Raw genomic sequence first — 276,678 nt, 5'->3', positions numbered from 1 at the left:
ATATGTTTGGTGTCAATTTTATGTAATATATATTTGTCCTTTTTTCTTTTTATTTATGTTATATGTCAGTCACTGTTAGAAGCCACATAAGTAGGGATGTAGCAATGCTCCTATTTTCACAATTGTTGCTGTTCTCAGTTTTTAATGTTTTACATGTTAAAATGTTTATGCAAGCCTAACAATTAGAACCCCTAGAAATTACAAATGACCACAGATCTCAGTCAGTTGAGTGTAAGGGTGTACATAGCATAAGCCCCTCCCTCCTCCACTTCCACTGTAATCTAATAAGATGGCTAGTTTTGATGATTTTCAGTAACAGTGGTTTCCACAAAAGACCCTCAGAGGAGTCTGAAGGATGTATCGACAATATGGTTTTAAATATGCTGCTTATAAAAACGCAGTTTTTGTTGTTTACCCAAATTTCCTGTGTAATTTAGTCATGTCCAGTAGGACCTGTCAGGTGGGACCTGCAAGCTAGACCTCCCCCTGTTACACAATGCTGCCAGGTTGACAGTTAGCTATGCTCAGGGTGCAGTCTAATGTAGATAAATGTCAGCTGTGCTGCAGAACCTCACCTTCTCCGTTATAAATTTGAAGTGCTTCCTATTGCCTAAACATGTCACCAGCAGTGCACCTATCCTAAACAACTGTCCGTACATTGTCCAGAATCTGAGCTAATCAAGCCCATTCTTTGTATACAATGACTTGACTGTATAAATGGAAGCAGTTTAAACTTCGTAAAGAAATAATTGACATAATTAAGATATGAAAATACTTAGGTTCCTGGATATCTTTAGTCCAGGAATGGAATTATTTTTTTCTTGTTTAGGCAACCAAAAACCTGAACAATCCAAAGAAATGCTGGAACAGTGGCCGCCATACTGTACAGCTCAGTGTGATGTACGGGTCTCGGTCTTGAACACTACCCCTGCGACACCACCAGGGATAGAATTTGTTATCTTCCAATAATAGGGTTTCGATTTTTACACTGTATAGAATTTTTACATCTTTACCCATGATGAAGTGTGTTTGCGGTTACTTAACAACTTCATGCAGTTTGAGGTACATGATGATTACGCCTACTATTGGCCGATGCCCACCCACTGGCTATTAACTTCCATTACTTATTAGCTATAGTAGCTATATTATAAAACTAAAGAAGCAAACACCAAACATGTCTTTGCTGATGGGGCTACATGTGGCATAAGGGGGAAATTGTGATTTCTGGGCAAATCATTTATTTAACTAGATGATAAAGTCAGCTTATTATATGATAAGGAGGGTGGAGGGAGGCCTCACTGAAAAAGCCCCCCATAATCTGGACTGGAGCACTTCAGCCTGCATGAGTCCTGCAGCAGCTCTCCTCCTGATGTGGTTATTACCTCCTCCTGAGGAAAAACACACAGCAAACAGGCAGGCAAATCAGCCACAGCCCAGGTACAGGCACCCTCGCTCGATGTTTAGCAGCAAAAATCAATTCCCTCTGTCAGCAGCACAGATGGAAGGACAGTTGTGCTCGTCGTGTCTGTGTTAGTCATCCCCTTAGAGCTCTGTGATCATCACCCCTTGAGTGTTTCCCTGCCACTGTGAATGTGCAGTTCCGATTAACTGTGTTCGTGTCTGTGTGTGTGAGCCAAGACAGAGTTTCAGCTTGGAGAAAAAGTTTGATGCAGATGGTTTGCTGACCATAGCTAACCTTGTGGAAGTCAATGAGGTCAGCTAAAGTGGCGTGTCTGTTCTGGTCCACCCCTAGGAAGCTGTAGTAATCGCCCGAGGCATCGATGAGGAAGTGTTTGAAGCCGGAGGCTGTGCGGTAGGACAGTGTGTACCCCCAAATTCTCTCGCTCACTCTTACCAGGAAACAGCCTTCTGAGGCGTTCGTCAGCAGAGACTCCGATTCCTGCCGTGAAATTATTCCTATAGGAGAATCAGAGAGAGAACAGTCAAAAAATTAATCGTTTCATGGATTTAATTTAATTATTCCACGCATTGCCATTCAATCAAATAGAGTCAGCATATGCAGACTTCTGCCTTAACATAAAATGCAATTGATTTATCTGTGCAACTGTTGCTAGTTTGGAAGAGCTTTACAGAACATTGGCAGCCATCCCATTCAACCTAATGAGAAACCTCAGCAATCTTTATTTAGAATCCCCATGTAACATTGAGTTTCCAGTTTAAAGTGCTACACCACTGTGCTGGACTGAGTGGTAGTTAATCCAGACTAGCCAGGTTGTAAACAACAACAGAACTGTTAATGTTTGCTCAATTCCATGACAAACATCTTCATTCTGTCTATCCTGACAGTGGCTATGTTCCCAACTGTGGAAACTGCAAGCGATAACATGACAATTAGTACAAAAAATTGATTTTTGCTGCACAGCTGCCAAAAACTACTGTCTCATAAGTTTTGGTTTATTGATTAAAAAAATGTTGTATTTGACGTTTCCATCTTTAATTTCATGTATGTTGTAAATTGAGTACCTTTGGCTTCTGTGACCTCCCCATAACCTACTGATAAGGAAATTTCAGTATCTTGTTTTGAGGGGGGGGGGTGCATGGCATCTACCTAAGTACTCCCCCAGACATGCACATTCTAAGCATTTTGAAAATAAAAGTGGTGGAAATAATGTTTTAAAGCCAATATTTTATTTGACTGCACGGGGCTCAAAAGCATGCTCTTTACAATACTAAAGAAAAAAATGTAGCAACAGGTGATATGAAATAAGGGTGGGTGGATTGATACTTCAGTATCATAACAATCCTCGTGTTTCTTTATGAGAATCAATTCTCACATGAAAATAGCAATATTTGTTTTCAAAGCAATTTCATATGTTTTCTGTAAGCAGTAAAGTCATTATCTGTCTTTTTATGAAAGAGATTGTGTCTTATGCTGAAAAATGATTGTAGCAAATAAATATGTAGGATACTTTCCTCTTTCCTCCTCTTCATCTTAACGAGCACACATTCATGTTCTGAAGTGGCAGATAATATATTCACTCCAATAAACAGTCAGTTTATTTGGTAAGCTATGTAATGCTGACCCTGCAGAAATGCACAAAAGACTATCAGTATCTGTGCTAGTATCACAATATTAGCCTTAGGGATACACTATGATATTAGAATCATATCAGTGCTGGCAGATAATTGCTAAAAAAATATATTGGCATTGGACAGATGGATAGATTTGACCGATATTACAAACCAATATTTGATGACCAATTTTTTGTACTGTTTAAAAGCAGATTGGATGACATTGGGATATTGCACTAAATTCATTTTACTGCAATCCTACAGAAATAAATTTTATATCTTTCTGTAATGCTAATCCATGTACATTTAGTCCTAATTTCTAAACATTATAACTGTTTATGTATCAGCATTGGCAGATATGTACATGCAAAATACTGGATGTCAGCATCATTTCTCATATCAGTGCGTCCCTGTGTGGTATTACTGTTATCAGATTGAGAATAAAATGACCACCCATCCCTGCTATGAAACAACATAACTGAGAGCGGCGCACAGATAGGTCAATTGCAAAGAAGATCAACATTTTCAGTTTGTAAGTCAAACAATCCACCCCCTCCTCTTTTCGAGTAAAAGATCGGCGACAGCAGTATCATGAAGGATAGAATGAAAGAGCAAGACACATTTAGATTGAAGAGCCACCTAGGGCAGATGAGAGAAAGTGCAGGACAGACAGGAGAGAGATACAGACTGATAGCCAAAAATGGGTTGTACGTGCTAGAGAGCACAGATGTTTTGGCACGACACCAGTGTCACTCTCGTGTTGCCGTAGTGGAATAGCATCACTCAGACACTTGTTAATCTTATCATCCCCCCAATCAGGAGCGACACACGGTGACCCCAATCAACCAAACCCAAGCTGTGAATTATTGAGCCATCTCTCTCTCTCTCTCTCTCTCTCTCTCTCTCTCTCTCTCTCTCTCTCTCTCTCTCTCTCTCTCTCTCTGTGCTTTCTCTGCACTCTGCTGTCTGTTTCTCTCACCCTTTACTCTGACTCTTTGTCACTCTCTTTTCAGTTCAATCAATACTGTTCTCTCTTAGTGGAACCACTCAACTAGTGTCCTCATACACTGCACTGTAACGTCTGTTATCTAACCTAGCCACCTACTGCTTAACCCTTACCCTACTGATTAATCTTAGATCTAGTACTACCATTACTGTTTTGCTGTACAGTCTATTTACAAAATTGTTTCAAATGTGCAAAGCTAAGTTCCAAAACACTGTCACAGGATCTGAAATGTTAATAAAAACAGTGATTTGTAAATCCACTTTGGCCTGTATTTAGGGCAGGCGTCAGCAACATTCAGCTCCGGAGCCGCATGCAGCTTTTTTCCTGCCCTATTGAGGCCCAAAAGCAGGACTAGATTTTAGGTAAAAATAAAATAATCCTTTTTTGCAGTAAAATAGAGCTCTGTTGATCATTCTAACACAGTTTTAACAAATAAATGGTCTTAAACGCTGGAGTTAATGTAGCCTATATCTGCTAATTCACTGACCTTTGACCCTTAAGGTTGGTGCAAAGACTGCTGGTCACATAGCAACGCAGACAACGGTCTCGCCTAGCTAGTAGCTAACAAAATAACAAAGAGAAAGTTTTCAGACAAACATTGATGATTTAGAGAAGAGAGGACAGACATATTTGTGTTTATAAGCACTCCAGCTGGGTTCCTGGTATGTTTAATCTGCAACAAGAAACTGTCAAACACTAAAAAGTCGCAAAGCTGCAGACAGTTTCTTGTTTGAATTTTCCTGTTCCACTTTAAATGGTGCTGTGAAATGAGAAAATTCAAATGAGAAGCTTAAGCGTCGAACGTTAAGAGACATTTTACAAAAAACTCTTCTACTTTAGCGAAAAAGTTTCCTGCCAGAGATGCGAGAAAAGCGGCTTTAGCTGAGCTTAAGCTTAAAGCAGAGTAAGTCTGTGTTTTGTTTTTTTTTAATTTTATACTTTTTATCCTATACTAGTACATTAGCATGTATTGAGACATATTTAAAGCCGGTAGGGTAAAATGGATATAAAATGTTGTGGCTCCCAAGGCAGTTTGATTTTTGTTGAAATGACAAAATGGATCTTCTTAACATTTGGATTGTTCAACCCCTGATTTAGAGGAAAACAGTATAAAGACAATATATTCATTGTTTTACCTTATAAACTTTTTTTTTATAATTTATTTTTCTGTAAATGTACAAAAAGTTGTGACTGGCAGTTTAAGCCTAGGAATGTTGTCAAATGTTAAAAAATAATCATGCTTGAGTATAAAAGGAGCATCCCAGAAATGCAGAGTATTTTATAAGCCAGGTTGAGTCAAGGCTCACCAGTTTGAGAAAAATTCCATTAGCAAATAACCCAACAGTTTAAGAATAATGTCCTGCAACAAAAGATTGCAAGGACTTCAGGCATTTCACCCTCTACAGTGTGTAATAATGGTTCAGGGAATCCAGAGAAAACTGAATGCCCATGACTTACGTTCCCTCAGAAGGCACTGCTTTAAAAACTGTCATGTTTCTGCGATGAATATCACCACATAGGCTTGAGATTACTTTTTTTAACTACTGTCAATAAACACTGCATCCCCAAATGCTAGTTAGGACTGTGTTGTGCACTGCAGAAGCCATATGTCAATAAAGCCCAGAAACGTTGCCAACTTCTCTGGGCCCTGAAATGGAAAACCCTTCAGATTGTTTATGGAAATAATAGACATTGTGTTCTCGGGCCAAATAAGAAAAGGACCATCCATATTGTTCCCAGGGTAAAGTTGAAAAGCCAGAGTCTGTCATGGAATGGGGGTGTATTAGTGCCTAAAGCATGGCTAACTTCCACATCTATGAAAGCACCTTTAATGCTAAAAGATACATACACATTTTGGAGCAACATATGCTGCCTTTTAGATGATGTCTTTTTTGGGAACGTTCATGCTTATTTCAACATTACAATGCCAAGGAATATTCTGAACATGTTACAAAAGCATGGCTGCATAATCAGAGAGTGCAGGTACTAGGCTGGCCTGCCTGTAGCCCAAACGTGTATCCCATTTAAAACATGTGCTGCATTATGAAGAGCAAAATACACCAATGAAGGTCCTGTACAGTTGTGCAGCTGAAGACAATTTTGATCCACCGTGACGCTTTAACACGCTTTGTCTGAGAGAATGTGTTCCTTACCGTGGAACCAGGTAGCAATAGTATTGCTGCTCCGCTCATAGCCTGCCCTTCTGGGCCTCTGCTCTTCTTTAAACCAGCGCAAGATGGAGTCACGAGAGGTTGGCCTGGGTGGCCGAATCCACACTGGACTGAAGAATAAAACAGAGTAGATGACCTACGATTAATCAATCTGATCAAAAGGCAGTGTGACGGTGCTTTTGTGCGTACAGTACCAGTCAAAAGTCTGGACACCTTTGAATGCATGTTTTTAATAATCTTTAATGTACCAGGGAACTATTGGAAGGTTGGAACTACTGAAATATTAAAAACGTTTGTATGAAACTGTGTTATATTAAACATACAGCAATGTTAAAATTAAAAAAATTAAAACTCATCTTAAAAACTGCTTATCAAACTAATCTGAGAGGTTTCTGGGCATGGTCCTGATATTCCCATGAGTATGGTGATTGACAGCCCTCTGTTCAGCAATCCCAGTCTGCTAATCACTGAAACATTCTGTGTTAATACAACAGCACGAAAGGGACAAATGAGTGAAAAAGGCTCTACGTATGAAAGTTGAGTTGTAGACTTGTAGACTACTCTGCTGTGTTCATGGCTACATATATATATATATGTATTCAATATTGTGTATTTTGGAAATAAGCATAGGCATCAACTTCACTATTTATTTATTTATTTAAATGTCTCTCCAACAAGTAATATTCAGCAGCCAAGTTCTCAGCAGCATAAGTGGAATTTCTTGAAGACGTTGTTATAAAAGCATCCCAGGTTTCTCTTAATGATGCTGCTTGAGAGAACACCAAGTGTAGAAAGGACAAGGGGGAGGGGGCAATTTTAAAAGTTAAAATACAAAAAAGATTGATTTGTTTAACACTTTTTTGGTCTCTGCATTATTTCATATGTGCCGTTTCATAGCTTTGATATCAGTGTTATTCTAAAATTTGGGAAATAGAAAAAAATATGGAAAATCTTACTACACTCAAAGGTTTCTAAATGGTTCTTGGCTTGGACATATGATTCTAGAGGGGAAAAAAACTTTGATCTAGAAAAAATTGATCTAGGCAGATTCATATATTCTTTACACTCAAACAGCTCATTTATGAAAAGGCAACTATTCTTTGTAAGGTTCTTTAGAAAACCAAGAGCAGTTATTTTGTGGTTTCACTCTAAAGAACTCTTTTTAGGACTTTTATTTATAAGAGTGTATGTGTGCCCAGAGTTTGTGCTGTGTATGCCAATGGTCACCAACCCTGTTCCTGGAAATGTTCCTGCAGAGTTTAGTTCCGACCTGCATCTAACATGCTGCAGGTATGGCAGATTGTTCTTAGAACTAGACCTCTGTAGGAAGCCAGATCTCCAGGATCACTGTTGTATGTGTTTCTATGATGTGTGCATGACTTCAGGTCAGTCATAGTGAAGGTTTGTGATAGTGGTCAGGGTGGTGATGTGGTGAGATTTGTAGATGTACCCCTCTGTTATGGACTGAGTCACAGGGCTGCTGTATCTGCGGTTCTGTCTGCGGCGGTAATGAACTGGAGCAGCTGCACTTCCGACAGCAGCCGGTGAGTGGCTGGCCTCGGCCGGAGCGGCAGACTGCTCGATGACGCCACTGTGGCGCCGGTTCTGACCCGAGCCGTTCAGATGCGTCTTCTGGAAGAGTCCGCTCAGACCGGCCACTAGGCCCTTCTCGATGGCCCTGAGGGACTGGCGTTTGTACTCGTCTCTGGCACGCCGAGCCTTGCACTTCATCTCCTCATCAGCCGCTTTGGAGCGGCGCACTGTGAAGCACACAGAGAGATTTGAATAGAAATCAGCCGCTTTAATAGGACTGGCCCATCTGGCGGATCTTTGTTCCACTCGTTCTGTTCTCTCACATTGTTCCTGCCATTCTTTGTCATCCCTTTCGCTCCTCTTTTCCTCCTGCTTCAGAGAGATGTACAGCTCTTTTGCTCGTCTCTCCTCCGTTTGCCGGATTTCCTCCTCACCTCTCTGTCTCTCTTCTTCCTCACATTTCTGGAGAAATAAAGATGAAGAACTCATTTGATCGCCTTCCGCTTTTCTCCCCAGCCAGCACCCAGGCAGAGTGGATTAGCTTTCCAGAGCTGGACAAGAAATCCCCCTATTGCCGGTCTCATTTTCAATTTCATTAGGGCCGGGATCGTAATGATTAATTTGCTAGACTGTGTCATTAGCCCTGACATCATGCTTTTAACCCTACCCATCAAATACCAGACCTACACATGCTAGCCTTGTCTTTCCACGATCGCTATCTACATTCTCCAAGGTTGCCAGCTCTTAAATAATTCACCTTCATGAACACAAAACACATAGCAATTAGGGCTAATTAAACTCAATCACCATTGTGAGTTGGTAATTAAAGGCTTGAGCGAAGGAGAAATTGAAGGATTCTGACACAGCTTGATCTTAGTGGCAGTGTCCCTGTCGAACTGAACTAATAGGATTGGAGAGGGGAGTCATGCTCCAATTGAGTTTATTTTGGTCACTGACGTGTAATCTTTTCAAAAGGCACAGAGTGTATTTGATTTGACATTATCGCAGACCCACCTTCAGCTCCTCTCGAATGCGATCCTCCTCTTCCTCCTCTTGCTTGGCTGCCTTTCTGTCATCTGTCTCCTCCCTCCATTTCTCTGCCACAAAGCGTGCCTTCTCCTTCGCCATGGCATCACGAAACTTCTTTTCAATCTCTGCTTCCTTCACACGCCTCAGAAAATCCAGCAGGAGATGAGTGACACACATGCTGCTGTTCTACATCAATGTCTTCTTCATCAGATCACTTCCACTCTTTGTTCCCCTTTCTTTTTTCTTTCCTCCCTTTCTCTTTTGTTTCTTTCACTTTTTCTTTCTCTTTCTCTCCTTCTCTCCTCCCTTCTCTTCGTCACTGTTTTTGTGTCTTGTTTGCTCTCTCCCCTTACTTTCTCTTATCTCTTTCTCTCTCTATCCTTCTCTTTCATTTTCTCTCCTTCTCTCTCTCCCCTCTGTCAACATCATCACATTTTCAGTCTTTCTCTCCCTTTTCCACGTTTTGTCTCTCTCTCTCTCCCCTTTCTCTCCCCTTCTCTTCTCTTCTCTCTCTTCTCTCTTTTCTCTTCTCTCCACACTCACTTTTCCAACCTCATCTCTCTTTATCTCCCCCCTTCTCTGTCCCTCTTTTACTCTTTCCTCTCATCTCTTACACTCTTTCTTTCTCACTTTTTCTCACTCTCTATCTCTCTCTGCTTTTCTCTATTTTCTCTCTTGCTCCCTCTCATTCTCTCTCCAACTCTTTCTGTTCCCTCTCTCTCTCACACACATACATTCTCTTTTTATCTCCTTCTTTTCCTCACTTTCTCTCTATCTCTCACCTCACCCTTCTTCCTTTCTCTCCTTTGCTCCCCTCTTCTTTCCGCCTCTGTTTATCATGTTCATCATCTCATTTTCACTGTTTCTCTTTCTTTTTCCACTCTCTCTCTCTCTCTCTCTCTCTCTCTCTCTCTCTCTCTCTCTCTCGCTCTGTCTCTCTCTGTGTCTATTTCTACCTCCCTTTTTCTTTCCCCTCACTTTTTTTTTAGGTGACTCACATCTGTGAGTCTTCACACCTTCTCTACATCCTCCTAATTCTTAATAAGCAATTTTCATCACTCTCACTCCTTCTTTCTTTTTCCACCTCTGTTTCCAGTTTCATCATCCTAATCACCATTCCTGACTCCCTGCTCAAACCTCAGTCTTTATTGCTATGTCTTGCTCCCTCTTTCTTGCTCTCTCATCATCCCTCCCACCCTGCGGACCCTGTAGCGCTTTAACTAGGATCTAGGGAACTCGATACAAAAAAGACAAAAATAAATAAATAAAGCTCCCCCATACAAAAATGCCCTTTAGTTAATAAAAGGGACAATACAGTTTGCTTTTTTATTTGCTAATGCTGTATTATTTCAGGTCAATGCTTTAATGCAGGCTAATCACACACACACACACCATCTAAACCGCTTATCCTTCAGGGTCACGGCAGGGTGCTGGAGCCTATCCCAGCTGTCATTGGGCGGAAGGCAGGATACACCCTGGACAGGTCGCCAGTCCATCACAGGGCAGACATATACATTCACACCTAGTGGCAATTTAGCATGTCCAATCAGCTTGACTGCATGTCTTTGGACTGTGGGAGGAAACCCACGCAGACACGGGGAGAACATGCAAACTCCACACAGAAATGACCCTGGCCGCCCGGCCGGGAATCGAACCCAGGCCCTTCTTGCTGTGAGGCAACAGCGCTACCCACTGCGCCACCATGCTGCCGCTAATCATACAGTATATCAATAACTATCTCACCTCACCTCTCATCGGTGATACATTCAGAGGTGATTTTCCCTTTAACTCATTAAAATCTGCCCCTCAGTAGTCAGGATACATGCATGATGCTGGCCTTATTGTTGGATAGTTGATAGATGAGCGTGTAAGCACATTCAGAACAGAGTTCAGATCACTACAATCTTATTATTTGTTTGTTTAGTCGATAAAATAACAGTAAAAGGCAACAGAAGTTTGAAGTAAATTCTTATTAATATATTTTCCTGTTCAGAATGGTAGCTTGTGAGATTTTCAAATTTTCAGCTGTGTTGGATCATGTTCTTTACATGTCAAAATAAATGCGATAACTGCCTTGAGGAATTAAATTATTAATGGAGAAGAGTGCATTGCAGTGTTTTAAGTCAATACACTGTAGCGTTCAATGTGCAAAAAGTCTGCAATTGCATAAATGATCTTTACAGACTAATAGACTCACCTATTGCACATTCTCTACTGAGAGATACTGTCTCTAGCCTGTGTGACATAATTTGGGGAAAATGCTTTCCACTGTTCTCGCTTTCAATGAGTATGGAAAAAAGCAAATAGCAGAAACAAATGTTTCTGAATATCTCAGGTGAAATCTTATTGTTTTTCTTTTCGGGTGGATGGAGATGTGCAGTAAATTGCCTTGAAATGCTTTGTCATAGTTTCTCTGGTAGAATCTATTACCTGATTTTTTTTCTGAATAGGAAAGTCTGTCATTGTATCAGTCAGTTTTATATAATGACTGTCCTGCCTATTAGCTATTCCTCATCAGATAAAAAAGTGTCTACAGTCTACTTTATCCATGCATTCAGTCAGCAACTGATTGCAACTTTAGTTCATTTGGGGGCTGAAGGGAAATATGACTAAGAGTCATATGAGTCACTTATATGACTGAGAGTCATATAAGTCATATAAGTCACATAAGAGAGTATTTCTTATTTCTGTCTCTATGTTTTACATAGTTATCCTGTTAACTTCTGTGTTTTTCTGTTAGATCTGTCTTAAATGTTTGAAAAAGTCTATGAAAAATGAGTGAAAGCAATGAGAACATGTTAACACATTTGCACAGTTTGCTAAAGTGACAGTGAAGTTTAATTGGACCCCAGTTATGTTAAATGTGCTTTAGCAATTGAGAAAAACTGTGAAAGGCATAAATAGCTCCTTTATGCACTTAGGAGTCATAGCTACTTCTAAGCCACAGGAGAATTACGCAAGAAGCAATATAAGGGGTCCAATAAAGATGTAAAGGGGCTTGGTTACTATGGACCCCCCCATGCTACGGGCCCCAGTGCGACTGCCATGTCTAGACTGCCGATGAAATTTTTCTGGACTTTCTCACCGGAGTTCCTGCGCTTCTCTCTGGGCCTGCTTCCTGGCTCTCTCCTCCATCAGCTTCTCTGCGATCTCCTCGTAGGGCTTGTCTCCGGGGGCCTCCCCCATCACCCACACCCACACCTCACCATCTGAGCCCAGGAGCCAACGGAGTCCTCGCCGGCTGCCTGACCACACACACACCACACACGCGCACAGTGAGGAAAGCTGGCACCGCAAGTGGCTTCCCTCCGTGAGTGAAACTCAGATAAGATAAAGCCAAAAAAGCAAAGGAACGATAGCACACTGTTACAGAAGATTATTCACCCGCCACTGTGAGCTACAGCAGCAACCTGACAACTTCCAGAGAAAACACAAGCAATACAAGAGCGTGAGGCATCTCATCAGGAAGCTTTCACACAGAGCAAATAGAAAGATGACCTGCTGATGGTGTTTGATGATTCTGAGATTTGTTGTCAAAAAAAAGAAACAAATTCCAATTTAAAGTACTCTTGCTGTAAACAGAGACATATCTATTAATCTGGCTTGTCATCATTGCTTGTAACATGATTCTCATCTGGAATAATTCTGTCATATAGATTGCAAATACAGTACTGTGCAAAAGTCAGAGACCACCTTTCATTTATCTCATTCCCAGTCAAAACCTCCAGTTAAGTAGAAGTTATTCATTGTTCAGGGAAAGGAACAAAGCAGAAAACATTTATTTAACTAACAACTTCTCTTAAGCCTTGACAACTAAATAACAAAGTTTTTCACTATGTAGTGTGTCCATCCTTCACCTCTATTACAGGTTCCATTCTTTTCAGGAGACTTGCTTTTTTCAAAGAAATCTGCAGGAATAAGTTTACACACCTCCAAAGTTCAGTCTTAGAAGTTGCATTTCTGCTTTTCACGATTTCACACATTTAGTGATATTGAGGTCTGGACTCTAGGGTGGTCAGTCCATTGTTTTGAGAACACCAGCAGCTTCTTGATTTGTAAATTTTATTCTTTTTTGTCCACTTTCTTTTCTCAGTAACAGCTTCTTGACAGCTACACATTCTTTCAGACTCATAGTGTTGAGTTGTCTTCTCACAGTGGAAGGATGGACAGAAATACCGGTGTTTTTTTTTTTAGATCTGAAGCCAGAGTGGAGTTTGATTTTCTCCTCTCTGTCAAAGATGAAAGCTGTAAGTGCTGTTTATCTGATGGGGACAGCTTTGGTGGTTTGCATGGTCTTGCACATTTGTTGGGAGTCCCGTTTTCTGTGTATCTTATAATGCTTTTTTGAACTCCAGTTTTGGAATCCGTTTTTTCACTTATTTTTTCACTTTCCCTTCCTTAAGCAAGTGAATTATCTTATGTAACCTCCTCAGAAATACCTTGTGAATAATAAATAACTAGTAATTACTGGCTGTTTTGACTGGCAATTAAATAAGTGAATGGTGCTCTCTGACTTTCATACAGTACCGTGTTCTAGTTTTAGAATGTTAACCCCTTAAAGCGCAAGGGCCCATCTTCCTTTTACACATTAGTGTAATAGTAGCTAGAATAGAATTAATTAGTAACTAAATAATAAGCATGTAGTTGAAAAGCTTAAGATATTATAAGCCCAGTTTTGGAATTGTATTGTTCATGTCATATCATGAATGTTTTGCTTTCAAATCCACACATATACACATAGAAAAAAGTGATGTATTGAATTTACATGACTCACATTTCACACATGAATAAAATATTCATTGACACAGTTACTACCAAAAGTAAACTGAAAGACTGGATCACATATATTCAGTGCATCACTATTTTCAGTGCATCATTTGCTACGCCAGCTTCTCCTTACGTTGTATGAGCATGATGATTGGACTGATACAAATGGTTTAAAATTACTTGGAATAAACTTCCTGTGGATTAACTTACATAAAAAGTTAATGTTTTTTCTTCTTTGTTTCAGTAATAATTTACAGGAGAAGATCTCTAAAACTGCTACATCATTATTCCATTTTACAACCAGGGCTGTGAAGGACAGTATTAATCAGGCTGACCAGCCAGTGGACTCACTCTTCTTGCGGACAGCTGGGCTGGGGTCTCTGCTCTCCCTCTCATTCCAGCGGCGCACCTGCTCCTCACGGATCTTGTAGAACAGAACCTGCTTCTGCTCCTCGTTCAGCTCCTCCAGCAGATCAGGCTCGATGTACATATCTTGGAGAATCTGCTGCATCATCTTGAAGGCTGGCTGATAGTCACAGCAGCAGGTAGTCTTTGTCCTAGTGCTTCTCAGCTCAGGTGGCTGCTGCTTCTTGATTTTGGCTGCTTTTCGTTCTCCTCTGTGAATTCTTCTCCTCTGGGTGGTCTTCAGAAGACAGGGAGAGCCCAGAGTGGGCTCTGTTCAATAAAGAGTAGATATTTGTCTCTTAAATGCCACATGCTTACTGCTAGTCTTGCCCCCCTTACCACTGGATGTCTGTCTGTCCCTCTCTCTCTCTCTCTCTCTCTCTCTCTCTCTCTGTTTTGTTCTGTTTTGTTCTTCTCAAGTGTGCCCTTGTGTTCGCTTTGTCTTACTTATACTGTCTTTCCAGAATTCTCCTTACTCCTCTAGTTCTTTTGTCTGGTGTTTTTCTCTGCCACTCTCTCACTTTCTGTGGTGGCGGAGGCGCTTCATTGTTTAGCATCTCTATGGGTTTTAATTTCACTCCTCCTCCAGCTATGCTCTCGCATGCTCTTTCTCTTTCTTTCTGTCTCCTGCAGTGACCCTCCAGACAGGTGTGTCTGACGCCAGTGCCTGTGTGTGACAGGCCTAAATAAAATTCTTTCCTGAAATGTGTTGGTGCGTCTGCATGTGCTTGCTGTCACACTCTCTGAAAAAAGATACTAAACCTTACTTGGTGGTTACTTCTGTACCATAATCCAATGAAACCGGATGAAAAAAAATGTATATATATTTATATTTTATTATATATATATATAATTGGCACACAAATTTGGCATTAAATCCATTGTTGTTTGTACCTGACAGTGTATGTTCTTCTTGTCTCTTGAATTGTGTTCTGTTCTCTGACATCCATTTATGACATTTATGGGGGTTTATATAATAATTCATTTTTACAGAGCCATTTATGTTTTTTGTTACTGTGCCTTGAAGACAAATGTAAATTGGTATATATGTTTGTATATATGCTTTGGAATTATTGTAATAATGCCACTGATTCTTCAAATGCAGTAATTTCCATTTTGAGAAAGGGAAATTGACAGACAATAAGGAAGACTAATTTAATGAACTAATTTCATCTTAAACAGCTTACTAAATACTGTTAAATAGTAAATACAGGTAATGTTTTATTCCCCTTTGCGGATTGTTACAGGTCATTAATAAGCAGTTAGGCTACGTTAAAGCAGTTTACCACTCTCTCTGCAGAGGGTTTCTCAATGTGCTACTAAAGTATCCTGATGGTTCAATTGAGTTGTAAAATGATGAAAATATAATACTTCATGTTTTCCCCACAAGCATATAAAGCTGAATTACAAAGCCCCTTTACATTAACAATGGAAAAAAGCATTTTTTTTTTAATATGTTAAACATGGTTTTGGAGCTGTCTGCTCAAGTCTAGCAGTCTAATGTTTCTCCAGCAGGGGGCACTAAGTGCCACATTCAACCAGTTTTGGCCATAAGTTATATAATATAAAATACACATAAACACACACACACACACACACACACACACACTCACACAAACACACATTATCTAATCCACTTATCCCTCTGAGTCGCAAGGGGTGCTGGAGCCTATCCCAGCGGTCACTGGGTGGAAGACAGAAAACACCCTGAACAGGTCACCAGTCTGTCGTAGAGCAGGTAAATAATATAAATACTATAATATAAATGACGTCTGGTATGCTGTCCTGTATTGTACTTTTGAAACATTCCTTATAACTTCAGCGTGAAAGGGTTGGTATAAACTGCTGTAGGCGTAGAATAAGTAGATAATATGTAAATAAGCTAGTTTTTGTGACGTTACAAACATAATGATTCCAAAATGAACTGTTTTTGCTATATAGTTTGCATATATTTAAGGATTGAGAATTGAAGAGCAATTGAAACCCCAGTGTCTACATACTACATCAAGCTTTCATTTCAAAAAAGAAAGGAAAATTGTGACTCTTTAATGTGACAGTGACAGTATATATGTGTGTATACATGTTGCTGTGTGCTACCTGACCTGCCCCTTTCTCTTCTCCTTTGCATAGTGGAACTTTATCTGTGCTACTCATGTTGCTCTAGTGCTGTAGCAGATGGTGTTAACTGCTCTCCCCCCTTCTCCTGCCCCTTTCCTCTGTTCTCCAGGTAGCCCTTCAGCCTTGAGGGCTCCACTCCCTCATGTCTCATTACAGCTTAATGCTCCATACACCCCTAATCGTGCCTAACTGCCTTCTAATTGTTGTCTTTATTGTTCTGTATTAATTGGTATGTAATTACAGTATTAAACATGCTTAGCCCAAACATGCTTATTCTTGTGGCGTGACATCATTTACTCCTTTCTTGTTTGTATTCCTGTGGATGGCTTTGCTGTGTGCTGTTATCTTCTCCTCGCTGCTGTATCCTTCTTGCTATGCATGGTGACCTCATGACCTGGTAATTACTCCTGTCTCTCCTGGCCATTCTTCCAGTCACACTTGTTCATTCTTGTCAGGGGGGGATAGGGAGAGAAAGAAACAAAGAACGAAAGCAAAAAGAGGAGAGGAAGCAAATGTGAGCAGACATGGCAGAGGTAAAATAATGTTACTTATTACTTTTTCAGACTTGTAATTCAAACAGCCAAGATGTAAATTTAATACGCTGACCTTTTTAACATCAACATTTTTGCATGTGCTGACACCGGTGTCAAAGAGGCTTATTTTTTTTTGTTCGCTACTTTGCATAATTTATAAAGCTAACTCCAAAATAAACACTAATTACCCCATTGATGTAATAATCTTGTCTAACAGTGAGACTCATTATCAAATGTAATTAATCAAAAACAAAAGCCTGTCAAGCCTTTTCGAAGGCTACAGTGTTTACAATAACAGTGCTAATTCATGGTGGGCGAATTTGAACAGAGATCAAGACTAATTATCTCATTTGGCCCCACCACTGAGCAGCACAGCCCACATTGGGTGTTTTGCTTTTATTTCGACACGTCCTAACTCTCTGATCACACTCATACATCCATGACCTAAAATGTGCTTTTGTTAGGACCAAAAAAGGAATTGCTTTCTAAAATTCAGTCACCGGTTGTGCATCATAGTAGATAATGAAAGACCATGGAATGAATCCTTTTAATATCAGTCATTCAGAGCTGATGCTATGAGAGTAACCCTTCAACATAACAGCCACTGAAGTCTATCGAGAACAATGCAAAGTAATAAGCCTGATGCTTGGCCCCCTCAGGCTTTTCCATTGAAGCTACTTAATAGTGTTCACTGAAGCTCTTCTTCTCTGTCTTCGGGCCACGATAACTACATGCACTGCTGTGCTCTGAAAACCTGTAGATTCCCCATTATCACTGCTTTGCTCTATGGTAGCAGGCTTTTCCCACTTTGAGTTAATGACATTGCTGTTATTTATATTACTCTGAGTATTTCCAAGAACACTACATCCTCTCTTTCTCTGTTTTCTCTCTTAAAATAACAGCAGTTGAATTAGCTTCAGCTGTAGAAGCTTGCCGTCATACTCGTCTCCAGTTCATAATTACTTGCTTCAGTGTGTATTTAATTTGCCCTGAACTCGTAGAGCTAGTCCTTTACTTCCGCCCACAAACGTCAAAAGACACCTCTACAATGAAGACTATTTCCGTTACAGCCCATATGGAATTTCTAACAGTATGTAGTGCTAAGCGAACAGCGATTCACTTTAGATTTTTTTTTTTTGGCAATTCTAGATTAAATGTAGATATTTGACGCATGTAAAATACATTTTATTCAAAGCTTGTAACACACATTAACATATAGTAATATATATTATTGTTTCGTATGTAGCATTTCAAAGCTACTGCTGCAGAGTTTAAATACAACAAACATGATGATTATATACACACACACACACATTTTTCAAGTCGCTTATCCTTCTGGGTCACAGGGGGAGCTGGAGCCTATCCCAGCGGTCATTGGGTGGAAAGCAGGAAACACCCTGGCATGTTCAGTTAGCCTGACCGCATGTCTATGGACTGTGTGTGTGTGTGTGTGTGTGTAAAATACGGTTTCCTCCCATGTGTGTGTGTATATATATATATATATATATATATATATATATATATTTTCCCCAAATGGAATCATTAGGCCTGGAAGGCCCTGAGGGTTCCCACTGCTTATTGGTGAAAGCTATTTTTATTATTGTAAAAGGATGTAATAGAAGCGCTCTAACTGATGCCAGCCTTTTTGAGATAAGGACACCATCCTCAGGCTCAGTCTCTCTACCATCCAAGGAGTCCCACGAGTGGCAAAACTGAACCACATTTCTAAGTCCAAAGAAGATGATGATGAATAACTTTTAGACTCTGCTCAGACACCATTGTGATTGCCCATTTCACAGTCAGGCTCCAAGCACTCCACCGTCAAGATCTCGACCCAAACTGCATGACCCAGATTCAGAACGCGAGAAGCCAACATTTACAGAAAAATGGTCTATGCAGAAGAGACTGGCACTCACGCTCGGAAAAATGTGGGCGATATTCCGAGACAGTGCTCCTCCTCTTTAGGGTTAGAATTGGATTTTCTACTGATGCCTGCACACCTGTCTCAAACATGAATAAGAAGCACTTCAGAACTACGTCTCGGTTTTCAAAGTGGAACGCAGGCTGCTTATGCTTCATTTTCGGAAGCTTTTGGGATTTAAATCAATGGAAATGGCAATAGTTCCTTTAAGTCTTTAACACAAGAGGCCTCTTCTTTGCTGGCTGAATTCAAAGGAAGTTCACTCAGTGAAAAGTCAGAACTGACTGGGTTAGCAGATCACCATGGAGACAACCTTCATTTCGCTCAGCAGCAATGATGTTGGACCAGATACTTCATTGAAAAGTGATCACCAAGAATGTCTCATCTTTCTTCTGGAAGGTGAAAATATGCAAGCTACAGGCCTGGGTCTCAGGAGTGGATCAGCTTTTCAGATGCTTCACATCTTGATCAAGACAGACAGTAAATCCATTCTGGAGTGTCTGAATTTACTTATCCATCGCTCTGCCCACAACTGCGTTCTTTTGTAGCAACTGTTATGAGGTTGGACAAGCTTTGCTGGCAAAAATCCCTTTCAATTTAAGGAGAAATTGGAATGCGTAAGTCTAGGCTAGTAGTAAGTGTTTCACTCTAGGGTAGTAGGGCTTAGCCTTCTCTGCCTTTCAATGAAAAAGGCAACAAGGCATCGGAATTTGGATTCATTATTTGGCATCCACATCATCTGACTTGCTGCTAACAAAAGACTAAAAGCTGACCCGAGAACAATAGCATCACCAAAAGGTCATAAAAAGCATCTGAATTGGCTAAGATGGAGCTGATTTAGCCCAAGCTGTAAATTACTACAGCTTATCTGTGTGAAGTGCATTGTGACGTATTGCATGCAGTGAAACGCCCCTAGATTGATTATACATTTAGGCCCAATCCCATTTCACCCCTTGCGCCTACCACTTAGCCCTCAGTCAGTTTGCGTGTTCATGTCTAGGGTTAGGGTGTCCCAATTTTTTTGAGATAGAGGGGTAGGGTGAAGTGTTAGGGCTCCATGGCCCTCCAAACAGAGGTTTTTCAGAGGCACATTCCACAGTGTTATGAGAAAAAAAGAAAAACCGGCAAGATGGCTGCACGAAAAAACCAAAGAAACCCAAAAATCTAAGTTTTTTCTCCATTAAAAAATTATGATAACCATAGTATTATCTTAGTTTAATGTTGTTTCAATGTATTATGATCATTTTCTTCATAACAAGCATAAAAAATCTCTAATAGCATGTTAATGTCTCGATAGCTAGCTAGCTAACTTGCCCGTTCCACCTTAAATACTCCAGCAGTTCTGATGCCTGAAGCGCCAAAATGTAACTGCTGCACCATTTAAGGTGGAACGGGAAAATTTGAACAAGAAGCTGGTGAATAGCTGAATTCAGCTTCTTATCACCAAAGAATTAGTGGTGGGCGATAATAAAACATATCGTATCCCCCCTCTTTGAAAGGATATGATGCCCTAAATGTAACTAAAGCCCAGCAGGGAGGTTGCTGAACTTTTCCCTTCTCTGCTATCACTGAAGATGGGCCGGGTCACCTACGGAGCACCACTAGTAGCGTGTTAATAAAGCAATGTTTTTTTTTTTAAATTTGAGGGTTGTCCCATTTTGTAGGGCAAGATTTCAACCACTACCCCTTGTAACTCCAAGGGGTTAGGGTGACACTCAAAAACAAGGAGTAGGGGTAAAAAGAAGAAATGAGATTGGGCCTTAATCTCATTTTTTCGAGCCTGAGACTTTCAGCTCTGGCTTCCACAGTCTGTAGTCAGTACTAGTTGGAGTGTGTAGTACTCATCAGCTGAGACATGCTTGAAGCCATTGTACATATTATGTATACATACATTATTATGAACTTTCAAATTTGTTTACACTGAGAGTCAGATGCAGTCAAATTTTGAGCATATTATTACATGGTGCAGTCTGATATAGAAACAGTTTAATATGTGAGTTCAGACCGTGCCTTTAACATATGGTGGTAGTTTGAAGCGAGACTGATTCAGGGAGGGGAGACTGCGAAAACTTCATCACAGAAAATAGAAGGTAGGGATGGGAATTTATAGGGAGGAGGCGTTTCAGGCATGGTCCTCCTCCTAAATTTCAGTTATTCCATAACTCCATTTTGTGTTATCAGAAGCCTGTATTTATCTGATTTTCTAGTACTGCAGTAATGCAAAAATCTGTTATCACCCTCAAGGAATTTGCAGTATTATATTAGCACCAAGCTAACGGTGATGCTGTAGCAGCTGTACGTATTTGGTGCTTGTAACACATGCTGCCTCTGCTTACCACTTCCAGGTTCAAAAGTATGACCTATGTTCCAGTAGTTTTTAGTCGAAAACAAGATGGATGCCCTGGTAATGATTCTTTTTCGTTTACTTTCGTTTTCCTGTCATCAAAGAGAGAAAGTTCATTAACACTCTAGACACCTCATTTTACTGCTTCATTGCTGTAACTTAAGCAAATGTATCACATGTGATGCTATGTGTGCTGTTGTTTTATAGCCCTCTCATCCAATATTATAACCTGACATCACTGGAGCAATGCAAATTTGTTTTGTAAGTATGTGAAAAATCACACTATTGGGACAGATCAGATGTATTTTTGTGTGTGTCACATAATTAAGCTACTGGCAAATTTGCCATTTTCAACCTGACTAGCTTTGATTACAGTTGCATACAGAAAATTTGTGGACCCCTGCTCAAATTATCCTTTATTGATTTTCTAGGTGTAAATTGGTTAACACACCATCTACTAGGAAGTATTTAAATAAGGCACTTTTCTGCAAAATTTGAATGCACAATTTCTGTTTATTTGCTGAGATTAACATATTAGAAAAAGACATCAAATATAAAATGTGCAATAATGTTTGCACAGGCCACTTTTTTGCATAATGTAAGCAAATAAACAGTAATTGTGCATTAAGATGTGCAGAATTGTGTTCTCTGTAGAGAATATGTTGACTTATTTTCACTTACTGTACTGCACTGTACAACAATATTGTGTAGCTGGCAAGTGAAGCATTCAACTATAAGCAAGTCACTGCAGTTTCTCATCATGTTAAATGGGATTTTTGTCAGCCTTCTGTAAAGCTTGTCCAAACTGGTAAACTGTTGTTACAATACAATGCATTAGTGGGTGAAGCCTGCATAGATCAGTTGCCATGACACTTCAAAGAATTCATAGCACTCATCTTGCTGCTCTGAATTCTCAACTAGGCTCAAAATTCAGTGACTCTTTTGAGGACCTAGGTATACAGCCTTCTTTGCACCCGTACATTTATGTGTTTCCAGTTTATTCTGTGTCTATTGTCTACGATCTATTGTGTATTTATTGTTTTTTGTAGTTATTTCATGCATTTATACTGTCACCCCACTAGTACATGTGCACTCATATCTTTGTCTTAATGTGTTTTTACCAGAGAAGCAGCCGGAACATGTTTTGTTATACTGAACCTCCGTATATGTCTAATGGCAATAAAGCTGAGTTAAATTGAATTGAATTGAATATCCTGGTACAGATTGAGGAGCTGCCCAGAAATGAGTGAGTGGAGGCTTTGCCAGGTGCTGAAATAAACTTGCCATTTTGCAGGACTGTAGTGAATCTGTTTGCTTTGGCTAAAATGACACGCTGCCCCCTGTAGTTTTTTTCTCACACAGGAACCATCCTTGAGAATAAGTATGTTTGTGGAAAAAGTGAATTTGAACGAAGTGCTGGGGGAGAGTGCTCACTGACGGTCAGCTGCATTTTTCAAATCTGATTGATCAGCAGGTTTAGAGTTGTGGTAAATTTTGGTCACTTATTCCTGGGCACTAATGTGGCCTTCTTATTGCTGCTTGGTCTTCCTCCACCTTCCTAGCTGAGATGGAGGTGCTCATGCTTCCTCTATAAGACTGTAGAATCCTGTGACTTGGGTCTGCTGACTGTGATACTGTGTCTGGCAGGTCTGTCAATAAATAAAAAAAGAAAATTACAGCCTGCTCACGTCATTGTTGGATGCCAAGTGCTGCATCCTGAACAAGCCTGAGAAATATGTATTTCATCAGAATGAGAATAAAATATTACTGGAGCGTTAAGCCTGTGTCAGTGTTTTCCAGCTCCAGTCTTTGAGCCTACCTCCACAGCACAATTGCACAATTGCACAGTTTCATGCTTTCGCTGCACCTCCTTCATTAGCTAATGGTCAAGTAGTATTGTAGTGAAGACCACTAGAGGTGAGTCCGAGTCAAGGCAGAGACCTGGACACATCGATTCCAAGTCAAGACCAGGACTTTGTAGCAGTCAAGCCTGAGTCACAACCGAGACCTGGAGAGCTGAGACCAAATTGAGAAAAATAGAATTGTTTGCAATTGACTGTACATTCATTATAATTCATTACACATATTAAAAATAACATTCTATTTTATATTTTGTAAAATATGACATTAAGAAATATATAGTCTAGTCATTCTTAGTCTCACCACCCAAAGTCAAGTGCGTATAAACCAAACAACATTAATCCATGTTTATTAATAAATTAAATCATAGTCATATTAACATTCTGATCTGCCCTCAGGAAATGTTTGAATTTTGGAACCAATGAACATCAACAAACAAATAATACCCAGTTAAGCCATCATAGAAAGGATCTATTAGATCTTCAGCCAGCAGTGAACAGATTTTATTAAAACATGTAGAGAAATGACTGTTGTATTCTATTTGAAGGTATTGCTGATGTTCAATAATGATAATAAAAGAATAATAAAAGAAAAAAAAAGCTCAGTTTCCACTTACCTCACATGGAGGCATTGCATCTGGCTGGTCTCAAGAACAATGTCGAGTCCATCAATGATGTTGAGACTGAGACTGTTCATTTACAGTCTCAAGACCAGACTCAAGTACTACAACACTACGATCAAGTTCTTCTTGAGATAAATCTGAGGCGTTTGATCAGGAGAGCGAGAAACTATGTAGTGAAAGTGGGACTGGAGTTGGGATAAACTGGTCTAGGCCTTTAAATTAGTTTCACATGATACATACATACAAAATGTATGCATTTTTTCAGATTCTGTGCTTATCTTATCATGATAAATACAGCAATTATATTTGTAGATAACTACTTATTTCTACTTCTATTTCTGCTTATTTCTATTGCTACCTTTACTGGTTTCTGCATTGTTGAAACTCTTAGGGCAGGTTTCCAGTACATGGATCTCGTCCTGCATCACTTTGCACTGTCAATGGTGAATCATCATTGGATATTCTTTCTAGTCTAGTCAAGATGAATCTGGTTCTAGGAAACTGCCCCTCATTCATTCAATCAATTAATCAATCAACCTTTATTTAGACTCAGAGTGCATCAAGGGTGACCCTCATGTGTGATGTAGCAGAGCAGGACAATACAGAACATACAAGGAATAAAAAACAGTGATAAATATGCAAAATGAAACAAAACAAGTAAGATTATGAATCATTTGAATAACTTGTAAATCAGCTACTTCTCTGTTATGGGATTTCCTCTTATGGTTTATATGCCATGCTTATGTATATGGGGATTCAATTTAAATCAATTCAGTTCACTTAAATTCATGTTTATTGCCATTAAACACATGTATACAATATAATGGGAAAGTGGTATTGATTGTAGACATTGACTGTGTGTAATATAAGTGTTATTTTGACACAGCACTATGGAAAGAACCAATAAATACAAGAAATATAAAAATAATCCAGAGTGTTAGTATGTTCAGTACAGACCTGTAATTGCTCAACAATGAATGCAGAATTTTAAAAAAGACGATTTAACCAACTAAACACTCTTACTTTACTGCTACTGAAGTAAAACACATGGGACAATAGACTAAAGTGTGGCTGTGCAATAAAGTGAGTGGTGCAGGTGTGCAGTGCAGACAGAATGTGTCATTTGACCAGAGAATGTCATTTATCTTCCGCGCTAGTGTGCTAGCTCATCCTAAAAGGAGTATGGCTGTTTGTTGGACCATGGACTCCATCACACCATATACATTTGTTCAGTTCTAGCGTTTGGATGTCAGTGTAGCACCTGGTACCTTGCACTGTAGTGACTGTGGTTTAGTTCCTCACTTGCTGGTTACTGATGGAGAAAAATGTTTCTATTGCAGGCTGTGGCTTGAGGGTTAAATCTGGCACCAGACACAGTCATATGCAAAAGTGTGAACACCCTGGTTAAAATATATTTTGTTGATTTTCTAAGTGAATATAAGTTAACACACCCTCTACAGCAATGGTCACCAACCCTGGTCCTAGAGATCGACCCTCCTCCAGAGTCTAGTTCCAACCACGATATGCCACACCTGCTCCCGCTATTTAACTTCACAAGTTCTTGATTGGAGGGATCAGATGCATCAGTGATATCTCCAGGAGGAGGGTTAGTGACCAAACTATTTTCGACCAATTACTGCATAATTTCTATTAATTTGCTGGATTTTAAATGTTGGAAAAAAATAAACTGTGCCATAACGTTTGCACAGGCCACATTTTATGTTGTAGTTTTTCCCCCATATTTTAGTGTAGCTGGACAGCGTACCATTCAACTCTAAGCTAAGGTTCCTACAGTTTCTCATTATATTGAATGGGATTTTTGTCAGCATTCTGTAAAGTTTGTCCAAACTGGCAACAGTTATTAAGCTAGAACGCACGTGTGGGCGGAGCCTGCATAGATCAGTTACCATGGTCAGATGCAATTCATAGTGCTCAGCATTGGACTCAGAAAAATTTACTGACTCTGTGCACTACATCTTCCGCCCAATGACTGCCAGGATAGGCTCCAGCTCCCTGCGCGACCCAGAAGGATAAGCAGCTTAGAAAATGTGTGTGTGTGTGTGTGTGTGTGTGTGCGTGTGTGTGTGTGTGCACTACATCCAGGATCTCCATGGGCCATATTACAGAAATTTCTTAACTCTGAAATTTTATCTTGTCTATTTAGTCACCATGACAACTCCAGATAGTTCAGAGACTATAACAGAATGTCAGTTCTTCTTCATCAAAACAGTATTACAGAAACATCCTAACTAGACTAAATCTCCTAAATACTGTCCTAACTTTAAGACCACCCCAGAGGTGTCTTAACATCTGTTTTACCCATCTGTTTCTCTTGTTTTATGCTACATTGTAAACAGTGTTTTGAGTTATGAGTATTTTTTGTAACAGCATTTTAAAAATCCCAGTCAGTGCAGACACGATCTCCACCGTCCCCTCTTATTACCTTTGTGTGTTAATGTTGATGAAAACTTGTCAGATAAAATATTACAGCGATGTTGGCTGTTTTGACGCAGAACAGCATTAGCTAATGCTACAGCGTTTAGGAAACTGAAACTGGGAGAGCAGAGATTCTCCAATAAACAGCACAAAGTGCTGTTAACTTGGAGTTTATCATGATTTAGCTTTGTTTGACCTTTTTTACATCAGTGTAGCTAGTTTACATTTCCACTGCGCACATATGCTCTTTTGCTAGGTAACGGACATGACAATTGATTGTCGACTCCGATTGAGTAGGTTAAGATTTCCTAACTTAAGATTTGATTTCTTAGTTAAGATAAGATTTGTAATACAAATTTGTGAAAAATCTTATCTCAGATCTTAAGACAAAAAGATAAGAAAATTCTGTAATACAGCCCCTGGATTGGATCTGCTATTAAGGAGCTGCCTCAAAAATTGATGAGCACAGGCTTCACCCTCTGTACCAAAAAAATAAAATTGCCATTTGGCAAACAAAACATGCAAACGCCTAAAATATTTTGCCTACAACTGCATGGTGTAGCTATCTACTGACTATCTATAGTGGTTCTAGTGTGGTTGTCCCAGGCTGGGGCACAGTTTTTTATGCTGGAGGTAAAGATTAACTAGTATGGCATATGGCAGTATAGCATTTCCATAGCATCAGCTTCTGACACTTCAACGTGACTAATATTTGTTTTGGCACAGGCAATATAGAAAATTGCCTCGGGTGGCAAAAGCTTGGGGGTGTGTGTTTGTGATGGTGCATACGTACACACATACACAAACACATACGCACTAAATCAGTGTTCATATCCTCCAGCGTCCCTTACACTGTTCTGCTTTCGCCCTCCTACTGCTGCTGCTGTGTTTCCAGCAAGGAGAGCGAGCTGGGGGAGGAGTGGCTGTCTAAAAGTGCCTATTTCAAACTCTCTCCCTGTACAGATCAGAGCAATGACAGCTAACTAAACAACATTCAACCGCATACGGCCCTGCTCTGCTTAAACATGCAGGACTGCAGCAGCTAATACAGTTTATGGGTAAATGTTAATTATATTATTCAAGTTATTTCATAAAATGTTTAACAAAATGATGTTTGTTTCAGAGAAAAATGCTTTTAGCACAACATCGAACTGATCTTAGTCTCGTTGTGTGAAGAAAGCCTGAAGAGGAATTCCAACCAGACTGCACTAAGTGCACTGTAAAGCACAGAGGTGGAGGTCTCAACATCTGGGCCTGTTCTTCTTACAGTGGTGTTGGAGGTTCACTGATAGGCTCAAGATCAAAGTGAACAAAGACATTTTGGAGGCAGAAGTGTGCAAAGTAACTGCTCAAACAACAGACGTTTCTAAGAAACCGTAGCACATGCCGATGCAGATGAAGTTACTATCAAATTATTATCAAAACGTTGGTAGTAAAATGAAAAGCAAAGAAAATGAATCTCAAAATCCTACATGACATTATGAGAGTTAGATCTACACATTAATTATACTAACTTTACCTGATGTTTAAGGAATTTACACAATTTTCCACATGTAGTCGAGCAGCCAAGGGTATGTTTGCTGTCCAAGTTTTGCTTCTTTACTTTAGCACTGAAGCTATGAGGTTAACGTTGCTAGCAAACACTAAAAGTTAATATTCACCCATATCTTTTCTGCAAATATATACCCAAAACTTCTCTTAACCTGCTTGAACTGCATCCAGGTCTTTATTAAGGTTGCACAGATGTGCTGATGTGGTTTACAGAATACTAGAATTTACTGTAAACTATTAAAATAAACAAAACTTCACTATGTAGCTGCCCACAGGCAGCAGCCACTTTAGACAACAGATGTTGTGCTGAATTCAGAGTCCTCTTCATGTGCACAGAAATGTGGATGCCAAATACACTATATTGCCAAAAGTATTCAATCACCCATCCAAATTATTGAATTCAGGTGTTCCAATCACTTTCATGGCCACAGGTGTATAAAACCAAGCACCTAGGCATGCAAACTGCTTCTACAAACATTTGTGAAAGAATGAGTCGCTCTCAGGAGCTCAGTGGATTCCAGCATGGTACCGTGATAGGATGCCACCTGTGCAACAAGTCCAGTCGTGAAATTTCCTCGCTACTAAATATTCCACAGTCAACTGTCAGTGGTATTATAACAAAGTGGAAGCGATTTACGTGGTAGGCCACGTAAAATGACAGAGCGGGGTCAGCGGATGCTGAAGCACATAGTGCGCAGAGGTCGCCAACTTTCTGCAGAGTCAATCGCTACAGACCTCCAAACTTCATGTGGCCTTCAGATTAGCTCAAGAACAGTACATAGAAAGCTTCATGGAATGGGTTTCCATGGCCGAGCAGCTGCATCAAAGCCTTACATCACCAAGCGCAATGCAAAGCATCAAATGCAGTGGTGTAAAGTGCCGCCACTGGACTCTAGAGCAGTGAAGACGTGTTCTCTGGAGTGACGAATCACGCTTCTCCGTCTGGCAATCCGATGGACGAGTCTGGGTTTGGCGGTTGCCAGGAGAACAGTACTTGTCTGACTGTATTGTGCCAAGTTTGGTGGAGGGGAGATTATGGTGTGGGGTTGTTTTTCAGGAGTTGGGCTCAGCCCCTTAGTTCCAGTGAAGGAACTCTTAATGCTTCAGCAGACCAGAGATTTTGAACAATTTCATTCTCCCAACTTTGTGGGAACAGTTCAGGGATGGCCACTTCCTGTTCCAACATGACTGCGCACCAGTGCACAAAAGCAAGGTCCATAAAGACACAGATGAGCGGGTTTGGTGTGGAAAAACTTGACTGGCCTACACAGAGTCCTGACCTCAACCCGATAGAAAACCTTTGGGATGATTTAGAGCGGAGACTGCGAGCCAGGCCTTCTCAACATCAGTGTCTGACCCCACAAATGTGCTTCTGTAAGAATGGTCAAAATTCCCATAAACACACTCCTAAACCTTGTGGAAAGCCTTCCCAGAAGAGTTGAAGCTGTTATAGCTGCAAAAGGTGGGCCGACATCATATTAAACCCTATGGATTAAGAATGGGATGTCACTCAAGTTCATATGCACGTGAAGGCAGACGAGCGAATACTTTTGTCAGTATAGTGTATGTCTTGGCTGATTGACTACATCTGAGGTAAGTGGGAAATTGTGTAAATTTAATTTTTTGCTGAACCCTTTAAAGTTTATCGATACTATAGCTGTACATCTTTGCCTCACTATTAACAACATATTTGTGAAACTAATCAGCAGCTGCTCTGTTATAGCTTTTAAGCTTTCCCAACTGAGTGGATTAAATTCCAATAAATTCAATTCACCTAAATTCAATTTATGTTTATAAAATTCAACTCTACACAATTTATAGTGTAGCTTCTAATGAAAAAGTTGGACTGTAGAAAGTGACAATGTATAATGTAGAATGCTGTTATTGTATTGACACAGGACAAAAGCATCAATAAATACAAGAAATTCAGACATGTAGCATTATCTGATGCAGGCTGTGATTGAGCAGCATTCACCACGGGGAAAAAGTAGGTAAGTATTCTTGCTCACGATGATGGTGCAGTTTTCTTTTCTGATCTTGTTTCCCCAGCGATCCCGCTGCTGCAGCCACAAGCTGTGAAGTGATGACTAAAATACACTGCGTCCAACACGTGCATGGAAAAAGGGATAAATTGCAGAGCAATGCTGATAGGGGAAAGAATCTTTTATCAACACTTTAACAGTAGTCACTGGTTTTCATGGACCTGTTTTGTATGTGTTACTATTATTGGCATCTATCAGTAGTCATAGGTTGCTATTGGTTAACCTAAATACTTCTGTCCAATCACAGACTCATTTCCTGTCTTAATCCAGTATTCACTATTGTCTATTGATTGTCAAATCTTTTCTATTCATAGTGCTCTTGCTGTATTATTGCTTTGCTATCTGTTGTCAACCAGAGTAGGACAGATTCCCTTTTTGAGTCTTGGTTCCTCTTAAAATTTCTTCCTCTTGCTTCTAGGGATTTTTACTTTGCCACTGTGTCCCTTGGTTTCCTCGTTTTGGGCTCAGACCTTAGGTCTGTAAAGCTGCTTTGTGACAACAGTTATTGCAAAAAGCATTATATAAATAAAAAATCTTGAACTGAACTGGACATTTGATGTTAGGCTACATTTTGTTAGCTACCACATCAAGATACATTGTTGTATGGGGTGGTTATTGTCAACAAACCTTTTATAGCTGTAATCCAGCTGTACTTTCTCATCAGCACAAAAACATATGCTTTAAGTGAAAGGAGGTGTCCTTGGTCCCTGTATGATCTCCTAGGACCTCAAATGAGCCAGGACTGCCAGTGAGAGTGATTAATATGTATATGAACCTGGCTCCTTTAGTAAGGCGATGAGATGCTGCTTTGTTTTGCCACACTGTCCTCTTAATTGTCTTGGGGCTGCTCCCTTTGCAGTAAAAAATGGAAGCGGTCTTTTGTGCACTGAGGAAGCTCAGGGTGGAGCTTGAGGGACTTTAGTGACCAATGAACAAAATTCTGTATAGATTTCAGAATTTATGATGGTAGACGATCTTTGCAAAGTCTGAGAAGGAATCTAGTTCTCATATTCCGGGAACTAGGATTATATATGTAACCCATACGCTTTGACGTTCTTTTTCGCTCATAATTGTCAAGCCAATGAGCAGAGTATACATCATGAGCTATGAACTTAATAGTGACACATTTTAATAAGGAAGAATCCCAGACTGGATAGAGGGTCTCTATGGACAGCTGTAGTAAGGGTAAATTGGCCATTAAAGCCAGTGGATGTGGTTGTGTGGCTCAGCCCTGCAGCTTATCCTGGATGACTGGGAGGAGTGCTCTGTAATGAGGAGCCATTTAGTAATGATTATTTCCATCACCTCATTCCAATGCATATCCTGCTCATACTGTTGCCAGATCCGGCATTTCTGCATTTCATTTTTTTATTTTTTTCCCATATGCACTTACTCTGTGCTGTGGTGTCAGGCACTGCACTTAATTCACATGCGGTTGACAGGGCCCTTTAACGTGGCCCCTGACAGTGAGTGGGATGAGAGGAAAGAGGTGAGTATTCATGAAAAAGAGAGGTGTGTAGAGGAGTAGTCAAGGCTTCATGACTGCACCACTTCATGTCGGTAGGTTGCTTCTTGGCCCTTTACCACCACTAGGATCTGCTGTTGAGTCATCTTGACTGAGGTCGTCATGACCCTTTTTGATCACTAGATGCTGCTCACTCTCAATCCGTTTTTTTTCCCACTGTGTTGATGAAGTCTATCATGTGCAGGTGAAGTGGAGAGGTTGCTTTAAGCCTCGTGCCCTTGTCTCCCTCTCAGCACATAATCACGGCTGCCAGATATCGGCCCACCTTGCCTGGGCTTCACGTGCTGCTAGTAATGAGAAAATCAGGCAAAAGGAGTGGATGTGTAACGAAATGAAAGGCAAAGGTGACAAAAACACCTCTATATGGTGGGCGCATTTGACTTGGAGATGAGACAGATGGAGGACAGAGGGAAGGGAGGTGAGCATATATGTTGGCACATGCACTTGTTTTTATAACTTGTCAGAACACAAAGTCATACACATGTCCAATATGGTAAACTGGCCTTGGTTTTCCACTGGTTTTCTGACGTAGACAGAACACTTGTCCTGAAAATGTACGAAAACAAGTACACATACATACACACACACATACATACCCAGGAGCCCCCGTGTATTTGGCCTGGAGCCTCTGTCTGATTCTATATTCTTGTTTTCGCCTCACATTGCTCAGATCCACAAACAGTGGGTCTGTTGTTGAACGTGCATTCAAACCACTTACCATCTGCCATTTCTGTGTGTGAAATGTCTTTCGAACGTATTGCGGGCTGTTTTATGTCTCCACTGAGCCCTGCTGTTCCTCCTTTCAGCACGTCACAGGACGTCTCCTCTCCTCTGCCTGCTGTAGCTCACTCTGCTGCTGAAGCCTCCCCCGCTCCCTGTCAGCCTGGCCAGATGTGCCTCCAAAGAGCCAGCACATACACACACACCCTTATTGGAGGCCTGCGCCTGGAAAGGTGTAACGTGTCACAAGTTCTGTCAAATGTGATAGGAGACATCTCCTGACCATGAGACAGAGAGCGAGAGAGAGAGACAGTGAGTGAGTGAGCACAGTGACACTGATGCCTTTGTGTGTGGCAGCTGGCACTGTTGTGAATACAAACTTCATGTATTTCTTGCTTTCGTCCCATAGAAGAGAGTGGACAGCCTTCAAAATCGTTTTGTCTCATCTGTCAGAAGCCATGACACTCAGACTGACAGTGTTTGCTGAATTAGAAACTGGTGATGTTTCTCTGAGTAAACCAACAACTGTGAAAAACATTCAGTTCTTAGATTAAACATTTATTCCCCCCCAAAAAAGAAAAGCAGTGATAATCAAAAATGACCTTTGATCTATCTCTCTTGGCATATAGAATATTTTGGCCTCTACCTTCTACAGACTCTTGATCACCAAAACAAACCTCTTCTGAAGCGATTTCTTCATCTCAGTCACTAAAAATTCAGCTTTTATCTGCACATCAGTATCTGCAGCATGCTACTGTGTTTTATAGAGTTTGCAGTGTTATACTGTTTGCACATACAGTAGCCTGCTACATGAATCTGTCCTGTTTGCACTCCTCAACTCAGTCAGCAATAATTTACAGTTATTTCTATGTGGCACTTCTACATCTCTTATGTCATTTTTTACAACAGCTGTTTTTCACCTGCTGTCCCATCTTGCATGTTACTGTTAACCATATTGTTTATTGTTAACTTTTCACCTAGGGCCTCTTTCATGAAGCAAAATTTCTTGCCTTGCCAGTTACCTTAAAATTTAGTTTGATCTAACCCTGTCTAATCTGTCTCACTGTCTGTCTCAAGACGATGCTGCGTGCTTCACCTACTCCAGTACACAAGGCAGGATCCCTTGCTTAACCCACTACCTTTAGGCTTAGCTGATGTAATCTTGGATTTTGTGTCTCACAATGCTGGATCACTTTTGGATCACATCACCATGGCAACTTGTGCACCTAACTTAACAGGGCCTGATGGAGATGGACCCCTCTGGTCATTTTTTCTCTTTCATGATGTTTGTTGCATCAATCATGTGAAGAACATTCCCTTCTTTAGTAGTGGAAAGTGTTACCTGAATTTGAAGCAGTCATTACTCAGCACTAACGGTGGCGACTTGTTATAAATTGCTTTTTACAAATTCTTCACTTTTTACATATTTACATAGATTTGGTCTTCTTCTTTGTATAATAAGCCTCTCGATTCCTCCTTATGTTTCAAGGAAGCATGGCACAAACATCAAGCTTTTTATGTTCACATGCAAAAGGATTAATTATAGCATGAATTTTGAACGCCTGAAAGTGAGTTAACAGAAAGTTGTTAACGGCTTTCATGAAACTTTGCTTTTCTTCATGATTTTTGTAGCATCAATCATGTCAAGAAGATTTTCAGTGAAGGGAACAAATTATACTACATACATATCAAGAATATAAAGCAGTTATTACTCCAGTAAGCACTAGCATGTTGGTAGTGGTGATAGCCTTGTTTTTTACCATTATAAACTTTCTGCATAGTCACAGTATATTTTGTTTTTTACTTTCTTTAAAAAATAAGTCACTCAATTCATGTTTTTCACATAATTGGCTGTTCAACATAAATGTCCTACTTTCATTTACACATGTACAAGAATTAATCATAGCTTGAGTATCTGAACACTGGTTAAGAGGAGATTGTTAACCACTGTTATTGGTTAGGTTTAGAGACAGTGAATTTCAGTCAGGAACCCAAAGTTGAATGTGCTTTGTGAGGCACATAGAGTTGTAATATGTCCATGTTCTCTCATTACAATACCCAGCATGCATTGTGCAGATATGTCAAATAACTACTGAGTCCTCTACAGTGATAAAGATATACCCTGGGTTAATACTCCTGGCAGTTACATTAGCTCTCTATCTTCCGTCTGCATTGGCCAGCTACTGGGAAGTAAATACAGCCCTCCCCCAACTATCTGCACCAAAGCACTTGTGGTTTTTCAAAAGTCCCTTCAACCATCAAGATACATCATCAGAATGGGGTTTGTCTTTAAACCAGAAAATCTCACTCCTGGGACTACTATGGTACCACTGAGGGGGTGAGTTGGTACGTTTACAACAGATGTAGCGATGGCTACATTTTTCATTTTGGCTGAAATGCCATTTTAAAAAGGTTCTTCATACTTGCACATCTCATTAACATTAAAAAGTTTCCCCAGGGAGATGTGTTTTTTCTCTGGCATATCTCCAAAGAAAGCTTTTTGGTACTTTTGTGTTTGAGAGTGCAGCACCAACCCTGTTGTGTGCAATGGAATCTTGACTCTTGATATGACAAGACTCAATATCTTCATGTGGTTCACTGGGAGTAAACAGTCTTGTCAATTATGGCTTCAGATGGATGAGGTTGAGCTATCCTACACTTGCAGAAAGCTCTCAGTGGTCTTCTGCTTGACCCCTCTCCAGCCCCAGTTCGCTAAAAGCAAGGCATGAGTGCCTCTGACTCTGACTGACACAGGCACTGTGTGTGTATGTGTTTACGATGAGACTTAATATGTGACTATGCCAACAAAACCCTGATGTTGACCTCTCCTGGGGTGTCTCTCTGTGAACACATGGGTCATCTCACACTCAGAAAAGACAAACATCTCTCATCAGAGTGGACAGGCAAGAGGCCAACCGCTCAGCAGCCTAGAAGCATCCTGTCACTCAAAACAATGCAGTCTTTTTTTAGTCCTCCAAATTCAGCGCTCACTTCTCTCCCCCTGTTTGTCCAGAGAGAGAGAGAGAGAGCATGTTTTTAGAGCAGGAAGCCTTTGATCTTGACTTGTGTTTGTTCCTCGGCTATAGCTGATGCACTAGATTTAAATGTAGTGCTGCAGATGAAGCTAGCCTTGATGTTCACGCTCCTGCTTGCACTAAGCCAAAACAAGATTGTGGTATTCTTCAATCCATCAAATCCTTTTTTTACTTCCTATTCTTATATAAGAATATATTCTCTCATTGGCCAATTTATCAGGTACATCTACCTCAGTGTCACTGCAGTGCTAAGAATGATCCACCACCCAAACAATACCTCCTCACTGGTGATCCTGAGGGGGTCCTGACCACTGATGAACAAGGTAAAGAAAGACTAAAAAATTATGCAGAGAAGGTAGGTGGATCTGATAAAGAAAAGAAGTAAACAGTAAGCAAAGTATTCTTACATGATTTACTGTAGTCTTTTACTATATAGTTCTATATTTGAATTTTGATAAAGAATATAACTGATGCACACACCGGTGACTTTATTAGGAACACATACAAACATTTGGGCACCCATAGCCAAATTGCATATTTTGTTGATTGTGAAAATTAAACACAACCACTGTAGCAAACTCTTAAAATATTTTCTGCAAATGTGAAATGAAATCAAAGGAAAAAGATAGTGATTATAGTATATGCAAAAGCTTGGACACCTTTCCAGATCAACTCATTAGGCCTTAATTGGTTCATTAGGACTGGCTAGGCAGGTCAAGAATTGTCATTAGAGATTGTCAATTGATTACAAGAGTATAATAAATTCTCTGACTGTTAAAACACTCAACAACCATGGGCTGCTCTAAGCAGCTGGCTGTGGATGTAAAAATGAACGTAATGTGGATCTAAGCATGAAGGCAGAAGAAGACTATGAAAAGATATTAAGGTGCTTACAGCTCACAATTTCCACCGTCCGAAATGTCATTAAGAAATGACAGTTAAGAGGAACTGTGTAAGTCAAAGCAAGATTTGGAAGGCCAAGAAAACTAACACATAGAATTGCTTGTACACTGGTCAGAAAGGCAAAGCAAAACCCCCATATGACAGCAAAGGACCTGAAGGATGGTTTGATTGATACAGGAGCGGTGCTGCTTGCACTTCATGAGCTGCATGGAAGAATCATTAGAAGGAAACCTTGTCTGTGACCTCACCACTAAAGTCAACATCTGAAGAATACAAAACAACATCGAGAAAATCCAGAGGCATTTTGGAAATAAGTACTGATGCACTAAAAATGGTAGTCTTTGACCACAATCATCAAAGATCTGTTTGGAGAAAAAGGAGCAGCATTTGATGAAAAGAACACTTTGCCAACTGTTGAGCATTGAGGTGGTTCTATTATGCTTTGGCTTGTGTCAGCCAGCTGCACAGAAAACATGGCACAGGTAGACAGAAGAATAGATTCCTAAATATCAGCAAATAGTAGAAGCAAATGTGACATAATCAGTCAAGATACTGAACAGAAGCTGGCTACAACAGGACAATGGTCCAAAACAAACCTCAAAATTCACTATGAATGGGTTCAAGAAACAGTGAAGCTTTTGGAATGGCCCTTGACTTGGATAGCATGGAAAATCTGTGGGCAGATCTTAAACATGCTGTGCATGCAAAACGACCCAAGAATATCTCAGAGTTAGAAGTGCTCTGAAAGGAAGAGTGGGTGAAAATTCCTAAAATAAGAACAAAAGGCTCCAACCTGGCAACAAAAAGCATTTGCAAGCTGTTATATCTGCCAAAGGGGGTGTTACTAAGTACTGACTTAGTGTGGCGCTTTCACTCATGCCACAATTATTTCTTTGTTTTTAACAAACTTTAATGCATTCATATTAGCAGAAAAATATATATATATATTTAAAACACAACAAAATATATTATTTGGCCAGGGATATATATATATATATATATATATATATATATATATATATATTTGCATTAGAGAAAAATGGGGAGAAAGAACAATGTCAATTTACTGTAAAGCTAAACCACAGTTAGGAAATAAAGCAGATTACATCAGACACTTTACAGCAGACACTTGTTTATATAGCAGAAAAAGGAAATCTTAAAAATTTATATATATATAAATGTATATATATATATAAATGTATATATATATATACATTAAAAACTAAAGTATGTCAAGAAAACAGAATGATCAAGATCAAATGACCAAGAAAGCCATATAGCATAAAGAATGACAATATTATAAATTTAGCATTCAGAATGTCTCATTCAAAAAGTGGTCAATAAATCTTGAGATAAATAACTTGTTTCATTTATTAATGTATGTTTATGTATCTATGTATTTATGTTTGATAAATGTGTTTGTGTATTTTCTGTAGGTCCATTCCATCATTTGCATCTTGCATTTTGCCTTTCTCACTGCTGCACAGTAAAAATAGGACAAAACCAAGTACTGAAGAACTTCAGTTGCAGGCTGAGTTGTGAAAATTCAAGCTGTTCACATCAATTCTCTGAAGTTTACACAGATAATTGGCAGAGCAGTTTGACCACATGCAGACAAGTAGAGTGTTCTAGAGTTTTAGCCACAAGGGACACTTGGTAAATATATATTCAGCTCTCCAAGATCATACAGTTCTCTAAAATCACTGCTGCTATAAGAAAACTTTATAGCTCTCTTTTTTATGCCATTTGATATTGTGAAATGCCCTTTATATTGTGTCCATTCATCAAGAAGTGTTCTGACAATGTAATGATGTTAGAATGTAATGGAAAAAAGTTTCAAGGTTTTGAAATGAAAGTGACAATATAGGGAAAATTGGTAAGGCGCCCTCTCCCCCTCCCCCACTTTTATTTTCTGTTCTGATAAAATGATGGGGCCAAATCTGGTCTAGACACATAAACTGAATGGTTATAGTCTGACTTATTTTGAAATTTCATATTGATCACTGCATTTATCGGACTTACTCCCTAGAAAATGTTTTGGGGTAAGTTGATCTCATTTTTCATTGGATGAAAGTATAATATTTTAGAATTGTATGTCAATGAATAACACAGTTTTGAAAACTACAAACTCAAACTATTTGACATAAATTTACATTCTGTGACACTAAGATTACAAATTGATGCAAAATTCACCAGGGGCTTTTCTTACCCCAGGTAGGGGGGCTTCTTATCCCAAGTATGTGGCATCTTTTTAAGATTTCCTTTTTCTGCTATATAAACAAGTGTCTGCTGTAAAGTGTCTGATGTAATCTGCTTTATTTCCTAACTGTGGTTTAGCTTTACAGTAAATTGACATTGTTCTTTCTCCCCATTTTTCTCTAATGCAAATACTCTGACCATCAGAGATCACTTATTCCTCAGCCATGTCAAGGCTAGTCAGTAAGCTGAAGCTGCATCCCTTTCAAGACAGGATTTTAGACAGACTGTGTTAAAATGAATGGTGTCTCTTTGCTTTCATGTCTGAGCGTGAGCTGATTTTTGCACCACATTCTAGCCTCACTATATACTTTTAGTGTTCCAGATGGTTCCTATCTGATAGTGCTGCAAATCCTGCTCCTCAAAGTGCTGCCTCAGAATCTGTGAGGTGAAAGAAAGCCGCCTTTTTCTGTGGTGGATTCATCCAGTTCCTCTGCTAATTGAAGCAGATATGATGTCTGATTCGTTTAAACAGAAACATCTCGCTGCACCACTCTGTAGCCTCAGCACGGTTGTGGGTCTGGGCCAGGATGTTTTGTTGTTGTTTTTTGTGTTGAAGTTAATTAGTATAATTAAGCAGGATGAGTGTGTGTGTGTGTGTGTGTGTGTGTGTGTGTGTGTGTGTGTGTGTGTGTATGTGTGTGTGTGTGTGTGTGTGTGTGCGTGAGTGAGAGAGAGAGAGAGAGGGAGATCGGCACCCTGATTGAAGTGCAAACGGCCGGGCCTTCACTGCTGGCGTGCTGCCAGGCGGAGCGGAAGTGTGTTAGGCATCAGCAGGGTCAGCCTGCCTGACTACACTGGGAGTAATTTGCAGACTCATCCTGGGGCCAGGTGGCCATCTTAAAGAGCCATCCAGACTGCAGAGCACAGCCCGAGCATAGTGGGGTCCCGGCCACCGTTGCTGCTGTCAAATGACTGTTTACCAAAGCTGCAACAACACAACCACAGAAACCATTCTTGCTGCAATGGACCCTAGGCATATTTTGAAAGGGTGAGGAAAAGAACGCATGCCTGAGAATTGTTTCTTTGCCGGAGCTTTGATGTGGTGTCATTATACTGATAATTGGACTTGTCTAGGCCCTGTTAATTTCCCTTTTCTAATTCACATTTTGACACTCAGGAGAAAAAATACTTCTTGGTGTAATGTGATAGGCCAGAGACACCTACAAATACATTGGGGATAGGTTATGATGAAATTGGGAGAAAATGGGGGAAATACATGTAAAAATGTTACAAACATCCTGTCTGTTTGTGTGCCAGACAAACCGGCTAACCACTGACACATAAATTCTCTCTCTGCTCTAGCCAGGCTGTAGAACATGCTGTTTTTTTCTTCCTGTTGGAATAGCAGATTTGTTATTTAGTGTGTAGCTGTGGCTTAATATTGCCCAGCATTAAAGCATTAGTGGAGGTGGAATCCTCTTTTCAGTATTAAAGGTTACTAATGGTGATATTGTATTTCCCTTCCATCCATTATTCTTAGTGCACACTTCAGAACTTCCATCAATACACCCTTCCATCAGATACATCAGTGTTCAAAGTGATTCTATAAATACACTTACTCTCTCTCGTACTACTGTGGGTAGGTATAATAGTGAATGGGCGTAATGCAAAATTATTGAAATTGTCAGGTGTCAAACTGCATGTACTTTTACACAAAGGATGACAGATTCTCTTGACTGATATCATAGCTTTCTTCCTCTGTAGAGGAATAGCTTAAAGGCAGTACAGTTAGTTAAATGAAACACTGCATTGCCTAAAATCTCTTGCTCTTAAACAAGCACTTCCATGGCATGGAGGCAGAGGTCGACATTATGCCAATGACCCAGTGACTCATTTCCATGAAACCAATAAGTCAGCAATGTTAAATCCAAATAGATTTTACTGTGCAAAAGTCAGAGACCACCCTTTCATTTATTTATTTTCACAGTACAAGTTCTTTATTTTTCAGCATCAGGACAGCAGAAAACATATGCTTTACAGAAAATCACACAGCCTCCATTCTTTTTAGGACACTTGCTTTCAGTTTTTCAAAATCCTAGTTCAGTCTTAGAACTTCGTTGCTTTTTCTGTTTCTTGCAATCCAAGTAATCTCAATTACAAATTTAGACTCATCCGTCCAATAAATCTTCCTCACCATCATCCATCTTAGGTATTGCTTTTCTATCCATTTCCTTTTCTCAGTTACATCTTTACAACTACACCTTCCTTTAGACTCATAGTGTTGAGTTGTCTTGTCACAGTGGAAGGATGGACAGAAACGCTTGTGGATTTTTTCAGATCTGAAGCAAAAGTGGAGCTTGATTTTCTCTCTACAAAATATCTTAAAGATGAAAGCCTTGTTCATCTAATGGTGATAGTTTTGGTGGTTTCCCAGGTCTTGCATGGTTATTAAGAGTCTCATTCTTTTTCATTCTTTCTTCTTTATATCTCATAAGTTGAATTGATTTAACTTATTATGAACTACTTAAGATTGATTTTCAATCTATCTATCTATCTATCTATCTATCTATCTATCTATCTATCTATATATATATATATATATATATATATATATATATATATATATATATATGTATACACACATACATATATATATATATATACGTATGTGTGTAGAAAAGAAGCATCCTGGAAAGGCACAGTCCTTTAGAAGCTGTTATGAGTCACGGCTCACCACTTTGCCAAAAATGCATCATTAAATAATTCAACAGTTCAAGAACAATGGGCCTCATTCACCAATGTCTTCTTAAGTTTTTTGTTTCTTGAGAAAGGTCCTAAAAGCATCCTACGTCGGATTCCTGATTTCTTCTTAAACTGCAGAATTGTTAATACTTTGTGCTCTTAAGTGTGCATAGATTGGGGTTTTTAAGAAGAATTTCTTCTTAAGAACGGTTGTTGAATGAGGCCTCAATGAACAACTGCAAGAATTTTAGATTTTTACCGTCTACACTACATAATTTCACCAAAAGATTCCGAGATTCTGGAGAAAGCTTTGCACAAAGAGCAAGGCTGAAAACCACAACTAAATACTGTGTTCACTGAATGTATGGCTTTTGATTCCTCCAATGGCACAGCATTAAAAACTCACATGCTTCTGGAATGGAAATCAGACTCAGGAGACTTTGAAAAAACATTGTCAGTAAACACTGTTCGTCACTGCATCCACAAATGCAAAATAACACTGTACTATGCACAGTGGAAGTCATCTGTCAACACTGTCCAGAAAGTCAGCTGACTTCTCTGGGCTCAAGCTCATCTTAAACGAACTGATGCACAATGGAAATGTGTATTGTTTATGGAAATAACAGATGTCGTGTTCTGAGGGCCAAAGAAGAAAAGGACCATCCAGACTGTTACCAGCATAAAGTTCAAAAGCCACGGTCTCTCACGGTATGGTGGTATATTAGTGCTTATGGCAAGGGTAACTTGCACATCTGTGAAGTGCACCAGTAGCCTCAAAGATATATTCACATTTAGAGCAGCAAAATGCCTTCTAGATGACATCTTTCTCACGGATGTTCATGTTTATTTTAACATGACAATTTCAAGCCACATTCTGCATGTGTTACAGTGATGCAGCAGCATGGCTCTGTAGTCAGAGAGTGCACGTGCCTGACCTGATCCCCTCAAAAACATGCATTATGAAGTGCAGAATATGTTAACAAAGGCCTCATATGGTTGCACAGCTGAAGACTTGTACCATGGAAGAATGGCAAAAATTTCTGCCTTTAAAACTGTAACTGTAAGCTGTTAGTTGGTGTCTTCAGTCCCCAAACCATTATAATGTGCTGTTAAATTGAAGGCAGATGTAACACAGTGGTAAACATGATCCCAACTTTTTGGAACATGTTGCAGGCATCAAATTTACAATTTTTTTGGAATTGAAGGTCATAGAATTAGTCAACATTTTTAACCATTTTTGCTTTAGATGAGATTGTATGTGAGTTTTATAGCTTGGCAGAGTTACATCCACCCCTCATCTGTTCTCTTATGTCTAATAATCATTTGCACTTACCAGTGAGGTGTTGCTTATTTCAATTGCTATTTGTTATGGATGTAATAATAATAATAACAATAACAATAATAATAATAATAATAATAATAATAATAATAAAATGCATTTAATTCAACCAATAGGAAACTAAACCAGTCAGTGCTACTGAACTATGTCACAAGCCCATCCATGCTTCCTTCTCATTTGTGATTCTTTAGATTGTTGTTCATTAGAGAATACATCATTTTAAAGGGGCTACTTTAACTTTTTAAAAGTACATTTAAGTATATTTACTGTAAGTTTGTACTTTTGTGCTTTAACTTGAGTAAAGGATTTGAAACTATACCTGAACTTCAACATTGTGCATGAACTGAGATCAGTATTTACACTTGAGGAATATATACTTCTACCACCTCTGATCAGGCGTGTTCCTGTAAAGAAAACAGTGCCACAGCAGAGGGAGGTACATCTGAGCTACATGAAATCCATTTTATTTCATGCTATTTCTTCTGTTACTGTCACTGTTTCTGTGACATTCTGAGACAGAGAGCTGAGAAGTGTTTATAAGTCCTTTTTAAAATTCAGCTGTCCTTCTCTCTTTCTCCTCTTCTTCCTTCGCTTCACGTGCTTTTCCACAGCTCTCGCACACTTCATTAATGCATAATAAATTCCAGATCACAAAGCCGTCAGTGTGCTGGCTCCTCCTGTGCTGGTCTCGCCGTCTGCACAAAGGCCTCCTGTGTCTCCCAGAGGATTGGAGGAGTCAGCTAGGCTGATCATCAGAGAACAGGGCCACAGTAGCTTTGTCTGAGGCAGGAGTATTAAGGTCCCGCACACGGAGCACGTCGGCTCACCGTCCAGTGAATTTAATTGTGATGGTAATTCATTTCAAATGAAACTTTCAACAGGCACAGTTTAAGGATGCAAAGTCAACCCAATTTAGCTAAAGGTGATGCCTCCAGCAGTGGGATTTCTAAAAGTCCTTTTCTAAATTCCCTCTCAGACGACTTCAGTGGTGAGCAAAATAGCACAAATCACTAAGAAACTGGACCTGGAAAGTCATATAGAGTTGCTATACTGTATCTATATGGTATTTGAATAGTGTGTGGGCGGACTCATTGCACTGTACGTAATGCTTTCAGAAGGCTTGAGCTATTCGAAACCTTGATTTGTGCTCTTAAGATTATGAGTCATTTGTTCAGTAGTCAGCTGTCAGCTTTAGGCAATATAATGTTATTAATGCTAAATGCAGTTCTAATCTGTTCAAATTTCATTGCTTATAGTCCGTACTTAAATGATATAAATGAAATTTCACCAGTGGTTAACTTCAGTGTGTATAAAATGTGATTCGGCAACCAAACATTAAATTATCTCCAAATATGATTTCTAATATCTAGAAAAACAAAATGTGAAATAAACCCTTAAAACAAATGCCCAAACTTATCCCTTTAAAATGTAGGCTGATTTAAGTCTCATAATCAGCATAAAAGCATTCAACATTTTCCTCCCTTCCAGTCCTTCACACAAATTATTTGCAAAGATCTATTAATTAAGAAATAATTGTATATTTTTTGCACTAATTTCTCAGCGACGCCCACTGAGATCTAGTTCACATTTCATTTCCCTTCTCTTCAGTCATGCATGGAGCTGGGCTCTCGCTCTCAGCCCATCTCTGCTTTAATGTATGTGGATGTGAAATTAGATACCATCTTTCTAATTATGCTCATAAGCATAATCTCATTGCTCTTATCAATGCTTCTGTACACGAGTTCAAAAGACAAATCAACATCAGCAGGGAGAAGTGTCACAAAGTCAAAGCCCATAACACTTATCTCATTTTCACTTTTCTCATTCGCACTCATCTGATTATCAGCCTGGGGGGACTGGAGCTTAAGAAAAGGAGAGTGTGTGTGTGTGTCTGTGTGGTTAAATAGTGAGCTTTATAGGATTTTACCACAGCTCACCTATAGGAATATACATTTGGGCTATTAACCCTTAAACTGCAGGCTTATTTTTCAGTTATTAAGGTAAACAACAATGCATTTTCCTTCCATATGGAGACATATTTCCAAGAGAAACACAGTATTAGCAAGGACTTCTGAGTTAGCTGACTGTATTCACTCAGTGATAGGTGGGGTTGGTGAGAAGAGCAGAAACATGGTATTATTGGTTAATATTATTTTTGCCCATCTGCTAGTACACGGTGACATAAGCATAGTCTCTTTTGGTATGTAAAATGATGTGGCATGATGAATCATAGTATTTCCGAACCCAAACTTCCCACAGTGGAAGGATATTTTGATTTCAGCTCAACTTCTTTAATCTTAAGCCTTAAGACTTCAACCTTGCTACACAAGATTGAAATAACTATACCATAAATATGTCATAGCAGTTGTCATATACTGTCATGAGTTGCCATGACAGACTTTGTTTAGCAATATAACAGTGTAATGTTATCATTTTTGTCACATATTATTTTTTGCTAAATGTAAACTCTAGCTCTAGCAAACATTGTGACATTTGTTATGGCAACAGTAAAGGTAACATAATACTGTTATCTTACTGAAAATAATTTGCCATGACAACTCATAACAGCATATGACATCTGCTATGAAGTTTATAGCATAAGTATGTAAGTCTTATGCAGTAGGGTTCATGTAATATGTTACTGACTTATTTTTCAATCACTATTACAAAGTAACATGTTACAGTAATGTAATTATTTTGTAACTAAGTAGTGCAATGCATTACAGTTTAAAATCTTGTGATTTGATTGGGTGCCCACTGCTCGCCAGCCTTCTTGACCAGTCTGACCACCAGGGAGCTTCCTGCTAAGCAACACTGTACAAACTTGACCTGCACACCACTGACCCTCCTGATGATAATGCTGCATTTTTTAATAATAGACATTGCTACTCCTGCCTTTATCCTTTTTCCGTATGTTATACTAATGATCAAATCTCATTCTCTGTTGTTATTGTTTGCTATATGGTGTCGACCAGAGGAGGATGGGTTCCCCTTTTGAGTCTTGGTTCCTTTCAAGGTTTCTTCCTCTTGCTCTTAGGGAGTTTTTCCTTGCCACTGTCAAGCAATTGGCTTGATCCTGGGGGCTTGGACCCGGATTTTTCTGTAAAGCTGCTTCGTAACATCACCTGTTGTAAAAAGCGCTATATAAGTAAACTTTGACTTGACTTGTAATCACATTATGCTTACTGATAACAATCAGTTATTCATATGCCTCTCACAGAGCACTATTAATTACGCATGGTGCATTACAAGCATAAATTTCCTCTGTGTAGATGATCTGTGGCTGTCTTTGTGCGTAATTTGCGTGCTAATCCTGCTAGTATGAAACTGATGGATAAAGATCCCTGTGCTAAAGTAAAGAGAGCCTCAACCTCACCTAGATTTTCATTCAGAAACAGCGCTGTAAGCGTTACGTTTTATTCTTAAAGATTTTACTTTGGAGCTGCTTCTGAACAATTTCTCCTGGCTAATTTCTAGTTTTTCAAACAGCATTAGCCGCTCATATTGTTAAACAAAATATAACTGTCTGTGTCTTTATGAAAGTCAGGGAAAGTGACAAGTTTGAGAGAAGTAATCTGTCATTTGAAATGGTTTCCAAAATTGTTAGTAACTACTAAGAAGTGAGTTTAAGTTTTGTATTTTTATGATAGTGTGGTTATGGGATTAATTTTGAAGAGTTTTTTCAAATATTACGTTTTGAAAATCTTATCAAATTAATATATTTTTTCACACGCTACATAGAATATTGAAAGGTTTGCTATATAGTTACTGCACTGCATGCTACAGCACTGTTGAGGCAGATACATTCACAGTCATGTTCAGTTACAAATGGTGAGGATCTGCCAGCAGGTCCACACTTTTATTACACATTTCTATAACTTAAAGATAAGTCAGTCAGTTGCATTGTACTCCATGTAGTTACTAGATAATAATATTTTATAAGTATTATAAAGTTATAAGCCTAGGATTTCAAGGGGTTAATATTACTATCATGCCAGTAATGCATAAGAAATGCTTCATAATTATCAACTATGTGAGAACTTGGTTATTTCATGTAAGCTAATAAAACATAATGACCCAGTTTAATCGAACAAGTAAACACTGGTGCCTTAGATGCTCCCCTTGCCATAATCTACTGCTTTGACTGTAGTTGTGCCAACTATTGTGAAGAAACCAATACTTTTGAAGAGTAAAAAAAAAAGAAAACAGTAAGAAACAGTTAAGGTATGTATGAGCATACAGTTTAGTTCTGCAAGTGATGGATGTAGCATCACGTGATATAATGATATAGTGATCGGTTGAGTAGAAAACGATTTAGAAGATATATGGACGATCCTCCTTTGTTTGCTGCCTGGAGAAAGACTAATGAATTGGTATCGTAAATTTGTCACACACACATTACCTGATCGCCACCCCTCCCTCACTGACACTGATGGGTCTTGATGATGGAGGGAGGTGCACACACAGAGGCTGATGGGATTCTGTATGCAGTGGGCCTCAGCACCTAGCACACTTCAGAGAACTTTCTGCCTCGCTCGAGTGGAACTCCAGGCCTGTCTGCAAACCACACAGAAGCATTCCTCCGGCACCATTTTTTCAATAGGAATTTGAGATGACAAGCACTGCTATGAAGCGCTATGGGGGTCAGCCATTTAACGCAGCACATTAGACATGCAGCGCCATTTTGCAGAGACAGTGCTGCTCATTCCAGGTGACAGATACAGTACATCTCACTTCCTTCTGCTGCCCTCATTGTGTCTGCGTTCACGCTGCTCTCTGGCATCACTGTGCTCATTTCCAACCGCTCTCTTTGGTGTGGCTGCATCCCTACAACCGTCCTCATATTGTTAGCAGTGGTAGTCTGCCGGGGGAAACGTCCGCCTTCTGTTAATAACATCACCATATAGGAGAAATATGCATGTGAGCAATAGGGCTGCTCTTCAGCAACGGAGAAAAAAGAATGCTTTGCACAATTTCTACAAAAGCCACATCCTCATACAGAAAATACTGTCGCTCTTTGAACATTAGAGGCTTCACATGACGTGTCCCCTGGGGAGTAAAGATTCGAGCATTACTGGCAGAGCTGAGAAATTGTCAATGCTATGGAACATTAGGATTACTAATCCTACATTCTTGTGTTTCAAAGCCACTGTAACTTCATGCATGAGACCATGGTACCATATTCAGCCAAACAAAACGAGACAAGTAATTATCTTTCTGTGAATTAATTAAAAACCTGGTAGCCTATTACAGTGTTTCCTGCTCAAAGCACCGGCGGAAGAACTCAGCACTTTGGAATGACTGAAAGCCTTCGGTTACAGTGCCCTCATTTGTGTTACAGTGTGTTTCAACATCCGCATTCATGCTCAAGCGGATTAGCCTGATAATTCGCCCCTTTTTTTGGGATACAATTCCCTTATGTTGCCCATGTTTGTGGTAGGCCAAACATGATCACAGACATCAATGACACCATGCTTTAATCTTTCTGCTGATTAATTCCACTGGAAAACATTTCTCACCTGAAAAAATCAGCTAGTTAAAAAACTTTTTGCTCCCTTTTTGCAGTTTCAAAATAGCTGATGCAAAATAATGAGTCTGGGCTTAATTAGGGGAGCTACTTTCGCAGATGATAAACAAGTAAATGATTAAATCCGCTGACGGTCTGCTACGGCGGATGGAGGGCAGCTCCAGCTCGGGAGGAATATCTGACTCCGTGGGTCTCTGTTGCCATGGAGACAGCACTGGTGACTCTGTCTATTTATCTTGCGTTCAGCACGTTTCGTAGATTTGTGCCAGCGATAGCTGCAGATACCTGTCTGCGATACCGCGGCAAAAAAAGCAGCGAGCAGGAGGCAGGAAATACCGCATCGATCACAGTGTTACACCCGCTGGTATGTGGAGACACTCTCTGATCAAATGACAAGGTGACATACAGATTTTATTCATGAACCACCAAACTCTCCTCACGTCCTCAAGCATAACAGACAAAAGACAGAGTTGAACTGGGTTATCATAGGATGGCAGAGCTGTTTAAAATGAAAAGCTTCTTCTTTACCATATTCTGTTTCTTTATTTTTTGTCTCTTTGTATGTCATATATATATATAGGACATATATATGACATACACATAGTTTTGACATCTATTATATTTTCTTCTTTTTTTTACAATAGAGAAACAACATAGAGATGACACACTATTTGGTTTCTAAGTAGAAGCTTCTTGTTAAATAGTGGCATATAAATCTTTTTATCTTCTTCAATACTTCTTTAAATCAACATCCCAACGATAGTCATTAACCTTTTTATAATTTATTCACATTGTGTTCTCGGTTATCCAGTGTCATTTGCAAGTTCTCTCTGTAGTCCAGTTCCATAGCTCAGAGAGTAAAGTCTTGTGATTGGTCAACATAAGGGGGCGAGGGGTGGTGGGGTAGTGCCCCACCCTGTCCGACCCCACTGAACATTTGTGGATGCAATTCGTAAGTTCTATTGATTTATCCAATCAGCTTTTAGGAGGTGTGAGACAGGACACACCTCTAAGCTCACCAGACAGATGGAAGTCTTTCTCTCCCTTGAAAAATGAAGTTTGTAAACCAGCACCATGCTCTTCTCTTAGACTCCCTCCGCGAGCTGACCGTACGGGCCGGCCCTCCAGTTTGCCGGTGGATTTGGACAGGCTGGACGATGCCAGTACGGCTGTAGAAATGACAGTCTTTGCTCTACTGGAGTCTGTACCTGCTCCCAAGGCTGTTGTGTAAGTGACAAGGCTTTTGTGTTTAGTTTGACCCACCACCAGCGCAGACTCGGAGCACGTGAGTCCATGTGACCCCTGTACCGCAGTGAGGCTGGCCAGAGACTGGCTGGAATTGGCCAAGGACAATGCCTCTGCTTCAGTCTCAGGATTGATAAGCATGTGACTCGCAGAAACTCCACTCCTATAAAGCAGCACGGCGCTGCCTCCATCCACGGACCTGTCCCCGACGTCAGACGCCTGGACGGAGGGGATGATGGGAACGGAGCAGGCGCGGTGGGACGGGCGAGGAAAAGCTGTTCCCTGATCCAGACGAGTGCAAGGAACATCGGCGTAGGCCAGTCTTCCTCTAGAAGGTGCAGAGGCCACAGTTTGCATATTCAAATAGGAGCGGCTGTGCTGATTGCCATCAGTGTGGGACTGGCACCTAGAAGAACCCCCAAGAGAGAATGGAGAGTGAGGATTAGTACCTTTGTGGCATTGTGTAAGGTATTTTTATTTTTTTATTTTATTTTTTTTATATTATTTGCATTTTCCTTTCCTTTTCTCATTCTTTGCAGCTCACCCTACGAGAGAATCCACTCAGCCTGTGAGAGCATAGTGTGTATGATTTTATCCTGCAAATCATCTCAGCGGTAGGGAAATTATTTCGAGGTAGTGGAAATTTAAAATCTTTGTGTAATTGTTCGTAATCCACAACACTGGCCTCGCGCTTTTTGGCAGCATTAATGTTAACTCCGAACTCTCTCTTGCGCCGGCCTTATCGGAGATTTAAGCCGTTCGTATCAAAGCTCGTGTGTCCCTGACCCAGGCCTATGAGCTGATGAATGCTACATTCTGACTACTTCATTTGACTGATGGCTTTTTGATCTGCACGCACAGGCTTCTTATCAAGCCCCGCACACCTTGTCCAACGGCAGCTAAAGGAACCCAGATAGCACACAGCTTTAAACTGGGACAGCGTGCCGGAATAATGCGAGCGGATCCAGGGATGTGACCGAAAGACCAAAGCAGGTTATCCAAAGTTTGTGTCGGGTAAAAGTCCCAGATACTGCTGCATGCTTATTTCTGTTAAGGTTTATAAGGCTACAAAGCGGCAGCTCCCTGCTACAGTTACCCACTCATCTCGACCACAGCCATTTACAGACAGCGTAAAAATATTCCCACTTCCTGTGAAGTATAACAGTGTGACAGAAACATCAGCTCATAAAAACAGATATATTTGGCAAAGTTGGCGCCCTAAACACTAACCCACTGAGCGTTATTGCCTGACAACAAAGACTATTAAATAACAGGGCTTGAATAATTGATTCCTATTTCACAATGCTTGGGTATTAAAAGTGTATTGTAGCTGGAGGTTAATCTGCTACATCTAAACAAGGCTAAATATAGCATTTCTATGGGGGATTTACTGACAGGGCATGTGTAGGCTCATATGCCCATCTTTTGGTTTTTGCTGTCTACATCCCTCCCTCTCTCTCTTTCTCTTCCTCTCTCTCACTCTCCTCCCCTCCCTCCTCCTGAATCCACGTTCCTGGAGACCGGAGGGTGTCTCCATGGCAACAGGGGAGAGGTTCGGGGGTGGTGTTGATGTTTTAAGGCTGTTAAGTCTAGAAATAGGTCAGTCCAAGCCTGTCTCCCTTTCCCCAGCCCTAGTCACAACTGGCCAGAGACAGAGAATATGAGAGGCTTATCAATTCGTAATTAATCACGCACAATAATAATAGTAAAAGCCAATTCTGTCACTGACGGTCATTAGCGAGGGAAGAGAGTTGGTTTCCCATGGTTTCAGGCACATGTTTATTTTAATTAACAACAGAGATTCCTGCTGCCGAGACACAGCTGAATCAATGTCTCCCTCTGTAAGTGTATGTGTGTAAGTGTGTGTGTGTGTGTGTGTCTGAGCACATAGGGAGGATGTCTCATCAGAACCCTTGAAGGAAACTCCAAACTCAGAGCTGCACTGTTTAAGAATGTAAATTATGGAAATAGGTCAAACAGAAAGAGTTGGCTGTGAGAAGAGTTTACGAGTCACTGCGAAGCTGGATCAAGTTGGCATGGTAATGAGAACATCACTTGAAAATCTCCTTTGGAAGAGATTTCACACTCCAAGGCCTCAACTTTGCTCACACACTTTTTTCCTTGCTGCCCTAACCTTTCACCCTTTAGTCTTGCTCAGTGAACCATGCTTTAACCTGATGTATTACAAGTGCCTTATAGAAAATTCTGTAACCTCGAATGTTATGCATTTAACCTCTTTTCACAGTGGCCATAAAACGCAATTTATACCTGTTTTGGAGTCTTTCTGTTTACTGTCTTTCAGATTTAGAACTAAACATTTTTTCTTCTTCAGTAATACTGATGGAATAGTGGATGTGTATGATTTTTATTATACACCCATTTTTACCTTGGCATGGCCGTCTTTGATTTGTCTTTAAAATGTGAATTATTTTCACAACAGGGGGTTCTCACCCCTCCCTTTTCACTCCTCATTGCTCACTAGCAGCTCAACACAGAGTCACATCATTTCACACAGGGAGAGTCAACAGTGTACTAGTTCATCTGGTAAAAGAGTTACAGGTCAAAATATTTGATTTGATTACATTAATGAAACATCTATTCTGACACTAGGGGACCTGAAGACCAACTTTGCACCAAGTGTTATTTAATTATGCAATGGTCCGTTCCAACACACAATCTGATTGCTTAAGACACTTTTTTCACAGTAACTGTGTCATTCCACTGAGAACTTGTTGGTGAGTAACCAGGTGGATACAATAAAGGGTAATGAGATAACAATTCCAGGACAAAATTTAAGCTGCAGCTCGTCTGGTCAGATTCTAAAGTAGAGGGTGACCGCAGGCCTACATTTAATTCCGAACCTGTCATTGCCCCTAAGCAAGCTTTTCACTTATGGAACAATTTAACAAACTGGATTAGCCAGGAACTAACAGACTACAGTTCAGCAAAGTGTGAAATGGGCTGGGAAATGCTTTACAGACTGGCTAGGACAAAACGGCATTCAGGTTAATCTGTTAAATGGCTCTATCTGTAACGCAAATGGCTACTTTTTATTACTATTATTAATAAATGTTTTAATGTAAAATCTTATGCATTTTAATATCCAACATGCAAGTATTTTGTATAACATACTGATCTACTAAATATTTTTAAAAAGTGCTATCAAAAGTTCACCCAAGCATGATGAGCATGATGAAATTTAGCAGGTATGGGTAATATGATTGTACGTTATCATTAGCATGAAAGATTAAGTGATGATACACTTATCTGAGTACATCACGAATTTTTTCAGTACTTCTACAACACTGAATAACTATATAACATATATAGACCAATTCTAGAGAGCCCATAAACAACAAAAGAACCAGTGTACAGAAACTACATAAACTACAGCTGCTTGGATGTTGGTGCAATATGCTGTTGTGCTATTTTATAAATGCATTTTTACCAATTATTTGATTTTTCCTTTCTTTTGAAATAGTTTATTTTTTGCTAAAGTTGTCTTTAAGTATTGTTATGCTACATTTTTCCATACCACCCATCCTTAAAGTGAAATGTTTCCATGCATGTTCACAGACACAGCTACCTTCTCAAGGATTCTGACGTCACATCTGTGGACTCCAACTCTTGGAGATGTTTGTAACTGTGAATAGAATCTTTTGATCCTCCAATTAGATGATGTCCTGCTCTGGAGATGGGTGGAGTCCATCGTGGCACAGATCGATGATTGGATATCTTCTGTTTTAGAGCAGGACTACTCGAGAAGGAACAGCTTCTGTAGTAAAACAAATAGACTTACTGACTGAAAAGAGAACTGTGATGAAAGGGGCAAAAAAGAGAGAGAAAGAAATAGACCAGCTATAGAATTTTAGACACACAGTAAACCTGGTTCCCTACTATTTTAATCTTTAAATGCATGAATGTTTCACCAACCGTTTGTACATACAACAGGTCATTAGTGACCCAGCACAAGCTGATGTGCCTTGACAATCTAAAACTGTCAAAACATTTTACTGACAATAACAATTAATAGAATAAAATATATTTGGATATTTTATTACTTATCTGATAAATGAGGGTGGGGAAATTAGGTTGTTTAAGGGTTGAAATCTATAAAATGTACATATATAATTTGTAGATATATACATGCTAAGTCTAACTGTGTGTAGTATGAGTTTGTGGTGTTTTATCCATATTCTAGAAAGTTCATAGTGAAACTTCCAAAGAACAAGCAGAGTGCACAATTGTTCATTATACATCATTTCCAATCAGTCAGGCTGAAGAATACCAGCTATAATTTCAGCTCATGTGCCTACTAACAGACATCTCAAAGACTGCAATTACAAGCACAGAAGAACACTGCAGATCTATTTTTTTTTGTCTGTCATTCAGAAATGTGTATTAACAGAGTTATTACCGATTACAATATCCACAATTCTTTTTGTGCTGTTTATTTTTTGACACAAACACATTGTGCACTGATTAATTTCCCTCTTTGGATGCCTTCAGGTAAAATATTTAAAATATCTGAAAGGGCTAAAAGAAGAGTACCTGCGGCGTTTCCCCATGGACAGGCTGCGGCTCTGATTGGCTGCAGAGAGTTTGGAGCTGCTGTGCACTGTACCTTTGCCTGACGTAGGGGAGGACCCATGGGCTTTACAGCACTGTGAGAGGAGACGACAGGTGATTTTTATTTTCAGATGAAACTGTAGAACTCTAACATTGTACAGCTTTGTATGATTGCACTTCCACATAATGCTCTTTTACTTTCTCTATGTCTGTCTCTCTCTATATATATACTATATATATATATATATATATATATATATATAGAGAGAGAGAGAGAGAGAGAGAGAGAGAGAGAGAGAGAGAGAGAGAGAGAGAGAGAGAGACTAAAAGTCTGAGACCACTTTGAAAATCTAGGACTTTTCAATTTTTTTACTTTTTAATTATACAAAACAACAAAAAGTTTTACAATTTTGAAAATTTTAAAACAAAGAAAAGTTACGACAAAGGAGAAGAAATTTTCAAGATTCTGTAGTATTTCTAGGTCACTATTCAAATTTTAGGAAATAAAATAAAGTCTTTAACCATGTTAAAGACTTTATACAAAAAGTCAGATTCAGTCTCATTCCTTCCATCAAAGCTCATGTTGAGATGCCTCATGTTCTGAGGCATTTTCTTACTGTTAGTGATCAGAGTCGTGCACACTACTAAGAAACACAAATTTGCATTAAAATTTCAAAGATTGATATGCTAATAATATAATTTGTAATGAAAAACTGTGTATTAAAGTAGAAAAAGAGTAAAACTTAGAAGCATTTTCAGTAGTGATCTCAGATTTTTGGTCCCTACTGTACATATAAATATGTCCACACTGACCAGCTGCTTCATTAAGTATACTTTGTATCTGCACTCTCTGTCTATTTTATCAGCCTCACAATACAGGGACACTCTGTAGTTCTACAATGACAGACTGTAGTCCATCTGTTTCTCTGCACACTTTGTTATCCCCCTTTTATGCTTGCATGAGTGGATCAGACTCAGCGGTGCTGCTGGAATTTTTAAACACCTCACTGTTACAGCTGGACTGAGAACAGTCCACCAACCAAACTTATCCAGCCAACAGCGTCCAGTGAGCACTGATGGCAGACAAGAAGATGACCAACACAAACTGTGCAGCCACAGCTGAGCTACTGTCTCTGACTTTACATCTACAAGATGGACCAACAAGGTAGGAGTGTCTAATAGAGTGGACAGTGAGTGGACACAGTGCAGCACTGATGTGTCTGATGTATTAACACACCACCACCATGTCAGTGTCACTGCAGTACTGAGAATGATCCACCACTAAAATAACACCTTTAAAGGGGAAGAGAATGGCAGCTGAGTTAGTTTTAAGATTTAAAGGATGGTGGCAACAGGTGCACAAAAGTAAAGAGTGGACAAATTAGATACCGATAGATTTGATTGTGTACTTAATGTTGGAGGCTTTTGTCTAATTTTTGTGCAATTTGCTATCAAATGTATGAAGATGTTGTGTTCTCAGAACAATGGACTGGCCACCCCAGAGTCCAGACCTCCACATCACTGAATGTGTTTTGGGATTACTTGAACTGTGAGAAGCAAAAAATGCAACAAACTTCTAAGACTGAACTTTTGAGGTGTGGAAAATATCCCTGCAGATTTCTTTGACAAACTGAAAGCAAGTATCTGAAAAGAATGGAAGCTGTAATAAGGGTAAAGAGTGGACACACTAAATACTGAAATAAAGATATTTAGTTGGTGAGGCTTCTGTTTTATAATAAATGTATGCTTTCTGTTTTTTTATGCTGAAACATAAACAATGTATATTTAATTAAATATAACAATTATATCTAATGGCCATTTTGATTGGAAATTAAGTAAATGAGGGGTGGTCTTTGATTTTTGTACAGTACTGTATACACTATATTCTCTCTCTGTCTCCCTCTCTCTCGACCTTCTTTCTCTCTCTCTGTATTTCTTCTTCATGTACACACACACACACACACACACACACGTGCATACACACACACAAGCCCTTGACTCCGCAGTGTCAAAGATGAAATAGTGGATTATAGACTAAGCAGAGAGACAGAATGTAGATGTTCATTCAGTGATATATGGCCCCTTAGCGAGAGAGAGCCACTTTAATTAGACGTTACGTTTAAACAGCAGATTAAGAGAGACACTCTCTGATTACACTCCCTGCCGGCTCTCCCGGCCCTTCTGCACGAGTCGGGAACTAATCCCAGACAAGATTACATTAATGGATTCCTAAAGAATTTCTTTCATTTCTTTTTTTTTCTAGCTCAAAATTAAAACCATTATCTTACAACGGGCCAGGACTTGGAGCCCACTCGGAAATGAGCCCGAGATGCCCCCCAAAGTCGTCGGAGTTGTAAGTCACCAGATAATGTAGTTATTCCAGTTAGTGAAATCTGCCTGCCTCTCCTGGCCTGTGGAACATCATTAAAGCCACTGGGTTTGACTTTAAACTAGTTTGGGGCCTTGCAGCTGATAAAGCGTGTCCTCCTAACACTTGTGCCTCCTCAGGGACCTGTTAGCATTGTTCTTCTCTCCAGCAGGAAAATTGGATCATTTCTGACCACCCTCTCCAACCCTCAGCTGGGCAAGAATGCTCTGCGGGAAAAGGGAGCCGCTGCTCTCTCCAATATAATTGCAAGAACTATTTTTTTTTTCCAGAGACTGAAACATGCAGATTCATCCCCACATTAAAGCTAACACTGCGACAGCCCTGCAGTATGACTTTATCTTCTAGTCCATTCGCTATTCATTAGTGTTGTATTGTAGTTGTGCATCTGAGCACATTATATAATGGCTTTGATTCATACGGGTGGAGATGTTGATGATTAAAATGCCACCAGACTACGAACTGGAGAGAGAAATAAAAGTGCGATCCTTTTCAAACCCAACAATGTACACATGAATGCGAGCTGTCTGTATCTTTTGGCTGAATGAGAATGGGTTGCTTAGGTCCATGGAAGCAGAAAGTGATGGATCTCCCAATTTCTAGACGACTCCTCTATTCAGCTGTTTCTTTTTTTTTCCAGCAGCAAGTCAAAGCGGACTGGCTTTGACTGCTGCTCAAATGGATGTGGTGTTTACTCTGTGAGCTACATGAGCTGCTATTTCTGTCAGGGTGAGGGATCATCAGCAGGTGGGAGAGCAGTAAAGCTACAGAGGGCATCATTCCCTGAGCTGCCTGCTGGCCAACTGTATTCATTACACATCACTGTTATGCACAGGAAATGCATTTGGAACGCTGTCCCAGCCACACACGGGTGGTTTGATTTCCCACCATCTTCATATGGCTGCTATGCATGGATGAGAGCGTTGCAGCGTGAATTTGAAAATGCTGCTTATATTGGTTTTCAGACAGAAGAAAATATGCTTTACCTTTTGATGCTGGAGGCCACATTCCGTTCTGGAGCTGGATTTAGACATGAGCCGCAAAGCATTGACACTGCAGTCCCTCAGGTTACGCATCTCTGTGAGGTGGGCTCTGTGTTTTTCCCTTTGTCTCCTGCAAGATGTTAATAAGCTATGATAAGTCTACTGATACTGTCAAACAGGGATAGACATTGCCTGCTGCCCTGTGCCCCTGACCACAACATTTCACATTTTGGTCACTAAAAATGCAGAGCCTGTAGCCCAAATGGCCAATTGCTTACCTGATGACATAATGTAGATTGTATGACAGGAGCACGGTGGTCACCACACCAGCAATATTCTTAATTGTGAAATTTTTATTAAGTATTTACTTTTTCAAAGCAACAACAGACTGTTGGAACTCAGGCATGCTTGTTAACTGTGAATAAAATTTACATTCAATAAATTCATTTCTATTATTGTGGCTACAGGACTTATTAGGTTGGTGGTCAGAATGGCCACTGTAAATTGTTACATCTATCCCTGCTGTTGAAGCAGAAAGGAACACTCCATTGCTTTTCAACTTAATATCTGTTTACTGCATCAGTATTAAATGGTCAGTTGCCATGAACAGTAATTGTGATGTATCTTTATACTCAGAAAAGACCTAAAACACGCTCATAATAGAGGGAAATGAACAAGTTTTCAGTTCTTTTACTAAGTAGAGGGGATAAGTGCCAAAATTACCGTCCATGGTAATTGACCATAAGTAGCCATTTAACGAGTCACTCTGATCAACCTTAATTTATATTCAGGAATATTGGAACCTCTTTACAGAATCACATTTTGGCAATGTTTAGATGATTTAATTGCAAATATTGCAGCAATTGCACAGCGTTGTGGCCTATTTTACACTCTACTCACAAAGATTTAATGGAATAACACTTTCAACTAGCTGAAGTAACAGATATTCCTCTGTTTATCTTGAAGACTTTAGTGCCTTTCTTTGGGAAATTTTCAACAGGCCACCTACTATGGCTTTTGCAGTCTCTTTCTGAGTTCAGTTTGATGCACTAATGGCAAAATGCTGAGTGCTGTGGGGCTCAGAAAAATTGAGCAGTGCTGGAAGTCATGGAGATGCAGCATGTCCAAGAACAGATGTCAGAGATTGTGTTTGTGCATTCATTAAAAACAATGGTTTTAAATTGTTAGGAGCTGCATAGATCCACTCTGCTGAAAAATCCAGCTAAAACCAGCTATCAGCAAAGGTCTAGGTGGTTGACAAGCTGGACATCCAGTTGGACTACACGAAAACATAGGCTACCCTATGCTGGTCAACCAGCTAGTGATTTGAGTTTCATGGTTTAGCTGGTCTGCTAGCATGACCAACTAGACCAAGTTTGACCAACCAACTTGCTGATCATACTGGTCAACCACCTTGGTCATGCTAGTCAACCAGCTCGGTCATGCTGGTCAACTAGCTCGGTCATGCAGATCAACCAGCTTGGTCAAGCTGGTCATGCTGGTTGACCAGCTAAACCATCAAAATCAAACAAAACATACTCTATACTGGTCAATCAGCTAAGCTCGTCTACCAAATGAACTACCTTGAGCTGGCCAAACTGTTTTTTCAGCAGGGCATTGCATGGCAGCCTTTAAAAACATGGCCTACAAACATTTCAGTTGTTCAGTGTTGACAGTCGGCCAAACTAGCTTAAAACTAGTGTGAACAGGGGAGACCATTCTAGAACAATGTGAGTGGGGAGAACATTCCAGAACATCTAGAGTTTAGGCTACCAAACTTTTGGGTTTGTTGGTCTTTGTTGGAGTACGCTGAGTCAGTGTGCTCTAAATTTTAAGGAATAGATATAATGAGGACTTGTGACCATAAATGATGTTGGAAATAACAGTGAGGTAGTATCTGGCCAAGCGGTAAGTTTAATTAGGCAAGGGGGTGAAAAAAATGACAGAGGGGGCACGACTCCCCTTACCCAATAAACCACAGGCAACAGGCTTCTGTCTTTGTAATAAATATCAACACACAATTTGTGACTTTCTTCAGCATTACTATTACAGCACAACACCGTAGAATCAGAAATATCATAGCTAACCAGATATTAAAATAAAAGTATTAACTTCAGTGAACAGCAGCGCACCAACACCAGCCACTCAGGGAAATCAAATAAAACTCTAAACTGTATTTTACTCAGCTTACCCAGCACAATCCTCAAAGTGATAAACTCACAAACAGAAAGGACACACAGTACTGTTGGCGTAAATCACCACTCTTACACAGCACTCCTGCTTTGTAGCATTCTTTCTCTTTTTTAAATATCACTTGAGTGCTACAGCTCTGCTTAATTACTGCGAAACACAAAGACAAAAAACTAAATACGGAGAGTCTTGGAGAGGTACCTTCCTGCAGAGCCTAGTTCCAACCACATTTTGCTACACCTGCTCCCGCTAATCAGCCTCTTTCCCAGCTTATCCGATACAGGTAGAAACTAAATTCTGCAGGAAGGTAGCTCTGCAGGACCAGGGTTGGACACCACTGTCCTACCCTAACTCAGAAGAGCTGCATCTGTCTTGATGCAGCCTTGACTCCCCTAAGCAGTCTCTCTTTCTATTCCCCACAGGGAAGTTTTGTTATAAGGTCCCATTCAAATGTTCAAACATATTAGCTGTGTAATCTTGGTGTGCAACATATTCCTTCTGTGCTCCTGAAAACATCTTTCAATCTTGAAAATTAGTTTTCACACGTGGATGTGTTTGCTCCCTATGTCTGTACAGTAGGCTTTGCTGTTAGGCTGGGATGATATCCGTCCAAAATACTCTAAGACATCCATGTTTTTGTCCAGACTGTTTAACAAATCTGTTTAGCGATAGCGAACTCAGCCTCTGCTAACTCCAACATTGTAGAAGGTAGACATTAAAAATCAAGTTGAGATGACAAGCTTTGTTTTGTCAGTAGAAAATGAACTAAACCAGAGATTCTCTAACATAAGAAGAGATGGCAATCCTCTGCTGTTTGACATTGAGGAAAAGCATAATGTCTGGCTTGGCCAATCAAATCAGACCTCGTAATCTGTAAGCCAATCTTGACGTCAGTGAAGCTCTTCTAAGTGTTAAAACAGGTCAAGAGCACAGCACTGAGTCATTAAAATGACTACTTTACAAAAGCTGATTTTGCCAAAATCATAACTTATCACTGCCATCATAATATTGTGGTGTCAACATAGTAGAATATGCAGAAAACACTGCAGATACAAGCAAATCACTGCTGTTGGACTAAAACCTTGTATCTCCATTTTTCGTTGTTTTTCAGTTTTTGACATTATTTGAAAATGCCTACTGTCCTTTATATTGTGTGTAAGTTTCATTTTGAATTTACCAAAAGAAATGGCCCATAATTACTTCCAAAGATGTCTGGTTCCATTGGCTTACATTAAAGGTAAAGTATGTTTTTACCTTCTCCGGTAAAGCTACTATTTTGGAGATACAAGGTTTTGATCTGACAGCAGCGAAATGCTCTTTTATTGAACAGGTAACAATGGAAAACCCCCAGCCCAGTGCTACTGAAACACAGCTGGAGTAGTGGGAACATGACTTCTAGTCAACAAATAAACACATCTCCAATTAAACAACAACAACATAAACAGACACAACAACAAATGTCTTTTCTTAACTATGGGGGGAGGCATATGATTGCAGCTTTGCATGCCATGCCCCTAAAACCCCTTCTGAAACGTGGATTGTGTGGTGGATACCACAGTATTATACAGGTGTGTACCAGTCATTTATCATAAACTTTTCCACAGTATTATATCTTTTGTAGGTGAGACTGCGTCTGTTTGGCGATGTATGAGACGCTGGGGCAGTGCTGTAAACATCTTGCAGTTACTTGTTTCACAAAACCTTTGTTTTTTTTATAATATACACATCATAGTTCATTAAAAATGGACGTGTGGCAGAAAACAGTTTGAAGAAGAACATCAGAACAGTTCAGTTTCAGTCTACATCCACAAAACAGCAGGTTTTTTTTTTTAGTTTCTCAGGTGTTTCCTCATTTTACTGCCATTCACTCACTCAGCGCCTCTGGTCTCCCTGCTCACACCCCGTTACGTGTTTTACACCAAGGATTGCCGTCTCCTCCTGGGGGAGGTTCTCTGATTAAACTGATGGCGACATGTAGCTATGGGCTCATGTCAGGCAATTTCGATTGAGATGTCTGAATGGCTTGGTCAGCTAGAAAATCCATGTAATTAATGTGAATGCAGTTTGAAAATGAATAAATAAATAAAATAAATAAAATAAATTCTAAGTTGCACTACAAATAACACAAACACAAAACTAGTGTGGGGAGGTGTGGGGGGCTTGTGGGGAGGCACAGTATTGCATTTAAGTGTGCCCCCTGATGGTGCCAGGGGTAGTATTCTACTGTGTGCCTGATATACTGCAAAGAAAATGACTATTACAACAAACAGTTTCATAACAAAATGTCACACTGATTGGCTTATTCACTGCCACAGTAGATCCGTGAGTACTTCTGACAGACACAGTGGAGGAATATGTTCCATTACTGTCTGCTTAATTACATTCTAAGGAGCGAAATCTCAACACATGCAACTTGAGCATATGATCAGTCACATCTTTTCATATGTACGTCTGTTCAGGTGTGAGACAACAATGAGATTTCCTTCACACCCTTGAGAGAAGTATTAAACTAGTGAAGTGTATCTAAGCTTTAACACAATGAAAACACAATTAAGCATTTTGTTATTCAGCATGGGTTTGATTGCTGTGCTACTGTGTTATCAAAGCATTGTGCATGAGTTCCTGCCCCCTGTTGCAGTTTAGGTAATAGCTGGTAACGACTTACTTGTTCCTGCAGTAAAGAGCCATGCAGGCCACTCCCAGCAAGCTGATGCCCATAGCGATGCTGAAGATTGACAGGATCTGCCTCTGGTAGGTCTCTCCACTCTCTGATGAAACAGGTATCAGGGAAAATCCACAGTTACTATAGAAATTTCTCCTGCTCTCTCTCTCTATTTCTCTCTCTCTCTCTCTCTCTCTCTCTCTCTCTTCCTCTGCTGAGTCAATACGAACTGAACAAAGACATTTTCACAATTATTAGTTTTCTTACAGGCTGTGAGGAACTTTAATATCAGGTTGTTTGGACAGGTATTTCATAGCACAGATCTAATATAGACTGTCAGTGATGATGGCAATGAAGTGGTGCAGGTTATCTAGGAAGATGTTACGAAGTGAACTAGCACATATAGAACTAGACCTTATTATCACAGTAACATTGTCACTTGACACAGAGAATCTTGAATTACTTACCGCAAAGCACCATCAATTTACAATGAATGGTGCATATCACTTTCACACCTCATTAAAACTGTTAAAATGATCTTAACCCTTTGGGCCCATTCACTCACTCTCTTAACTACATGACGTCCACATTAATTTCATTGCAGTTAGTGGATAATTCATAGTAGTTATGGAGTAATAAGTCTGATTAATGAGTCTACAGCTTAAGGGGTTAAGAAGACGTTACTTTTGAACAACACAGGTCCATGTTTGACATTGTAAGAGATGTGGAGGTGAAGAGACTGGCATGCAGAATGATGGAAGGCTGTACAGAATCAATAATGTGAGATAATAATACTAACATTCTGGATGTGTGTTTCCAGAGACATTTGTTAATTGAAGTGTGCTAATGATCTGTACAGAGAAAGCCAACGCTACACTGCAGAGCCAACGTCTGTCTCTCTCTCTCTCTTTCTTCCTTCTCACTCGCTCTCTCTCTTCCTCTCTCTCACTGATGTTCGGAGGAAGCCAGCAAAGCCACTGGGATAGAAACATCAGCCCAATGAACCCATGCAGCCCTGGCTGGGAGATGATCCCAGATGAATGCCCCCCCATTTCTCTCTCGCTCTCTCTCTCTCTCTTCTCTTTTTTTTCTTTCTCTCTCTCTCTCTCTCTCGCTCACAACTTCTCATATTAGAATTCTTTATTTAGGCTTTTTAAAATATACAATTAATAAATAAAAATGCAATAAAATGGCCCAAATTCATTTATTCATCAACAAGTGACTATGTCACCAATAATTACACAACAGGACTGGGCTGTACCAGTTCTCCATACATTTGTACTTAAGTTTGTGCCTAAAGTCTTTACTAAGTCCTTAGTTTAAACAAGTTTCAAACTATAGTTTTACCAAATTCACTTGCACCACCCATCTGTAACCTTAACATGATGATAATAAGTTCAGAACCATTCAATAAATATGCTGCCACGGAAACACAGATGGCAACTTGCACTGGTTGTATAGTATAGAACAATGTGCACACGCGTATGTTTTTAATATTGAACTGAACAAAACTGAACACCTATAGACACAGTTTGCTTGTTTGTTTGACTACATTATCTCCTCCTGACAACTGTGTGTGAAAGAGCATCTTCCCTTAAACAAAGGTTTCTGGCCAACCAACACAACCGGAGCATCAGTCTAGAAGATTGTGTACAGCTGGTGCAACTGGCCTCGGTAGAGTACAGAGTTTTATATGAGCAAATAAAGTATCTATTCCTCCAACTTTCAATTACTGGAGATATACAACAGTATTTTGTGAGTTGTTCTGATTCTAGTAAAACCAAGAATTAGATCTTTATGTACAAGACCCAGATGTCCAAATATAAATACAATGAAAATACATTTGCAGGCTGTATTATTGGTTGACTGTATAAGTGTCATGTAAGGTGAGCAACACACTTCTAACAGAAACACTTTTCATGCCTTTCATTAGGTTATAGCGCAGACTATCAATGATCTAACACACTTCAAAAGCAAAGCCTCGTGTCCGATTTAACACCAGTGGTATTCAATGAAGAAGGATAGGGCTATATATGTAGTCAAATTAAGTGATTTGTTCATTTTTGAAGTAAAAATAAATGAACACACTGTCTGCAGTGAACAAACTTATATATAGCTTTTGGCAAACTTTAGTGCACAATTTTTATTTATTTGCTGCACTTTGCGCATTGGAAAAATAGTAAAACACGAAGTATAAAATGTATTATAACTTTTGCACAGGCCATGTTTTATGTTTAATTTTATTACAAAAAAACAGTAATTGTGCACCAAAGTTTTTTCTCTGTAGACGATATGTTAACTTGATTTCACGAGTTTGACCAGGAGGCACAAATCTTTGCATATGTTTGTATGGAACACACCATAAAACACACAACCAAAGGGAAACTGCCTGAACAATTTAAAATATGCAACAAAAGGCCTTAAATCTTGTGAAATGTCTTAGTTGTCCAGTTATGCGTACACACGTAACACAAGGGATTTGTGTTGGGCCATTGGTAAATATATAAAAATTCTAAACCTTTGTGATATTTTTTCCTCACAAAAAAGAAGAACACTTTTGGAACAGCGCCATAGAAGAAACACTTCCCTAAAGAACATGTCAAAGCTTGGTTCTTTAAGGAATCATCTTTGTAGATGTGTGAGAGGGAGGAAACCTTTTAAAGTCTAACTAATTGTAAAGGTTCTCTACCAACTGAAGGTTTTTCTAGAACTGTCCATCCAACTCAAGAGCCATTTAGGAAACTTTATTAGTGAGGGTGAAGTCAAAAGGTGACAAGGCCATTCAACCAAGATAATGTTATCTTCTTTTCTCTGTCCGTGTTTACATGTTTATTTTCTCTTTTGTTTTCTATTGTTTCCTCTCTCACTGTCTCTCAAACACACATACACACACATAGGGTAATGTCTGTGACCAGACTCATTTACTATCCAGATTAAAATCATTCAACTGAACAGTAATACATGCCTTTCTGTCTGTCTCTCGCTCCCTCTCTCTCTCTCATCTCTGCCTGTATCTCTCTCCCTCTGTGTCTTTCTCTCTGTCCGTTACTGTCTTTCTCTCCCTCTCTCTTTTTGTCTGTCTGTCTCTCTGTCTTGTTTTCTCTCCTTCTCTGACTCTCTCTCTGTCTCTTTCACATTATTTCTCCGTCTCTCTCACTCACTCTCACTGTCTCTTTCTCTTTTTCTTTCTCTTTTTTCTTGTTGTTTCTCTCTCTATCTCTCTCATTCTCTCTTTCTCATTGTCTCTCATGCTCTCTTTCTCTTTGAGGGTGTTTGAAGTGGAGCTAGTGAAGCAAGTGTGTGAACACAGGCTAATGGAAAACTTCACTGGATTCACTGAATATTTTCAGCTGTCAGGCATGAGACAGAGGGTGGTGGGGGTAGGGGGCGTGCTGGACTGAAAAGTGGAAGCGGCTTGTATCAAAGGAGAAAAAAAGATAGCCAGTGACGGATAGAAAAGAGCTGGAAAAAAGCGCCATCTTCTATAAAAGTTCCTTTTTACTGCAGTGTTTTGGCTCCCGGTTGTTGACACTGCTTAAAATCTGCGGCTACTCCAGCTTGTCAGGGTAGAGGCAGCCACTTATCCCTTTGGCTGTGTGATATTTCTGATCCCCAGAGTCGCACTACATAATGTGCAACCTCAGCAAGTAATACACCTCGGGGCTTAACTGTAATTAAGTGTGACGCGCAGTAGCACAGCCATATGCAGAGAGAGACACACACACACACACTTTGTTTTTTATATAATGTCAGAATGTGGCACCATATTGACATGTTCAAATAAAACCTTACTGAATTGCTGTTTTTGTTGTTTTTATTTATTTATTTTTTATAGAATTTGAAAATGCCAACTGTCTTTTACATAGTGTTAAAATTTCATGATGAATGGAGCAATAAAAATGCTCCAGATTGCTTGAGAAAAAATCTTGTTCCGTCATCTTCCATTGAAAGTTTTCCATTGAAGGTTTTTTCTTCTCTTATAAAGTTACCATTTTGGAGATGTTTTGTCACGACAGTGATATGCTCCATATGTGTTATTTATAATGTGGCGGTCATAAAAAACCTCCATTTTACAGCATATGACTGCCAGCTGCCCTTTAAGTTAACTGAACATTTTATATATGTGTATTTAAACACAGTGCAGTTATACCTGTAGGAGTGGAGAAATTCAGCAGAATGTATTTATTTGTATTTAATAAGTCAATTTGAACGCAGGGTGAAAAGAAAAATAAGGTGAATGCAGTTTCCAGTTCAGTGAGAGCAACAGGGGCTGCATTCTCATTTGTCATGTCTTGTTTGGAGGGGAACTGTAGCTTTCCACTTTGTTGCTGTTTTTGCTAGTTTGCTGTTTTTGATTTATCCAGTATTCCTGCCAGTACTGTCCAGCGTAGTCTGCTGAATGCATTCTCTGGTGCTAATGTTAGTGACGTTACTGGTATCAATGGTCTGTTTTGCTTATAAATGATACTTCAGACTCAATGTACTCCAGTGATAAACTAATTCTCAGCATGGCAGTAGCTGGAAATAACTTTTATCAAGAGAGTCATCAATGGAACATGACATTTGAAAGCTTCCTTACAAAAAAGAGAACAATCAAGTCATAGCAAATCAAGTCATAGCAAAAGCATGCAAGTAGCTGGGCTTCAGGCTGGAACCATGGATGCTTTGAATGGTCTAGGAAACTAGGAAAATGCTTTAAAGGGATAAAAAATAGTGGTGTTCATAACTTATTACCTTTGATAGCAGTAATATATTTCTTGTATTGGTCCTGATCATTGATGAACAGAGTAATGGGGAGCTGACAAATTATGCAGGGAAACAAACTGAAATCTGCAACTGCAGAGCTACAAAATGCACCTACATGGTAAGTGGACCTGATAAAATGGACCATGTGTATAGAAACAAGGTAGGCTTTTTAAAAAATAAAACAAAAAGTCTAAAAGTGCAATGACTTTTGTACAGGTCATATGTTATGTTCTCTTTTTCCCCCCATATGTTAAATTCAGTCAATAAACAGTAACTGTGCATTAACATGTAGACGTCTCTGTAGAGGATGTGTGACTTATTTTGAGTTAGAAAATCAATAAAACATGCAATTTAACGAGGCACCAAAACTTTTGCATATGGCTGTTTATGTAACCACCTATACATGTATATAAGCCATAATACACTTAATGTCCATTTTCTCAGCTCCACTTACCACAGTGGTGCACTTTATAGTTCTACAAGTACAGATTGTAGTCCATCTGTTTCTCTGCATACTTTGTTAGCCCCAATTTACCCTGTTCTTCAGTGGTCAGGACCACCACAAATCAGGTAGTATTTGGGTGGTGGATCATTATCAGCACTGCAGTGACACTGACGTGGTGGTGGTGTGTTAGTATGTGTTGTGCTTGTCTGAGTGGATCAGACACAGCAGTGCTGCTGGAGTTTTAAACACCTCAGTGTCACTGCTGGACTGAGAATAGTCCACCAACCAAAACTATCCAGCCAACAGCGTCCAGCGGGCAGCGTCCTGTGACCACTGATGAAGGACTAGAGGATGACCAAAACAAACTGTGCAGCAATGGATGAGCTATCATCTCTGACTTTACTGAGACTGACCCACCACCCGGATACTACTTGCTCTGTGGTGGTCCTGTGGGCATCCTGACTATTAAAGAACAGGCCAGAGGGTGTATATATGTAGGTACTTTTATATATATCTATTAATATGTAATACAGTCTTTCTAGTCCTAACTCTAACCTAACACAAAAAAAAAGTTTTTGCCTATTTAGTTATAAAAAATGAAATGCAGCTTTCATAAAAATCACAGTTTTTATAAAAATAATAAAGTCAGGACACCCCCACACACGCACCCACCCATCCACAACATGTGTATGTATGTACACCCGCATAATTTACATTGTACAAACAGATGCTGCAGGCTGGGATCTGTACGTATCCTCACAATCCATCTCATTCACTACCTATGTGTCCACGGAGACACCAGGAGCTTTAGCATTTAGCCACAAGTGTTTATGTGTACATTAATTCTGAGAGAAAGAATCCCAGCTGAGTCATGTGTGGCCTGTGGCTGGCCGTGCCCAACAATGCAACTGTCAACATCTTCACTAGGAAATTATCTGTAGGGTTCCTCTCTCCGTCTGTCGCTAAGCATAGTGTCAGCTAGCCAACCCAGTGCATACTCATCACCATGGTTACATTTTAAAATTTCTGGTGTGATGGTGATCATGAACTGTAGGTAAGGCTCTTGTAGATATCTCTCATCTTATATCGTGACTACACCACAAAAATGATATCTTTGCAGGTGAGAGCATATTAAATGTAGTCAATATATTTAGTATTCCTCCTCATGACACTGTAAGAATATTGGGCCTCATTCATTAATATCTTCCTAAGTCTCTTCTTAAACTTGTTCTTGAGAAAGATGCCAAGAAAAAGTCTGTGTCAGATTCATGACGTGTTCTTAAACCACAGAACTGTCCACACCTCTGTGCTTTTGAGTGTGTGTAGATTCTATTCTTACCAAAGCACAAATCCCGAATATGACGCATCCTTAAATGCATTATTTAAAACAAGCAAAAATGTCTGCCAGTGGAATAACATTACTAGATTTAAGATGCTTTCACCTGCCAGTACATACTTTTATTGCTTTGTGGAATTCCTAGACTTTTTATTTTAAAAATACCATGGTATTAGAACCCAGCTGCAGCTGACTATACATATCAACATCTAGTAGCAATCCTGTAATGACTCTCTGTTGTTATATTTTGGGACATATCACCAAAGGCAACGCGCTACAACAATAAGAGTCCTTGGTCAAGACTCTTAATGCTGCATTTGCCATGCTACCTATGTATCTTGATGAAACTGTAAACTGTTCTGGATAAGAGCAACTGCAAAAATCCACAGTTTGAACTAATTCAGTAAAATGATTCATATAGCGTGGTTGGTATGGCAGAGCGGGTAACGCTGCCTCCCTCCAAGTGATTGGGGTTACATTCCCCTCCTGGGCGAGCACACCACACTATACTGATAAAAGTCCTTAGGCGAGACTCTTACTGCTACATTTGCTCAGCTCACTAATATGATTAAGTTATAAGTTGCTCTGGATGAGGATGTCTGCCAAATTATGTACATGGATGATTTGTGTCGTTTTTTTTTTCACCAGGGGGCCTTGCATCTCCTTTCAAACTGAGCCTGGTTATTACACAGTACAGCCCAATGTTTAGAACGCCTTCTATGGGCACACTGACAGAGTCATGTAGTTGGAAGGTAAAATAATGCAGGTGCATGTGTTTCATAGCCAGTGTGCGTCAGTCTTCTCTCTCCTCGATTTGTAGCACTGTTGTGTGTGAATGGAAAGACCTTGTAAAACAAGCAAAAAATAAAATAATAAATGGAATGAATGAGGCAGGATGTGTATGTTTGTGAAGCAGCTAGTAATTAAAAAAACATAAATTTCCTTACCCATAAACTCGATGCCCAGCTCATCTGCTGCTCATGAGAGAAAAAAGAAAGAGACAGAGAAAAATGCAAGTTATTATTCTATTATTTTATATAATAATTACTCAAATATGTTTAGAAAGACACACATTATGTGTCGCTTCTGCCGGTCGACTGATCGTTGTGATCAAGGCCACAGAGAGAAAACAAATGCTTGCACTGTAGCAAAACTCTGCGCTGTTTGTCAGCCAAAATCCCTCATTTGGAAAAAGACAAAGAAACAAATTCCTGTAGCGCTCTGATTCAACAACAAAAATAGGTTTGTCTAGATCAGTCCAGAGGGAGTGGGGCTGGAAGTTCAGCGATTGTGAAATAGCTTGCATATAAAAAATCTACTGCACATTTTATCGCTGCCTCTAGACCAGAGCTGTACTCCTGCACAGATTGGCTGGAGGAGATAGACTCTGCAAATGCCTCTGTGTCTGCTCCCACACCCAAGAGACGCTCATAATTGTCTCTGCTGGTCACAAGTTTTTATTAATTCCTGCACCGTTATCCCTTCTGTCTCCTCTTTAAGCATGTCTGCTCCAGTGGTGCATGTTAATGACCGATTGGCTCTTTAAATGTGTTCTCTCTCTCTCTTTCTCTCTCTCCTGTCTCTCTCTCTCTCTGTTTCTTTCTTGCTTCTCTTTCTCTCTTTACCTCTCTCTCCCTTCTCTTTCTCGCTATCCCTCTCCCTCCCTCTTCTTTCTTCTCTCCCCCTTTCTTTCACTCTTTCCTTCTGTTTTCTTCTGTATTTACTTCTCTCTCCCTTCTTTCTCTCATTCTTTCTCCTCTTGCCTCTCTTTCTCTTTATCCTCCCTTTTTCTTCTCTTTCTCCTCTTTCTCTCCCTCTCTTCTTTTTCTCAATTCACTTTCAACTCAATAAGCTTTATTTTTTCTTTCTCTTATTTTCTCTCCCCCTCTCATTTCTTGCTTCTCTCTCTCCTCCTGTTTTTTCTCTTTCTCATTGTCTCCCTCTTCTCTTGCCTCTCTTTCTCTCTATCCCCCTTTTCTTCTCTTTCCCTTTCTCTCTGTTTCTTTCTTGCTTCTCTTTCTGTCTTTATCTCTCTCTCCTCTCTTTCTCACTATCCCTCTCTTCTTTCTTCTCTTTCCCCTTTTTCTCTTTCACTCTTTCCTTCTCTGTTTCCGTCTTCACGTCTCTCTCCCTTCTCTTTCTCTCATTTTCTCTTTCTTTTCTTGCTTCTCTCTCACCTCATGTTTCTTTCTCTCTCCTTCTCGTTGTCTTTCTCTTCTCTTGCCTCTCTACCCCCTTTTTCTTCTTTTTATCCTCTATCCCTCCCTCTCTTCATTTTGTCAGTTCAATTTCAAATCAGTAAGCTATATTCTCTCTCTCTCTCACTTTCCTTCTCCAAGTCCTTCTCTTTTCTTACTCTTCATTTTTCTCTTCCTTTCCATTTCTCTCCCCCTCTTGCTTTTCTCTCTCTGTCCGTCTGTCTCTCTCTTTCTCTCTTTCTCTCTCTCTCTCTCTCTCTCTCTCTCTCTCCCTCTCTTTCTTCTCCTGGGTCTCTCTCTCCTCCCCCTGCCTTCCTATCTTCTCCCTTCTCTTTCTCTCATTCTCGCTCTCCGTCTCTTTTCTTGCTTCTCTCTCTCCTCCTGTTTCTTTCTCTCTTCTCTTGCCTCTTTCTCTCTATCCCCCCTTTTTTCTTCTCTTTTCCTCTTTCCCTCCCTCTCTTTTTTCTCAATTTTCAATTTTCTCAATTTCAGTTCAATACGCTTTATTTTTTCTTTCTCACATTCTCTCTTCCTCCAACTCCTCTTCTCTTACACTCCATTTCTCTCACCCTCTTGATTTTCTCTTTCTCTTTCTCTCTTTCTTCTTCTGTGTCTCCCTCTCTTCCCCCTCTGTTTCTCTCTTTAATTCTCTTTCCCTTTCTCTCTCCCTCTCTTTTCTTTCTCTCTCTGTCTCTCTCTCTCTTTCCCTCTCCCCCGCCTCTCTCTCTTCTGCTCAGTGTCAGAACTGCAGGGACTGATAAAGAGCTGAGTACTTGTGTTCTTTTCATCCGAACAGTCCCCCCTTTTTCACGGTACTGTAATATAATCTCATTTAAATTAAAACGAAACCCTCACACTTAATTGCTTTTCTGACAGAGGTGGTCTAAGGTTTTTAAATAGACTCTGGATTCACTAAGCCCGGGAAAGATCATTTTTGGTGGACACACTCGGCACAGAAAAAGAGAAATCAAGCACGGTGACAGGAAACCATCTGTTAGCTGATGAATTGTCGCCATGGCGGGTAGAAATTTTCAACGCTGGAGGAATCTGCATATATTAATGCAGTAGTTAAAACACAATCAGTATTAAAATAATAACTATTAATTCTGTCTGAGGTGCAGTAATGGGGGTGACAGTAGGGGCCTCTGAAGTAGATACATTTCTCAGGGGTTTCAGTAGATAACAGGCTGCTGCAAATTTGCTGATAACATTCATGGTGCAGGATGTAGGATTTTTGAGTTAAAAAAACATTAGAGCTAATAACAAACCAGTCGGACCCATTACGTAACAGCTACTGACCGACATATCCAGAGATGCCCTTCTGTCTCTAAAGCAGCTTTTAGAAGTCCTCTCTCAAGCTCATCTCTTGTAAAAGTGCAGAAATACTATGAAAACACAGTAAACAGGCAGGCAGATGCTGATTCTACAAGTGTTTATGTGCCTTTTGGGGAACATTTCTACCCTGTGGAATGAACGCTGTACACTGTAAAAAAGATTTTGTGATTCAATCGAAAATAATATACTTCATGTGGTAACAAGCAGTTTAACAAGCTGTTTTCAAGCCAAATACATTCCTTGAGTAACAAAACAGTTCAGCTGAACAAAAGCAATATTTTTCATCAATCCAAATCACTTCAAATCAACCTCCACTCTATTTTTATTTTTGTAGTGGAAACAGTTGCTGTAGAAGAGCAAAATCTAAGTGCTGACATATTAGTTGTTCCACACTCTGCCTCCAGTAATGCTCAACTGCATGCTCGACTGCTTCATATGTTCAATCACTTAGAAAGGAAACCCACCTGTTTACTGACAGTCCTTAAAGATGCCATATTCTATGTTTTTCTTGGTCCTTTTTTCCACTTATGATTCTTATGTAGTTGTACGAATCCAAAACACTCATAATTCTATTTAATTGTAAGCATAATACTATAACACTATTTATTCTCCATTGCATTTTTCCTTTTACTGAGTTTCATTACTTCATCTTAACTTTATTTTGATATCGCTTTATTTATATAGGTTATATAGGCTGCTATAGGTTGGATAGGTGGATAGAATGTTTGTTTTGCCTCGTTTCCATCTATGGACCATGTTTGCTCATATGGGGAGTTCTTGCTGGTACGTTAACAGTAGCCAGGGTTTCTTCCAGCTGTTAAATTACATTCGAGCGAATGACTGAGATGTTGCAAAAATGATGTGAATGAGGCTGCATTTCCATGAATGAAACTCTCAATGTTGCATCTGTAAAAACACTTCTAAGAAATATGGAGTGAGTTTACAGAAAAACTTTAATATTGAGCAATTTGTCTTTGCAGTGTTAATTTTATGGATGTAGGCTATTTTATATCATAAGAGCATGGAGACAGAATGCACTGGCAAACACAACTGCTCAGGAAATTTCTGCAGCAGGCACCTTATGTTCTTTTACTGTCTAATATCACTGTTAAGTTTTTCTTCTTTGATAAGATAAAGATACGCTTTTCTTTCATTGTCAGTCCACTGGTACCTACTACCTTCTCACATGTTTTGTAGCTATGACCAGATACAAAAACAGAAACACGTGAGCAGCCATATGACTTTTTAAATACTCATTTACAGTATTTATTCTGCAAATGCGTTTACATGATTTAAATTATTTCAAAAAATGTATCACTCAAGCAACCATACAAACTTTAATGCAAAGTTTGGCGATTATATTTGATATTTGCCAGTCTTTTAATGTGATATGTCAAAATATAAATAAAAATAAACTATATGGACAAAAGTTTGCTGACATATGTCCCTCTATGAGCACACTTTAATAAGCTTGTTGAACATCCCATTCCAAAACCATGGGCAATAATATGGAGTTGAGGGCATATAATTGTCTAAAATGTCTTTGTATTTTGTAGTATTAACAATACCCTTTATTGAACCTAAGGGGCTGAGCCAAAACCTAAAAACAGCCCCAGACTATTATCCCTCCTTTGTCAGACATTACTGTTGGCATTATGCATTTGGATAGGTTATGTTCTGATTTTCAGAAGCTCCCAATGCACAATTCTTGTGCTGATGTTGCTTCAATAAACAGTTTGGAACTCTGTAGTGAGTGATGCAATAGAGGATAGGTGATTTTTGTGTACTATGCACGTCAGCACTCGCCGGCACCATTCGGTGGGTTTGTGTGGTCTACCACTTTATGGCTGATGCTTCTATTTCAAAATAATAGCACTTACAGTTGATGGGGCAAATCTATAAGGGCAGAAATTTCACAAACTGACTTGTGGTAAAGGTTGCATCCTATGACAGGGCCACATTTAAAGTCACATTTAAGCTTTCAGAATGACGTATGCTACTGCCAATGTTTATCTAGGGAGATTGCTTAACAATGTGCTTTATTTTATACACCTGTTAGCAACGGATATGGCTGAAACACCTGAATTCAATAATTAGGAGAGGTGGCCACATACTTTTGGGCATATATTGTGCATTAATGGAAACCTAGCTAGTGTTTATACACTACATCAAACAATTTTATAAAAAAAAAAATCATTCATACAGATACAGACTTTTTTATATATAAGATATATAAATGCAGATATTATAAGATACAGGCTATTTTATAATACTAGTGTGTTGTGGGAAGAACTGACTAAATGTATGAAATCTGAAGCCACAGCACACAGGCGGATGTGCTGGCATTACTATTTTAGTGCATTTTGCTCACTAGCCATTCTCTGTGTCTTTAATCCTCGGCGTGTGCAGAAAAACGAATGCCTTTTAAAATGGAGCATTGCTCGAAGAGACAAAAGGCTCAGGCAATGATCCAGGAGGTGTCTCTTATTGGCACTGCCAGTGCAGCATGACCATTGAAGCAGCTGCTGCCTGCGATTGCCCACAATAACAGCTGCATTCATCCACTCGTAATCGCCACGCTGTCACCAGCTGTACCCATGACATCATTAAACATGGGTGGCACATCCGTTATCCTGGTCTCTGCCACGTGGCCTGGCATGGAGCAGTCATAACAGGGCACCTTTAAGAGAAAACTGCTGTGAGAACGGAAGCTCCCGTAACCGCAGTGAGGACAATGACACAACAGTCTATCAGGGGGACATGAGGACTAAACCTGCCATGCAGGGAAACAATAGCAGTAGTGAATCAAATCCTGTGTAATCCTCCCTTTAGTTTGAGCGAGAGATGAAAGCTTGCCTGAGTGCGGCTTACATAGCCTAATACCCCAGAGATAAATACCCAAATTAAAGGCTGTTCCCTGAACGAGCCAGTCATGAAATCTGTCTCTTCTGAGCCACTGGCTGCACAGCTGGACCCCTGTAAGATTGCAGCTCCTCCATGCAGGAGGCCAGCATAATCTACAGCTCCTGATCTGCACTCAGAAGGTCGCAGAACTCTAACTCAAAAAATACTCCCTACAAGCCCAACTTTTGACCCCCCATAGTGATATGTCATTTGCGAAGAAGCTGGCCCTTTGAGGCGATTGCTGCTGGATCATATATCTTTGCTGATTCTGTGACACTCGTGCTGATAATTCATCAGTATTCTGTAGGTCTAATGGCAATAATAACATGCAATAAAACTTTGATCAAAATGCCCCCAGTGAAACATCCAAGATCAACATCTGACTTGTTATAGCGTTATGGTTTAAAGCTAAATCTAGCAAGAATGATGAAACGTTTATTTGACTCTTAGCTCTTGCATTGTGGCTTGTTATGATGATGTACAATGTGCAGCCTCTTGCTGTTTTACATGTATTTAAATAGCTGTTTACATAACAATTGGAAGAATAACAATTAACTTGAATGCTGCTATATTAACATCATAGCAGATGTCTTAAGTTGTCATACACTGTCATGACAGATTTTATTCAGAAATTTAACAGTGTTATGTTGTCATTAATGGTAATTATGGATTTGACATGATGGATGTCGAAATGTTTGATGTCATTGCACTTTATGCAACGAGTACCCTAGTTAGTCGTCAAACACATCAAACTTGATGGCATCTGTGACGTGCATTACCAGTACTAGTAACATGACATGACTGTCATAATCTCATTTTTTGGGGAAACAAAAATGCTAATTGCTAGCTTGGAAAAATAAGAAAGAAAAACATGCAATGATACTGAACGAAGAGCTGTGTGGCTGCTAGAAGAAGCCGGAATTCCCATCAATAACCACCCCCCCTCTACCACCACCACCACAATCAACCTAGTGGTCGAGGTGGCATACTCAGAACAGTGAGCTTTTAATAGAGGCTGACATGCATTGTTTTTCTTTATCTTTTTGGCTGTAGTTGAAAGCTGAGCTGGAGGAGCCCATGCCAGGCAACGTCAAGGAACTTCTTTAAGTATGTCCTTGATGTTGGTCAACATGGAGGCTAAAAAGTTGGCTGACTGAAGATTTTTAACAGTACAGTGTGCAAAGACAGATTCTGCAAAAGGCTCAGAGGACACAAAAAGCATGGGTAGCAGATAGAGCCCTGCTGGCCCTCGGGGGGTGATTCGTGGCTCATTTGGTGGGTTAAGTGAATAAAGATGCACTGACCCACAAACAAACACCGGGTGCGCCAGTGGAGCGAGAGCAAAACAAACAGTGGCCTCAACAGGGTGGAATAAAGACGCATTGAAAACATAATGGGCTATGAAGAATGCAAACCGTGTAATCTGACATGATATATTGGGCCCTGAGATTTCTCTTTATGAGCACCGCGCTGCAGCACACTGTATTTGTTTTCATGGCAGGATTGTAAATCAAGCACATAATCTGGATTAACTGGCTCGTCTCTATCAATACTGTGCGGAAGGAATGAAAAAACTAGATTCTGAAGGAGGCACCCACATCTGGTGCTATCGGAACTGCAGGCAAACTCAAATTACTGTGCCTGGATTTGCTAAACAATGTCAGCGGGAGGGTGGAGGAAGTGCTAAGGAGGAGATAGAGGAGGTGTAGCTATGGAGATGATGGTACTGCCAGCAGAGAAAGCTCCACCTCTGGTAATGATAGATAGAGGGCAGTGAATGTTCTCATTGAAAAAAATCAGATACGGCAGAGCAGAATGTGAGACGCAGTGCCGGGGCCTGCTGGAGGAGCTACAGCGCGATTCTATTACCAGCCACTCAGCAGGGTCGGCGACTTCAAACAGCCGTAAATGGAAGTTTAGGTTTCTATCTCACCCACTGTAAAAGATCACTCCATAAGAGGAAAACCATTCATAGGCCTCTCACAGAAAGAGCCTCTTCTTAGATTCATGCTGGATGTCTCTGCTCCTTTCGCTCGCTCCTTTCCTCTCTGCTTCCCACTGTGCTTTCATAGCAATACAATAGCTCAGAGAAATCCCCGCCTCAGCAACACCTGATTTTTAAGCTACTGTTTTGTCTGGCTTTTAAAACCCTCGCAGTCTTGGGTCATATAATTGACTGATTGGCCTTGAATGATGCCAGCTTGCTATTTCCTAAATTGCATTGACAGAGCAAACACTCTGAGGACAGATAAATCAGTGATCTGTCTATGAACTTCATTCAAAGTTCACTACCAAGTGTCCCTCTTAATCTATTCCCAACCACCCCCCTTACTAATCAACCGAGGTTCTTCTAATGGTGAAAAAAACTAATGATTTTAGCATCGACCTCAAATTAGCAAGATAATTACTGCCTTTCTTTGTATTCTGTTCACGTGACAGGAAGACAAATCCTTTCCTGAGAAATGCTCACGCGCTTCCAGTTTTTCCGAATCGTGAACCGTCGAATTCATATCAGTCCATAGATTTACCGCTAAGGACAGAGAACATACATTTTGAGAAAAGACATAAAACACCGCATTTAAACAGTCAGACGTCTGGTGTACTACTGAGAAAACAGCATGCAAATGCTCATGATTAAAAACTAGAGTTGTTTTTTTTCTTGAGTCTGCCGTATTGTAAAGTAATGGTAATTTCAGCACTTAAAGTGAGGCCTAATTAGCTGCTTTTTAAGTATTTGATTTGGGAAATGGAGAAGGAACCCCCTGAGTTCCAGGGGACAAGAGCTGGAAGCTTGAAGAAACTCTAAAATAACGAAAGAATAAAAAGAAAGCAAACCCAGATATATGTTCTATTTCAGTTTGGTTTCAAATAAACAGTTCTTTTTCATCATTGACACAAAAGTTTGCAGAGCTGGCAGGAGGGCACCGAGTTGATTTTATTCTAGCCTCAGTAACGTGGGTGTGTGTATTTCTAGAGTACAACAGGGCTGTTTTATCAGAAAATCAGTGATGTGAGATGAGCAAACATACTTGGATCAGACAGGATGGAGTCCGTCTTAGGAACAAACTGGTCACAGCGAAGTCCACGGTAACCCTCTTTACACCTACAAGAAAAGAGAAAGCATTATCCATTATCCAGAGAGAGACTGAGTAGGCGTTGCACTACAAAAAAAAAGGATGCCTTAACAAGTGTAAATATCTCAGATGTGGGCAATACATCTAGCATTCTTCTTTCAGAGGGAAATTATCTTACTTGCCACTTTACATGCAAGATAATTCAGCCTAGCTATTCAAGCTATTGTTGCTTATTTCAAGTAATCTTATCGAGCGAAATTATCTCAACTAATCGGCAAGTAATTTCACTTATTGCATGCATTTATGTCTTAAATAGCATGCTCTTTCTTCCTTTTCCTCTTTTTGTGTGTACATGTGCATGTGCCAGGGCATTCTTTATAATGAAGCGAGGTTAGGCTGAGTGTGAGGAACTTGAATGTGCTGGTGGTAAACACTAAGCAGGCTGTGGAAATGTATGAAAAGAGAAGGGATAAGAGTGAGTGAGCGAGGAGTGGAAGGAGAAGGACGGCTAGGCGGGTTTGGCCAGAGCTCTGTGGTGCCTGCACTTGCACAGATAACACAGTCTCGACACTAATGTCACTTCCCCGAGGAGCTATGGGGCTGGATGGGTGTGGGAGGCGTTTGATTGGGCTCTTGCTGAGAGATCCATGAGAGACAGTGGCGCCCATGCTACAGCAGCAATGCAAGCTGAGTGAGTAAGTAGGGGGACTACAGAGACTACTAGCTGTCCTCCAGCAATCTCTTGGACTCTACAGCTGTGTGAGAGATATTTAGCACTTCCTAATTCCCTCAACCACCCTCCCCTTCTCCTTCCCCTTCTCCGGCTCTTCCAGTCCTCGCTTAGCCCTCCAGCTGTTGGACTTCCGTCTGTAAACATGTAAAAACAGTTACACCAGTGCTGTGGCAGTACAGTCACCACTATTTGCCTACAAATCAGGACAATTTTTTGTCCTTTTAAATCAGCATTAAAAATCCACTCCCTTGTGCCTTTGCATGAAATCACCCACAAACCTCGATGATCACAGGCCTCCTTGGCACGGCGCTAATGCACGCTAGTGACAATGCTCACCAGCGATCAAAAGAATAAGCTCACAGACGTCAAGACTAAAAATATGACCCAGCAGAATGAACTTGTGAGTTTGAGCCGAAAAGCGCCATGACAGAATTTATGCTCTTTCATCTGGCTTCATTTCTCGTAATTTCCCGAGCAGGCTGGCTGACAGGCAATCGGCCGACTGTGCAGAAGCCTGTCTGTGCGTCTGGCTTGGAGCGGGGTGACTGGTGGGTATGAATGAAAAGAGCCAGTGCACGCAGCCAGCATAGGAATAAATGATCCCACTGTGTAATTACAGTCACAGAAAGTGACATTACATCAGCAAGCGTAAAACAGGTGAGTCTGATGAGGCTCTGTATCATCCTTCCTTCATCCGCAGCCCAGACTGCCTTGTTAACACTGAGTCACATGTTAATGGCAAGACAAGGTAATGCCCCTTTTATGAATGCGAAAATAAAGCATACCCTGGTAGAAACAGGCTCCAGGATCTTTTTACTAAAGCATAACCTTCCGAAAGAAAAAGGCATTTAAGTGTGCTTCTTAAAAGTATATATAATAGGAAAAGGACTCAGAACACACTGAAATACATATGTATTATGTATTATTTTGAAACAGCTTATCACAAGTGTTTTAAAATTTTGATTTTAAGATTAAGTACATATCAAATGCATTAAGTTACGCTTTTGAGGGCTTTTTTAACAAAAGCACTTAAGTAGACTGAAGTATTTAATCTGTAGACATAACTTTTATTACATTTGTAATATATTTTAAATATAGTACTGGATGTACTGATACACTTCAGTGCTACTTATTGAGTTATACTCCAACTAAAATGCCCTTAAATGCATTTTTTCATGTTTCAATGTCACTAAAACTTATACTTATTACTTAAATACATTAAACAAATAAAACATACATTTAAATGTACTTTTATGAAATAACTAAATATAGTCCAAAGACATGCAGTCAGGCCAACTGGACACACTAAATTGCCCCTAGGTGTGAGTGTGGGTGTGAACGCATATGTCTGTATGTCTGCTCTGCGATGGACTGGTGACCTGTCCAGGGTGTTTTCTGCCTTGAACGCTGGGATAGGCTCCAGCACTGTACCCATACCCCTCCAAAATATCTCCAAAATAGTAACTTTACAGGAAAGGGCAAAAACATTCTTTACTTTCAATGTAAGTTAAAGGGATTCTGGAGCATTTCTATTAGTCCATTAATCATAAAATGTTCATCCAATGTAAAGGCAGATGCTGTGTGCAAATGATGTAGAAAAATAAAAATCAACAAAAAATGGACATCCATGTTTTTCTTTGGACAGTAATAATATTATATTTAAGTAATGTTGAAATTCCTTCCATGCCTGCAAGTGAATTTCTGTTCTAAATTAGAACAAGATATACTGCAGTAAAGTACTAAAGCAAATTAAGACATAAAATCTCCTACACTTTCAAAATATTTAAATGCACACTCTTGGGTCTACCAGTATTCATGTTTGATTGCAAGTTAGTTTGAGTTATATCACAACTAAAATGTCATTAAAAAGTACTAAAAGTATACTTTAAAAGTCATCGCTTTATAATATACTAAATTACATATTTAAGTTGATAACAGTTACATATGCCTTTATTTCAGTACGCTTCAGTGTATAATAAATACATTTATAAAAGTGCATTGATGTTGTTGCATTTAAATGTGCTAATAAATGTTACAAATATACATTAAAAATAATGAATATAAAACGTAAAGTATATTTTAATTCTATTTCCATTAAATAAAAATATTACTTTCAGTAATCAGTTTCTCTATACACTTTTGATGTACAACCCCATTTCCAAAAAAGTTGGGTTGCTGTAAAAAATGTAAATAAAAACAAAATGCAACGATGTGTAAATCATGTAAACCCTATATTTCATTGAAAATGCTTCAAATCAAATCAAATGTCGAAACTTAGAAATTTTTAGAATTTTTTTTTAAATACACACCCATTTTGAATTTGATGCCAGCAACATGTTCCAAAAAAGTTGGGACAGGGGCAACAAAAGGCTGATAATGTTGTGTAATGCTTAAAAAAAACCCTGAGTTGTTGATAGGCAACAGGTCAATAACATGATTTGGTATAAAAAGAACATCTCAGTGAGGCTGAACCTTTAGAAGTAAAGATGGGGAGGTGTTCACCACTCTGTGAAAGACTGCACAATCAAATGTGCAACAATTCAAGAATAATGCTTCTCAAAGTAAAATAGCAAAGAACTTTTGCTTTTCATCATCTACTGTACATAATAACATTAATAGATTCAGAGAATCTGGAGAAATCTCTGTATGCAAGGGACAAGGCCAAAAAACAGTATTTGCTGGCCATGATCTTTGGGCCTTCAGATGGTACTGTATTAAAAATGGACATGATTCTGTAGTGGAAATCACTGCATGAGCTCAGGAACACTTCTGAAAATCACTGTCTGTGAAAACAGTTCGGGGCTGCATCCACAAATGCTAATTAAAAATCTTAAATGTAAAGAAGAAACCACATATGAGCAGGACCCAGAAATGCCACTACCTTCTCTGTGCCTAAGCTCATTTAAAATGGACTGAGGTGAAGTGGAGAAGTATCCTGTGGTCCGACGAATCAACATTTGAAATTCTTTTTTGGAAATCATGGACACTGTGTCCTCTGGGCTAAAGACCACTCAGCTTGTTATCTGTGCACAGTTCAAAAGCCAGTATTCATGATGGTATGGGGGTGCATTAGTGCACATGGCATGGGTGAGGTGCACATCTGTGAAGGCACCATTAATGCTGAACAATATAAACATGTTTTGGCAACATATGCTGCCATCCAGACAACGTCTTTTTCAGGGAAGGTCTTGCTTATTTGAGCAAATCAATGTCAAACCACATTCTACATGTATTACAGCCACATTGCTTTGTATTAAAAGAGTCCGGGTGCTAAACCTGCCTGCCAACAGTCCAGATCTGTCACAACTGAAAATATTTGGCACATTATAAAATGAAAAATACGACCAAGGAGACCAAGGAGAAACTGAGCAAAAATGGGAAAATATTTCACTTTCAAAACTACAGCAGTTGGTCTGCTCAGTTCCCAAATGTTTACAGAGTGTTGTGAAAAGAAGAGGTGATGAAACCCAGTGGTAAACATCCCAACTTTTTTGGAATGTGTTGTTGGCATCAAATTCAAAATGGGCATAATTTTTTCAAAAAACAATAAAATCTCTCAGTTTCAACATTGGATTTGTTGTCTTTGCACTATTTTCAATTAAATACAGGATTTAAATAATTTGCATAGTATTGAATTTTGTTTTTATTTACATTTTTCACAGCATCCCAACTTTTTTGGAAATGGGGTTATACTTAAGTGTGCTTATTTTTTGCAAAGGTGTAAACAGTACTGTACAAATGTCAGAGAGCATTATTTATTTAATTAATTTCCAGTCAAAATGGCCATTAAAGACAAGATATTAATTTTTTAGAAGGTATTTCTGAGGAGGTTAGATATTAGATAATCCACTTGCATAAGGAAGGGAAAAGTCAAAGGAAAATAAGCTAAAAACTGGAGTTCCAAAAATTACTAAAAGATACAGAGAAAATAGGCCTACATTGCAAAAAAGCCATTCACAAATACTAAGAAAGAAAAGATATATTGAAAATGAGATGTAAATGTTTATATTAGTCACAAAAATCTGCGAATGGGGCAAATAAATTTACTGTAAGATTCATTGAAATAAATAACATCTAGTTCTGTAACCAAACCTCAACTGTGTCAACTGAAATATCATAAAACTAGTGAGAGAATGTAAATGTAGCATTTTAAATGTGATATAAGCATCAAAAAATTCTGTTTTCATGCACAGTAACTATATACAGAGACTCAGTATAAGTCTATTTCTCTCATCCAGTCTTTTTCTAAGACTATATTGTTGGCAATCTCAGACTTAAAATGTTACACTTCACATACTCAAATTTAGTTCTACAAATGCTTTCAAATAACTTCAAATGCCTTTTTAAAATCCTTGAAGTAAGACAATGTAAGAGGAAGCTACCTTTTGAAATAAGTGAAAAAGCCCTGATTTCATATCACCAAAATAACCTGATAATGGACTTTTTATGCTTGTCTTGGGCCATAAATTACTTAAATAACACCAAAACTGTCACCATCAGATAAACAGTACATAAAGCCTTTATCTTTGAGAGAGAGGAGAAAATTAAGCTCTTTATTCAGATCTTTTGATTCAGATCTGAAAAATCCACAGGTGTTTCTGTTTATCCTTTTCTGCAGAAAAATATTATCCTTATCCATAATGGACATTTTCACTGTTAATTAAATAAATGAAGGGTGGTCTCTGACTTTTGCACAGTACATAAATACTTTCTCACTATATGTGCCTGTATATGCTGCGTTAGTCCTCTTTAAAAAGAGATTTTTAAAAGGAGAAACCCACTAAACGATCCCACTCGGTCTCTGTAATGTTGTTATTATTTCAGTGAATGGCAGCACTAATTATTCAGCTTGTGCAATGTCCATTTTTAGCTAGTAATTGTTTGTGAAGGTTGTGGGCTGATATTCTGTATAGTGACTTATAAATCAAAACATACTGGCCTAGTTAATAATTGTCCTTGACAGGATTTGAACAAACAAACACATGATTATAAGCGCACAGCCGCATACATGCTGATTACAGAAGACTGGCTCCGCAGCATACTGAATTTCATGTTAGTCACAGTCGCCGGCACATTTTCCCCATCCAATTTATAGGAGTGTAGCAGGACTAAGCTAAGATACATTATAGACTGATTTCCCAGGGAATCATGTCTTTTAGTGGAAAACTACCACAGTAATTATTATTATTATTATTATTATTATTATTATTATTGTTGTTCTTGTTGTTGTTGTTATTGTTCTTATTATTATTATCAATATTATTATTATTTCAGCAAAATGGATTTTAAACTTTCAGGCGGAAACTATGCTACATACCCTTAATAAAGAGGTTCTTCATTGGTTCTTTAGTAAAGGCAACAGTTCCACTATTGTTACAAGTCAAAGAACCTTTTTTGGTACTATACAGAACCCTTTTTGCTGAGTGTTGTTTTTGTTCAAAAAAGAATTCAGAATCATTTATCCAAGGCTGTACTTGATCTTCAGCTTTATCAGAGCAGAACACTGACAGTGATAACTGAAAATTTTCCTCCAGGCTGACATAATATGCAGTAAAATCAGTAAAACACGTCAGTACAGGAGTTGTATCCATAGTTTCAGGTCAAATTATCAGAAGACAGGGGTTTTCATCTGTCACATGTCTCAGAGCTATTTGATCCAAAACTAGCCTACATAATATTACCAAAAGGCCGTTTACGCATGCCATTGTAAAATTTATGTAAATGGAAAATGTGACTTTAGATTTTTTTTCTCAACAATGTACATTTCTTATTCAGTGTACTGCCATTCACCTGACAATACAGATTTAACCAAGTATCACAGAGGTAGCTCTGAAAAACAAAGTACAATGCCAGGTTTTCTCGTTTTCTTTCAAAGAATAGTATTTCTGACCCCATTTAATATCAGGAGAAGGGAACGGAGTCTGAATGAGGATAAAGCCCTACCAGTCTGCCAGTGTTCTTTTCTACGCTGTCTGAATGACACCAAGCGCCTTAATAAACTGATCAGAAAAGCCAGTGGAATTATAGGACTTACTGTGGACTCACTGGAAGCAGTTACCAAGAAGAAGATGGAGACACAACTGGAGAACAATTTGAACAGTTCTGCCCATCATCTCCATGGCATGATATACAGGAGAACCTTCAGCCCCCAGCTCATTCCACCAAGGTGCCCACTACATTTAGGCTCTACAATGCTCAGCATCTCCTCTCAGCATGCTATGCTAACCCCTGCCTATCAGAACAAACAACAGAACAGAATCTATCTACACTCCTTGTTCAAGAGTTTTAAGAGGTCTGCTCATCCAACATATCTTTTGAACTTGAGTGTTTTAAAAGGAGTTTGCCCCATCTTTGCTGCAGTCTAGTCTCCTGGAAAAACATTAAACAAAATGTACAACATCACTGTGAGGAGCCACAAGAGCATTAGTGAGGTCAGGGGCCGATGTTGGATGATTAGTTCTGGATCACAAAAGCCTTCCAACTCAGCCGAGAAGTACTGGATGGTGCTCCATCGCTCCAGAGAACGCAATTTCACTGCTCCACAGCCCAAATGTAGCTGAATTCACTGAGTAGGAGGAGTGCCTGAATACTCTGGACATATAGTGTATCTGTCTTCTTGTGTCTCTAATCATCATCTCCTCACATCTAAAATCTTGAATTTGACGCTCTGCTGTGAGATTAGAGCAAAGTCATTAAAAAAAAAGAAATTACATGATAAATACTGAACTTTTACTCTAAAATCCTCTTGAAAAGCAGACTCTTCACCCAAAACCACATCCTGGTCAAGTTTCTGCGCAAAGCCAGATTAGTACTTCAGGCTCATGTAGTTGCTAAGAAGGATATTCATAAGGATCCTAATTTTATGCAGGATTTTTCTAAGAGCCTTTTAAGAACTTTTGCCTTAGAAGAAGAATTGAGATTTGTGCATGCATGTCTGAGCATACAAGAGAGTAAACAAGGTTATAAATGCATGTGTGCATGTGCCTTCATGAGTATTTATTATCATAAATTAATGTGCATTTTGGTCTCATTAATTGCGCCCCCTGTTGGTTAATTTACTCCATAGAGACAAATGGAGGTAGAGAGAGAGAGAGAGAGAGAGAGAGAGACTGAAAGAGAGAGAGAGAGAGGGAGAGAGAAAGAGAGAGAGAGAGAGAGATTTAGGAGGGGATGAGAAAGAAGGAGGAGGAGTGTATGGATATATTTCCCCTGTCTGAGAAAGGCAGGGGCAGTGAGCATGACTCTGGCTTTAATTAACACTCAGCTCTTTAATTAACGGTGAGAAAATGGACGTGAGGCTGGTAGGAGACAGTGGGGGGTATGTGTGTGTGTGCGTGCACAAAGGGGGCTGAAGGTGGGAGTTTGGTGGAATACACTCCTCCTCGCTGACTAATAGCACCCACATGCCAGGCTGAACACACACAACACAGATGATCATCCATGCATGCTCCCCCCACACATACAACCACACACAGACCCATAACACTGTCTTTGTTGCATATTTCTAGTCATACTGAGACTGAACAGAGCTACGCCCAAACCTAACCTTAAAGGGGCATTACGACCTAAATCAGGGGATCGCAACCTAAATGTTAAGATGAGCCATTTTGTCCTTTCAACAAAAATCAAACCACCTTGAGAGCCACAACATTTTATGTCCATTTTACCATCTTGGCTGTAAATATGTCTCAGTAAGTGCTAATGTGCTAATATTGGCTAAAAATATAAACAAAAACACAAACTTACTTTGCTCTGCTTTAAGCTTTAGCTCAGCTATAGCCGCTTTTTCCTATCTCCAGCAGGACACTCTCATGAAAGTAGAATAGTTGCTTGTAAAATGTCTCTCAATGTTAGATTTTTTACGAGGCTGAGGTCAGCTTCTCATACGAATTTTCCTGTTCCATCTTAAATGGCGCCTGAGGTGCCAGAATGTAACTGCTACACTATTTAAAGTGGAATGGAAAAATTCTTGTTGCAGGTTAAACATATCAGTAAACTAGCTGAGTGCTTGTAAAAGCAAATAAGTCCATTCGTCTCCAAATTAACAATGTTCTTAAATCTTACATAATTAAATGTCTTAAATTTTTCTCTTTTTCTTTTCGTTAGCTGTTACTAGCAAAGCGAGACTGTTGTCTGCGTTGCTATGTGACCAGCAGTCTGCACACCAACCTTCAGGGTTAAAGGGTGAATTAGCAGACATAGGCTACATTAACTCCAGCTTTTAATAAAATTTAGTGTTAAAACTGTGTTAGAATGATCAACAGAGCTTTATTTTACTGAAAATAAGGATTATTTTATGTTTACCTAAAAATCTATTTCTGCTGCGGAGCCACAACAGGGCGGTAATGAGCTCCGGAGCCACATGTTGCCAACCCCTGGCCTAAAGCTAGCACTGAATATGTTTACTGTTATGTCATGTAGAAGTCAGTGATGCAGCACCTTCTCCTTCAGCTTCATTTGTTTGACATTGGTTCATCACTTTGATTTTGTATAATCTTGTGTTTTTGTTCACTACAGTACCCAGCATGCCTTGTGCAAATACATCACACAACCAATGGGAATCCCTCTGATGCTCAATAAATCAAAACTGCTAGCCACTGATCTCGAAGCTAATGAGTACATCTGTTAGCTGGCATTAGTGATGTAGCACTAAGTTCAGTTGGCCGACAAACATTTTTCTTTGTTAACCCTTTAGAGCCCAACAGAATTCTAGAACAATCTTGTGGAATCCTAACAATTCTCAAAGGATTAATAATCACTGTTTTAAACACATTGTATCATAAAACTAGAAGAAAAACAAGGGACACAATCCAGGACTGAAGGGAAAAAGCTCCTATCACTACAGGTAATGTAACTGTAATACTGAAAACACATCAACAAAAATAACAATTCCTAGAAATAATGAATAGGAACATGGAACAAACTGACAACAACAATGATGTTGAAGATTACTTCTTCACAATGGATGTGATTTTAGGCAATGAACAATCATGTCACATCCCTGTAATGTTAGCTAAAGACAGAAAGCAGCCAGACCTCCCTCTACAATTTCACAAGTTACCCCTCCCTTTCTTTTTAAAAGACTGAAGCAAGATAAGTCAGTGAAAGATATTAAAATGACAAAACATATAAACAAAGAGAAACATTTGTTTGGATTTTGTTTCGACTGAGTGCATGTTTTGATTAAGAAACAAAATATCTCACTATGTAAATACAGTATGTGATGAAGGTCACTGTAGTTATTCAGTATTTTATGGCTGTCTGTGGCCATTAAAGTGAAATGCAGAGTGGCTGGGCAGAGACTGCTGTTGGGTCTAGAGGGTAAAATGAATAATTCTGTTGAAGAAATAGCCAAATAGCGAAAAAAAAAAATCAAAAAGACACACTAAATTATCCGCTTTCAAGAAACTGGGCGTCTTCCTAGTTTTTAAACCAGGAGATCTCACTTTAGAGACTAATGTGGCTCTACTAACAAGAGTAAGCATGTTTACAATAGAAGGAGCAGAGGTTGGATGAAATGTCCTCAGTAAATCATGGGAAATCATTAGGCTGTTTTAAGCTTGTATTGTCAGAAAGCACTTTTTACTCATGGGCACCAGCCAAATATCGCCATATTGTCAAAATGTTAACATTCGTTGGGATATTTAATATAATAATTGTGTACACAAGCACCAATGTTAGTATTATTATGTTGTGAGTATTACCATTGACTTGAGTGATACTACAGCTGAATATTGCTACATGCACACCTAAACTTTGCCTCAACCTAACCTCCATAATCAAAAGGACATTTTTGTCTTTTTTAGTTAAAAAATTGCATTTTTGAAATAGTGTTTTTTTGGGATCAATCAAATACCCCCCAAATGTTTACACTCATCTCTCACCATGGAAACATTTGGTCCTTACAAAGACATATACACATGCACATACACAGACACACAGGCACTGACAACATACACGGAGGTCTTAGGGTCTCTCTCCTGCAACACACACACGTCTCTCCCTCCATTACTGCAGGCCGACTGGCCCTGACACATCTCCTCACTGTTATTGATGGGCTCAAAGGGTGTGATGAGCCTGGACTCCAGACCAATCTCCCTCCTTTCTTCCTCCCTTCTCTATCTTTCTCTCTCTCTTTCCATCCCTCCCTCTCTCTGAAAACAGCCTCCTTCAGAAAGTCTGTCTAGCCCCTTATCGCACAACCAATACATATTCATATCTGCCAGTGCAGCCCTGTTTAAGAGGAGGAGGGAAGAGGGTGATTTATTTACTGAATGACATTGACTGATGTCCACCGCAGCACTCCGCTGTTTCCATGTTAGCGCGCTATGCAGTGTAACTATGCTCCTTATATTCTGCTGGGAAACAAACAGTGGCTTTTTAAATCTCATTCCGAGCGGATTTTGTGTCTGTAAAGGCACAGCATACAGATAATGCACTGCCTGCATAATTGAGTCCTCTTCCAGGAGCCACACACTCTTCCTGTGATGATGTCAAACTCAATGCCTTCCACTTTCACATGCTTTTTTTAACACGACAAAAGGCCTAGCTTAAAAGTAAACCTATTAAAATGGTAATCACAAGTGAGTAGATAAGCCCTTCCTTAAGCTTTTACTTTAGGAAGTGCAAACAATAAATAAATAAATAAATATATCAACAGAAAGTTTTTCCCTGACAAAATACCGCTGTAAACACATAGGCCCCAGCCACGACACATCTCTGAGAAACTTAGGGCCATCAAAGCCAGCACAAACAGACATGCTAACAGTTTTTTCCCTTAAAGCTGTGGCCCTCATTAACCAGTGAGCATCTTACACTTTAGACTAAACTCCCTACCCTCCCCACCCCTTACTGTGGCCCACAGCTCTATTGTAACTTAACACCACTCTGCTCAAAATAGATAATCTGTTTCATAATTTATTAATGCACTACTGTACAAATATCCATATCAAGTTGTGAAGTCAAAGTTTATTTATATAGCACTTTTTACAACAGGCGTTGTCACAAAGCAGCTTTACAGAAAATCCAGGTCCAAGCCCCCATGAGCTAGCCAGAGGTGACAGTGGCAAAGAAAAACTTCCTAAGAGCAAGAGAAAGAACCAAGAACCAGGACCCATCCTCTTCTGGTCAACACTGAATAACAAAACAATAACATAAGAGCAATATGAACAGAGAATAAGGTTTTACCATTAATATAAAATATTAAAATGGAAAACTGACACAAGTATTTAGATTAGGCAATGATAACTGATGCCTACCATTAGAGGCCTATCAGAGTAACAATGAGAAACAGATCTGTGAATCAATGATACCAGTGAAAACCAGTAACTACTGTTAAAAGCGTGTCACAGAGAACCTTGAATTTCAATGCCTATTGTTACAAGCCTGTAATGATGATCTGTTAAAATGAATATGAGAATCCCTCAGAGTATTGTAAGACAGGTGATGCAACGTCTACAAGTAAATAGTTAGAGTCTATTTAAGCTTTAAAATGCTTCTTTGTCATGGTTCTATATATAACCATTGCTTTTACAACAGAAGCTTTGAGGAAGACAAATTCCTTGTATGTTTAACACATACTTTTAAAAAAGGTCCTAAATGGCTCTCAGCTTAGTTGTATGGTTCTTGGAAAAACGTGCAATTGGTGTAGAACCTTTCCATTTTTCTTTAAACACTCCTTAAAAAGGTTCTTGAAGCTCAGTCTCATTTACAAAAATGTTTCTTTAAAGAATCATCCTTTGTAAAGTTCTTCTTCTTTTTCCCATCTCAGTCCTGAGGGCCCTCTAGACGATCCTCATTTTTCCTTCATCCACGTGTTGGAGCAAAAATGTGAATTGTCTGGGAGGCCCTAAGGACTAGGTTGGGAACCACTATTTTATGGCATTGCTCCAAAGAACCTTTTATTTGGCACCTTTACTTTTAAGGTCAACGTGAAATCATAAGCAAAAAGTAAACAGAAATTATAGTGTATTTTCCTTCCATACCATGACATACATATGAGACAAATACAAATGGTCTCTAAGCTAGCTGTGGGTTTTGCTCAGTGACAGATGCGGGTGGTGAGAAGGAGTGAAACATGATATTATTGGTTAATATTTTTTTCCCTTCCCACTGGTGCAGACTGACATAATTAAAAAAAACAAAAGATGCTCTGAGGTGGGCAAAAGTCATTACATTCACATTAACCCACTCAGGTCAACAATCGTTTGTGACATCAAAGAACATCTTACGTAAAAGAATAAATCTAGAGAAACGCTGAATCCTAGAGACTTATTTATGTTTTGTTTTAGGAAGGCTAGCTTTGTGCTGTTCTAATGAGTGCGATCATATCCCTTCCAGAAGCTTTGTAATCCAGGCTTGTCTTTTTGGAGTCCTTGTAAAATAGATCAGAGGCTGTGCTCCTGACTTGTCGACCAATCAGAGGCTGAGTTTCTGACTTGTCAACCAATCAGAGGCTGAGTTCCTGACTTGTTGACCAATCAGAGGCATGCAGTGTTCAGGACATATTTATTCCTTTATGTACAATGTCCTCTGATGCCACATATGACATCATTGATCTGAGATGTTTAAAAATTGCCATAAAAGAACAGAATGAAAAAGAACGGAATAGTGTGTTATGACGAATCATGCTTTACATGAGCGGTACTAACAAGGTTAAAAAGATCAATTCTGATTTCATGTTGACTTTAAGAGCGAACAAAACTGGTTGCGGTTCTGATTCTTATATCTCATATCTATCAACCGCGGCTGCCAAGTGAATTGGAGACATTGCGCCACAGAGCTGTTGCTGTTGAGTCTATCGGCTCGCCTGAGGATCAGCAGCTGTTTGGAGGCTGGGGGTGAGAGATGGAGCGAGTGAGAGATGTAGGGAGAGAGAAAAGAGTGCAGCCCAGCCTCTCCTCTGACTCACCACCATGTTACCATGGTGCAGATTCAAGGCGCAGGTGCTGTTCAAAGCCGCTAAGATAAAGGGAAAACAAGGCATTCAAGCTGCTGTAAATAAAGACAGGAAAAAGGAGGGGTTCTCTTCTTCTAACTCAGACACGCCACTGCACACTGTAAGCCTAAAGAACCAGCCAGACGAGTCCAGGCTGCTTCTCACGCTCTTCAGACCATAAAGAGTTGCTAACGATTGTCACACATTTTAAAGCTTTTGTCCAGCACAGTGTTTTTAGGTCAAGAACAATGCAGTCTTTCTCAAAAGTGTTAATGCAGGCCTGAAAATGCACAGAAATGTTGCTGTCATAACAAAACTTTGTAGCTCTGAAATGGAAACTTTACAGAAGAGAGAAAAAGTTCCTTAAAGTATAACGCAACTTTATATGCAGATCTAGGTCTATTCATCATGAAATGTTCATACAAAGTAAAGGGTAACTGGCATTATCAGACAAAGGTACATGAATTTCATACGACAACGAACGTTTATAGACACTGCTCCAATGACTGATATCAAATATTATGATAATATTTGCAAATTGCTATGATAAAGAAGTGTATAAGCAGCGTAAAAGGTTTGGTACTTTAATGTTCATTTTGTGAAATTAGTTTATTCTTAAGAAACAGGCTAAAGATGCGTAAAGTGTACATGCTAAACATATTAAGGGCACTAGGGACAGAAGGGAGTGCCACAGCTCCTGATTTCAGAGGCATCTTTGGGGGGACTTATTTTTTTTAACAAGCAAATTGTAAAATCCCAACATTACAAACATTACAGCCCAAAATGAAACAATTTCTAGGCATTTTGTACATTGCGAGGCCCTTTGTTTACAAGTGTCTGCAGTTTGAATTACCTAATGGACTACAATTATCATAATAACTCTAGAAATGTACCTGTATCACAGCTCGCATGATCACACTGAGTAGCTCGGCTTGGGCAGTTGAGAAATGTTGCTCAATAATGCACACTCGGATAACTGACTACTAATTTCCATGAGTACTTAGATTCAACAAAATATTGGAATGAAGATGTAGACACAGGCACACACAGAACTATCAAAGAAGCGACTGTGATTTTTTATGTATTCTTACAAGATTAATTCATCCTAGTATGTGCAACGATATTGTTGCATTGTACTTCTTTATATGCTATATAAACAGAACATCACCGTCTAATTAATACACATATATACTTGGAGCGATTTTGGTAAGACTATAACAGAGATTATCAATCTGGCAAAGAATGCTGGAGTAAGTGCTAACAGGGATGTTGGCCCATGGGTAATGGTGGACCTGGCTAACCAGAGCCCTGCCTCGATGGGGAGCCCTCCAAAAGCATTGAATTGACTTTGGTTTCCACTATTGCTCATTTTTATAGTTTCTGTTATTCAGTAAAGACTTGTTTTTCTCCGTGGTATCTAGGTAGATATTTCACCTATCAGTTAGGGCTTCAGGAGCGGAAGAGAGGGCCTAAGTTTATTGATTAACCATAAGCATAATTATGATGTAACAGAGGAATCAACCAGCCCCTTTTTAATTTCCAGTAAGCAAGACCAATTTTGGAAATCCCAGATACGTCACTAACTGTGAACACAATTGGCAGTTTAATCAATGGGTTTCTAGAAATGGAAAACGGAGGCGGCAGCTCTGTACCAGAACTCACTAATGAATGAGTCACTGTGAAACTGCTACGGGTAAACATAAAGTACATGCTAATATGTCTGCCACAAGCTTCAAATGTGTAATGTCTTTTAGAAGCTTGTCTTTCTTTAATCTAGAACTGCTAAAAAATGTTAATGCAAATTGCCGTTAGCACTGACAAACTACTAGAATTCCATAGGGATGCTAGGAGAATTATCGCAGAGGTGTTTTTTTCTCATGTTTTGACAGAGTTTTGACATTTATGTGCTGAATTGAAAGCCTTGCTCTAACAGTCACAGTTTGCCACTGATACACAAACACATATGAATGACACTTCTAGCTTAAGTGCTTTCCTTTTTACTATATATGCAGCATAAGGGTTTTTTTTTCACTGGCGATGGTGAGATAATCCAAGGCTGAAGGAGCACAGCAGTCTCAGATGTGTTAAAAATCTTATCCTCTTTAAAGATCCTTCATGTGGCCCTTCAGTCTGTGCAGTGAGTGCAATAGCAGTAATTGCTTTAAACTCTCATCACTCCTAAAGCTTTCTCTCATCATTAACTGCAAAGAGAGAAAGTTCATCTTTTCCAACAACTATTGACCTTTCCATGCCCCGCCCACAAATGTGCTATTTCGTAGACACTCTTGTGAGGTTGGACAAGCTTTAAAGAACAATGGCACTAATTCCATTTAACTGTAGTACACTTTTGTTTAGTGACTGCATAAGATTGACTTTGCAGTCTAAAATGCTACACTGCTGAACTGGACTATGTTGTAGCTAATCCAGACTAGCCTGGTTGGAAACAACAACAAATATGACACTCTGCTTACACTGACCTTTCAAACACCTACAACATTAATATCAATTGAAATTAACCATAGGAATGCACAACTATATGAGAATCATATTTTCAGCAGATATTTGTTTAAAAATATCAGACAGATGTGTAGAATTCTATGACTGATATTTAATGACATTTTTTAATTGTTGAACATCAGAGCAGAACATTCAGGCAACATAGGGCTACTGTGCTAAAATGTCTGTGTTTTATTCATATTTCTAATGGTAGCCTTATATAAATAATTGTACTTCTCCATTGTACTAATTCTGGTGGATCTACTCCAAATTTCTCCATTATATAAATTTATCAGCATGTATTGTTTGTCAGTGGTGTAGTCGTACATATACGCACATATATCAACATCATGTACGTGTTTCACAATGTGATTGGTCAATTCCATCATTAATAAACAATTTTGATTGGTTAATTTACGCCCATTTCTTCAGACACCACCATGGGATGCAAATGTGTTTGAATTTCCTGCAGTCACTCACAGACATGCTGATATGATTTGTGGTAAAAATAGACAAACTGTGATCGAAACTCCTGTGACTGTTGGTTTTGATAAATATTAGCATGACATGCTACTATAGCAAACACAGTAAGACACGATGTCAGCAAATTTGAGTCCTGTGAACTTTAGCATGTAAGTAGTCTATTACCAATTCTGTAAAAGACAGACTATCGCTTCAAAATAAGGCCAAAATATTCTGCAATGTTTATAAACAACAGGGCTGTCACTGATCAGCTGATGTCAGGAAAAACATGGTTTATAAATAATTAAATTCTAATTAATTAAATTTAATATCTAAAAAAGTTCAAATTAAAATACGTCTTGATTAAAATATTATGTATTGACCATATGTGCTGGGCTGTTGCAGATTTATAGTATACTTACTTTTTTATTTTTATAGAATACTCACTGTCATTTGTGTACTGGCATTGTACATGAAAGATATCAGATATTGGCATAATTCCCATATCGGTGCATAACCTAATTCATAATGCACTCAAAAGCAGGTATATTGACAAAAACTGTGTTAATTTTTTATTTATTTATTTTTTTTAAGCAATGTTCATTAAACCTTGCAACAGATGCTATGAAAGAGCGTGTTTGTGGGCGGAGCAGACCGTTTGTCAGACTGTTTACTGACAAGTTAACGATTGAGAAAGATGGCAAGATCTTTGGATATGACCTCGAGAGCTGGTTCTGCTAGTAACCCGCTGCTCAGTGGAGCTGTACTCTGATGTAACTGAGTCTATCAGTGAGATCAGTGGTCCCTTACAAACAGGGAAAACGCATCAGACGGCGAGAGACAAACACGAACGATCTCACGTCAGGACTCACAGCCACACAGCGTCAATCACATCCAGCTCCTTATTACACACTGAGAGAATATTTAAAGACAAAATCTCTCCACAGTATCACAGACTGCAGGTGCACCACTCTAAATCGATCCCTGTCCTTCACGATTAATTGAAGCCTTTCATGCAGTCTGAATTCACTCCCGAACGGGAGCAGAATATGAATGTTTTTTTCGTTTCTTCTTCTTTTTTTTTAATCAAATGAAGATTGTTATCAGATGTGCATCATGATTTCATAGAATGTTCAAAGGTAGAGAGCACTGGTATTGACCATGTTGACTACCCAATTAGATGCACTTCTTATCTTTTTCTCCCCCCACATATACACATACCTTATCTGGAGTGGCTTTATCTGTGGAATGACCTTTTACTTTGCTCCTCTCTTTACTTTAGCTTTCAACTGGAGAACAGAATGGAACTGGACTTATAAATCACTGTGGGGTGTTCTGTGTTTTTCAATGAGTTTTATTTCATCACATAATGATGATAAAATGCTTACATGCTAAGAGACGTTGGGATGAGCATTCACCAGAATCTATGTAAGGGAGCTTGGTATATGACGCAGAAGCAACCTTTTATTACCTTTCCAGTTCACACACAAAGGTAGCCTACTCACTGCTCAGATGTGGTGGATAATGCTTTATGACATTTTTCTCTACACTGAGATATTTGCATTAGCCGCTTTCTATGTTTCTGATAGCTAAAGGCTTCGCACCTATACTGTCAACCTTTAATTAACTGGGGAAGCTGGTGGTGACATGGCACTGCAGGCCGAATGAAAACTCACAACGTATGTTTATGACATTTCCGCAGCCTTAGCTGGATTCAAATCAGAGCAGACATTTAGCGACTTAACAGCTGGCCTTTAAAGACTCTTCATAAAGTTTCTCGCCACTCTTAGTGACAGCCTCAACAACCCCCCACCCTCCCGAAGGCAAGACCAACAACAGGACTGGCAGTTTGTGCAGTTTGTGCATCGGGGCAAAAGAGGCAAAGTCTCTTTGCCCTTAGCCCTCTAAGTGAGATTCACAGTGGCACAAACGCCCATACAAGACCTGAGCGCAGGCTGACATGCTAACCTGCGGCAAGAAGGTGGCAAAGGGCTAGAGAAGATGGCCCCTCCTCAAACGCCTAATCCAGCATAGCTCCTGATGTGCAGAATATGCAGAGCACAAGAAAATGTCCCAGGGCCGTAAGCTACAGTTAGGAATATTAATGCTATGGCAACACTTTTACTCTTTCATGTGGCTGCTCTCACTTCTGCTCCACTGATAAAGCCTGCGTGGTAGAAGCGAGACGAGCAGATGTGAAATTACTCAAGGGATACTTGTCTATTGGAGCTGAATTTTTTCACGCTCCCTCTCTCTTTTTTTTTCTTGGTATCCTGGAAATTTACCCATGGAGGCTCCCTCTGTGGTTGGCTGAGAAGTATGCTAGCCAATTAAACAGGCAGAGGCCTCATATAAGACCACTGGTGCATTCATTACAGAGACTCTGGAAGGGCATGAGTGGTGCTAGGTGGTACTGATAAAATTTAATATTGATTTTGTTTCCAAATATATGACGGTATCATGGTATCAGATTGACATTTAAGTTTGCAATAATAAAGTTAATGAATACATCCTATCAGTACTTCCTGAGTATTGATACAGATCTCTAATACACTTACACATAGCTTATTTTGATAGGACTGTTTTATTCTGTTCAGCCTCTCTGAAATTACACCAAAGGGAACCTTACACATCACTGTAAATATTCACCAGGTCTTTTTGATTTCAAGTTGAAAAATTTAGATGAATCATGAGTTGAATTTTTAAAATAAAAACAACTTTATTTTTAAAATGTTGTTCCATGTTTTCATGTCACTGCTAAAACAGAGTTATAAAAAGAAAAACAAAGAGTTTTAATCCACAGGTGCCACAATCCTGCACTGTAGAGCAGGAATTGAGACTGCATTCCTGTCCCTCACGGCCACATGGTGAGCAGTTAGGTCCCACTGTTTTGAAGTAAATCTGTCCCAAATCTAAAAAACCAGTGTGTAACACTAAGAATTATCACCACTGAAACACATATTTTCTGCAGTGAAGTAATGTTTTGTGACTGAAAGAAAAATATTTTCAGAGTTTCAGAAGCATTATTATTGTGGTAGTGACAAAATAGGAATGTTCAATCCTTAATTTTAATGAGGGCCAATATCAATAAAACCCAATTTTTCTGGCTTTAAAAAAAAAACAAAAAAAACATTTGATATAGTGTGTAAACATTGTTAAAGTTTCAAAACATACCATTCACCCCCCAATCCATACAGTACATATGTTGCTGCTGTTGGAACAAAACCTTATATCTCCATTTTTGACATTTTTCAGTTTTTGACAGAAACTGAAAATGTCTGTTGCCCTTTACATTGTGTATAAAATTCATGATGTATCAACCAAAGGAAATGGCCCAAAATTACTTTGAAAAAAAGTCTGGTTCCTTTGACATACAATAAAGTATGTTTTTTCTTTTTCCTGTAAAGTTCTCATTTTGGAGATACAAGGTTTTCTTCCAACAACAGTGATATATACATACATATATATATATATATATATATACATAGAGAGAGAGAGAGAGAGAGAGAGAGAGAGAGAGAGAGAGCGAGAGAGAGAGAGAGAGAGAGAGAGAGAGAAATGAATGTAGCGGATGACAGACAGCAGATTTTGGTACACAAACTTACACATAAAAAACATTTTAAATATTATCGGCATCAGACAGACGTTTAGATTTGAATACTTCAAACCGATATTTGATGACATATATATTGTACTCTGGAAGAGCAGGCGGTGAGCTAGTGTGTTAAAATCTTTTATGCATTTTGTTACATGTTGTTTTTCTCTGGAATGCTAATGCATGTAGTAAACATTTCTACAATTTATAAATGTTTATGTATCAGTTTCAGCACATATGCACATAAAAATACCAGCAGCAAACATCAAAACCTTGTGGAGGCGAATGTAGGATAATTAGAATGGCACATGTAAAAAAACACTTTCCGAACTGCAAACCATCATTTAGGCACTGAAATAGTTCTTTAATTTGCCATGGTTTCATACATAAGCACTGCCTTTACTTAACAACCCCTGAAGAACTCTGTACACCTGATGATCAAATACTGGGACTAAGATATCGAACATTGAGCTGTTCTATAGCATGAATCAGACAGTTGTGGGTAAGCACCACATAAAAATCTCTAGTCTACAAACTGGGCCTTCAGAAGCATTCTGCCACCTGCTGCATGAGAGAGAGAGAGAGAGAGAGAGAGAGAGAGAGAGAGAACTTCTGTGAGTAGTGAATTTTGGCAGTCACCAGTACACACATCTCTGTCTGTTCAAACAATGTGCATATTCCCCATCACTGGCCCCTGTGCTTCTGCACTGTTACTCAACTCATCTGGCCAACTCAAAAGCTTTATTTTTGCATGTGACCTCACCGCCTAAAACCTGGCACACTCTGGCATTTTAAAATCGCTCTGAGTAAAGAAAGGGGTCGTTGCCTTTTGTAAGCGACGTGTGTGATTCTGACATTTGCCTCTGCAATGTTAATCCTGTCAGCTACATTCAGGATGATTGAGCTCAAATAATCGCAAATGCTAATGTGCTTGAAGGGACACAAACACGCTTCTGACCATGCACAAACAACACACACACACACACTCATTAACGAGCACACTTGTACACATGCATACATAAGCACACATTTGAGGACGCACATGGGCTACCATCAACCCTATACTATATAAAGACCCATTAGAACAGTGACTAACCCACGCAAATGCATTGAGGACTTGATTTAATGGTAATAGTGTACTTGAGTTGTAAGTATGTTTATGTGCTTTTAGAACAAACTGATATTTCACTCAAGGAATGTAAGTTTTCTGACAAGAAATTTGTGGACATCTTTTTTAATTAATTAATTAATTTACTTAGCAAATGTGAAGCCACCAGTTACAAAGTCTTATTAAGTAAACTCAACACATTCCAGTGAAATGCCTACAAAAACACAACACTACGTCATTGTAGGTCACAAGCTGTTTATGTTCATACTCTTAAAATAAATGTTCCTAAAATTCATCCCAGCTTAGATGCACGGCTCTAGGAAAATCCTGTTACTGTTATAAAACCTATGGCAGTGGTTGCCGTGGATGTCAAAAACACATATAAGGTTTTACAATTTAGTAATATTAGTTGTAAAACAGTGACAGATCATTTTCTGACCTTTCCATCACTGTGTGTTCATTTACAATCTTATATTAGGCTTTTTACAATTTCTGTATGGTGCCTGATCCAGGCTTTGCACCCAGTTGCACGCATATACTGAAATGGAGAGCTCCACCCCAGCATAGAACCTTTACAGTGAATGGAGATTCTTTGAACTTTAAAAAGGTTTTTCAAACTCATGCCTTTCATTTATATAATGGTCATAAAACAACCATGCATTGAAAGGTTTTTGAGGGAAATGGTGCTTTTTTATGGCATCACTTTAAAGAACCATTTTCCACACCTTTTTAAACAAAACAAAAAAGTACTTATAGTTTATAGCCACCCCCCGACCAACCACTTTAATTTTTTCCTTTTTTTATAATTTGACCAATTGCAATTCATCAGCATTATCTGTATCTGTATCTCTTTAAAAATACCTGTAGATTTATTCAGATGTTAACCAGAAGTAGATGTGGTGCACTGCAGAAGTGGTTGCGTCAAATAGGAGGTATATTCCACATCCTACTTGTTTGCATAACTTTAAAACACTAGTTACCTTTGGCATTGTGCAAAAAACTTCACGATAAACGAAACAATAGAAATGGTCCAAAATATTTGGTACAAAAATTACTCTAAAAAAAATTTTGTTTCATTAACACGGCATCTTGTAATACAAGCAGAATGTGGTTTGGCATTGTCTTGCTGAAATAAACAAGGCCTTCCCCGAAAAAGACGTTGTCTGGAAGGCGCCAGGTGTTTTCTTAGCATTACACGACTTTACCACTCTTTTGTTGCCCCATCCCAACTTTTTTGAAGTTACTACAGATACTAATGTGGGAATTCTGTTTCATGAGTAAATTCTTTTCACTAAAATGTTTTGCATTTATACTTTTGTTCAGTGCATGTTATCTGTGGATTAAAACTGAAAAATAATAATAATTTAAAGCTGGAGTTTTCAAAACCAGGAAGTGTAAGCTAGTTTTTAAAAAATCCAATGCCCTACTTCCAAAGCCACTCCCCAAAAACCCATGAACATGCACGGACTAACACATAGTGTTGGACTAATACATAATGTAGCTACATAAGCAGCTAGCTACGCTGGCTACATAATGCAGGAAAATAGCAAATACCCCCATAAACAATACAAAACCAGATAATTACCTGTCTAACATAAAAACAGCAACCTTGGCATCACTTTACAGGCCTTTCAACTCTCTCAGGTTTCTCCACTGTTGGAAAGCTACACTAATGTTCACTCTGGTTCGACCTTTTGCTTTAACAAACTTCTTCTTGTTCGAAGACTTTTCTACAGTCTTTCTTTTCTTTCTTTCTTTAGCAAAGTAAGGTGTCATAGGTACCTGTGTAACTTTCTCTGCCATTCTTATGAACCTAGCTCGCTACCTTTAGCTGTGTGTGAATGTGTGTATAGAGCTGTATGATGTACTCATGCACAAACGAGTACGTGAGCAGAGCATGTGCAGGCGGGCAGGTCATGAGGTAGGTAGGTAGACAGGGAGGTAGGCCATCCAATCATTTGGTTCGGTCTGAATTAAATGATTGGAGGCAGGCTCAGATGTAAGTGGCAGTGTGCCAGGTTTGGGCACTCTTCAGCACAGTCAGCTGGAGGTGATGGATTAAGGTCCTCCCTCACTCAGATGTGCAAACCTCTCTCTCTCTCTCTCTCGGTCACACAGTGAACGGTGGCCATCTTCAGCTTGGCTCAGCAACAGCTGCCGCAGGCCACAAACCGAGAGGCTTGTTTACGGCCTCCACGGAAACTACACATCCGTGTGGAGCGGACAGGCTCTTCTTGGAGGGCGAGGGAGCTCAGGAGTGGCTAAAGCTCATAGCCTGACTTTGTGCCAGGCATAATTCACTGCGAGAATCCAGCCAGAGAATATCAAGGGTAATTGGAGCATCAGGGGTCATATATATTTGTGCGCAGAGAGAAAACCGAGAGCATGAGCTCATGCATCTTTGCGGCTGCTCGCAGAGGGAAAACAGACAGCCCTTAGCTGCACAGCTGGGAGAATTAAATTAGAAGCCAATCAATAGCAATTCACAGCTGTCCCAAGTTTTACAAATAACCTTTGTTGTGAAAACGCACCGATGAATAAATCAGAAAATATTGGAGTCTTTACAGCGAGGCTGGTAAATATACATCACTGTCCACCTAGAACGAGTATGAATCCATGGGCCTGACAAACAGAGAGAAATTGGGATGTTGTTTTTCAAATGCAATTTTGCTCTAATGAGCTTTCTATTCATAACTACCCTTAACTGCCCATTTTTCATTTGCAAGTGTCTCATAGACTCTCACTATCATATAGGGGCCTTTTGTCTTGCAGCCAACAAGCTGTTTATTTATATTGCTTTAAATCTCTAATCACTGTGTTCTGGCAAACATTTTAGGCTGTTTGCTGCTCCCGGCTGTAGTCATGGTGCTAGATGCTATCTTGTATTTTTTGTTCCAGTAATGAGCATATTCAGGTATTGTAAAAGATAAGAATGGAGGGGTTTTGTTTTTCCAAATTTGACATCTGCGTACCATCCCTTTGAGAAATCACTTGTTCAGGATCTGACTGACAGTGAAGGAGGTGAGCTGCATTATGTTTCTTCCCTCCTCGCACGCAGCACTCTAGTGGATGCAACATGTAAACACATAAAATAAACTACCCGGTGGCATTTTTCAATATAGATTTTATTATGTAAGCAGCGTATCTCTGGAGTTGTATTTGTTTTTATGAAGTAGCTGTAATGCTTATTAAATTTCCCTCTTGTCTATGTGGTTCTAGTTCCCACTGTTTTTCCCTTTCAGTGAGGGCTCACACAGTTTCCCCTCGCTGTAGCAGACACTTTCCACCTACACTGCCAGTCCTCTGAGGGTGGCCACTCTATTTGTTAACCATGCTCTTGTGGGCTGGTCTGACTCCACGTCTTCATGTCATTGTTCATTATCACAGCATTTCCTGTGCTTGACATGACAGAGAGGAAACCCCCCCATCACAGCAGAGGTCCGCGGGGAGCAATCTGACTCCCGCCATCTCGCTGACTAAAAGAACAAATCAGGGATGTAATAAGATTTGTGTCTGGGCCGTGGTAGCATTGTCTAAAAACGCATCGAAACTTTGACATGTTAATCCATGATGAAAATGTAATTAATTAAGTTTTTAAGTCTCATTTCAGCGTAAGTCTTAAATAATAGGATAAAGTCCACAGATGAGCGTTTTACTATCAAGTCCGTATGTTTAATTAGAAGAGTTCTTGGAAATCCACAGTGGTGGAGAATTGGATTTATTCTGCTGCTTATCTGCTCTGACAGGTTTAACATGCATGCGCTCTCTCGCCAGGGCCTCTGATGCAGGCGAAGAGCGGCAGCACAGATATGTCTCCCCTCTGCTTGGTCACGCTCCTGTTGTCTAGTCTGATGGGGTGGGAGGACAGCAGTTGATTAGAGTCTCTGGCCAGCAGCCGTCAGACGGACACGCGTTTTTAAGTTTCATTAAAATCTAATTAAAACAGCCTTTTAAGTTTTAGTAAAACATTATGTTCATTTGCCCTCATTCTGATGACCAGTACATTAAATTCAAAGCATGGCCCTTTTTTTTAAAGCCCACATGCGGCTCTAGAAGCAGTGCCTCACATGCAAAGTTCTTCAAAGGAGTTCCCTATGGTTTCCATGGCTACGTCAACCCTCTACTTTCCAACTCAGTGGTTAGTCTGGTGAAGATGAGCGACAGCAGCATGTATGCGAGTGTGGTACGCTCAGGGTATTGAGCGGAGACATGAATATGGGATGTCTTTTCACACCCCCATCACTGCCGCAGTTTCTGCAGGCTGGGGGGGACAGGGGGGTGTTGGCAGGGGGCGGAGTGCTAGTTTTTCTAATGACTTTCTTTGATCCTGTACCACTCAATTATGCATTGCCAATCAGGTTCTCTGCCATCAGCATTCACTTACAAAGTTGATAAGTGCATGTGATGGAATCCTAATCACTGATGTGCTTTGGAAAATGAGACCCAGTCTGTGAAATCAGGTCTGATTGCACTCAATAAACAAATACATTTCACGAGGACAGAGCATAATCAAGATTAGCCAAGATATGTGACCCCGGTGCTCCAGGCATGTTTGCGCATGTGATTTCAGAATTAACTGCGCCACCGGCGGAATATAATGCGATAGTCAGGTAACCTCTCTCTGTCACCATCCAATTTCCATATCAAGTGGTGATGGTGATCAGACCACAACAATGAACAAAGACAAAGGAAAATCCCATAGGCCGAAGTTACTTTTTTTTCCCTCCAAGGCTATGCTTTTCTTTTTCGTTATCTCTCAAGGGAAGATATTAACTCATCCCGCTTTTCACTCTTCAAAGGATAGTGAGGGATGACTGTCAGCTCAATGGCCTCAGCCTGATTTAGCTTCTACCCACACTCTCCCAATGCCTTTTTCACAACTAATAAAAAAGTACATATTAAAAGGTAATTACTAGGGAGAGAGAGCACATTACATTTCACAGAGATCACAGCTGGAGCCCAGCAGGGGGCCCCGGTGTGACTTCTTCAAGCCACTCCCAGCTCACAACAATCACACCCAAACCGTTATCTTCCTCTTCTGTTCTCTCTGCCTCCCAGACAGAGCTGCCTATTCTCATTCTCCTTAGCACATTAGTACACCATCTCTCTGTCTCTTTCTCTTCTTTATCACTCCGTTTAGTCTTAATTCTACTCCTCTTCTCCACTTTAATACGCTCTCACTCTCTGATGCCCAAGTTGCTGACACAGCCCAAACTCCCCAGTGCAGGTAAACAGAGGTAAACAAACACAAGAATAGCATTAGCCATTACCCACAGAGGCAGTGTGAGAGACCAGCCATTTGGACTTCCTCTTTAACAAGCGCTGTGTGGGTTCTGTTTACTTGCATTGCCACCTCCTCATTGCTCATGCGAACACACACACACACACACACACACATACACACATACATGCACGCATACAACACAACAGCGCAGAGGCTACTGCTCATTAGTGGCACAGAGGTGGTTGTGACTCAGCCAGCCCTCACATGGACCCCATCTAACACACATGCCCTCCACAAACACTCATTTGTCCAGTTTCCTTTAGCGCATTAGCAAAGCCTTTCAGGCCGTCGTTTTATTCAGGGTGAAGTCACGCTTCAGCATTGCCATTAGAGGGTACCGGCTGACTGATTAAAAACAGACGAGTACATGCAGAGGCGGAGCTTGCCTTCATAAATGACGGTATTGGCTTGTCCACACTTGCAGTTTTATGCACTGGTGTGCGCGTCCATGTGCTTAAGTGTCCAAGTGTGTTCCATTTCTCAAACCCACAGAAACACAATACGCAAGAAGAAACTGAACAAACACTAAAGTTAGAATTTCCTAAAGACCACAAGATTGGAGGAAAATGTTAACATCAAGAGAGAGTCACAAACTTTGTGTACCACAAAGATACTTTACATATCCACACACTTGCTGAGTGAGCATTTAATGAGCATTTACACACTTTTAAAATTCAAAAATGCATCATATTAATGTCTTAAGTAAACCACAAACTGCATGAGTGGCCACAAGCAGGGCTTAAACTGGACCAGACAGAAATTCTTATAAACAATTTTTCAATAAACACCTCTCCAAAGTTTACCCATTTTTGCTAATGATGCAGCAAAATAAAAATTCTTTATCAAAAATGAAACCGAAATTCCAGACAATTTTGGCTGAAAATTAAAACTGAAAATCAAAGGAATGGGTTATTTTATACTTAATTTATCTTTTTTGTTTACTCTTCTGAACAACACTGACAATGCTTCAAAGATGATAACTGCCATGTGAGGAAAGGGAACTCACAGAAAACTAGGACTTATTTAATTTTAAACAGCTTGTTAAATAATATTAAACGTTAAAATGAGTAAATTTATGAACATTTGATACTTAATCGTTTCCCAAATACATCTAAAGCTGAATTCCTTGAACCCTCTACTATAACAATGGAAAAATTTTGAGTTTTTTTACCCAATTTACATCAGCTAACGGACGCCTGCGCTTACTAGCATTGCACTGAATGATTGGGGGAGAAGGGGGCATCCTACCCACCCAGGGAGCGAGGCCAATTGTGCTCTCTTGGACTTCCTACAGATGGCTGTAGCATCACCAGGGATCAAACTCGCGATCACCTGATGATAGGGCCAACGCTTAGACAGTTGTGCCACTGGGAAGCCCCAGAAACACCTATTTTTTTAATATTGAAAGCACATGGACATGGCTTTGGAACTCCCATTTAGCAGTCTTGACTTTGTCCAGCAGGGGATGCTATTAGTACACAAGTCACTTACGTGTTCATCATTTAGAGAAGAAACGGCCATGAACCCCAGCAGTGATGTGTTTTCAATAAAAAGTAGGGATAAAGAAGTTTAAGAATTGTATTAACTCTTTTATTAACAGATAAAAAGTATGTACACAACAGACAATAAATGCAGTTGCAGCAGGCCATGTTTGTGCTTCACTGTTGTTCTGCTGCTTCTCAAACTGTTTGAACGCATCTGTGCTGACTGCTGCAGGAGAATGAAGCAAACAAAGAGCATCTTTAATCATTATTTCTCATTTTCATTATCATAATTTGTTAAGAGTTCAATTTTAAAACTTCACTGATCTAATAAATCTTTAGCTTTTTTCAGTGACCAAAGTTATGATGCATTTTCACAATCATGTAAGCATGTATTGAATCCTTCCTTCTGTTTCACAACAAAAAAACTCAAACTAAATACCTAAACTGAATACCTAATTTAGTAAATTTGTAAATTATGACTCAACCTTTAAGGAACCTACAATATTGTCTTCATCCAAAGCATATTGTTGCATAGTTCATGACTAAGGAAGCTGCTCCAAGTATACTGTTAAAAAAGGACAGGAAAGGTTCTTGTTGTCAGATGGGTGGCATCAGTATTTTCAACAGTCAATTTTGGTAGTTTAAAGGCTTTACAGTGACTTTCATCTTTGGCAGAAAAGAATCAGACCATATTTTGATACAATTTTGATGCCAAAACTGAGAAATAAGCGAATAAGCAAACTAAGTAAATTACTTCCATTAATTAAGCCATTAAAACATAAACAGAAAGGCAATTAGTTTTAATCACATTTTCATTACATCAGTGCTGAGAACTCCATATAATTATCTCCATGCTGGAGAAAGCCTTGGGGAAAAAAAGGGCTCCCCCACTGCTGAAGTGTCAGTTTTAACCCCTGGCTTCAAGCTATCTTGAAAGTTTGCTAGCTAATTTTCTATTGCTATAGGCTCCTTGCTAAGCTGATGACTTGTCTGACTTACCCTGCTGCTTTCTTTTTGAGAATTCTCACATGAAAATATCTACACTATGTGTTTTCTTGAAGCAGAAATGTGAATATCTCTATTTTTATTTAACTGAATGCGGCTTTGATGTTGAATAAATAATAGAAAAAAAACGTAGCAAATAAATATGAGTGAAAGGAACTACTTTTCCTAAAATACTATAATGCTTATTCACTAAATTAATGTAGACCTGTATGTACACCTAAGCGCATTTCCTAAACCATTGATCTGTGCATTAAGTGTGTTATTGCCATAAATATACCAAAATAATGCAAATAAACATAAACAGAACAAAAAAAAACATGAATTTTATATTTCGCAAACGGTAGTTGATAATTTGTGAGCTAGTCTGAAGAATGGCTCCAGATGTCTCTTGGACACTCAACGCCTGTGCATTTTTTTTTCAGTTCTGAAACAAGAGTGGAGCTTGATTTTCTCCTCTCTCTCAAAGATGAAAGCTTTGAGTACTGTTTATCTGATGGTGATGGTTTTGATGATCTACTAGGTCTTGCACAGTTGTTCAAAGTCCCATTTAATGTATATCTTTTAATCACTTTCTTAGCTCCACTTTTGGAAACTCCTGTATTTTCACGTTTTTCTTTTTCTTTCCCCTTTCTTATGCAAGTGACATATGGAATGCTTGTGTTCCTGGGCTTTCAGCAGCAAGGTGAGAGAAGGAGATGTTGGAAGTGTAGAGCAGGGAAAAGGCTGTAATTCAGCATGACTCCCTCCGCAGATTAATTCCTCAGCGAGTCTCTGCTCAAAGCCCAGGCCTAATGAGGTGTTCTGACCTCAGCCAGGTTTAATGGAATAATAAATGTATCGATGCTTTGAAACCTGAAAGGCCTCCTGTTGAAAAAACACATACACTCATGCACACACAGGGACACACACACGCTCACTAATTGAAGAGACAAGGCTCACATATACCACCTTTCTCCCTGTTGATTCACTGCACCTCCACATCATTGACTACCCATGCATGTAAGGACTGGAGATGCTTTGATAGACAGCCACAGAATATAAATTCATTCTACAAGCCTTTACATTCTTTATCTCAATAGACTTGTATATTTGCTCCCAAACGGTTGCATGAGTGACTGTAGCACAGCAGCGTACCAGGCTTGTGACTGCGGAGACGCTGGGAGTCATGCCGAGACAGATTCACATTTATTCAACCCTATTATCATAAAAATAAATCTGTTTGTCCGTTATTTGACTCCAGGATATATTTATGTTCCCTGCCATATGAAGTGCTGTGTCAGGGAGCCTCTATACCAGTTCCTTTGCTCCTTATTGGCTCCGCTCAGGCACCTCCTGCTCATTACCACCCACACCTGTTCCTTTTTCATGGACTCATTAGGTCTCACATATATATTGCCCAGTTTGCTTCTGTTCTTCATGAATTCTTGCTTATGTAACAAGCATCGCTGAGCTGTATTTCCAGATACCATGAATATCTGAGTTTCTCGTTTCTACATTTTGACCTTGCCAGCCTGTTCTCTTGTTTGTAATTATGGATTTGTCTATGATTAACATTTCTGCAACTGTTTTAAACCTTTCTGCGTATCATCACTGTTCAAAGACTCAAATGATGCAGAAAAAAAGATGGAGGTTTTTTTTTTTTGGACAGTGATGATATGCTGACCATACCTTGCACGAAAGCCCAAATAAAGCCTATTCACACTCACACAACCCACCACCTATGAGTGTTGCACATTACATACAGAGCAAAAGAAAACAAGAACAAAAGCAGAGCACAAGTCAAAGAAAGTAAGCATGTTTTTATATAAAACCTACCCGATCAATAATGAAAGGAAAAAAGCAAAGGAGACATTAAAAAGTGCTCTGGAAAAAAAGAAATCCTCCATGTTCTGAAGGCAATCTCCAGACTCCACACTGATCTACTGATTGATTTTTTTAAGCTGGTGCTTTGGTCATTCAGAGAGTTTGACATTCGCAGCTTCACTGATACCAGTCCCATCTGTACTGGGCCAGATTCTCACAAACTAATTCCCAGCTTGGTTTTTTACTACATGTTGGCCCTGCATCTTATTCCATCAGCTCATATTTTCTCGAGTAGGAGTTGCAGCACAAAGCCTCTCGCATCCCTCTGAGGCGAAAACATTGACTTTCCGCTGTTCGTTTGAAATTTTTCTTTGAGTTTGTTAACATCCCCGATGCCTGCCTTCAAAATGCACTATACAATTCATGTCTCTCATTGTAATTCGTCTTGAGGGGAGCAGAAACCTCCGAGTTTCTTGAGGCATACTCGTGAGGCTGATGTACCCTCTACCTGGTTACCTAGGTGATGTGCCTCTAAGCAGTGTTACAGGATGTTGAGTATTGACCGAACATCTCCAATCAGACTCCAGCCTGCTTCAAACTGCATGCTCAATCTAAGGAGAGTGTGCTACTGCTCATAAACAGTGCATGTGGCCAGTCAACATGATGGTAGCTTTATTCACATGGCAAAGCCCAGGCCTGAGAGTCTGACAGAAACCCAGTGGACTGAGGAACACAGAGCTACATCCATGTCAAAGTAATAATGGTAACACTTTATTTGAAAGGCTGCCTTTTTAAGGACTTCATAACACATGCATAAGCACTGGATAACTAAAAAAGCAATACTTAAATATTTATGAGCAGCTTAAGTCAGTATTCACAAGATGAGGTACAACATTTTTTGACATTGTAATGACATAAGCTGCCTTAAACTTAAAGTTAAACATATTTGTTCCTCTTACAGCACTGCTATGAAGCACTAATCCCAAGTAATGGAAATTATGAGGCAGTAATTTAATCAAGAATGCCATATTTTAGTTTTATTAAAGATTTTGATGTGCTCTAACTAAAGGGATCATTTTCATGCACAATTTCATGTATCATTTTAATTCAAGGGCATCTGCCATAGAACTGACAAATTGTGTGTATGACATGTTTATGTATTACTTCATAAAACAGCATTGACTGTGAATACTGACATAATCTGTTCATACATGCTCTTAAGTAGTGCTTTTCAAATATGTTATTAAATGCATATGCATGTGTTATGAAATCCCTATGTAGGTCCCCCTTAAATAAATATTACAGCAATAATTATGGAATGTATTATGAATATACTTTTTTAATATATACTTTTTTTTGGTTAAGGTTGCCATATGTGACATTTTATGGTTTATTATAGTTGAATACAGACTGATATACAGACAATTTGGGGGGCAGGAGCTCAAGGGGAAAAAAGGGCAACATATACATGAATTAATTAAACTTAAAGAGGAACAGTGTAATCCTCTATCAGATAAAACCAAAATTATTGTTTTAACAGTTTTTCCAAAGGCAACCAAAACCACATACAGTATTATCTATAAACAGATTTGAACCCCAGTCACCAGCATACAGAGCTGTGGTATTCCTCACTGCACCGTTTAATTGCTACACTGGTGCAGCAAGTTAATGAACAACTATTAAAGGTCATTGCCAACATTGCATTTGGTTGTTGTTCAAAATAAACACATTATGGAATGTAATCCTGTCTCAAAGAGATTATCAGTGTTTGATTGGTGAAATTTCCAGTGCTGTGGTGATGCGTGACAGGTCCGAGTTACTGAAGAGAACCACATGTTCGGCACTGAACCAGAGGGGGCGCTCATGAGTGTTGAATCTAGTGGAATGCAAGCCGACTCATGAGCTCTATTTCTGAGGTGAGGCTTAGCCTCATCTAAATGAAACAGATCTTGAAGAACAGCGGAGGCAACATGAAATACAGCTGTTATACAAACCATCCAAGATGGCAACTGTACAGTCTGAGGACAAACGGACAATGTGTGCACATGCCTAGATTAATATGTAGAAAACGTGTCCAAAATAGATTTTTAGCTTTATATTTTTCGCATCTATATCTCATCTTTTCAGTATAGTACTGAGACAGGCGGTAGACTCTGAAAGGATTACTGTATTTAAAAACACAGTCACTGTACTTCTAAGGCGCTTAAGGCATATTACGCATGTAGACACGAATGCACACAGGAAAACAAATTACTATTTGATTTCTATATTGTATGGTACATCTCTTTGAGGTTTTTAAAGAGATTGCTTCAGACTGTCCATTACTTTGCCACTGCATGCATTTAGTCTCCTTGTTCTAAACAAATCTCTTGATTTGGGCAAAACATTCAAAAAATGGTTGCTAATAGCACTATGGTTTTAGAGATGTGCAGATTGCCCAAACATCATGAGTGTGACAGCTTAAATTCAAACTATTTAAACATGAATGAGAAAATTATAAAGCAGCTAGAATCATGGTTCTCATAAGTCAAGTACGACAACGCTGTGAAAAAGACATAATTAAAGAAGATTCGTATTTGCCTACTTACGCACATTTAGTCTCACTGCGCTCCACAGACCTTTTGTATTTGATTAAAAGTTCTGAAAAAGGCTGTTAACAATTTGATGATGTCTGGGATTGGGGTGATTTGCAAACCTTCTGAAAGTCATGGGGGGTGTATGTCATTCACTTCTATTTTTACACGGTGAGTCACAGGATCATAAAAGTCAAGTCAGTCATGTGTTAGATAGGTGGTTCTTGCACATGCATTTAACATGTACTTGTTAACCCCTTAAAATCCCAGGCTTATTACACACTAAGGATTATTATTCAGTAAATACAGGGACTTCAGTGCAAACGAACTAAGCTATTAGGTTATAGAAGTGTGTAATAAAACTTTGGGCCCCGATGATATATTGCGTGTGCACAACATTTAAGCTGTGAGGCAAATTAAAGATCGGCAGTTTGTGAATGTTTTAATCATATATAAAGAAATATGACATATCTGTGAAATGCTGAGAGACACATCACAAAAACATCAGCTAGCTTATCAGTACTGTGCTTATTTTTGTGTGTGGATGAAAAGGTTTCATTTGTTCATGCTTGCAGATCAGTATTCAAAAAGAATCATTCAAAAACTGTTCACTTGTGAATTTCCCACACAGTGGCAAACTAGATGGACAGAAAGAGAAACAAAACATTGAGATGGCAAACTACTAAAACAATTGTGAACAATAACATTTGCTCAAATCTGATCCTATAGTAACATTTTTCTAATTGAAAATCAGCTATAGCTCTATAAGCTGACAAAATAGCATTACTTTTAATAATTCAATAACATTATTTTGATCATAAAAATGCAGGGTTTACATAAATCTGACCTTGAAAATCACATGATTTCCATAAGGTGAAGGCAGCCAAAATTTCAGCACTGACAGTGACTGTATGCTCCAATCAGTGAGTGTATGTATTACATATATCATGTATAAAGTCAATGGTCAGCTTCTACATGATTGTTTGCTATTGGTTTTCCGCTCACAGATTTATACTGTAGGCCTCACTGTCTAGCCGAAGACGCTGAAGGTACTGCTTTAAAAGCCATTTAAAAGCTGCGCATTGCTTTAAAAGCCATTGAAAAGCTGTAAATTGCTTTAAAAGCCATTTAAAAGCTGCACATAACATGAGGTCTGCAATCACAGATGTTATCACAGCCACATACAGCGTGCAAGCAACTGAGCCTCATCCTGCACTACTGCGGATGGTTCGAAAGGTCAAACTAGGAAAGCGCATTAATGATTTAGTGTGTTAACTCATTATTAATATGTTAACTTCAACAGGTCTTCAAAACATTCATCAGTTTAACAGCCAGTTACAAAACTCTGGAATTGTGTTATCTTTTGCTATTCATTCTGTAAAAATAGTCATTCATTCAGCCATAAATCAACTTAGACGTATTTTTAAAAACTAGTTAAGATTATTTTTAGTGTTTACATGAATATCTATGAGAGACTACAAACCTTTTCAATTAAGGTATTTAGCACCATATGAGCAGCACTCAACATCCTGCTACCTCATGACATCACACAGATATGAGGAACTGCAGCTAAAGGCCTATAGATATAGTGCATATGGGAATATTAAAGCTAATTTTAAATCAGCAAAGCTTAAGTGAAGGTAATAATCATGTCAGTAACCCTCTAAATGTTTTCCCCAATTTTAGATGCAGGGTCCAGCAGCGAAAAACCAACACTGCCTCCGGCAGTCATAATCCACAAAATTATTTTATGGCTTGATGCATTTTGGAATATGGCATCATAATCAGAATACATTACTGACAACTCCTGATTCATAACTTGACATATTCATATTTGCCACTGCAAAAGCATCTCTGTCAGTATTTATAAGGTACATGCCATCTTGATTTTTGAAGCAAGTAGAAACAGCTGAAAGCATACTTCTGGTTCTCATTAATGTATGATGGAGTAGCCCATCTTACTCCTTAACCCAGATCAAATGTTTCAACAAGGAATGGACTGAAGAAAAGCTCTCTTATTCTGGCTCTCTGGCAATTATTTGCTTTATCTTTTGCTTCCAGAAGGTTCTATTCCCACTTAACACTGTGTCTTGAAGTGAAATGTTCACAATTTCTATTGGCAACAAGCAGCAAGTTGTATTCCATCCCTATGACAACAGAAGTTGAGTTTAACGACTGTTCCACTGCAGGTCACAGATCACAGTGCAGATTGCTAAACACTGAAACTTTGCATCCTCAGTATGATCTTCAGGCTCGTTTGAAAATCGCTGCCCAGACAATACATTTGCTGCTGTATTACACCAGCCTGTATGATACTAAACACTTGTCAAATGTGGCCAACTGCAGTCATTTAGCATTTGTTCAGCGGCTCCTAGTTTAGCACTTTAAAGATGACACACAGAGTTCTTGTCAGTTACCATACTCTTTGAGCCCAGTGAATAGCCATTTTCGGGCCCATTACAGAGCAAGAGACTTTCTAGGCATTGCTAGAAAAAGAATACAAACGCAGATCAGTTTTGAAATGTAGATATTCAGATATTCTAAGTCAAATAGCAAGCAAATTTGCAAGTTACTTGGCTAACACTAGCTGGCTAATACAATTTTAATGTTGCATCTACTGTATTTCTATTAGACATGATGTTGAGAAACTGATTGTAAATAAATAAATAAATAATGTCTGATGCCTCTTTGCCAGGTCAGTAAAGTTCTAATGCATTTAAATATTATTGAATTTCATCATTCTTTACTGTATGCATACATGGGGAGTGATCAAATAAACATGATTGAAACAGATAAAGACAAAGATATGTTTAAAGATAAAGATAAAACAGGACACTTTTACTTTTACGAAAATCACTGATTCCAATATATGTCATTTGGACCCTCTTTACGCATTCGTGTAGGGTTTTTGGGTCGTGCATTCTAGAGTTACAGTTGTTTGCCATGGCATAAAATATTGGTAATGCTGCTTTAGTAGATATTTTAGTAGAAGCTCCCATATTAAAAGACATAATCTCTCCATTTCCAATGTCATGGTAAGTGCATGCTAGAAGTGACTTGCTCCTATAAACAAACAAAGCCAGGCAACATCTAAACATTCTCTAGGCTGAAATGAAAGTAGTTTTGTGTATATATTCCTCTCATCTTCCTGTGCTCTCATTTGAATGTGTTTTTCCCTCACTCATTTAGATAGACAAAACTTTGTTAATATTATGGCAAAAAATCCAAAAGGTGCAAATGAATGATTTTCAACCGAATATATTTTCATTTACAAATTAGAATGTGTGGTAGTTTGCCTACAAATGAGGTAGCGGAGCACGTGTTTTGTATTACAATGTGTTAGTTACAGAATTCTTGCCCTTCCTGCCATGCTGCATCTTCCCTCTGAGACAGAGAGAAAGGAATATGTCCCAGAGCCTTACACTGGCTATGCTCAGTTGATCTTAGATCTCTGACATCTACATAGAGTGCATTTAGAGAAAACATAAAACAAAATCAGGAAAATGGAAAGAATGTAATCTTTTGTCATTGTTTGAAGTTGTGCAGATTATGTAGTAACTAGAATAAAATCTAACACAATGCTGTATGTAATGTTGTATAACGATACCATGTGGTACGGATCAAGTAGTGATGTCATTAAATGTAATGTAGTGCACACCTATAATAATGGTGCACATGCATGGTGCAAATTAAGCAAAGGATGCAGATCAAGTAATGACAATGACAGGCCCAATAGTAAGGGCATTATTCATATAATAGTCAATAGGTTAACTTACTAATATATCTAAACAAAATATGACACTGTGATAATGGTAATGAGAATTACAAACAGTGGTTATGAACATGCTGTTCGTGGTTCCTGGTGATGTCATTGCCATTTGTAGTTGAGAGTCCAAGAGAGCATAACTGGCTTTGCTCTCTCGAGATGGCCCTCCCTCTCCATTACTCAATGCAATGATAGCCAGCGCAGGTGTCTGTTAGCTAACATAACAAAACTGGCAGTTAGCATTCTTCTCCAAAAGCATTGAGCTGTCCAATGATGTTACTTTAGCAGCTGTTTGAAAAGATGCTGTGGCTTTACATGTCTCAGATGAAGCATCTGCTAGCCTTCACCATCCCAGCTTTGTAGCATCATGTGACTGGGGGAGACCTAGCTAATAGGTGGAATTGGCAAACACTAAATTGGTTAGAAAAATTGGCAAGAATCCCAATACAACAACAGTAACAACAAAAAAACATGCTGTTTCCTTTGCACTCCTGCACCAGTTACAGCTGATACTTTCAAACCTAGAAGTAATGTCATTAAAACATTTTCATTACCCTGCAGAGTTCAAATTCAAAAGCATAAATAAAACATGAAAATAATGTAATACTCATGGAGTATTCATGGATACAATTGTCTTAAAAAGATAAAGTTAACAAAAACAACAAAAGAAAAAAAAGCCTTGGTTTTAAGCCCAAGTATCCTCAATTTCAGTTTTGATTTCGAAAAAGAATTTTCCATTTGTGTATTATGTGAAAATTTCAGACTGTTATAATTCTTGTCATTCTTCTCTGCATTTCTGAGCCTCCTATTGCATATACTATCACTTTCTACCTGTCATATTACTGCTGATAGAGCAGCTCCTCAGACCAAGCTACAAGCATCTGTCTCCAAAATATGGATGCATGAAATCAGCAAATCTGAGAACAGGTGCACTGCTAAGCTTTTCCTTTAAAGCATCAAAGGGGCTCTGACACTCTGTGGACCACACTGCACTAAGTAACAGGTTTGCCCTGGAGGTGCTGCCAGCATTAAGATACAGATTTCCGAAGTTATGCAGTGGACCAGCTGTCTGAGGGAAAACCTTCCATGTATCTCAAATAATAACTAAAGTACTGAGAGAAGACCATTCGTTTTTTAATTGTAGACTGTAGATTAATTGTAGTTTTTTTAACTGCTGGATGGTTACGTTACTACTTTGCCAAGACTGGTGGTGATTTAATCAGCATGAACATAACTTTGTGTTGCAAAAAATGTAATTTTCAAAGTTTTTAATGTTCCAGGTAAAATGAGATGTTAGATGATGTAGAACAAATGCTGTCTTGTTGATCAACACTCATCTACCGCCACCTCAGAACAACCACCTGGGACTTGGAGAATCTTGAAACTTTTATTTGAGTGTAAAAGAGAATGCATTTTATTTGTCTTTCAGTTCAGTTTACAGTAAGCATATGAACTACTGCTCTCTTGAATCACACCTTTCCATAACATTTCCAACATATGCTCACTGACCTCTCTTTAATAGGTGTGTGGATCTCAGCAGTAAGGCTATGTTACAGGGTATGACTTCAACAGGTTGGATTTTATGCTTGACCTTATTCTCTATGCAGCTGAATTCATCCTTAGCTGCAAAGACATCCAGGAACCAGAAAACAATGCTCATGAATCTGTTTTCTCAACGGTACCTGCTGTGTCCATTAAGTTTAAAGTACAATTTGAGCAGCATTAGTTTTACTAGAGTAGATTCTGTAATGTAATCTGTAAGGGATTTGATTGGACAATTCATACCAAAATTACCCCAATTTACCACAGACAGCCCTGACTGAAATGTTATACCCTGGATGGACACATCAGCATTATGCAACAGGCTAAGACTTACCAACAATAACAACATAGCACACTATTGTGCTTGTGTTGAGAGAAATAGAGAAGTCAATTATTACAGACTAAAAAACTGCATGCATTGCAGATTCATACTGGATTAAATTCCAGTCAGTATCTCCTCAGCAGCCACTTAAGTTATAAATATAGGTAAGTATAAATAAAAGAAATACAGCTTCAACGGGACTGCTATCCTGACTTACATGATGCTTGCAGAGATGCTCTGGACCTGCATCTCTCACATCTGCTCATTACTGATACACTCAACTCTACATCAGACACCAAACTATTCTAGGAACTTACACATCCACAGAAGAGAGATTGACCACCTGTATTTGAGGCTACTTGACTACAGAAGTGAAACAGTGTGAAAATAGGCAGCCAGTGCTTTAATGATGTTATTTAAAGTCATATGCCTAATCACAATACCCAGCCCCCAGCGATTCCTAAAGGGCTATACACCTAGTGTGTTTTAGGGTATTAAAGCTCATTTGATAGTCACCTGATTACACTTGTTGAAATAATTATGATGAACTGGTTTGATTATCAGTGGCTCTATTAGGCACCAGGGAGATGAAATTAAAAGAGATGATATGGGAATGTGATTCAGGAAGTGTCCTACCAGTCTGAGGTTGGTCAGTAAGAGATGAGAGTAATCCACCACTTTATCATGGTGCAATGAATGAATTAGCTTTATGTAAATTAGCAGCATTGAGTTCAGAGCATTGCTAATGATCAGATTAATAGATGCAAACTGGGGGTCCCTGTGGCACGATTTGAGACCTGGGGATTGGTGGCATAAAAGTAGATTAAGTCTTGTTTAAGCAGAGAGGTGATTATTTATAGGTTAGCTCAGCTTAATGTAATGCAAGCAAATAAAGCTTATGCTACGGCTAATTCTGCCAGCCCCAAAACATCATCCTGCCCACAAGCATATACAGTGAATGACTTTAAGTAGGCCAGCACTGCAGCGTATATTGAGCATAGTCACAGAAAACAAACAAACAAGTCAAGATAGTAATCCTGCAGCCCTTTTCTCTGTATCTGCTCAAATTATGTACATATTCAGGGTCTCCAGTGTTTTGCATTATTCCGACAAGGCTAAGCTCGTATATGCGTCTTCACTACTCAAACAAAAACAAAGGCCTTCTTCTGTTGTTTACCTCTGAGACAAGCTTCAGTTATATTACATAGAATGCATAATGGCTACTTCCTGTAGGTCAACAGAGCTCAATTACAGAACACAGTGCCATGTTAATTGGTGCTGAAGTAATGCCTTGTCTGTAATAGCTACGCAATATTTGCTGTAACATTAGTCTCTCTCAGCCCCACTCTAATAGTAATTTCCCATTTGGAATATCTCTGTCTTCCAATGTGTTCTCAGAGCTGAAGCAACTGTTGATTAATGGACATGTAGGCATGCAGACTGAGCCTCATTAAGAGGCGTCAGGCCTTTTTGTAAATCGGGCTGTGGACACAGAAGGAGAGAAGCGGACTGAGGCCTGCATGCCAATCACGCCTGTCCCTCCAATCACCGCTCCTGACCCCTGGTTCAGTGCCAGACAGTCGGGCTGAATTATTTACGGCTGCAGCCATTTCAGATCAGACAGAGAAATTGTTGGAGAACGCATGAATGTTTAAACACGTGCCACTCCTGTGTCTGGAGTGCTGCTTAGGTCTCTAATTTGAACAGAGATCTAAAGTCACCACGGATAAGACAACAGCACGGAATTCAACATAAATATTGCAGAACACATTGCTATGCAGTGACTAGGTCACTGGTTCTGCGGAGGACAGTTTAACATCTTCAGTATCGCTACAGAGAATAAAAGAATGAGGGAGAAAGATGGAGAGTGAGAGAGATGGGCACATACTACTCGGCAGTTCGCATGTTTTTGCTAGCTGCCATCTTGGGAAAAAACTAATCTTGATCCTCTGTTCAACACTCTCGGCCAAATCCTGTTTTTTGTTTGTTTGTTTGATTTTGGCCAAGCTTCTATTTTTTGCACTGTCCTCTGAGCGTTTACTGCAGACGCGCGTATTCACACAATCCTACGCAAACACACAACATACATTCTCACCTGATTCTGCCCTATTGTTGTGCAAAGTGTTTACGCAGAGTAAAAAAAAGAAAGAAAAAGCCACAGTGAGTGGTAATTCTGGCTCTGCAGTGCATTTGCTTTTCTTCCTAGCACAGGCAGTGGGAGCGCAAGATTACCTTAATGAGAGAGCCTAGAGGGGCTCACGTGTACTTATGCAACGCTGTTGCTGATGAAAGCAAGGCAATACTGAGCACATTATCGATCAAAGGGCCCACTGGAAAGTTCCACCTATCGTTCTGCATCATGTAATCTAATCTCGCGTAATCGACCCATTCTGGTCCCACGTCCATGAAGGTCCTCTAAAAAGTGCGAATAATGAGCCGCTATGTTTCAGTCTATTACGGCTGTCCAGACATCACAACCGAGGTGCCACAGCAAAATGTCAGACAGGAACAAGGCAGGGCACACTTTTAGTAAAGGAGCAGACTCAGTCATTAATGCAGCACCCTAGGAGTTACACTATCTTTGGATTTAACAATGCCTCACTCTAGCGCTGTCAGCGGCACACTGCAGACATTAAAGCATGGATACACTAAAGCGACTTTGCTCCAAGATTGACCCCAGAGGACGAGTTGTCACTTTATAGTTTGCTATTAACCTCCAGACAAGCCCTAGGTTTTGTTGTGTTTATGCAACAACATGTTTTTGTCTATGGGAAAAGGGAATGGCATTTTTGGAAATCGCCCCTACTGCACTCTGGTAACCGGCAAGATAAAAAGCATGTTCGCTTTGTTCTTTTGTCCTTTTCCTCTGAACACCACTGTGTTACTTGAATTATTACATCAAGCAGTTATAATAAAAATACACTCTTATAAAGTGGTTCTTCAAGGTTTCTTTAGTAAATCCAATAGTTCTATACAGAACTGTGAACACTTAAAGAATTTTGTGAGATAAAACGTCACTCCAGGCCTTCTGGAAGTCTGAGGTATATCACTGACTGTGAATAGGAGGAGTAGCCTAACCAATGGAATCCTATCATTTGGAAAACAGTGGCAGGTTCATGCTGAAGGAGGCACTGTTATACGTCCAAAAGTCCATGTTTAACATACAGTAAGCTTAGAGCTAACACACAACTACAAACCTCATAACTAACTGAAATTAGCATAACTGTAGAATGTCACATGTGGTAGACAAGTCATAGGCTAAGTTGTATGAGCTGGTGTTGTTAGACAATAATGCTGATGCAGTACACATGTACACATGTAAAATACTGATGCATTTGTACATTTTCAAAGGATAATACTTTTGTTTCTACTCTACTATTTTATTTCTAAGTATATTTGTAAAAAAAAAAAATCTCTTTTAGGTCATTTTAGAAGTTTGGAATCACTGTTCAAAAGTTTTGAATTAATGTTTTCAATAACATAAAACCAATTTGGTTGCAGATAAATGTATAAACTGTAACATGTCAGTCTTGAGCAACTTCACATCCTTCAAATAATTAGTAAGACTCGAGGAAGCTGTGAAAAAATGAAAAAAAAAAAGAAAATTTAAATATTAGAACTTTAGATAATTCTTAAATGACTGAGAAAGCTGTATAACATCATATATAATGACATATTTCAAACGTACGTAGATAATGACAAAAATGATTGAAAATGGAATATATTGTTGATCATTTAAACTTATTATTTATCATTTTTTGAATATGTTTTTCACAGAATACTTGTAATATGTAAAACATACAAAAATACCTTTGGTTTTATAGTTTGTAATATTTAAATATATGTAAGATAACAAAAATTGTTGACATGGCAAGTGATTCCATGCTTTTGAACAGTAGTGTACGTTATGCTACTCAGAACTTAAGCAGTTCTTTGATCTAGTACTTTTGTACTTCTACTTAAGTTGTGTTTTGGAAACGTAGTTTTGCTTTTACTTGAGTCATTCATTTACTCAAGTAACAATGCCTCTACTGAAGTATGGGTTTAGGCCATCTCTACTTACAGTTCAATCAGGAGCCTTAGTGACATCAATTAACATCAATGTGCAGGAATGCTAGCTTGCCTATAGACTGTCCTGTCTGTTGCAATATTCAGACCTGGACTGACCTTGTAGGTCAGAGGACATTTTTGTTTACACAGGGGGCGATTCAGATTGTTGTTGCCTTAAAAAAGATGGTTCTTCAAGGGTTCTTTAGTAAAGACAATAATTCTATATAAAACCATGAACACTCAAAAACTATTTGTATGCTTAAAGGATTCTTTGCATTGTAAAATGGTTCTTCAGATTGATGGAGAATGTGGTGTATATATTTCTATATAGGACCTTTTTAAAGGTTTTACATAGCACCAAAAAGGGTTCCTCTTTTGTTATAGGTTTGACATTGTAACAATAGAAGAACCTTTCTGGTTGCTATATAGGAGCCAAAAAGGTTCTATATAGAACCACATACAACATATTCTATATCAATTTAAAGAACTATTTCACAACGCAAAGAATCATTTAAGCATGGAAATTGTTCTTTGAGTGTTAAGTGTTGAGAGTCTACATAGAACCATTTACTTTACCAACAAACCCTTGAAGAACCACCTTTTTTAAGAGTGTAGAAAGAAACAGCTTAAATGCAGAGACCTTTTCTGGCATGACACTCCATCTCAGAAGTCTATAATGACTTGATATTGTAGTCTAACTGATGTCACATACTGGACTTGAAGAGACACCGATTTATGTTGGACAAAACGGAAGGTGCATGTGTTCAAAACAAATCATCTGAAACGTCTGTCCACATGCTGCTGCAACAAGATACTAATTGACAGCAGTAATGAATTTGATAATCAGAATGAAATTCAGATCAGAATCATTCAAATGGTAGCGGTTCGTCTTTGCAGCGCATGTTGCTTGTTGATTTGAACTGCCTACCTGATCATTTTTAATATGTTGCGAGATCCTAATAATTGATTGCCTTGTCACATCTTCCTAGGCTAGCAGGCCCCTTACATCAGCATACATCATAGCCATATTACAAACGTCGCTTTGCTTCAAGAGACAGGGTGAGGTGATGCCAACTAAAGCACTTTATTGCATAAGCATGGGTGACAGGCAAAGACAAGTCTTTATATAATCTGATGGATACAGGATGAAGGAGATTTAGTCTGAGCTTAGGCATGAGAAGCCGAGCATGTCCCACTATTGTGACAGGCCACAGGGAGACACTCTTCCTGGGCCATTTCTCCATCCTGTTACCTTTCTCACACCATTCACTTCACTTCACTTCACAGCAGCTCCCTAAATAATTCTTGGCTTGGATGTATGGTTCTAGCAAAAATCAAACAAACAAACAAACAAAAAAAACTGTCATCAGTATAAAATATTTACATTCATGGAGGTTCTTCACACTTACGCCTCACTGAGAACAATGGCTCTTTAAAGAATCATCCACTGATAGGTTCTTTAAGGAAATAAAAGTGGTTCTTCTTTGGCATCGCTCCTTTCAGTGCCTTTAAGATTGCAGCAACCTAAGTACTGTAAGTACCACCGATGAAAGCCAAGAGGGAGAAAAGAATGAGATTGTGCTTTAAACTTTGAGGGCAAGGCTGTCCATGTTCCTAAAATGCCTGTGATTTGCTCTGAAGTTCCGTGCTTGCGTTCGCTCTGCACTGGTGGCAACCTCTCCTTGTCATGGATTTAGATAAACATCTCTTTCTTGAAGCTATGAAGCCCCGCTCTGACCCAGCTTTGACAGCAGAGATCGTCCTGCACGGCATGTTCTTCCAGAGAGACTGTGTTATTCTTCTGTTTTATTTTCCCCCACAGCACTTTCATACTCTTCCATTTATTCATTCATTCATTCATTCAATCTGTAAGTCATTCAATCCATCTATTCATTCATTCCTCAATCTAGACAATCCTCGATTCATTGATTCATTGATTCACTGACTCAGTGATTGATTGATTCATTCATTCAATCAACCTGTAAGTCATTCAGTTCATCTATACATTTATTCCTCAATCTAGTCAATCATTGATTAGTTTATTCATTCATTCATTCATTAAATCAATCTGTAAGTCATTTAGCTCATCTATCTATTCATTTCTCAATCTACCTATTTATTCATTCATTCATTCATTAAGACAGACAGACACTCAGCCTCCAATTTAATTAATGAATTCATTCATTCATTCATTCATTCATTCATTCATTCATTCAGTACTTCCTTTCTGTAGCTCAACATCCTCTGCTAAGAGGGCTTTGCATCCCTGTGTTTCTCTAGTAGTAAAGGACTGCTCTGACCTTACCCCATCATTAAAATTCAATGCAGAAGCCAGCAGGTATTTTTCAATACCACTGCTCTGTCTCTTTCCCTCCTTGATAAAAACGGTGTCCTGGGTTGGTATTCGTAAAGTGTCTCAGAGTGGAAAATCACTCCTAACTCCCGGAAAATCCGGCAAGTGAGGCAAATTTGGTCCCGCTTTCACACTTTGGATTAGAAAAGAATTAACACAATCCCTGTACAATGGTTTGATTGTTTCAGCACAACAAAATGTTCATTACCATGTGCAGTCTGCTGCTGAACTCATATAGAGTAATGCCACAAGGCTCCTTCAGGCTGTGAGATGAGTAATGCTTTCAGTTTTAAGCCCCAAATAATGATCTTTGATGATGAAGGACAACTGTTTGGAGTATTCTGAAAACCTTGCAGTATGCCCTTTAGGTTTTAACTCATTATGTAGGGTGGATTGATTATAAGTACATCACAACAAAAGTGTTAGTTCAGCCCCTCTATCAGAATCGATACATATATGCCTTTTAGTGTCTACTCTGATGGAAAGTAATCTTACTAGCAAACTCACTCACTGTTGAGAACACTGTTGTAAGAATAATTACTAACTGTGTTTAATTACAAAATCCATAGCACATCAATGGTCCACAATAAAAAAATAATATTTTGGTATTGTTGGGAAATATAGCTACGGAAAAAAAATAAGGCTTATGTAACTTGTTTAGTATGAATGGACAACATTCTTTGCCTTTACATCATGCTCCTTCATCATACCTATACATTTTATTTATGATGTTCTGCATTCAAACTGCAGTTTGAGGAACACATCCAATTCAAGGCATATGAAATGTCTGCTTTCAAGTTTGACACAAAGGATGAATTTTGCGTACAGGATGATTTGCCTACATGCATATTGGTTATGATAATTGTGCTTAAGCAAGTGAGAAAAACCGTAACGTCAAGGTTTTATGAATATGCATTTTGAGTCTCACTATGTAAGAGGAAGAGACTGGGTTTTGAAAGTGATCTTTAAAAAAAGAATCATAGTCCTTGTTACTTTGAGAGACAGCAATTCAGGAAGGAAATTACAGGTATCAGCTGAAATAGTGAATCAAAGCTATCATAGCAGAGCAGCCTTTAGCAGAGATCAATAGAGTCAACTAGACATTTCCACAAACACACCTACTGCTTGCTGCTGGTGACATTTTTATGTGGGCTGGGATCTTTGGAGGGACTCTACTGCGCAGAACTGGAGAACCGTGTAAAATATTACCACTGTGATTATTGTCGGTTGGAGAATGCACCCATAACTGTTTTACGGAGCTCGGAGGCCCATGCAGATTTATAGGAAGGATCATAGGCCTCTGTGTTCTCCTCCATACCCCCCTACCTAGTATCGATTCCAGCCTTACATCTCCATAATGGAGAACACTTGTGCTAATAGGGAGTGATAAAGCAACTTTGTGCTCCTACTAAAACCCTGGTGTTCAGTCTTTGTCGACCCTGGGACGCAGCACTAATGACTTTCTCTGGATCAGGACCTGTACAAACAAGGGCCCCTGCCTTTATGGACTGGCATAAATATGAAAGAGTCATTTTACAACTACTTCTTATGGGTGACAGCCTATTAACTTTACCCAAGTGAGTAAAATATGTGATTGTTAACTTTCTGTTTTGCGCCCCTCGCCCCAGGCTGAGATTTGAACTGAAGGGTGAGCAATGCTTTGTCTTTGACTAAAGTGTTAAATATTCAGCAGCCTTGGAGAAAAAAAAAAGCAGAGAAGAAAAATCTCAGCTTTTGTTTGTTTACTTTGTCCCCAGGGAATTTTTGGTAGATGACTAAAGAAAAAAAATAATTAGCATTTTTCTCTCGCTATCTATAACCTTTTCTCAGTCTAGATTAATGTACCTCACAAGTATTGTCTCTCAGCACCAAAGGCTATGCTTTTTGTACTGTAAACACCTCATGTTTTCAGTACCCCTGTTATGGTCACTAAAGCAATAATACATCTAGATAAATACCTACAACCTTATTGACCTGATTTTTCTACTTTGCCTATTATATAGCCAGAAGTGTGTGGACGCCCCTCCTTATTATTGAGTTCAGGTGTTTCAGCTATACCTATTGCTAAAAGGTGTATAAATTCACGTACATAGCCATGCAATTTCCATAGACAAACACTGGCAGTAGAATGGGTCGTACTAAAGAACTTTGTGTGACTTTAATTGAGGCACCATCATAGGATAGCTTTGCAACAAGTAAGTTTGTAAAATTTCTGCCCTGCTAGATCTGCCTCGGTCAACTACAGGTACTGTTGTTGTGAAATGGAAACATCTAGAAGCAATCGCAGCTCAGCCACAAAGTGGTAGACCACACAAGCTCTCAGATTGGGGCTGCCAAGTGCTGAAGTGTATAAAAATGGCCTATTATCTGTTGCATTACTCACTAAAGAGTTATAAACTGCCTCTGGAAGCAACATCAACACAAGAACTGTGTGTTGGGAGCTTCATAAAATAGGGTTCCATGGCCGAGCAGCTGCACATAAGCCCCAAATCATTATTGGCTGCCTCTAGACCCTAGAGCAGTGGAAATGTGTTGTCTGGAATCATGAATCATGTTTCACTACTTGACAGTCCAAAGAACGAATCTAGCTTCAGCGGATGCCAGGAGAATACCTTCTACTGGAATGCACAGTGGCAACAGTGAAGTTTGGTGGAGGAGGGATAATGGTCTGTTTTTCAGGGTTTGGGCTAGATCCTATAGTTTTAGTGAAGGGTAATGTTAATGTTACAGAACACATTTCACACAATTATATGCTACCAGCTTTTTTGCAACAGTTTGGAGAAGGCTCTTTCCTGTTCCAGCATGACTGTGCCGCTGTGTGAGGTCCATAAAGACATGGTTTAACGGGTTTAGTGTGGAGGAACTTCAGTAGCCTGCACAGAGCCCTGACCTCAACTCCACTGAAAACAATGGAAACTAACACCGCCATGCTTTAAAATGACATAATTAGAATGGTAACATCGCTAAAATACCCCACAACAAATCAGCTTCATCGAATGTGGTGGTTAAGTTGCTTTAGCAGTGGTAGCCTAGAGCTTGATAATAAAACAGTGTTCAACTTATTAAACATGCTTTCATGAAACATCATTTCAGTGCACAGAGGTGTTAACTTGTTTCTAACATGTATATATCAGATCAGAATTCAGAGGATCCAGTGACGCAGGACAAAACATATCAGGCTTGGAACACTTTGTTGACCACATTTCATGATTTTTCTCATAACGTGTCCCTAATACAGGTACGACATCAACTACATAATGCAGCATGACTTCAGCATTCTGTAACAACTATATTCTTAAAAACAGAGGTGTCAGAATAGGATCTGGTTTAAGCTGACCCCTTGGGCTCCTTAACAAACCTTTTAATGGATGTTTCTAACAAGAACCTTATTTACTTATATACAAAATGGTTTAAAGAACTAAAACATAAAGCAAAACTTCCATACCAATGAAAGGTATTCCTAGAACCACGCATACCAGTCAAATTCCGTTCAGGTGTCTTTATTTTAGGTGTGTATAATCATGGAAAAACCCTACTTGTTGTTCTTGCTGCAGCTGCCGCTGTCATTTAACATGCCATTTTTGCTCAAGGCAAGTTACATTCAGCAAAAAGCAGCTATTTTTGTATGGACAATGTCCCCGGAGCAATTTGATCTGTTCAACACAGCATTGGCAGTAACCGGACATGTCATCCGGCCTTAAGTACCCTTGTTGAAGAGGACATTGGCAGTTACAGGACGTTATCATTGGGATCGAAGCCGCGGCTGCGGTCAAGTTCTCTGATCGCTGAGCCGCTCTAGCTTACTCTAATGTGGGTAATTGTGTGGAATAAATCAGACACGACTGCATTGGTTTTCTCAACCACCTTCATTTGCAACTGGGAAAATGTGCAATATTTGTTTGGGTGTAGAACAAAGTAAGGTAACATATTTCATGCCATCCTGAGGGGATTTTCTTTCTGCAAGTGTAACCACCGGAGCATCGCACTCATAATGTCTCATTTCTCTCACCTCTACACCATGTCTCAGTGAGCACCTCAGCTACTATATGCGCCCGCCTTGCTCCCTCGCTCTCCAGCGTACTCCTGGGCCATTGCCTGGCCCCTCATTAAGCTGAACAGTTCATTACCAAACGGAAATTAATGCCGCCTCTGCCACTTGCAACAGGGCTTTCAAGAGAAAATGAGGAGATCACGTCTTCTTTTTTTATTTTGTTGATGGAAAAAAGAACAGAGAGTGAGAGTGAAATGGAGGGGGGGAGGAAAATAAAACATATGGCCTGCTGCAGTAGCATGAGCAATCTCATTTGTTTAAAGAATATATTTTCTTCGCTCTGCAGCTAGAACCTTGACACTTTGCAGGCTGAGTGAAAGCAGAAGCTCTGGAAGGCGACAGCATCATGAGACGCCGATGGCTCTTTACGAGCACGACAATATAACAATCACGAGCGCTAACAATAGAAATAGGAGGGCCCTCCATCTTGTCTCCTCCGCTCAAGGCATTTTTGATTTGATGCTTTGCGAAAGGAGATGAGGAAACAACTCTAATGTGAGCTTCAATAGAGCAGCGCGAGGATCACTGTGTCTCATACCTGAGCTTTGCTTTTAAACTCTAAACAAGGTCTAAATTCTTGTGCGCTAAATTGACAGAGACTAATCAGGGCAGTGAGGCTTCGGTGAGCAATGTGCAGCACGACTGTATGAATTACTGCATAGATGGGTGCACGCTGGGTGAAGTCATGAGGACAAGTCTTAGTCAGACTTGGACATTGATATGGAGTGTGAGAGAACGAACAATGCGAGTGACCCGTAAGCCTGACCACTGACATAGAGGAAGCCGGTGCAGTTTATTGCCTAAAGCATGGAGTATGGTTGGGAAGCTAACATACAACAGATGCAGTTGTCACAAAGACTGACATGTGGTCATCTGAAATTACCAGAATTGGACTGACAGGATTAAAAAGACAGTTACGAATTGAGAACCATGTCAGATGTACCTAAGAAGACAGTCTATACAATTTTAAAATACAAGGTTCTTTAGAGCGATTTCACAGAAGAACCATTTTTGTTCCCTAAAGAACACTTCAATGAATTCACAGTAGCCATAAAATGTGTTTTGGAGAGCCCTCAGCTGAAGAATGCATTTGTTTTTCTTCAATGATGACAGAATATATCAATATATCAACATCGGACGCAAACTGGATTGCCTTCTTCGTAGGCGAGCAAGCAAGTAAATGTTACAATTGTTTTAAAACACTTATAAAAGTGTTTTTATCATGTCTAAAATCTTTGCTCTTTTTAATTGTGGCAGTTGTATACAAAAACAATGAAGTTGTGCTGTCTGTTTTATCTTGGCATAGTAGTCTTTGTAGAAAGATGTGAATTTTCACAACAGGGGGCTCCCCTTTCATTCCTTATTGCCCACTAGCAGCTCAACATAACATCATAAAGTCATAAGTCATAACATTTCACATTTCAGATAGCCAACCATGTCCTAGCTAATCTCATAACGGGCTTCCTGTTGTGGAGAAAGCTTCACCTGCATTCTCCTCTCACCCTTCTACTGATACTGGTGCCTGCATGGACCTAAATCAGAACTATTTAACTACAGACATTGTTCACATGCCTTACAATACACTAGATACTATATACATGTCACTGTTGTCGGAACAAAACCTCTTATCTCCAAAATTTTACAGGAAACTTTACAGGAGAAGGAAAAAAACATACTTTACTCTTAATGTAAGTCAATGGAACTAGACTTTTTTCCAAGTCTTTTTGGGACATTTATTTTGGTCCATTCATCATGAAATTTACACACAATGTAAAGGGCAACAGGCATTTTCAAATTATGTCAAAACTGAGAAATGACAAAAATGGAGATATAAGGTTTTATTCCAACAGCAGCAATATACATACACACTCCCCAAGCACTTCATTGGGAACACTAAGATAATACTGGAGAGGGCCTCCCTTTGCTCTTAAAACAGCATCAATTCTTCCTGGCATGGATTCCTCAAGATTTTGGAAACTTTAATTTGAGATTCTGGTCTATGTTGACATGACTGCATCATGCAATTCCTGCAGATTTTTTTAGGTGCACCTCCCTGCTGTGAATGTGGATGTTTTTTTCTTTATTGCACCATTCTGAGTAAACTCCAGAGACTGTTGTGTGGAAAAATCATGCCTCGGTCAAAATCACTGAGATCATATTTTTTCATGGTTTGTGTGAACATTGCCTGTAACTGCTGCTCTGTATCTACATGATTTTATGCACTGCAGCCACATGATTGGCTGGTTAGGTAACTGAATGAATGAGTTAGAGTACTGAAGCACACGCAGTGCCCTCCACAAATATTGACACCCCTGGTAAAAATATTCTAATTTCTTATCCTTTTGATCTTACATTAAAAATATTAGCAAAAATCTAACTTTTATTTAAGGTATAATGACTGCAAAAAATAACTAAATCTGGTCATGACATAAATTTCTTAAATCTATGAGTGCCACAATTGCTGGCAAACCACAATCAAACACCACCTATAACCACAAGTTGTCTGGAGGGTTCCCAGAAGAAAGCTTCTACTTTCAGGGACCAACAAACTCAAGCTCCTACAGTTTGCCAGATGTTACTGGATCTTTCAGTGGGACCATGTTCTATGGTCAGATAAGACCAATATTTTTTGTTTTTGGCAACAAACACCAAATAGACACAGGTCAGATTGGTGTAGACACAAAGATAGTCATGCAGAAAGGTATCTCATCCCCAGTGTGAAGTATGGTGGTGGATTTGTGATACAGTGGAGCTGTTTTTCTTACAAAGGCCCTGGACAATTTATTCAAATAAATGGTATCACAGACTCCATCAAGTATCAACAGAAATATAATCAAAACCTAAATGTCTCAGCCAGGAAGCTTAAACTGGGCCGTAGTTTGGATCTTTCAGCAGGACAATAATCCAAGGTATACCTTAAAATCAACACAAAACTTGTTCACTGACCACAGAATTAAGGTTATGCCATGGCCACCCCAGTCCCCTGAACTCCTTAGAAAACCTGTGGGATGAGCTGAAGAGGAGAGTCCACAGTGGACCTTGGAATTTGAAGGATTTGGAGAGGTTCTGTACGGACTAATGTCTCAGATCATCTGCCATGTGTTCTCCAGTCTCATTAAGTATTGCACAAAGTCTCATTAAGTACTTCACAAAGTATTGAATGAAGGGATCACAACAATTGTGGGACACATAAATGTGAGAAAAAATATTTATTTCCTCATAAGATTTATTTTTGTCAATCATTGTACTTCAAAGAAAGGTTAGATGTTTCTTAATATCTTAATATTAATATTAAAGGATAAACTATAAGGATTGTTTTTATAGCCTTTTTTGCTCATCAGGGGTGCGCCTATATATATATATATATATATATATATATATATATATATATATATATATATATATATATATATATATATATATATACCAATTACAGGTTCATTCTATGTCCAAACTCTATGCCCAAACCAAGAACTATTTAGAAACTTTTTAAGAGTGTACTGTCACTCTCATCTTGCTCTAATACAATAATTCTCATAGCACATGACTGTTTGTTCATGTAGCTTAATGTAAAATCACAACTTCCCCTTAACTTTGATTATTTATAGCAAACACACACCCTCTTCTCCTCAGATTGCAACTCTGCCTCACACGTTCTGCCAAAGTCTGGGCACAAGGCAAGCTCGTTTGCATGCATTTGCATGTAATTAGCACATCAAACCTTCTGACTTGAAAGAGACACCATGTCAAAAAGTACTTTGCATCTCTCCACTCTGTCTCTCTCTTTCACTCCCTCTCTCTCTGGCTTTCTCTTGCCTTCTCAATCCCAGTCTCTGTTATGGATGTCTGATTAGAAGAACAATTAGATAGTTGAACTTCTCACAAGAGAGGAATTATAGCTGAATGGAGTCTCAGTGTTTGGGTATGCGACTTTATTCACGACGGCCGGTAATCCTCAGAGTTGACTATATGTGTGTGTGGGTGTGGGTGTGTGTGATTGTGTGCATGTGGGTGTAAGAGAGAGAGAGAGAGAGAGAGGGAGATTACGTGCTCTATGACTTCATTCCACTTTGCCGCAGTTGTATGTGCTAATTGTTGATTTTTTACTAATTATCAGAGCCACTGAGATGATGAGATAGTGTGATTGACTCATTGAATTGCTTTAATTAGAGTTAACAATGATGTCAACACGCATCCGTCAAGGCTTTCGGTTTGGAGCTAAACTTCCACTGAGCCATAAAGCAAGTGCCCAAACAATTAGCCAACTCGTAATTAAAAGCCTTAGTCAACATGAACCATGACCTAAGCAGGAGCCCATGCCTTGGCTCAGAGGAATACAGATACCAGACTTCCTTCTTACCATTTGAGTGTGAAGCATGCTGTTCAAGGTGGGCTCAAATATTAATGAAGGGACGGGAGCGCTAATGAAGGATTAGTTCTGCCCTCCTTACATTTCTTATGAAGTTTAAAGCTAGTTCTCTCGTACTCCATTTCTCCCTCACTAATGGCACAAAAAGAATCGTTTGAAAAGCAACATAAGATATACACTCCTGCTTCCAGTGCTAACCTTAAGTAAGAGTAGGCGACAGTGGTGCAACTACTGGGGTTGGGTGGGGACAATCGCACTGAGGCCCATGGTGCAGGGGGGGACTATGGCATGTGGGGCTCACAGCAACCAAGCTGCCTAAAAGCTTCAACAGACCCCACATGTAGATATTAACAAAATTCTACACTAATGACTCACAGAAAGTTTCAATTTCTTAATATAACTCAATAGTTAGGTCAAATCAACATCAAACACAAAATCATTAAGTCTATTTATCTCCCTAATTTTTATATCCCTAGCAAGTATATAGTGAGTAAACAAGTACATTACACTGCCATTTTTTAATCATTGAAAGTAAATTTCATATGGGGAGATTTTTTTTTGCACTGGGGCCTGTAAGATACTAGTTACACCACTGGTAGATGAAGTAACTAGTATAACTAAAGGTGGGCAAAACTATAACATCATGGTACTTGAACATATTTTTTTCATGGTAAACAATCTATGTCATGATTTTTTTTCTGAGAGACAATCTATATGTGTTAAACACTAAAGGCCAAATATCATGTTGCTGCACTGCTAGAATGCGTCCCAGTAGGAGCGCCGATAAACATCAATTTTGTCTTACAGATTTAATGAAATAAAACTTAATTAGTAATTATGTTAATATTAACATAATTAGTTATGCTTAGCAACATTTTACAAACTTTTTACTAATTTGTTGTTTCAAGATACGATGTGAAAAAAGCCAAAGACAGCTGAGCTAACTTACCGATAACATTTGTCTGTTTATCTGAAAGACTGGCTGCTTTTCTTGGTGCAAATGTAAGGCCACATATGGTTTACTATGGCTTTCTGTGGTCTTGACATGGCTTTAATTTAACATAGTAATGGCAAAGCGTCAGTGAGAAATTGAAGAGTGCTCTGAGTCACGGAGCACCGCCGCGCATCAATACTAAACGTCGGTAGTGATAATGACACATTCAGTTGTTCAGTGTTCTAGAAGTACTAATGATATCCACAATGCACTCAGAAAAGCATAGCTTGATATAATTTATCACAATAATGATATCATCATATTGCCCATGCCTAACCTTAACAAATCAAAACATATTCCTTGTTCTTGCCTGTAGCATATGCTTAATTTGCAATTGTGAAATCACATAGTGGCACTGCCAACCTCAATATACAGCTTAGGCATAGACAGCTAACAAAATAAAAGATATTAAAATACTGAAATGAACCAGACTGCACAGTATTGACAAAATGCCTGTCACTGCAGTCAAAACCAAGCACGTCAATGCCACACCTTGGATTAATTCATTCACATGAATTCATGAAATATTTTTGCAAATAGCCTTTCAGGTTCATAATCTTAAAGCAAGGGGCCATGAGCTGAATGCAGATATCTCTGCGGCCTCCAGTTTGACTTCGACAGGCTGTAAAAATGGGCTGAGACGAGGGTACCGTCCTTGGTTGATCTTGTGGAGGGGCTGGCCTGCACTCTGAGGTCTCTATTGCGCAAAAAAGGCTGACCTCCTGCACCTGCAGCTCTTAAAGGCCTCGCTCCAGAGCTCCGATCTGATGTGATTACTGGACATTTATTCCCCTTTTCTTTCATTGTTAGCACACTTAGTATGATTAATTACGTCAAGCTCTCTCACTGACAACTCGCCTCACTCAAGGGAGAAATACCCGCACCCCCTCCTCCTTCGCTCTGTCTCTTTCTATCATTCTCCCGCTCACTCCTCTCCAGTCAATTCAAATTCAATTCAGGGAGCACTCCATCTGCCATCATGGCTACCGTGCAACAACAACAACAACAGCAGCAGCGGCAACAGTAAAAACAGACGCGCATAAATAAGACGACATAAATAGACCATAGAAACATGCTCTTAAAGATAAAGGTGAGAAAAGGGCTTCCTAAAGGAGATGCCATAAAAGAACCACTTTCAGTGTTGTGAGGAACTTTTCAATGGATCGTTCTTTAAAGAACAATTTTTGGTACGTGAGATGTGAGAGTGTGGAGATCCCTTTTTGACAGTTTAAAGGCCTCATATAATTTCAGACTTTTTTAAAATTTTAAGTTTGGTGTTATTTCAAGTTTTTTTGAAATTCCAAGTTTGACGTAATATGCAAATACTGTTAAAGTTTCAAAACATTCACTCAATTCAACAACATTCATCCAATTCCATTCATTCCTCAATCCATACAGGATATAAAAAAACTTCCCATGCAAGGAAACTAAGCTCGAAAAACAGCAATTGTTTTTGTGATGAAAAAAACAACACATTTACATATAACCACCTATTTAGTCTTTGTCAGGTAAGCTCCGCCCATTCATGTTGAAGGGGCGTTTCAGCCTGATCTGCATTTTGAAAGAACAGTACAGAGCAGCCAATCAGAACCAAGATCATTCATGTATAATTAAGCAGTGCTTTAAGACTGCTGGAGCGTTTGGAAAAAATGAATTACAGCTATTTTTGGTATATAAACTCATACAAAGATCAAGGAGAAAAAAATAAAACACAAGAAAAGAAATGCAGGATATGGCCACCTCCACGTAAAATAAAGGTGCTACATCAATGGAAAGACTTTTCCTAGAACAGTTCCTCCTTTTAGAAACCTTTAAGAATGTAGGTCTACTGAGTTGACATGTAATAGGTTGTAGCAGGAGAGTTCGATAAGGTAAAGCAACTTGGTAAACCTTGCTTTGAAGCCCCGCCTCCGCAAACATCCTGCCTCTGTTTTCCTGCGTCTTTCACTCTCTCTTTTTCTTTGCAATGGTCTGACATTTGGAGCGGTATCAATTCACTGGACGACCACTCCGCCCACTCATCTGCAGCACGGCGCACTTGACATGGAATGGCCCGTTTATCCAAACAGAGACAGAGACATGTGTCTGGGTTTAAACATCCATGCTTCAATTACACAGCCCTGCGCTGTGTGTCCACTGTGTAAGTAATCCACTTATACACCCAGAATGAAACACCCACAGATGTTCATCCCCCACACCAGCTGAGCAGCCAAAAGCAAGGACAAGACCTGCAGGCACACACTGTTTGCATTCACATTTAGCTTCCAAAGCTGCAGCTGCCTGACATGATGTTCGCCAGCTGATAGAATTTGTTTCTCATGCGTTCTATTGCATGTCATATTATTCTGAGTCATGCTGTCTAGTGCCTTGCTTCGGATTGTGTCAGGTTATGTCACATTACATATTATGCTCCATGGGCCATTTCTGTCAAGCAAGATGGCATTTAGCTATGTTACTTAAGACTTTTTTAAAGGTGCCAAACAGGGTTCTTTAGAGTGCTGTTATAAAAGACCACTTTTGGTTCACTACAGTCTCTTTCGAAGAGATGAGTGAGTGTGAAAACCTTTTTTTTAAAGCCGTCGTAGTGTTGGCCCTGTCATCGGGAGGTTGTGAGTTTGATCACCGGTGATGCCCCTGCTATCCATGACTGGGAGTATCCTTTAATTAAAACTTCAAGTTAAAGCCTAACTGTGAGTATTATTAAAGGATCATGTTAGTCTGTCAGCTTTTAAAAGAATGGCTATTTGTATTTTGGAAAAACTGAAATGAAACAATTTATTCTTTGGTTGTATTTAAGATGCAGTTTAACTCCAAATTCAAAACTGCTGTTTAACTATGCTCTAAATATTAGTTTCAGTCAACAGCTGACATCCTTTTTGTGTGTAGCCTATAATAATAATATAATGACAATTTTAATTATCACTATAATTTGTTTTTTTTACATTTTTACTAAAAATGCCATGTCCAAAGTTATTCATACCCCTTAAAAAAGTGCAGAAAAAAGTTTTGAGAAAATGCAAGCTTCCCTACCATTCCAAGTGGTTTTAGTCTTTTGTAACATGTTCTAGAGCATTTCAATCAACTATAAATTGAGAACAGATGATGCAGTAGTTCTCTAGTCAATTATTTAGTGAATTTAGTGAATTAGTGAATTGCAAGTCATGGCTAAAATCAAAGAGCTCAGTGAGGACATCTAGTTGCACATTGTGGCTGCTCACAACACAGGGAAAGGCTATAAAGAAGTATCCAAGAGTTTTCAAGTGCCATTGGCCAAAGCACAATCAAAAAGTAGTTCCATAATGTCAAAAATCTCATAGGGCGTGGTAGGAAGCCAAAAATGAATCCTGCGCTGGCAACAGTGATACTGCGAGAGGCCAAGAAGAATCCAAGGATTACCACCAAGGCCATCCTGATGAATCTGAGCAGTTCTGGTACCAACATCTCAAGGCAGACACTCCAGCAGACACTGAACAAGGCTGGTCTCCATGGAGGCTGACCAAGGAGGACTCCACTTCTCCAAGACAGGCACAAAAAAGCTTGCCTAACCTTTGCAAAAGCTCACAAGGTCAAAGGGTTTGGAGATGAGATGAAAATGGAGTTGTTTGGACAGAGGGATGTGGCTTTTGCTTGGCGAAAGAAGGAAGACGCGTTCAATGCCATCATGGTCAAGCATGGTGGTGGAAATATAATGCTTTTTCAGCCAATGTGGCTGAGTAAGCTTGTCAAGTAAATGGCATCATGAGAAAAGAGGACTACATTAAGTTTCTGGAGGAAAACATCAGGCAGCCTGCAGAAAAACCTGGCCAAAAGTGGTCAAGAACTGGTTAACAAAAAAAAAACAATATAAACATTTTGGAGTGGAGTCCAGACCTAAATCCCAGTGACAACCTGTGGAGGGAACTAAAGACCAGAGTGATGGCAAGAAAGCCTTCCAACCTCAAAGACCTGAAGATTGTCACAAAAGAGGAGTGGTCCAAAATCCCAGTGGAGACATGAAAAACCTTGTTACCAACTATAGAAACCATTTGGTTGCTGTGATGACAAATAAAAACTTTGCCACTGAATACTGAAGAAGAGTATAAACAATTTTGGCATTTTTCATAGAAATGTAAAAAAAGCATAGAAATAGTTATTTTTATATATAAATATATAATCTATTTATAAGCTGGCATAACAGTTAGCCTTCACCCTTCAGGGGGAGACTAATGGGTATAACTCACAATGGCTAAAATGGAGAGAAAACTCTGTGTCAATTTAAATCATACATTCAGGCTAAGAAACATTTAAGTACCTTTATATTTAAGAATATTGCATGAGAATAATTTATTGTATTACTCTGAATCATGCTGTCTAGCACCTCACTTCGGATTGTGTCATGCGTGAACAATTTCTGTCAAGCAGGATTGCATTCAGCTATGTTGCTTAAGACCTCTGCCTTCTTAATGCCTTCTTAATTGTGCACTACCATTAATATTCATTGCGTCTGTGAAGAACTGATTGTATTAACATTCACTGCATATGACAAGCACTTCTAGTGCAGTATTTTAAAGGCCGGCTGGAGCCTTTATCACCACGCACATTTTGAATGCGAAAGGTCGCCTTTGTGGGTTCATCAGTGGCCCATCGGACGCGAATGCGGTTAGCTCCTCCCCTCTGAACAAATGAGATGAGAGGAGACAGCAGCCGGGATTAACACAGGCTGTCGAGATCTGACAGCCTACTGACAATTTAATCACTGCCTGCTTCTCCAGGAGTGGGGAAAGAGCGAGGAGGAAAAGTTATAAAAAGTAGATGTCGTCATCATTAATGTGATTTATTTTGTCATATCAGATCCTGTTAATACCCTCGCCTTGGTCTCGCAGATCCTGCCTGTGCGTTTTACACCTATTCCTCTACCATTTGTCTTCACTGCTGCCGCGCATTGGACAATTCCTCCTTGTCGGATTTTCTGCAGTGTGCAACAGAGAAGTATTTATTCATTAAACACTGGTCTCTCTCTCTCCCTCTCTCTCTCTCTCTCTCTCTCTCTCTCTCTGCCTATGTCTTGCTCTCTCTCTGTCTGTTTCATCTTTTATCTCTTCCCACATAACTGTTCTCCTCCTCCCTCGACACATCCACACATTTTCAGGAAATGTAACAACATTAAAGGGAGGCAAGGTGATTGCCTTTTAAAAAGCATGACATTCATTTAAACACTGGCTTTCATGAATATAACAATATGTACCCTATTATGAACCCAGGCAGGAAAAAACAAAAATAGTAACTTGAACTAATATGCTGAAGAGTGCTTTCAAATTGCCTCAATCCTCCTCTTACAGGAGCAGCAAAGGTGAGTAAAAACTCTTCCTTATCTCCACTAAGGCTAAGAGAAAGTGGAACCATTCTCTTAAGATTGAATATTGCATTCTAAATGGGTTTTATTTTCCTAAGACCTTCATGCAGCCATATGGAAGCTATATAGCCCTAATGAATTGGTAAGAGCTGTTACCATGGCGATGATGAGGTCCAAATGTTAGCATTACATAAAAAGCCAAACAGAGAGGAAACAGATGGATATGAGTGAAAGCTTAAACTGTATGTATGCTGTAAGTAGGACTGAACTGGATAGTAGGCTGCTGAGTCGTGTACTTAAGGGCCTAAGGTAGCAGCGGTTAGCTTGAAAGCCCTCAAAAAGCTTCATTAATTTTGAGTGATGAGAAGCAATACACAGGTCTATCAGTATAACTAGGGCTGTGAGAATAGCAAATGGAGTTTCGGATTGACGAAAAATCAAAACGAATGGTTCCCCATGTTCAAAACAAAGCTTGCATTCACAATTTTCTGATGAAGATCTGCGAGGATATTACTCAGCTTCTCTTCCTAAACGATGCTACACAATTTTCTGAAGAGAAATGCTCTTGGGTATTGAAGCCATATGTCGATCATGCTGCAAAACTACAACCTCTGCTGAATCTGTCATCTGCTCTGGTAGCTCAATGGCTTCAAGGTAGTGTGGCATAATTAAGCAGCCTTCATCAGAGAAGACATCATTAAAGACGTGATCCAGTGTTTCCCACATGTCTGAAACGAACCTCGGGGAAGCTGTGGGGAGGTTATTTGAACGTACAAAGGGTTTCATTCCAAATGCATTATAGACCATTTTGAAGAATTTTTTTTTTTCATGACAAACATTGTTGGGAGTAAGCATTACACATACATGAAATATTAATGTTATGTTATGACTAATACCACCTTTATTACAGAAATGAAAATGTGCTTTCCATTATATGTCAGCTGTTATTCTTTCTCAAAAATGCAGTATGTTTTAAATGGTTACAAATGATTATGCAACAGTTTGGAATGAAACTCCTCATATACTGTTAGAAATACAGGTTCTGTGCAGGTACATTTTTCATTCATCAAGGTACAAACTAAATAAATCTACCCTCAACGGTTCAACAGTGATTTTAAGGTCCAGCTGTGCACCTTAAATAAGTTTTTCCCAGTAAAAAAGTAAGTATTTGAATCTTTTGATAACCTAATGTTTTAAATTAGGTGTGGAGTCAATACAATTTAGAAAATGTAATGTCAATAGATTATGGTACAGTTATGTTATATGGTACTGAGATGTACCCCTGAGTGTACCACCCCAGTGACAAGAGGGGTACTGCCCCAGTGACAGTTTCAGACCTTTATTTCTGAGAGTGTATGGATAGCTGAATTCATCAGAGAACTTATACAGGTACTTGAATAATGCTTCAGACAAGAGAATGTAAAACTCTTCATGCTTTTTGTTGTTAGATGTGGAGTGCATCACAGACTTTAGGTCATACAAACGACCAAAGAAAAAAGAGTGATGCTTTGCATCCATGACACTGCACTTGCTTTTGTTTATTCAAAAGAATATAAAATATTTTCTCTTATGAAATTAAAATTAGACTTAAAATTAGACCATTAAAATGGGACAAAACATACTTCAATATACTGGGAGAAGAGGCACCCAAGTATAGACTGTGTCTATGCATGGGAAACACTGGGTGATCTATTTGTGGGAAACACTGGGTGATCTAATTTCTAATGTTAATCGTAGGTTTACTGTCCATTTCAGAAGAGATGTGTGAAGCAGTTGATTTTTTTTACTGTACTGCCATCTTACCATCCAGAGAGTGACGCAAGAGCATTTCAGAGCAGTCAAAGAAACCTGCAATTATTATCTCAGAGCCAAGTCACTCATCCCTGAAAGAGTTGGCTGCATTAGACTCCTCCAGTTATATCCTATAGTCCTTCCAGTGTGGAAGATCTGCTCCTAATTACACCCTTGAGTACCTGGGTAGAAATCCTGGCTTTTCAAATAAGCATCACATACAGAGAATGTCAACACTCATCATGGAGCAACTAACAGCTTGACCACCGTTCCTTCTTCCTCTCTCTGATGTCGGCAATTAGGACACTGCGCTTTCCACCATCACACATGCTGCCAGCCAGCCAAGCTAGTCAGCTTTTGTTTTCTTCACTTATGGCTATGGATTAGTAAAAATAACTAAAATCAACTCTGACGCACACCAAGGGACATAACATCAACTTGGGGAAAGAGTGAAGCAGCGGAAGGAGGAAAAAAAAAGGTTTAAAACGCAAGTGGAATATTCATACACGTTTTCTCTGTCTGACACGTACATATGTCTGAGCTAAAAAAAAGAGGAAAGTAAGAGAGAGTCTTACCGGCAGTGTCTGTGCACTCCTGCCACTGTCTCGATAATGAAGCACTCTCCTTCGTTCAGACAGAAGGCAAGCTCTTGGCTGTCTTGGCAAGGCTTGAAGAACTCGGAGCGGACCGTCGGGGTTGTAGGTGCAACTTCATGTAAAAAGAGAAAGAGAAAAGAGAAAGAGCGAGAGAGAGATTAATCAAGATAAATCAAATTAATCCGGCAGGGGAAAAAATCAGCTATTTCCAGAACGTCCATTCACATTGGGAAAATTACATTTCATTTATACTCAATATGAAGGCATTAATAGTGTTAATTGAATCACAGGTTCAAGTACAATGAATTTCACAATAAGTCCTGTGATTATAAATGAGCCTTTGAATAGACAAGATTTCTCAGCGAGTATTATAGGGTGCCAGGGTTGATAATACAGCGGAACACAGACAATAGACCAGAGGGAGCACACTTAATGAGAAACAATCTGCGTGCAGCTAAATACACACATCCAGCACGTGACAGACCTCAACTGACATACAGCATCAACGCGATGAGGGCACAATGTATTGGCTGCTTATTATCATTTAATTAGTGCAATATATGGCAGACTAACTCCATTCCTCAGGCTTGAATCACAATGAATCAATATGGGGCGCACAACAAAATTGCCTGTAATAGTTATTATGTCTCTTTTCCTATGTGCTAATAGCAGCTGTGAGTCATACAGACAGAGGCTATTGTGCATGTGGAATGGGCCGCGCACAGACAAACAGCTGAGGTGTTTGTCCTTTGATGAAGCCACGGCTCGATGCATTGATCCAGCTGCGCTCGCCTGACTCTAGCATGCCAGTCTTGTGCGTCTACTGCAGTGCAGTCTCAACAGACAGGCAGGGCCTACAGCGATGCCTGGGTGTGTTTACACAGCTGTGCAGCTGCTTACCCCCACCATAAGGACACACACAATACAGTCATGAACACACATGCTCACCCGCATACTTAACAAGCAATAATAATCCCACAGACATCTGTCAAAAGATGGTGCAGTTAGAACTATCAGGAAGAGCATGGAGCTCTGTGCTTTTACAGCTAAGACACAAGTGCGTGTTATCAGTCTGTGTCGACCATGTCCCCGCCACCAGGTGCAAGGTGAGAAAAAACCGGAGCCCAAATAAGGGCAGGCGCCTGCAGTAGCATGGGAAAGGTCAAATCAATCTGTTGTTCTCAGGTATTGATGGATGAATCTCAGGTCAGTAAGAGTAGGTCCTGCAAGGCGATGATGGATCAGAAGGGTGTTGAGATGAAAACAGGGCAACACAGATTCTACTGTGTTGTGAAAAGGCTACGTAGATCATCACCAGCAATGATAAAATTGTGTTGCGGGAATGTTAAGCAGATCACAATCAGCCATGACACAACTATATTGTAAGAATGCTGCATAGATAATCACCAGCAATGATACAAATGTATTCGAAAAAAAATATATAGATCATAATGACCAATGATGCTACTGTAGTAGAAGAATGCTGTATAGATCATAACCAGTAATGATGCTACTATACTGTGAGAATATTGTATAGATCATAATTAGCAATTATACAGCTGTATTGTGGGAATATTACACAGATCATAACCAGCAAAGACACTACTGCGTTGTGGGAATGTTAATTAATAGAAAGCTGTATAGATCATAACCAGCAATGATTCTACTATACTGTGAGAATGTTGTATAAATCATAATTAGCATTGATACAACTGTATTGTGGAAATAATACATAGATCATAACCAGCAATGATGCTACTATAGTAGAAGAATGCTGTATAGATCATAACCAGCAATGATACTACTGTGTTGTGAGAATGTTGTATAGATCATAACCAGCAATGATACTATTGTGTTGTGGGAATGTTAATTAATACAATGCTGTATAGATCATAACCAGAGATGATTATACTATACTGTGAGAATGTTGTATAGATCATAATTAGCAATGATACAGCTGTATTGTGGGAATATTTCATAGATCATAACCAGCAATGATACTACTGTTTTGTGGGAATGTTATGCAGATCATAATAAGCCATGACACAACATTATTGTAAGAATGCTGCATAGAATATATCCAGCAATGACACAACTGTGTTCTGAAAAAATGATATAGATAATAATGACCAATGATGCTACTGTATTAATAGAATGCTGCATAAATCATAACCAGCAATGATGCTACTATACTGTGAGAATGTTGCATAGATCATAATTAGCAATGACACAGCTATATTGTGGGAATATTACACAGATCATAACCAGCAACGATACTATTGTGTTGCGGGAATGTTATGCAGATCATAATCAGCTATGACACAACTCTGTTGTGAGAATGCTGCGTAGATAAGAACCAGCAATGATTCAACTGCATTCTGAAAAAGTTGTGTAGATCATAATAAGCAATGAGGCTATTGTATTAGAAGAACGCTGTATAGGTCATAACCAGCACTGATGCTACTACACTGTGAGAATGTTGTATAGCTCACAATTAGCAACTGTATTGTGGGAATGTTATGTAGATCATAACCATCAAAGACACAGCTGCAACATACAAACGTTGCATAGATATTTATCAGTAATGACCACCCCACCCCCCAAGAAGTGGTCATTCCCTTTACCATTCCCAAAGATTTTCCTGATTGAGTATAACTTTGTCCAGTTGCCACACTATTGTGAAATATCATAAGTTGAGGCCTTTTTTCTGTTCATTCTATCTGTCTCTTTCTCTGCCTGTGCTGCTTTTCCTCCTCTCTCTTCTGCTTTGCTCTCATCTTCACATGGTCAAGCTCTGCTGTGTAAAAAGAATACACTCCATTAAACCAAATTCTTTAATCCATCAAATATTCATGGAGTGCATTGCATCACCAGCAACGATACTACTACACTATGAGAATGTTAAACAGATGATAGGTGTCGGAACAAAAGAGCAGTACCAGCACGCCTACTTTTATTAGCGGGAGAGCAAATGTGCATTTGCTCCCCAACTTTTTATTCAAACTTTCAGTGGAAATAACTATATGAGCATGAGTTTAACAAAATAGTGTATTTTATGCAACTTCTATCAACCTTTTACACTCCCTCAAGTTCTAGGCATTGACTGGGTAAGTTTTAACTCCAAAGCATGAAGTGATTATTTTGAGTTGTTGGTATGCTTCAAGCCGGTTTAACCCCTTAAATGGACAACTTTTATTATACACTTCTATAACCTAAGAATAGCTCAGCGAGTTTGCATTGAAGTCGCCGTAGCTACTGAATAATAAGCTCTGGTATGCAATAAGCCTGGGATTTTAAGAGGTTAAAGAAATTACACTGAAATTGCCTAACAGGGTTTAAGTATTAATTGGGTAAGTGTGCAGTACATTCTCCAAAGTACGGTATAACTATCTGGGGTAAAATTATGGTAAATAACCAGTCAGTCCAACTATATTACACTGAAATCCATTATAATCCATTCTAGCTATTAACCCCTTAAAACCCCAGGCTTATTGCACACTAAGGCTTATAACTCAGTAACTGCAGTGATTCCAAAGCAAACTGGTTTAGCTATTCTTAGGTTACAGAAGTGTGTAATAAAACCTTTAACCAGCAGGCCGGCCCTGGCCTTTAAGGGTTTATGCGGATAAAGAACATAGGACAACTATCTCATATTTTGATCATTTCTTAGAGTAACAATGCGGTTGTAAGGAGCGGCCAATATGGCAAAAATGTTATATCATGATATGTCATGATTTTTATTTTTTCAGAATCTAATCAGTTTGAACAGGGGAAAAAAGAACCAGTAGAGCTACATTTTAAAAAATATAATCAAAAACTGTGAATACAATAATTTTTATTCAATATTAGGTATACTGTGTTGCACTAAATCCAGTTAAACAACACTAATTTTGCTCTCTTTACAATGAAACATTCCAAGTATGGCAATATAAACACACTCACTACATTTCAGTGTATTTAACCTGAAAAGTACACTGGAAACACCTCCAAGTACCAAGTAGTTATATGGTGTAAAAGATATAAGACATACAAGTCATATAGTGTGTATTTGTCTACTACCTAGAAATAAAACGGAATCTTGTCTATAAAAGAAAGCAATGATTCTTACTATAGTTCTACAGGGTCCTTACCATTTATTTACAGATTTTTCTGATTTACTTCCTGTCTAATCATGTGACCTTACAGTAAAATTTAGTGCTCGTAGCACCCACCTTGTTACAACAATTTCAAATTGTCAGATTAATTTCTCTATTAATGGGGCATTTTACCATGTCCTTTATCTGCTTAATATCCAAAACCTATTTATCATTTCAGTCTAATTTACTTAAGCTGAATTGGAACTTACCATCATGTTACCCAAAATAATTACCAAGTACTATAAAGCTTGTACCTCACACTTATTCAGTTAACACCTAGAACTTATGAGACAAAATTGGAAATATTAATTCTGACTGAATTAAAAATTTCTTCAGTTTGTTTCAAAAGCAAAATGTTGCATAGACCATAGACTGATTTTTTTCAGACTAACCAGCAATAATGCTATGATTTTTAGAGCATGCTGTGTAGATCATAACCAGCAATGACAGCCAAAAACAGGTCTATGAAGATACATAATTCATCATCCAAGCCATTAGAGGGCATCAGGGAGGTTTTATCTTGTCCTTTAGCTCTCCATAAACTATCTCAGGGTTATGACATGATATAAATCATCTGGAAGGTATTGATCAAAAGGCCTTTGAATCAAATGTTTCATTGTAGAAACAGAAAATTGGAACTCTTGTAGATTATTAATGTCATTTTTTTTCCTCTAGAGTGCTGTTTCAAACTAGATCAGTCGATCAGCAATCAACAGTGTTTACTGTGTGACCTGCGGCCACTTACAGGCCTGATCCTTCACCGCCACAGCTTTGATTAAGGTGCTCATAAAAAGGGTCAGATTGTCCTCATCTGCAGGCTACGAGTGCAGAAACATGCAATAACCATCACTAAGCACCAAATTAAAATTATGAACCATCTATAATAATTGCATGAAAAAGGGTACTCTTGAGGGGCTAGGGGAGGTGTTCAATGAATTAATGAACACTGCAATCGATGCTCAGGGATTCTGAGGAGCTGTTAGCAATCAGCATCCCCTTATGACGGATCATTGATAAGTTTATTAATGCTTGTCTAAATTGATGGTACACATTTCTGCAAACTAAGGTCTAAAACAGTTAGCTCAGCTGCCTTAGCTATTGACTATCTTCTTGTGAAACACAGTACGTTTTTATTGCTTTCACACAAATCACAGAACAGCAATTAGTGCATATGGTATATGCTGCTTTCCATCATGTTGATGTCATGCAGATTACTCCACTATAGCTGCGTACAGATGTTCACTCTGCAATCCGTCCTAGGTTTCATTAAAGCCTGAAAAAGTAGAATTTCATTATCCAGTAAAAGTGAGCAATGAGCAAAATATCATTTTTAGTTGATAATGTTATATAATGAAGTACAAAGGCATGATCTTCCTGTATGTGTACTCACATAGGATGTTACACTCTCAATTTCCACTGTGCAGGTGTCAGAAAATGGATTGGCAAAGCAATTAGCTCAGAATGTAGGTTACAAATGGCTAGTGTTCACTTACCAACCCCAGCATGATTACACGTGTATATAAATGGAGCAAATTTGAAACAAAGGAGTAGATCAATAATGAAGAATGTTCCCTCTGGTAAATGGAACATGTAAAAGCATTACAATTGATATATTTTATTAAGTGTGCCTTATTTTTGAGAACAATTTCGGCTTTTTTTCCCCCCAAAGAGGAAATTGTTTGAACGGCTGTGCTAATTGTTTTGAGAACATGTACCAAATCAATTGTGAAATATAGTAAATCAAAGAAGGCTGAAGGGCTGTGGGGATTTCTTTGAAGCGTAGCACTCTCAGTTCCTGTTCAGCAACCTCAGTCTGCCTGCCTATTGACAGATTATTCAGAATGAACTGAACCGAAAAGAAACTGACAATCTGTGAGCGCCAACTCAAACCATCTACCTGATTAAGTCTGCAGGATTTTGATGATTTCCTCAAGCTTTCACTAGTGTTGCTACCATAAAAGACAGACAATTTAACATAAAACTTGTCTAAAAAAATAAATTAAAAAATCATGAATGAAATATGAATGAACATTATTACGCTTTGTACAGTCATTTTGAATTATATGTGCTTAAGAATTCATGACCCAATCAAGTGTAAAAAAAACAGCTTCAGTAATTGCTCAGGTGATGATGGGATAATTACTCAGCCTCCACTTGCTGACAGAATCATCCCTGCAGTTATTCCCTAAATGCTTTCTCGCAACATAGGATTCATCTTGGTGTCTTTTAAATTAGCCCAACTTTTTTCCACTTTTCTTTCCCACAAGGCAAACTACATCATTCAATTCCCTTGATGAATGCTATAAAATAGCCTGAGAGCAATGTAAAATTGAAAGCATATTCCCCTCAGGTTATTCCACCTGAAATAGACTCTGTGTCGAAATTTTGGACAGAGAAGGATATGCGTCCCCTCTTTCTGATGCTTAAAGAGGTACTTAACATTCCATGCATGCAACAGAAAGAGTGTGAAGAGAGTGAAAAAGACAGATTGCCTCCCGAATTTACAGATTAGGCAGATTAGAATACAAGCGAATTTGTGTTGAATATTGATTTGGTGCAAATTGAATACGGATACTACAAGCCAATTCTTCTTTTTTTCAAATTATGTGATAATTTACTTGAATACCTTATGTTTAATTCAATAGTTCAACAACGAAAACCATCAACATTTAAGAATTTAACATTTCACACACCCCTAATTTAAGATTCTCATCGTTCCCCTTCGGCCTGTTTTAGTCACATATAGTCTCTCGACAACAAAGATCAAAGCAAAATGCATTTAAATGCTATAAGGACGTGTATTATGCACCCCTTTATGCACATATCCACACACAAATACTCAATCACCACAGAAGTAGGGATGTACATTTACATTTGTAATATTTTCTGGAATGCCTTCCCCATAATCACCCAGCTCATTAGTGTTCTCAGGCTGTGGCTGATCTCCAGGGAGAGTTCTCTCACACTGTTTACAGCAGGGCACATCAAACACTGCACACACAAAGAGGAGAGCGCCAAAGTCTGCAGAGAATACTGCCTTTACTTTACTCATCATACACCACTGCCCACAGCCCCCCCAAGCTCTCTCCGCAACTGAAGCGCTGAGCAGAGTGAGGTTGGGCTTCTACATCTGACCAATTGACTGACGACACAGCTCATCTAGCTCCATGGCAAGTTTATCATATGTGATGTGTAATTTGTAATATAAAATGTTCTAGAGAATGCAAATAGTATAACAGTTAAGGAATCTGCAATACCACTGATTTTTATTTTCACTAGATATCAATGCTAATATCAAGGCTAGTATCACACTACTAGTGTGAATAGCTATGCTTTTAGTCTTCTTCTGCAGATAAAATGGGATAGTTTTTTATTTCAACAGTAAAAACTGGTAATGTGTTCATCAAAATTGGATTTGTTTTACCTTTTCAGGACTTATTCTACATTACACACAAAAAAGATGGTTCTTCAAGGTTCTTTAGAAAATAGTTCTATATAGAACCATGAGTGTATTGAGAACACTCAAAAAATAAAAATTAACATTTTCATAAATTAAGGGTTCTTTGCATCACGAAACTGTTCTTCAGATGGAGAATGTGCTGTATGCGGTTATGTATAGAAACGTTTTGAAAAGGGTTCTATATAGCACTAAGAAGGGTTCTTCTATTGTTACAAGCTTAACATCGTAATAATAGAAGAACCCCTTTGGTGCTCTATAGAAGCCTTTTCAAAAAGGCTTTATACAGAACCATAAACAACAAATTCTCCATCAATTTGAAGAACAATTTCATGATGCAAAGAACCAATTAATCATGCAAAGGGCTCTCTGAGTGTTCACTGTTGTATGCAGAATCATTTTCTTTACTAAAGAACCCTTTTATAAGAGTGTACTGTTCAAAAAATGTAATTTTCAATAATATAAAATCGCATTTTCTTGAAGATGGATGTAAATAAATGCATGTAATGTGGGTGAAACATGTATGTAAACATGTCAAATTATTTTTACCATGCTAACCCTGTGTTACATAAGAGGTTTAACAAATGTAAATAAATAAATACATAAATAAATAAATAATTTTAAGATTCCAGAATGATGAACAGTAGACAAATCTAAAATCAACATCCAAAGTATTGTTTTTTCAAAAGTGATCAAATCTCAAGGCAGAAAACTGAACACGAAATAATTATGTATGTAAAGTACTGTGCAAAAGGCAGATAACACAATTTCATTTATTTAATCTGCAGTTTAAACAGCCATTAAGTACAAGTTATTCATTAATCAGGAAATATTTCAAAAGAGATTAGATATAAGATAATCCACTTGTGTAATGAAGGGAAAAAAAGGAAAATAAGTGAAAAAGCTGGTTCCCAAAACTGGAGCTCTAAAAATTATTTTAATGATAAATAAAAGATATTATTATAAACAAATGGGACTACTAACAACCATGCAAGACCTGCTAGATCACCAAAACTGTCTGCATCAGATAAAACAGAACTTAAAGCTTCCATCTTTTAGAGATATTTAAGAGAGAATCTTTTATCTCTGAGAGAGAATCAAGCTCCACTCTTGCTTCAGATCTGAAAAAATCCACAGATATTTCTGTCCATCCTTCCACTGCGAGAACACTATGAATTTGAAATGATTTGTAGCTGTCAAGAAGCCGTTACTAAGAAAAGGAAACGCCAGAAGCTGCTGGTGTTCTCAGAACAATGGACTGACCACCCTAGAGTCCAGACCTCAACATCACTGAATGTGTTTGAGGTTACTTGGATTGCGAGAAGCGGAAAATGCAACCAACATCTAAGACTGAACTTTGGCAGTGTGGAAAAACATCCCAGCAGATTTCTTTGAAAAACTGAATGCAAGTCTTCAGAAAATAATGAAAGCTGTAATAAAGGCAAATGATGGATTTACTATACTTTGAAATTATTAATTGCTGAGGCTTCTGTGTAATTTTCTGTCCAATTTATGTTCTGCTGACATGGAAAAGTGAATAATTGGTACGGAATTGCTTTCTTGACTGGAAGTTAAATAAATAAAAAAATGATCTCTGACTTCTGCACAATTATTAACATCTTCTTACCGGGGCCAAAAAACTTGAAACAGTGAATAAAACATCTAAAAATACCTTCGGATGTCTGGTTTAAAATATTTAAATTGACTGTCATAAATTATTGTTCGATATAAAATAACTAAAATGATTAATATGTGAATCTAAACTTTTGACCAATATTGTACTGTTTCAGCATCTTATTTGTCCTGTGATTGTACTGCACACTTTTTGACCTCTCTTTTTCTCCTTCCAGTCAAAGGCAATAGAATCAGGCCTGAGAGGTCACAAACAGGATTACCTTTAACAACACCATCCTCCAAACCCCTCCCAACACTCAGTTCTGCGGCCTCTGTCAGAGACAAATGGAGGTTAGTGAGGGGACAGGTGCTTAAAAGTGAGTGTGCTTCCTGTCAGCGGGGCGGTGGGCTGCGAGAGCTACGCTGCACTGACAGCTTGGGATAGCTGTAGACACAAACATCTGTCACACAGTAACAGTCCGCCTTGTCCTTCACCCATCAGACTGACAGGCCCCCGGGGGCAGTCTCCAGAGACATGCCTGCACTCAGAACACACCACGTGCTGCCATCTCCCTCAGAGAAACCTCTACAGACCTGTACGCATGGGAGCAAATAACTTGAAGAGAGCTCTTCTGGGCTTCCATGATTGAAAACAAGATGCACTCAGTGATGCGGAGCTGTATATTCTGATCTTAAAGTACTGTCAAGCTATCAGGTGCGTAATGATGATGCAGCCTTGTTTTGTCCAGTGTATCATCTTAAAAATGTTTCCTTAACGGTTCTTGGCCTGGCCGTATGGTTCCTGGAAAAACCTGGAGTTGCTATAGAACCTTCACCAGGGCTTGTGGCAGAATTTGGATCTGGTATCTATTTTAGTGCATCTGTCACCTTATTCTTAACAGGGCCACCGGAACCACGAGGGTGAGCAGGCATTTTGCATTTGTGCCCATTTCCAAGGCTGTTTTCACATCAAGTTGGTTTGCTAAAGTGACATTTGATCTGGTTCAAACACATTTGTGTTTGCTGATTGGTCAAGAATTGGACAATGATATAAGACAAACCCTCTGTTACTATAATGTTTGGCTCTATTAGTGCCTGAAAATACCTCTTTTTTAACATTCACTATGTTCTTCAGAGATGTTAGCTAGCACAGTTTGCTATCTGAGGCTGAACCCAGTACAGCGTAGAGTCAAAACTAACACTGACACTGTTCATGAATAGATTTATAGCTGTTACTAAATGAAATGAAGTAACAGGTAATTTTAGTTAGTCAGTCAATGGACTAGTTGCATTTTGGCCCTCAACCAGTTGCATTTTTTTTAATATAATTTTGGAGGTGTAGCACCATCCCTGGTTCACATATTAAAAAATTGATGTGACAATTAGTAGAGATGTATCAAGAAAAAAATAATATTCTACAAGCTTGATATATAAAATAACAAAATGTGAAAAAGTCAGCTAAAAAGTTGTATGCTATGTCACCTTATGCCATTGTACACACACAGTTTCAACTCCTTATGTTTATCACTGGCAAATGTGACCACTGCAGCTGTGAACGTTCATCCTAAAAAATGCTCATAAACACTAAGAAAATCCATCCTGAACTATTAATTTATTAAGGGGTCCATATCCTACTTTTTTCCCTGAGGCCTACTTGTGACGCTTATGAGGTTTTATGTACCAAAAAGAGCTGTAGTTCATTTTTAAATGACCATTTCCAACCTCTCTTTGTCCCTTAGAATTAATCAGGCTGTTTTTGTTACTGTGCCTTTAGGACCTATATACCTATACATATACATTTACAGAAGTCTGAATACCTCCAGTCAAATTGCATATTTTGTTGATTTTCTAAGTGCTTGGAGCACTTTACAAACAATAAAGTTGAACATGACATCAAGTTTAACATATTGGAAAAAAATAAAAATAAAAAAATAAAATAATATTTAAAAACATATGTCCAGTAACAAAAAAGTGTTATGTTAGCATTACCAATAATTTTCATGACAGATGTCATAATGTTTGATGTCATGATGGCTAACTAGATTTACTTAGCATACATTAGCAAGTGACATAAGCTGTCATAACATCAAATACTATATCATATGTCATGCAATTAAAAGTAATGCTAACATAACGCTGTTATTTTACTGAACAAAATCATGTTATGTGACATGCGGCAAGACATTTATATGGCATGGCAACATCAATGTAATGTAGCAAGATTTGAGTAAAGTCTAACAAAGAGTCTTTAACTCTTAGACTCTTAGCAACAATTGATTAAGTGAAATACAAGATTTCATTAGCTTGCGCAAGTATGTTCCACACCACCTGGAAAGCAATAAAAATGGAAGGATTTTAATGAGCTTAGTTCTGATAAGGCCATTGAAAGTTAGCCACGAGTTGCAGAGAAATCATTCAAACAGTCGTTTTTTTCCTCCGAAGTCTCAAGAATCTAATGCATTTTACTAAATCTCTGTGTGATAAATCGTGCATGGGGTGACCATCATCCCCATGGGGTTCTAAGTGTTACAGAACCACCCATTTAAATGTTCTTTATGGAACCAAAAGTGCTTCCTCTATAGCACCACTCCAAAGAGTCTAGTCAAGCTGAAGAACAGACTAAAACTTCACTCATCACTTGAATGATTATTTATTTGAGCTTCGAGTTTATTCAAATGACAGCATGCATGACACAGCTGAAACTGCAACACTTCAAACCACATAAAAAAGGCTGCTGTGCTGGCACAACCACTTATCAGATAATTGGAGTTTTGAAGTAAACAGCGATTTTTAGAGCTCTGCTAGCATCAAGTTCATCAAGATGGGCCTCTTGGCTTGGCCTTGGGAGAGGTTTAAAGTGCTCTTGAAGAGCAGAATGACAAGAGCAATAAGAGGGTAGAGAACAGAACACTTTCCTCCTTGCCTCCTTGCTAATGTGGCTAAAGTGAGCGCTAAGCTAACCCAAAGTCCCACTGGACGGCTTTATGATCTTATAATTTTAGAAAATCTGATGAATTACAAAAAGCATCGTAGGCCCAGCAGATGTAACGTTATAGGATTTCACTGAGTAAACCTGTTTAAAAGAGGCGTAATGCAATGCATCATGACCCTGCAACATCTCTGTAACTAAGCACCGAGTACCAAGGGAAGAGAATTGGTTACCCTGTTAAGAATATTTCAAAGTGTCTAGATGCCCTCCCCTGGAAATGAAAGAACTCATTAAATTCAACAGCAAGTCTGAGACCGAGGAAACTTCAGACAAATGCCAGCCACCAGAGCCATTACTGAGCCGAACAGAATCAGGGACTATGAAACAGGAAGGAAGGGACATTGCGAGGGAAGGTAAATTGAATCCTCTCAGCACTCTGAACCAGCTCCTCTGGAGAAGATGACAGCTCCGCATGGACAAAGTGTGCCTGACTAACTTGAAGTGACAGTTAAGACAAAGGCTAGCACTCCAGAGGACTTAAGAAAGATTTCAGCTGTTATACGCCACCCCGCTGACATGTAATCAAAACAAAAGATCACGATCTGGAGAGCACGAAACGGATCATAGTGGCTTGCCACCAGCAAGTGTTCTTAATTAAGTAACATGTCTTGTGAGCATTAACAGATCATAAAAAAGGGAAGGATATTCTTTCATTACCTTACAACAATAACCCAAATTGACTTCAAACTATGTAAATTGTAATACATTAAGCTGTAAGCTGTAATACATTATTATAATGACATTAATTTCACAAGTCTAGACGATTTCTGGGTCTACAAGGTTATAGCTGCTCTTTGCTAATTCACTCAAGCTGAAAACTAAAATTATGCCTATTTTTTTCCACATAGTTTTCTCAGAACAGGATGGTTTGAAGGATTTCATAAATGTTTTATAGTGAAAGTATTAGAAAGCAGGAAAGAAAATCCCCGAATAAAATCCAGGGATGTATTAAAAGAGAAGTATCTGAGGAGACAGAAAGCTGTGTTTCAAAGCCAACAGAAGAAGATATTTCCTCTTCAAAAATGACAAGGATGACTAAACTTTTTTTGAAATGTTCTCGTAACATAATCCTGCATTTCGAATGCATTTTTCTGTATGTCATCCTGATATCAGTAAATACACTGTAGAGTACAGTGATGGCCTTTAACCTTTCAGCAAGAAAACTTCTTGGGCAGAAATCCTAACTCACTGGGGATAAATGTAAAATATATCTATATATATAGTAATATATATAGAAGAATTGTATATGTATAAAAAAAAAGATCCCCTGTTGGTTTTGTTGCCCTTTGTGAAAGGTCTCATATCACAGATCATGATTTTTTTTGTTTTCAAACAAAAGAGTTTAATGCTAAGAGATAGTAACAGAGTAAAAAATCATTATGTAAAATGAAATATGACTGTCCACTTAATTGCAGAAAATATGTTTCGGTAGTGACAATTCTTGTTGTTACTCACTGATTTTCAAACAGTTACCTTAAAACATCTCTCACTGCTCACCATGTGGCCATGAGGGACAGAGATACCGTCTAACCTCCTGCCTAAAATGCAGGGGTGTGGCTGAAACAAGGCTCCACACACAGACTAGAACTCTGTGTGTCTCTGTCGGAACAGTATTTTTTAAATAAAGTTTTCTTTATTTAAAAATTAAATTCATGATATATGTAAATCTTTTAACATCAGTTAAAAAATCAAAAAGATCTTTTTTTAATGATTAATAATTAATGATTATTTCTACCAGTTGAAATTAAGGGACTAGAATTCAGAACAGCCAGAACATCCTAATAGGAAGCAACCTACAAATGATGATTTTGTATATATTTAGCTTATTACTTCTCAATTAATGTCTGATTAATGTGATTAAACAGATCATAATATAATATGATAATTGTAAATATCTAAGATCTAAATCCTTATTTTTTAATCTTTTTTATTATTATTTTACATGTGAGACCATAGTTTGAACTAATTTGGTAGAATAGTTTATAAATATGCACCCACCCATTCAGAGTACAACATATAAGCTCCATCCATTCATACTGAAGTACAAGATGTTTTAGCCTTAACAGCTTTTTCAACAAGGTACAACAGAGGACAGTCAATGAGAACAGAGATCATTTACATATATCAGTCTTACAACTACACTAACAAAACGTCACATCACATCTTACATTAAAAGTAAATAACGTTTTTGCTCTCTCCTTTTAAATCATTTTTCTTTGGACAGTGACAATATAATGGGGATAAACTGATATAATTCATAAAATCTCTATGGAAAAATCATCAAAAGTATTGGTCTACAAACCCCATTCAACAAATCTCACCTTGTTGATAGGTGTTAAATTGTTCATAATAATGGCATATCTGATAAATGAATGTATAAAAGCAGGGGAAATAGTTCTTATCTGGCTTGGCTTGGAGTAAAATTTTATAGCAAAGATTAGCTCTCTAGTACCTTATAACATGCTGCAGTCTCTAAAAGCCATTACCTTCATTATCTGCAGAGCACGTGACAATAGCTGTAAATGACTCATAATGTATCAAATATAGATACACGGAATGCGAATGTATATTTAATGATCCTGCCCTGCTTTTGAAGAAAAAATGAAAGGAAGATACTTAGGTCAGTAAAATGGGCTTTAAAGGGTTTTTTTTGTTGTTTTTTTTTTTTGCTTTTTAATGCACAGCGTTCATGTGAAGAGAGCTGCTGTGCTAATAGCAGAGAAACGTGTGCAATAAAAGCCTGTAAATGTGTCCAATAAAGACATTAATTGATGTTTCATAGCACATTATCATCACAGTGTACTGATATGCTCACAATGTACTGATTTCCTGCAGCACAAATAAAGCTAGTAAAATGTGCTTTAGTAGAGTTTCGGATTACACTTCATTCTCTTTTTATGAGGCCTCTCTGCAAAAGCCAACCAACCCTGGACCCTTTAGCCTTCCCCAGTCCCCTGATGGACTGCAGATTTGGCCAGTTTCTCATCATTTGATCTGCTTAAACTGCAGAGCCTCCCACACACTCCAAGCATCAGATTGATTCATACCATCATTACACAGAGCTACAAGAAGATTCAAAGTAAAGTACTCTGTCTAATGCATGCACACACACACTCACAAATACAAACACAAAGATAGCTTATATTCTTAATTGTGCCCATAACTGATGAGGTCATCACTAATAATCCTAATAATAAACATCTTTACAAAGACTTCAACATATCATTAGAACCTGCTCCTTTCTCTATGTATTATATTTTGTATATCTGAGACTTACTGAGGTAACTTTACTACGGAAGGGAAAACAAAACATTCAGTCACACTAAGTTACACTTAGATCATTTACTGTATTTGATTACCAACAGTGTTATTGTTAGGTTCAGGATTAGATATAGGCTTTGAGTTGATGTTAAGGGCCCACAACTTTTTGTATATTATTGTTTCTCTTGAGGTCCACTTATAATATTTGTGTGGCTTTAAGTACCAAAATTGGTCATTCCAACCTCTCTTTATCCCTTAGAATTCTGTTCTGTTCTGACTGGCTGCCCTGTATTGTACCTCATTGAAAAATCACTCAGAGCTGAAACACTGCTTAGAACTTCAATATGAATGGCTGGTGCTGATGTAGGCTGAATAGGTGGATATATATTTGTAAATGAATTGGTTCTTGTAACATCACAGAAAAAATTAATTCGACACAAGCAGCTTTTCCAGCACTGTTTCTACACATGAATGATGTACTGAGGAGTGAACAGTATGCTTTGAAACTTTAACAACATTTACACACTACATTAAAGTCCTTTATTTTGAAATAGCGAGGGAAATTCGTTTTTCCATTTCTTGGGTTCTTTAAGGTCAGGGCCAGATTAGGTGTACGATTAGGTCTGGGGTTAGCCCTAATGGAATCGAGTACATTCAGTTCAAATTCAATAGATATTTAGCTGAATGCCACTTAAAGTCAAGGTGAGCATCTACAAAGCAGTAGAGTCAGCCCTAAACAACAAACGTAGTAGCCTTTTGCAATATCAAGTTCACTACAGCTTTACAATTCTCACCTGATAAGCCTTAATGTGGTTTTGTTTTCAGTCAAAGAATTTCACAGCCCATCATGTTTGCCAATTGTATTCTCATTTCTGGTTAATCTCAGTTAATTTAGCAGTTCTGCTGTCACAGCTGCAGACTGAAAAGCTGAGGTTCAGAATATGATGTAGGCCTGCAGTCATATTCCACTTCAAAACCTGCACAAAACAAACTGCAGGTCAAATATTATCTTTTAGAAGTTATCTAATGTGCCTTTCCTGTTTTTGTATGTGCTTATGATAGTAATAGTTAGCTGCAGCGTAAAGCAAGTTGTTTACTTACAATCAGTGCTCAGTAGAATGATGTGTTATCACAAATAATCAAATTGTGCCATGGAAACTAACTACAGCACAAAATATTAATAAAGAATTTACTGATTATTTTGACAATTAATCAGTTTTAAGATTTAAGACCTTAAGTTTTGGTTTAAGACCAAACAACAAAAAATTTAACAATAACAAACCAGATTCTAAAATGTTTATAAAATAATGTATTCTAAAACAAATAAATAAAAAATGCTGATTCACTGAGAAGGTACATTTCATTTTTTTAAACTCTTGATTTCTAGGCTTATTTTTCAGTTATTAATCTAAAGACTCAATAACTGCCATTAAATATTTAGTATGCACTTTTAAGCTAATATCTAAATTATGTAGCTACGAGAGTGGGGAACTGAAGTGCAGGCCCACATACCAGCCCTAAGGGTTTAAAGGGTTAATCAAGTAACTGAGTAATTACTCTATTAACTCAATTAATGATACTCGAGCAATGCGGGCTGATATTTCCATAGAGACTGGCTCTTGTTGTAGCCCATGCAGTGTGTTTGACCAGAGTAACCTTGGCTGAGTGCAGTGGTAAAGCTTAAGAGGGCACAGAACTCTCCTTTAACTCTGTTCCTTCTCTCTCTGCTCTCCTCCTCCTGCTCCCCCCTCCTCCCCCCAAGCCCCTCACTCCTCCCCTCTTACTGCCTGTCCCGGAGAGAAGGCCCAGCTCAGTCTGAGTGAGAGCACGGCTATATTTAACCCAATGAAATATTTATCCACAGGCTGAGACACGGGAGGATGTGCAGAGCCAGCATAAACACAGAGAATGAGCCAGAGAGAGAGAGAAAGAATGAGTGAAAGAGAGAACAGAGGAAGGGGTACGGATCGTGTGAACATAAAGCACTCGCATTGTGTCGATGTGCAAGCACAAAGTATACAGATGCGCTTGGACAAATGTTTATTTTGTTGTTTTATTCACCCAGTTTTCTTGTGTTTTCCCTGCATGCTACAAATGCAAAATGGTAAATATGTTCTATTATTAATTCACAAGACAGATAAAAGATGTAAATTGATTTTAAATTCAGATTCATCTTTCAAGAAGAGCCTATGCTTTCAGATGCTTTTTTCCAGCACCTAAATTAATCACGACTCGTTTTGAACAGTCAACTCATGTCTCTCTCTCTCTCTCTCTCTAAACAGAGGATGAAACATAGGAAATTACATTACCAGAGGAGTAATGTGTGCTCTATATAAACAAACATCATGGCCTACATATTGCTACCCTGAAAATGCACATATAGTACAACTAAAAACCATTATTTGTAAATTACGTGGTTACACTTCATGCATTATGCAGCCTCTGGCTTTGCTCGCTGTTGGTAGAAGGTAGGCCTCTCAGCGTGAGCTCTGGAAACAGGCGACACTCCTCTGCCAATAAGAGAAATGTAAGCTAGAGAGCGTGAGAAACTCGAGAAGAAAGATAACAGGCCAGCGTGTCCCAAGTTTAGAGAAGATATGGTTATTTATTTTTTCTCCTGGACTCTTTCCATTTTTCTTCAGAAGGTTTGGACAAATCAAATGATGTTTTTTTTGTGGTTCTTGCTAGAGATGACAGGGGAATAGTGAATCAGTAGTGGGCAGAAGAGGAGCTTTATGTGTTTGTGGAACTGTTTTTGTGAGCCTATTACAAAGACAAGCTTGCTAGTTGAGCTGTCCCTAGTATTTGTGAGCGTATGGTCATCCTTGGACATCTGTATGCCAGTCACAGTGTTTTTCTCTCTCTCTCTCTCTGTCCCCTGGCACAGTTCCCAGCATATGGCTCAAGGCTGGGCACACTGAGGGCACACATTAGGACCTACTGACACACATGCCAGAGGCCTGGCACAAGACTGACCATGCTGACCTCCTTTGAGCTCCAGATGTTTGTGTATCATTTTCTCTCTTTTAAGCGGGGGGGGGTTGTTTGTGCTAGCACACATTAGGGGCTTTTCAATAATAGAGAATTGCTCAAGAATGCAGAAGACTGAAAACGGAACGTGAGGTTCGACCTTCACTTTTCCTTTATTCAGACAAGATCAATCAATTGCAGACAGTTATTGGCAAATTATCTTTCTTCAGGAGAAATATTCGGATGTGTGGCACAATCTCCTGTCTGCCCGTTAATACTCGCTATTCTGTAATCTGAAAAGAAAAATGATCAAACACAATCACATATTTATTACCTTCCCCATCAGCAAGTCTCATCTTGTTGATCTGCTTAAAATGGCTCATAGCATGCAAAACTACATTTTCTCTGCTTTTTTGGCAAGATGTAGTAGGTAAACATTTTTAAAGCTGCAGAATTTATATGTACATACAGTGCCCTCCACAAATATTGGCACACTTGGTAATCATGAGCAAAACAGGCCCTAAAAAACATTCTTTATTGCGTATCCTTTTGATCTTTCATTCAAAATATTAACAAAAATCTAAGTTTTATTTAACGTATGATTGAAAAAAAATGACCAGGAAATAAATCTCAAATCTGTGTGTGCCACAATTATTGGCACCCTCCATTTAATCCTTTGTGTAGCCTCCCTTTGTGAAGATAACAGCTTTGAATATTATTCTATAATACTTAATGAGGCTGGAGAACACATGGCAAAAGATCCATACAGAGTTTCTCCAGATCCTTCAGATTCCAAGGTCCACACTGTGGACTCTCTTCTTCGGCTCATCCCATAGGTTTTCTATGGGAAAGGGGACTGTGGTGGCCAAAACCTTATTTCTGTGGTCAGTGAGCCATTTTTGTGTTGATTTTGAGGTGTGCTTTAAATCACTGCCCTGCTGTATGATCCAAACTATGGCCCAGTTTAAACATCCTGGGTGAGACTGAGTCTGGTTTTGAGTCTGTGTTACTGTGTATCTGAATAAACTGTCCAGGGCCTTTGGAAGAAAAACAGCCCCACAGTATCACAGATCCACCACCATACTTCACACTGGGGATGAGGTTATTTTCTGCATGGCTATCCTTGTGTCCACACCAAACTCATCTCTGGTCTCATCTGACCACAGAACGCACTAAAAGTTCTAGTAACACAAACTGTAGGAACTTGTTGGTTGGTCCTTGACAGCAGAGGCTTGCTTCTGACAACCCCTTCAAACAATTTGTGGTTATATAGGTGGTGTTTGATTGTAGTTTGGGAGACATTCTGATCCCAAGACCTAACTAATGTCTGCAATTCACCAATTGTGATCCTTGGAGAGTCTTTGCCCACTCAAACCACTCTCCTCACTGTGCGTGGGGTCAGTATACGTCCCCTTCCCAGCAGATTCTTAACATCTCCAGTTGATTTAAGCTTCTTAATTATTGCCCTCAAAGTGGAAATGGGTATTTTCAGCTGTTCAGCCATTTCCTGATTTGTGCAGCTCAACAACCTTTTGTTGCACATCATTGCTGTATTCTCTGGTCTTTCTCATAGTGATGGATGACTGAGGGCATTTGCCCTGTGTTTCATCTCTTGTATAGTCCCTTGTGTGTCAAGAAGTCATGGCTTACCATTTAAGTATTCCTAATTGCTCAGGTGAACTTAAAAACATAAAATATGAATGAGAATATAGTTCAGTTACATTGCTCTTCAAGAAATCACTCTTCAAGAATTTCTAGGGGTGGCAATACTTGTAGCACACCTAGATTTATAAAAATATAAATATTTCCTAACAAGATTCTGTTTTTTCTTTCAATCAATATACCTTTAATAAAGATTAGATCTTTTGAATGAAATATAAAAAGAATAAGTGATTCATAATATTTTTAAGAGCTCATTTTTCTGATGATTACCAGGGGTGCCAATATTTGTGGACTGTATGTGCCTGTCCAACCTACAGCTAATTATCTCTGACTGTTATGATGAAGTTATAAGGAATGTTTCAGCCTAGACTGTTAATCATATGAGGTATATTACAGGTCAGCCAATCAGGACAGAGATTATGAAAAGGCCTTAAAGAAGGATTCCACTAATTTTTCAACATTTCAACATTATTAAGATCTAAAGAAAGTCATTCAGGGTGATCTGATATTAAATGTGCCATTCTGGGGAAAATTACTTTGAAATCAGAATCTGAATTTGCTTGTGAAAGGAACCAGATATCTCATGTGGTTAATGCCTCTCAAAGCAAACTCACAGAAAGTTATTCTGTGAAATGACTATGAATTTGCTACCTGATGTACATGCTACGGTTTTATGTTAGTTTTGGGATTTGTTAGTTATGAGGTTTTGGTGCATAACTTCCTTTTTTAAATACATTAAAGGCAGACTAATTCACACAATTTTTAAAAATCAACATTACATACAAAATGCCAGAAGACAAGCAGGTTCACTGGTCATTTTGGATAATAAATACAGCTGAATTTGCCGTGCAGACATGGCACCACCTTTCCACCTCAAACCATCCTGAATAATTCTGTTTATATCTCAGCCATTGAATTAAGCAGAAATTATGATAAATAGGTAGAATTTCCCTTCAAATGTACAGTAACAAAAATAGTATGTTTACATCAAAAGCAGTGGTTCTCAAACTGGTTCTCAGAGACCCTTACATTTTTTCCAATAACACACAAGTTCTCTGCATTAATCAGGCAAGTGTGACTTAGAAACTCCAAAGCACTAGATCATTATTTTGATGGCAAGAGAGAGTTAAACTAAACTAAAAGCTGAATGTCAAACAGGTTCTAGATATTAACTAAGTGTGTGGTACAGTCTCCAAAGGGTATTTTGAATAAAATGTTGATAAGTACCAGGACTAATGACGAATAGGTTCTAGATCCAGGCTGCCTGCAGAGTTCAGATCCAACATATCTGGCTCTAATATTCAGATGCCTCTGAAGGCATTCATTACCTGGATTATGTATGTTAGATTAGGGTTGGAGCTAAACTATGCAGGGTGATAGATCATCAGCACCAGGATTGGGCAGATTCTGGGTAACAGGGTGTTCAATGTGATGCTCACTCTACTATTTAAGAATCATCAAAGATGCTTTCAGGCAAACCAACTCAAATTCAGTTTCTGTTCCAGGTAACAGACAGATATATACTTCGCAAAACTCTTTGTATTTTATTCATGTACAACCTTGCTACATCTAATAACTACCTGCTTCTTTGTCCCAAAATAACTACACAATACTCTAGAGTTTATACCACATACTTAGCCAGTTAATATCTTAAACCTGATGGGCATCTCTCAGTGTAATTTAGTCAAGCTGCATGGGAACTTACCACCATGTTACCCACAATAATTATCTAGTACTTTGGCATTTGTCTCATCTGGAACAGTATTAACTTATCTGTTTAATACCTAGAACTGTAAGGAAAGTATTACCATTTGTCTGAGAGGCCCTGAGGATTGGTTTGAGATCTACTGTTCTAAAGAATAAAGAGAGCTTGAAAAATATGAATGTAAAAATGAATTATGTATGTTTTTGGTATAAATTAAGTGCAAGAAAAATTGAATACAAGAAAAATGTAGAACATGGACCCTTTAAAACTTTCATTCATGACCATGGCACATGTGACAAATATCTCAGTGCGAAGATGTGGATGCTGTCTTTATCAAATGGTAAAACTGTGCTGCTGTCTTTCCTGAGGGGAGGAATATTTGGATGTTCGCAGTATCTAATCTGCTCGTTAATACTTGCCGCTGTGCTCGGCTTTGCCCAACAAATTTATTCAAACAAACATAAGGGGCGGGAGGTCTTGGGACTCCAGCAAACGGGATTACAAGCCACCCCCCCGCCTCACGAGCACAGCAGATCCAATCATCCTGACACACTCAGAACAAGAGAGGGGTCACGCTAGGCCCCTCCCGCAGCGACTGTCACTCGCCCCTGGGTCCTGGCGCCTCTGCGTGACGCTAAAGCTGAATGTGTGTGATCGTGTTTAACCCTGGTGCCCTGCTGAGTGCCAGGGTCATGTCTGCTTAGCATGCAGCCCTGTGCCACTCTTCTCAGAAAAGAGAGAATGACGGAGAGTGGGAGCTGAAAATAATCAAGAGAGGAAAAAGGGAGGAGGGGGTCGATCCGTCTCTCTCTTTCTCAGCCTCTGTTTCTCTTTGTCTCACTCTCTTTTGCTCACTTTTTCAATCACTATCTTACACACTCTCTCACCACCTCTTTCACTACTGTCTTTCTTTCTCTCTTTCTCAGTCATTTAATCTCTTACATACTCTCTCTACATCTCTCTCTGTCTCTCTTTCTCAGCCTCTTTCTCTTTGTCTCTGTCGCTCAATCTCTTATATACTCTCTTTCTCTGTCACTCAATCTCCTATATACTCCCTCTCTCTCTCTTACTCTCTCTTTCTCATTTTTTTAACCCCTTCTCTTACACACTCTTACTATCTGTATCTGTGCCCGTCTTTCTCTCCATTTCTCTCTCTCTGTCAGTCTCTTACATACTCACTCTCTACATCTCTCTCTCTTTCTCTACATCTCCCTCTCTTGTCTCACTCTCTCTCTTTTTCACTCACTCTCTTACACACTCTCACTGTCTGTTTTTCTTTCTCTCTTTCTGTCTCTCTCTGTTTTTCACTCACTCTCACTCTCTGTCTCTCTCTTGTTCTCTGTCACTCAATCTCTTACATTCTCTCTCCCTCTCTCTCTCTCTCTCTCTCTCTCTCTCTCTCTCTCTCTCTCTCTCTTTCTCTCTCTCTCTCTCTCCACCTCCCTCCCTCCCTCCCCCCCTTTGCACCTTGCCTGATATTTTCATTACCCAACAGCCCTGTGATTTATGAGGCAAGCCCAGCTGTAGTCTAGGGGATAGTTTAGGGGGGTGTTGATATCAGGCCTGCTCTGTGCATATGTACCGCTGCATATATACTTCTATTCTCTCTCCCTCTCTCTCAAACACACACACACACACACACACACACACACACACAAACACACAGTACAGAATTGTCTCCAAACATGGATTTAATAATACTTATGAAATCCCACTTTTGCAGCTGGAAATGAAAGTGATATTTTACATGTTTTTTTCTGGTACAGAAGATGTAATCTCGAATTGAAAGTATTTATTTGCTGGAGCTCTTCATAAGTGACTCATTCCACATAAATTTACACTGCAATCAATTCAGCTGGAGAGCAAATTACATTCTCATGTACTGCCTGTGAAGCACACCTCGCGTTGTTATGTAAATGACTGTGCATTGGCCAACAGCGCTTTGCACATTTTTGCATGTGTCTTAGTGTATGGAAAAAAGCTCTTTCAGGCATTTTTAGAGGGTGTCGGATCAGTCGAGAGAGATCCTCAGCAGGGCAGATGGAGAGCTTTAGCCTCAGCGCTAACAAAAAACACTATTTTAAACCAATGACCTGGATTTTCCACCAAAAAAGATGCTTTACAGGGCATAACTGCACATTGCACACATTCTTCATTCCCCAACTGTTTACACACTACTGGCACACAAATACTCAGACACAGATCTACATTTCCAAAAGGAAGCTAACAGCCAAGCTCTTGTTCTGTACCCAGTTATTCCTTATTTGACACTCCCTTTTATATCTGTTAGGCTCGCAAGACAAGCATTGTGATCTAAAAAACTCCATTTCAGTGTACTTTCCCAGACTGAAATACCTCGTGACAAACTACCTTCTCAACAACCAAAGCTCAAGGAAAATAAAATCACAACAACTGCTACATTGCAGAGCTGTACATTGAATACTGATATCCTTGCTAGGTATATCAAACTACACTACTAAAGACACATTTACACTGAAATATATGACTCTTTGAATGTACTTCAAATGTGGACATAATTTCCACAATTGACCATTAGCAAAAATTTGTTAAGTCTTGTCTCCCTTAGTTACATTCTGACAAATTTACTGCCAGCGCCGTTCTCAGTGAGGAGTTTTTCTCACAAAGTAACGATCAGAATGGTTGTGACTGGCTTGGAGGCCTGTCAATCCTTATTTTACAATTGCTTGTCAAATGTGAATAAATTGAAAGTCAAAAGTGTGTTGATGTAATATATTTTATTACTGTGGAAATGATGTACACTTTCGAATGAACTGAACTTAATGCATCAGTTTTATTCAATGTCCAGTAAAATATGGCTATATAAAATGCCCCTGTTCCTAGTTTCTCCTGCTAAGCCGTTGTGGAATACAGTAGCAACCCTGCTTCCAGGGTAAGTGATGGGTTTCCAAATGCACCACAACACAGCAGTCATTATTACACAGTAGAGCAGCTTTCACTTTTTGACTCTCCGTCCTGTGTTGTTTTCCTGCTGCTGACCGTTATGCTGCAAAGACTTAAGGGAACATGGGCTAGACCCTTGATAGAGGCTCTGCTCCCATTCCCTTCTTCATCCCACAGTCACCACGGTACATGCGCGTCACTTCACTTCAAGCTGATTTCGTTCTTTTAAACTTCACTGTAAGGAATCATGTATTAAATTATACATTTTGTGTGGAAAACATCTTTAATGTTGGGGCTCTTAGTCTCAAGGCTGTTTTGATTTTTTTTTCTTGTCTCTGAAATGCTAGAGAGTCTACTCTTGTGTAAATTATAGCACTTCTGTGCACACAAATGACAAAAGTTACAAAACAGTTTTTAGAGCCAGCTCTAGATTTTAAAAGAGATCTGTAGAAATAATGAGGAGTGTATGGAACTGTATATCCATGGTCCCGCATGGAACTTAATTAAAGACCCGGGTCTTAAAGGGGAATTCCACCAAGTTTTCCAAAATTTCTGCATAATCAAATGGTTAACATGCAAATACAACAATTAAGAGTGGTAGTTATTGGAGCCAGATGTTTGAAACATTAATACCTCTAAAACCAAAATCAGAGAAAGATTTTACAAATAATGGTTACAAATATGCCTGAGACATTGTTTTATGATAGTTTTGGAGTATAGAGAGCATTTCCTGCACACTGTTAAAATGTCAGACAAGTCTAGTAAAAGTATAAATTTATTCCATTGGATACAGTACAAAAACCATAATCATGAGCACTGATGATAGCAAGAAGCTGAAACTCAATTTATGTCTGTTTTTTTGTACTCTAGCTAATGGAATAAATATATACTTTTACTAGACTTGACTTCAACAGTGTGCCGGCAATTCTTTTTTCTATTCTATTTTTATTCAGATTTATTTGCTTTACACACCTGTAGAAATCTACTTTTTATGGAGCGCAACAATAATCTTTCCATTTTCGGCAGTTTTGGTGGAGAGGTACATGCAGAGTGTTGTAAGGCAATATAGTATGCAAAGAAAACTTATTTTTATCAAATTTAATTAGCTATACTCGTATTGCAAACAGTGTACTGTTATCTGATTATGAACTTGGGGAAGAACTTGGGGAAAGTTTTATACAACAAAATCAAACCAATCTGAATGACTTGGCTTACATCTTAATAACTGACTTAAATTATAGTACCATTTATATATATCTATTTATATAATATCAGTTTGGAGCTGTTCACAGTGGTATTGATAGAAACCAGATGTCAGAGAAATTTAATGTCTCTATAACCTATTAATCAATTAAAATAGCACAGTGCTTAAACAAGTTGTATTCTTCTGGAAAGTTACCATGTTTTGTTAGAGGTATGACAGTGACGGTACGCATTTATATAATGAATGAATCATGAGTCATAACGTTCAGTCATTGTTGAAGAGCTTCCTTATTTATGCTCGGGGATCCAGCATTCATTAACAAAAAGTTAATGCCATGTTTCTCTTTGCCTTGGGACAGACAGTGACTCTGGAGGATTTAGAAGTTTGAATGGAGTTGATAGGCCTTGGCAAAAAGGAAACTTGAATGAAAATGCCAGATTAGTACATGCTGAGGCACTGGTGACTAACAGCATTGGGGCTGAATTGGCTTGCGAGGCTGAACTGATTCATGTACAGTAGTAGGTGGCACTCGAGTTAGCTAGGCTAGGCAGCTGGCCGAACAGGCCAAACTGTACAATATTACACACTGAGGTCTTACCTAAATGAGCTTTCGCTGTTAAAACACATCTAGTTTGGACTGCCAGTGGGTGTCTGAGCGCTTTTCAGCCTCTTCAGTGATTAGACTGAGTAATTTACAAAGTCTGGGACACAGTCAGTGGTGGAGAGTAGTGGAAAATCTACACTCAAACAGAAGTACTGTTATTTGAGAGAAAATAGTAACAGCAAAAGAATCGCTTATGTAATTCTGAAGAAGTAGATAATTCTGAAACAGCACTTTTGTATCACACTATAATTCAGGGCAACCACATAGTTTTAGAGGCAGAGGCAGAAATGGAATACAATGAAAAAGAAAAAAAATAATAATGATAGTCATTGAAAAGCTACAATGTTAGAAATCCAAACTGTTTTCATTAACAGTATATTAAGATGAAGCAAAACATTCAGTATAGCCTTCTCGACTTCTGTAAAGTCAACAAGAAAGATTTTTGCAGCTCAGCACAAATCTACAGCAGAGAGTCATCATTCAAAAGGAAGAGGGAGGGGGCGGGTGTAAGTGAAAACACATGGCATCAGTCATCACACCGACAATACTTCACCACAGGTTATTGACAGCGCAGTGCTTCCAAAATATATACAGCACCGTGGCAACTGTTCTGATATGACATCTATGGTAGTAAGAATCTGGGGACAGTGTATTTTATACTAGAGCTATAGACCCAATAAATACATAAGAAGTGAATGAGCTGGTGTACTAGGCTGCAATGCTAGCCCTGTATTCTATGTTTGAGTATGCACAATATACTCTTTTACACAGTGAGTCAAAAGTCAGGAATCAGCCAAACCTCTAAGTAAAACACTTAATGTTACATTAATCTCATCTCATCATCATTATGTATTAGATGAATGGGTAACACCTTTTGGTCTAACACATGATGGTAATGATGAGATCAGTCTACTATCCAGCATCTTACTTTTTTTTTTCTGACTTTTGATCAGAGTTGTGTAGAACCCATATTCCTGTAAACGTTTAGAGAAACAATGACTCAAGAAGATGTAAAAGTACCTTTCACAAGTATAAGTACAAAAGTATCAGCTCAAAAAAACTCTATAGAACTGCAGTGGAGCATCTTATACATGTAAAGTGCTAATGATCTCTTTTTACTTAGTTTTGGACCAAAATAAAATTAAAAGCCTCATATATTTCAAAGGTTATCAATCGCAAAGCAGGACGTCTCCAACGTAACATAATGAAATTAGACATAAAAAAATGAATTTGAACTAAATGTGAACGACTGAAATGTAATTGAGTCAAAAGCAGACTCATTCCCATAGAATTACAGTGGCCTCAAAAAGTATTAGGACATTTGTCCCATGCTTAAAAATGTATTAAGTTTATTGTGTTAGAAAACAAAACGTCACCAAGTTATTTTAAACAGATAATTCCACAAATGTCATTTTCTTTGGCAAAGTATTCTTTTAAAAGGCAACTGGTGTGTTTCAGATTGTTATCATTTGAGCAGTTTCTTTGCAGACTTCTGCAGGTTTGCATCCAGAATGCCTTTGTACACTTCTGAGTTCAGGATCTCATCAATAAACACAAGCTGAGTGACAGCTTTATACAAAAATAGACCCACAATTTTGACATTTTTCCACCGAGCAGTGCAGCATCGCACTGTTACAAACCCACGATCACGCATTTTGTCATCATTTCAACTGCCAAGTGAACTACACTGTTTCTGAGCACCTGTGCTGAATTTGGTTATCCTTTCTTGCTGGGGCACCAAGTTCACTGAGCTGGAATGTATGAGGGGAGTTAGCAATGGTGCAAACCAATGAATGATTGGTCAAACGCAATCATCACTGAATCTTTATGCAGCGTCAATGGGGTCAGACTGATTCTAATTAAATAAATAAATAAATAAGTACATAAACAATTAAATAAATAAATAAACAAAAAATAGCTAGCCATTATTGCTGTCTATGACTTGATTCTGATTACTTAACTTAACTTAAAGAACTGTATTAAAGTATTGTGGTTTGAAACTATTGAGGGAAGTGCAGATCTATCAAAATGTTACTTGAGTACATATAACTAAATTAGTGTCACTCTCTTTCCTACTCACCCTGTATTTTGCCATTTTATCACTTTTGTGTGATAACCACTGTCTCCGAGAAGATTAAGTATACTATCGGATCACATTTTTTTTTTGACACATATTATAAAGACAGAGCAAGTTCTGGAGTGAGCCCAATACATTATAAAGGTCACAAACGGAATTGCAAGCAACTTCTGGAAGACAGAACTCTGAGAGCATGTGCATCAAACAATTAGACTGAATTGATGTTACGCACTTTTGGTACCAGTGAAATAATAATAATAATAATAATAATAATAATAATAATAATGTAAAAAAAAGTGATATACCCAAACATGTTACCATGGTTAATAAATGAATTAAATGAAATGAGGAACACTTTAGTGGCAGGCTACAGGTAAAGGAGTTTTTTTTTTACAAAAATTCAATAATATAGTAACAATGTTGTTCAGAGTGGATTGACGTCAAATGCTTTATTCTAGAGAGTCGGAATTGTTCACAATGGTGGTGATAGGAACCAGACATCTAAAGAGCTCTTCAATGGCCTCCTAAAGCTACCTCACATAAAGTTATTGCATGAAATGGTTATGAATACGCTGCCTGATGCACATTGTTTTATGATATTTTTGTGATAAATTGTTGACCTAAAACATCATTTTAAAAATCCCTTCATGGCAGAGAAGCACATGCAGGGCATTGTAAGACAAAATAGCCCCCCCAATTTGTTTTCTTTTTTTTTTATAGATTTACCAGTATTCACCATCACCAACATTACATATAAATATTCCGAAGACATATGTAGGATAAAATGGCTACATTAGCACTGTAGACATCAAAACCCCTGGTTCCTATCAGCACCACTGTAAAGAAATCGTTGAGTTTCTCTACAATGAATCATTGCACACCAAACCACTCTGAATCACTTTGTTTACGTCTCAAATTTTGAAACATCAGCGAAATTCCCCTTTAAAAGGCAGGTTTAATAAATCAAATTAAAGATCCTTCAATGTACTGAATGAGAGACCTAATGCACTGGCTGTTGGCTGTTTCCAAATGGCTATGCTTAAATTTGTAGAAATAAAAATAAAAAAAAAAGTAAATAAATGAAAAGTGCAAAAATATAAACAGTTCTGGGGATTTTGTTAAAAGCTCTGGAACCCTGGTTTTCTGTAATGAAAAGCGTGTAAGCAACTGGAAAAGAAGAAGGAAAAAAAGCAACTTTAATCAGGTATGTTCTGCTCCGAGGCATATTGTAATTTTCACAAAGCTGTCTTTCCTCTTCTACGAAACAAGCTTTCAGGCTCGGGCTGTTGGGTGATATAAATGAATGTGTGAGTGTGACTGCGTGTTTGTGCTCATGGTTCAGTTCATAGAGCACAGACAGAAATAAATAACTCTCACTCGTCTCAAGATGTCTGGTACCAGGAGCAGAAAGCCGTATTTTTGTTCATGACGCAACCCCAGGTTTAAAGGTAGGAGGAGGAGTGACCTGGTGACCTCATCTACCACTTGCTCTACACATCTCTGATTATATGCTGCTCATTTCTTTTCAGTTTTTGTCCTTTGTTCTTTATAAATCTCTGTTGAATAGCTGTAGCATCCCAACACTGAGCAAACTGAGCATGTTTACACCTCCGTGGGACTCCCACTGCTGCAAACTTTTACCTGGCAAGAACTCAAATTAGTCTTTGAAGCTTTGACTGCCGTTTGTTTTTCTCTAAGGGAGAAGATGCATGCTTCATGTCGTAACCATGGTGATCTCTCACTCACTCCAGGAGGGCACAAAAAAATTCACTCTTATGTGAAATAAAAGGGCTGTTATGAGAGAGTTGCTCACAATTCTGATATTTATGAATGATAAATATATCATAAACAAATACACTTACATAAAAGTGTAAATATGTTTATACTGAGCAAATAATATTTATCATTTTAAAGTAATATCAGGGCAACTGCCAAAAAAAACTAGGCCACCCAATATGGAATGTATTTTTGATGCTGCTCTTTATAACTGAGCTGAACCGGGCTTGAAGCCAGATTACTGGGTGTGTAAACAAAATTCTGTAATATTGACTCTCGTTCTGAACCATGTACACAAATTTGCCAGTTTATTAGGTCCACTCAGGTGTGGTACAGACTTAAGTAACTGCCCTTTGTTCCTCTTCTTAAGCATTATTTTGGAAGATTTGTACTTTACTTGAGTACTGTTGAAATTGGATATTTACTTTTTACTTCATCATTCTTAATTTTCATAATTTTGAGTCAAAACAGCTATTAAATTTTTAACTGTCAACGGTATGTTTAAAGTAAAACGAGCACTGTTCCCACATACTTTGGGCTACAGTCATGATCTTGGTCTCAATGCAAATGAGACGTTCATTACTGCTGTGAACAACAGATCACATAAAGGTTCACGGAATCGAAACCAGAAATTTCAAGCCTTTTAATGGTACACTGCATCACCACATTGCTCAACAATTTGATGCATAAAATGATGTTTAAAAAACAGAACAATTAGATGGAAGTGTGCCGGTATCGGTACAGTGATCTAGAAAACGGTAACTACAAGTTATTCACTTTCCGGGAGATATTTCTGAGAAGGTTAGATATAAGACATTCTGCTCACAAGCAAAAGGAAGAAAGATTGATGAAAAAACAGGAGATTCCCAAACTGGAGTTCAAAAAATTATCAAGATATATAGAGAAAATGTGACTCCTAATAACCATGCAAGACTGGTAGACCACCAAACCTGTCACCTTCAGATAAACAGCTCTTAAAGCTTTCGTCTTTGAGATGTGAAAAAATCCTTCCACTGTGAGAAGACAACTCAGCGCTATGAATCTGAAAGAATGTGTAGCTGTCAAGAAGCTATTACTGACAAAAGGAAACAAACAAGGGAAATCTTGTACCTACACTCACTGGCCATTTTATCTGGTAACTTTGGCTAACTAGGATTGTATGGAATCCAATGCAACAAAAAGAATGGGCCCCTCATGCAAAAATTACTTTCAATGAATATGAAATATCATTTTCTCAATATTATGTCTAAAATAGGTTGATGCTGTCAAGGCATGCCACTCCAACCACTAGCATCTAACATTAACCTAAATGTTTACATTAGAATAACTTTCTGGTACCATACTGGTAGATTTTGTAGATTTACAATTAACAAATGTAGCCCATCTGTTGCACAATATGTCAGTCCATCAATGTGAAGAGACCACCAAAGGACCACCGCTGACCAGGTATTATTAGACCATTCTCAACACTGCATATATCAGATATGGCGGCATTGCTGGAGCATTTACACACTGAATACACTCACTGGCCACGTTATTAAAAACACCTTTCTTGTCAGCCCACCCTGAGGCTACAGAGACTACAGCTCATCTTTTCCATGCACAGTGTGTGTGTCTGTATTTTAATCTATATGACAGAAAAGCAAACAAGGCTAAAATAATGTACATTGAACTTATGTGCAAGTGTACATAAGGTTCGCAGAAAAATGTCAGCCAGGAATAACAGCTTCTCCTGCTGAAGTCTGTACCTTGATGGAAGGCTGATAACAATGAGCACCAGTGGATGTGTGTGGACTGAACAAATGCTTCACACACTAAAATCTGTTTTACAATTACACCTCTTCTCCCGTTCCATCTGCCGTTGTCAGTGATTGCTATTCTCTGTCCACAGAACAAGTCACAGCTGAGAGTTGAGGACGAAGTCTATTGCTTTCGGAATCCATGGCAACAGTTATATGGCTAAGCTTTAGGCTACCCCCCCCAACTGTTTTCTCTCCTTGTAAACTAAACTCTGTTGGTTTAGTGTGCAGCCAAGCCTAACCTTTTCATTACCGTGGTTTGCCTGTAGGAAGAGAGTGGATAGTCCACTTGAACTTCCACTAAATATCCACCGTTAGCTTGAGTCATGGCTTCCATTTTGGTGTTTTAAGAATGCTGTGCTTGAATCACTCGGCTCTTTTGGTGCCGGTGAGGGTTAAAACAGTGGGATGTTATTTCTTCAGAGTACAATTTGATGTTCCTCCCTCATTTATCAGGAGATGAGATGTGATAATCGTAGAATGAACAAAATTCACTCTAATTTTCCTTCTTTTTTTCATTTTAGCTGCCACAGAGCCATTCTCTTTCTTTATTTCTCTCTCTCTCTCTCTCATTTTCTACTCTCTCCCCTCTACCTTTATTTCTCTGTCTTTATCTTCCTATTTCTCGCTTTTTCCTTCTCTCACTGATCTCTCCTTTTATTTCTCTTTCTCTCCCATTTCGTGTTGTCTCTCTCGTCCTTTCTCTTTTATTCGTTTTTCTCTCCCCATTCCTGTCTCTCTTTTCATTTGTCTGTCTCTCTCCTTGTTTCTCTCTCTCCCTGTTCTTTTCCCTGTTCCTCTCCCTTTCTATCTCTCCTCTATATTTTCCTCTCTCTCTCTCTCTCTCTCTCTCTCTCTCTTTCTCTCCCCATACCTTTTCTTGTCTCTCTCTGTCATTCTTTCTCCCTCCCTCTGTCTCTTTATTTTTATCCGTGTTTCTCATTCTCTTTCACCATTTCTCTCTCATTATTCCTCTTTTTCTTCCTGCTTCTCTTTCTTTTTATCTCTTTCTCTCTCTCCATTTTCTTTCTCATTCTCTCTTCCTCTCTTTCTCTCCCTCTTTCACTATTTCATTTCTCTCTCACTCTCTCTCTGTTTCTCTTTCTCTATTTCTCTCTCACCCTTTCTTCTTTCTCTCCCCATACCTTTCTTGTTTTCTCTCTGCCTTTCTTTCTCCTTCCCTCTCTCTCTTTATTTCTCTGTTTCTGTTTCTCATTCTCATTCACACTTTCTCTCTTTCTCATTATTCCCATCTTTTTTCTCCCTATTCTCTCCCTCTTTTTATTTCTTTCTCTCTCTCACTCGAACACATTCTGTGCCCTCCCCATACAGACAAATGCACAGAGTGTGAGCAGGTTTTACTGCAGCCATCCTTTTCTTTCCAGCAGAACCTGCTGCAGTATCTCCTCCTGCTCATCCTTTAATTCCTGCTCCTATCTGATAGGTTACGCTCTGCTGCAGCCAGTTCATATAATTAACCTGTCAACAGGATCAACCTGAGCTGGGCCTTCCTGTCCAATTTAATACCCAGCCCAAATATCTTCACAGCTTCATCCAAGCACAGCAGGACATTTTAATTCCATAAACTATGCTAACCTCGCTCTCGCTCCAGGTCGCATATGTGTGTGAACTCCTGGCTGCGAGGAAGATCCAATAATCCACTCTCTTTGGCCTTGCTCCCTCCTCACTAGTTAAACACATTCTCTACATCCGTCCCAGTGGGTTTAACTATTCAATATGGCTCTCTCGTTGGCCCCTTACAGGTCACACTTCAGCACACACATTTGCTGTTCCCCACAGATAAACAGGCCAGCTTAAAGGGTCCATATCATGGAAAATCAAATTTCCCTCACGTTACTGAAATGAAAGAGTTTGCTGCATTAGGGAAACATTGTTAAAGTTTTGAAATATACTATTCACTCTCCTGTCTATATAAACCACATATGAAACCATGGGTGCATTCTCACTCGACAACCCTGCTGCGATTCATCAGTTAGTGTGGTTTGATAAAAGTGAGAATGCTGTCATTCAAACCTTGCTGTGCACCAAATTAACGGAATGAGATCCCTTGAGGATGTCTAGGAAGTAAGAATGGAATACAGACCATCAAAGTCTATAAGAACCAACCACAGATTTTGTTATTAAACACTGGTAAACTATACGCTTCTACTGTCATCGTTGTTGATAGGTGCCATTAAATTCTATTTTAAGATGATCTTCCCAGTCTGATAACTTCACCATTATATTGACTGTGTGGGGTTAATTTTTTGTCATTTAATCATGAGCACCAGCCATTCATTTCCACTGCAGAGTTCAATGAAAAAAGTAACTTTACAACTTTATTTTACCTGCTATAATAATGTTAATAGCTTTAACGGTAGCACCCAAGCTAACAATGCATTCATTGTGTTTTAAATTACCTTTAGCAGCTCTACCAATTTTTGACAGCTGGAAAATTGGACAAACTTAAAGCTGAACCAGTATGTTCTTAGGTATTTGCGTTACCTCACTCTCTGATCCTGTTTCTTGGCCGTAGAAGGGGATAAGGGGAACGTTTTTACAGTAAAAAGTCTCAGAGTCAGGGCTAGATGCTCCCCAAGATGGAGTTCCTAAGCACGGCAGTATTTGTTTGCGGTTTCATGAACTGAAATTAAACTTAATATGAAATAATTATAATGGAGGGAGCCTTGGGGTGGATAAAGCAGAAAGCAAATGGTAGTTTCCCCAACAGACGTTTTCATTCACTCTCTCTCTCTTTCTCGCTTTCTCACTCTCAGCATGAGCAGAAGAAATTTGGGTACCTTCACACAAACTTCTTAAAGGCACAGGGACCCTTCTTCCCCCCAAAACATTACAGCCTCAAACACAACAGTCTGTTGTGTTTGTATTTTACCACTTTATAAAAGAGCTGCTTCCACTGCTGGCTGTATGCCACGGCCACCTGGAAGTATTGCCAATGTTTATGTTTACAAATCTGTTTTGGTCTATAGAATTGTTTTTTTATGATTATTAATAACAACCTCATTTTTTGAACATTAGAGTATTTTAGCATATGGTATATTGTGGCTGTTTCGTAACTGCAATAAACCATGAGCAATAAACCATACTAATTGTCCAATCATTTAATCCATATGAAGTTTGTTTACTTTCTTTTTAAATATGTCAATATGTCTAAGCAAAAAGGAATCAATTTCTCTGGTCCAGACCAAAAGAAGTGGACTATAGTTATAAATGCACATTAAGCTGCAAAAACAATTTCAAATTTTTGTTTTTTTGTGATGTCACAAACACTGACAAATTCACAGTAGCCACCAATTCAGCCTACAGCAAGTTAGCCCCATGCATTCAGGTTAAAGGAGGGGCTCAGCCCAGACTGCTGCACAGTACAGGGCAGCCAGTAAGAACACTGATCATTTAAATATATCAGTTTTAAAGGCACAGTAAGTATAAAGAATTGCTAGAAAGTAGTATTATAAAAATGAAGTATGCTGTTGTTTGGTACAGAAACTTCACAAGTGAAAATAATTTTAAAAAACAAGAAAAATGTCAGACACAGCCGCTTTAAACTGATATCACTGACGTTGGCAAGACGCGAGAGTGTTTAGTGGTGATGGTGCGCTGCGGTGCGTATATGGAGTATGAGATGGCATTGTGTTACAGCCCCACACACTGTCACAGCAGAGCCAGCGAGTGACAGGCATCGGGGGAAATAACACAGCCCAGACGCACGCGGGACAGCCAACAGAGGAGGGAAATTAGTGAGTGAAAACAGAGCCAATGAGGCATGAAGGAGCCTCTCCTCTCTCTCTACCTCTCTCTCTCTCTCACTCATTCTTGGTAAATGTAACTGCTCCTCAGCCCAGCTCCACTAACAGTCATGAGGCGGAAGGCTCCCGGAGGATGGGTGGGTGGGTGGATGGATGGATGGAAGGAGAAGCCGACAAACAGACAGAGAGAAGAGGAATGAGCCATCTGCAGGGACGCTGCAGAAATGTGTTTGTTTGGCAAGCGTGTTCATTCTGACAGTGGATAGTCATGAGAAACAGTCCCCATTGAGTCAAAGACAAAAACTCCCTAATGCACATGAGGCTTTCCTTATTAATGAGGTACGCATGCTAAATAAGCACAGACAGACATAAAAATATACATACATACGTATATATATATATATATAATATATCATGCCTGTACCATGTCAATGTCACTGCTGTGCTGAGAATGATTTAAACAGTTGTAAGCTAGTTTAGAGAACAAACTTTGGTTCCAGATGTCTCCCCGATGTCTCCCCAATGTCTCTCCTCAGCCATCACATAGATTTGTGATGATTCCATTCTGATTCAATCACCAGCACACTTGATTTAACACAATAAAGTACTGAACAGTAGTTGAGATATGAACTGCTTTTTTGAAAATAAGAAAGTCTTGAAGAACTCTTCACAAGCAAAAATAGACTTATTGCCAAGATAATTGTTTTTAAACCACATGCTTAGGTAGGTGCACTATGGATTCTCTACCGATATATGTATATCATTGCTGTTTTGATTTCCAAATGGTAGGTCCAATTTAGTGAGAAAAAGCATCACTCTAGGTCTTCTGAAAGACCTAGATACATCACTGACTCTGAATATGAGTGTTAGCCTAACCAATGAATTATAGATCAGTTGAAAGAAATGGACTATAGCAGCACTTCTACACCAGGACTCTAAAAGCATCACTGGAAAACTGCTACTAGATAAAATATATGTTAATATATGTAAAACACTGGATGTGTTTTACAAGCATCAAATGTCCATGGTTAATTTAGAACAGCCAAAAAATGTTCATGTCAATCGGTCTTAGCTTAGCACAAATATACTATTAGAATCCCATAGGGATGCTAGCAAAATTTCTATTATCAGAGAGGTGTGTGATATTGTTGACATTGTTGGCCCAAACTAAAGGCCTAGCTCTAACAGTTATGTTTCACCACTGATACATACCCAACAAGGCACACAACAACTCAAATCTTCAAGCAGGCAAACGGGAATGTCCACATATTTCCACACACAAGCACATATCACACACACTTCCGTTCAAGCACTGATTGGTTATTATTATGTAGCCTCTGCAGGCTGCACTCATCAGTGTGCGGTTGATTGGGTGGAAGCTCTAAACACAAACACTGAACTGGAGGCGCTTGCTCTCCTCCTCCTCATCATCATTACTCTTATGATTAGCCTAGCCTTTGGGGCTGGTGGGGGGGAATATGTGTTTAATTACATCCACTGGGAGTTTGGTTAACCTCAGTGACGATCATTCCCCTCTTTGCAAACTCACACTTCCAGCTCCAGACACAAAATCATTCTTTAAACTCTTTATCTATCTATCTGTCTTATTTTGTCCAAACGAACACACACACTTATTTATCCAAACGAACACACACACACACACACACACACACACACACACACACACACATACACACACACACACATATACACACACACACACACACACTAGCACAGTCTCTTTCCTCGGCTTCACTTAAGCACATTTCAGCACCTCTTATGTGGACAGCTCCCCTCTTCCATTACACTTTGCACTTTCTGCAGTGAGCCGATGCAGCCCTCTGCTCTTCTGCTCAAATGACCAGAGACAGTACAAACTGAAGACAGTACAAACATGTCTGAGCTCTTTGTGAGCTTTTTCCTGAAAAAGCTTGAAGTTTTAGTCCTACCTAACAGCTGGAAAAGCAGACCTTAACTCAGACAGACTCCTACCACAGGAGACAGAAGGATAATGCTCTGTTTGTTGTTCATACCTCTGTGTACACACTGCTGTGTGTATATGTGTTCTTGGGTCAGCGCTAAGTCTTACATTATTTGCGCCAAACCCAGCCTGAAGGGATGACAGAGCAGCTATGGCCTGTGACAGGGGTTCTCACAGGCAGCCACTTCAGCACTGACAGGGCCAGTAGCACTGACCCTAGATCAGGGACAAAGTCACAGCTGCACTGACAGACACATGCCTCCAGTCATATAAGACTGACTCTGGACTACAGAGAAGCAGACAATAGCCGCACATGTGCTCCCAGTCAGATTTCACCTACAGGGGCTATACTGGACAGATCTGAGGCCGGAGCATGGGTGACACTAACATGCTGAGGCAGAGACTGACCCTGGATCAGATGCAGAACACAGACTCTGCAGTACTTGTATGTCTCCACATAAAGACCAAAAAAAGACAAAAAGTAAATAAATAAATAATCAGGTCAAGGAAGTTGTTTGACTTACAAATTTAAAATACTTTGATATTAATTGCACTTTATTCTGAAGTAACAAAGCCCATATATTGTCGCTGTTGGAACAAAACCTAAGCAAAATTGTAACTTTACAGAAGAAAGAATAAAACATTCCTAATTTGCAATGTAAATTAATGAAATGAAATTTCACTTTAAGTACTTACCATCATGAATCTGTAACACAATATAAAGGGCAGCTGCCATTTTGTTCTGACAGCAAAGATCTGCCGACTCCCCTTTATATTTTGGATGGAAATGCTTGGCACAATTAAATTCAATATTTTTAATCATAAATCCACAGTCACAGTCTAGGACTCCATAATCTAGGAATGATGCTTCATAACAGTGTTAAAACTGGATCATATTAATTTAAGGGACCTTATATCAACACAATTTTATTTACATCATAATTCAAATTATGTAACCTTGTTATTATCGGCATAAGCAGTTAAAAGAAAAGTAATTACTGCTTTATAAATATGTTATTCAATGTGTATGCATGTATTAGATTAGATTAAGTGACCCTTATTAGTCCCACAATGAAGAAATTTCACCTCCGCAATCTAACCCATCCGTGCAGTGAAAGACCACATACACACTAGTGAAGACACACACTAGGTGGCAGTGAGCACACTTGCCTGGAGTGGTGGGCAGCCCTATCCCACTGTCGGCTCAGGGGACTGAACTGGTGACCTTCCAATCGCAAGGCTGGTTCCCTAACCTCCAGCCCACGACTGCCCCATATATTGTATTATATATATATTATAAAGTCCATACATAGGTTTTACCAAATATTCCTTCGTTTTGGTTTAGTTAGTTATTTGATGAGCTAGCTTGACCACCATAAATAATAAAAAAAAACACAAAAATAAAGATTATGTTATAGTTATGCCATCCAAATTGCCATCCCCTCATTCTTGCATAAATTTATATTCAGGTCAGGAAAAATCATATACAATGCCATGTCCAGACAATGCTAAAATTTGCATGATCTTTGATCTGTAATGCTCTAAAACGAAGAAGCGCCCCTTCAAATGTCACTACAACCAAAACAGTTGGTGCTATTATCCAGCGATCTGAATTTGCATGTGTAAGTTTCCCAAAGTTAACTCTGAACAAAGCTAAGCACTTGGAATTGTAAACTGCCAGACATCAGCAGCACTAACACCATTGTAATGAATATAATTTCAGTCGCAAAATTTCTGGGTCAAAAAGCTAGTGTGGCTGGGCCTTAAGTGTGCTTGTGCACTGGCCACAGCTCAGTGGGAACGGTCTGGAACGAGACAGGCAGCAGCACTGCTTACTGGGCTGGATTACTGCCCATCCCACCGGTCTGGATTTGGGGCTTTGTATTGAAAACACACCAAATCCTCACCGGATTTTCAGGACAATGCACTGTGCGCTCATCTTTGTCCCCAAGTCGTAAATTCCTCTCGAGCGGAAGAAATGGCCTGCTATAATGCCAGCCTGGGTAGCTTCTGAATCACATCTAAAAAAGCCCACTGAAGCCATCCTCCCCCGGTAGCCATGCTGAAAATGAAACAGGGCTCCATGAGGACACGTAGGCGAGGATTCATGTTCGTTTGACCTCCATGTTCATTTTTCCCACACCACAAGGACAGACAAGCTGTTTTGTCACATGTTGACCTTAAAGTGTATGATCTTTCCAGATATCCTTTTTTATTTTCCAGTAATAAATCTTATTTGGAGAAATAATTAATATAAAATGACATTATTTCCAGCAATACCGGAACTCCTAAGGCTGGCCTGATATGGTAAAACTTTCACAAAAAAGTTAAAAGCTAAATTTCACTTAGGCTTCATAAAGTAAAGCATAAAACATCCAATCAAAACACTGATAACATATCAGGTAATCACTTCAAATAATATCATTTCAACTGGCTGATTTCAATCAACACAGGATGGACAAGAAAACAACACAAAAGAGGTCTCCTGAAATAAAGTTGCTTATTTGATTTTAAGCAGTTAGACAACTCAACAGTTCTCATACTAGTCCTTAGGGACTGCCAGACGGTCCAGATTTTTGCTCCAACCCAACTCAATTCATATAGGCATAAAGCAAAAATGTGGACCGTCTGAGGGACACTGAGGTCCAGTTGGATAACCGCTGGCTTAAATAACCAGTTAGCCTAAATAGCCAATTAGCTTGTCAGCTAATTTTAACATGACAGTTGTTTGAACGGCTTCGTGTACTGTATCATTGTTTCTGCTTTGTTAGCCTAACGTAGCTAAAGTAATAATTTTCTCATCTCTTGATATAAAAATGATATAAAGATGCAAATATATGCACAACAACACATTGCAAATGACTGTACACCCTCTTATGGTGTTAATTAGTGGAATAATCAAATATGTGACTTTAATTATTTTTGAATTGCACAAAAGTTGCACCATAGTCAGTCTAAGAGTTAAACAAGTTTATGGATCATGAGGAACATGCTGTACCTGAGATCTTCCAGCATTTTTGCAACATGTTCTCAGACTGTGGGCAAAGTGTAGGAAGATTTTGCAGGTTAAGAACTGAAGCTGACAGCTTATTTTGAAAAACTCTTTTTTTTTATTCAATCAAGTTCACCTTGAGTTTTGAACAAAGTCTACTGCAAACATAAAGAAGAACCGACAGGAAATGAAGGGGCCTCCATCTTAGCGCTCGTCCTGTCTGACACATACGCTTGCGCGCACGAACACACACCATTCATTTCCTTTCTTTCTCTCCCATAACTGCTCATCAAATGTGCTCTCCATCCATCAGGGAGACTCTTTGCATCAGTAGTCCTGGCATGAAAATTTCATTAGCCCAGAATTGGCCCCCACTGAACATTCTTTTCCCAACTATTCTTTCACAAATGTTGAAATCAAATATGCAATCATATCGTCACTTGCACTTTTAAGACTTAAGTTACCTTTTACCTACTCATATAAAGCTAATGCTAATGTATCTTTAATGACAATAATAAACCCCACCTTCTCCCCTCTGTGCATGAAAACATATAGGTGTTTTTTCATAGTACTCTATAGACTAATTTGTGTGAGTATACGTGTGACAGCACTGCAAGAATGTGTTATTACATCATTAGTATCTGAGCCTAAAGGTGCACTTTAGAGTGTTTTCTCAGACACGGCAAGGGGTGAAAATTGTTACCATCCAGCAGTCCTCGCACACCTGCCAAACACTGCCATTACCAAAGCATTCATATCCCAACTCTCTTTCTCACTCGTAATCTGATGAGCGATGGATTTCATGACAGGCATCTGACAAGGTGCTGACAGAATGCGCAGTTTCAAAAATAAGCAGATACAACACATAAACTTCTGCTATGACAGCATTCTTCCACTTTGTACGAGGGTCAGTACCCATTACAAATGTCCGATCTGTGGCTCAGACTGGCTAAGGAAGTTTCTTTCTGTTTTTTTTTCCCCACTGTTCACTGAGTCGCTGCCTTTGTCGGTATTTACTTAGCAGTATGACAGCCAATATTCAGGTCTCAATACGAGTGTGCTTATGTCACACCAGAGTGTGTTTATTGCCCCTGGCTACGCGCCAATCAAGCCATGCACTTCCAGCCTGCTACAAGAGGCTGTCTCAACCAATCAGTTTACCTGATGTTTGGAACACAGGCATAACAGGAAAAGAGAAAACTGCACTTACTGCAGGGGAGCTATTTTTGGAGCTTGGGAAAAACAATACAGCTGATATTAGATTTCATTGTGTGGGAAGTGCTAGGATATGGTGTGAGGAAGAAATTTGTGTGTGTAAGTTTATGTGTGAGGGAGGGAATGAGACTAAGAGTGAGAGAGAGAGAATTTGGGAGTGAGAAGTAAGGGAGGGTAAATGATGAAATAATGGAGACGAGGACGACTGTATAAAGGGAGGGGAAAATTATACGGGAAAACAGAAAGAGTACTAGTCTGAGAGAGAGAGAGAGAGAGAGAGAGAGAGAGAGAGAGAGAGAGAGAAAGAGAGAGAGAGAAACGAGTTTGCTGCTTCTCTTAGCAGATCAGTAGGTGAAAAATGACTATCAGTCTCCACAGGGCACAAGTGACTTCCTAACCACTTTAATAAATTGGAGAAGTGTGATTGCTCAGCCAGACAGACTGTCAATTAGAGTCAAGACTACATCTGAGCAGGCCGCTCAAGACCTATCCAGACACATTATGTACAACGAACCTATAATCACCTTTCCAAGCTCACATTTATTACAACACTTCCAGCTGCTACTGGCGTTTCACTTTAACCTCTTTCTACAAGCACCTGGTCCCTATCACCACTGTAAAGACGTAAGCTTCTCTACAATGTGCTATTTCATATCAAAATACTCTGAATGACTGATTGTGTTACACAGAAAATTTGAAACATTTGTAGAATTCCCCTTTAAACAAGTGTTTCTTAATCCTGCTCCTGGGGACCCCCAGCATTGCACATTTTCAACTATTCTTTGCCCCATCACACCTGATCCAGCTCACTAAACGATTATTCAGCCCTTTATGAGCTGGATCAGGTGTGCTGAGGCAGAGGATAGCTAAAAATTATGCAGTGTTTTGGCCCCCAGGAGAGGATTAAGAAATACTGCCTTTTACAGTTTTTAACCTAGAATGCTGGAGCCACTCGTGTTGTTGCCATGTAAAGTTTATCCAGACTAAATGTATGGGATGTTTTTCAAAAGCACTGGTTGAGGAATAAATCTGTAGTGTGGTATTTAAACTTCTTTCAGGATCGCTGATAGTTAGACTATTACTTCTTTTATTATGATGTTACGAATGATCTGATGACGGCTGTCATTGTTGATCAAGGTAACTTAACAGGCAGTCAGTAGAATTACAGAATTTTATTCAGTCTCAGGTTGGTGCTGTTCAGGTCTGGGTCAGGTCTGGTCTCTTGTCAGGTTACTGCTGGGTTTGGATTCAGAATATGGTGCTGTGGTATGAATCACAGTATGAATCAAAATGTCAGGCTCGATTCAAGCTCTCAGCATGCACTGTCCACTCTCACAACCCTAACATGTTTGGCATTGAAACTGAAGATACTGGACATATTTGAGGACAGCTGTAGAGGAACCACATCTAGGGCTTATGTCTAGCTCGTAGGCTTATATGTGCATCTGTTCATGCCATGCCATGGGCCAGGCTAGCCTATCCTGAGACAATAAACAGGACACTGAGAGGGCTCACCACTGGGAGGTGGCTTTGGGTAGAGACAGAAGGAAGAAGATCATGCGCCATCCTTGATGAAGCAGAGCTAGTCAGCATGTCCTTGTAGTACTAAACTGTCCCTGAGCATAGTAATACTCAGAATGTAAAATGAAAAGTGGAAAGGAAAGAATAGTAGCACTGTTAAACAACTATATTATTCTGGTATCCATTTCTTTCAGTCTCCGGAATGTAAAAAAATGCTACTTACAGTCTCTGGCCCACGTAAACTCATTTCTATTCTCTGTCTCCCTCTTAGTCTGGATGTTGAAATCAATGGTGCCCTGGTCAAGTTTGGTAGCACCCGTATCCATAATGAATTTGAAGGAAATAGACACGGAATGAAAAATATGAAGATAAACCAGCAGGGCCAAGTCATTTTTAGCTCCATTTCCTAGCCTAAAGACTGTAGGCGGAAATCTAGCAGCTTATTCACATGCAGGAAACCTCATCTCTTGTAAGCATTTTTGGTTAAGTGCCCTGCTCCATGTTCTGAGGTTGAGACATGGCGTTCAAAGGGGAAGCTGGTTGCGGGTTAAGGGCTTGCGGGGAGCAAGGGAGAGCGAGGCAGGTTACAGCAGGAGGAGGGGGTGGGGGGCTTAGGAATGAAAGTGAAAATGAATCCCGCCAAGCCGCCGGAGCCGGAGTTGGAAGGTGAGAGGCTCTCAATCTATTTCCTGCGCCACCTCTGCCTGCCCTTGTGCTCTCTACACTGGGCTTGAAAATGGAAGGTGACAGGCTGTGAGCAAGAGCAGGCTGTGGAGGAGGCTAATCGGGCCCGCTCCCCCGAGTTCTACACCTCCACCGCCCCCAGGGCTAGGAAAAGGTCCAGCCCTCTAGCCATGAGATATATAGGAAGTGGAGGGCTGGGGCTGCTCCTCGCCCTGGTAGAGCTCTGTCTATATATATCAGAGATGTTCACAAGTCACGTCATGCAAGTCTGATTTGAGTGTTGAGTCTCTAGGGTGTGAGTGTGAGACGAGTTTCAAGTCTTTAGTAAGTAATTTGAGTTTAGTCTCATTATTTGCTGCAGGCATTGCATTGTACAAAAGTGAACTCCCACTAAAAACCCGTCAGGGTCAACACAGTTTCAAATAATGAGCCTTGCACTACAGAAAAACCTTCAGCTTAAAGGACAGAACTGAAGGGCTAGACACAGTAAATGGATTTTTTAAAGCAAAAAGGCACTTGAAAGAGTTGATTAGTCTGTAGTTTGTTTAGCAAATATGTTAGCTGGCTAGCATAATAGGTAATCCAGTTCAGGTTTTTATTAAGTATTTAATAATTAATTAAAGAAATGTGATGTTTAATTTACTAAAACCTTTACTAAGATTACTTTACTAAATTTAACTGACACCTTCAGCTAAGTGAGTAGCATACTTGCTATTTACTTATTATCCAAACTACATGCTAGCCAACCATGTTGTTGTGCTTCTTTAAACACCACATTTACTGCATGTAGCACTTCATACTGTTCATCAGACTGAAGGTTATTCTATAACGCAATGCTTGTTATTTGAAGGCATATCGAACCTGATTCCATTACAAGCTGCAATAGAATGGAATTGCAGTAATGACTGTGCATGACCATAGCTAAACTGTAGGTTGTAAACAAAAGGTTTTAATTGTTTATAATTATATATATATATATGGTAATCACAAATAATGTTTTCATATCAGACAATTTCTTTACATTCTTTCAAGTCAATATAGAAGTTAGGAAGAAAGTGCCAGAAAATGAACGAGGAAACACATCAGCTCAAGAGAAAGTCATGGAGGAAAACTACACTACAGGTACATTTTGATATTCTGAAAGAGTAGATCTCTACCTACAATAATGCTATGAAAATATCCAGACAATGATACCTCTCTAGCATAATTAATAAACTCAAAGACAATACCAAAGTTCTTTTTTCCTAAGTAATTAATGAATTTAACTGACTAATTAATTCAATTAACTAATTAACTAACTTTTCTGCTAGTGTGGTGCATGGTGATTCATCTTCTAAAATTTACGAAGAGTTTGAAATTCATTTTTTCAAGATAAAATAGCCTTGATAAAACAAAGTATAGCTCAGCCTACTGAAGTTCCACCTACATCAAGCCACCTACATCAGTGATGACACCTATTTCTGTTATCAATTATCAGGAGCTTACAACTGTTACAAACAAATTAAGTTCATCCACATGTGATCTTAACCTTATTCCTACTTCACTGCTTGAGAGAATTTTTGATGTGTTCAAAATGATGTCTGAACTACTGTAAACTGTCGACATGTCCTTTTCCAGAAGCTATTAAAACTGCCTGGGTAAAGTCTCAGCTAAAACACAGTAGTAAATAATTTTAGATAAATTTTAAACCTTTCTTTTTTTTAGTAATGTCTTAGAAAAAGTTGTTTTCAAATAATTACAGGCATATCTAATATCAAACAAGTTATATGAGAAATTTCAATCAGGTTTTCGTTCTAATCACAGTACTGAGACAGCATTGGTTTACTTTATCAGTGACCTCAGGGTTAGTGCTGATTCGCAAAATCCTATTTTGGTCTTACTGGATCTTAGTGCAGCTTCTGATTCCATTGATCACAATATTGTAATTCACCATCTTGAAAACTAGGTAGGCCTCTCAGGCCCAAATTATAGAATGCATTAAATCATATTCAATGAAGAAACAGTTCTTGGTTTCACTTGAATATCATTAATCAAAAGAACATTTCTTATGGAGTCCCACAGGGTTCCAATTTAGGGCCTTTGCTTTTCTCTTTGTACATGTTATCTCTTGGTGATGTCATTAGGAAACATCAATTTTCATAGCCATATTGATGACAAGCAATTATACATTTCCATTCCATCTGATGATCAAGACTCTGTTGACGGGCTTACCAGGTGTCTCAGTGGATGTCACAAAATCGTCTACAATGTAATAACAAAAAAACTGAAATATCAACCCTTGGTACTAAAACTCAGAAAAAATGCTTTGTGAAAAGTTAGGTTCTTTAGCTTCATATACCAACTTGGCTGTAATGTTAGATTCTGAGCTCTGTTTTTACCCCACATCTAAACACAATGTAGCTTTTCACCATTTGAGAAATATAAAGTTCAGCATTTTCTTTCCAGAATGATGCAGAGAAACTTTCTTTTCCAGAGCGAAGGTGAAACCTTTTGCAAGCAGAATTGATTACTGTAATGCTCTTCCTACTGGGCTTCCAAAGAAAACAGTACATCCTCTACAACTTGTACAAAATGCAGCAGCATGGATCCTAACAAAAATGAAAAAGAGAGCTCATATCACTCCTGTTTGGAAAGAACTGCATGTTTTAGGATAGACTTTAAAGGTCTGTTACTAATTTTTTAAAGCTCTAAATGACCGAGCACCCGCTTACATCACAGAATGTCTGTTTGCTTAAGTTCTAACATGTGATTTTAGTTCTGCACATCTGACTTTCTGCAAATACTTTCCATAAAATACAGTAAACCTGAAGAGGCCTCTTTTAGTTATTATGCTTCTAAACTGTGGAACTCAATTCCACCTTCTATTAGACAGTCAAGCTCAGTGCTCACTTTTAACAAACATGTGAAAACGTGCTTCTTTAACTTAGTGTTCAATTAATTATACATCTCTTTTCTATTTGTATATTTTTTTTTGCTTCTGGATCAGTTGTAAATGTCAATTTATTATGAATTGAACTTAACTTATTGGTTTGACAGGAAGAACTACTGATACATCCAAGGCAACCTTTATCAAAATATCAGTAATAGACATGTAATATAATATAAAGACATTTCCAAACAAGGTGGAAAGAGGGGAAAACAGCATGTTACAAAAGGGATGATTTCTGTCTTTTAGCATCCCCTCACAGCCCCCCCTCAAATCGGGCCATGTATGAATGTATAACATATAGAACACATATATGCAGACGCACGCATGCACATATACTGCAGATGCAGGGTAACGGGTGGCTGATGACTTATAGGCAGATTAGGCAACCTGGCTCTCTCTCCAGTGCTCAGGGTTACTCATGTGAAACTCCAGCTCGATCAGGGGATTCTGCTGAAAAAATAATCATCATTAATCACTGCTCTGCTGGCTTGGGCTGAGTTTCCAATTAGCATCTGGGAGCTGCTTTTCACACCACCCATATCCCAGCATGCCATGTTTGTCTTCTCCTTCACACATATATACCTCCTCGGGCCATAACCGGTTACAAAACAGCATTTGCATTTATTTACTATGGTAGCCGGGTGAGTGACTGCAGACAGAAATGGCTTGATGAGGGTTGCTTCATGGCGTCACCGAATGCCTCTCATTTGCTTTTCGTTGATAAAATTAATGTTGCAGAAACATGCAAAGAAACCTATCACCTATTACCAAGGGCCAAAGAGAGAGAGAGGAAAAAAAAAAGCTGCAGACTTTGTGGGATTTTAACAAGTATCTAATAAAATTCCTTTCCTGATGCGCCATAAAACTACATATTATCACTCATAATAATCCGTAAACATTCACTGCTGTCTTATCCATCTGAAATAAACTGCAATTGAGCAGAACCATTTATGAAGATTGGCGGGGGCCAGGCATTCTAGAGGCTCGTGTCATTGAGATGCCAATGAAGGCAGAAGGCAGCGCAAAGCAAACAATGGTTTCCTGAGCTAAATCTCTGTCAGCAAGAGGAGCCACACGGGCTCTGCGCTGCGGTGAATGGCGGGTCGTGGAGAGCTGCGCCCCAGCCAGCGTTCTGGATGAAGTCGTTCTTTGTACAACCATATCTGTGTGTGAGCAGGCGCACTCACTATAGAGACCTCAGGCCTCTGTCGTATTTCCCTCTATTATCTCACCTTATGTAAACTCTGACATAGACATGAATGGCACAGCCTTTACAGACACATCAATTTGCCTTAGACAAAGCTTTGCTATCTCTCTTGACAGAGAGGATTATGAGCACCCCCGCTGCCCCGTCTGTCCTGGGGGGACCGTTAGTGATGGAGCTGGGTGATGGAGGTGCGGGCCCAGCTGCAGGAGCTCACACCATCAGAGATGCTGCATGAAGAACAGAGACTCAGGGCCATCTGATGGCCATCAGCACCAACACCTTATCTTGTGGCTTTATTGGTAGCCTGTGTAAACAGACGCTATGTGATACTGATGATTATACAGTGCAGAATTATAACACATGATCACACGCTGGAGAAAGGCAGCATTTCCTCTAACAAGATAATACTGCGAAAAGCCATTCCAATGTTGTTGAATTATTTAGATTTATTATCATAATGAATATGATTTTCAGGCCTTGGATAGCAGGGAGCCGTTGCCATGGAGAAGCGCTGTGGTGAGCTCACACGCAGGTGTGTTTTGTTTCCCTGCCTTGCTGAGATGAGGAGCATTCATGAGTGAAGAGACTGGTCGAAAGCCAGTGATGAAGAGCACCCTGGGCTAGATGCTTTATGAGATGATTTATGTAATAGCGGTGAGGAAATCTACTAGCGGTGAGGGAGCGAGTTTGGCATAATGCAAATAATAAAGACAGATTTATGCTTTTGCTTTTTTGTTTTTGCCTTTGAAGGAAGCAGACACTTCCAGTGCAACAGCATCAGCATGCAAATTTCCCTACTGGGTGAAAATAACAACAAACTGAAAAGAAATTAAAAAACGCATGACAAACTGCTAATAGCTTTAGCAAATCGTAATCACTTTCTCAGAGGAAGGTATGTGTTGAGGTTGCCAATGCAATCATGATAGACTTTTAAACTGACACACTGTTCTGTGCTTTCATTTATATATTTAAAGGGGCAATAAAATGTATTTACCTCATTTTGACCTCTTTATTTTTTTTAAAACATGAAAAAGGTAGAATGTTGATATAGTAGTTGACATAATATGTAAACACTGTCAAAGTTTCAAAACATACCAGTAACACCGCAGGACATAAAGTCTATATGGAAATTAGTCTGCCAAAATCCATATATGGAAATTGAACTGCCTACAGTAGTTTAGCTTCACCCATTCACAACAGAGTTATAAGCAGTGTTTTAGGAGTGCACAATGTTTTATTTAGCATGGCTAAATACATGAGTATGGAAAGCTGGAAGAGCATGAAGGAATAACCATATATCATATTATTTATAGTTACACAAATGTGTATTGCAATGTTTATCTGTAGATTGGCCTTTAGGAAAACCATTTTAAAAAGTTAAAAAGTTTCTTGGAACGTGCTTATTCCTTTAATCAGAGCAGAAGGAAGATCCTGGCTGAAAGCAGGAGTGCAGAGGTTAGTAGTGCATTTAGAGAAAGAAAAAGAAGGATGACGGGTGCAGAGTGTGCTGTAGGTTTAGAGGGCTTAAGCATCTGGCCATTTGACTATTTGAAAACTGAAAGAGCCCATGTCAAGAGTCAGGAAGCAGACACAAACGTACCCAGACACAAACACACAAACGCACACCAAAAGGCACTCAGAAACATAAAAATACATTTACAGTGCTGCCAACTGGAGCTTCAAACGCGTACATGCCCTAAAGCTACAGAGGGGAAAGGAGCTTGTCTCTTGAGTATTCAAATATAGACTCACCAGCATGTCTAAGAGTACACACATACACAAATATACATACATTCCTGGTCTGAGTAGCAGACATTCAGATCTCTATGGTTGTTTTAGAAGGGCTGCACAAAATATTTGTTAACTGTTATCATGATATTGGCCTTTGCAATGCTGATATTGCAAAAAGCTGCAAATGAGCTTTCTAAATAACAAAAAATGTTTTAATGTAAGTTAATGTAAGAAGATTTTATTCCAAGTAATTTTATTGGTTCACTCATCATAAAATGTTCCTACACTGTAAAGAGCAGCTGCTGTGCTCAAATGACGGACATACAGTTGTATGCAAAAGTTTGGGCGCCCCGATCAAATTATGTTTTGTCAGTTTTCTAAGTGAAAAGAAGTTCCACATCCTCAGCATGTAACATTTTGAGCAGAAAATAAAACATGAAATGTGGCGCATGCAAAAGTTATGGCTCATTTTGTGTGTGTGTGTGTGTGTGTGTGTGTGTGTGTGTGTGTGTGTGTGTGTGTGATTATATTTACATAAATTTTTTACCCCAATTTATTAAACACAGCAAGTTCTAAACTTTGCAGAAAAAATACCAAAGGCTTTATTTGTTTTTCCAATACGTTAAATTCAGCAAATAAACAGTATTGGCACATTAAAATGTAGATTTGTGTGTTCACTGTAGAGGATGTTTTAATTTATTTTTACTTAGAAAATCAACAAAACATGCCACTTAAATTGGATTATTTAAACTTTTTTTGGAATTTGACTGTACTCTTAAAACAGATGGTTCTTCGAGGGTTCTTTGTTAAAAAGGGTTCTATATATAGAACCATGAACACTCACAGAACCCTTTGCATGATTAAAGTGTTCTTTGCACCATGATGACTGATGCAGAATGTGCTGTAGATGGTTCTATATAGAACCTTTTTTGAAAAGAGTTCTATATAGCACCCAAAAGTGTTCTTTTATTGTTGCTTAACATTATAACAACAGAAGAACCCTTTTGGGTGCTATATAGAACCATTTTGAAAAGAGGTTCTACATAGAACCATCAACAGCACATTCTCCATCAGTTCTTTTCTGGATGCAATGAACCCTTTAATCATGTAAAGGGTTCTTTGAGTGTTCATGGTTCTATATAGACCATGTTCTATATTTACCAAAGAACCTGAAGAACCATCTTTTTTAAGACTTCAAATCAAATCAAGTCGATTCCGACTCCAGGCACCCATAGGAATGTTGTTTCTCTGGAATATACTGTTTTCTGTTTGAGTCAATATGCTCAAGCTCTACCCTGAGGAATCTTTAGCTTTTCCTCAGTCACACGATAAGGGCTTTCTGACCTGACAGTTCCTTCTTCTCAACAATCTTTCTGCTGAGCCTATCCATATGGTTTTCTTGGTAAAGTACAGAAGTGGTTTACCATTGTCTTCTTCTGCACAGTTGAACTGATGTTTTTGCAGTTGTCACCTCTGCGATGACATCGCCCTAGATTGCTGCTGTCCAGTATAGGTGGCAGGTTTAATCTGGCACCTCTGCTAGGACCTCTCTGCCACCCTGATAGGAGTTAGCAGTATCGCCCTCTCCCTCCCTGATGCACGCAAGCCTCCTAACGTCAACATGGCATCATACCATGAGAAGGAACAATAAGTTAACAGAACAATGATCTGTGCCTTAAGTTCTCTTATTATTTGACATTTAATAATATAAAAATAAAGAAAAGGCTGCAGCGTTACTTAAAGGGCCTATATTCTGAAGACAGGCTTATGACTGTGTTCATAGGACTATATGACACCTACCTCACGACGTCTGACACTGACCTACATAAACATCTATAAACTTAAAATTTATCAAAAAAAATTGCTGGATGTCAAATGAACATATCTATGTCAGGTTGATTTTTGTCTGACATTAGGATGTTTCGTGTCACTTTCAGGGGTGAAATGAAAAAGACTTTGTTGTTCATTGTACGTCACATTGACATAATGGCGATAATATTTCATAATGACTTGCCAAGAGAGGCTGGCTATTCCTTTAAATTAAACATACTGTTTTTGTTACTACCTTTAAGATGGGTACATGTAAATAATGTAAATTCTGTTTCCCTGTTCTCATTGGCCCTGTATTATGCCTCATTCAAAAACAGACTAAGCTAAAACCTTCTTCATAAATTCAACTTGAATGCGTCAAGCTAACCTCCTGTGGGATGAAAAGGCAGATGTAATATATCATCGGAACAAAATCTCCAAAATGGTAACTTTACAGAAGAAGACAAAAACATTCTTTAATTTTAAGCCAATGCAACAAGACTTTTCTCCCAGATTAATTTTCTACCATTTCTGTTGGTCCAAGCTTCATAAAATGTACACAAGAAAAACAACAAGAATGGAGATGTAACTAAAGTCCTAATAGTCTTCTAAAATACAGAGCATCACAAATACATTAACATCAGTCTTTCATGGACTTTCTTGTTGTTTTGCTCTGAGGGCAAACTGACTAGACGATTTGGCAAAGAGAGAGTGTCACATACAAGAGAGTGCCTTGACTTCTGGATCCATACATTATAAACATTATAAAGGCTCTTTTTTGCCAGCGCTCCAGAGCAGCTCCTCAGTCAGCAGACAGTCTGCTGCATGCGACAAGGAATTCCTTTTTTCTCCACTGTTATATTCGTCTTTTTTCTTCACTCTTCAAGCTCTCATTGGCTGTTGCCTAAATAACTCCCTCAGTTACAGTGCTAACCATTTCACACAACAGGACGCATGAACATTTTGAGTCAAAAAAATTAAATGTTTGAAAATATCTGTAGGCCTTTATTTTACTCTGGAGCTCGATCAGAAGGCTAAAAATGACTCGTTTCCTCTCTCACACAACCACATCATCCACACTATTATTCACTTCCGATCTGCAAAGTCATTTCAGATTGTCAACAATTGTCAAAATCAGGCTAAAAATCCCATAGGGAAACTGTGACTAGGCCTTCGAATTGGGCCATAAATGTCAAAATTCGGTCAAAACATGAGGGAAAAATAATGCTAATAACACACAAACATTTACACACACATTATCTAAGCCGCTTATCCTTCTTCGTCGTGAGGATAATGCTAATAACGATAATTCTAATTTCTGTTATCGTCCCTATGGGACGCCAGCAGTTTGTTAGGGCTAAGCTAACGGCAATTCGCCTGAACATTTGTTGGCAGTTCTAGATAAAACAGATATTTGAATCATCCAAAAGACATCATATGTCTTATTTGAAGCTTGTGACAGACATATTAGAATATATTTAACCTTGTAGCAGTTTCAAGGTCACTTTTCAGTAGAGGGCTCTGGCACAGTGCTGCCCCTGCTATTTTCCATTTCTAACAATGCACTGATTAGACTGCTGCTCAGCCTATATTCACAGCCAGTGATGCATGTAGAATTTCTACAAGGCCTAGAGTGATTCTTTTTCTTATAAATTATAGTCCCAGCCTTTGTAAATCAAAATGTGATTGGTCAGTTCCTCTGCATGGTTAATGTAACACATTAGAGCTGCTTTTCAGCTCTTTAAGTTCTAACCATTAGGAGAGCCTACTTGATACATCTACCTATATACCACAGAGAAAAACGATTCCTGATTGGCCAGTTTTCCACTGCCTGTGCTAAGAGTTTAATCCTTTTGTTTCTAACCAAACTTAATAACGAAAGAAGAGCAGTACTACAATACTTGAGTTTAAATACAAACATGGCCTAGAAGGCCCTGAGGGTTCTCCACTGAAAATTTGTGTAGAATAGGCTTATACAGAATTTATGGGCCTTTTGAATTTTTAGGTTAACCTTAAACTAACTGAGTTACTCTTTAGTTACAGAAGTGTGCAGTAAAACTTTGGTGGTGTGCCTGCTGGTGGGCCCTGGCCATATAAGGGGTTAAAGCAATATATAATTTTAACAGTAAATATGCAGCAATATGTTTGCAGTCCCTACAGCCCGAGTCTCCAGTAATGTTAGAGTGCACACACACACTCACTCGCTCAGGACACCCATATCGTTCACCTACTAGTGTGTGCTCCCTACCAGCAGAATCATCCACCGGGGTGAAGTGGCCTGTTCGAACTGGACTCGCTACTGCCGCTTCACCTGCTGCCAAACACATTTAAGAGACTCTCGACACAAATGTCATATTTAGAGTGTTTGTTGTTTGTGCAGCTGCTCACTTGGACCACTCCGTTGTTTCCGGATGCTCTCACGTCAGTGTTAGCGGACCATCGGAGGCGAGAGACCAATGTGTCAGACAGCTCACACTTCATTCAGCACTTTGAATTTTAGAGAATGGCAGACCGTTCTCAGACAGAATGCATTACATCAAGCAATCTTACAAACCTTTTTCACTTCCTTCTGCCGAATACAAAATGTGAAAGATGCCACCCATATATTTTCCATTATTTATCTCATTATATGTTGCCAGGCTCGTTTGGCACAGACAGCACCCCCCTTGTGTGTTCCACTCTCAAAGCAATTTCTTCTTTGTCTCTCAGAGTTCAATGACCGAACAGAAAAGCCATGAGAGAGGCTCTTCGGAGAATATTACTGTCTGCGAGACGTAGCGGCATTGTTCTAGAGGCAAAAGTGCCACTCTATGTGCAGCAGACAGGGTGTGAGTCTTGTGCGTGTGAGTTTTCTATAACATTCGTGCACTCTGGGTGTTTGTGAGAGATGGAGGTGCAGAGAGAGTGTGAAATGAAAGAAGATTGAGTGGGAGTGCATGCTTGCTTGAGTGTTTGCCCCTGAGTGTTTTTGGTCATTGATTACTATGACACTGTCTCTCTGATGTCAAAGATACAAAATATCCTCCCACTTCACTTCCTGTTTCCTTCAACCCACATCCTGTCAACAGCTGGCTCCACTACAACAAAAGGACCATATTCTACACTTTTCTTGAATTTTTGTAGTATTGTTTTTTATCCTGAAGGCTTCCTTATCATGTTTGGATTTATGTACTGAAACTGCACTTTTACTTTGACCATTTTTAACATCCCTTTATCTTTTAGCATTAAACAGGTTTGTTGTTACTGTGCCTTTCTGATTTGCTGCTGTTAAAAAAGCAGTCCAGGCTGAGACGTGGGCGGGGCTAAACTGCTGTAGGTTGAATGGGTGGATATATGTGATATCTTAAAAACTACTAATTATAAACTACTTGTTTTTGCAGAGCGTTTTTTTTTCCCATGATTGGATCAATTTGGGAGTGTACAGTACATTCAGAGCATTTAACAATAACTAATATTAAAAAATGATAGCATTTTTGTTGATCAGTGGGAATTGTTTGATAGCTTTTGCATAGTAAACATCAGTGTTGTGATAGGTACTTAAAAAAATGAATCTATTACAAATGACTAATTACATTTCTCATACTGTAATGGGACTACTTTACTTATTACTTCCTGGAAAAAGACATTACTTCTGTATTACTCTCTAAAACCTGTACAAATCTGTATAAAGGCATAGGAGTAATTCAGAATATTGAGAGGTCTGAGGTTTACTCAAAAATAAACAGCTTGACGCGTTAAATGTATGCTGTGCTTCAGTCAGAGAATATTATTTATATACAATAATATAATAATAATATTTTTAAAGAAAAGCACCTTTTGGTATATGGCAAATTTTACTGCTTAAATAAATTCTACCTGCTTGACAGGAGCAATACAGACTAAAGCTCTCATGTGTTGGCTATTTGCACATAAAGTGCGCTTATACAGCAAAAGATTAAATACCCCAGTCAAATTACACGTTGTGTTGATGTCGTAAGTGAACCTAAGTTAACACATTCTCTACAGAAAATAAGTTCAATGTGGCATTTTTCTGCACATCTGAGTTTAACATATTAAAAAAACAAATTCACTATATGCCATAACTTCTGCACAGGCCACAATTTAAATAGTAATCATGCATTAATGTGCAGAAGTGTGTGCTCTGTAAAGGAAGTGTTAACTTATTTTCACTTAGAAAAACGACGAAACATAATCTGACCAGGGGTGGCCAAACGTTTGAATAGAATTGTACCTGCTATTAACCAAATTCTACAGACATCTGTGTTCCAAATGGCTAAATAGTTATATTGGTTATTTTATTTTACTTAATAAAAAATCATAAGGGACACGCTGCATTTGATAACCCCCAGCAGTTTTCTGACTTGTGAGCAATCGTTTTGAAGCCTATAGACTGAATGCTGCATGAACGGCTCAAGCAGTATTTTGTTCCATAACAGCCTTGAATCACTGAATTCACTTTTTGGTGTCTTTATTTATTTTTTCCAACAAAGTTCTTATTACGCAAGTAACAAAACTCTCATTAAGTCAATTACTGTACAAGTACTTCCTAAAACAAGTATGTATACTACTGTAATGTGTTACTTTGTTCCACTGGCAAATGTGCATACCACATCAAACTCTTAGAAAGATTTGATTGATCGTAATGTGTGCCCTGTAAGACAGATGGGCAGGGTAAAAAAAATCACAATTCCACTGAATGTATAATAGGAATAAATAAAACTTGCATGCATGCTCCTGTCTCTGTCTCTGGTTGGCTGGTGGTGCAGCTAGATAGTAATGCGCCCCATGTGTGAGTGATGGGGGGAGGATAAAGGCACAGCGTGCCCTAAGGCTGATAGATACTGTGGATTGACACTGAGATCGATGGCAGATTGCAGCAAGCGTCATAGGGAAAATTTCTCAGCGATACGGGTGAGCGTAGCAGTACATGACTCTGTGCATTTCAATGAGGCGTCCATAAGCCAGGGGGTCCTCCAACTGCAGGGAGAGTCTTGCACACAGAACTCAAGATGTTTCAGATGACCTTCGACTCGTCAGAAAGATAACATCGCTGACACAATGCCCAGCATCGGCGAGCAACTAGGGTGAGATATACAATAAAACCAGCAGGAAATATTATGGGGTTTTTACCTTGCTCCGAGCAAAGATGAAAAAAGAAAATGCTTAGAAAGCTATTTGGAGAGAAGAGATGGTGAGATTGAGATGTGGTGACAGACTGCAGGGATTTGGTGTTCTTCTGAGCACTGAGCAAGAACAGCATGTCTCAACCTGCACCAAGGCTACATGAAAGAGAGCAGGAGAGGCTTTTTATGACTATCAGCATGCACACACACACACACACACACACTCGCACATACACATACATACACAAACAAACACACAGGCCCATGCACAGACATTTTGGGAGGCGGAGAAAAAGAGAAAATATGGCAAGCTGAACATAAAAGAGATTTTATTTCACAGCATATCGCATGCACTTTTATCCAAAGAGACTAAACAGGTTTCAAGCAAACACAGTGTTAAGAGTCTTTCCCAAAGACTTTCCCAAAGACTCTTAAAGGCAGCCCAATTACACGCCACAGTTACATGCTGATATGAGAGGGTTTCTATTTTAATACATCTTTTTATTGCAAACTATATTATCAGCATAACAATTTAAGTGAAAAGTAGAATCTATGAAATATTTAAAATTGAGAATTTTCTACAGCCGCCTTTTGCTTCGATGACAGTGTGCACTGAAGTGGACTCCACATGTTTGTGCAAAAGCGTCCGATGAGTAGATCAAATCAATCTGAAAGTCACCTCAACACAAGCTTCAATGTAGAGGATAAGACTCAAACCTTAAATAAAAAAAAACAGGTTTTCAATGTGGTGTCACTTGCAAGAGGTTCATTTTTGGCAGACAATGTAGATGGGCGCCCTCTATTTTGAGCTCAGTCTTCATGAAGCATTGGATTGGTTTAGAATTTTCCCCACTCAGTTCTGATAAGTTGACATTCCCAACCACAATTAGCCCAGAATTCCAGATGGTTGTCCCCAGATTTTCTTTTTACAAGATCATGTCTGGCCTCATGAGAGATAAGCACTCCTTACTGCCAACATTATGTGTAGCTGTTCAAAAGAACCACACAACAGAATGTTACGCTTTCTTAAAGAGGAATTATCAGTATTTTCTCAGGCTGAAATTATCAGGTGAAATCTCTATAGGCACCTAGCATTGCACCAGAGTGGGTGCTCAAGAGCAATGAAGCTCATGGAAAATGAGCCAACTCTGTTCCCAGAGCAATGCTGAACTGATCCTCACTGAAATTGTTTTAAACAAAATATAATATAAAATATATAATACAATCACTATATATGTCGACTAAGAGGCCACTTGAGCAGTCTGGGAGCTAAAGGGCAGGACTCAAGCCCCCTCAGGGGTCTAGTTTTACACATGCCTGCACAATTGCATGACCAGTGTGCTTTATCGTTATCTTCCTTTCTCAAAAATTCCTACAGCTTGTCTGTCCTCACTGAACAAACAGATACATACATAGAGAGACAGAAAGAGACAAACACACACACAAACACACATCGAGTGTGTAGATGTGAACCTCCGTCTGTGAGCCACGTTCTGGAAAGCGTGTCAGAAAGACCCAGACAAAAGGCAGTCTGCATTCAACTGCGAGGGATGCAGCCACCCGCTGCATTCAGCTTTAACAAGAGAGTAATTAGACCAGTAGTGCTGAATAAACTTGTCTGCCAAACAAATGAACCAGGGGGAAACAAACCAGCCAGGCTCCATAATAGAGCATTTGTCCCCGGTCTCTAAGGTGCATCACTTCACTTGCACAATCAGTCCTAAAACGATGCTGCTCCAGTTAAAGTCTATAATTGAGTGGCGATGGCATGCTCGTACAGCTCATGCCAAGCAGAGTCTGCTGGAGTTCTGTTTCAGAGAGTGGATGAGTCAGAAACGTTTTTTTTTGTGTGTGTGCGTGTGTGTGTGTGTGTGAAATGTGTGAAGACACCTTGTAAGCCTCCTCTCGCTGCAACCAGATGGAGTGGTGTGGATCCCCACCTTGAATCAAGAGTCAGACAGGCGAACAGCAGCGAGCAAGCTGGTACTAAACTCAGCAGAACTCATAGAAACATGACGACCCATGTTTATTTGTGTGATCTCACCCCAGAATGCAGAACAGCTTCCAAAAAATCTGCGCACTGACACCTTCTATATAGTTCACTAGATTCATATTCTAGACTCCGTTTATAGAATCTTCAACTTAATATACACCCAGCAGTACCCTACACCACAGCTTCAGGGGTGTTCCCAAATATAAACACATTATTCAGAGAGGCATAAATAACGGGTTAGATCTGTATATTTATCCCCTACGAATATTTCCAATACTATTTGAATTGGTTTGCGGGATTTGGCATGGTCCAGCAGGTGGCCACCAGCAAGAGCAAGACAAATATCCATGGAAGCACAGTGGAGTGGGCCAAATGAGAGCGTAAGTTTCATGATTTTCACGATCTCGGATTTAATGATTTTGTCTGAAAACTTCTGTATACTGTGTGCAGTAATATTTAAGACTTCATATTAGATGCCCTGAGTTCCATAAGAACATTTGATAATGGGAAATATTAGCTTCGAAATTGATTATGCTTGTATATGACTGTGGCAGGTGGCTCCTATCGATTCCAATTAGATTCCACTCTGAAGAGTGTTCTGCCTAGATGTCTTTATCATCATTTAGGGAGTCCATCCCTCAAATAGGCCCCCCATAGCAGACAGCAATAGCTTTAGTTTAGCCTGGCAAGCCAGACTTCTGCCCATCATTAGGAAGTCTTGCTTCATTTCCTTTTGTTGCTTAATGTGGCCAAGAACCACATAGTGTGACAGAAAAGGCCATTTGACTGACATGCAAAATAACCAATCACAGACCAGTGTTTGAATGTGCTGTGTAGGAGTGGGCAATTTTTGAAATCAAGCCTGCAACCAAAACAAACCTGCACTTAAGAGCTGTTAAATGCACTATTGAAGCTTTAATGCCAGGAACTTTACAAAACCAATCGGCTCAACAAACCACTGCATGAAAATGTGTTCAGATGGACATGAAGTCAGAGCATCCAAGGCTGAAACTATCTTAAGCCAGGATGTATGCTTTACTTAAATACATAATAAAGACAAAAAATTGATGATCCGATGCCTTTTCTTAGGGTTACTGATTTTCAAACACTATGTACTTGCACATTTACATCTAAATTCATGTCTTGCTTTTTTGAACACATCCTTTGGGGCTGTGACTTGCTGGAAAATGATGGAAAAGGCCTGATTCCACAGCAGTGGTCATGCTGTTTCTCCTGAAATTTGAGGCTACATATTAACATCATATTTCCATCATTACTGTGTAATTCTAGCATTCAGTACATAGCCCACATGTTGCACATGCCTAACATCATGTTTATGCCTTTTCAAAATTTCTGAAATGCAGAATATATGATAAAACTTCTAAAAGGTTCAGCAGCACCTCACATCAACTACTGGTTTAAGCCACATTTACTTCCAGTTTGCTTCTCAATACCACAAAGGCAAATAACAGATCTTGGGAAGAATGTTCTTGACGAATTATCTAGCAAGAATGAACTAGACCATAAGAACAGAATGCAACTATAAGTCTATATGAGTCTGTGATGTGCTGCATACTGTTTTGGCAAAAATTTGGCACGGTTTGTACTAAATGACTAAAGATTAGACTACTGTATTGCTTATTTCTTGTCTATCCCTTTTTTTAAGCAGAATTCGGAGCACTGCTCACATAAAGTAAGAGAACTTATCCACCTAAAGTTATGAGCCTGACCCATATCTTCCACCATCACAATGACTTTGCAATAAATTTTGAGTCTTTCAATTCGATCTCACTGGCAAGTTCCCAACTGGTGCATCATCTGTATTAGGAACGGATCAAGAACAGTTCTGAGTATTTGACCATTCTCAGCGCTTGTGTTCTTGTGTTGTGAAAGTTGGGTTGCAACTTGTGGAAGACGACGTCAAGCAAGTCTGCGAGAACGTAAGAACACACATATTGAGAAAGTCTCAGAGACAAAAACAAAATACAAATATTTTTGTCTGTTGAACAATCACAAATACAAACAGCGGCATCTCTGAAAAACTCCTTCAGTACAAATTGGGACAGATGAAAGGAAGAGAGACAGCGAGAGAGGGAGAGAAACAAGGATTCCAAGGGGAACGGGAGGAGCCATTAATAAACGTGCAGCCTGAGTAGCAGTCTTAATTTAGCGCAGGTGAGAAGGTGAGAGAACGCGCTGTGTAGAATGTGCCATCAGCAGAGGGCAGACGGCCACGCGGGCTGGCGTAAAGCGCCGCAAATGTGACTAAAACATGTCTACTCGCACACAAACCATGTTAATCCACCGGATGAGAGCTGATCTGTCTCTCCACTCCCCCTCCCTGTCAGGCAGATACGGCTAAGCGCTCCAGCGGCCAGCGTCACTCAGCACTGAATGATGTCATACTGGATGCAGCTCGCTCCTGAGACACTTAACCAGATTACTACGTCTCTGCGTCATCGCTAAGCAACGCCACCACACATCTGGCCCTACGGCCTCTTTCTGGATGAAGAGAGGAAGTGTATTTGAGCCTCAGTGCATTCCACAAAAGAGTTTTTCCCCAGGGGGCTGAACTGGACCTTGCCTAGACCCCCACGTGGGACTATTTTTCACAGGGGTATAGCTACTCCTCTGACAAACAGAGGGGAAATGGAGCATCTGGCCCTGCCTCTTGCTGTCGTGAAAATGGATTCCTCCCAATGTGGCTGTATTCGTGGCAGCTGGCAGGGCTTACCCCGGCCTCCGCTCCAAGGCCATGGGCTTAATCTTTGATCCCCGGAGCTCACTCTATCACTCATTCTCTCTCTCTCTCTCCCTTTCTCTCTCATTGCCCACCACCTCCCTTTCTCTCTTCATCAACTGTATCTCTCTCTCACACACACACAGCAGGGATGTAAATCTTTGACCTCACGAGGATTCGATTCCATTTTGATGCTTTAGCAAATGACTCAATGCCTCATGAAACCTTTAACTTCAAAACAATTTAATTCAGTTAGATTTCTGAACAGTTCAGAAGAATTACTTTTAAAAATATACTGAATATACAAGTATGACTAGAGGAACTGTTTACAGCATATACAATTAAACAATACACTGAGATGATTATTTTTATGTTTGAAAATGATACTTTTGTTAATTAATCCCTAATTAACACCCTAGACCCCTCTGCGTTGCACTGTTTTTGATTTGTAGAAAGAAAGAAAGAAAGAAAAAAAGAAAGAAAGAAAGAAAGAAAGAAAGAAAGAAAGAAAGAACTTTATTGATCCTGAAGGGAAACTGCAGTGTTTCAGTAGCAAAACATGTAATTCCACATAAACGTACATAAACTATGTAGAAAAATAGAAAATAGAAATAAATCTAGACATAAGTTAAAGTACAAGAGAAATAAAAAAAGGAAACATATATCTATTCACATATTTACATGGCATATGAGACAGATTTATTGTATTTACAAGACAGCAGGAGTGGTATGAGGTAAACTAAAAGCACATATTGACAAAATATGTCATTCTGTAATTTTTGTATTTAATATAATCATCAAGCTTCTCGTATTTAAACGCTGCAAGTATCGTACACACCCACACACACACACACACACACACACACACACACACACACACATTATCTAAGCCTCTTTTCCTTCTGGGTCATGGGGGGAGCTGGAGCCCATCCCAGTGGTCATTGGGTGGAAGGCAGGAAACACCCTGGACAGGTCGCAAGTATTGTAGTAATACTTTTATTTCTTTTTTACATTTTGGTTAAAAAACAAAAAGGGTTAACCTCTTCAACAGAAAACTGTCCAATCCCATTTTTTCTCTCAGTATATCTAGGTAGATACAGCCAAGCTAGTTGTCCCATTAGTTAGGTCTTTAGTAGATAAATTGAATGGCTAATGTATTAGATTAACCACCAGCATAATTGAAAAGTGACAGAGGAATCCATCAATCATGTTTTGATTTACAATGGGTGGATCCAATTTTGTGAGAAAACAAGTGACCCAAGTCTTCTAGAAGTGATAACCTTATCAGTGCATTTCAATCAGATATTCGAAATGGAAAACGGCAGCTCTATACCAGGGCTCTGTACTGAAAGAGTCAACTGTAAAACTGCTGCAACGTAAAATATGTCATTATGTTTGTTTGTCTTTACTTAATCTAGAATGGTCAAAAAAAATGTTTATGTGAATCGTCGTTAACTTAGCACTAACATACTACTAGAATCCTATTGGGATGCTAGCAGAAATTAGTATTATAGTGGAGCTATTCTTTTTTTACTACAGGGTGGTATTTTTTCATTTACGCCCAAACTGAAAGCCTAGTTCCAATAGCCATGGTTTGCTACTTGCTTCAGTCTATCAACGAAAAAGTTCTGATGTGCAAAATCCAGGAATACATAACATACCAAAACCAGTGTGGTTTAAATCACTACCTTCAGATTAACACCATTAATACATGCTCACACTCTCCCCAACACTCCTTCTCTGCCTCTCACTTGGTGGTCGTCTAGCCAAAGGCACTGCCTTTCCAGATGACACGCTCTGAACAATGCTGGACAGAAAAGACCAGCACGGGGCACTAGATGGTGTTGTGGTCTGATAACAGGGTGAGACTGAGAGCAAGGTAGGCCCAAACGTTCAACCAAAAGCTCTGGAGGAACATGGAGAGGTGTGGTACGTGGGATCGAAGCCACAAAGCATGTGTCCTCCTGCTTCTATTCACATGACCACAGAGCCTGGCATTCAAACTGACATCTTTCAACGGCCGCTTTTCATAACCTGTCACGGCTCAATCTAGAAGCCGCCAAGAAGAGCCGGGCCTGTCGCTGGAGAGAATTACACTGGAGTGCAGCTCTCCCAGATGGAAAGAATGAGCTCGTAGACGAAGAGTGGGAGGAAGTGAAGGAGAGGAAGAGAGAGAGGGACAGGAAGAAGGACCTCTTGTTACAGCTCGACACACCATTACTGTCAGTCCTTCTCATTATCTTGCTGAAGTGTGTGGGGTGTCTTTATGAATGTGAATTAGAACTATTGTCTGTCATGTTCATTTTAAGAAGCGGCAGTCCCACAATTTAGCCCAAGATTAACTCAGTATATGAGCTACAGAAGAATAAAACCCCTCTTCACCAAGGCTGGGAAGTAGCAGTTCATTACCACACAGACCTCACTCAACGTACACCGTAAAAGAGTAAGATATGTTGCAATCAATTGTAAATTCTGCGCTAGCCTCCCTCTCATGATGCTGCCGCACAATTATCCTCCCACAGTTACACCTCACAAATATATGGTTTTAACTCTGCTCACTCAAGTACATGAAAAACGGTCTCCAACATTCAACCAACTACTCTCCCTCTCAATTTGGGCGAAAAGGACACAGTAATTACCCTCTCACATCTATTCAAGTAATGACACATATAATTACCTGCGTCTCCTACTGAAGTCACATAGAATGGAACCAAGAACCTGGAACAAAACAAGCATGACAGAGAGCACTGTCCTTGGTAAAATGAAAAATCTCCTTTTACACTTAAAGCCAGGTAACAACCATCTCCCTAGGATTAACTGTCCAAAGTTAAATTGCTTCTCTGAAGAATTTCCTGCTTAATGTATTCTTAACACAGGAGCTGATGTTTGCTACCGATTCAGGCGCTCTACTCAGGTTAAGAGTATGAAAGACCTTGAATAGCTTGCAAACATGAAATACCATGGTAACAGTTTTGTATGAAATTCCAGTATGAGAAGTACAAAGGAGTGCAATGTTCAGAAACATGTTCATGTTCATAATATTATTTCAATACTTAGCCAGAACAGATAGGTGAAGATTAAATAAGACATATAAGACATTTAACTACAACCTTCCACAGTAACTGAACGGTTTTATATCATGTAACTTAACATGGCTGAACATGGTGGTAAAAATAATGTGGAAATTTCATCTGAATTCATAATAACCTTCAGTGGCAGGTCAGAACAAGCTGGTAGGCACTGTTCCTCAAAAGACACAAAGCCTCTGACCTGAGCAATGTGAGCACACATCTGTACTTTGTGTTCAAACAAGCCAACATGACTGTTTCACCTGTGCTGTGCTTTCTATCATCTATTGCGATCACTGGTTCCATGCAAAACCATGTTCATTCTCTTTTATTCGTTTCTCAATAACTTGGTCAAGTGCAGCTCTGAAAAACAGACGGCAATGGAAAAAAAGGCCCTGGCATGTGTTAGCAGTAAACTGCTATGTCACCACGCCAGAAAGTGCCGGACTGTGAGTAACGGTTCACGGCCTCCGCCGCCGAACCGCGCCACTTCACACGCTAGAGACTGTCCAGTTACATCCAGACGGCACGAGCTCACGAAATGTGTTAGAAGAAGCCCAACTAGCAGCTGCGCAGATGTCCTCAATAGAGACATCTCGGAATAATGACCATGAGGTGGCCAGACTCCCAGTAGAATGGACACAAGCATGCTGCAAAATTAAAACTTTTAACTGGTTCGGTGAAGCAGGCAGAACAATTACTACTAGTGTAGTTCTATCCACATATGTCCAAGACACGTGCGCTAAATACAAAGTGTACAAACAAGGCAGAGGAATAATGATGCCTTAAGCTCTGAAGCAGAAAAGCATTAGTCATAACTTTGGGGACAGAGACATAATGGGCTTTAAAACCTCCTAGGAACTGAAACTATGGGCATGAGAGATGTAACAAGAGTGAGTGTGACTGATTCACACATACTGCTGATGAAGTGGCTAACTGGCTGGTCTAACTGGTGGTAAGTTGCTTCTTTTGTCTCTATTGCAGTCTAGGGCCTAGGCGTGGAACATAATGTCACTATCTAAATCTGTTTCTCTATCTGTTTGGTATGCCAAATATTTGTATCAGTATCTGTATTTAACCTAAAGTAGAAGTGCTTTGTAAAATACACATTATGAGTGTTTTTTTACCCTGTTTTTCTCCCTAATTTCACAGTTGTGAATTCTATCACTAGTTAGGTTTCCCTCTTCACATGATGCTACCATGCTAGGAGGGTGAATGCTAACGTGCTTCCTCCGAGTTATGTGAAGTGAGCTGCTGCATCTTTTCAAGCTAGAAGACAGCTCAACATGCTAGGAGGAGAACACTAACTGCTAATTCCGCTACATAAACTGACATTTGCATTGGCTAGAATCGTTTGCATTGGCTAGAATCGTGCCGAGCGAGGGAAGGCCATCCTACCCTCCCAGAGAGAATAAAGCCAATTATCAGGGTTGCAAACTCTCACAGTTTTGGTGTGAGACTGACAATTTTGGGTCTTTTCTCAAGCTCTCACGCTGTGCAACGAATTCTCAAGCCAACCAACCTACGCGCTCAGAACAAAAAGTAAACACACTGCGATTATTTTAGGTTATTTCCTCATGATAACATCCAATAGGCTCATATTGTTCACTACTAAGAAGAGACTGGCAGTATCTCTTGCATATCTGCCTTTTTTGTATTGCCAGTGATTATATATAAGGTAAACCAAGAAAGCATTCATGTCAATAGGGTAAAAAGGGGTGCAGTTCCTCTGTAATTCTTATGCTATCCACTTCGGCCTACACTCGTCTCTCAGGGCAACAGCAGCATATATTGTGCAGAAAAACCTGCTGGCTGAACAAATCTGAAACCTCTTTTTTCTTAAAATCAGTTTATCAGAAAGTGTGTGTTTAAAGTCTCAAAATAGTCATAAGACTCAGGCAATCACAAAAACTGCCACAACTTTGCTCTAATCATGAAGGGTGGGACATAAGTCTCTGTTGTCTACATAAAAGGGGAATGAGTCCCCCTCTCGCCAGAACCACATGACCACGGTCCCGGAAATATTTTGACATGGCAACTCGCTTCATAAATCCTCTTTGATGCCACATGCGTAGGCAGAGTATGCATACAGTGTGGAGTGAAGCTGAGTGGCACAATGTCCCCCAGAGCGAGGAGAGGCTTAAGTTCCTCGGATCAGCTACTGACACGTTTAAATTCAAGTTCCTCTTTGACTTTGTCTCCTCGTTATCTGCAGCCAACAGTGATAGAGTAGCTCCTCACAAAAACCCGTACAAATGACTAATTACTTCTCTCAAACTGTATAAACTTACTTTAGAACTTACTACCACTCTCTAAAACTCTGATAAATCTGTACTAACTGGAAAGTACTAGTGAGAGTTCATTTCAGTCCTTCTTTAGAAATTAACAGCCAGTCCCAGTAAACATTATTATTCTGACCAAGACATAGCCAGTCATGCGTAATTAAAATTAATGACTAATGCTGTCTGAACCCTTAAAACTATGGCCAGTAAAAACAGCTTAAAAACAGCTGCCTCAAAACACATTTTTGATTAAACCCAGCTCCTAACACAGCTGCACTAGGTATTTGGTGTTCTTAATGGCTTGGTTCAGGTGTGTGTTGGAGCTGGGTTAGAGCGAAAATTTGTATTGGCTGGGGGGTCCTGAGGATTGATTTGAGAACCATGGATCTATATGCTAATGACTATGAGCTGTGATCCAAATAAGTGTTTTAAGCATGATGGATCCACACTTGTGCATACACAATTAAAAATTCCAGTCATCTCACCAAATTTGGCAACCATATAATTATGTTCTTGGCCTCCTGGCCACAGATGGCTGTGGCATGGGATGGCTGGAGGGCAAACTAACATACATTTTTCAATGATAGGGCCAACACTTAGATGATTACACCACTTGGGAGCCCAATATGTATGAGGCTAATTATTCTTGTGTTCAGAAAACATTACAAACAGCATTTTAATTGTTGTACACAATAAAACTGAACTAGCAACTTAACTAAGCTTTTTTTCTATCGATATATTTTTTTACTACTGGAATATTTTTGGAAATTACTTTGGTTCTGTTTAGATCTACCTACCAGGGCAGAGATCAGGACAGTGACAGATGCACATCAGCATGCAAAGTTTGCAGTCCATCTTGCGATGTCTTCTGTGTCATGAAAAAAGTATAAAACAAGTAACTTGTTTCCTACAGAACTCTAATCTGTAAAAAAAAAACAAGAAAAAACAACCGTGCTGCCTATTCGTATCTATAATTCATATTTGTTTAGAATGCACTATCAGTTCATTCTAAGTAATGTATTCATATTTGTTTACATCCTTACAAGGGCCACATACTTAGCAGGAAGAGTGCAGGTAACTTAGTGAGAAACTTGGTGGCAAAGTCAGAGAGGACGTTGAGAAAGCTAGTCAAAGGAGCCAGGGCATCTCTTTGTCTCTGCACTCACCTTGTCTAGGGAAGGCTGTTGAGGATACCCAGGAATTCAAGGACAAAACAGCTGAAGTGACATCGAGGTTATAACACTTCAGTCAGTAACAGCTGGAGAAGTAAATTATTCATTTGAAATAGCATCACAGCCCATTCCACTGTTGGGGAAGAAGACCCCTACACAGAAAAAAGGAGCAGGCAAGATACTGGTGGGGCACTTACGTAAACAGTTCAGGATAGATCCTTCTACTTTCACCAAATGGAGAAAATCACCATTTTCTAGTCAACACTTGGATAAATCAGTCGTGTAACTGATAACTGGCATAGCATCAAATTCATAGTTATTGTTTCCATTCTGCCTCGTTTCAATGAGCTGTGACATCAAAGCACTGGACCTACCCAGACTGATCACAAAATCAAATGGGGACGGAATGTTTATTAAACTGCTTTTTTAAGATAATGAAATGTGATTTGTTTTCTGTGGGTTCTGTCATTTTATTATGACCAATCGAATGATTATGATCTCTGCCAAGCTCCACCTTATTTTCCTCAGCCCTCCAATTGCTGCTCAGAAACCGTTGCTACCCGTCATTGCCTCAAGCATTTTGTTTTCTGTGCGGCAGGGTTTGAATTTAAAGCTCCAGGTGTAGTTAACATGTATGTAGCTGGGGGAGCTTGGAAAATTGAGAAAACATCTCCCGATAGGGTAGAATAAGTTGATTTCTACCCATTTCCAAAACCAAAAACAAATGTAAAAAATGTAAAACAACAATGTTGTTGTTGTTGTTGGTGCTGCCAGAATTTGGTATTTGCAATGTTCTTTTACTACAAAAGACGGACTGTGTCAAATGTCCCAGCAAATGTCCATTACAATGCATACCTAAGACATTAATAGTCTACGGCATGCGCATGAGCTCTGAGCGGGGACGAAGCCCGACGAGGACGGCGGGGAGAGGACAGAGAGTGAGTGCAGGATGGTGCGTCACATGGTCCATAAACATTTTTCATGCCCACCGAGGTAGTATGCTTAGACTAGGATGATTAAGTTTGGGTTTTGAAGTTTGTTGTGCTGTTTTTCTATGTCTTTGTGTATCTCAGCTGTCTGATTTAATTTAGTTTTCTCATCCTAATTGGGCAAAAGCTGTGCCTGTGATGAGTGCATGCATGCTTCACAGTGAAGGGTATTGCAGTGTTGGTTTGGTTTATGGGTTTATTAACCAGTGTCTGGGTTGATTGCTATTGTTCTGTATCACCAAAGGGCAGAAGCTTTGGAATAGGTAGGATGATGACTTCACTGCTGTCAGGAACAGACAATAGCCTGATGTCATGACACGGCGGTACATTACTGCATTTAGAAATGCAAAAAGCTCGGTAGCACAGCATTTTAAACTTAAACTGGAGACTCAACGTTATGTAGCAGCTCTGAAAAAAGTGCAGTACAATTTCTCATTAGATTGATTGGGATTTTTGCCAGCATTCTGTAAAGTTTGTTCAACCTCACAACAGTAGCTACACATTTGTGGGTGGAGCACGAATAGATCACTTGGTTGGAGATATGAGAAGAAGTAGAAAATAAGCAACTGATTTTCATGTCTGGTGGATTTGTACATCAACTTCCAGTGCTTTAGAACTCTGCACCAGCCAAACGCTCATACCTGAAGGTTTGATGGAAAGGGAGTTTAACAAATTAGGATGAAATGAATTATTTCCTGACCTGTTTTTCAGAGCTGCACTCAACTAGAGAGTGAGAGAAAGCCTCCGCATGATGCCAATTAGCTATGAATCAGCATTAAGATGAAACGTGAGAGAGGTTATTCTATGCAGCATGGCATCAACACATTTTTGTCTGACAGGATGGCTCTACTTCACGCACTCATGAATCTATATTCATAAAGATTAAGTGCTTATTTCTGCTGCCAGGTCTCTGAACATAAAACAAGTATGAAATAATGATAACAAATAAATCATTAGAGCTCATCTCTTTTGATGCCTTACACCATGCCACCATGCTGTAAAATGGCATAAATGCTAATGTGTCTGGTAGGCTACATTCCATCACTGCTGATCATTCCAAACTTTTATCATAGTCATCATTATCTAATAACACCATCATTATCTAATGTAATCTGAGGCTGCAATCAGACCTATTTCCCTTTCATGTCTTTGTTTGCGCAGAGATGCTGTAATCATCTGAAATTCTTACAGCACTTTGGGAAATGACTGGTGTGAGTAATGGGAGAGATATCATTTGGGCAAAATGAGTCTTAATTTCCTCTGCTGTCGTGCCATTTAGCGTGTGCGCTGCACGCTGCCGCCTGACGACAAACAGCCTCTGCATGGCAACAGAGGCTGGCACTACGTGGCCTTGCCTGGAGAAGACGTAAATGCTACGTGCTATCGAATCCAACTGTCCACCAGTAAGAGCCTTCACTTTAAGAAAAAATAATAACTTTTTAATTTAAGAAGGCTGTCGGAGACGGGGCACACTCCACTTGAGAATATTCACAGAAATGGTGAAATATTAACGCTGCTCAATTATACATATAAGTATTCACAAAAATAACATTCAGCCACTCTCAGAGATTGGACCCAGGCCTCTTCAAAAGCAGGAGCCTGGCATTCCATTACCCAAAAGCCATGAAAATCTAATGCTGTCTCATTTGTCAGCTGAATTAGTTGCCTGTGGAATGGGCCTATTTAGAATACCAAGGTAGAGGATCTGAATTTCAGTTTCTGTTTTGCTAGAAGATCAGCTGTATGCAGAGATAGCCAAACCCAATCTAATAACAGCAGCATGGTTGGTCTGTGCTGGCTTGAATCAAATATCCAGCATGCGTGAGGGCTGTTGTACACCAGGGGCTGAAACTGTCAGATAAATAAAGCAGTGAAAGCATTGCAGCTGTGTGTGTGTGCGTGTGTGTGTGTATGGAACTGCATCGATAAAGAGGAAGGTCATTGTGTGGGTGTACATTTCTGTGCAAGTCTGTGTCTAAAGTTCTGACCTTGTCGTGTGTGCGCATGTGCGCAAGCGTCATTGATTGGAAGAAAGCCATTGAACCACCTTTTGCACTTATTTAAAGTACAAAAAGCATATTTGGAATGTCCATGCTTATGCTTATTGCTTTTTAATACAGATCTAATCAGCTCAGGCTAATTACTATTGTGTGAGGCAGCACGGTGATGGTAGCTTAATTCGCAGCACAGCTGTATAATTTAATAGCCTTGACCCACGGGTCAGCTCCGCTGAGCGGATCTCTTGTTGCTATCTCCGTGTGAACTCAGAGCCTTTACACTCCTGGCAACCTCCCACCAATGGAGCTTATTATCTTCACTGGGTGCAAACACCATCATTCTCCAGAACTACGGCAAGCACTCACAAGAAAATAACACTCTATGATCCTGCGGCCATTATCCACACCCCCCCAACAACACACCGCCTCTTCATCAGGGCCACTAGTTCTCATCTTCCTCCCTCCGATATGAAGGTGGCCATTATGGCTGGTAGCTGCTCTTTCACAGGGTATTCCTCTCACTGTCAATCTGACACTGTCTGCCAGATATGAAACTGCTAGCTCTCTGTGACATTCGCACCACCTCGGAGACCGATTGCCAGCAGTGGTCTGGGGTACAGACGCTGAACTGAGGCCTCTGAAGGCTTTCCTTTGATAGCGGATAAAACAAATTGATTGCGTGGGAAATGTGGAGTTAATGCTTGATCGCCTCGCCATGCCTTAATGAGCCCAAGCTTGCTGGCTGCACGGCAAAAAACAGAGATACACTTCCAACAGATGGAACTCACCGGAATGGTCTATTACTAATAACCATTATATAAGGCTAGAATAAAGATTGATTCTCATGAATAAAGTAATGAAACCTTGAACACTAATTAATGATGCTGTCATTTGAAAATGCTCTGACAGAGCCATGGGCATTAAGGGACCCAAAAGATAAAGAATTTCTCTCTCCCTCACAGTCCTGCACTGTCTCTCTCTTTTATCTCTAGCTCTCTCGCGCATGTACACTCATACACACATAAAGGAAAGGATTAAACTGAAAATTGATGAAAAAAAACTTGGGGAAAACACAGAGTGTAATTTATCATAGGAAAAAAAACACATTTCATTTAACTGAAAAATGTTTTTGTTAAACACAACGCTTTTCTCATCTCTGTACAGCAGCACATGAGCATATGTGAGCAATGTTTACAGCCCTTGCTCCAGGCTACTTTACACAGCAGGTAATGAGTCTACTTACTAATTTACTCACCTCAAGCCAGCTTAACAATTTATGAGATGGCCAAGCCCTGGCTGCCAATTGGGAGCACAGTTTCACCTTGAAAATGTTTTCAGAGAGAAGACGATGTTATCAGTAAGAGTGAAATGACACACAAATTTCCACGACTGCAAATGATCTATGATATTTTATGTTTTAAATTTAGGGACGTCATATTGGTATAGATGCGTACAGCCTCAAAAAACACTAGGCCTGTTGCATTTATTACATAATCACATGATTGTTATTATTTGTATTTATTATAATGATCATAGAATGTGAAATGGATGCATTTTTATCAGTAGAACAAATGACTCAAACTAAAATGAAGCAGGAATGAGACATCATCAGTCACGAGCAAAACTTTACTGTATAGTATTCTGTATATGACACTTTATGGAATAGTGTTCATAAGGCACCATGATACCTACAGTCATATGCAAAATTTTGAACACCGCTGGTAAAATTGCATGTTTTGTTGTTTTTTTAGTTTTAAGTTCAAAATAAATTAGCACATCCTCCACAAACAACAGACTTAAACATGGCATTTTTGAGTTTGATATCTCCTCTACAGGAAATAAAGTATAGTGCACAATTTCTATTTATTTGCTGAGTTTAACATACTGAAAAGAAAAAGACATAAAATATAAAATGTGCCGTAACTTTTGCACAGGCAATATTCTGTGACCACTGTCATGAAGCTACATTCATTTTTATAAAGGCTTATTTCAACAGGCATTGTCTATTATAAGGTCCCTTAACTTTAATGACAAGTGAAATTGGGGTTATGTCACGAAATCGATTGTGTTCTGTAATGACGCTTTTTGGAACTGACACTGAATTTGGCATTAAATGTGCTCTGTAGGATCACAATAAGATTATGCCAATCATGTGTTTAAAGCTACTGAATGGAAACTCACTCACTAAGGTCTACAGGTACATTTTGTTTAACCAGCAAGACCAGCGTTTTGTCACTGTTAAGAAGTTTACAACCTAATGTCATGTTATGTTAACTTGACATCAAATCTAGCAAATATAACCTTTATTACAATTAACATCTATTGGAATAAGGGTTCGTAAATTTCTTATATTGGCCTGTGTCAGTTATGAAGGGATTATGTAGGTTTCATAAGGTCTTGTGAACACTACTCTAGTGCTATCAAAAGTTATAATGTTTCACTAGGCGCTATAAAACCTTCATAGGAATATTTGTTTATTTCTTAGTCTTGTTACCATGTATGCTTGCATAAAGTTTTTTGCTCCTATAATTACACTCTCAAAAGAAACATCTGTGTAAAGGTAGACATTTTCTGTGTGTTTGCATGCACACAGTGCAGTCCGTTGTTTAATGTCAGTAGCCTAGTATAAGCTAGTAAGTAAAGATAGCTTAGCGGCAAGAAAGCTCATCAGCCACTTTAGCTGTTTTAGGCCTGTACATTAATAGTTGCATAAAATAAACAAAACAAGACAATTAAGTAATTTATCACAATTATTTATATGGCAGTTAATCATCAGCTCAAATTTTAATATCGTGACAGGGCTAAATGTCACCCACTCACATTGTGTGGTGAGATGTTTTCAACTGCCTTCAGCGGTATGGGTTTCATTTCAGCCCTGCCCATACCACCCGAACCATCATATGATAAGTGTTTCATACTAATTTATAGCATTAAGAATATGTTACATTAAGAATATGTTGCTAAATGCTTATTCCTTATGCAAAACATTTTACCTGATGTACTTGACTTATTTTCTGTGTATTAAAGCTCCTCCTTACACCCACTCTTTGCTTTTGACACTCAAAAAAGTTCCAATATCAGATCTGTTCTTCATAGATCTCAGATCTCTCTAACACAGATGGGTGTAGCCATTAGACAGAGGGCTGAGAGACAGAGGCGCAATGACGAGGCTAGAACTGCACTTTATCTACATTAACTAACCATATGCCTTTAGAGTGAGGCTTAACTGGATGTTTTAATGTCTGTTCGGCACTACTAACCAGGCACTGGACAAAAGGCTCAATACCAGAAGCCCAGTCTAAAACTCGATACCTGGTATCCCTAGTTAGACAGATGTAGGTGTCATGCAAACACAGAGGTACATGTATTAATATAGAAGCTTTTTTTCTTGATTAGACTTACTGAACTAAATAGCTATCTGTCACTAACAAACTAGGCCACAACATCAACGCAGTGTAGATAACAAGCTGGTAGTGCCTTATATTATCATAGGTTGCATGCTTAGTTTACCTCTTTTTTAAACATCCTTGACTGTCTTGAACATTAGAACAGTGGAGCTGGCTTAGTCTGCTACAGTCATAGAACATGAGAGGGGCTGACTGGATGCAGACTTCATTTTCCATAAGTTTGTGAGCAAAAAACGTTCTCTCAAATAAATAAATGAATATAATATAACATAATATAATATAATATATACACCGATGAGGAATAACATTATGACCACCTCCTTGTTTCTATGCTCAATGTCCATTTTATCAGCTCCACTTATTATATAGGGGCACTTTGTAGTTCTACAATTACAGACTGTAGTCCATCTGTTTCTCTGCATACATTGTTAGCCCCCTTTTACCCTGTTCTTCAGTGGTCAGGACCCCCCATGGACCCTCACAGAGCAGGTACTATTTGGGTGGTGGATCATTCTCAGCACTGCAGTACCACTGACGTGTTGGTGGTGTGTTAGTGTGTGTTGTGCTGGTATGAGAGGATCAGACACAGCAGTGCTGCTGGAGTTTCCCCCTAAACCCACGCCTACGTCAACATGAAATGTGTTGTCATGCCATCTCTACCAGATTCTATGATAATGACAAAGTTGGACAACTAAATATTTATTCATATTAAATCAGAAAACAAGATTTTCAGTACTGAAAAAGAAAAAACAGTATCATGCCATTTCTAGTTAAAATGTTTTGATTCTACAAAGCTCTAATTATATGCAACATAGCTTAGTTTGGCTCAGATAAGTAAGTTCAATCAGATTTACAAGTTTTTCAATGCCCACCATGGTCGCCCTCAAAACAACCAAAAACAAAAAACCTGCACCTGCAAAAAGTATATTTTTGCAAATGAAAGCATGAATTTTAAATGTAGTCAATGTCTCTAATGTTTGTTAATATGAGATTGACAGTGGTTTCCATGTAAGACAGCAAATGTAGGACAATAAGAACATACCAGACAACTTGGGTTGTAAATGGTTTAAATTTCAGTACACTGTTTTCAACACGTTTGTAAGCGAGTATGAGTGTGTGTTTTAAAACCTGCTCCTGGTACCCATATTTTCATGTAAAAGGCAAGACTAGAATGTAATTCTTTTTCCACTATCTGATGCCACATAGCAGGTTGAGCACGTCCTTTAAGAGTCAATGCAGCAGTAAGTGAACACAGGTGGCTGACATGGACCAATATCTGTTATCTCTCTGGTAGAGCCAGCTATTTTGACCTCATTCTCGTGCTCTGTGGAAGATCACAGTTAAACTGAACGAATCTGCTTACTCAAGCAGACATAAGCCACTGTTACATGCCTCATCCTCTCTCAACCCACCTGCGCTTAGCTAATGTAGCCAGCCCTCCTCTCTAATTGAACGTGGGTGAGTATAAACATGATATACGTGAGCTGTTTGCGTGCACGCATACGTGTGCGTGTGTGTGTAGGGGCGTGTGGGAGGGACACTGGCTCAGTTCTGGTGGACTGGTCATCATTACTCACGCACAGAGAGCCATGCTCAATCCAGCATAATAGCCTTCGTGTACACAAGAGTAATTTATGGAACCTGTTGGACTGGGTTAACCGGTAGGGTTGCACAATATATCTCTTATTAATTGCTATCATGATATCGGCTTTTTCAATACTGATATTGTGCAATGCTGCAACATGCAAATGAGCAGCGAACCAATTACTGAATGTTTATTATGTACTGTGAGCATCCCAATCAGCCCCAGATGTTCTTTGGTTGTTTGGATGAATCAAAGCATTCACATTATTCAACAAATATAAATAATTATAGTCAAAAATAATGCAAAAATCGTATCACATCAAGAGATCACTAATACATACTGTGTAGGCCTAACAAGAATATTTAATTACTGCCATAATTCCCTTTTTAATTAATCTTTTCTGTTGCTGGAGTAATTATCTCAATTTGGGTATAATTTGCCTGGGTAAAATCCTTTTTTTCAATATTTATCATCCACTCTTGGGTGGACAAGAACAATGTGCTTTTTCCTCAATATCTTTAAGGCTTTCATATGACCCAAAATATCATCATTTTAAAGAGGACTCACTAATTTGTAAATTGGTTTTGGATGATATGGACAAAATTCTGAACTGTGATAACAACAGAACATTTTTTAGTATAAACTATACATATCATATGCAGTTATTAGTTGTCTTGACAGATTTTGTTCAGTAATATAACAGTGTTATGTTACCATTAGTAGTTATTGTCATTATGCCTAGCTAGAGTAGCAAAAATTAGCATGCGACATAAACTTGTGACAGTATATGACAGCATCTGCCATGACATGTTTATGGCACGGCTATGTCAATGTTAGATAGCAAGGTTCAAGTTAAGTGTTCCCCAAATTAACAATACATTTTATGCATTAGTGATTTTGTAATGTCCAGACAGCCTGCTAGGCCACCTCCTGTCTCTAGGAGGGGCCGGAAAGCCAGGACTGAGTAATTAGGGCTGAGCAGTACCAGCTGTGGGCCTCCTACTTAAGGGGTGCTGACACACCGCTCGGCACTCAGTCTTGAGTTTACGCTGCTACGAGCATGTTACTCTGACTGACATGCTAGTAATCTCGGTATCTCTCTTGAGTTTTGAGTCTTTGCTTTTCTCTAGCAACACGGAGATTAAGGGTCAGATCCCCCCCATGACCAGCTACTTTCCTTCTTTGCCGCTTTTCCTTTTAATTAATTTTTTGTCTAGTTTATTTTCCCAGCTTTTAGCCCTTTTGCTTCTTTTCCAGGTTGCACCTTCCTTCCTACTCTCAGTTGCTCTGCCCTTGAAGTCATCCTTCAGTGTCTGCCAGGTGGTTTGTCCCATAGCACTCCCAACTTCTAACCTAAGGGTTGTGAGATTGATCCTCGCTCAGGGTGAGCCCCGCGTTTGTTAGCATAACCATTTCCAGACCTCTCCTTCAACAAGCCCTGTTACCATTCAATATCAAGTTCTGATGGAATTCAACAAATCAATGGCCAAAAAAAGATCTAATCACAATATAGAATAACATGGAATTTCATCCATATCATGCAGACCTATTAATCAGCTCACTCAATGATGCGTTCACTTCAACCAGTCAAAAGGGAGCCATGATTCACTCATCCATGGTTGGCTCCCATCACCTTCTCTCTATCCGCGGGAGGCCTCATCCTGCCTCTCCTTGTGTTGGGAGGCAGAGGTGCCCAGCTGTGTTCTCCCTGCGCCAGGTGGGCTTCCACACAGCTACTCCATCAGCGTGTAATGAAGAGACAGCGGCAAGCACGAGCCAGCACTGCCTCGCTGCAGTTCTGGCCAGGGCTCGGTGCGCAGCGTACCATTCGATTTTGCATGGAGGAATAAAAAATGAAAATGCAGCTTTACTTCAAAGCATCTCGGGAGAGATTGGCCCAGGCCCTTCTGGGGACCCCCGTCCCTGCCCGACCTTACCGCATGAGCGACAGATGAACTCTTCCCCCTCGCAGGGGAGTGAGGGGGCCTCTCTATTCATTTAAGCCCGTCCACAGGCAAACACACACCGTGACACTTTCTGATTACTTCATATTGACTATCTGAGCAGCCTGACAAAGTGTGTGCGCCGAGTGGACGGAGAAGAGAGAGTGCTCTGAGGAGCCTCGCTTCATGAAGGCTTACGAACTCACGGCGAATCGTTACGGAAAGTATGAAAAACAACATCAGAGCAGCTGGCTTCGGCTTTGAAGCAAAAATTCAGGTCGTCAAAATTTCATTCTCTGGCCTCCTGTGATGAAAACAGCCTCTAAAAAAGTGCGCAAGCATGCTTGGACAAGCCTCTCAAATGATAAAATAACAGCTGCTTGATCATCTCCCAAATAAATTCTAAATGAAGAGCGATGATACGAGGTAGATGTTTTGGACTGCGGTAAGGCAACCTCTGAAGACAACTTGAATGATGCAATGGCAAATACACGGTTGATTTCACATGAGGCTATGGATTTTTTTTTTTTTTAAATCATCAGCTCCTAGCCCACCCTCCATCTCTCGTTCTCTCTCTCTCTAAGATATTAAATTATAGATCACGTGCTGCAGGCAGGGAGATTAAAGGGCAGTGTGGACATGCCCAAGGACTCTCTCTGCTCTTTACGCTGACAGTAATTGCTCTTCCACTGAAGAACATACAGGAGGACACGTGTACCTGAGTGAGGCGATTCATTAAAGATGAGCTTGAATATGGGTGCATAAGGATGTGCTTTGCCAAGCCCCAGGTTTGAACAGGAGCAACTGGCGGTGTGAGAGGGGGAATATTTAACTAGCTAACGAGTGAGCCCAGATGTGTGTGTGTGTCTTAAGGCTGTTTCTAGTTTCTACACTGAGCACTGAGGACTATAACATTACACAGTGTTTTATGATGAAGGCTGGAATTCAGGCTCAGCTGCTTCATAGTCCTCACGGTGATAATACATTATAAAGCCATAACTACACTTACAGACACTTATTTACACATAATGCACCTAGCAGTGTACCACACAGCTCCTCTTGTAAAAGCATTCTCCCCACCCCTTCAGGTGCTCTCAACCTATCTGTCTCATGCATCCTTAAAGGGGCCATCTCCTTTATTTTTTCATATTTTATTTTCCCCTTGAGGTCCACTTATGAGGTTTGTGTACCAAAAGCAGTCATAATTCACTTTTATATGATCATTTTCCAATTTTACATTGCCTTAAAATTAAACAAGCTGTTGATGTTACAGTGGTTTAAGACTAATTATATTGTGAAGATGTATGTAATCATATGTAATTATATTGTGAAGCAATCCAAGTTGAAACAATCTTTATGTTGGCACTAAAAAAAATGTTGCCTCATAGCGGACATAGCACAATGAGCAATGATACGCAACCAATGGCCACATGCTGCCATGTAAATGTTGCCATGGTGATAACATTACTGACATAATAGCGGTGTTCTTGCTCTATTTTATCCTAAAATGTTAGTTTCTAACGATTCTTTGGAGTTTTTCAAAAAAGTTGTGATGCTGTGCAAAATGTAAATAAAAACAGAATAGATTGATGTGCAATCATTTAAACCCTATACCTAACTGAAAACAGTTTAAAGACAACATATCCAAAGAAAAACATGCCCATTTTTAATCTGATGCCAGCGACACGTTTCAAATGAGTTGGGACAGGGGCATGTTTACCACTGTGCTGCACCACCTCTTCTTTTAACAACACTCTTAGTGTTTGGGAACTGAGGAGACCGACTGCTATAGTTCTGAAAGTGAAATGTTTTCCCGTTCCTACTTGATATAGGATTTCAGCTGCTCGACACTTCAGGGTCACCTTGGTCATATTTTTCGTTTCCTAGTGTGCTAAATGTTTTCAGTGCGTGACAGATCTGCACTGCGGGCAGGCCAGTGTAGCACCTGGACTCTTTACTATGGTGTCATGCTGTTGTAATATGTGCAGAATGTAGTTGAGCATTGTCTTGCTGTAATAACCAAGGCTTTTCCTGAAAAAGACATTTTTTTCACAGTTTGGATGGCAGCATATGTTGCTCCAAAACTCACCCATGGTATTAATGCACCTCCAATTCCATCACGCATGCTGGCTTTTCAACTGTGCACTTATAACAAGCCGGATAGTACCTCTCCTCTTCAGCCTGGAGGACACAGTATCCATGATTTCCAAAACAGAATCTTAAATTTTGATTTGTCAGACAACAGGACACTTTTCCCCTTGACCTAAGCTTATCTTAAATGAAATCTTAAAAGGCTGTAGCTCCTCTTTCTGGATCCTGTTTATATGGGTTTCTTCTTTGCATGGTAGAGTTTTAACTGTAACAAACTGTGTTCACAGACAACTGTTTTCAGAAGTGTTCCTGAGCCCATGCAGTGATTTTCACAACAGAATCGTGTCTGTTTTAAAAACAGTGCTGCCTGAGGGCCTGAAAATCACAGGCATCTAATATTGTTTTTTGGCCTTGTCCCTTGCATACAGAGATTTATCTGGATTCTGTGAATCTTTTAATGACATTATGTACCATAGATGATCTAATTACCCAATCCTTCATTATTTTAGACTGAGAAACACTATTCTTGAATTGTTACACTATTTGCCCACGCAGTCTTTTAGGGAGTGGTGAACCCCTCCCCATCTTTACTTCTGAAAGACTCAGCCTCTCTGGGATGCTCTATTTATACCAACTCATGTTTCTCACCTGTTGCCAATTAACCTAATTAGTTGTGAGATGTTCCACTAGGTGTTTTTTTTAGAATTACACAACTTTACCAGTTTTGTGTTGCCCCTGTCCCAACTTGCTGGCATCAAATTCAAAATGGGCAAATATTTTTAAAAAACTGTTTCTCAGTTTCAACATTTCACAGTTTGTCTTCATACAGTGTAAATGTAAGGTTTAAATAATTTGCACTTCATTGCATTCCGTATTCCTTTATTTATTTATTTTGCACAACGTCCAAACATTTTTGGAAACGAAGTTGTACATGAAACGATGTGGCTGAACTTCAGCTACAAGTGTTCAGCTCCCATGTTTCTGAAATGGCTGACGGCAAATGTTGGGAAACTTCAGCTGTTTGACGGAATAAAGCAGTATGCTGCCACTGCTGCTGGAGACAGCAGAATTGTCCATCACTGCTCCATTCATGAAATATCCATTTCGCTGTCATCTCTCTACTGTCTTAATGTAAACCCAGCATTTTAACTTCAATGTGAATGAGATTTGAACAAGTCATTTGACCAGGGCGCACAAACTTCTGCATATGACTGTATGTATATACATGGGTTTGTGTAACATCACGAAAATGAGTCACTCCAAACAGCTGTATTTGCATCTACTTTCCATGTGTGGACTCAGTGAATGGTTTACATATTACATCAAGCTCTATAGTCCTGATAAGGGCCCTTTAAAATAAGCTGAAATGTATTTCTCAGATGCAGCCTCCTTTGTCCATTATTGTTCTATCAAAGATTATACTTTCTGTCTGTCCATTTGTCTACCTGCACACACACCAACACACACACCATACACACTCACAGATGCCTAAAATAGCCAACTGGCCTGTCATACGGATTACCTCTTCGGTTTGCCTGAGGACTATTGAGTAAGCACAGAATACATTTCCCACAGAGAATCCATTCCACTCTAAAACTTTACCATTATGTAACCTTTCTAATGGCTTTACACTCACCTCCAGCACGAATGCCCAAGCTTCCACAGAGTTCCCCCTGCCAGACCAGAGAGAGTGGGATTGAGCATGAGAGGAGGGCACTGCAGTGCCTCTGATGTAATGTTACTTCGAAATTCTGCGCCCCAGTCTGTTCCCCTCCAAATATGATGTTCCGCAGAGCAGGTTACAGCACTGATAGGATTGACTAGAGGATTTGGCTAGTAAAACCCAGTATACTCGCATGCTACTATTCTGGCAGCCTAAAAAGCTTTTAATTGGCTGTCTCTGTGAGATGAAATGTGTTTCCAGCCATGAAATGAAAGGTTTTTAATTAGGCTAACTTACTGTGGATGGTTTCATTATTACATACTTACATACTTTTTCTCCAACCATCCAAAAAGAAAAAAAAAGAAGACACAGCTTTTGTAAATGATATTACAAAAATACAGAGCATGTCACTAATACACTTTTCTAGGGCGATATTCAAATTTTGGCTTGATGTTTGAAAGTCCTATGTAAGTAGTCATAGTGCACTCCTTAAAAAAATTCCTAAAAATTTTCTGGCTTGGACAAAACGTTCTTGGAGAAATATTTAATGTTAATAGAACCTTTACATTATGTGAAGGTTCTTTGAACATTAAAAATGTTCTTTACACTCACGTATCTTTAAAGGACCATCTATCAAAAGGGAACCAAAAGTGGCATTACTGCAAAGAACGCTCTTTATATTTAAGAGTATGGTGCTCTCTGACTTCTGCACTGTACTGCAGATAGTCAAATAAAAGAAGTGGTTGGATTTTAAAGTCTGTATGAAGAAAATTCAGAGTATTCAGAGTAACATTGTAACGTTAAAAACTAGAGCGCATTAGCATCAGTGGTTCTCCTGCTCCATCGCAAAATATGTTTTGTCTCTGTTATTTATTAACTAACTTAATTTGGCCAGTCAGTAATACCTATTGCTAACAAGAGCTGTCCCAAATACCTTCCTCTGCGCTCCAGAGCTTCAGCAGTAATCAACAACAAATTTTTAAAGCTTCGTACTGCAGGGAGGATGTAGGGTGCTGAGAAAGACATTCAGAACCCATGTCCCGACACCCGTGTTAGAAGTATATCCACGGATTAATCCACTGTAAAATCCGAATTGCCAGGCTAGCTGCTTTCCTTGCAGAGTGCTGCAGTGATCAGAGCACAGCTTCACTCTGTCCACCAGTGTACATCATAGCCCTAGTAAAGGTCCTGTATGGCGGGGCACTGTTTGCAGCTGGCCTGTGAATGCATGCTGTCTTGCACTGCGTTAGTGTGATGTTCACTGCTGTGAATAAGCGGGATATCAGACGCCCGAGCCAAGATGGTATATATTTCCATATTTTAACAGTGCAATTAAATAGTATATATATAGTACAAGAATGTGCTGAGAAAATGTATTATGTTATTATTTATGTAAGTCTTTCAGTTTTTTTAAAAAGAAGAAATGTTTATGTTGGGCTGTTTTAGGTTCATTTGTCCAACAACTTTTTTGTTGAAGAGCCTGAAAACCGGTGGAGTGGTGGGTTTTCTGGAGTAGAGCAAAGGGCTGGAAGAGGCGCTGGAGAGGCTGTGTTTCTTCTCCCTGTGTTCAGCGCTGTTTTCAGCAAACTAAAAATAAAGCTGCGTAATGTACCATAACCTCAAGTCTAATTATCTCCCAGGAACCCTAAACATTACAGTATTTTGCAGTTCTCCTTTATTGATAGCCTACTTTTAACCCCCCAAAAGAATCCAAATCTCAAAATTAAAAACTGAACACCTATCCAACGAACAAATATCTGAACAGACAATTATTTGGGTCCAGCCCTATTGCTAACTTGCATAAAAAGGTGCAAAAAAAATGACCATTCTGTTGCAGACTGACAGGAACAAGGTTGACTCTCGGGTAGGTCAGCGTCTTCTGGCTTTGAATTGGATTCTAGTTTTGGTGGTTCAAACGTATGGCTGTACAGACCAATAAAGCTGCTAGACTGAGCATCCATTTTTCGAGTTGAAGTGGTATCTGACGCTTGAGACACTGAAATGAAAGTGAATTTTGTGTGTTTGTGTCAGCTGATGTGCTGCTAGTGGCTTCATGTCAGTCTAAGAGAGGCTTTGCTGCCCAACCTAGTGAGCTAACAGATATGCTAACATTAGTACAAAGCTGAAGTTGGTTTCCGAATTGCCAGCTGCTTGTTAGAATTTTCCAATTCCACCTTAAATGGTGCAGCAGTTACGTTCTGGCGAATGCACAGCCGAAAGAGAGGCTGTACCTTTCCCAAGATAGGGCTTGGTTTCAGCGCCTTCAGCAGACATGCCCCCAGTCTTTCAGTGCTCAATTTTTTCATGATTTTAGTTCTAATTTCATATACTTGGCAATTTTTTTTAATCATTCAAATTTGTCTGGGTGGTTAATAACCCATTTTTTTCTGTGGTGTGACGAACTCAGAACACGTATTTATTACTGCTTCACACAGACTTTGTGGATAGAGTTCCAGTCATAATCTACAACAATCTAAAGATGTTATATAAGTCCTTTCATGTCAAATTTTGTCAACAATATGACAAATTTTAAAGTTGACTTCAAGTTCAGATGCTCTATAAATTACCACTGCTAGTGTTGTTTTTGAGACTTTTAAAATAGGCAGTGTAAAATGGGATTTATCATTGCATTTAATGTAAAATAGCGCACTTATGATTAGTTATGCAGATGATAGACGGGTTCACCCCAGGCTAAAAGAATAAATTCGCCTGACTCACACGCCGCGACCTCTCTTGCCTTTCTGAGGACGTCAAATATAATTTCTTCCTTCAGAATGTCATGAATTGCAGATGTAGCATTAACTTCACCTTTCAAAAACAAAAAAAACCCTTTAAAACATTCCCGCAGCTACATCCTGTGATCTGTGTTGACGTTCAAAGCTCTTTGACTTTGAAGACGGCGAGAGTGTGTGAGGCTCATACGCTTTGACTGCTCCTCTCTGGCTCCACAGCCATTTTGAGGCTGGAGAAGGAACTGTAGGAGAGCAAGGAAGAGAGTAGTGTAGCCTTTCAGCGGATAGCTGTGAGTCATTCTTCTCAAACACGCATGAACACACAGGTCCGAGCACGGAGGCCGCTCGCTGAAGTGAGGTCAGTCTCTCGAGAAGCAGCCTTAGCCGCAGGAGGAAGGTCCACTTCTTCTTTATCCCTCTCTCCATCTCTCCCTCTCTGGCCTGAGGTGTGGAAGGTCGCCCTTCTGTAGAGATGGAGGCGCTCGCACCTGAGAGACTGTACATGGAAAAGCACTTCAGGTTCATTGTACCCCTACGAACCTCCTTACACCCTGGGTCAATTGTAGGCCCAGCTCAGTCAGTAGGGGCGAGGCAGCACCATGAATAATTCTGTCAGCCAACTTGTTTCTTTGTTAACAGTGGTGGGTTTACCCCTAATGAAATATGTATTCAGTGAGTCTTTTTTTCACCTGCCATACCTTCTATCAGCCCCTGAGCAACCACATGGTTAAAGCATCGTGAACGAGTCCTCGGTTCACTCCAGCAACGTTCTTCCATCAGAGCTAATGGAATACAACACAAGCAGTGGCAGCAGCAGCTGGGAACAGTTGATGTGTGTGTGTTGCATCAGAGTTTATCCTGTGTAACATCACTAGGGATGTAGTGTTTCTAAGCGAGAGAGAGAGACTCACTCTAAATCATGGACTGCCCTCAGCTTACCTAGTTCAGCTTTCCCTGCACGGTCATGCAGCTGAGGACTAGCATGCTCAGGCTGCTTTCATCAGATGCCAGGCACGTTGTGTCATCAGTAGAGGATCAATCTGAAGGTGGTGATTCAACTGCATTGATCGTGGAACGTTCTAATCCATTATTATGATATTCAGTAAAGCGTACACCCTTTTTTTGGCCCAAATAAAGTTTTTAAGATTTCCAAATGCAAAACATCTAACAAAACTAAACTAAATAAACAGCTCAGTGTGCATTATTATAAATATACAAGGTTTCTAAGTGGTTCTTGGCAAGCTAATAATTAATTGTAGGTAATTAAAGGCAAATATTTTCAGCCGAATTTAAATTGTTTATTTCTTTCACTCAGTTTCATTAAGATCACATAAATATGCCCTTAAAAGTAGGTACATGAGTCACTACCTAAATATGTTATGGAAACTGATTGCCTCATAATATACGTCATAAAAGGGCATACAGCTGCTTACTTGTTATGTAAACACTGGTATCAAAGAAAAAATGAATTAATAGGCTAATTCATATGTAGTGAGCAGTTGGCTTCAAAATGACCAGAATCATTGGTGTCAGGGCATTCTATGGGTTTTGTGTACTTATACCAGTATAATCAGAAGTTGTTTAAATGCTAGCTACAACTAATTATTAATCTTTATGCTAGCATCACAAGTTGACTTGGTAAACTTGAACACAAAACATCATCATGGTAAACATAACCAATACCTGTAAAATGTATTCAAACATAACCCTTAGCATAAATATATCCAAAATGAACTTTATCTGAGGATAAAAAAAGAAAAAAAAGGAAAATAAGACCTACTACTACTACAGAAACTACTATGAATGCTGGGAAGTTCCACATACTCTGCTAAATAGAAAGTTTCTCATTTCTTGAACTTAAAAAAGGAGAAATTGTCGAACACATTTTACAGTAGTATAATTACTGGATATGTTGTAAGCTTTCTTTACTTAATTCAGATAATAAATCTTTAAAGAGCCATCCACTGAAAGGTTCTTTAGGGAATCAAAAGTGATTCTTCTACAGCATCACTCCAAAGAACCCTTTTAGACATTTTCAGAGTATTGTAAGTAGTTAAAGTAGGTAGTCATATAAAAGAACATATAAAGTCAAAGGGTTTTATACTGTGTACTGCTGGATTTAAAAGATACTGTTGATCTACAAGTCCATTCATGGTAAATTGTGTCAAGATCATGATGTTTTCAAGTTGACTACTGTTCATTTTCTCCAATGTTCTTTACAGTGTAAATAGTTAATCTCCATATTAAATGTATTTTTAAAAAGTATTGCTGAATTATACCAACTGAATCTGAAGTCTAATTTAATTATGGTGAAATTTCAGAACCATAATCTAATCAAATTGTTGTGAAGTGAGAGCTGTACGCTCTCAGTCATCAGTAGTTAATGTGAAAGATGCTTAACAATGTAGAAAAGTCTCTGTTGTCTTTGCAACAGCCCTTGCTCAGTAGGTCTGTGTACTAACAGCATGTAGTGCAGATGTCATCTATATGGGAGATTGATAAGATTTTCTCATTCGTTTATATGACTACACAAGAAAAATCCATGAAAATCAAATGAAGGTTGAAGCATGAGAAGAATTCACTAGCTGAAGGTCTGCAGGTTCATTATGGAGTCTTCCTTCATCTCCTCTAAGTGAGCAAGGGAAGCTCCTTGTAAAGACTCTTGTCAAAGTGAGGAAAACCAAAATGTCGATGACTTGTCACTAAGAAATGTCATTATAGAGAGCCCTGCACGGCAGAAATGGCAACAGAGCTGAACTGAAATGCTCCTTTGGCCTCTCTGTGACAGGCGTTATGGATTCTTGGAGAAAGGGCAGGTCACCAACCGTAAAAAAAAAGAAAAGAAAACCCTCTGAAGCTAGTGTCCAGTACCAAGTGCTTGGGTTACTTCACAATCTGCCGGATTTGGGCCAAAGAGGCTGTAATTTACACATTTATAAGAAATGTAACAGCCCAGTTATACTGTATGGAATGGATATATATCTATTTTTTACTATTATATATATATATATATATATATATATAATATATATTAGATATATATCTATTAGCAATTGTTCCTTTAAAGCTTTACTGTCTCTAGTAAATTGCCTTTGCCCCAAATGGTGGAATACTAATTAAATAACATTACTCTGTATGGTGAGGGTTTTTCAGTCTTTCAGTCCCTATGAATCTGCAGCCACAACCTAGGACTGCAAGAAAACTTACCTATGCTGTAAATGTCAGAGTCCCTCTCATGAATAGAATATTGTGAGGTAAAAGCTTTTAAGATGACTGATTAATGAGAGCCACCAAAATCTGTCTGCTGCTTCCAGTCATAGTCTCTCTCTCTTGCTCTCTCTCTCTCCCTCTTCCTCTGGCATTAATCATTCCTCTGATGGCTGTTCTCTGAACCGCCACCAAAGGACTCTCACTGCAGGTGCCAGTGAAGTGCAGTACACATTACATAAACATATACTTAGGAAGAAATTACAATTAGCGAAGTATACAGCGCAATTAGAAAAGGAACCCATATCCTATTCATAATGATCCATCACAGCTTTATCCCATTAAAACTTGTTAATATATTTACACTGCTATACATTACATATGTACAGTGCATGCATATGGGAAATCAGCTTGACGCACTACTATCATCAAACAGTCAGACAATTTTTTTATAAAGTCTTGTTTCCACAACACAGTTTTGTTGTCAAGAGAGCTGAGATCCCCCAGCAGGGAGCACAGAAACGACATGTGTTAAGAGAAAATAGTCGCACTTCTGACAGAACTGACTGAGAGAGATATTAACTAGTAAATCAAGAGATCAAAACACACACCGCCGACTGCCTGAATCGTACCGTTTATTCCCCCACGTCTGCAAATGAATTGCAGCTTAGGGTTTCAGGACAATTATGCAGTTTCTATCTCTAAAGCTCTCCAACGCCGGATCAAAGACCGTAATTGTGTCGGGTTTGGAATTGCCACCATGCCGTAACGATGCTGTGAAATCAAGGGTGACCCGGCGTTAAGATAATGTGTACTCTTTCCCTGGGGTAGAGAGGATGAATTAGCGCGTTTGCTCCCCACGCACCCTGGGCCCAGGCCACTCCAGAATGGAAATGAGCCATGAGTGATGTGATTTGTAGGATGATCTGCTGGACCTTCCCCTGCGCCGGTCCACTGCAGCACGGAGCCATGCTGCAATCAGCCGGCGCAAAGCACCCATTATGCTCCCACATTACTGCCGCACAATAGCAGGTATTATCAGTCATAGGAACGAATGACTTTGATTTAGTGAGCTTTGCTACGGCTGCTCTTTTTGATCGGTTCAGTCATAGCGGCAGCAATGAAGCTGGATGTGACAATAATGTGACAGGAGCCGCAATCATAACGGTTGTGGCATTTGTGGCATTTGTCATTTCTGGCACTGGGTTTGTACACGCATTAGTCTGTAAATGCATATGTGTATGTGAGAGAGAGGGACATAGACGGAGAATGAGAGAGAGAGACCGAGGGAGACAGAGAGAGTTTTGCATTACAATGCACAGCTGTGGCCAGATTACGAATGCTCGTGTATTAGTGGTCCATATCAAATGGCCTTGTTCCCTCCTGTCCCAGACTCCAGCCCAGGAGCTTAAGCTGCCATCACTACAGTGGCTGCTATGGGCTCATAACCACTGCAAGCACCTGCTACAATAATAGCGTACCGATTATCATTAGCACCTCCTTCATCGCAGCAGACACAGCATCAGTGACGATTTCCATTCTCTCTCTCACTCACACTCTTTTGTTCTTTTTTTCCACCTAAAGCCCCACAAGCTAATTATCTGCAGTCATTTGCTGGCTCTGCTGCCTGAATGAGACAGCACTGCACTCTTCTTTAGCAAAATTCTGACCACTTGCTCCATTCCACACTGTTGCATTTGAATGTTAGCATACGGTTAATGCCCTTCTCTTTAGTTGGATTACGCTGCGGCTAGATTCAAGATGCAGCCCATCTTCACTGCCAATTTTCACTCCGCACTCAGGTTGACCCATCCGCGACAATGCACCTTCTCATTGAGAAGCAATTTTAGCTCACCCCCACACACACAATCAGACTGGGCAGGTGAGTCTAATCCAGGATTAGATGAAACGGTTGGCCATGTTTGTTTACCGAGCAGAACTAGCGAGGGACTCTCAGACGGAGAGATTCAATTTAAAGCCAACAAGGCTACCCAATCTCGCCACTCAAATTGACATCATTTGTTTTGCATTTGCTGCAAGTGAGGGGAATATTATTGACTCTTAGCCGACGGAGAGGAGCCAGGGATTCTGAGCAGTGTTATTTTTTTCCAGCTTTCCAATTGGTGCTTTTAAGTTGTTACTTTAAAAGCTGTACCTTACCAAAGCCATCAGCCCCTTCTACTATGAGCCGTCTCCAGCAGTCGTTTCTGCCTCACTTTACTGCAGAGCTGAACTATTACTCAAGTTATGCTGCTAACAACAGTTCGGGATCATAGATTATAAGTAAGAAGCAGCAGCAATCTGCAAGTGTTTTGCTTAGCCATTTAACATAAGCTCCTGATTGCTGATGTGGTGGATGGTACCGGCCCTTTAAGGCCCTTGCTTACTTGCTTCTGCAGCAGAAATGGCAGCGGGAGCCTTCACCTGTCACTGACAGCTTTAGGTGGGGGACTGATAACACAGCACGGTAATGTATCACTATTCAGCAGTGCAGCAACCGCTAAATACACAGCTATGCACACACGTACACATGCATAAACACACATTCACTCACAGAGAATAATGAACACAGACACCATTGCAAATATTTGCTGATTTGTTCACTTTTTGAGGAAAAGCAGCAGCTGAATGGCCCTCCCTTTATTTCTCCCTTAACATAAGCGCCTTTCAGCTCGTATAGGGTTCAGCCCGTAACGTTTTACTTGAAGCAATAGCAATAGTTCAATGTTTTTTTCTGCAATAAGCTTTTTATTACAAATTGAGGTTCTAGTTTTGGGCTTAAAATAGTGTCACGTAACTGCAGGCATGAAAGCACTGTAACAGCATCACTTTGATAAAAAAATGCAGTTTTCCCTACATAACATATACATTTAAGTGTATCTTAGTCACTGTTTGCTAGCAATTCTTCTGTTACCATAAACCACAATTACTACTAATGCTAATAAGAAAAATAATAACTAATAATAATAATAAGAAGAAGAAGAAGAAGAGTATGATATGAATAAAAATATGTTTATTCTGGCCTTCATGGCCAAAGTACTAGGCCCTTAATTTACAGAAAATAATCGCATTTTAAATTGCAGTTGCAATATTTGTTAGAAAAATTACAATCAGATATTTTCCCCAAATCGTTCAGCCCTAGTGATAGTATTTCATTAATAATCGTAGTAGGAGTGGTACAAATACATAGTGTTTAGTGCCATTTCAACTGAATGTGAGCCAAGTTCTTGTGAGTGAAGTGTTTGTAAAGTAGATCCATTAAATCTTTGTCAGTAAATTCATTTGATAATTCCATTAAATTCTTAATTCTGCTGCTATGAATGAGCCCATGAAGGCTGATTTAACTATCAGTCTAAATTATGGTAACAGTGTTAGTTATAAAGATCATTTGAGATTACCTGATACACTCAGTTTTTTAAAAAAAAGATATAAGACTCACCTGTTTGTTGCTGCTTTTAACTAGATATTGCTCCTCCCAGGATCCTCATTGAACAAGCAAATTGTTTGGTTAATTCTGAAAATGTTGAATAGTTATGCGACCTTCTGCAGTCGGAGTCCTTATTAAACTTTTATTGTTTTATAGGTTTTATTGTTGTCTATTTTTACTATTTTATGTTTACCGCTTATAGTCCTTTATTCCTATCCTGTATTATTTTACGGACTGTAAAACACTTTGGAAATACATTTCAAAAAGCTATATAAAAAAAGAATTTTATACTATAAGATTATTTTAGTTAAAATACCCTACCCTGCTCAGTGTGCATCAGATTGTCATTTAAATGGTTCCTCCAGCCCAAATTGCTCTTGTTGCTAAGCTGATATTATTTAATATATGTTTGATGAAGAGCCATAGTGTCAAGTGAGTAAAGCAAATCTACTCATCAGATGTAAATATTTACCTTCAGAAAAATAAATAATAAAAAATATGTATAGTACCGTCCACAAACATTGGCACCCCTCGTAATCATGAGCAAAATGAGCTGTGAAAAATATGTTTAATTACTAATTCTTTTGATGTTTAATTCTAAATATCAGCAAACATCTAACATTAAGGTATAACGATTGAAGAAAAAAATTAAATCTTGTTATGAAATAAATATTTTACTTAAACCTATGTGTGCCACAATCATTGGCACTTCTAGAAATTCTAAAATCAAACTGAAGTATATTCACATTCATAGTTTATGTTCAGTCATTAGAAACACTTAAATGGTCAGCCATGACTTCCTGTTACACAAAGAAATATATATGAGATGAAACACAGGGCAAAAGCCCTCATCCATCGATCAGACCAAAGAATACAGCAATGATGTATGTCAAAAGGTTGTTGAGCTGCACAAATCAGTAAACGGCTACAAGAAAATAAACAGATAAACAGCTAAAAAAATGCCAATTTCCACTTTCAGGGCAATAATTAAGAAGCTTAAAACAACTGTAGATGTTAAGAATCTGCCAGGAAGAGGACATATGTCTATACTGGCCCCATGCACAGTGAGGAGGGTGGTTCGAGTGGCCAAAGAATCTCCAAGGATCACAGATGGGGAATTGCAGACATCAGTGTTGGGGTCCCAACGTCTCCTAAACTACAATCAAACACCACCTATATAACCACAAGTTGGGGTTCCCAGAAGAAAGCCTCTGCTGTCAAGGGCCAACAAACTAAAGCTCCTACAGTTTGCCACATGTTACTGGACATTTCAGTGGGACTGTGTCTATGGTCAGATGAAACCAAAATAGAGGCTTTTGGCAACAAACACTTGATGTGAGCGCCAGGCATAAAAGTACCCCAACCCCAATGTTAAGTATGGTGGTGGATCTGTGATACTGGGGGGCTGATTTTCGTCCAAAGCACACCTCAAAATCAATGCAAAAATGGTTTACTGTCCAAAGTATCATGGTTTTGCCATGGCCAACCCAGTCCCCTGACCTAAACCCCACAGAAAACATGCTGGATGAGCTAAAGAGGAGAGTCCACAGTGAATCCACAGAATCTGAAGGATTTGGAGAGACTCTGTATGGAGGAATGGTCTCAGATCCTTTTCCATGTTTTTTCCAGTCTCATTAAGCATTATAGGAGGAGACTCAGAGCTGTCTTTGCAAAGAGAGGCTGCACAAAGTATTAAATAAAGGGGTGGCAATAATTGTGGCACAGACAGATTTGAGAAAAATATTCCCTGATAAGATTTCTTTTTTTTTTTATCATTGTACTTCAAATAAAGGTTAGATTCTTGTTAATATTTTGAATTAAAGCTCAAAAGATAAGCAATAAAGAATGTTTTACAGTCTGCTTTGCTCATGTTTACAAGAGGTGTCAATATTTGAAGAGGGCACTGTATATATTTGCTAGATTTAAGGATAAATTATAAGTACATGTTGGCCAGATGCAACCCCCAGGCCAGTAGTTTAAGAGCCCTGATGTATAGAAACGCATCACTAAAATATTCAGATAGGCACTCAACCATAAAATCTTACAGAGCAGAATAGGTGGGTTGTAAGATTATGTGTATTCTGTTCATTCCCAGATCTTAATATAAAATGGAAACAAACTAGTACAATAGATGGAGAATTGTTACATTAGAAGTATATTAGCATTTTCAAAAAGCATTTTTTCTGTCTCATTAAACACCCTCTGAAAGCCTATAGGAGATTTTTTTGTGCTGTATTAAAAAAAAACAACAAAAACTGTTTTAAAAACATGTTTTGTAAGAAAACGTTTTTGAAAGAAAACTATCGCTTTAAACTAAGCCTCTGCACCTACAAACACAACCTTTCTCCTTTTAAAGTACTCACTTATTTACTTCAACTTACCCCTTTAACTTCCTGCATTCAAACTCCATGGCTACAGAGCACAGCTTCAGAGCAGCTTCACTCAGGAAGCATTAGACCTGACAAAAGGAAAGAGCTGACCCCCATGAAGCTGAGAATGAAGTCATGCACTTATTACAACTCAGATCCATTGGAGTGTTTAAAGATTCATGGAAAGCCATTAGCTTTGTTGAATCGCTCTGGTCTCCTGCATCCTAGAGAGGCTCTGAAGAAGAGACGGCACTCTGAAAATGGAGTTCCACTAGCATCATCTCTAGCCTACATCAATCTTCAGAATGTTAAAATTCTGAAACCACTGAAAGCCACGAGGGATTAAAAGCCCTTGGAGTTCTGAAGTCAGCCATGGTGACCTCTGACCCTGTGATTGAGCGTTTAGATAAAGTCTGTGGTCAGGAACACTTGATGTCTATCAAGGGCTTCGCTCCAGTCCAGAAGCACACACTAACCTTATCCAATAATAGTGTTTTCCTGGCCTTCACCTCAGCTGTCAGTCAAGCCTGCATCAAAGCCTAGTGATCCCCAAATACAGCATCAAAGCTTCCATTTCTGCCTCATTAGCGAGCATACTGCAGTGAAGACCAAGTGCCACTCTTACACCTTACCAGATAAGCCAAATGATTTTCTACATAAAAAGTGTCTGACTCACCATTTAATATGGATAAATATGGCTGTGAAAGTGAGATGCTTGGAAGTTTTAAATTATCAAAAAAACATGCTCCTGTCAGCAGGCTGCATGTAGAATCTTCTATCATTTATTAGTGAAAATCATGCTTTTCCAGGAGTTCAGTCATCCAGAGAGTTCACAGCAGTGTTACAGGCCCACTGAGGTGTGAAACATGATCACCAAGACTTTCTTTGTGTAGTCTGCTTCCATAACCGAGATGCCTCAGGTTTTGTATGTCGCTTCCTCATTTGTCAGTTTACTTTCTTTATATGGCACAGCTTGAATCGTGACCACCAAAGCTCTACCACCTCAAGAAGAGCAAAATAATCTCCTCTACTTTCCAAATCGAATCCAATGATGACCCCCCAGAGATGATATAGCACATATTTTTCTTAGTTACATTACATTTTTGATGAGGTTGATTGGGTCTCTACAGTATCATTCTACAAATATCACCTAAAAATATATAGCAATTATATTCCAGGATCAGAAGAATGGGACACATTTTCTTGTCCTTTAGAGATGAGCAAACCTGTTTGGACCAATTATTCTACATATTTTATGTCATAAGCCATGTAATGGTAATGCTGTTGGTAATGCTGCACTCTGCACATAACAACACTGTGTATTTTAGTGCACTTATTGTTTTATTACAATACTGTGCAATATTGAGTCAGAGACTTTTCACTTACTTAATTTCCAGTCAAAAATGGCCATTAAGTACAAGTTATTAATTTTTTCAGGAGATATTTCTGAGGAGATTCTATAATCTAATTGCATAAGGATGGGTAAAGTCAAATTCAAAAAATGATTAAAAGGTCTAGAAAAAACAGGACTCCCAACAACTGAGCAAGACCTGGTAGACCACCAAAACTGTCCCCATCTGATAAATAGAACTTAAAGCTTTCATCTTTGAGAGGAGAGAAAATCAAGCTCCACTCTTGCTTTACACATGAAAAAATACACAGGTGTTTCTGTCCATCCTTCCAGTGTGAGAAGACATCTCAACACCATGAGTCTCAAAGGATACGTAGCTGTCAGAGAGCCATTATTGAGAAAAGGAAACAGAAAAAAAATCTAATAAGAAAGCTGCTGCTCCACCTTAGAGTCCAAACCACAACATGACTGAAAGTGTCTGGGATTACTTAGATTAGCAGAAAATACAACCAACTTCTACAACTGAACTTTGGAGGTGTGGAAAAAACTCACTATGGATTTAGTTGAAAAGCTGAATGCAAATCTCCCAAAAGGAATAGAAGCTATAATAAAGGTTGGACACGCTAAATACTCAAAATTTGATATTACATTTACTTATTGGGGCCTCTTTGTAGTTCTTTTTAAACATATGAATTACATAAATAATTTGACTTTAAATGACCTAAAAGGTAGTCTGACTTTTGCACAGTACTGTATATACTAGACCAACATCCCAAGTGTCACACATGGCATTACACAGGCCTTATGTGCACATGAACACCAACACATGTGAACACAAATTCTTTGAGAGTAGAACAGAGTAGAAGCAGCAGCAGGAGTATTTGTGCCTGCTAGAGAAGGAGAGAAAGAGATGGGGAGAGAGAGAAAGCACTTGGCATCAATCTACTGGCTCCCCTCACCCTCATAGAATGGTAGGGTGGTTATCAAAACTGTTCACAGTGGACTGCCTGCTCAGTGCAGCTATCACGCAGGCCAGGCAGGAGAAATCGCCTATACAAGCTACAGAATTACACTCTAATTGGCCTCAAAAGCAGTGCTCTACCATGCGAAACAATGCAACTTCAATTGACCTCTCTCCTGCTACCTGTCTCTCTCTCTCTTTTTCTGCCTCTCTCTCTCTCTCTTTCTCTCTCTCTATCCCTCCCTCCCTAGCAGACACATGCACAAACACTGCCACTGCTGCTTCCATTCTGTTCCGCTCTAATCCTCAGATTTCAGCACCGGACAGCTCCCCGTCTGCCAAAGCACTTCAGTGTTCCATTGTTTCAGCACCGTTGTCATTAGACAGCTCTCCTTGTGTTTACAGCTATTGGCAAGGAAACGCTTTTCCTCTTTCCCCACTGATGCTGACAGGCTTAATGTTTACATACTGTGGTTAGTGAGAGAAGGTCAGAAAAAAAGACAAAGAAATGGGTTATGTGATATTAAGGGCCAGGAAAGATATTTTTGCAGAGCTGACATACAAACATTCAAGTATAAAAGGCATTACATAGGGCTTTGGCATCAGACTGTATGCTCTCTACTGTTGTGTGCTGCAGTAACTCTCTTGGCTCTTGCAGCATGTTTAGATAATCTAAGCTACTCATCACTGCCTCTCTCAGTGAAGTGATCCTCATTATCATTCCACTGAGCAATGATATAAAATTTAGATTGTTTAATCATTGTTTTCATTTTTCAGAATATTGAGCTTTACCTTCTCGCGAGCTTTCGGCGCTATGAGACACTGCTGCCAAAACACAGAGTTCATTATGGCAGTGCTGCTGCTGAGCTACAGCCAGCAGCTTCAGCGAGGGTGGTCTATCAGACTATTCACAGCCATCAAGACAAGTGTTTGTGTGCATACATGCGAGAGAAAGGGAATGAGCGAGGGAAATTTAAGGATGAGAGGGACAGCAATCAGACGAGACAAATTGTTGTGTACCGCTATTCAAACAAGATGGGGTGAGGGATAAGAGTGGCACTGAGACAGACAGCGAGCCAGCCAGGAGGGAAATGAAGAGAGATGCAGACAGAAAGGGGACTGCGGACAGCGGAGGACATGAGGAGGAGAGAGGAAGACGGGAGAGAGCTGGGAGTCCTCCTTCGGTGGAGGAGTGAGGCAGTCTCCGGGGAGAAGAAGAGAGACTGCAGAGACAAAGGAAGTGAGCGGATCCACTCTACTCAGCACAAAGCCTGAGGGCTTTAGGACCAGCAGTAAATGGAGAGTGACATTTTAAACAGTATGCATAATGAATAAGGGCCAGCAATGAGAAAAACACTACTGAGGAATAGCTTCTCTGCTGCCATCTTAGGCGCAGAGCAAATGTGTGCGCGGCCAGACTTAAACTCATCTCCACAGCAGGCAATGACTGTCCCACCAAATGTGCCGGGAGATTTAATGGGACATGTTAGAGTGTGGCTATTACTTTGATCTCTGCGCTGAGAAGCGTGTACACTATGGCATTACTCCACAGTGAAGGCAAAGCGCTGGTCAAAGCAGAAGCATCCTCACGGAAGCTACCTACAGCCCTACTTGCAGAAAGTGCTCTCAGAAATCGCACACTAGTGCCCTTTTGATCTTTCTTCTTTGAATCTGTCACTGTCTCCGAGTGGACCGAGAAGTGTCCAAGAAGCGGCCCCTCCACGCCAGCAGGGGGCGCCAGAGAGCAGACGGATCATTCCATACGTGTTTCATGTGATCGTCCTCCGCAGACGAGCAGACCACACAAAGACAGGCATGTGGAGGGGCACTGTCAAGACTAATCCTCTTAAAGTAGATTTACAAGCTGTCAGGCCTGATGCACACGTATCATATATCACAAAACTCCACACATGCCCGCGGTGTTACTGGGACTTAAGCCCCTGAAATAAATGACACGAGAGAACAGATAGAACTGAAATGGAAACAAAAACAGATAAATATCCTGTCATGGATTTTCTGACCGGCTGCGGATCAGCCGGAAAGGAGAAAAAGGGGGTTGGGGAACGAATGCTTTAACATCACATACATGTCACATGTGCTAAAAACCCCTTGGTCACCAGGCAGAGCAGAGAAACTGGCAAAAAGAGAAAGATACGGATGAATGTCATGACAAGAGGGAGAAATGTGGAGGGAGATGATGACAGACCAAGCTGAAAGTATAAAGAAGGTGGCATTGGCTCTTCCAGCTTCAGCCAGTGTCAGAGAAACAGCCAGGGAGACAGGAGGGGGGGCTAGATACTGAAAGAGTGAGTGAGGCAGAGAGGACTTTAATACATTTGCGTATAAAATATTCAAGCCCCCTGCATTAATCTGCCTCTCCCTCTGGCGCCCACACAGTCATGACAGAGGACAAAAAGCTAAAGCCTTACCTGCCTTCTGCCGCCAGCATTTCCACAGACGACGAGGACCTCTCTGGGGCAGAGCCACCGTCCATTAGCCCAGTGATAGAGTGTGAGGGGCATGGTGATGAACAATGATCTGTTTGTTAATCACAGACTGGCACTCTGCTGTTTGTCTGATTAATAAACAGCAGATATGCTCCTGTCCCCCTGTGTACTGTAAATGCACACAGGCTGATTAATGGAATCAGCTGCAGATGTGTAATGAGAGCTGACCCCCGCGAGCCCAAAGCCCTCACCCATAACAATGCGCACTGGCATGGGCTGGGAGAGGTGCAGCGGCAACCCGCTTATCTAGGCCATCGTATCCACAGCTGCCCCCATCTGGACAAGCTTCTACTCACACACTTACACTTACGCACACACCAGCTGTTGTGGATTACAAAAGGCACAAGTTGGAGGCTATTTTAATGACGCATGCCCAGGCCTTTGATGAGGTTGCCCTGGGTATGTCCTGGAGGAAGAGCAAACATAGCTGTTACAGAAATCATGTTCTTTCAACCATGCGCAGTCCACTTCTTTGTCAATGAGTATATCATGAACCCACTGAATTTGACAGTCATTACTGCCATTTCCCTGTACTTTTGTTAATTACACAGTTATGTAATGAATTACATTTATGCTCAATTTACATTCTGTATCAACAGGTTTGAGTCTGCGCTGCTGAGTTTTTTTCTTTTTGTCAAAAACTAACAAAGCAAAGCAAAAATCTAATACTAACTTTTTACTAAAAAATTTAATCATAACAGGGATGCACCACTATGGGAATCTTTGAGTTGATGCAGATATGCAGATATCCACAGTAGCAAACCCTCACTATTAGAGCTAGGCTTTCAATGGAAAAGCACGTCTACAATAACGCTAATTTTTGCTAACCCCTTTGGGATTTCTAATAGTATGTTAGTGTTAATCTAACAGTGATTAATGTGAATATTTTTGGCAGTTCTAGATTAAATAGACATCTGAAGTTTTCAAAAGACATCATACGTTTTATCTGAAGCTTGTAACAGACATATTAACATATATTTTACCTTGTAGCAGTTTTACAGTAACTTCTCCAAAGTCTTGGCATAGGACTGCAGCTGTTTTCCAATTTTCAACACCTGAATGAAACATTGGTCGGGCTACCATTCATACTGGTGGTCAGTGATGTATCTAGAATTCCCAGATGGCCTAGAGTGATGTTTTTTTCTCATAAAATTGGCCCCAGCCATTAGAAATCAAAACGTGATTGGGTGATTGTGTGAACAGCACAAAAGCACTGTTGGAGATCTCTGGTAACTCTTAAAAGCATTATGTCATCCATACTGAAAATGTATTTGAGCAAAAATGATCAATTTACAAATATATTTTCAATAATGTAATATGTTAATATGCAGGATAAACTTGAAAATGTTACAAATTCTAAATAGCATAAAAAGGAATTATAGTATTAGTAAATATCTTGTTACATGGTAACTTGTCATACTGGATAAATTATTACATTATTGGGTTTTATTCCATTACTCACCAAGTTAAGTGCAAATGGTTTATTTCATATTGGGGTTATTATATTATTATTATCATTGCAATACTGTGATCTACAAACCCTTTCCAATGAAAACTTGAAAACAAGGAAATAAGAGTAGTAATACTTGCAGAGTTTAAATGTGTCAAGCCTGATTTTACTAAATAAAAATGAACTAAAAATTACAGACATATTATTTCACAGAATTCATGTATTAATTCACAGAATGGTGTGAGGTTCCCCACTTATAAGATTTAGAAATTGAGATTCTTTGTGAAATTGTGTTCTGCTCTTCTGGAGTACAATAAATAGATAATCAAATATTAGTTTGAAACACTGTGAAACACATCTTCCCAGTGCTGATAAGTATTTTAAGCAGTTCATTGTGGATACCCATATGATTCTGATATCACTGTGCATCTCTTGTCATAATCTGCTGTTTCTTACAAACACAAATTGATTGAAAGTTTTGATAGAATGCTTCCACTTGTTTCAATGAATAATATCAAATTACACCATGTTTTTATTATCATCTGTGATAAGTGTTTCTTCTGTGGTGCAAGCTACCCCCATGTAAACAGGTCCACATTTCATTTCATTTTAATTCCAGAAACATAAGCCCATACACACAACTTTAGTAATCTAACCAGCTCATCAATCTCACCAAACACGTTCTCCGCTTGAGCCTGACCACACAGGCAGTCAGAGCCTTACTCCTCTTGCCGTGTTTTGAGTAACCCACTGCACTGTATTAAGCTAACTGGCTTGAGGCACTTCCACTGCTTCTACTGAGGCTTCTAACTTTATAACCCAAACTGAGCTGTTCTGCCACACGAAATCATCCTTCGCCATAACCACTGTCACACCAGTTCCCTTACTCTCTCCCCACTGACTGTGAGGGAAACGACTGCACACCAGACGGCCAGAAACTCCAGCCCTGCACCAGATACATCTCTGTCTGCTCTGCTCCCACTGCTTCACCTGGAGAAAGCAGACAAGGATCGGGGAGAGGAAATAGAGCGCGCCTGTTTTAATCAAAATGGATCCTGCTCGGAGATGGCAGAGTAGGGACGGGGAGGGGAAATCCATCCATCTCTGTGTGACCCCCAAATCTCCATTCCTCTATCTCTACTTAATCTTCATTATTCCTCCTAGAGCTCACTCCCTCCACTGGCTAGTCTGCCTGGCATAGACATGGAGGGGGACACAAAGGACACACCAACAATCCTCCCATCCGGATGGCTTAATAAGAGCCAGAAAATGAGAGATACACGCAAGCATGGACATTTGAGACAGGTAAAGCTCGGAGCAGTGGCTGGTCTCGGCATAACTTCTTAGTGCATGCTCGAGTACATCTTATCGTCTCCCTACAGAAGCGTGGAGCATGCTGGGATCAAAGCGCTCATATCTATCATTGGAGGGTGTGTGTGCACAGCATGGCATCGGGCTTTTGTGGATAGACGGGGAAGTCAGTTGCAGACGTTACGCATGACGAGGAGGGGAGATGTTTGAACTCTAATGAAGAGGGAGGGTGAAGAACCTAAGCGCATGTAAATGAGAGCATGCGGGTGGTTGTGTTTATGCACTCTTAAAGGGGAATTCTATGATTTATGGTTAAATTTCCACAAAATTCAATCACTTGAGATGTGAACAAAGTCCTTCAAAGTGTTTTAATGAGAAATTTAATGTGCACTGTAGAGAGACAAACCGGTTTAGATTTCTTTGCAATGGTGGTAACAGGAACCATGGGTCACAATGTCTACAATGCAAATACAGCCATTTTATTTAATGGCTGGTGAACAAACATGTCTTCTTTTATATGTGATATTAATAATGGTAAAAATTTCTTGGGGACTATTTTGCTTTACAACACTTTGCATGTACCTCTCCACCATGAATGTATATAAAAAAAAAACAGTATGCTTTAGACCTAATGCATCAGACAGCACATTTGTAACCATTTCATGTTATAGCTTTCTGGAACTTTTACAGGCATATAACACTGCAGACATTCCTATCACCATCACTGTGAACAATACTGACTCAGTAAGCGAGTGATGCCATAGAAGGACCACTTCTGTTTTCCTAAAAAAACTTTCAATAGATGGTTTACTAAATCTCCACATGGAGAAAGGCTAAAAGATGACGTTACAATACTTCCTAGACATTTTCAAAATACATGGTATGTATCACAAGGTTTCATTTTTCTTAAGTTGGTGCCACATTAAAAAAAAAAAATGAATACAACAATTTTATCCACTGTTTCATATACTGCACTGAACTAAATTAAACAGGCCTAATTATGCCCTCTGTGATTAAACATGCAGTTGTTCAGTGTTCTTTAAAGCTGCATTGAGTATGATTTCAGTTTTAAAATTGAAAGAAGTAGCATTACTGAGTCAGGAGAAAAAAATCCATGCACTTCTGCAAGTCACCCTGTAAGACCTCAAATAATAATTTAGAAGTCAGGACCATCAGGTCAGATTTCGTGGGAGTTTTCTGACCATGTCATACGTCTTTATGCATAAATGCCACACACATACACACAAAAAAGAAAGTCTGGCTTGATGATTAGGTCTCAGATGCTAAATCAACATTATACTGATGAAGATATGATAACAATAGTAGATAATTTCACTCACATACAAACTCTTTGACACATGACACATCCTTCACCAAGTTTTTACTGAGTTCTCTTTGAATACACTTTCAACATGCTCAAAATTATCAGATCCATCCACTCAGTAACAATCAGTGTAGCAAAAACAGTTGACACTCTCAAAATTTGACCCAATTTGCACATAAAGTTGACGCTTGTCTGTGTAGTGGTATTCTGTATTTAGGCTGGAAAGGAAGACATGATTCTATTGAAAGAATTTAGCTAGCTGACATGAAACAAAAAAACAGCACTCAATTAACTTCTTTAGATACTGTTTATATTTTGAATGCTGATCATTGAGAATCATTTTAGTCTGAGAACTGCGGTAACTTCATCAGTCATCTATACAGGAAGACTGTGCAACAAACTCAGTAGCACAAAGGACACAGACACAGGGGTACCTTTATGAACATGATTTTTAAAATTATTATTATTACTAAGCAAACTCTTCAAACTCGTTCAAAAGCAAAGGGAAATCTTTTAGTCACTGTGGTTTACATTACAACCCAGTCAGCATAATGTTAGATGAAAGGCAGCTGTCATCTTCTACACAGGGTAAATTATATTGGCTTGTTGAGGTAACATTGATATCTTTTGTAAGTTAAGCTAGCATAGTTAGCTTAGTCACAGTCAATCAGACTTCTCAGTCATGTCTGCAGCACGTTAGCCATGAAAAAGTAATGTACAGACCTCTCATTGGCCACTGGAGCTACTAAACAAACCTACTAAACACTGACAAAATAGCAGGTTGCTGGACTAAATGCTGAGATGTAATATTTGTGCAGTGTCTTATTTCAGCATCATTTACGTTCAGTGTCAACTACCTTTCAGCGCCAACTATTAACATTGACAGTGCTATGTGTGAGAAGTTGATACTCCGAGAATCTCACGTCAGCTTCTGACAGCGTCAACTATTTTTGTTACACCGGTGTTACAAAACATTCTTTTCCAGAGTGCAATAAAACATTTCCACCAGAGAGGTCTCCAAATCCCCAAAATTTACATAGTGTAGTTTTAAGTACTGAGGATTTCCTTGATAGGCTCTGAAAAGCATGTTGTGACATAATGTGATGTAATTTATCAAAATGATAAATAATAAATCATACAATTTCGCTCCATCTTTACATCCACATAATTTACACCTTCTGTTCCTACTAACTAATTTTAGGTCAAAAAAAGCTATTTCTCTTAATCTACTGTCCTCTATTTAATATCGCGATTTCACATACAGGTGTTGCATTTATTTTGATACGTAAAGATTAGCATCTCACAAAGCCAGAATGTGAGGAGAATTTATATTTTGTAATGATTAGAGAAATCACTGCCTCAACTCCTACCCACCCACCAAAAAGGTACATCACTAAAGACTCAGAGTATCAGAGATGAGTGTTAGGTACTAGACCTTGAATTCAAGCCAAGAACCACTTCAGGATCTTTACTTAGAGACTGTGAATTTCAAGCAGTAGATGAGGTAAACACAAATGGAAGCTGACATGCAACTCACATGCCCCAGAACTCACACACACATACAAACACACTGCTCACAGGAGCCTTATGGCAACACAATAAATCCGCCTGCCTGAAATCCTTAAGTAATGGCATCTGGCTTGGAGGCACCGAGGGGAAAGTGAATGCAATCACTGAGATTTTGCAGCATAGTGTCCAGGAAAGGTTATTAAGTGCGCCGAGTGAAAGAAGGATGCCAGAGGGACGTCATGCCAGGCCATTGTGCCCAAACATTCCAGTTCCATGACAACCCAGACAAATATTCACTGTGAATACAAGCCAGAGACTGTAGAAATTGGCTAGCACACTGACCAAGCAACAATGACTGCAATTCTCATACACATACTGTAGAATTAAAAAAATACACAGTGGACAATTAGCAATTATGGGTGCTTCTCTATGTGATTATGCAGACCAAATTAACCCTCATAAGCTGTAGTTATCACTGAAACTCACTCACAGTAGAATTCTGACTAGTAGAGGAATTCTATCAAAAGTCTAGATTCTAAACTTTCAATCAACACTACATTTGTATGGCAGTCTATTTTGTAGAAAACCTAAAAGGATTTAAAACAATAAATTTCTAACAATATTGTTTAAAATGATAACTTTTAAAATGATATACAAATTAGTAACAATAAAATGTCTGTAGGTCTTGAAAAGTTCATAAGTACTATAACAGATTGTTTTTAAATCTCTTATCTTAATCTCTTATCTTAAACATTCAAGCAATAAGTTTCTGAGAAAGCCCAAAAAGGAAACTTTTTACAATGTGAAGGGCTTCTGCATACCACCTGTGTGTTCTTAAGTGGTGAGGGAGATATTCTATTTATTTGATTTGAATTTGATGCAAAGTTATTGTTATGCATATGTTTTGAGGAAAAAAAAAATTTGAATTACTTCATATTAATACGTTCATAATAAGTATTAACTCCAAACTGGGTAATGTAATGGCAAGCTCTGAGACAGTTTAACTAAGTTAAACTGATAAAGGACATACTAAAATAACACATTAATATTTGATTAACAAGGTACACACATATACTAAATTTCAATGTAATGTCACACATTTAAGCAGGAAAGTAAATTGCTGGCACAAAATACAAAGATAGTTTTCTGAAGTTAATAGCAAGAAGAAGTTAGTAAAATAGGATAAATCACTGCTTTCTTTTACAGCCCAGATTCAGTGTTTATAGGTAACAGACTGATACACTACGTAAGAATCTTTGTACTTTATTTGTGTACTGCCTTTTCAATCATATCACTACCTGCAACTTTTTACCCAAAGTAATTGCACGTAACTGTGGAGAGCAGGTGCCACATACTTACCCAGTTAATATCTAGAACCAGTTGGGCATTTCAGGGTAATTTAGTTAGACTGCTTTGGAACCTATCTTGTTACGCAAAATAATTACCTAGTATTTTGGAGATTGAACCTCCCACTTACCTGGTCACCACACTTACCTAGAACTGGAGGGCAGACTTGCAATACAGATTGTAAACTGAGTGTAAATGCAATCCAATTTGTAATTAAATATGTAGTTACATGAGTAAACTGTAAGTGATCTCTCGACTTCTAAGAGTTAATCAGTTCTATGAATTATTATAGTTCTATTAACTATCGCACAGCAATTTCAACATCGTGTGCAATGCTTTTCTCCAAACAGGTCTACCGTATGTGATTGTAAGTGATACTGTAAGCGAGTAAGTGGGTGACTCAGGGTAAGTGATGCTGTCGGTGTATGTGCACTCTAGCATTGTTTACAGTAGCATTCAGGTATTTTACGTGCACATTTCTGTATGCTGAGCAGTTCAAACCCTCTTTCTGCCTGAGCCTGTGTGTTCCTCTCGGTCTGCCTGTGACAGGTGTTTCATGAGCCGAGTGCTATTGTTCAGGATGTACTATCAATGATTTAATGCCCCGCATCAAATGGAAAGAGAAAGATGTTGAGGCAGCTCCTCAGCAGAACATTTGATATATAATTCACAGTCTTGCCTGACAGACTGTGCAGCTGCACATGCCCTCTGTGAAGTCTAAGTCTATGTTCTCCCCATCTCTGGAACTCACTTCCTCACTCTCATTACACTAAGACACGGAGAATGGAGCTGGGGAGCAGTGTGCTTAGATTATGATTCTATTTTAGGGGAATAAGTGTGATGAGGAAGAGAGAGAGATAGGGAGAGAGAGAGAGACAGAGAGAGAGAGAGCGAGAGAGAGAGAGAGAGAGAGAGAGAGACATGAATAACTGTGAGATTAGAGCAAGAGCACACTCTGGAGGGAGAATCTACTAGGCTGTTCTTTGGGTTCTTTATCTTCAGGGTAGAGTTTACATCATCCTTCTGGATAAGGTTTCACCACACCAGGATTATAACAATGAGCCACATTCTGCCAGTCCAGGAAGACAGGAACAAGTCTGGACCTCTCCTTCTCACTCTCTGAGTCTAACTCAGAGAGTCTAACTGAGTCTAACTAACATAGACCCACATGCGTACACACTCCACAGGGTACACAGTATAAATCCCTAGAGCTGCTTTAGTCATACTCAGATATCTACCTCACTTCCCCTGTTCACACAGGTGCAAACACATCTACATACATTTGCAACTCATAAGGTTTGATGCTGAGAATCAGATATGCATATTTTTTTAACAATTATAATGTACTGATTACAAAGTACATTGTTGTACACATTCATCATGTATTAATGAACCTGCTTCAGTGTACTGCAGGGAAGCCAGAGGCAGCAGACTGCAAGTGTGAGTACACACTTATTGGGCTTTACCTAGAGACATCATCAGCGTACATAAACATGCTGAAACCAGCAGACTGAATCTGTACTCAAATACAAGGGAAAAATACTAAGATGATCAGAACACAGCAACGCTATGGGTTAGAAATTATGAATAACAATAGAAAACTTAGGTTAGTAATTCTCTAACTTGGCAAGACTTCACAAAGACCTGATCCACTGAATCCGAGAACAGTTCCAATAATTATTTTCGTAAGAAATGCATGTGGGCTATCATTAGTGACTCAAGATATGTATCGACTTGCAACTCGCGGTGAATAAGTTGAGCAGGTTTCTACTTTACGCAAATGAGTCCAGCTACCTCATTGCGTTTAGCCATCTGAGGGTACACTGGTCTTCATAATGAATGTTCTGCTCGTTTCATGTGAACTGTATCTGGATTGTAACATAATAGGATTTTAACCACATGCATTTACACTTGGTATTCTAATGTGTTTCCATCAATCAGACTGAAATGTGACTGCTATATAGGGAGTAATATGCAAATCAGCTCATATACAACAACCAATTGCCTGTGCTGTTCTTCATTTTTCCTGTCCTATTCAAAACACGGTTACTGCCTTAAAATGTTAAATTATGGTAATGACGAGAGTTTATGGTAACAATTTAGAACTTTTGACAGCTTAGATATAGAGGAAAAAATGTTAGATTGGACAAAATGTACATTATTCAAGTAAGAAAGGAAAATTTAAGATGTAAGAAAATTGTAGATTACTTGCTAAGGAAGCTAGCTTGCTAGTGAGATTGAGAAAGTTAACTTGTTAGCTTGTGTGGACAATGCATATTATGATAGTAAGAAAAGAATAAGTCTACCATTAATACTCACTGTATGCTTTGGTGTCACATTAAATAAAAATAAGAAGTAGCATAGCATTGAATATGACACATTGGGTTCTAACGTCATAGAAACATGCACCAGCAATGGTGGTATGGGGTGACAAAAAGTCCAAGTGGATACCATAAAGCCTACGGCTGAACGGTATATTGATCCTCCACCATTCTCATAACATTGGCTCTCACAATGCTGACACTGCAGATGTGTGCAATATGCTAATGCATTCTAACCAATTAATGAATGTTTTATTTTGTGGTGTGAGCATCCAGACCAATCGCAAATATTCTTTGGGTGTTTGGATGAATCAAGACAGTTACATGATCAAAAACATGAATAACTTTGGTCAAAATATATATTTGATTAAATATATCTATATATTGTGAGCTATTCTGCAATCATACCAATTAGAAATATAAGGCAATATGATAAACTGTCAATACCCTGGGCGACATATTAAATTACTGCCTTAATTCCCCCCTCTACTAGCTCCCTTTCTGTTGTTAGAGTGCTAATTAGCTCAATTAGATGGGTAATAATTTATCTGGGTACATTTCCACTCCAAACCTAAAATGTGACACTGTCCCTAATATCATTCAGCCCATGTGTAGATGGACGGTGTAGAGCCAGTCTAGAACAATCACGAAATGTACTGAGCCTCCATGAAGTTCAGTGAACTTGAACATCTCTCACTCTAAGTCCTTCAAACAGAAATAGAACGCAGCACTATGCTCAGACTAACAATCAGATACAGCAGGCCGCTTTTAACTGCTTTAGAGGGACAGATGCTACATTAATACTACCATTCTGAATTTAAACAATAAAGCAGTTTTTCAAAGGCCTTCCTTAAATATTTAAATATGACTTCAAATAATCATTGAAATTTTTCATCTTTTTGTGAACTTTAAATTAGAGATCAAATAGTCTTTAACCAGTGCTAAAGAATCTTGACACTCCAATGCACAACAGTGAATTATACAGGATTAGGCGCTCTGAAGCTGTATTCTTCTGATCTGTAGAGACAGCAAAGTCTTTTGCAGCTTTTCACAGGATAACAGTCAGAAAAGCTTTGGGAAGTCAGAGCCTTCCATCCTCTGCAGCAGTGAGAGTGCGAGCGCAGGAGGGGAGTGCGTCTCCTCGACAACAGCCCAGTGCTTTTCCTCCAATCCAGGCAGCATGGCAGGGCTCCAACGCAAGCGGCCATAGCTCAGGCCGAATGCAGCTGCCTGACAGCACCTAGACTCCCTGTAGGCCTGCTGAGTGCTTCCACTGACTGGAGCAGGAGAGTGCTGACAGTGATGGGCCTGCACACACCCTCACATGCTCTCTCTCTCTCTCACTCTCTAATTACACCCGCCTCCAACATGGCGGCACTTTGCAGAGAATCTGTGAATTTCACTTCCATCCATCTAACCTTCCATCCTTCCAACGCTGGGTAATGTGATACCGGAACCCGTGGTCCCGCGGGTGCGGAATTCGATAGAGGGGATCTAAGTAGCTGAGATCAGATATGATGAACCGTAATCCCCCTGACGCCGCCACAGCTATGTGCACTACCGTCATGCTATAGCTCATTACAGAGGAAAACGTGAGCTGCATTTGGAGCCTGCATCCGAATGAAAGGGGCGGGGGAGCCAATCAGAGGCTTAATCAACGATGGTTGCACAGCTCCATGAATGGCCACAGTCATCTGGCCTTCTGTGCATTACACTCCCATAATCTGGACAAATGACAGCGCTCTCGCTGATCACATTCAAACTCAGCGGATGCCTGTCAGAGCAGGAACACTGAGACTGTACTGCAGTCCGGCTCCGGTTTCAGCCCATGACAGATACATCAATCCAGCCTTAAGTACCCAATTACCATGAGTGAGGTAAGGTGAGTGTACAAGCTGAACTCACTCTGGAGTTAAATTTGGTGATGAAAAAATACTTGAGGTCATTATATTATACTTGGGACTGACAGAATTTCTTTTTTTAAACAGACCCAAAGCAGTAGAAGCTGACAAAACTCCAGGTGGCTCAGATAGCACTGATTTCATTGTATATCCATGAAAATAAAAATGCCAAAAAGGTTCTCTGGAGCAAAGCCATTGAATTACCACTTTTGGTGGATTCTTCTTCAAAGAAATACTTTTGCAACTAGAGAGTCTGAAGATCCACTCCATATAATGTGAAGGATCTATATATAAACATATAAAGTTTGGGTTTTTTTTCTAGAACCATACATCCAAGCAAAGAGCCATTTGCAGTGTAAAAAAATAAAACTCAGGTCAACTTGAAATTTTAAAGTTACACTATGTAAGATTTCTTTGCCAAAACTGAAAGACATAGCATTACTGCGTCAGAAGACAAAAAAATCTCTAAAATATGGTCTGTGTGCACTTCTAAAAGAGGTGTTGGGTGATTTTTTGCGGGTTTTTCAGACCACGTCATAATTCTTTACATTAACATCACATACACACAGGCTCAAAAAGAATGTCTAGCTCAATGTTTAGGTGTCAAATGCAAAAACATTATACTGATGAAGAATGATGACAATGGCAGATCCTTTCACTCACATCCTCAGAAGGCATGTCTTTCACAAGGTTTCAATTGAGTTCTCATCGAATTCTCTTTTAACATGCTCACAATCATCAGACTGATCTGCTCGGGGAGTCCAAAGCACAACCGTCACTACAAAACGTTCTTCCTCACATTCTGTGCAACTACACAAAATTTCCAAAGCTTACATAATGTAATTTTGTCAACTTTCTCCATAGCTTAGTTTATTCAAGAGTTTTACTTCAAAATAAAAGTAAAACACATTTTACTACTGCATCTCAGGTTAATAAAATAGTTTGAAGCTTAAGCTGAGCTTAAAAAAGAAAAATAAAATAACCTGTGAATGTGGATGCCTCATGGTTGGGTTTTTACTCTGTTCCTCTTTCCAGTTTAGTCATTGCTAAACTCCACCCACTCCCCCCATCACACAGCACCCTCAGACAGGGAGGGGTGAGGGCTTGCTCCTCTCAGACTTCTTACCATGGAGGGCTGAGGCATCACTGGATTTGTACTCAGGATCTTCTGATGATGAGGCTTTTAGACAGCTACATATACATTTCTGTGTTCAAGAAAGAATAAAAAGGTGTGTTTACTCAACTTACACAGTCCCTCATGCTCCTGTTGTTTATTAAATAGCGATAAAGCGAAGATGATGAAGGAATCTCCACTGACACAGTCTTCCTTGTATAAGATGTTTATTACAAAGTAAAACAGTATCATATCAAGCACTATAAAGTACCCGAGAGAGGATCCGTGGCAATTCTAAAGTGTCCCCCCCCAGAACAGAATATCCCAACTGCTTATATATGGTACTTGTTGTTGAAAAAGGAGACAGAACATATGGTCCTTTTTAAAATGATCTCATCTATTTGGAACTAAAAGAGAGGCCCACTCCCTATGGGGGCCTTTGGACCAGGGGCCCCCTCACTTAAACATTCCAAACCTGCAAAAACAGAACACATGGAACTTCAGACATCAACTTATACTCAAAGTTAAAAGTGTTGTTGCCTTCTTCTATGAAGCTACCATTTTAAATATACCTCACTCCAAAGCAGAGAACTGTCTGCACTTAGATAAAGAAGGGATCAATGTGCAAATAAATAAACTACAGATAAATGTTAAAATGCTCTTAAACATTTTTATATCTTTTCATTGTTTCTTTCTGTAATTTTACAGCTTCTCAGGAAGCCCTCACAACCCAGGATGGGGATACTGTGTGACAGCAAGCCCTCACAACCCAAGATGGGGGTACTGTATGATAGGAAGCCCTTACCACCCAGGATAGGGGGTACTGTATCGTAGGAAACCCTCACAACCCAGGATGCGGTTACTGTATGATAGGAAGCCCTCACAACCCAGGATGCAGGTACTGTGTGATAGGAAGCCCTCACCAATCAGGATGGGGGTGCTGTGTGATAGGAATCATAGCCTGTGAGATGGGATTGGTAATAGTTAAATTGGTGGGGGGGTTGACCTGACTTTTAATTTTTGTTACAGCGGAATCTTCATTTTTAAGAGTGTATAGTTAAATTTGATGACAAACAAACAAATACTTGAACTTATTGTTAGTCAGGATTGACAGAATTTCTTTTGTATACAAAACCAGAGCAGTAGAAGCTGACAAAACTCCAGCAAGTTCAGCTTTACCAGACCTCTCTTAACATGGCATTTAAAGTTGTGCCAAGTGCTTTTGTCGACCATGTCTTCTGTCATCTTGGTTAAGGTTTGGTTTTCTAATATGTTCAGAGAGCATGTTGTAGTGAAATACCCACACTGTAAAGTCATGCTTCCAGTTTGTATCTGACTGGGACATCCCTACCACTTTTAAAAATGAGGTTTCATCAATTATTCATGTTTCCTGCCACACACATTTTACATGTTTCTCTTTTGCGCATTAATATTTCAGGCTCTGCTGCACTACCACCCCTGATTCCCTAAACTCCTTGCATTTCAGCAAGTTTTTTTTTTTTCCACATAAATCACACGGTGGCATTAAGGAAGCCTAAGATGGCCTTCAGTGCCACTTACTGCAGCCGAACATCGGGCCACATCAATCTCGCCGTCTCCCACAAGACAGCAGAGGGTCAGGCACACAGCACACTCAAATGTCACTGATAAACAAGCCTAGTCCTAAGAGGAACCACTGTCCATGCAGAGCCTGGGACAGCACTGGACGCTATTTGCAAAAGAAAAAAGGGTCACAGGATGCATGGCTAAATGTCATTAAATCTCAAATGTATGAGTGAAGATACATACATTTTGAGTTCACAACTGGCTTAGCGATACCATCAATGGCAGTTAACCCAGAGTGAGTCAGTCAGTTTGCATTGTTTGTGGTTACTGAACATATGCCTTAGGATGTAATAAGCTTGGGATTTTAAGTGGTTAACTTAGCTTAAACTATAGGCTTTTTATTCAGTTACTAATCCAAACATTATTCAGTAACGACAATAAATTATTTGGCAACCACTGAACAATAAAAATTCCTTGATGGTTCTTGACTTGGACGCACAGTTCTAAGAAAAAAAACATACATGTCTTTAAGACAATAACAATGAATACCATGTCTTTAAGACACTACGAACACATTCATAACATGCTATAATTCAGGCTAATGTAGCTACAAACAGAGAAAAATGACTTAAATTAGTTGAACTATGTTGCATTTTTTGTTACCTGAACTTTAAAACATTAATATTAGTTACTCCAACGCAACCTGCCATAGTACTCAAAACACATAAAATAACTGAATATCTAAGTTTTGTGATTATTTTTGTGACTATGGCAAGTTTGAGTTAACTGAACATCATATAGTAAGTTAAAAAAAAACAACAAAAAAAAAACAAATGTCTTACATTCTGTTAGGTAAACTTATTGTTAAATAATGATGTTAAATTAACCTAAATAAAACATTTAAGTCATCTGTGTTACTTTTGAAAGTTAAAACAACAACACTTGCCCCGTTACCAGGAGAGCTGCCCTGAATCTGGAGCTCATGGTGCATGTTCACTGGAAGGAGTCCTACTTGCTGGGAAAACTGAATGAAAATTTAAAACATATATATTCTAAGTTGTTTACCTAACTGAGATGCAGTACTAATAAATGTTAAGAGAGTATAAATATTTATACAAATGCATTACACTTTATTTCTTATAATGCATTATGAATTGTTAATATGGTGCATATAAAAGGTATGTATAAATTCATAACATATATTATATTGTCAGAGTAAAAGAAACTGAGTCCTAGCTTGCATAATGTATTATGGCCCGCCTATAAACACATGCTGAGCCATAACAAGATTTTGGCTTAAATTAACTTTCCTTTAGTCTAATATTTGTGTCATTTTACTTATAGCTCACAAATACAACTTCAACTAAGTTATCATAATTTGGTTATATCACCACATATACATCAATAATAATCTATACCTGTTATGATTATACCTGTATAACCTATAAGCCTATATAAATGCTGTGGCATTACTTGAAGCTTGCAAAGACACGTTACAATACATTAAAACCTTTGTGGACTATTACTCCATCTTACATTGTAAGTCATTGTTTTTAGTTACAGTGCAACTGCATACAGCAGTGAATGTGTTACAGGAAACTCTAAAGCTCTGCCCTCTGGTGTAACACCATTTTAAACTTTTAATCTCTCAGCACCTCCATTCAACCTGCAACTGTTTTATTTGAACTTAGCTCTTTTACTGTTCTATTTAATTTTATTATTTTATTGAATGACTTTATTTGTTGGTGCAAATTTTAGTTTCCATTTTTGTCTATGATCTAAGTAGGTTATTTTACTAATTTCTTTCTTTTTTGAATTACACATTTTATTGCTATTTTATCATTTTTTAACTTTTTCAGTCTCTGATTAACTATAGTTCTGTAACATAAATTCGGAGAACCCTGTTTGTCATCTTTATGTGTGCTGTGAAACTCGTGTGTAAGTTTAAGGGGTTAACGCAAGGCTGCATTCTTTCAGGGTCTGTCTCTGGCTTCCACTGTCATTTAATTTGTGATTGGTAGCTGAGCATCATGTGACCACCCTGTTGCTGGTATCTGGGGAGAGCAGTGTGGCAGCAGTGGTGATGGCAGCTGGAGGAGCGCTGTGCTTCGGCCGGGCTAAAGCCCAGATGACCTCCCCTGGGACCATGCTAAATGGATTTCTGTTTTTTCGCCTTTAATCCTCGTGCATGAGCGTGTGGTACACTGCCCCTGCTGGAGCCGCCGGAGCCGGCTGACGAGAGGAAGCTTTTTGTGTGCAGGCTGCAGGTTAGCAAGTCAAAAAAAAAAAATGACATCACAGCATCACGCTTGCTTTTCGCTCCCTACATCCAAAAAGCCTTCTGTCTGATCCGCTCAGCAGCGATTTTCTGGCTGTTTATTTTGCTGAGGCTCCAACCCTCTGTGTTCGCTCCCTCCCCTTTTCCACTGTTTCTTCCTCCGCAAACACTGTGCTTTCATACCTGACAAAACCCACTCTAGCACGCTGCCTTCTGACTCTGCCATGGAAGGTGTGCGTGGAATCACAATGATATGTCAGTTGGGATGATCACCACACACACACACACACACACACACACACACACACACCCCACCATAGGCACCCAGCCAACTGCATTTAGTGCTACAGACCAATAATCTCTCTCTCTCTCACTCTCTCTTGCTCTCTCTCACTCACACACACATTCATAGCTACAGATCCACAATTCTCTCTCTCTCTTCGTTTCTCTCTGTCTCTACACAGCACACAGCATTCACAGTGCCAGCCGCCCTCCGCCTCCTCATACAGGAAGCAATGAGGCTGTGCCCAGAGCAAGTCCACCAAACAGAGACACAGAGGCAGCACACACACACACACACACACACACACACACACACACAGGAAGCTGGATAGGGCTTGAGCAAGATGCACAGAGAAACACAGAGAGACAGACAAAGAGTAGGAAAAAATGATAACATTTCATTCTTAGTTGCTTCAATACTTTTGTCCATTCAGAAGTCATATTCTCAAAACATAACGCATGATATTAAACAGAATCTTACTGGCCAAAGTAACACACTTTCTTTACCAAATGGCCAAACCTCCACAAAAACTAAGAACATTCCACAAAAGCTAACTTTTCCATCTAACACTACAACTCACAATCAGGAGAGTACATTCCTTAATTCAATCACTACACAACCACCAAAAAAACACAAAATACAGGTTTCAATTTAAACCTATTTGTCCTTTGTTAGTGCTGTATGTCCTGCTGTACTATCTGCTAATGCTTTACTCTAAACAGATTTAGAATGTGCCAGAGTTTAAGAATATTACAGAGTAGAATCTCTTCTGGTCTCCAAGGTAGATTTATCAGAGATATACTCACTTTCCACTGAAAATCTGCAGCACTTGTCCCGCTCCCACCCACAACCTAATCGTTTTGTCTTGCTCCCATATAGCTGGTTTCCATCTGCATTAGTCACAACTGAAAATGTCTGCCACATGTCACACTTGCCTTTAGTCAGGTTTAGACAGCCTCGGCTTCCAAAGCTGTGGCCAACTGACTGTCTGAAGGCTTTGCCATTTCTGTAGCCTGCAGAAACTGCAAAGCCTTGTTCATGTGAGTGGTTGCTTCACAACTATTTACAGTGAGTTTATTATTTTTTTTTGTTATTCTGCTGTTATAAATTATTTATATATGCTCATTATTAAGTGGATGCTGTCATATTATTGAGGTTATTCATTGATTAGCAGGATTTCTCTACATGAAAGTGTTGTCCCACTTCTGCCCACCCTGACTTGGTTAACTGCATGCTCCCACTCATGACACTGAAAATTAGCCTCATGTAGCAAGATATTGTGGAGAGTCCTGTGGGAATACAGACCTCTGCACCACTCCAACCAACCAAAAAACAAATTTAACCCAACAAATTATTTTCTCCATATCTTGAAAGACAACACTGCACCAAAAAATAATGATGATCCCCAGGACTGAGTATTTGTCAGTAGAATGATTTTGGCAGATGGTCCCAAAGAGTAGGCCTTGGCATACATACCATACTAAACAGAAATTTCCACTAAAATTCGAGCGATCATAGACCATGTCATCAATTATGTTACTTGAACACTTTTGTCTATTCAGAAGTTAGATTCTTAAAACAGTTAACATATGATATTAAACAGAGGCTTGCTGGCCAAAATAATGCTTTTTCTTTGCAAAACGGTCAACGGTCGGTTTTTCTATACTCATTTACACATGGACAAGAGCGGTGGAGGGCAACACTGTCCAAACATATTCCAAACTCTACCCCAGTCAATGTTTCTGTGTCTCTTAGAATCCACTGACTGAATGTTTCACAAACTCAGTAGGTCCATCTGTCATTCTGTTAATCATTATCAAACCTCTTTTATCTATGCTTACATCAACAACTAATGATAACTGATTTCTGAGTTAACAACTGTGCACTATGTAGTTCACAGTGCAGAAAGGTAGATATGACTATGAAAGTATTTTCTAACTGTCTTGACTGTTGCTACGTTTTATTATGTTCTACACAGTTATCCAATGAACTTTCGTGTTTTTCTGTGAGATCTGTGTTAATTGTTTTGAAAAAAAAGAATGAATGTGAATGTGAATGTGACAGCGAAGATAAATTCGAACTCAGTTTCATTAAATGTGGTTTAGTGATTGAGGAAAAACTGTATTATCCCAAATCTGAATCAACACACTTACTTTAGCATCCGTTGCACAAATTTTAAAAACCAGTAAGTCTAACATGGTATAAGCAGTCCTTAACCAATAGCATACTTACCTATTAAATTTCCCTCTGTTGACAAATACTCATGTCTGGCCTCCAGTTTGTCATCACTGGTTATTAACTTTTTTTCTGTCTGTCATTGTGTAAATCAGCTTTATATGACAGTCTTACCTATTACTTATTCCTGAATCTGATAAAAAAAATAATAATCTAGTCTCCTTTATTCCTGCTTACACTTAGCAACTGATGACAACTGACTACTCTGTTAACAATTGTGTCCTTTGTTGTTCACACAGGCACTGAAAGTGAATATGACTATCAGTATTTTTTTAAAGCTATATGTTTTCATTATGTCTTGCACAGGTATGCAATGCACTTTTGTGTCTTTCTATGAAATCTCTGTTAACTGTTTGAAAAAATATGTGAAAGTGAGTGAAAACAATAAGAATGTGTTAATACTTTTGCAAAAGGCCACAACTGCTTTACTAAGAATGTGACAATGAAGATTAAGTTGATTCCAGTTTCAGAGTAAATGAGAATAAAAGAAAAGAGAGACGTGGAAGACAAATTAAAGAGAGAAGAGTGAAAAGGAAATACAGGAAGAGGAAAAAGAGAATGAAATAAAACAGGGATGTGGAAGAGAAAGAGAGGACCAACAGAGCAGCAAGCAGGAAAGGGGATAGATGAGAATGAGGGAACAGAGGGATGTGGAAGAGAACTCAGGAAAAGGAAAAATGTGAGTGAGGGAAGAGAGGGATGTGGAAGAGAACTCAGGAAAAGGAAAAATGTGAGTGAGGGAAGAGAGGGATGTGGAAGAGCACAGAATGGAAGAGAAACAATGAAGAGGATAAATAGCAATGAGAGAAAAGTGTGGTGTTAAAAGAAAGGCAGGAGCAGAGTGAAAGAGAAAAAAGAAATATAGGAATGAGACAACAGAAGGATGTGGAAAAGAGCAGGAAAAGAACAGAGTGAAATAGAAACGCAGGAAGAGCAAAAAATGAGAATAAGGGAAAAGAGGGATGTGGAAGAGAAGAGACTGAAAGAGAAACACAGGAAGAGGATAAATGAGAATGAGAGAAGAGAGGGATGTGGACGAGAAAGAAAAGAGAGGTTTAAAGGCAAAAAGAGGGGAGTGGTGCAATAGAGCTGGAGCCAAATAGAGGCTGAGAGGTTCTCAAGTTTCAGTGCTGTTTCTAATAGATGGCTGCATGTCTTGCTGCAGAACAAAAAGGAGATTAATACAGATGTGCAGGGGTTGCAGTGGGATCTGTCTGAGTGATATTAAAATGTTGTTAGTGTCTCTCTGAACCAATTCAGCTCCGCTCCAATACGAATATGGCCTCTCCCGATGCATTATCATACAAATCCCACCTAAACATGAGATCACTTAGCCAGAGACAAGATGAATGTGCCTGCGTCTGGCCACTACAGCCCATTTTATCATGTACTTGCCCAGAAGACTCGCTGCATGAAGGCTCTGGCTAGAGTGGAATAGGTTACATTACATTGTGATAGATTACCTTACACAATATTGCAGAACGCAATTGAAGTCTATTTTACAAACTGCTCTACCACCTCCATTTGTCGCCACTGAGGGCCAATGTAAAAAATCGCAAAGTTCCAATAGCAACACCCATCATAGGATGCAAAGGCCATGTGGAGCGTGTGCTCACACTATCAGTGGCCCTGGAGGGCTGCTCCCAGCCTAGCAAACACATTAAGTTGGAGTCATAAAAACCTCAGCTCTCTAACATCCACTCTTCACTCTCCATCAGGCCAGCGGATATGACTGAGAATGCTGCCAACACGTAACTAAATGAGAGGACAGCCATGAGGTCTATAGGGATGCTCAACCCTAAGCAACGCTCGTTCTTCCCCCAAGCTTTGATTCATGGCCTTCTCATGCTCTCTCCATCAGCCCTTGCCCCTGGGTGCTTCCAACATGAGGGCAAATCCCCAGCACAAGCATGTTTTAAATTATATGTAATGGTCATGTTATATAACCTAACTGACCTATCCGTGCTGTGTCCACTAATGTGTTCTACCCTGGATACTGCTAGGACAGAACGCTGACAAAAATCCAATTGAAACAAATGTGAAATTGTAACAGCTGGTTAAATATGGACACTTAAAATTCATTATTTAGAATCAATTATTTATTTTAAAATTATATTCTTTCTAAGGTGTGTGAAAGGACACTCTGTTGGGATAGACTGTATGTAGATTAGTTAACCTCACAGTGAATCTAAATGTGGTAAAACCATATATGCTTTGTAGATGCTTTCCTTGCCCCTAACATTCAACTAAATGTCCACGCAAATCACTAAGGTCCACTTAAGGACACTAGAGTTCACCCAACTCAAATTTCCTAGTTGAGTCAAAAACTCTCTCAGCTACTGTTTGTAGGTCTACATCTCAGTTAGATAAACACAACTGAATTTGCATTCTTTTACTCAATTTACCTACTAGCTGGAACTCCTTCTGTCACACAGTCCCATCCATCATATTTGCTCTTAAGCTTCTAGATACGGACAGCTACAGCATTACTGGGATTCAAATTCACAATCTCCTGATGTTGGGATGAATTATTAGACAGCTGCACCAATGAGACCATGCCATATTTAAAGTTAAAACAATAAATATTTTCTCCAGTGTATTAAACTTTTGAAGACACAAAATCTGAGTTGCTTCATGTGTTCCTGAGTGGTACAGTGGACTAAGCTGTCAGCCCAACAGGAGGTTGTGAGTTTGAGCCCCAGCAATGCCACTGCCATCCATAAGTGCGTACCCAAGCGAGAAAATGTCTAGCAGGATCGTGTGATGGAAAGAGTCCTGGCTAGCGGGGAAGTCGGGTATAAAAACATGTTCGTTTTATTTACCTAACTGAGATGCAGAACTAAAAAATTAAGAGAACTTTTGATGCAACTAAGAAGTTTGAGTTGTGTGAACTCTTGTGTCCTTAAGTTGAGTCAAGTCAAGAAAAGCCATGTAATCAGTTACTAAATCATTTTGAGTTGAGCTGACCTCTCATTTTAAACAGTGTAACCCTAACCTTAACCTTAACCCTAAACCTAATCCTAACATTAACCCTGACCCTGTTCCTAACCTTAACTGGAGGAGATTTCCATCATTTTTTCAAACTACTGAAATGCAAACAAAGTCATACAGAGTGGTTAGATGAGAAATAGAGAAACTTCACAGTGGTGGTCATAAGAGCCAGGGATCATGATGTCTACTTGAAAATGTAACCATTTTATTTACTATTCAAAACAACAAGTGAACCTACACACGTCTTCTGGGTTTTTATATATTATGTCAATAATTCATGTATGGCTCTGCCATGAATGGATTTTTTAAAAAATTCCAAATGTCTTATGCCTTATGCCAAAACTTCCTAGTAGCTATCATAAAACAATGTCTTAGGCATCAGGCAGTATATTCATAACCACTTAATGTAACAACTTTCTGTGAGGGAGCTTAAAGAAGCATTATATTCTTCAAATGTCTGGCTCCTATCACTACCACTGTGAATCTGTGAATCAGATTCTGTAGGGTTTTCCAGAATAGCACACTTTATATCACACTACTTTGAATGACTTAAAGATATTAAAAGTTAATTATGCAATTTTTTTTAAAAATGGTAGAATTTCAGTTTAACCTCTAACAAAAACACTAACTCAAAGATTCTAAACCTACCCCTGGTCTAAAACATTTTGTTTCACTAAATTGTTTGTTAATAATTTGAACATCTGTAGATGATAAATGAAGTGGCACCCTAATCTCTAACCCAGACTTATTGGACTGAATAAGATTTTTGCCAACATTCCATAAAGCATGTCCAAACTCACAACAGTTGCTACAAAAAAGCACTCATTTATGGGCGGAGCATGGATAGATCAATTAGCTGAGCTTGTGCTATATTGAGGGCATTTGACACAGCATACATATTGACATTTCATATATGTAAAAACAAACAAACACAATATTCAATACTAGTGAGCTGAGATGAGCCCTGAGGCACACACACCAAGGCCTTGGATTGATTCCCCTCATAAAGCACATTGTGAAGAGTTAATGGCATGGACATGAAGTGGTCTTAAACCCTACACTGGTTTCTAGCAAATAATCAAAGAGAAATGCACTGGGGCAGAAACGAATGCAATGGCTTTGTGAAATACTATGGTTCTTTATGCTAGGCTGTTCAAAGTCTGTGGAGCTACAGGACATTCAGACTCAAAGTTGGCTAATTGCTAGTGACACATACAATTGATGGTCTGTTTTTAGCACCTTGCTTTCTAAATAAACAACCTTCTGGATCTGATTAGAGAAGTACATTTAATTAGCACACGGACTAGTGCTAATTCCCCACTGTGGCTCATCCTCTGGCTACAGCTCATACTGGTGCCATTAACATTTCAAGGGAGAATGTGCGTTTTTTTCTCTCTCCCTGCCCTTTGCAGAACACACTAAGTGATTTTATTACTGCCTGCATATCAGTTATTTTTCACTTTGAAAATGGAGCTAGTGCTCGCAGCACGCATGAATGTACAGTGACAGCTCCTTAACACAGGCAGATATACGGAGACACATGCAGAGCAACGTAAATATTGTTCTCTGCTTGAAGCTCTTTTATATCCATAATGAAAAAGACCCCACTAGAGCTGGCTCCTTCTTTTGCACTCTCGTTCTCCCAGTGTGAAAGCTCTTGGGCTAGTCTGAGGCCAGTGCCTTCAAGTCTACCTGCCGTACCTGCTGCAGTAGTCATATCTTCACTTATCTAAATGGGATCTCTTCCCTGAACCTGATCCTACTGACAGGGGGGAGCAGTGCCCTCTTCTCTCCAACTCTCCTCTTCCCACTCTCACTCTCTCTCTCTCTCTCTCTCTCTCATTCTCTCTAGTTCTCTTGATCCCTATGAGTAAGGGCACATATCTCCACTGAAACAGAACTACCACTAAAGCAAATAAAGAAGAGGACGAACACTAGTGGAACCAGAAACAATACCAGAAGCAGTTGTTCCAAAAGACTGATATGAAAAAAGCACAGAGCCAGTTCGGAAGATCCCTATCAAGCTAATCCACATCCGAGTAAACAGCTAAAGATGAAAAGGAGGACTCATGTGTGCTCTCATTACCATGCACAGCTAATGAGCACACCAGCACCAGTGCCATTAAGCCTGCTTGAACGGCTCTTTTGTAAGACTGAGCAAGGAGCAGTGCCTATGTGAGTATATCCACTGTTTTACATACTAAGGCTTCTTTTTCAAGGAAATTTACATAAGCAAGAGGAGGAATAGCACAGCTACTGTGTGGCTCAATGCACGGCAAAATAAATACATTTGTAAAAACAATCAGATCACGTAAGCTGATCAAGTAAAGCAAGACATAGTTAAATGCAAGTGTAGGCTGCTCAAACATACATTTGCAAACATCCACACAACTACGTCTAGAACATTCCACTTACGGGTTCTGAAGCGGTGGTGAGGCCGCGTTGGCTTGGTGGAGGGGCCCTTGGAGGAGCGTCCATGGTTCAAGCGCTGGGTCGGCCTGGCAGGGGCTGTAGGGGTGGAGGTGGTGGGCGGGGCCATTCGGGTAGTAGTTGTGCTTTTTGCAGTAGTAGTAGAAGTGGTAGCAGTAGTTGTGGTGGTGATGGAGGTCGGGCTCGGTGGGCCCGCTCTGGAGGAAGGGTGTGCATTTCGGCCCCCGGCTGCACCACTAGGCTTTCTGACCGTTGTACTTCGTGGGGTCACTTCCTTGCCGCCAGGCACAGCTGGGCGAGTAGAGGTGGTGCCATTGGCTTTCGTGCCCACCCTGTTATGGAGGTGAGGGGCTCGATTCCCTGAACCTCCTCCAACTGCACCTGCTGCCCTCCCCCCACTGCTGCTGCTGCTGCTGCTGGCTGTATGGTTAGAAGGAGGTCCAGCTTGAGTCCTCTGCACTGCACCGGTCCCATCTGCGGCTGAGCCAGGGCCCATAGTATTGGCCGGGGCTGCTGTGGATGCCGAGGGGGCATCTGGGCCCTTTGGCAGGGCACTGGGTTTGGAGAGGAAGATAGGGTCCTGCCCGATGCCTTTGGCGTCCACCAGGTCGGTAGGGACATAGTCCTGGACAGAGCCCACCACAATCCACTTGAGCAGCATCAGGCTGAGGCCAAGGCCCACAAAGCCCATCAGCAAGGGCACCACGCACAGCCACGTCTGCTGCTGGCGGGGCCACACCGCACAGGGGCCACAGCGGAGGGGCCCCGGGGCCCGGGGAGAGGCCTGTTCGCCCCCAGGCTCCTCCAGGGTCATGGTCTCCATGGTGGCCCCTAGTGCCGTTCTCTCGCTCATGCTGTCGGAGTTCAGGGCCCGGCTAGGGAGCAGCAGCAGCGGCAGTGGCGGCAGCAGCGGCGGAGCAAGTAGGGGAGGGGGCCAGGGAGGGAACCAGGGCTGGGCATCTCATTAACATTCACACACGCAGACACATACACATATACGCGCTCTCGTTCACAGCCACAGAGACACACGCAAACTCAGAAAGACCATTTTAACACGGAACGTTAGCCCATGAACAGAAATCCTACAAAATACACGTTAGCCCATATACAAGCCCACGAATAGAAACCCTACGCAATAATCTTAATGCAATGCAATAATAAGCACACGCTAGGAACAATTACACACACAAAAACAAATACTCAGAGAGCAGAGGTGAGAAAGGGAAAGGGAGGGAGGGAGGAAGGGGAGAGGGTGGGGGGGATCGAGGGACGTGCCTCTATCTAGTTCAGCGTCCGGAGAGACGGAGATAATTCCCAAGGCGCTCCGCGGACGAGAAAAAGCCAGGAGTAGCGGGGGAAAAACACACAAAACACAAGGCTGGCAGACGGAGTCGTTAGAAGCGTGCCGTAAAATCCGTGTGTGCGAGAACACTCCCTGCTGCAGCTCCTCTCCTCTCGCAGCTGCACTAACGCAGTAACCGTGGCGGCTGGCGCAGCCCCTGCCTCTGTGCGTGTGTGTGTGTGCAGTGGGGAAAAGCAACTCAGGTAGCAGCAGCAGCAGTAAAGGCTTCGCTCTCCCTAGACCCAGCCCTGGTTGCGGTCTCTTTGCGCTCTCTCTCTCCAGCGGTGCTCCAGCACACGCGCGCACACAGGGAGCTGTAATCTCCTTCCCCGAGAGAAAGCAGCCAAGCAGTGGACGGCACAGAGATGCACGGGAATCAGCAGGGTTAAATCCGTTTGATCCCGTTTTTTTCCCAATCCATGCCCTCGGACGGCCCCCTTCTGTCCAGCAAGAACGTCCAGCTGTCAATCCAAGGTCTGTCTGCACATCAGGGCTGAAAAGAAGGAAAGAAGTGCAGCCTCCAAGTCTGCTACATTCCCACACTGAGAGAAACACACACTAGCGGTAATACAGCGAGAGAGAGAGAGAGAGAGAGAGAGAGAGAGAGAAAGAGAGGGAGAGAGACAGGAGAGAGAGAAGGGATGGGAGGAGGAAGAGGGGAGCGCTGCTCTGAAAACTGATGCGGCTGCTTTTCTTAGGCTGCAGTGTGTGTGTGTGTGTTTGTGTGTGTGTGTGTGTGTGTGTGTGTGTTCCGGTGGGGTGGACTGTGAGTGATGCTGCCTTAATATTTCCTGAGCAGCCCCTCTCCTCTTTCTCCTGCCACCTCTTTCTGCAGGACAACAAACAGTGTCTGTTCAGTATGTGTGTGTGTGTGTGTGTGTGCATGCCTGCTCATGGGTAGAGATTTAGCAGGAAGAGAAACAGAAAGAGAGAGGTATTGCTCCCTCTCTTTCTGTTCAAGAGAGCACATGCAGAAAGCTGTGAAAAAATGAACAAGATATAGAGATAAGGGAGAGAGATAGGGCGAGAGACACAGAGAGAGAAATGGGGGGGGGGTGGACATAGAGAAAGAAAGAGAGAAGAAGGGAAAGAAAGGGAGGAAGAAAGAGAACGAGAGAGAGGGAGGAAGAGGAAGAGAAAGAGGGACAGAGAAACAGGAAGAGAGACAGGTCTAGAAATAGGGAGACAGGACAGAAAGAGATGAGAGTGAGAGAGACAGAGAACTTGGAGAGAGAAGGTGAGAGAGAGTGATGTCTGCAGTATTAAGCGCGAGACAGAAGCAGACACAGCATATGCAGAGTCGACTAAAGCCTCCAGCCCCGCACACAACACCCCCCCGTACCCCAGAGAAGGAGGGGTGGAGCGAAGAGAGGGATGGAGAAGAAAAAAAGCGACAGAGTGGAAGGAGAGGTGTCCTGTGAGAATGTGACACACAAAACTGGAACATATATGCATAACATTCAGGCTACTTGGTTTTAAGGTGATCAAATCGCAGGACGAACAGCACACGCACGCACACATACTAAAGAGTGCGATCTGGGGAATTGGGGCGGTGACTGCCGAATCCTGACCCACAGAGGCGGGAATGGCAAGAATAGCCTAGAGCTTTATTGGATAATTAGAACCCATGGTGACACCGCCTTGTGATTTTCCTCGTTAATAGACGGGGAACCCAAAGGGCGGATGTAAGAAAGTATGCCGAGTAAGCTGAAGCGGATAAGAGAAGTGTGAGGTGGGATATTAGTGTGAACAAAGGTGGCACACTTTCACCGCCGTTATGTAATCCCTCCCCATATCTAAAATACAAAAAACCCAGCTTACATAACAGCCAACATTATCCAATAGTATTTCAAACATCACACATCAAACAAGTGACATCAGTAGAGAATTTCCTCTACATTTTGCACCATCCATCATTATAGGAGTTATATCATTCCCAAAAATTCATTTCCTGCTTAGTGCTGAAGCCTGATGACCTGAAACCGGAAAGATTGACTGTCCTCTGGCTCTGTAAAACCGTTACCAGAATGTTGAAGAAACATAAGATTTCTCCTCATCTGTGTAATGCAAATTGAGCCGGCACCAGCAGAATAACAATGAAAAACAGTAGAGGCTGCCAGAAACACAGGGGAGCCTCATTTTGTCATATATATGATGATTGCTTTTCATTAGTGGCATTTCGGCAGAACTGTTGCCTGAGATTGCCTTATTTGTTTGCAGCCAGGCTGGTTAGGATGTTTAAGGACATCTTTCATTTTCAGGGACCCTCGCAATGGAGTCTCTCTCTCTCTCTCTCTCTCTCCCTTTCACTCTCTCTCTATCACTCTCTTTCTCTCACTCTCTCCCCTGAGTTCACTGTGCCACTTTTCCTTGTAAATCTCTTAATCAAAGAGCGTGGATTCAAAGAGCCCTCTCAGTCAAAGATGTCACGCAGAGCCGGCACATTCCTCAGAGGATCTCTAATGTACGAAGCGAGACGGGGAGCAGTTAACATGGCAACATGGTGGCTCTGAGTGACAGGTTGCCACGGCAGCACTACCAGAGGCCTGTCACTAAGGCTAACCCGGGCTACTGAATTATGAAATAGGGGAAGGAAGTGGGGCTCCTCTCATCAAGAAAGTGGAAGACAGACGGCAAGAGAGACAGGGAGGCAGAGAGAGAAAGAGAGAGAGAGAGGCAGGAGTAGGCATTACGCAGCAAGCAAAAAGAGTGCCAACACCCTGAAGCAAGTTGGAAACCCCAGCTCAGACTCGAGAAGCCTTCTGGCTGTTCCCACGGATTGTCCCGCGGTCCAAAATAAACACGCACACACAAAAAGTATGTACAAACTCAGGCCGCGCAAGTGCTCGGGCCCACTCGGAGAAACAAACAGAGGCAGGTCCGCTCAGACTGAGGGACTTTGGAGAGTGTGAGAGGCCCAGCTGGTGCTGGCATGAGCTGTGTGAAGCAGAGATGTCCAGAGAAGAGAGGGACGCTGGGGAGAGGCACACACAATCTGTTTCACAGCATCAGCATGCACTTACCACTGTCTGCCAGCAGGGGACAGGCATTTTCATTTTCAATTAATTAAGCGACCCATCAAAATGTTACCTAAGAAAGGCAAAGCTTCCTGACCCTGTTTGCAGTGGTGCAGAGTAACAGCAACATGCATTACAGTGTTATGGTACAACTTAGATCAATTCAGTTTAATCCAGTTAAATTCAGACCAGTACTAGTGGCACTGTAGATACACAAGCATGAAATAAAACTTTTCTGTCTAGGAATTGGAGCAACATATTAATAAAGCTAATAAATCTAAAAGAGGCATCTACATAAGAAGTACAATTTTTATCTTTAGCCACATTGTAAGGGCTCCTACAGCAAAAGTCAGACACCACCTTTGATTTTTTCAATTTCTGGTCAAAAAGTTTAGTCTTAGAAGTTGGTTGCATTTTATGCTTCTCACAATCCAAGTAATCCCAACACATTCAATGATACTAAAGTCTGGTCTCTGGGGTGACCAGTGCCCTCTGGCCAGACTCATAGTGTGTCTTCTCACAGTGAAAGGATGGACAGAAACACCTGTGGTTTTTTCAGATCTGAAGCAAGAGCAGAGTATTTCTCATGTCTGTCAAAGACAAAAGCTTTAGGTACTGTTTATTTGTTCACGGTTGGTAAGAGTTCAATTTTTTTCAATATATTTGAATATTTTTTTTAAATAGTTCTGGAAAATTGAAATTTTACTTATTTTCCTTTAACTTTTCCTTCCTTATGCAAGCCTAATTTGTTAAATCTATGTAATATTTTCTCAGAATTATCTTCTAATTATCTTCTGATAAATTGTAATTAATGACCATTTTAACTGACATGTAATAAACAAAGTGTGGTCTCTGACTTTTGCACAATACTGTATGGGATTATCATTTACATCTTCCTTGAATATGATATTTAAGAACAAGATATTAAAATATACATGTGGCGTTGAAAAGCAAAAATGATTCTGTAGCTGCTGGATGTGAGGTGTTGTATTTGGTGGGTCAGTTACTGATATCAAAGTATGCTTTTGTGTTTAAATATTTTTACATTTGAGAATATTTGTGGCAATATTAGCAGTGAGGTTTTTTCACTTTTGCTCATGTGAAAATTACACCACGGCATCTGTTCCTTGGAAAAAATAAATAAATAAACCAGCAGAACTTATGATTTGTTATTTTAGCCTAAGGGAGGACAATAATGCCACTTTCCAGAGCTGCTATAATATGGGAATTCAGTGCTGTGCTGTATGAGACAGGTTCTCAAACAGTTCAAAGCCTGTTCCATATTCAATAAAAATGTTAAAAGAAGTTGGATATTGACACTAATTACAAACTGAATAATTCGCAAAAGTCTGAGAAACGAGATACTTGTGGTGGCAAAATAAAATATGTAAATAAAGAATTAAAATCAGTGCTACTCTTTATGTGACTCCATGGTAACAAAACATGGCTGTTGACTTTTCAGGAGCAAAACAACTCTAGAAGGGAAAGGTTAGACTAATATTAGCACATTTTAACAGGTACAAAGAAAAAAAAGCATGTTGCTTTAGTGAGACTGAGATAATACTATGCTACACAGACATCACATGGCCAGGTGCTGCCATGGCCCCTTTCCAGAAATGCCAAGATGGTCATTTTGACCATTTTGAAATTTTGAGATGTGATCATTTCAATAATATAAACGCCAATATATACTGTTACCTGACTTTTACTAGATTTATTCATATTTTAGTGTGACATTGTTATGAGATCAAAATTAAATAGGACAAAAAAGTTCTGAGTGCTTCTATGTCGTAAGGCCATTAGCAGTCATTTTGACTTTACACATTACACTGTGTTTCTCCTCCGTGAGCTGGCTATTTTTCCATCTATTCCAGCGAGTTTACCTCAGAACACATCTGAAATTAACTGGCAAACTACACAGGAGAACAGTACAAAACAGTAGCAATACAATGGAATAGATCAGAGACTAAAAGCTATGGCATATAAACCTATCAAATTCATTATGCAGCTTTGGATAGCTGCAAATATATGGTGAACGGGGCACTTCATCTGGACACTGATGAGATGTGAACACTCAAGCACTAGTGAGGTGCTGAAGATGCAAAGAAAAGTGAGAAACATTACAGCACTGAATGTGCTCTGCTTTACTGTCCAGCCTATAGCTGCACGTCAGCCCACACAATAAGCAGTCTGCAGCAGCACAATCCGTTTTGAATGGATTTCAAGTTAATTATCCCAGACAATAATGCAACTACGCTAAAGATTCAAATTAAATATATTTGTTAGCTTTATGAATTTGGTTAAGTTCATTTCAAGCAGTTTAAAGAATATTTCACCTAAAGTCCTGTAGCCATTTAGGAGTAAAAAGCAAGATTTTAACTGCATAGTAACATTAGAAGAAACAATTCTTATCACATATTCCAACACTACAAAAAGATGTTCATAAAATTATTCTCTGTTACTAAATAAATAAGCATGTAAGTTTAAATGAACCAAAATGACCTCTATGGCTTTTCTAGTCAGTGTGGAATTATGGTCTGGACTTTGTGCAAAGGCTTCCAATAAGATAAACACCACCTGGCCACAAAAAAAAACTTTTCTTGAGGAAAGACATTGAAACTACTTATAGTATGTAAGTTTCAGGAATCTGGAGTCCTCTCTGGTGGATATGAGCGATTGCACACAATGCGTAGAAGAACACTTTGTAACATCACTTGTGCTTCAAACTCCTTTTCCGAGCAGATGGATCTGATGATTGCGAGCGAAAGAGTATTCAAAGAGAATTCTGTGCATGTGACATCAATACACAAAGACGTAAGACGTGGTCTAAAAACTCCCGCATAATCGGACCCGACACCTCTGATTTTTTAATTACTATTTCAGGCTTTACAGGGCGTCTTGCAGCAACACATGCAAACCTTATATTAGAGGTTTTTTCCTTTCATTAATGCTACTTCTTTCAGTATTAACAAATCCTACCTAGTGCAGCTTTAAATCACACATAATTGTAAAAGAGCAGCAGTTTTCTGTCTTCTGACTGGGCAATAGTTTCAAAACTTTAGACCTTCACACCTGGGCATACAACTTAAAAGATCAGACTTAGACAATCGCCATTAATTACAGAATTCGGAATGCAACAATTATTATCACCCACCTCTAATTCATCGACAATATGAAGCTGTTCTGCCAAAATGTAACTGCTGCACCATTTAAGGTGAAACGCGAAATTTACCTAGCTAGCTACCGAGACATTGTCATACTACTAGCGATTTTTTATGCTTGTTATGAAGAGAATTCATCATTCGTCATCCATTATTATATTACCATTACTTTGTATGACACATACAAACCAATACTTCATCATGGTTTGCAAATAATTTTACAGTATTTTTGGAGTCCTTATTCTAAGTGATGTCACAGTGTCCTGTTCCTAGATAGACTATTTGCTGTCTCCACCCCCGTAACCTGTTTTTTCATTAGTGCTTACACGTGAACGTAGTTTGTTAGCCCTCCTTTCCCAGCTGTTGCCGTTCTTGTCTCTCAGTTTCTTTCTGTCGTGTTTTGTTTACAGTGTTTGTTTTTGCTTTAAGTTTAATAAAACTGACCCACTCACAACTACATTTTAATGGTGGTCTGGTCTTCTGTCAGAAATGGAGGCATTGAGGCAGGAGGGGTAAGAGTGTTTACTGAGGATGTTTATGGACTGATATCTCCCAGACTAGCATAAAAGAGTGTTTCTTGAGGCAGTGTATGGACTAATATCTCCAATTGCAGTGTAAATGTGTGTTAATTATTGTGTGTGTTAATTAATGTGTGTTAATATCTCATATTATAGTGTATTGGGGAGTTTTTATTGAGGTAATTAATGGACTAATATCTCCTATTCTAGTGTTCCTTAACATTGTCTATGGAAAATGACTTCTGTTCTAGTGTACTGGAGTTTTTATTGAGGCAATTTATGGATGAAAATCTACTATAATGGTGATATTAAGCTTGTTTATGCATTAATATCTCCTATTCTAGTGTTTATTAAGGTTGTTTATGGACTAATATCTCCTAGTCTGGTGTAGTTTGTAAATGACGTATGGGCATTTACAGAAATTTGTATACATTGAACTGTTTTCACTTTCGATTGCAGGCTGCCAAATGTTGCAGGTTTACATGTTGTTTATGCATCACTTGTAAAACATGAGCAAGAAGATCACTGCTGTTTGTTAATGTTTACCAACTTATTTGGAGGCCTTCGCTTTATTGGGATTAACAAAAGGCACATTGCATTAGCAGTTAAGATAAGTATTATTTTAATTTTAGATCATCATTAATTCATTATAATATAATAGAAAAAGAATAGATACATGTTAACATTTGTAGGTTTTAGAATTGTTTAAGCAGTAACTCATTTACTCATTATCTAATAATAGTCTACCTGCCTGTTATAATGTGAATATATTAATTAATGATTAATAATTCTAGATCATAAGTAGTTCATGATGAAGAGCTCATTTTAAACTATCATTATTATAAAATGTTACCAAGTCTGCAATAAAAATCTATGTTCCTATAAACGAGGTATTGCATCAGATTTACTTTTTTAAAATTGTGTTTACTTTCACATACATATTGAATTCAGCTGACTGTAAATTTATAAGCACAAACTTGTACTAGTGGCATTTTTAGGCGGGTATGGATAGATCTTGAAGTTTTCATTTTTACACAGGTGTGCCTTGGGGCAAGAAAAATTTGAAAGCTACTGGTCTAGAACTCTAGTTTGTTTCTGCAGATATGGAAGACATGTACTGTGGATTTTTTGAGCAACTGAATTACTCTCCATTTGATCAACCTCCAGGTATACAGCCACAAACAAAGCTCTAAGCCCACTGACTTATTGATGCACACAGTTTCGGGGTGGTCCATCCCCAGGGAACACGTTCACTGACCTGTAAAACCCACTTAAAGTGAAAGACTCTATCTCTATTTCTAGAGTAGTAAGAGTTTATTTGTGTCCCCTTCTTCTCTCCATCTCAGCCAGTCTATTTTGATGCTGATTTTCATTTGCTGGCCATATTCTCTGGGTGAGCGCTTTGATTTATCTCTGACACTCTTATCTTCAGCTCTTGTAAATTTTAAAGTGTTTGACTTTGAGCCCTTTGCAGTTGCTTTTTTATTATCCTACCATGCCAAAAGCTCAGGTATTGAAATTTTGTTTCATGTTTGATAGATCCCAGATGTAAGAAGAACTTCAGCCTTCGGTCTATCTCCACGAGAATAAAAGCAACTGGAATAGCAACGTTGTGTATTTCAAAGCTTTGATGGACCACGCTGTTTTCTTCCCCAAATGGTTTTCTCCCCAACAGTATCCAGCCTAGCTTTCTTCGTCTTGTGATTTAAGAAGAAAATAATTTTAATATCTGAATGAACAGATAAACAAAAATGAGAGCCGAAGCAGAATTTAAGTCTTTGGTAGGAGGGTGATGATGTCCCAGCAATGCTATCTGGAAAATGTATAATGAATAATGGTTCAGATGCAAGATTTATGAAATGCAAATGTTCCACACTGAGGCCATGTGTACGAGGCGAAAAGTGTCCTGACCTTTCTGTGCTTCCTGCTTTAACAAGGCTGGCTCCGACAGACCAGCTGCAGATAAATTCTTATCCCAGGCCAACAGCCATTGCCTAGGCCACTTACACTAGCTCACAGTTCAGCTGGAAAAGCCATGCATATCTGCAAGTGAATTTCAAACATGTAATAGCAATGTTTTGTCTGTAACAAGAGACTTATCACATTCATCTGACATGCAGGCTGTGTGAGTGGGAGACTAAACAGTAAGAATGAAAATGTGCATGTTAATGTAATGGGTCATATTGCAATACATATGAAAGACACAATATGGTAGCAATAAGCAAAAAAAAAAATCAAGTCCTTGTTTTTACTGCCACCAGTGCAAATTGGCCTTGGCCTTTTCCAATTATTTGTCATTTCAAAGTAAGCTATAATGTATTTCTGTTTGTGCTGATGTCAAAAATTTACACAAAAATGTCAAAAATATAAAGTTTTTTAAATAATGTTTTTTCTTCTACAAAATTTCTCCTATTCTACTTATATACACACATGTGGTCGTTCATTACACTCAATACAGTTGGCTAAATCCAGTGCCAGTTCTTCGTATGCACAAGCTATGCAAAAAGCATAAGGCCCCCACCTTATGCTTTTTTGCCCATGGCAAGTGCGACATCATATATTTTATACTTATTTATTAAATAAGCCTATTACACATTTCTAAAGAGCACAGGGTACAACAGGCATAAACAATTTGTTCAGTGAAAATGTTAGTGGGCACATGGGCTACGTTACAAATAAGCAATTTGTAACATTCAGTAAAAACTTGTAACAACAAGCTACATTATTTTTCCAGAATTCATGCAGACATAGCAGTGGCACAGGTGACAGAATGGCCTAAAAGAGCACCTGTCATGGGTTGAAAACAACAAAAAAGCTGATAGTGAGATGAGACAACACGTAGCTACATGCTGTTTTGCTCAAATAAGTCATCATTGTCGTCATTGTCTCTAGTCATCAAAATGTGAGCAAATGAATAAACATTTTTGAAAGGTTTCTGTTACTTGCTTGTTGCACGTAGAATTCACACGAAGACTATTCATTATTTGTCTGGTCACACTTTTTGTGACCTAAGCAGTGCCCTATGTAGAGACAATTTAATCAGAGCTTATTATCAGTTTTCTAACGTTAGCTAGCCAAGACAATAGTTTTCAATGGTTGACAATGGTTGGATGGAAGTTGGCTGTCATCATACATTTATGTTAACTAAATGTTAGCTAATACAGCCAGACTAATACTGACCTATCCCAAATCGTCTATGCCCTAAGAGAGTTTGAACAGACTTGCCACTATGAAATGGCATGCCCATACCAGGTAAGGAGAAAGGACCAGCCCCAGGTAGAGGAGATTAGGTATCTTAGGGTTTTGTTCATGAGTGATGTGAATAGGGATAGTGAGATCAGCCACAGGCTGGACAGGCAGCAATCATGCGGTCACTGTACTGGACTGTAGTGGTAAAGATGGAGCCAAAAGGCAAAGTCTACATCCCAACCATCACCTATGGTCATGAGCTTTGGGTAATGACCAAAAGAATGAGATCTTAGCTTTCTTCGGAGGGTAGCAAGGGCTACACTCTCACTCTACTTGATAGAGTTGAGGTTATCCAGGATGAGCTCAAAGTAGAGCTGCTACTCCTCCACATTGAGAGAAGCCATCTGAGCTTGGCCACCTCCAAATGGAGGTTTACCAGAAGTGGCCTACTGGAATAAGACCCTGAGGTCGTCCTAGGACCGACTGGAGGGATTATATCTCTAAGTTGGCCTGTGAGCAGCTTGGAGTCCCACGGAATGAGCTGGAAGAAGCTGTGGGGGACAGGTTCATCTGGGATTCTCTGATCTCCCAACTGCTACCACAAGCCTAGCTGGATTAAGCGGTTTAAGATGATGATGATTATCATTGCGGCCTCCAGAAAATGCAGAAAAGCTAAGTTCCAAAGGTAAGATTTGCATCCTCAATAACTTATTAATGTGTACATGTGCAGTTTTAGGTGGGGGTAGTGGGAGTTGCTTAGGGACACAGGACGGCTAGGCTAGGCTCAACAGTGTCAAACACAAACATGATCTGATTTTGAGTTGCTTCAGCATGACTCACTGCATGTTAGCGACAGTTAAAAGAAAAAAGAATATATGTGTATATATTCTATTGTCTCATATTTAAGACTTAATAATATTAGTGTTTGGAGTTGGTCTTGACCAAGTCACATACACACACACACACACACACTCATGCACAAATATATATATATATATATATTTGTGTGTGAGTGTGTGTGTGTATGTGACTTGGTCAAGACCAACTCCAAATACTAATACTCCAAATATGAGACAATAAAAAAATTGTCTTGCTTCCAGACTCGAACGCTACAGTGCTACCTGGAAATAGACTATGTAGCAGCAGATTGAATGGTAAGTAAAAATATTATCTGGTGATAAAATGATATCTGCAAGAGAGGGTATAATTCAGCTCCTCAAGAGCATCAGAAAGGAAGACATGTATTCATGAGGTGCTGCAGATCATTTCAGCACAACAAACAAAGGGGAGAGCTTTACAGGTTTGGACTTAAGATGCAGTACAAACTACTCAGAACTCTATTGTTCTTCAGCTAAATGGTTCTTTATTCGGTTTTAAAATTTATCCTTTATGAACATCAGTACATAACTCCACTCTAATGCCAACAGTAATGCACTTTGATACTGCAACCACAAAAGCGCAAGTAATTTCTTGACAGAAAGGCCATCAGTGTAGTTACAGCCTTAATGAAGCACTCTAAGTTGGAGTGTTCCCATCATTGCTTTTCTCTCCTCTGCACAGGCCCCCAACCTGGACTACAGCCTCATGTAAACAGACCATTTTGATAACTAATAGGCTCCTGAATGCGTAATTTTCTCTCTCTCTTCCCCTCTCTCTCTCTCACTCTCTCTCTTTCTCTCACCTGTGCCAGTCAGCTCTTTGCAGAGGCTCAGTGGAGGATTCTGGCAGAGAGACGAGGACAATATGCATCCCTTTGAAAGCCTGCCTGCTGGGTCCTGATCTTACTTATCCTATGGGCTTCGATTTTTTTGCCTAAGTAACAGCTGGGTCACCAGATGTGGTCAACAATAAACAAAGAGGGCGAGAAGCTTGCCCACGGCTCCTGGAATGAGATCTGGCACGGGATTCCAGGAAGCAGTAGAGAACCTCCGAGGGAAAACAACACTGAGGGAGAGAATCTCCCTTTCACACATAGACACAGAATGAGTAAACACAAACACAGAGAGAGAGAGAGAGAAAGAGAGAGAGAGAGAGAGAGAGAGAGAGAGAGAGAGAGAGAGAGAGAGAGAGAGAGAGGCAACTGATGATCTCGCTCAATCAAAGCTAAATCAAACAGAGGGTTCTCTCTTTTCTGAAGCGCCTTGGCACAGGCAGCACACACACATGCACGTATCACTCTGCATGCAGAACAGCACTCCAACCCAGCCCGGAGAAGCAGCCGTGTCTGACGAAGGGCAGGCAGCAACATTGACACTGCAGCCATGCACCGACAGCTTTGCTGAAATGAGAAATATGCTCCACTGTCTATTTCTGTCAACTCTCAGCTAAAGCACTGATGTTTTATTGAGGCTGTGATGAGCCAATGCCGTGATGTTGTTGATCCAGTCCAGCAGTGTGTGTTATTTAGGGCTGTCACTTTCGATTACATAAGTAATTGAGTCATTTACAGATTATTCTGACCAGGTTTAAAGAACGACAACAGCAATCACATGGTATTTTGCCAGCAACTAAAACATAACCGAAAATGTTACATACTGAACATGATGAGAATAAATGAAAATGGGAAATATTCAGACTTTTTGTATCAAAACTATACACACCAGATGCAATACAATTTTGGTGTTTTTCACACCAAAAAATATTGATACACTTTCTGTGAAGGGTGTATTCATAAATATTTATAAATGTGCATGGAACTATTTGTAACTTGGTA

General features: G+C 39.4%; 2 protein-coding genes across 2 annotated transcripts; both read right to left on the bottom strand.

The window, feature by feature from the left end:
* Positions 1-1,295: 1,295 nt before the first annotated feature.
* On the bottom strand, positions 1,296-14,053 carry LOC118808851 (SH2 domain-containing protein 4B). Its single transcript, XM_036571730.1, has 8 exons — positions 13,875-14,053; positions 11,858-12,013; positions 8,758-8,914; positions 8,067-8,205; positions 7,661-7,970; positions 6,193-6,320; positions 1,697-1,917; positions 1,296-1,388 (listed from the first exon to the last, which is right to left on the bottom strand). Exons 1-8 carry the CDS (start codon positions 14,051-14,053, stop codon positions 1,296-1,298), a joined length of 1,383 nt encoding a protein of 460 aa, XP_036427623.1.
* Positions 14,054-48,023: 33,970 nt separating this feature from the next.
* nrg3b (neuregulin 3b) lies at positions 48,024-263,623 on the bottom strand. The gene is made up of 9 exons (XM_036572755.1): positions 262,724-263,623; positions 140,060-140,192; positions 77,390-77,463; positions 68,871-68,897; positions 61,400-61,502; positions 56,548-56,674; positions 53,158-53,270; positions 52,193-52,381; positions 48,024-49,012 (listed from the first exon to the last, which is right to left on the bottom strand). The coding sequence occupies exons 1-9, from the start codon at positions 263,589-263,591 to the stop codon at positions 48,337-48,339; spliced, it is 2,310 nt and encodes a 769-aa protein (XP_036428648.1). The 5' UTR covers positions 263,592-263,623; the 3' UTR covers positions 48,024-48,336.
* Between the last annotated feature and the right edge of the window lie 13,055 nt (positions 263,624-276,678).

This window comes from Colossoma macropomum, unplaced genomic scaffold (genome assembly GCF_904425465.1).
Source record: "Colossoma macropomum unplaced genomic scaffold, Colossoma_macropomum, whole genome shotgun sequence".
Classification (NCBI taxonomy): Eukaryota; Metazoa; Chordata; class Actinopteri; order Characiformes; family Serrasalmidae; genus Colossoma; species Colossoma macropomum.
The sequence above is the reverse complement of the archived record's forward strand: the minus strand, read 5'-3'. Positions and strand labels throughout refer to the sequence as shown.

Bases quoted from the DNA above. Each gene is read 5' to 3' on its own strand.
- nrg3b (XM_036572755.1), bottom strand. From the start codon at position 263,591: ATGAGCGAGAGAACGGCACTAGGGGCCACCATGGAGACCATGACCCTG. The intron at 77,464-140,059 runs GTAAGACTCTCT...CTTTTCTTGTAG, and splicing joins GGAGTGCACAGACACTGCCG to GTGTAAAGAGGGTTACCGTG. The intron at 56,675-61,399 runs GTAAGTCGTTAC...AACATCTTGCAG, and splicing joins GCTCTTTACTGCAGGAACAA to GAGACAAAGGGAAAAACACA.
- LOC118808851 (XM_036571730.1), bottom strand. From the start codon at position 14,053: ATGATGCAGCAGATTCTCCAAGATATGTACATCGAGCCTGATCTGCTG. The intron at 12,014-13,874 runs GTCAGCCTGATT...GTGGTCAGGCAG, and splicing joins AAGAGTGAGTCCACTGGCTG to CCGGCGAGGACTCCGTTGGC. The intron at 8,915-11,857 runs GTGAGAAAGTCC...GGATTTTCTGAG, and splicing joins AGAGAAGCGCAGGAACTCCG to GCGTGTGAAGGAAGCAGAGA.